This window comes from Phyllostomus discolor, chromosome 9, assembly GCF_004126475.2.
Source record: "Phyllostomus discolor isolate MPI-MPIP mPhyDis1 chromosome 9, mPhyDis1.pri.v3, whole genome shotgun sequence".
NCBI classification, from domain to species: Eukaryota; Metazoa; Chordata; class Mammalia; order Chiroptera; family Phyllostomidae; genus Phyllostomus; species Phyllostomus discolor.
This window is the reverse complement of record NC_040911.2, coordinates 97,873,796-98,156,851: the sequence shown is the minus strand read 5'-3', so window position 1 is coordinate 98,156,851 and position 283,056 is coordinate 97,873,796. Positions and strand designations below refer to the sequence as shown.

Below are 283,056 nucleotides of genomic sequence, written 5' to 3'. Positions count from 1 at the left end.
TTTAAAGATTTCATTTGTAGAACGGGGGAGGGAGAGGGACATGCATCGGTTGCCTCTTGTCTGCGCCCCAACCAGGGACCCAACCTGCAACCCAGGAATGCGCCCTGGCCAGGAATCGAACTGGCGACCTTTCCCTTTAACAGGATGACGCTCAACCGACTGAGCCATGCTGTTCAGGGTGGGGGTGGCTTTGAGCCAAACCAGTGAGGGCGTGGCTTTTAACTTTTCCGTACTGTTTTTCTAAAGTGTCTCCTGAAATCATACATTACCTCAGTGGACACATAGCTTCTTAAGCAGTCCACTTTTCATAAGCAACATTTATATACACCAATATTTTATCCTTCCCAAGGATGTCTCTGAAGCTCAGAGTAAACTCGAAGGCCCAGGTCATGTGTGTGTGTGTATATACATGTATATATATATATATATATATATATATATATATATATATATACATGCCTACAAATTTTACTTAAAAAATATTTTATTTATTTCTAGACAGAGGGGAAGGAAGAGAGAAAAAGGGAGAGAAACATCAATGTGTGGTTGCGTCTCACGCACCCCCCACCGGGGACTGGCCTTTAACCCAGGCATGTGCCCTGACTGGGAATCGAACCAGCGACCTTTTTGTTCACAGGCCAACACTCAACCCACTGAGCTACACCAGCCAGGGCTACAATTTTTACTTTTGTTGACTGTTGATGAAAACAACGAGGGAGGAGCGCTTCCACAGGGAAATGTAGAAACAATTAGCCTTAGGAAGAAGAGAGTAAAAATAAGCACAATGTCACTTTGCCAGGGAGACACGGCGGTTCGATGTTCTGAGAAGCTCTAATTGCTAGTGAACCCTTGGGCTGGAAGTGGGCATCAGTTTAGGAATAAATTATGTATGGCCACTGTTAAATATTTCATCCACCCTTAACCAGAGTTTGTCTTCATGCAGCTAAAAGAGGAAGGAAAGAACATGCCCACAGCATAGGCATCCTCGGTCTTGTCATCGCTCTGTCACCCTGCAAGGGCACAAGCACTCACACATAAATGCTTGCAAAGAGGAAAAACCAACCATCATTAAAATAAGGGATCGACTCAAGAAGCTGCACTTAAACTTCACACCTTGGCTGAGGGACGGCAGGGTGACCTCGCCTTCTGCATCAAATCGGTCATCCTTCGAAATCACGAACATGTCGCTCTATCTCGCACACTGTTTTAAAAACGAACATCTAAGGATTCTCGGTGCCCTCCTGGCCAAGGGCTCCTGTGCTCCCCTGGTATCCATCCGCGCAGCGAGGGGAAGGGGTGGCAAGGATACTGGAGGAGCTGCCAGGTGCCCACGCGGCCCAGTCGGCCTGGAGCCGTTTGGCCACCTTCCCAGCCACTCTGCCTCCTCTCCTGGCTCTCCTCCCTTCACCGTTTATTTCCTCACACTCCCCTGGCCCGGTCTGCTGGGCTGGTGGAGGCACCTGCCAGCCCCAGCGGGCACGGGACGGGCGAACCCCTGCCAAGACGCCCTGGGGGTGGGGGAAGGGCAGCTCAGTAGAAGAGCCCTCAAGTGTCACAGCTGATGGCCAGGGTTGCATTGCAAAGGCCTTACTGGTACCTTCCACGGGGGATGGAAAAATTATTACAAGGGCCGTTTTGGCTTGTTTGTTTTTGTTTTCGGTGAGATTTGCTTGGAATCATTTTTCAAATGTCTGGCATTAACTTCATGTTCAGGCAGACCAGATTTGTGTGTGTGTGTGTGTGTGTGTTTATGTGTGTGTGTGTGTGTGTGAATGCAAATACGCTACGTACAACCAATCAGTTAAAAAGTTGTGTTTAGGTGCCTTGACCGGCGTAGCTCAGTTGGTTGAGCATCATCCTGTGGGGTGAAGGGTCACCGGTTCGATTCCCAGTCAAGACACATGCCTGGGTTGCAGGCTGTCCCGGTTGGTGTGTAAGATGCAGCCACACATTGATGTTTCACTCCCTCTTTCTCCCTCCCTTCCCCTCTCTCTAAAAACAAATAAATAAAATATTTAAAAAGCATGTGTGTTTTTAAGCCAAAGAAGCCTTTCCCACATTCTTCTGCTTTGCCAGTTAGAGAGTCAATGAAATGAAACCTACGTTCTTTGTAAGTGAACCCACGTGGATTGTTGCTCCTGAGACTGACTCTTTGGAGAGTCCCTCCAATTCTGGGGTTAGTCACTGGTCCACCTGAGAAGCCACACGGCTCAGGACTGCAGTTCTCGTGCAGTCATGGTCACTGACATTATTGGAGGCCCACATTCCAACTAACGCCCTCTCCTTTGAGCTTCCTTTCACTCATGCTCCGCAGGAATTTACCAGGTTAATGATTTAGTTTCTGAGCCACTAAGCCTGCAGAGTTTTGCCTCTGAGTCACCTGGGCACATACCTGAGACAGCAGCTGAGGCGGTCGGGGAACGTTAGAAAAAACCTGCTATGCAACGTGCCGCCTACCATAGACTCAGGGCTGGCTCGCGCGGGCAGCGCAGAAAGCCTGGGAACAGCGCTGCTCCCGTCCTATCAGCACGGCGCCGGTTTCATCTGAGCGTGGCCCGCGCCAGGTCTTGGTCAGAAACAATGGCGCGAATGCGACTTCCTTGTCCTCTGATGCATTGCTAGGAGACGGAATGGAGCAGGAATGCTACCCTGATACCATCTGTGGGTCGTACTGTTAGTCCAACTCTAGCCTTTCTCCTCTTTTTTTTTTTTGCAGATAAGCTGGCACAAAAATCCAGCCTGGAGTTTTTAGAGCCTTGCTGTCTGCACACCTACAATGATTTGGCGGGGTGGGGGCGGGGGCCGGGGCAGGTTCTGGTATTGCAGCCGAAGTGCAACTGTGATGTCAGAGTCCACTGATTTAGGAAGTGGGACCCTCTGCGCAGGGGGCTGGAGAACCAAGCTCACTGTGGCCGAGAGAGCTAACAATACGCCGGGTGACGACGTGAAGGCCTCTATACGTCTTCACGAATTCTGGAAGAAAGGATAAGCCATGCTTATTGAAGCAGGTCTGCTGAGAGTGAAGGAGAGACACAGAACCGCGAGCTGGGTTTGAGCACCTCCCAAACTTCTGAGGGCGTGGGGAATCTTGTTGAAATGCACCGTGCAGGACCCCGCCAGCTGGGATTCGGTTCAGTGGGATGGAGGCGGGGCCTGAGCGTCTGCATCTCTGACACGCACCCAGGCGCTACGATCTGGGGACAACGCTTCGGAGTCCCGCGGGGTTAGGAGACTGCCTTGGACAGTCCCTTTGGGTCTCGGTCGTCTCCCGGGAAAATGGACAGAACAGCTCACATTCACTGAGCACTTACTAGCCCTTGGGCTCTGTCCCCACCCCTTTGCACACATTACCTGTGCGACCTTCACAGCCACCTTCGAGGGGCTGGTGTCACAGCGAGGGATTTCGAACCACTGACAGTCTGTGGTCCCCACGCTTCTGAGACCTCGGGTGGCAAACTGGCAGCCTGCAGGCCAGCTGTGCCCAGCGGGTCTGTTTGGTCTGTCTCATGAGTTGCTTTAAAAATCAGGATGGGCCCTGGCTGGTGTGGCTCAGTGGACTGAGCACCAGACTGTGAACCAAAGGGTCACCGGTTCAATTCCCAGTTAGGGTACATGCCTGGGTTGTGGGCCAGGTCTCCAGTAGGGGGCATGTGAGAGGCAACCACACATCGATGTTTCTCTCCCTTTTTTTTTCTCCCTCCCTTCTCCTTTCTCTAGAAATAAATGAATAAAATCTTTAAAAATAAATAAATAAATGAAACCTTTAAAAATCAGGATGGTTCACCCAGGCCTATATGGTTAATTAATCTAGGGTAAGACTATACAAGGAGGAAAAGACATTCAATAAATGGTGTTGGAAAAACTGGACAGACACATGCAAAAAATGAAACGGGGCCACTTTCTTACACCATGTACAAAAGGAAACTCAAAATGAATTAAAGACATAAATGGGAGACCTGAAATCATAAAACTCCTGAAAGAAAACATAGGCAGTACACTTTTTGACATTGGTCTTAGCAATTTGTTTTTTGGCTCTGGCTCCTGGGGCAAAGGTAACAAAAGCAAGAATGAACAAATGAGATTAAATCAAACTGAAAAGCTTTTGCAGAGCAGAGGAAACCGTCAAGACAAAAAGGCAACTGAATGGGAAAAAATATTTGTAAATGACACACGCAACAGGGTTTAATATATAACATATACAAAGAACTCATAAAACTCAACATCAAAAAAACAAAGAATCCAATTTAAAAATGGACAAAGAGCCCTGGCTGGCGTAGCTCAGTGAATTGAGCACGGGCTGCAAACCAAAGTGTCGCAGGTTCAATTCCCAGTCAGGGCACACGCCTGGGTTGCAGGCCACAGCCCCCAGCAACCACACATTGATGTTTCTCTCTCTCTCTCTTTCTCCCTCCCTTCCCTCTCTGAAAATGAATAAATAAAATCTTAAAAAAAATGGACAGAGGACCTCAACAGACATGCTCCCAAAGAAAACACACAGATGGCCAACAGACATATGAAAAGATGTTTAAGATCACTAATCATCAGGGAGATGCAAATCAAAAACCAGAGTGAGAAATCACTTCACCTATTAGAATGGCTATAAACGAAAAGTCACAAATGGGTTGTGGAGGATGTGGAGAAAGGGGGATCCCTGTGCACTGTTGGGATTGTACTTAGTGCAGCCAGTGTGGAAAGCAGTATGGCGATTCCTCCAAAAATTAAAAATAGAACTGCCATAGGACCTAGCAATTCCACTCCTGGGTATATATCCAAAGAAAATAAAAATAATATGAAAGATATAAGCACCCCTAGGCTCACTGCAGCATTATTTATGACAGCCAAGATCTGCAAGCAACCTAGGTGTCAATCGATAGATGATGGATAAAGATGTGGTACATATATACAACGGACTATAATTCAGCATAAAAAAAGAATGAAATCTTGCTATTTTCAACAACATGAATAGGCCCAGAGAACATTACAGTAAATGAAGTAAGAAAAAGACAAATACTGTATGATTTCCCTTATATGTGCAATCTAAAAAAAAAAACAAATAAGCAAAATTTTGAAACAGAAACAAACTCATTAATACAGAGAACAAACTGTATATTGTTCTCTGGAGGGGTGGGGGAAGGGCTCAGACAGAAAAGGGGAAGGGGGTGAAGAGACACACACTTCCAGAGATGAGCTAAGTCGTGGGGGTGTCAAGTGCAGCGGGGCGGGGTGGGGGAGTGGAGTCGATAGTCATTAGTGCAGGGACGGATGAGGGCTACTAGAGTTACTGCAGTGATCACTTCATAACGTATATGCATGTTGAATCACCATGGTGGACACCTGAAACTCACGTAGTATTGTATGCCAACTACCATTGAAAATAAAGTTTAAACATTTTTTAAAAGAATCAGGGTGTTCCACATGCAATTCTGGATACCGGACATTTTCGGAAAAGGCGGAAGAGCTCACAGCACTGGGCCTGCACATCCCCGATGGCAACAATGGGGGGCGGGACACAGGGAGAGGGAGGGGGAGAGGGAGAGGGGAGTCCCTGGGCTACTAGACCCCCCTACCCTGCCCACTCTGGCTCCTCTGGAAATTTGAATTTACTCATTGCTCTAAGACCCATGACCCTCATTTCTGTAATTCAAAAGTAGTAACATTTGAACTTTCTGCCATTTCAGATGGAAGTCTCTATTGGATTTATATTTTTTTATTTTAAAAGATTGTATTTATTTATTTTCAGAGAGAGAGGGGAAGAGAAGGAGATAGAGAGGGAGATAAATATCAATGTGTGCTTGCCTCTCATGCGCCCCCCACTGGGGACCTGGCTCACAACCTAGGCATGTGCCCTGACTGGGAATCGAACCAGCAACCCTTTGGTTCATAAGCCCATGCTCAATCCACTGAATTACACCAGCCAGGGCAGAGTTATATATTCTTTATATATTAGACTTGTATCAGATCTAGTTAAATAAAATCAAAATCAACAACAATACCCAGAAACACAGGTCCAAGTGTTGCTATAATGAAATTTAAACTTTTTCCTCAAATTCAGAACATCACCACCTTTGCCATTTTCCTTTGAGAGAGGACTGTTTTCTTCTTTTTTTTCCCATCGGACTTTGTGCTTTTAACTCCCTCCTTTCTGAAAAATGGATGCCCAAATACTTCGCAAACAAAGCTGCAAGCGCTAACCACTGCACCGACTTCTGGGTGGTGACAGCACTCTGGGTCCCTGATTGGCCTTTGGGGAGCTGGCCCTTGCCAACCCAGTCCCGACTGGGGCCCGTGACCCAGACAGGGCCAGAGGGAGCCAGCTCTGAGGCCTTGGTTGTGATCGGTGTGTGGGCGGGGGGGCTCCCTCCTGGGTGAGCTGTTAAGAGCGGCAGAGCCCTGGCGGGTGTGGTTCAGTGGGCTGCTGCCAACCGAAAGGTGGTTGGTTTGATTCCCAGGTTGTGTGATGCTTCTCTCACACACCGATGTTTCTTTCCCTCCCTCCGGTCTCTAAAAATAAATGAATAAGGTCTTTTAAAAAAAGGCAGAATGTATGCTGAGTTGCTGGAGGCCGTGTTTGCCACCACAAGGGGGTAACCGGCCTGAGAAAAGAGCAAATGGCGAAAAGCAAAGCAAAAAACGGGGAGATTCGAGTCGGCGCTGTAAAACAGACCAGCCGCTGGCCTCGTGGGGCCTTAGCCACGTCTTGAACACGCCGCAGCCTCGTGCAGCAGCCTCGTGACGATGACTCTACTGCTGGGCCTAGGAGATATAGGGAGCTGCCACCAGCGCAGGGAGTTACACCAGGCAGCCTGCTGCATGGGGTCTGTGGCACAGTCCCAGCCCGGCTCCTCAGCATCACAGTGAGCATGCGCAGTGAGCCTGCGCATCCTTTCCATTCGTGCCGCTGGAGCTGGGTTTGCCCATCCTCTCAGGAACCCCAAGGCAGAAGCTTCCCATCAGCACCTGGCACGTGCCCGTGTGCAGGAGGAGGCTGCTGCCTTTGGGTGTTTTCCTTCAGCGCCAGAGCAAATATCACTGGGCCAGAAAGGCGGTGCAGCAAGGGACGCTGAAAGAATACTTGTGCCATTTCACCATTTTTTCCTGTTCTTTCTGCAGTTAGAAAACAATTGATGCAGAACAAATTTTGGTGTTTGTTGGCATCAGAATAATTAGAAGGATGGACAACACACAAGAATACAAGACAGTTTTTCCCCTTCAGAAAGTGCTGAACATCAACCGTACAGAAATAAAGTCACGATAAGGATATAACATTGTATACGTACCGTTCAGGCCCAAAACATAATTCGGATCTAATGATGAGGAAACAAACCCAAATTCATGGGCAGCTTAGCTTACAAAACAATTTGTCTTTACTTTGAAAAAATGTCAATATTAGCCCTGGCTGGCATAGCTCAGTGGATTGAGCGCGGGCTGCAAACCAAAGTGTCGCAGGTTCGATTCCCAGTCAGGGTACGTGTCTGGGTTGCAGGCCACGGTCCCCAGAAACCGCACATTGATGTTTCTCTGTCTCTCTCTATCTCCCTCCTTTCCCCCTCTAAAAATAAATAAATAATTTTTTTTAAAAAAGGTCAATATTATGAAAGATGGAGAAAAACTGAGGCCCTGGCTGGTGTGGCTCAGTGGGTTGAGCATCGACCTATGAACCACAAAGTCGCTGGTTCAATCCCCAGCCAGGGTGCACGCCTGGGTTGCAGGCAGGTCCCCAGTTGGGGGTGTGCAAGAGGCAACCAGTCGACGTTTCTCTCACACACCTATGTTTCTGTCCCTCTCTTTCCCCCTCCACCGCTTAAAATCAATTTTAAAAATCTTTACAAAAATTTAAAAAAGGAAACAATTAAGAATTATTCCAGATTAAAGGAGACCCCAGAGATGTGACACCCAAATGTGACACATGACTCTGGACTGGATCCTGGATCAAGGGAAATATTTCTCTAGAGGACATCATGGGACAAGTGGTGAGAGTCTAGTATAGTTTATGTGTATTAATTTTTATAACCTGACAGCAGAACCGTGGCTCTATAAGATGTATGAAGAGGATGTCCTTGTCCTTAGGAAACGCAAGCATTTGCTGGCCTGTTGGGGTTCGGGGGCTGTGACCTTTGCAACGGGTTCTCAGGTGTCCCAGGAAAAACTGGATAAAGCAAACGGGGGTATGACCTGGGTGAACGGTGCAAACGGTACTTTCCATGAAGCTCTTTTCTAGGTTTGATTATTTCAAAATAAAAGTTAAAAAAAGCAAGCAAGCAACAGTGTTTTCCCCACCTCGGGAGAAAAAAAACACTAGTATTTTTCCATGGCGAATCTATCAAGTGGAAAGCAAAGTGCTCCAACTGTGCTCTTCAAATGGTGCATCTGAAAAGGGTTTGGATGTTTCCTTTTAAACATTTTTTTTTAAATGGACTAGGACATCAGAGCATTTTCCCTGTAATATCTGCCTCGTGAAACTTTCAATTCTACGTGTGTGTGTGTGTATATACACACGTGCCCACACATACACGTACCTGTGTGCGAGGTCGCAGGGGTCAGTGAGTTTCTCACTGAGGGTCAGTTTCAAAAACGTTTGAGAGCCGTTGTACTACAGCCTCTTCCGCAGGGCGGTCCCCATGGCCGCTTAGTGGGGCGGCTCATTCCTGCCGGTCGGCCCCGCCCACTCTCTCAAAAGTGCGCCCACTTCGATGCTAAATTATAGTCACTCATAGTTTAATTTAATTCCTTTTTATGACAAAGTACAGTATGCATTAGTGGTCAAAAAAGGACTTTAGCCTTTCTTTTAAAGAATGAATTTACATATTTGCATGATTAAAATTTTTTGAGTTTTCTTTACTAATACTAAATACTAAATGTATTAACTAATTCAGTTAGCCGCCCCTTGGGATTAGAATGAAGAAGATGATTATAACAGACGAGAAAACAGTGGTTTTGTATGACGTGGAGAGCAATGGTTTTGGGATAAATACCATTTCCAAAAAAGTGTTATTTAAAATGAGAAAACACCTAAACACAGCTTGTAAAGAAAACATGGGCACCAGCGAATTTTAGTATTAATTGATAAAATACACATTAAATGTTGCAAAGTAACTGGGATAAACATAGTAGCTTTAAAAATATTATCCAAGTCACCTGGCTGGTGCAGCTCAGTGGACTGAGCACGGGCTGCGAACCAAAGCATCGCAGGTTCGATTCCCAGTCAGGGCACATGCCTGGGTTGCAGGCCACGGCCCCCAGGAACCACACATTGATGTCTCTCTCTCTCTCTCTTTCTCCCTCCCTTCCCTCTCTAAAAGTAAATAAATAAAATCTTTAAAAAAAAATATTATCCAAGTCTTGTTTTGGGGGAAGGACTTGCTAGACTACTACGTAAGGAGGACTTTAAACAAGGAAACCCAACAGATGAATTTCCGTTCTATTTACCTCCCAGCAGCCAGACCTCCATGCCACACGGCACCGAAATAGTGTATCCGTGCCCTTGCTACAGCTGAGGCACAACTTGGGGCTTACCCAATACAGCCACCAAAGGGACACGCTATCGAAATTCAAGTCAAAACTTCCAGCGTCTCGTAAGGCCCTCCCAAACCTGTTTCGAAGAACTCACCTGCCAAGGTTCCCTACCCACAATTAAACCACCCCTCCCCACCCATCTAAAGACAGGAAAGGCAGAGCCGACAGTAGGCTGTTGCTAACCAGGCATTCTAGCACCTTAAGGTGGGTACACAACCAGAGGGGCTGGCCTTTCTTTCCTCGTAAATTTCTGTGACTTCAAAGTCAAATTTTATTTCTGCCCAGATTGGAAGCTTGGAACACAGCCGGGATTTAAGATGCAGCCTCAGGGTCACACTTGAGGGTGAAATGGATGTTTTAGCACACCACCAGGGACCCCCTGAAACCCAGAGGGACCCCCTGAAACCCAGAGGAACACCGAGTGTGAGATGCAGCACAACGGGTACCAGTCCGTGACATGGAGAGGTCTATAAACAGGAGGTTGAGTTTTTACTCAGAGGACTTCCAATCCGTTTTTAATTGGGGGAAGGGATCAGGATGGCTGTCCTTCACAGCAGTCAGCAGAGGGGTCCGGCAGAGATCGATTAAGCCAACGACAGGGGGACCAAATTGGGATTAGAAATGGTCTGTTTCATCTCCGGCCTTTTGCATTTTTCAGTATAAAATGAATTCAATCCATACAGGGTGGCAACAAAAAGTAAAACTAACTGAATTTGAGTTTTGGAAGACACACGGTCACATTACAAACACTTTTTTTCTTGTTTAGAAGAATCGTAACCTAAATCGTAACTCTGGATGGATGAGCACGCACAATTTTTCACTTTATCAGGATTAACTGCATTCTCGATGCTATCTTCCAGTCTACACATGCATACATACATAGTGGATGCACATACAATTTGGTGTTTATCATTTAAAAATTGAAAGTTAAGGGTGTCAGGACCTTGCTATAAGTTCTACGATGGGTGCTCGGTAAACAATCATTGGGTGACTCTTCATATATTTGCAAACGAGAAAGTAGCCTTTATACAAGTCTATCTTTATTTGTAAAAAATAATATACAACTAAAGCTAATTTGATTTTTAAAATCAAAGTTCAGTTAATGATAATGTACATTTTATAATAAAATTGTAGTAAAATACTGACATTTGATAGTTTAAACAAAGTATCATCCATGTAAAAATCATGTTGTCGTATGTAAAATTTAATTAGAAAATTCATAGTTCACAAAAAGTACATACATTTTGTTGAGAGCACATGAGAACATTATCATAAATTTACTTAAAAGTACAGAACAAAATTCACAGTTAAGCTTGACATTCGGTCCTAGAAAATTTTGTGCTGAGTCCACTGATATTTTTGTTAATGATGATACACTGGAAATAATTGGTTCAGACTACCCATGAAACGACATTTTATTGTATAACCAAGATCCATTGGTTTTACAATACGTCTAGTAATCAATTATTGTACCAATACGTGAGATCTAGTTGAAAACACCACTGACGATTAAAACAAAACATACTAGCAGCTTTCGACCCCCCACTGTCATGAACACCGCACACAGGACGAGTCTGTATTTTACAGTTAAAATGTGTACAAAAAGTCAAGCCCTGAAGTGTTTTCCCCCACAAGAGAAGTTCTGATGTTACAACTTTGTTGGAAAAAAAAAAAAGAGAGAGAGAGACAGAGAGAGGTAGTGTGTGAAAAGTGTTTTTACTTAAAACGCTGAACCCCTGGCACTGCTTATCAATGAATGTAACCTTACACATTATTATCATTGCTTTGCCATTCAAGAGTTGAACTTATAAAACTCACGGAATGCTAAAGCTAGAATGCCACTCAAAAACAGCAATGGTATGTAGTGGAAGAACGTGGGTGAATTCAAGAAAAACTACATCGCGGTACACATTGTTGAATTAGTAGTTAGTGGTTCAGTGACAATGTGTTCAGTGGTCATGTGAACAAAATACGTGTACGTATTCTGAGTCTCGTGATCTTCATTGAATCATGACTTTACTTCTTCATACATTTTGACCAGAGAGAGAAAAGAACCTTCAAAACGGAGTCCTTGGATTCTTCATTGTTTTAATAGCACGCAATTGTTATAAGGTATCCATACGAGCCCTACCATAAAATTAATCAATAAATAACTGAGAGTCCTATCTGCAAGCACGTAAGGAGGGGACTTACGCGCTCCACACTACTCTTAGTTTCTATGTACAAGCATACTGCAGTGTCTGCACACGCCACACGGCAGAACCAGGCAAGGAACCGAAGTTAGCAGCCTTACTCTTAACTTGTTCTAAGTGGATGCATTGGAAAGTAATAAATATCCTCATAAAATTAACAGTGATAAACTCTACCTGTCAAAGGGGAATACTATATAATTTTCATAAAGTGTAGGCAGTGTCCCTAGAAATCCCATGAAGGAAAACCCAAATTGTTCATATAAAAAGTGCATGAGTTTGTCCTGTGTGTAAAAAAATCTCTTCATTCCGGGTGCATTTTTTTTTTTAAATTCAAAACGATCCACACTACTCGTATACACTGAGGAGTACAGAAAGCACATGAACGACACACACACAAACCACCGAAGGGATGGTTTCCAGGGAGACGGGAAATGCGGCGGAGAAGAGGTCAAGAGGAGGCTGGGGTCAAGGGAGAGTCTCCCACACGCCCAGCGCCGATGGAACCGCCGTCCCGACTCAGAGTTACACCCATGTGGAGTGAGTTTGTGAGTGTGCGAGCACTACACTACAGGATGGACAAGCGTGGACCCGAGCAACGGTTACCAGTTTCTTCATTCAGGAACACCGTTTCGATGATTTATAACATAGGAAGCAACTCCTATAAATGATCAACTGTTTTGATTTCTTAGAAATTGGGGAAAAAAAGCACTTGAAAAAAAATTACTTGTTACAATTCGCAACAGAGGAACAACATTAAAAAATCAAAATAAAATATAGAGAACATAGGAGCTGAGGTCCCCAAGGTACCAAAAGATAGAATCAGACCTTTTTTCACATTAGAATTAATATATATATATATAAAGGAAAAATTAACCGGGCTCTGCACAGCAGGTTAAATACGCAACCACTCCACACAGAAATGACCGAGTCCTCTCACACGCGCTGAGAATGTGCCCACACATCCACCTCTCTGCAGGCAAAACAGCAAAAGCACGTCATTGCATCAGCAAAGGCCCCTTTGATTCAGACTTAAATTCACCTCTGACCCTCCCAAGTTTACATTAGCAATTATCAACCTACTAATTTTAATAACATTCGAAGCTTGCAATATTCTTGTTTCTCATGCCTACTCCGGGTCACTGGTTCAGAGGTATGTATGCGTTACGCGAGCCCAATCTACACGTCCCAACAGCGTCCTCACCCAGAAAACATTCGGTCGGTGGTTTCATAGCGTTATGATGGTCCCGTCCTCTTCTAAGAGTTTCCGATCTGGAACGCGCGCCTCAAACTCAGTGCTGGCGCCGCTGGCCACGGGCGCCAGGCTCCCTTCGCCCGAAGGAACAAAGCCGTTCTGCGCAGACTCCAAACTGAGCTCCACCTGCGCCAGCGACTCCAGGCTCTCCGCGTTGGGGACCGCTTTGGGGATCTGCTGCGGCGCCCCGTTGTCCTCGATAACGAGGTCGTCTTCGTCGCTGTCTTCGTCCTCCGGCTCGAAGCTCGGCTCGGCCTGCGGCGGGTAGCCGGGGAGGCTGTTATCCGTAGACTGGCCGGAGCTGCCGGAGGTCCGACTGTTCCTGACCACATTGTTCCTCTGGTTCGCCGGCCTCACCGTGATGATGAGGTTGCGGCTGTTGGCGATCATCATGTCTGTTACCTGGTCCAGGCTCTTCCCGGAAACCTCTATGCCGTTCACTTCCAGCACTTCGTCGTTGACAGCCAGCAGCCCCGTGCTCTGAGCCAGGCCCCCCGGCACCAGCCTGGAGATGAAGATCCCCGGGACCTTCTCTAAGCCGTGCGGCGTGACCCTGACGCTGGAGCCGTCCCGGATGTAGAAGCCGAGCGGCTTCTCCGTGCCGTACTTGTAAAGGCGGACCCTGCGATGCGTCTCTGGGAGGATATCCACGTCTATGATGGAGGACACGGGCCTGAAGTCCTGGGGCATGCTAATCACTATATGCGGCTTTTTCCTGTGGTTGTCGGGGCGCAGTACGTTGCTTAGAACGTTCTTCTTCTTTGTTAATGTGTCTGTACCAAAGGCACTGTAGTCTGCTTCTTCTGTTTAAAAATAAAATAAAATCATTATAGAGATGCCGTGAACACACCCATTTGCTTACAGTTGAACCCGTACAGAGAGAATGACTTAAATGTATTCCGTACATAAACACACTGGTTAAATATCAGCTTATTTGAAGCAGATCAAAATGTAGTGCCAATGACATGCTGTATCAGAAGAAAACCACTAGGTGGCCCTCTGGAGCACATGTCATAAAATTACTGGATGTGCAAGCTAAATGTGATCAAGCTCAATAACAATTAAACAACATTAAGAAAGGCAAATGAAATTCTGGGAAGCACTGGTAACATTCTTCAACAAGGTACTTAAAATAGATTTTGCCCCAGTTAATGACACAGCTGCTCGTCACTCCAGGCAGTTTTTCTTCCTGTACTGGAGGAATCTGCCAGACTCACGTTTTTTAGGTACAAATCTTCGCATTTTTAAAGGCTGACACCAGTTAAACAACAACAAAAAACCTATCTGAGCTAAGTAACCTCTGGGGGTTGAATTCACTCTTCAAGCCAACAGTTTATAATCTCTGACGTAAATGAAGGGAACACGGGGCACTGAACACCAGGCACCCCCAAACCGCACCGCTGAGGGGGGACCATCTGCCTCATCAGAGACGGAGAGGTAGAAAAGGGAAGGAAATTCACAGCAGGCACAAGAGGTGAAATCACACTTGAAAAACGACTAGAAAAAGGATACAATCAAAGAAAGACAAGCCCCCGCACCACGACCCCGAACTAGTTCAAAGTCCGGGTGTGGAGCCACTGCCACAGGGAGGGGAGCGTCACCACCGTCTGGGGCTCCGGTCCGCTTTCTCCCCGTGCCGCTCACCCCCCTCCCTGGTAACTGCCACCATCTTCATAAACACAGACACGGAGGGACAGGATCAGTGACAGAGAAAAGGCTGGACCCAGGCTTGCTTTCGAGGCCACGGCACCAAACACATTCGCAGAGTGAGTGCTTAGTGCCGACTGTGTCAGAGCACGGGGAACTGCGGTGTTCTTTTTCTCATGCTACTCGAAGCTTCTTCAAAAGTCAGTTTCAGCCCTGGCTGGTGTGGCTCCGTGGACCGAGTGCCAGCCTGTGAACCGAAGGGTCGCCGGTTTGATTCCCAGTCAGTCAGGGCACATGCCTGGGTTGTGGGCCAGGTCCCCAGTGCGGGGCACACGAGAGGCAACCACACATTGATGCTTCTCTCCCTCTCTTTCTCCCTCCCTTCCCCTCTGTCTAAAAAGAAAAAAAAATAAAATCTTTTTTAAAAAGTTAGTTTCAGAGAAATGTACAAGACTAGGGATACTTGATGGTTTGTTTAGGTTTTTTTTTGCATTTTTCCCTCCTGGGGGTAATTTTGTCTCATTTATAGATAGAGTATTTACATTGTGTTCTTACAGAGGCAGAAATTTATTTATAATTTGGCTTTGGAAATAAATCCATTGCCACAAGGATCTTTTTAGCAAAAGTTGGCCAAAAATCTAACAACAATTATCTTCTAAATGTTCTCTTTCAAAGTTATATATTTTCATTTTAAAACAATCAAGTTAAAGAGCCCACATAATAAATATAAGGAACACTCCAGACCATACAAACGGAAAACAAAATTAGGCTGCCTACATACCTACTCATGGGAAACCTGACCAAAAAAAGACCCAAATCTGCATAATTTGGCATCGCACCCAGTCTCTGTTTGAATGCTCCCTGCTAAAGTCTCAAAAGCTATGTGCCCCCCATACAAAGGCACCTTTGTTCTCCCACCTAGCTAACCAGTTTCCAGGCACTGGGAAAAAATATTTGGGCAGGAAGCCAGGGTGCAGGGTGTTAGTTTAAAGTGTAAAGGTGAATGTCCACATGGAACAGGAGTTCACTTTCTACCTGAGCATGTCTACCAGAGCCCCGAGCTCAGCACGTGACGGGAAGTTTGGAAACCCGGTGCATAGCAACCTTCCACTTGCGCGCACTAGGCTTACGCAACAGCACAGGCTGCGGGCTCCAGCAGCAACACCCCACTTATCTCGAGCCTGCTGCCCCGCTGACACTCTCCACCCAGGGATCTGACCAGGGCATGCCTGCGAGGCCTCTGGCCTGCCAAAGTGGGTGTCTCACTTCTTCTTGTGAGCTCCTGTGCTTGACTCACAGGCCCTCCTTGTGCGCCCCTTACCCTTTAAACATTACTTCTGGAAAGCCCGGTGCTCTCACTCCTCAGCCCACAGAACCGCCGAGGTTACACATTCAGAGTGAGGGGCAAGGCTCCACCCGTGAGTGGTGGGCACCGATGCAAGAAATAAAAGCCCACAGCAGATGAAAATAAGTCTGGGAAAGTAAAAAAAAGCTGTACGCAAACCCATCAGCATCCCCGCATAGTAACAAAACAGGAACAGTTCATGGCACGGCCATCAAGAAAGTTCAAGATGACGACCCGTCTGAAGTTTAGTAGGAAGACGGGGTAAAATAAAAGTTTCTGAAACTGTCCTGATCCAGGGGTTGAAGAGTTTATACAGTAAATATTTTAGGTATCGCAGGCCACACAGTTTCTGTTGCAAAAGCAGCCACAGGCAGTCCATTAAGGAAGGAACATGGCTGTGTTCCAAGAAAACTTTATTTACAAAACAGCCAGCAAGTCTTGGTTTGCCAACCCTTGTTCTAATCCAAAATGGTTAAATGAAATGGATCTGGGAATTTCACAAGGATTAAACACCACTTAAAGCAGTATTCAGCCCTGGCTGGTGCGGCTCAGCTGGTTGGAGCATCATCCCATTGACCAAAAGGTTGTGGGTTCGATTCCCCATTAGGGCACATATCCAGGCTGTGGTTCAATCCCTAGTTACGGCGCATATGAGAAGGCAACCAATTGATGTCTCTGTCACATTGATGTTTCTCCCTCTCTCCCACTAAAAGTAATGAAAACATGTCCTCGGGTGAGAATTAAAAATAAAGCAGTATTCAAGGTTTGCTTCCTAAGAAGAAATCCACTACCAAAGGTTGAAGAAGCACCGTGTATGTGGCCAAGCACTGTGCTCTGTGCTGCAGCTCCAGTGAAAGACACAGACAAGGTGCCTGGGTCCGCGGTGCTTACAGTCTAAATGGCAACCAACGACTCCAAATGACTCAAGGATCGCAGAGGCACCAAGAGCCGTGACCTCCACTGCGTGGTGCAAGTGTATAAATGGGCACCTAGCCTGGTTCTCGGAGCAAGGCAAGGCTTCTCTGGGTCAGCGAGCACCACGCTGAGACCGGACAGAAGGGCAGCGAATCAGGTAGAAGGGCGGGAAGGGTGCTGCAGGCACAGATGACAGAGAATAAAGAGGCGAACAGGAGGGGTAGACAAAGGTCCGATGAGCAGTCTCGCATGGCTTAACAGCAGGGATGCGCTCTACGAAACGCACCCATCCTTGGGTGGCTTCCTCGTGGTGGGAGCCTCGCAGAGTGACCTGAGCGAGCCTAGGTGGTGTGACCTGCTGCCCACCTGGGCTACGCCGCCTGGCCGGCTGCTCCCAGGCTGCCCGTACAGCAGGCCACTGCACGAAGCTTCACGAGATTAAATCAAGCGCCAGAGAAAATAACAATCAAGAGGCACAGGATGAGGATACTGCCGGCGTTAACAGGGCATAGTGCTCACAGCAAACTTTTTTCTTAATCAACAGGAAATAATCTATAAAACGAGGATGCAAAGTACAGCGCAGCACGACACACACGCAAACCCGGAGGGAACACAGTCCTCCACCCCCGTCATCAGGGCGTAAGCACTGCCCACAGCTGCACGTGCCGGGCTTTTCCAGGGCTGGCGGCCACGCCAGTGTGCTCACACCAGCACCAGCAGCACCAGCACGTGAGGAGGCAGCGCACTGCCACCTCATGCAGCTACCTCACTGGGCGACAGGAATTTTTCAGCTCCATTATGCTAATAGGGATCACCATATATGCAGGTGGGTTTGTTGACAGAAACCTCATTATGCGGCCTGTGACTGTGGAGAGGTTAAAGGGCAGGCGGGAGGGGGAGGGAGGAGTCCTGAGCCAAGTGGGAGGCAGCCAGGCCCTTCCCCCCCCCCCCCCCCCAAAGCAGGGCCTCCCAGGAAGTGCTAGGGATTATGGACTTCAGCCTGAGAGCAATGAGGAAAAATTCCAAGGGTTTCAGGTTTTTCTCTAAAGCTCCCTCTGGCCCAAGGCGGAGAAGGAAGGGACCCGAGGGAAGACAGGAAGCTGCGGTGGAGATTTAGGGTGGGACCTGGCCTGGAGCAGAGCCAGCAGAGATAGGGAAATACACCTGAAAATGATCAGAGCAGCCCTGGCGAGTGAACAACAGGGACGTGTCAGAGCGGCTCCCAGTTTCTGTCCTGAGAACCAGCGTCACCTTCTGAGGTGTGACTCCTCAACTCCTCTCCATTCAACTCTCAATCTCCGAGGCCGTGTCTTCCATTAAACTGTTCTTCACAGCTCACTGTTAAAACATATATCCCTGAGACCGTTTCCAAATCAAATCCTGATTCACTATAATATAACCCCTAGACACATCCACAAAATGAGGTCCACTCCCGGTGACGTTCTCAGAGGTTCTCAGAGGTCATTCGGAACCTGGCCAGGGACAGGTGTGCGGACCACAACACCCGTCCCGAGCGAGACCACGTGTGAGGCACGTCCCTGCTGGTGTCTCCGACGAACCCCTTTGACTGAACCCAAGATGTAAACGCATCTGCCGGACGCCGTTCAAGAGCGGGTCCCGCCGTGGCGGGCACATCCGACCAGCTCTGGTGAGGGATCCGCGCAGGTCAGCAGACCCCGGACTTGGCTGCTCACCATGACGGGCTTGGGAGCTTTTTAAAAATACACATTTCCCTGGCTGTGTTCCAAACGTACAGGAACAACCGGAGCGTTCCTTACAGCTACAACCTGGGGCTGTTTTCTAATGCTGTTGGCCACACAATACTAACCTAAACGAGAGAGGGAAAACTCTACTCTGTGCCTTCTCTTCCTCCCTCTCAGATAAACAAGGACACCCTAAACCCCCGTGCGGGTGGGCACTGGCAAAAGACCTGGGAATCCTCTCTGTGAAAATAACTTTTCAGATATCAGGTTTTTTGTTTTGTTTTTGCTTCCATGATAACAGCCCCAGGAACAGAGCATGGGGATTTTCTTCTAACAAACTACTATAAAACATAAACCTCTTCAGCGCTATCTTCAGGTCCAGGATATTAAGTGGCTCATGCATTCAGGCTCCCGCTCTTCAAAGAAACTGTGAATTCCAGGTCTTCAGAGGGTAGCTAATCTGCTGAAGGTGGGGGTGCGTCCTTGGAGCCAGGGCAGTCAGAAGGGACCCCCTCCAGGTTCTCTGAGCTAGGAGCTAAAGGTGGGAAGGGCGGGAGGGAAAGCTTTCTCAGGAGAAAAAGCAAGTGCAAAAGCAGAGACAGCAACCAAGCCTGAAGGACGGGACAAGGAGCCTTTGAAGGACACCTCCGGAAGGAGTTTATTCTGGATGCAAGGAAAAGCCAGCACAGGGTTTTAAGCAGGAATGAGTGGACCAACTTAATGTTAATTTTTTGCTTAATTCACATTTTGTATTAAATTTATATTTTATTTTTAAAATTATTTATCTTTAGAGAGAGGGGAAGGAAGGACAAAAGAGAAGGAGAGAAACATCAATGTGTGGTTGCCTCTCATGTGACCCCCCTACCCCCCAACTGGGAATTTGGCTCACAACCTGGGCATGTCCCTGACTGGGAATTGAACCAGACACCCTCTGTTTGCAGGCCTATGCTCAATCCACTGAGCCACACCAGCCAAGGCTTAAATTTATATTAAAAAAAAAAATTCTGTTGAATGGACTATCTATTTCTAAGCCAAACTCTAATTACTATTAATTGTATTGGATGTTTACCTCTACGACATAAAAGTTTTGTTGACATAGAAACATTTAAAAAGGAAACAGTAGAAGAAAACTGCCCTTAAAAGATGTCCCGATTAATCCCGTGATCACGTGTTACAATCCCAGCAACAAAAATAGGTGATGGTATAACCCAACTCTTATAATCGTTCTAACGAAGGGGATAACTGTCCAGTGGCAGTCGCTTAAAAAGAGCCATTCTACATTTGAATACACATTCCAAAAAGCAACTAAGTTTTTGATGAAAATGACAACTGCTAGCAAGAAAGGCCTACTCTTCAACAGTTACTTAAGTCACTCTGCTCAAAGTGACAAACTCTACACCGGGGCTCTGTCCTCCTCTCCCCACTGCCGCTCCGGCCCCTCCGACACACCGTGCGCTGAGGGTCTCCCCTCGGTCTCCACTAACAGTTCTGGTTTCCCACAGTACCGTGGCCCAAACTCACCAGCCACAGCCGCCTTTCTGCCCTAAAACCAAACGCATTTTCTTTCTAAGGCAACTCCTCTTCCAGAGTCTGCAGCGCACTGCAATTCATGCCAACAGCCAGATTAATCTCCTGACATAATCCTCTAATCATACCACACCCCTGAAAAAATTCATCTGGTGGGGGGGGGGGTGGCGATCTTAAGGAACATTGTGAGTTTGTTAGTATTTTGTAAATAATCAAGTGATACAGACACAGAGTACCCCTGGCAGTTTACTGAGCGGGTGGACTTTAGTTCCTCCAAACGCAGAAAAGCTAAGATACAGAATCAGTGGAATTCCAGAGCCCAGGGAGTGGTTCGGTGCTTATCAACGGACTGGAAAGAAAGTTTCATCTTCAAGGGTAATCCCTACCCATTCCCTGGCTTCCCGGGTTGGTTTACAAACACGGGGAGGCTTTAATCACCCCACCAACGCAGGGCCTGCTGCTCTCCCGCTGGCTTTCTGAACCAACCTCTTCCTTTACCAAAGGCAGGGAGTGAGCGGGCCCACGCCCCACCCATCCGCCTGCAGGAGGACAGACACACCCGTTAAAGTTAAAAAAAAAAAAAAAAAAAAAAGAGGACTCCAAAACCATTAAAATGCTTGCCACATGGAGTGGTTATTTCGAATGTTCATTTTGCAAGACTAATGGGAATGTTTCCATTCCTCCGAAATAATGCACTGCTACCCACTTCCCCAGGTAATTAAATAACGCTACGAAGAATGCCCTAAAACGGGAAGGAAACATTCCCTGGACACCTGCCCACCACATGCCAGGGCACTGCACGTAGCTCCTTTCCTCTTCCCGGCGAATCCGTGAGATACCGCGTTTGTTCTGCGGAAGAGGCGCTGAGATGCTGAGACCCGGGAAGGACAAGCCGCGCGTCCCGGCAGGTGCGCGTGAAGTGGCGAAGACGGCACCTGAGAGGTGGCTGCCGCCAGGCCCCAGGAAGTTTCTCTCGACTCCGAGGTCGTCCTCTTTCCCCCACGCCTTTTTGAATGCACACAATTTCACTCGATGGAGTGGAGATGCAATACATTCCTAACTTCTGTTTTTCTATTTTTAAAAAAATCTAAGAGGGCTATCAAGAAAGCAATTAAAACCACAAATTTTCCGGGTACGCTTAGTGAACTGGAAAGGTAATCATCGAACCAACAATATCAAAAATGTCTTAAACCCACTTGTTACTTACTGCGGTAAGATTCGCACAAAACGTCTGTCATCGAGTTGGTGGCAAAGTCTGTGTATCTCCCTGATGATGACAAACACGCGACTTCTCTTTCTAAAACAATCATCGTGAGCAGTGGGACTTACCCTTTTTTTGAATAAAAACCCTAAGCAGCGGGTTGGCCGTCGAAACGGCCTTGTGGTAATTATCGTCGTTGTTGATGGGCAGCAAGTCCCCGTGGACGTCGGTGTAGGCCACTAAGACGTCGACGTTGGGGATCTTGTGAACGTGCTGCAGCAACCCGTAGAACTCCTCGAACCTCCCCGGCTTTGATCTTTCCAGGGAAAAACGCCGGAACTCAGCTCCGAACTATTAAGTACAATAAACTCGTATTAATTTTAAAAAGGAACAGGGCTCGATTTTAAAATGCATGCCACAGAAACATGAGCAGGCATATTCACTCCCTGGATAATGAAGATCGTTCCAGCGGCACCGACTATGGTCGGAAACCTCGTTACGTGGAGACAAAACAGCACGAGGCACAGGAATGCGCCTTCCTGGATGCCGTGTCCCTGGAAGGCACTGCCTTCAAGAAAGAGATGCAAGTTTGACCCCGCCCCCGGGGGTACCCAGGCCTTACTGGGGACTGTCCTGAACACGGCCTCATCTCAAACCCCGCCTGCACCCCAGATCCTGACAGCGGGCCTCTGCTCACTCAGGCCATGGGGGGAAAGATGTGCCCGAGTCCTTCTTTCGACCGTTCGCAAGAAGCATCTCAGTTTCCTCCCCCCAGAAAGAAACTGCCATTTCACAGGAAGTGGCACGAACTCACAGCAAAACGTGTAACCTACACCAAGGGCTATGAGCCTCTCGGCATTTCAAGCAGGACACAGACGGAGGTGCACGGCATAAGAAACAGGTCCAGAGGTAAGCACCTTCCCTGTGTCAATGCCGTAAACGGCTTTATTAATCCACCAAACACATGTCCTACAACTATCCAATTAACGCAAGAAGTGTTTGTGTGCTTAGCACAGCATAGACCCTGGAGACCGAATGAGCGCGAGCTCACCAATTAGTGGACAGAGGGAAGAAGTTACATCAGAGAGGTGTTACCGGATCACACCGAGGGGGGGCGCACGAGGTCTCCACCAGGCCCGACGGTTCCCTTCACACTTCAGAGTGTCAGGTCCGCTTCCCTGCTCTAGAATCGCACCCGTGCTCCAGGTGCCGGGTCGTCAAGTGGTCCTCACTCAGCACTGAGGACTGACGGACTGCTAGCCCACGGAAACAGCATCTACAGGACTTACTGGGGGACTGGCATGGCACTTCCCCAAATGTGGGAACCCACGAAAGGCTGACCGGCCTTCCTCAAAAAGAGCACCAGCCACATAACTGTAATCGCCCTCTTGGGGATCACTGCGGAGACCAGATAGTAAAAGGTCAGTTAAGTCCTGAAGCCGATTTAAAAAAAAAAAATTTAAACAAATATTTGGCAGATGTGCTTGACATGTTTCTTCTTTAAGTAGATATTATGAGTAAGAAGTATTCATGTACCACTGATACAGCCATAAGCATCATGCAGAAAAAGTCCCGCACAGAATAATCTGAGGTTACAAATGTGTCGATTCCTTTTCCCGAGGACCCTATGGGTATCTGGAGTTACCGCCCTCACTCTACGAAGCAGGAGCTTATACCTACGCTACTTACTTCATTTTACATTAAAACTCACTAAAACCACCTCTTGCCTCTAATAAACAATTAAAAGTTTCCAAAACACATTCCTGAATCATAAACACGAACACTTGTCAAGAAAAGGAGGTGACTCATAGCCAGGCCTCTCGAAAAGTTTAGTCACACCTTCTCATTTCAAAGTAAATAAAAACTCGGAACACCCTGCGTATCAGAGTTAGTCTTATGATGCTATCAAAAGTCATGGTTTCTCCTTCATTTTTTTTTTTTTTAAATTCTGATATCACAACATAGGGCTCCTAGCGCTTTCCGAATGCAGCCCAGGGTTTATCGCTCCCCCACCCCGACACAGAAATGGGAGTGACATCTCAGAACTGAACATTCTAAGGCTGCAATGTTTTTCCTCAAGTGTCTGGGTGAAAATTCTGCGCCTCACATTTTTTCCCCTCTTGCTTAAACGTTATGATAAAAACAATGGAAAACTGTATGGCTTCACAGTAGATGTGCCCTTTTGCAAATGTTAGCAGGGAGAAAAGAGAAATTGTTATGCTTCTTGCATCAAAACAATAGGACTAAGGGAACTTGTTACTACATAAGGAAAGAACACTCAGAGAGAGATGAAACTGAGACCAAGCGACAACGCTTCTCCACACGAACCATTTCCAGCTTGTTGAGCCTGGGCTGGTCTGTCCTGATCACCCAGAATGTGAATCAACAGCCTTCTCCTACCACCTGTGGTACGTTCTAGAAATGCAAACTTAATTTTAACATACTGTTTGTCCCGGAATAATAACTAGCAAATGTACGGCTCAGAGGCTGTTCCAAGGTTATTAAAGGACACCACCTTGATCATTGATTAAGGACTTTCCCAACTCTGACGAAACACGAAGATAAATCGGTTACCAAAGAAGTCACATGGCAGCCGGTATCACAATTTAACTAGATTTATATTTGCATTATCCAGTACCCCTATTTGTACCATTTTTCCCTTCTGGGAGCAAAGATGATAAAGGTGACGCTGTTTTCTCTGCAGAAGAAAAAGGGATTTTTCTTCTGAAGTGTGGATTTGCGTATCACCTAGTTGTGGTTACAACCTAACCTCTTCCCGATGACTTCTGCAAAAAGCTGCCATGCCGCGAAAAAGGAAACATTGTTTCAGACATCCATCCCAATATTTTTAAATGGTAAAGATGACAAGTGTTTAATTTACTCCATTAAAAAAATGTGTCAACCATATCTACTTGAAACACAGACGCACGAGAAATAGTGCCTACACTGTGCCTATTTATCAGCAGCTAGAGTAACAGTGGGATGACGCTTCAGTCCCTGCAGGTTCTCAGAATGCCTTGATTCTATTTAAGAGCCAGGGTTCACTAAAAGTGCAGTATGGCGGGTCAAGTATATAATATAGGTTAGACAGAAGTATGGGACAGATTCGCCACTCAGTTGACAGAAGGGAGGAAAGCCTGAAATTCCAGTCCCCAAGTGCTTAAGGGTTCCTAGTCGGACAGATTAATTACTGTTTGGTTGTATTTATCAGTGTACCTAGGGTTCCTACTCATTTTCTCCCTATGATTAAAAAAATTAAAGACTTGTTACCAAGATTAGAACAACACACTGAACTTGAAGATCATGCCATACCGTGTTTTTCTTTTCTTTACCTCAGCTCCCACAAAAGCAAACTAGATTCGTAACAGAAGTGCCCCTAGAAGACTCAGCCTTTGGGCACCAACCACGAGCACCACTACACTGCTGGAAGGAAAGCTCTCTATCTTTTCAATCATCTTAACCTTTATTTTAAGCAGGTCCCTTCTTTGATTTGCTACAGCAGTTCCAGGGGGGACACAGGGAAGAGTGTACACCTTGCATTGCTTTGATGGCACTCCTAGTCTTCCTCAACAGAAGGCTTTCGGAAACTAGTGCCTGCCCTGATACAAGAGTTAGGTGGCAGATAACACTGTAAAATGATTTTTAAAAATGAATGTAGACATGCTTGATGTGATGATCTCATTACAGTAACTTACAGAGCGGTGTTTATCAACTCTAGATAATAAAAGCCATTCTCCCCACAGGCTCCAAGCTTTCCTTACCCCACTTCCCTTGCATCCTAAGCAGCCTTAGATTCAACTGTGTTTCATTCTTTCTAAAGTTGACATGCTTTTACTTTCTCCTCCTCTTCTGTGTGTGTTGGTCTCCCGGGCCCTATGTGACATGTCCTCGGGGCCCAGCCACTGTCCTCTCTTTTGTATCCTGTAAAGTCTAGAAGTTACTCCGTGAAAAGGCTCTCAGATTTGGTCATAAAAGCAGAGCCTGGAGAAGTCATAACCTTTCTAAGCCCCCGTCTTCCCCAAGAATTACACCAGACAACGTAAGCTCCTTTCAGCTCTTCAGTGCATGGAATACTTGCTCCAGATGTTCCCGTGGCTGTGGGTCACCCTCCCATTCCAGCTCAAACCCTCCTTTGGAACGCATTCCCTAACTAATCCCTATAGACTACCCTGCTCAGGGAGCCTGGCAGTTTAGGAATTCAGTGGATACCTAAGCAATTATCAGCAGATTTGGCATACCGCTGGTCAAGAATGAAAACACTTCGTGAGAAAAGGAGCATGCTGGAATGAAAAGAGCATCCAGGCTCGAACTGTAAAGTGCTACTCAAACGAAAGGTGATAGTGTTAATTTTACAGATTCAATGCATACCAAAGTTAGGGCCAGAAAAATTCCTAGCAAGAAGCAAGGGCTAACTTTCAAAGGGCCCTTGAGCTCTCTGGGCTCTCTCACCTCCCGTTGTAACTCTGAGCCACTGAAGGGGGTAACAGTTGGTGACCACGGGCGTTCCCAATACCTTTTACTCATAGGCCGGGAGGTGGAATTCCCCCAAACGTTTTGAAACCACTCTGCCTTCAAACGGCTTGGGTGTACCCCGGCCCTTACTCCCACCCTCGAACACGAATGAGATGTTAAGGAACGAGATAAAGTGCTCCAATGGTTTTCTACCTACCTGGGCCAGGAGCAGACACAGGCCTTACCCTCCTCCCCTTCTCAGCAAGTTTATTATCCACCATCTCTGGCCTCCAAACCCCACTACCGCGCCCCCCACCGCCCCGGACGCCGGGGCAGCTCCCCAGGCCGTCCCCGGCCAGCTCCTGGCCTTCCCCAGGCCCCCGCGTTCCCATCAGCTCGGCCGCTCCGCCCAGGCAGGGCCCCGCGCACCTTGCTCTTCACCTCCATGGTGCCCAGGCAGCCGCTGCCCGCCCCGTGTCGGTGGCTTCGGTTCATGCTGAGGCCGGGCCCCGCGGCGGCCTCTTCCAGCCGGGCCGCCCCCCGGGAGCGCGGGGAGAGAGTGCGCGGCCAGAGGGCTCTGGACGTGGCTGCGGCCCGGGAGCCTCCTCACAGGCACCTGCAGAGGGACGGCTGCGGCTCGGGTCTCCGCGCAGAGCTCTGCTCGGCTGGCTCCTTACGCGGCAAGACCGAGGGTCCGACTGGCCGCGCGGCGGGCGGGGACGCGACTCCCTCCCTCCGGGCCTCCGCGGCACCCGAGAAGGAGGAGGAGGAGGAGGGGGCGGAGCACCGGCGACAGGAGCTGCAGCCGCGCGCTCGGCAGCTCCTCCCGCGAGCTCGCGCGCGCGCGCACCCGACCCTGGCGGGAGCCGCGTCGCGTGCGCGCGTTCACCTGCAGCCTCCTTGCAAGCCTGGAAGACTCGCGCTCCGTCCACACCCAATAGGAAGCGCGCACCTGCGCCCGCGGCGCCAACCAATCGGTACGGGCCTTGCGCTGAGCGTGGGCGGGCCACCTTCTCGAAAGTCCCGCCCACCGCGGGGCGATTGGCCTCGCTCAGCGAGGGAGGGGCGGGATCACCTGAAGCCTCGGGCCTCTGTGACTTAGCAGGAGAGCTAGAAAGCGCATGCACGAGCTCTGGAGTTCCCGCCCCCAGATGGCAGGCCGGAAGCGCGAGCGCACCTGGCGACTTGCTGGGGTGGGTGGGCCTTTTGCGCACGCGCAGGCGCACGCCTGGTTGTCCCGGTCCCAGCTGGAGCTGGCACCCCGCTGGGAGATGGAACGCGCGGCTGGGCGCGTTGCCCAGGCGCTGTAGGGCGGATGGGATCCACCGTCCCCTCCCGCTGACACTGTGGGATGCTGCAGCCTGAAACAACGCCCCTCCACCACCCATTTGCATCCTTTAGGTGTCAGTCTGCAACTCTGGTTGTAAAATTCAAGTTTTCCCGCTTCTGCTACAGTTACAAGGGCTCTTCTGACTTGGTTTTGTCCGTAGCAACTCTTTCTGCAATCCATCAGGTCCCGAGGGATTGCGTGTGTGCTTAAAGGGAGGGAAAGTGGGCCAGGGCCCGAGATGGCTCCTTGCAAGTCTGGCTTCCCTCAGGAGTTCTCCTAGACAGGCCCTCCAGGGCTTTCCTTTTTTCCTTCGTTCTTCTTTATTTGTTTTTAATCTCTGAAGTCTTCTCTCCTATCCCCCATCCACTTCTTGGTCATTTGTTGCTTCCACCCATGACAGCCTCCGGATTGTGTTCATCACCCGTGATGGAGCTGTGTCCCTGATAACAAAAGATTGAAGCCTTCTCTCCAAATGCCCTCTCTCCCAGGGACGCTGTTTAGCATTGGTCATTGGTTGTGTTGGGGAGGTGAGAAGGAGACCCCTAAGTTCCCCCACCCACCTGCAAAAGGGCTCACCGCGGGACTGTGCTCAGCAAGGAGATATTGAGTCCTCTAGTGAGCTGGGCCTGGGCCTGCGGGCAGTTCTAACCTGAGACCACCGGCCAGGAAGGGCTGGTTAGGGTGCTTCCCTTCCACCTGCATCCCCAGGGCTTTCCTCCCCTCATCTCAAATTCCCTCCTAACACCTTGCACACCTCCTTCCCAGGCCCTGTGACTCACAGTTGCAGTTTTCCCGTGGTTTTGTGTGTGTGTGTTTTTGTGAGTAATCCACCTCTGCCCCAGAATGAAAGCCGTGGGAAGACAAGGACCACATCAGCTTTGTTCATTGTGAGCATGTAGCATGTGGTACCTGACTCCCCGCAGGTACTCAGGTATGTCTTTGCTGGGTGCTGGTACTGGAGGAGTGTGTTTTCTCCGTGCTAACTTCGCCCCATCTGGGCTCAAAGGTGAGAAACCCCCCCCTTTTTTGCCAGAGGGGTTCAGGTCACCAAACGCCTGTGGGGGAATTTAAAGATTTTCTAGCAGCCCTGGCTGGCATAGCTCAGTGGATTGAGCGCAGGCTGTGAACCAAAGTGTCGCAAGTTCGATTCCCAGCCAGGGCACATGCCTGGGTTGCAGGCCATAACCCCCAGCAACCGCACATTAATGTTTCTTTCTCTCTCTCTCTCCACCCCGCCTTCCCTCTCTAAAATTAAATAAATAAAATCTTAAAAAAAAAGAAAAAAGGTTTTCTAGCCAATTTGGGTGGCAGTACAGGGGGAAAGGGTACCCACAGCTGCCTTCACCACTCCTGTTTAAAAGTCCCCACCTTGGGACCCAAGCCAAGCTAGAAATGAGTGTGGTCCTGTGATGGGGCAGGGGCATGGTTTGGTCTCAAGACCCCTTCATAACTCTTAAAAATTATGGAGGCCCCAAGTATTTTGTTTGTATGTGTTATGCTTTCAATATTCATTGTATTAGAATTAAAACTGAGAAATGTTTTAAATTGTTTATTTATTGACTTGAGAGAGAGAGAGTTGTTGCCCCACTTATTTACGCATTCATTAGTTGATTCTCGTATGTGCCCTGACTGGGGACTGAACACGCAACCTTGGTGCTTAAGGATAACACTCTCACCAACTGAGCTACCCGGCTAGGGCAAAACTGAGAAATGTTTTAAACACAAGAATACATAAGCACAGTAGTCATCAGGGTGATGCTGTGACGTCATGTCCCTTCTAGAAAACTCCATTGCATACCTGTGAGACGAGGGTGAGAAGAGCAAGTGACATCACAGTACGGTGGAAAGTTTTGACTTTTGAGACTCTGGTAAGGTCCCAGGGACCCCACTTTGAGAACCGCTGACTAGAAAAAACATGTCACAGTCTTGAGGGATCTCCATTCCCAGGTGTCACCCTCCGTTCCCCAGCCGCCAGGGCCACGCCCTGGGAACAAGGGCCTCAGCTCTGTGTGGGCGATTGGTTGGGTGGTGGAGCTTTATTGCTGTTATCAGTTCTGATTTATCAGGCTCTTTTTAAAAGGAAGTTTGTGGGTGCCAACACACCTGCGTGGGCCCTGCATTCCTGGAGGTGTCGTCACATCCTCTCTCCCCTCCCCCAGGGTGTGGCATCCCTCTTTACTTGGACTTTCCTTTCTCGAAGGGAGGGCCGGGCCAGAGCTTCCTGGATCTCCTAAGCAGAACGCGCTGTGCTGTGGGGCCTGCTCCACAGTGGGCCTGGGCCCGGGCCGTGTGAGGGAGGAATGCAGAAAATGGCCTGGATTTGATAAAGGCGCTGTGGAGGCGGGAGCCCTTTCATCCCCAGAGCTGTTAGGGCCCCAGGTCTGTTCCCAGGGCCCGAATTTCAGCCTTTCTTGAGAAGCAGGAAGCCCAGAGAAAAACAAGCCCAGGGAAGGGTTTGCATGCCTGTTTCTTTGGTTTGAAGACTGAATCCTAATCTTACTTCTCTCCCTCACCCCTCCCCACCCCCAAATCCTCCAGCTAAAGCCGATCAAGACCTACGGGTACAATGAAAAGCTAGTCCCATGCCTGGGAGAATTAAGACTCAGTGAGGTAGGGCGATAAGCTAAGGCGAGTGTATGACGCAAACTCTATAAATTACAGGTTCACCAAATCATTCATTGGGAACTGGCTACCCCTGATTATCACACCCCCACGCTGTCGGACCTCTCCGGCCCATCCTCACCGCCTGAAAGGACCTAGTGAGGGTTACATTTCTGCTTAATCCTCTTCCAGACTTTCTGTCTTTTAAGTTCTTCTATGCCTTAACACACTGTGATGTTCCTCCAGTGAAAGAGTTTGTAATTTTCCACAATTACTTTTACTGATTCATGTCATGCACAATGACACCTTTTTCTTTCCTTCTTCCTCCAACTCTTGGCGGGGGGCGGAGGAGGGAAGAGGTAGCAAGAAGTCATACCTAATGGTGGTGAGGTCTTTTTCAAGAAGTTTCTCTCGCCAGCTCTTTTTCTCCTTGACTGCTCACGTTCTGGTTTTGATGGAGCTGGTTAATAATTCTCTGAGAAAGAGTTGAAGTGTGTATTTATGAATCTGAGACTACTCACCAAAGCATTTTAAGCTCTTTAGCAGAGGCGGAATGAAGTCACATGGCCTGTTTTCTGGTTAATAGCTCATAATACTCCAGGACTTGGCGTGGGGGCGGGGAGCGGGGCTCACAGCTCCAGAAACTGGCCTTTCGGAGGAGAGATGCCCTTCTAGGTAAACGCCCACCTTTGTGGGAGGCACTTTGCTCCAGGTGCCGTGCATGAACCCGGCCCTTGAGGAGCTGACCTTTCCCCTCTCTGGGACTCAATTTCTCCATCTGTACATGCAGGTGCCTGAGTGAGGTCATCTCCCCAGTCCCATCCAGCTCTGAGCATCCTGCAGCACCCGGGGGATGATGAAGATGGATCATTATTTCAGTATTACCAGAGGTAAAACTGGAAAGGAAGGGACGACGATCTTCCCTTCAGGGTCGACAGACAGGCCGAGGTTGCAGCCGTCAGCTAAAATAGTCCAGTTCCTAGGAAGTGTCGGTGATGATGATGAAAACTACCCCCCATGAGGGTCCTATCAGGTGCCAGGAACCGGGCACATCTTTCCCGAGGATTATCTTATTTACGTTTAAGCAGCAGCATGAAAGGGCTTTGTATTTGGAGGCTCTCCACTCGTAGGTTTGTTGTTTTTTTTTTAAGTGGTCGGTGTTCATTGGACCCCTTGCTCTGCCCCTTGCCGGCTGGGTGACCTGGACCCTGTTCCTTTAACCGCGCGGAACCTCAGATTCCTCCTCTCTCCAGGAAGATGAGGACACCCGCCTCACCACGCTGTCGCTGGGGTCGGACGAGAAGCCCTTGCAAACCTTCAGTGCAGTGTGAACATTAGTGGTTATTATTATTATTATTTTTAAAGATTTTATTTATTGAGTTTTAGAGAGGGAAGGGAGGGAGATAGAGAGAGAGATATCAATGTGCAGTTGCTAGAGGTCATAGCCTGCAACCCAGGCATGTGCCCTGACTGGGAATCGAACCTGCAACACTTTGGTTCGCAGCCCACACTCAATCCACTAAGCTATGCCAGCCAGGGCTAGTGGCTATTCTTTAACAAATAATATTGCCTATGGAAGCCTTTGGAAAAAGAAGCCCTCGAAATAAAACAGAAAGGTGAAATAAACCATTCCTCTTTGTTTTCACCCAGGGCAACTTTTTCACGGGCATCTTTTAGAAAGGCCGAAAGACGCTGAGAACGTGACGCGGGCCAGGTGCCTGCATTCAAATGCTGCCTCTGCCCTGTCCTGGCTGGGTGACCCGGGCAAGTTCTTAGCCACCCCGTGACCCTTGGTTTCCACATCTGTGAAGTGAGGATGCTCAGAGAACGACTGGTCTTAATTCAGGACACCAAGCACTCAGGATGGACTCAGCCCAGAGTCAGGGCTCCATAAATGTTACCTTTTATTGTCCTTATTGCTGTCTGGTTATTTTTATTACCTGCTGCTGTACTAGAGTTCGTTAATGTGACATGTATTACATAAACCCCAATGGTGGATATGACACTGTGTCTGACGTGGAGATAAAGGGTAATAAAAAGGGGGGAGAGAGAGAGAGAGAGAACGAAGACATTCCTGACATCAGCAAACATTCCTCGAGCTCTTGCCAGGATCAGGCAAAATAAAACCCCCACAACCATGAATATGATAGACTGCTTACCTCCAAGGAACTGTAGTTGAGAAGTCAGATCCACAGAGAGGTGTCTTCTGGAAGTGGGGGGCATAGCTGTTAGAGGGTCCAGGGGGGTAGGAGGATGCTGGAGTGACCACCCAGAGATCACACCTGGCTCTTCCACCTACCAGCTGTGGAACTCCAGGCACCTGCCTTAATCTCCCTAAGACCACTTTCCACAGCAGTGACCTGGAGATAGTAACAGTCTCTCCCTTCTGGGAGTTAAGAAACATTTGGTGCGTGTCTGTGACGTGCCAGGCACTGTTCTAGATGGTCACTGTAGTAGAGAAGACGGGACAGAGCCCCTGTCCTCCTGGAGCGGGCGATCCAGGTGAGAGAGCCAGAATCCACGAATTGTTTAGTTAAACTCTATAGTGTGTTCTTGCTAAGAGCCTTGGAGAAAAGTAAAGCAGGGAAGGGGGATGGGGGCGGGGGAGCAGGCAAGGTATAGAAGGAGAGAGAAAAATTTAAAAGGGGTGGCCGGGAAAGCTAGAGGTAAGAAGTGATCCTCTGGTTTTTCTGGTCGCCCCCGTCCCCCCTCTCCCAGGTGGTGGGGGAGCCTTCCCGGCAGGGTGCTGCCGGGGCGTGAGGATTAAAGGTGATAAAGCTCCCTCAGTGCCTGGCATGCAGCAAGGGCTTGGAAGACACCAGCTGTTATTTTGAGGCATTACTCAGTACGAGGGCCAGAGATGAAACGGGGCGGGGGGTGGGGGGGAGCCGAAAAGAGAGAATGACTGAGTCAGCCCAGGGAGGTCTGGAGTGTTTCACGGGTGAAGTGACCCGTTCGAGCAAGGGCCGAAGAATGAGGAGGAGTTGCTGGAGGCGTGGGGATGTGCCGTGAGACCCGGAGGAGGCATTCCAGGGAGAGGGAGCTTCCCAGCAGGCATGTGGGGGCAGGGAAAGAACAGGGTGCTTCCCCGGGTCAGTGAGCGGGGTGTGGGCGTGTGCTGGCGGGGGGCCTCTCTGGAGATGGGGAGCCGGTGAAGTGGGTGGGAGCCAGAGGACGAGGGCCCCAGAGGCCTTGGGGACGAGACTGTGTTTTCCCCAGTTGGTGCTGGGGGGAAAAATATCTTAAAACCTAGGCAACGAGAGGGTCAGGTTTGTGTTTTCCTAAGCTCCAGCGAGGAGGTAGGCACTGGGGACAGCACCTTAATGAGTCTTGCAGGGAAGGCAGTGATTAGATGGCAGAGTGAGCGGTATGGTCCGTGAGACTTGGGGAGGAGGCAGGACATCCGTCCGTTCCTGTATTCATTAGCTCCGTGCACCTTTCGTGAGGTCCTGGGGCTATGCACCAAGCACGGGCTGGGTGCTGGGGCTGCTAAGGGGGCAAGACCACCTCTTTGCCTAAGAGAGACCGAGGTTAAGCAAGTGTCACCTGCAAGACGGCTTTGTGGCCGGGGCAGGTGGCTGAAAGGAGCAGAGAGGCTGGGAGCGGGTGGCAGAGCAGAGAGCCTCAGGCCAAGCACAGGGCTCCCTCCAGCTGGTGGGGCTCTGCGGGCTTCCCCGTGGCAGGTTCTGATTCTGTAGGAGAGGCTGGATACTCGTGCGTGAAACTTCCTCATTTTTAAATGACGGCAACTGATCAGTCAGCACGGCGACCGAGAATAAGCGGAGTGAGTGTGGGTACGTGTGCGTGTTTTCTCCGGAGGACGGGGAAAGCTCTGAGGCGACGTGGAAGTCTCAAGAGGTGGAGGGGCCAGCCAGGGGCAAGACGGGAGCGTCTGAAGAATGAAAAGGAAGGCCGTGTCTGGAGTCTGGAGCGTCCAGATGGAGGAGCCCGAGGGCGAGGCGGGGGAGGCCGGTCCTGCAGGTCTGCAGACCTCGGGGAGGGGGTTGGGTTTCACTCCCAGCTCAAGGAGGAGCCACCTCCGAATAATTATAAATAACTTTAAGGTCTGCGATGGCCTCTGAGTCCAGACCTAGAGGAAGGAGGAAAGGAAAAGGGGGCGGAGGGAGGAGAATGGGGAGGATGAAGTAGTTCCCAAAGCACTCACTCGTCCCCACGCAGAGGACGGTGGGACTGATGGGACAGCGAGGCAGGGCGCATGCTGGGATGAACTCCCGGCCCCCTGGTCACCCTTGGGAGGTGACATTTAAATAGGGAGGTCGACACCATTTTATAGAGATCACTGAACCAGGGGCTTGGGCTCCTCTGGATTCTGTCTTGCAGGCCAGGGTGTCCTACATGTGCCCGAGGATAAGAATCGTCCTGGGTGCTTGTTAAAAATCCAGATTCCAGGGCCCCTTCTGTGGTCCCACGTCTGGGGGTCTGGAACGGGGCCCAGGGAAACTGTAACCTGAACTATTATTCTCCGGGGGAGTCCTACCCTCGGGTTAAGTCTGGGAAAGGCTGGTGTGGGCATGTCGTGGTCGGTCTCTGGCCTGGGAGTCGGAGACTGGCCGTCTGGGACAGATAGCCTCAGGGAAAGAAAGCTCGAGGGAACACCTGGGAAGAGGTCTCTGAATTTGTTGGGACACAAGGCGGGGCAGGTCCGGATTTGGGTTGTGCAGAAAACTGTATTCGAGGGGGAGGCTTACAACAACAGGGATTTGTTTTCTCACGGTCCTGGAGCCAGAGTCCAAAATCCAGGTGTGGGCAGGGTGGGTTCCTTCTGGAAGCCGAGGGAGAAGCGGATGCAAGGCCCCTCTCCTGGCTCCCGGGGGCTGTCGGCGTGGTCAGCGTTCCTGGGGCTTGCAGGGGGCACCCCTCCGGTCTCTGATTTGTCCTCACAAGGACTTTTCCCCGTTTTAACTTTTAGATTAGATGCCGCCTCGAAGACGAAGAAAGGGAGAAGGCCATGGGGTTCGTTTAAAAGCTGCTTGCCTGGCATGTGATAAATTCCTCCAATACTTGTCCCGTGAATGGACAGAGACGTTTGTTGGGGACTTTGGGGGTGTGTTGTCAGTGGCTTAGGAGGAATAAAAGGCACATTGAAGGCCCCTGCAGTATGAATAATGAGGGAATAAGAGGCCATGGCAACCAATCACGAGGGGAACGAGGGCAGCCGGAGGCGGTCACAAACAAGGACAGACAAGTGTCCCGGAGCCCTGACATGTGTGGGGTTGCTGCTAAGGAGGGTGCGTGCCTGCTCTCCTCTGGTCTGAGGTCCGCCGACTCACCCGGTTCGCCTGGGGCTGTCCCACTTTTCATGCTGAGAGCCCCGGAAAACCCCAGAAAAGTCTTAGCAAACACTATTTCATCGTCACGAAAACGGAGGGACAGTTATCCCCTTCGTTTCAAAGATGAGGAGGACACCAGCCACAGAGAAGTGACTCGCCCAGGGTCCCACAGGTAAAGTGGCAGAGCCGGTGCGCAAAGCCCAGCCACGGGGTTCCGGAGCCCTCACCGGTCCCTGCTGCCTTTCATAGGGGGTCAAGCGAATTTCAATTCTTGATGTAAAAGCGTTTCTTCCACCCTGGCTGGTGTAGCTGGGTGGATTGAGCACAGGCTGCGAATTAAGGGGTCACTGGTTCGGTTCCCAGTCAGGGCACATGCCTGGGTTGCGGGCCAGGTCCCCAGTGGGAGCCATGTGAGAGGAAATCACACATGGATGTTTCTCTCCCTCTCGTCTCCTTCCCTCCCCCTCTCTCTAAAAATAAATAAATAAAATTAAAAAAAAAAAAGAAAAGCATTTCTTCCTTTAAGAAATACATCGTTTTGTTTGGAAGAAGAAAGCAGCCTGTGTCCTTCCCCCTGTCCTGAGACAGCCAGGCCTACAGGTAAAAAGTCAGCTCAGCGTCAGGTTGCAAGACCTGTTGCCTTCTAGGAGCCTTCTAGAAACGTGATCCCCGGCACAGAGCCTGCCCCACAGCCCCGGCATCTGATTGACATTCCTCCTGGGATATTTTTCAGGAAGAGAGAGAGCACTGTTCGCGACGGAGAGGAGTCTCCAAAATGAAAATAAACCAGCAAACAGCCCCACTGGTGAGCGCAGACCCAGTAATTGAGCCTGATTAAGTTCACCATTAAGGAGAAGAAAATGAAATCATTTACAGAAACTTTGTTCTCCCTCGGGAGACACTTAAGAACCAAACATATTTTTTAAAAAAATTGAAAGGAATGCCAAGTTTATGTAAAGTTATCCCAATGATGAAAGAGGCTCGAGAACAACAGCGGAGCCGGCCAAAGTCAATGCCCTCGGCCGCACGCTCTGGGGAGAAGCAGGAGAAGGCGGCTCCTGGGAGCCGGCAGTGGGGCAGCCGTGTGACCAGAGTGCAACCAGGGAGCCTGCTTCAGTTTCCGGTTCCCGGTTCCCCTGCTGGCTGGCTGGCTGGCTCTGAGCTGGCCGAGCCGGGACAGGGGACCAATCCCCACCAGAGCCCCGTCTCCAGAAGGGGACCCTGGGTACCTCGCTCAGAGGGTCGTGTTCAGCCATGCAGCAGATCACAAGTATGTCACTGAGTGCAGTTTCTGGCCCACGGCGCGTGGTGAGTAGGTGGTACCTGCTCTTGCTCAGGACTCCTCGAGAGAGAGAGACCTGGGCTAGTGCCGGCTGAAGGCCCACCCTGTGCCAGGCCTGGGCTGGGTGTTCCATGTAATATCCCCTCAGGTACTGAGGTTAGCCCGTGTGCAGGTGTGGAGACTGCAGTGAAGAGGGGGATTAGTGGTTTGGCTGACAGGCTCACGCAGAGGGGAAGGGATTAGGACGCAGGTCTGTCTATTCTGACTCTGCTCATCACAGCACAGCTCTGCTGGGAAACTTCAACAGTAACAACAGTTTTCTAAATGATGCCATTTTTCTAGCCTCCATGCTCTCTCAATAGAAAGATCTATTTGTTTCTGGAGAGGGAAATTTCAAAATGGAGCCAGGTGTGCCTGGCGGCCCTCTGGATGGCGGACTCTTTGCCCATGCTCGGAGGCAAGGACCTTAGGCTGAAGCTGTTTTCCCCAAACGGGGAGGGCTTCCGGGCAGACCTGACCCTGTGCCCCAGGGCACCCTGGGGACCCTGCCCCCGCCTCAGTGTCATCACCCTGACGCAAGTGTGTCCAAAACCCTCCACGTAAACAGCGGTCCTTAAAATAGGGCCTCCTTGCACGGAGCCTGTGTTTACCATTATGGTTCAGGATGGAAAGGAGAATGTTTATCTTCGGGCCACGTCTGATTTCTGCAGCGATGAGCAGTGAACGTTGCTCTTCATCTGTGTGTGGCCTTCCCCGTGCTGCTCCTGTGTGGGTCAGGCCAGTCCTATGACCCCGGGGGGCGTCCGGGGGAAGGTCTCCCAGCTTCCCCTGTGATGCTCCTAGGGAGGCGGGCCATGAACTTGAAGCCCTAAGCTCTCCCCACTTTGCCAGGCCCTGCGTGAGAAGCCTGGATTCCGGTCCTTTCCCTTCCTCTGTCGTCGCACCCTTGCTTACTCACACAGCCATTCGCTCGGTGACACCCTGATTCCCATGCCAGACGCGGAGGGCTGCCCTAGTGTCCATCACTCCCTGCTCCCCAGCCGCCCAGCGCTTCTCAGAGATCGTGCTGAAGGATCAGTCTTTACATTTTTCAAATTGTTGCGGACACATACTCTTGTAACATGGACTAAAGATGCATTATCAAAGCCCTGGCTGGCATAGCTCAGTGGATTGAGCTTGGGCTGTAAACCAAAGTGTCGCAGGTTCAATTCCCAGCCAGGGCACATGCCTGGGTTGCAGGCCATAACCCCCAGCAACCGCACATTGATGTTTCTTTCTCTCTCTCTATCTCCCTCCCTTCCCTCTCTAAAAATAAATAAATAAAATCTTTTAAAAAAAGATGCATTATCAGAAAAAAAGAAATTGAAAAATCCCAAAGACACAAAATACAAGCCCCATTTTTCAGTGCAAGATTCAATAGGCCACAGTCTGAGTAGCACGGTGCTGGTCCACAGTGACGACACAGTGTTGATGTGTCCTCGTGGGTAGGAGATCTCAAAAGATGGGAACGTGAGTCTTCTGTAGGAACTCGAGGGGTTCAACCATATGTGGGGCCTCTGTTTCCCCACCCCCACCCAACAGTCCGCCCCATCGGGGTGTCGGCGCGGCTGACACATACACAGCACCAGGCACCTCCGACTTTGGGGAGGACTGGGCCAGCCTCCTCACCAAGTCCTTTCGCTTGTCCAGGAGCTCAGACTGCTCGGCTGGGATCCATGCAGACTTACCTCATGGAGCACCCCCCAGATTAAAATATTTCCAAATCCCCTTTCTTCTAACAGTGAAGCATTTTGTAGGGGAAAAGAAACCTCCCCTTGCCCCTTCTTCCCAGGTCTGTTATTAAACATATAAGAACATGGCAGTGGGCCCCTACCACCCCGAATTTTTTTTTTAACCAACCTTGCCTGTGTCACTCAACAACATAGGGTGATACTTCCCCTCTGCTCCTTACTCAGTGTTTTTCCCAGATAGCACTGCTTCCCAAGGTCAAACCTGCCATAGTTCACGCAGGCAGTCTCGTGACGGCGGATGTCTAGGTCACGATTACTCACAGTGTCACAGTGAACGCCCCACCCGTGCACTGGCATGTGCAATTCCCCGGGACAGGTTCCAAGAAGTCAGGGGTGTGCACACTCACAACCGTGGAGGTGTCACCAAAACCGTCCTCCTGAGACACAGTACCAGTCATCCGTGCGTTTTAAACCTGGACGGTGTGCTGTTGAGCCCCCTCTCCCTCTGCTGCCCGAGAGGCTGAAAGGGGGAAGAACTCGATCGGGTCCCATGTGAGTTCAAGACAGAACCTCAACCACAGACTCCTGACTGTTTCTGGGGATGCTGCAGTGTCTTCATTAACTTCTAACGGCCCCAAGGTCTTTGACCTTGACTGGTAGGGGCCCTGTGCAGAGTGCAGAGTGAAGGCTTTGAACAATGACCATATGTTGCCGTGTATAATGTACACTTTTTTGCCCAAATTTGTGAGGGAAAAATAAGGATGTGCATTATATACATGGGCGGTGCTAATTCCGTATCTATATAAATATTTTATTTATGCTCATGCATTAAAAGTGTGACTCTAGCCCTGGTTGGCATAGCTCAGTGGATTGAGCGTGGGCTATGAACCCAAGTGTCGCAGGTTCGATTCCCAGTCAGGGCACACGCCTGGGTTGCAGGCCATGGCCCCCAGCAACCGCACATTGATGTTTCTCTCTCTCTCTCTCTTTCCCCTTCCCTTCCCTCTCTAAAAATAAATAAATAAAACCTTAAAAAAAAGAAATACATTGATTTGTTTAAAAAAAAAGTGTGACTCTAGAAAGCAATAGCAATATCTGTCTGCAAAATAATACCCTGGAATGCAATAATCGGGTTTGTTTTTAAATGTAAATAAATAAAAAATTGCATCAAACCCTTAAAATGAAAAATTTTTTTTCGTGAAACTTTGGGCCAAAAATGTGGGTGCGTGTTATACACAGGGGCACAGCATACACAGCAGAATATGGTATATTTGTGTCCAGTTTGAACCTTGGTCTTTCCAATTGTGTCTTCAATCCCACAGGAAAGGGAGTGTGACCTGGGGTGTCCAGGCAGCTCCTTTGGGAGGAACATCTGATTCTCGTTTGACCCAGTTGCCCTTGTCACGCAGAGGGACGGCTGAGAACAAGAGTGAAGAGCAGGGCTTAAACAGAAGATGGTAACTGTATGGGAGAGGCTCCTGAGGCTCGGGAGGCATGGTGCCCTGCCCTCATCCCCCTCCTGTGGAGCTTACCAGGGTCAGGATTTTGCAGGCGAAGCGTCCGACAGAGGGCAGTCTGAGCTGGAAGTGGGATTTTCCAACCCACACAGAGAGAGAGGAGCACTGGTAAGAAGCGCCCAGGGTGCTCATTTAGTCCCAGAGTTTAGATTTAATTGAGGCCGGAGTCCTCTCTACTGTACTTACCCCTGGTGAGTCGCTCCGGAGGGGTTATTTCAGGACAAGAATTGGCCACCTCCCAAAATTCCACGGGCACTCCCTTCCCTCGAATCCCTGCCTGAACTCTCGTCTCCTAAACATCGTCTGTCTTCTCTGTCCCCAACGCAACCCGTCTCTGTTCTCGGCCTCCCTGTCTCTCTGGCCATCCAGGACCGCGATTCTGCTGGGGACCCGCTCCCTTTCTCACTCCCTGCGGCCACGTAGCTGCCTCGTTCAAACGTCTAAAACGCAGCGGCACCCCAGGGGGGACCCTCACGATCTCCTGCTGAAACGGAGCACCCCAGAGACAAGCCCGGGCAGCCTGCGTCTGAGGGCCAAAGCCACAGGGGTGTAACAGCCTCTCCAGAGCCCGCAGGCTGGGTGACCGCCCCCTCCCCCCGCCCCGCCCCCAAGCCTAATGCTCTGGGCTCTCCAGGGCCCGGCCCCAACCTTCTGCCTTCAGTCCCCCTATGGACTGACAGCTGTCATCGTGGAGAGTGGACTGTGGAAAGCGAAGGCCTTCACAGGCATGATGTCACTTCTTTCTCAGGAGGCAGGAAGTATTCCGATCCCGTGTGTGGACCAGGAAACCGGAGTCAGCAGAAAGTGCACCTTGCTCCAGGGCTCGCCGCCAGGAGGCGGTGACGCTGGCATGGGCAGCCCCACGTGTTTGCATGGTGGCCCTAATACCCCCTAAGGGTGTGTTCAGAGAGTCCCCTGAAATGTCAACAGTGGCAGTAGCTTCTGTCTCAAGTTGGACTTTAAAAAGATGAATAATTATTTTTACATTTTCCTTAAAGCACCGGGCAGGGCAGAAGTTTCCACCTGCCCGGTGAGTGCAGGAAAAAACCACGCGTGTAGCTCGGCCGCTCACGGGCGTCAGGGATGCTCAGGGACAGCCCCCCACACCTCGCGGCTATCGGCGTTAAATCGTTTCTTTCTGAGCCCTGCCTTGGCCTCGGTTCAGCCGCAGCAGGACACGGCTGCTGTAGCCCTGCCATTGTAATCTAAGGAACGGGGGGCCCGTGTTACTGAAAAACCAGCAGTAGGAAGGAAAACAGAGCCACTGTTCTATTCGTGCATCTGTCCTCAGTGGAGCAGCACTGCTTACAAATAAAAGCCTGAAAATCTCTCTTCTCACCTCCTGAAATCAAACAAAAATGGGAGGAAAAAAAACACCCCACAAAACCTTCAAACACAAAGTGCAAGGATTCCGAGAGAAGTAGAACTCCAATCACGGTGGCTGTTCGGGCGACGGTCCTTTCATGAGAAGCTGCCGGAAGCCAGGGTCTGTGTCTACTTTTGTGGCAGGGTCACCAGATGCTGGCACATCGGAGACCCTCGGGGGATGTTTGCTGAGTGAAGGGGTGTTGAGGACGTGGATGGGACAGGAATGAGGTGGGCGTGTCTGGACCGGCCCCTCCAGGAAGAACTCGGTGATGGCCAAGACCTTCTGTTCTGTCGAGTGGGTGGCACTGCCTCCCACCGTCACCTCCTTAGGTCCTCACCAGGGTCCCCTCATGGCTGGGGAGGTGGGAGTGGTGGAATGCTGTCCTCGAGACCCCGGAGTGAGTGACAGGGGCCGGGGCTGGCCCACTGGAGTCCAGTCCTCTCTGCACTACCCCCCACTCTCGGCAGGGCCAAGGGGGTCTGGAGATGGGGGTCTAAATTACCCGGGGCTCAGGCTTCACGTCTATAGCATGGGTGTTGTGACTGGCCCCCATTTCTACACCCTGAGCACCCCAGGCCACGGACCTCGGACCTCCTCTATGACTCCTTCCCAGGTGGCCTCATCCGACGACATGGCCTCAAATACCACCTGCGTGCTCATGACCTTCACACAGATATCTCCTTGACTTATCCTTGGCTCCTCTGCTTCTCTCGTAGCCACAGCCAATCCTATTGTCTTCACCTCAATGACATGTCCAGCATCCGGCGGCTGCTTACCACCGGCATATCTGGTACCCTGGACCACTCACCGTCATCGCTCGCTTGGACTGTTGCAGTAGCCACCTCTCTGGTTCCCTGCCTTCACCCCTGCCCCCTACAGCCTGTGTACGCTCCACACCAAGTCAGAAGGTGGAAACCCTGGAAACCCTGACCGATGTCAGGTCCCTCCTCTGGTGGAAGCTCTTTAAACGCTTCTTATCTCACACGGAGTCAGTCCAGGCTCCTTACAATAGCCTTTGATGGCCTCTATCTTTCCTGTGTTCCCCCAACCCTATCTCCCACCACCCGCCCCTCATCCAGTGCCCGCCCGCCGAGGGCCCCTCTGCCTCTCCCTCGCTTCCCGCAGCTCCCTGCTTCCAGTGAGAAAGGCTCAAACTCTGCGCACTTCTACTTGCTTTTTTCGCTTATCATCTGCCTCGTGATTTGGAGAATGTGAGCTCCCAGAAGGCACGGACTTCGTGTCCCCTGCGTTACTTCCAGGATCCAGAACGGCGGGTCCCAGGGTCAGTGCCCAGAAGTGAAGGAGGGCGATCTATCGACATCTGTGTCGCTCTAAGGGGCAGCGACCACCTTAGACTTAACCCATGGTGAGGCATCTCCCCTCGGCCCGGGGAAGGGCGAGCCTGTTCGCAGGCTGCGTCGCCAAAACACCACAGCGGTGAAATATCACTGGGTTTGATGGGGACGCAGCCTGACCCTGGGGACACCCTCCCAGGGGCCACCTCCGGAGACGGAGGCTGGAGAAGGCAGTTCTATGGATGTGTGCCTTGCGTGACACAGGAAATAGGAGGGAAGCAGGCGCCAGCCCACGGCTGAGGGATTCCCCGATTCAGGCCTCACACACCCCGGTGGCTGGGTACCGTTCCTGCCACTGTTCTTAGATGGGGCCGAGGCCCCTCTGAGCTGAGGAACTCGGCCCTAATCGCTCTGTTAACAGTGCCTCCCGGACATGCCATGTCACTGGGCTTAGGGTCAGGTCCTCAAACCTGCCTTTTACTCAGCACCTGCGGCCGTTTCTGTCCTGAGGCATGTTGGGAAATAAAGCACTTTGTGGAAAAGGCTAGATGCACAGCAAGACTGGCTTCAGAAGGCGATTATGCTGTTCTTAGGCCTGCGGGCTACCCAGGAGTCCTAGACGGCCCCCTCTGGGTGTCCCACATTGCGTAAACTCTGAGGTGAGAAGCAGGCCGGTGGCACCTGCTGGGCGTATGTCCCCATTCGGTTTTCCCTTTCAGCTGTCCCCCTGTCTCCAACCGGGTTTGCACAGGTTCTTAAGCTCCAGTCACTGTACCTTTTATCCCTGCCACCTCCCCCTTCCCGGGCCCAGTTCCCTTTTAAAATATTTCAAGGCTTTGTCCATAGCCATTGAAACTGTAAGGTAAAACTATTCAAGTGCATTTTCTAAAAAATGCATTACAGGAAAGAGAAAGGATTCTATCCCCACAAATGGAATCCAAATAGAATCACACAAAAATTCGACAAATATGTGTTTGCTTTCGGTACGTATGGCTCAGAGCAAAGCCAGGGGGGTTAAGTGGCAGAAAGGACACACGTCTGCCATTCAATATCAGGCAGCTGTCGTTGCCCCCGGAGACGGGGCAGGCAGGCCAGGGCCTCGCAGGCCCTTAAATCACATGTACCCCTCACCCCAGTCCTGTGCAGGGTGTTGGGCCGCTTCCATCCTCCCCCATGTGACGGGGGGTGGGGGGTTACATTTTCCAAACAACGAGGTCGATGTCTCCCTTAAGGAGACTCACCATCGGAAGATTCGAGGGATTGGAATGTGTAATACGAAACAGACACGCCGAGGAGCCTGAGCGTTACAGCCCGAGAAGAGAAAGAGTGACTTTCTTGACTATAAAATAAAGCCCCCGCGCTACGAGTTGGCCTGGGGTCACCCTGTGCATCCCTTCTCCCCCTCCCCCAAGGAGACCTCTGACGAAACCCCAGCCAGCCCCTCGGTAGCCCGTGGGACTTCAGGTGCGAGGCCTTCGCACGCCTTTCGACCTCGGCCTCCCGTGGGAAGGGGCTCCTCCCGTGGGAAGGGGTTCCTCTCGCACAGGGGCGGCGGGAGGAATGAGAGGGCAGGCCCTCCTGGCCGGGTGAGCGTGTTGTCCGCTGTCCCGGGGGATACTCGCCCCGAGTCGGGCAGAATTACGGCCCGGGTCTCCTCTCTCTTAGGAGACGCGGTGAAGTTCAAGGAGAAGCCTGTGGGTGCTGGGTGGCTGGCTGAGGAGTGGGCTTGTGAGAGGGAGCGACCTGGGTCACGAGCTCAGGGCTGCCTGGCGAGCTGGCAGACATTATTTCTGGGCGTCACCGGGAGGGCGTGTCAGGAAGGGGTTAATTAGCCTTTGAATCGCTAGTGTGAGGAAGGAAGGTCCCCCCATCAGAGCTGGGGGTCATCATCTGATCTGTCGGGGGAATGACTACAACGATAAGGGGAAAAAATGATGTATGTGACCCTGAGATTATAAAATAAGGGAGAATACGGGGAAAGGAATTGGTAACCAAAACACATGCATCGGAACGCGGACAGTCCACATGAAGGAGCCAGGGGCTCGAACCGAACAGGCGGAGGCACGGTGAGGTGGCAGCGACACACGCAGGTAGGTCCCGGCGCGGCGTGCCGGCCGCTCACGCACCATGGGCACCCGGAGTGAGTGGAAGGGCGGCTGTGTTCTGTCAGTTGACATCGCCATTGCCTTCCAGGAATGTTCCGTACATGTTAACACCACGCAAAACACACCGGGTGCTTGCATGTAAAATAGACTCGGGTTCGAGCTTCACCGAAGCGCTCCTGGTGACAACCACTGCCATCTGCTCTTCCCTCCTCCTGGAACATTCTTCCTCTTCTCTCGTGTAAGGCCATGTGCCAGCCTTTTCTGTTCTCAACTTGAAAGTCACTTCCTCCAGGAAGCCTTCCTGGCTTGCTCTCGCCAGACTAGTTTTCTTTCAGGGCACCCTGGGCTGCTGCTCCGCACCACTCGCAGTCCTGCGTCTGTGTGTTCTGTTTTTGCTAATGCCCGCGTTCCCCGCTACACAACAGACCCCAGGAGGTCCGGATTTGTGACTTCCCTGTCATTATATTCTCAGCCCTTCACATGGGGCCTGGGATTCAACAGTGAATCATGGTATAATATCGTGTGTGTCCGTCTCCTTCGCTGTCCCGAGACGAGGGCGACATTGTGCCGAATGTGTCTGTGTCCCCGGTGCTAAAGATCGCTCTGTCCCGTGGAGAGCAGTGGTCAAATATTTAATGAGAAAATAAAGGCAAAAGCATTATTGGGCTACCCGTGTCCTCATAAATGAGCCGAGGACATTTTAAGAGGCATCGCAGTAAATTCCTCGGAACTCGCTGTCCTAGAGGGAAGGGTCACAGCGGAATTCTCTTCACAGCTGTGGCCGCCGTACAGAACCTTCCTTCTAACCGTGCGTGTCCTCTGCGTAATGGGCACGCGATCGTCAGCTCCAGCCTGCGTCACAAACCGCCCCAAAACTTAGTGGCCCGACACGAAGTCCAGTTGGCTGTCGGTCACAGTTCTATGGGTTGGAACTTCTGCTGGTCCCAACGTGGGCTCACTCGTGGGGCTACAGTCAGCTGACACCTCGACGGGGGAGGGGCCAGGGTCCAGGTGGCCCGACTCTGCAGGTGGTCTCCCCCCAGCAGTGGCCTGGCTGTCCCACAGGCACTGTGGTTCCCTGGCACCTGGGCCTCATCTTCCAGGGGGCTGGCCCAGGCTGCTTCCCCACTGGTGGTCTGGCGGCTCCGAGGCCGTGAAAGCAGAGACAGCAAGTGTGACGTGAAGGGTCCAGAGCTGGCGGGCCACCACTCCCCACCCCTCGCTCTGCAGGTCACGGCGAGTCACAGGCCCACATGGGTGCACGTGCACACTCCACCGCTTGTGGAAAGGACGGCGTGGGCACGTTACAGAGGACAGTGGGCCCAGGGAGGCACACGCGCGGGGCCCTCATTAGAGGGACCCCCACAGCACTCTCTCTGGAGCGCACCCTTCTAGGCCCTTGTGCTGGAGCCCGAAGGGCAGCTCTGGGTCTTTCTCACTGACGGACACTCCCTGGGGACCAGATGCCGCCTCTCTGAACTTGGCCTCTCTTGTCTGGGCCCAGAGATGGGGGTGGAGAAGGTTGAGGAGGTCAGGCTGAGCGTGTCCTTTTCCTGGGCTCCTTTGGTTTAATTTGGGGGGCCAGACCTCCTTTTCGCTTTGGGCAAGGCATGATTTCATTTTATTTTCTTGCCCCATATCTTGTTTCTCTTCCAACTCAGCTGCAATGACAGGTCCAGTTCCTATGGCATGCTGGGTTGTTCTACAGATTTTCCTTGAAAAAGACCTAAGGATGGAGAACACTGATTCTAGAGCAAGAGTCCTTGAGTTCGAATCCCAGCTCTGCCAGTTGCTTGCCGTGGACTTCAGGAAAGTGACTTCACCTTCCTGTCCCTCCCGAGCTTGGGGACAGTGATGCCTGGGACGGTTGTCATGGGGATGGAGTGAGGCAGTGAGTGGGAACGTCTCAGAACGGTACACACAGCAGCCTCCACCCCGAGGCAGCTGGGGGAGTGCCAGACCGGGGGGCATTTGGACGGGGTCCGGCAGGCGGGCTAGAGCTCCCGCCACAGATGTTTCTCTGGGGAGGGGACAGCAAAGAAAGGGGCTTCACTAAAAAGCCATCTGTCATCTCTCCTCGTTCGTCCACGAAAGAGCAAAACCTCCACGGGGTGTGTGGCCCCCGCTCGTAACGGCATCTCATCCGAGCCCTGTGACGAGGTATTTGTGCTTTTGGTATAAATTATAAGTCTAAACATATGCAGAGTTTGTTTTCCACCCAAAGCAGATTCCAACCAGCACGACACCCGCCAAGCCAAATAAACCGTGCCCCGGAGCCCGGCGTCCCAGCACGGTGTAAACTGCGGGGCCGTGGCGCGTCCCTTTGAAGAGGGCGCCCATTAGTGCTCCTAGCATCAGGCTTCAATTTAGCCAGCGCATTTTTGAAGACTTTCCTAGAAATTTTCGGCGAAGAAAGACAGGCATGAGGTGGGGTGGCGGGGGGTGGGGGGAGCAAAGGGCTCTTATCAAATCGTACAGGATGCGTTTCGGGGGTGCTGTCATCAAAGAACATAACGGAGCAGCAGCCCTGAACTCAGCAGCGAGGGTCGCGGAATTCCTCAGCTGGGGAAGTCATTCTGGGAATGCAAAGATCGCTTTCCATGTTATGTTTGTAAGGAAATGACTGTCACCAAGTGGAAAATGTCAGGTCTTCCGAGAAACCCTGTGGGCACTCACATGCAGAGAGCTGTTTACTTAACTGGAGCTGGTCCTGAAAATATTTGACTCCGGAGGGTCCCTAAGGGAGTGTGGACGGTGTCTGGGATTCTGTTTCAGGTCAGGACGCGGCCTTTGCTAATCCTGCGACTGATAAGGCTCCCAGGTTTCAGGCCGGATTCCTTTCCTCTGGCTCCACTGACGAATGGGCAGCCCGTCCCTGCCCAGCCGGAGCTGGGGTGCCCGCGGAGAGGCTGTGGGTCTGCGCAGAGCGGAGGAGGAGCCCGGGATGGTGCACGGTGATGCTTATCTCCCGGAAGAATCCAGCCTTCAGCTGTTCTCTCGTTGCTGAAGGCTGAGAGGGTGGGCAAAGGAGGAGACTTCTGATGCCACCCAGGGCAGGAGAAGGATGGAGTAAGGTGGGGCCTCCCCCTTCCCAAGCAGGAGACCTGAGGGCAAATGGTGTGGGGCCAGACACTGAGGCTCCAGGCTGGGAAGGCCACCGTGGTGGGGGCCTTACCCTGAGGGCCTAAGAACAGAGGTATTCCAGGGAGATCACGCCACCTTCCTGTTGACTCTCGGGCACTTCCCTGGGGCAGCCCCTTCATTCCCCAGGCGGAGGCCCCTCCCCGTCTGCACTGGCCCCCCGGGCAGATCTCGGTGAGCGTGTGGGCCTCACACTAGAGGGATACATTCCCTCCGTATTCATCTCTGTCCCCCAAACACCCAGCCGGCCACGCTGGACAGCACGAGGGGACCCTGGGCAGAGGCAGGAAGCAATCTGAAAGCATTGGAAATGCCGTGCGGTTTGGAAGTGTGTGCCAGTAGGGGCGGCAGAGAAGACCCCAGGGCCCTGGGGCGTGAGTGTGGTCGCCCGGGGACTCGAGAGGTCATTGGAGCCCTCGCAGATGTCCCTCCGGGCAGCCCGCCTCATAGCCTAGTGTCCTCAGGCGCCCCCTGGACAGCACTGGCCAAATTCATTTGTCACCCAGGCTCTGATGTACTTGGGATTTCCCGTTAAATTGATTGACTTTCTGTCCCAGCTTTTTGTTTCGACTAATTTCTACCTGCAGGAAAGCGAGAGGAAAGCACTGAGAACACCCGTGTCCCTCTCACCCGGGTTCACCAGCTGTGAATGGTTTCGCCACGCTTGTGGCTTCTCTCTTTCTCTCTGAGGACACATCTATAAAATAACAACACAGAAGTATTCATTTTCTGGGTCCACTGAAGTGTTTCAATAAGCTTTCAATTTCAGAATAGTTTAAGCTTTAAAGAAAAGGTACAAAGTGTGCACAGAGAAATCTATGCTGTACCCAATTTCGAATCGTTTCTCTTACTGTTGACACCTGATGTTGCTATGGTGCACTGTTACAACCGATGCACTGGTGCATTATCGTGAACTCAACCCCGTGTTTTATTAGGGTGTTTTTTGTATCCTCACCTGAGGACATACTTATTGGTTTTACAGAGAGGGGAGGGGAGGGAGACAGAGAGGGAAACACCGATGCGAGAGAGAAACATCAGTCGGTTGCCCCTCATACACGCCCCAGCTGGGATGGAGCTAGCTACCTAGGTGTGTACTGTGACCGGGAATCGAACCCACGACCTTTCAGTTCATAGGACGATGCTCCAGCCAACCAAGCCACACGGGCCAGGGCTTTATTAGGGTTTTGTTAGTTTTTCTCTTGTCTGGTAGAGTCACTTTTAAGCTTTAAAAAGTTAAGAATTGGAACGTGTCCATGGGAAAACACAATTCAAGTTGGCCACTGTGGCTGCTGAACCAGGAGGCCCAAGCCGCCTTCCTCCCTGGTAAGAAGGGAGGCTGGCCAACGTCAGGTGCTCAGGACAGACCGGCACACAGCTGAGGCCTTCCCCCGGGCGGATGGAAGTGGAAGAGCCTCGTCCCGGGCGTAGAATGACTTGTCCCCTGTGAGGTTCAGCCTTGTCTGGCGCCCAGTCCCTGGGCCACCCCAAGTCACCCGGTGGGAGCCCCAGTCTGGGAAACTGCGTGGTCTGACTCTGCTCCACCCGCAGGCGGCTGGCAACTCCATGTTCCACACTACGGGTTCCAAACCTGGAGCTTCCTTCCTCCCTGGGGGAGGGGGCCGGAAGGTGAGGGGAGGGGGTGGCTGCCCCACCAGCTCCAGGCTCCCCGCAATGTCATTTGTCTTCACCACAGCAACTCCCCCTCCCCCAGGGCTAGACTCCCCCAAAGCTGCCCTTTGGCAAGTGCAGAACACAAGGGGACGTGCTGGAGAATTCCATCCACAGCTAATGCGTGAGAATGCGTGAGAATGCTCCCCGCATCCCATGCACGGTCCGCCTGCCTGTCGTGTCTGGGTCGGGGTCCTTGCGGGAGACAGTGGCCCGGCGATACTGTGTTGTCTCAGTAGCCCTTCGCCTGGGCTTGTGCACATCCCTGCCTTTATTAAAACGCTCCGAAATGGGCTTCGTGTTTGTCAGTTCGAGTAGGTGACATGGTCTCTGGAAAGCAAGCCTGCTCTTTCCATCACTTTGCTTTCAAGTGCGCGCCTGCTGTCCTCACGGCCAAGGCCGGAGCCCGCTGCCGAGTGCCTGGACAGCTCCCCTGCGCTTAAAGAATTCCTCTCTGTGACAACTCCCTGCTGGCCCGCACGGTCCCAGCCTCTCCTCGGAGGGGGTCCAGCTGGGGCGCTGGCAGGGTCTCTGGGTTTCCTCCCCAGCGTGCTGTGTATTTCTCCACCGACGAACTGTAGAATTCTTTGAGTCTGTCCTAGGCAGCCAATGGGGGGTTGACATTGTCTCCGTGTGCGGGGCGCAGGGTCCCCAGAGAGGGAAGCTGGCTGGGACTCGGGTGATAGGCAGAGCCATCCTCATTGTTTGAAATAAAGCAGTTACAGGTCAGGGTGTCGCCCCCTTAAACCTTTCGCCTCCCCCTTTCCCTGGGGCAATGACTCAGCTTCGTTTATATCCTTCCAGACTATTTTGCTGGCTTTCTGTGTGTTTCCATAGCATTTCACTTTACGAGTGTGTGTAAGGGCGGCCGGGGGTGGGGGGGTGGGGGGGTGGGGGGGTGGTGGTTACATGTAAGGATCACACCGAATGGGCCATTAGGACCCTCTTTTCACTCAGTAACAAGGCTTGGAGACCCATCTCTGCGGTTACACACAGACACTGCTCACCGTTTTTATTTTAAAAAAATTAAATATGTTTATTGATTTGAACGAGAGAGAGGAAGACAGGTGGGGAGGGAGAGAGAAAGAGAGAGAGAAACATCAATGTGATAGAGAAACATTGATCAGTCGCCTCCCATATGCGCCTGACTGGGGATTGAACTTACAACCTACGTATGTGTCCTGATTGGGAATCGAACCCATGACCTTTCAGTGTCTGGGCCGACATGGGCTCCAACCAACGGAGCCACAGTGGCCAGGGCACGCTCTCTCTTTTTAAATTGCTGCCCGGTAAACCATCCTACGGTTCTTCTGCGTTCTCTCTAACCAGCCATTACTTGATGGGTATTGCTTTCTAACTGTTTCCTACGATCAGAAAGGAAACAAGTTTTCCCTAGCACACCTGCCTGTGTGTGCCTCGCGATGCCCATACATCGGTGATGTTTGGGGTGTCAGCAGCCTATTGCCCACTTTTGGTTTCAAAGCTCTTGCTAAATCACCCTTTAGAGCCTGTGTGTGGGGGTGGCGGCTGTGGCGGGGAGGGCAGGTATCAGTTTCGGTTCTTTGGGGCCGTCTGGCCCTGCCTTCTCAGCGGCTGCAGGGAGGAGGGAGGAGCCGAGGCGAGGCAGGGAGAAATGTGTCTCTGGGTGTTGCAGGCCGGGTGGCACCACGGGTCGAGTCTCCCCGTCGATGTCAATGTCCACGGGGACTTTGTCCCTGGGTGCATCCCTGCGCAGAACCCCAAAACCCCAAAGCAGGACACGCCCAGGGGACAAGAGCAGCCTGGGTCCTCACCCCTTGACTCAGAGCCACTGAGCTTCCAGCAGTCTTACACACACAAGTGTAACAGGGGTGTATGTGTGTGTGTGGGGGGGGGGGCAGACCCTGAAACAATTAGGTTGTAAAAAAGGGGGGGGGAACAGGAAGAGAAGCTGAGTACAGACTATTAAGATGTAAAGGGAAAAGGCGGAGCCCATTCTCGTCCTAGGAGAAGGGGGTGGTGCAGAGGGGACCATGGGGTTTGGGGGGAGCCCAGGACCGGAGGAAGGTGTGTGTGGAGGCTCAGATGCAGTCAGAGGAGGGGACAGATGGCAAAGAGGGAAGGCAGGAGGGACAGGAGAAGGCGTGGGGGGGGGGCGGGGGACGAGAAAGTGGCAAGGTAAGAAGAGGAAGGAGGGGGAGGGGGGAGGGGAGGCCGCGTCGCTGTCTGTTTGTGATTAGCACGCAGCCCCGTGCAGGACGGAGTAAACAGAAACTTCTAGGCGTCCCCACATCCCCCTCCGAGGCGAAGCAGAAATCAGACGCTCCATGATTAATCGCGGAGAGTTCGGGACAGGACCACAAGCGCTGCGCGGACTTGAAACTCGCGGCCTTTCCCGGTCCCCTTGCCAAGATGGGAGTGGGGGGTGGGACGTGAAGGGGTGGGGGCCCCGCCTGCTGGGGGCCAGCATGGAATTCTCCCTGGCAGAGCTCGGAGTGACACTGACAGGCAATCGGCGGGGTCCAGAGCAGCAGGCGGCATCCGGGGGAGCGGGGCCCGCTGGGGGCGCCCCAGGCGGGCTTCCTGGAACCCAGGCTCCACGGCCGGCTGCGGCGCCCTGACACAGGCCAGATAAGAGCCCGGCCGCACTATCGGAGCCCCCAGCGCGCCGGTCCCCGAGGCACCGCGGAGACGGCAGGGACGGCGGCGCCGGGCTCCGGGGAGGCGATCGCTGGGGCGGCCCCTCTGGACCGGCTTTCCGCAGCCCTGGCTCATCTCCCCGTGCCCTGCGGTGGATGCACGCCCACGCTGGCTTCAGCGGACAGCCAGGCTGCTGCGAGGAGGATTGCGTGACGGGGTCTTGAAAGTCCAGACCTGCCGATGGTGAGTGCGGAGCGGCGGGTGCGGGGACCCGACGCTAGAGGGAGGTGCGGGGCGAGCAGGGCGCCGGCCCTCGCTTTCCAGCCCCGAGCTCCCACAGCCGGTGAAGGGCGGGCGTCTGTGGGAGCTGAGATGGCACGGCAGCACCTTGCTGTGTGGCTTTGAGCAAGTCCTTTTCCCTCTCTGGGCCTCCGTCCGCCTCTAAAAGGGAGTGGTCGGACGAGGCGATCTTTAAGGGGCTCTTGCTGTGACTGCTATTGCTGGTGTGTCTGCTGAGTGCCAGCCACCGCGCTGGGCAGTTTGAAACTTCAGCGTGGGGAATCCTCGCCGGCCCCCTCGGAGTAGGTCTCATGGTTCTTCTTCTTCTCAGTGTACACGGAGCAAACGGAGGCTCAGAGAGGTGCAGTGACTTTCCCGGGGTCACACAGCTGGTCAGGGGCAGTGATGAGAGTCGGACCTTGGTTTTTCTGACTTGACTTTCACTCGACTCCCCACCCCCAGTAGTCTCCACTCCGGGTTCTGTGAGTCTGGGATCGCCCCAGGGAGCAGGGGTGAAGGAGGAGGGAGCGTTATCTGGACAAGGGAGGCCGGGAGGTCCGACAGAGGAAGAGGCAGCAGGCTGAGCGGCCTTCGGCTGCTTGGGTTGTGTATCGTCATCAGCCCAGGGAGCGGGCGCGCTGTCCTGGGCAAGGGCTCCCAACGTGGGTGAGCAGTGCCCGTGTCCCCGGCTGCGTTTGCTGTCCCCCGGCTGTAGGGGACCCCTGGGTGCGGGAGATGAGGGCTCGTGTCAGGTGGGGGTGGGGAGAGCTGCGGGGGGGAGGAAGAGTGGCACATGCCTCCACCCGGTTGTGTTCCCATTTCATTTCGCCGTTTCCAAAATGTGTTTCGAATCACCCCGGGCCCCCACCGCTCCTCTGGACGCAACGGAATTGTGAAACACATACAGTGTTTTCCGCACGCGTCTCCCGGGGGATTCACACACAAATATCATCACGGGCTGTTTGCACACACGTCCTTGCAGCTGTGGCCGGCAGCAGCCAAGAGATAAGAAACGGGCCACAGGCTCACAGCGGGAGGGAAGTCCCTTGGGCGCCCGGCATCTGGGCAGAGCTGGAGGTCCTGGCACCCAGATGTGGCCTCCTGTTTCCTCTGCCCTGGAAAATTCCACTGCACAGCAGTTCGGCACTGACTCAGACCTCCTGTCCTCTTAGGGACCGGCTCTGCCTTGGGCTCAAGACGAGACCCGAGTGGTGGTCCCAGCTCTGGGGTGATTAGCTTGTCCCAGAAGCCCCCTCAGTCCCGGGGCAAACTGGGACGATCGGTCACCGTATCCATATTATCGATGCTCCGAAGGGTACCGGTATCTGCTGTAGCTGCCTGGCAGAAACACCAGGTCACGGTGCACTCCCGTGCGTCTCTTCCCAATTCCATGTTCGGTGATGCGCAGCTGGTAGCCCAATATCGGCCGCCTCAGAAACATTTACACTTTGGGAATTGGCACACAAGCACAATCCAGGGCTCATTGTTTCGTTCATTGTCTGAATTCGGGCCGTAAGGGAGAAAAGGTTAATCTTGCAGATTAAATGTAAACGTCTGTGCTCTGTTGAGCTGTTACATGGTGACCAGCACCCCGAGTTGAGGAAGTTGCTCATTTCGTTGACAAACAAGTGAAGTTGCAACATGCTCTTTGTTGGGTCGTGTTGTTCTTACTCCTTCAAGTAAAATGAAGTGTCAGCCAACATTCCTGAAGAACTGCAGCTGCGTAACCCGCAGAACCGTAGACTGACCGCAGGTGGAAGAGTCGAGGGGGTGGGGAAATCAATGAAAACATTCTGTGTGATTCAATCGGTGATACGAAGTTTACAAAAAAGCGTATCATATATTTTTTTATCTGTAAATTGTGTCCTTTATACCAGTGCAATCTGTAATACACCTAAGTGTATGTGTATGTGCATGCATGCATGTGCATATATTTGTAGACACACACACACACACACACACACACACACTTTCTGGTCCTTAACCCTTTCCCAGCGCACTGCTGGCTCCACAGCACCCACGGACACTTGTGCCCAGGGTCTCGGAAGTCCTGTCATGGATTGCCCTCGGCCCTCACCCAGCAGGACTCAAACTGCCGGCCTGGGACAGTTCCCTCAGCTGCCTCCTCTCGGCTGGAACAAGCCAGCAGCCCAACCGCCCTGCCCTGCTCGGATCACTGGACTCGATGCCAGGGCCGGGGGGCCGGGGGGCCGGGGAGGAGGTGTCGTCCGCACGTGCGGCGCCCTGGCGGCCCGTCCGTGGCAGCTGCCCGCTCACGCCACTCCGTCTCAGGCCTCGCCCCTGCCATCCTGTACTTTCATGCACAGCGAACAGTTTGCTAATGCAGACGGCATCTTGGCACAAGTAGAAGGGACCCCGAAGCCAAAACTATAGGAAAGTGAAGACAAATTTCTATTTTTAGGAACTTTAGGAGCCAGGTGGGCCCTTTCCAGCTCCCCCAAGCCAGCGAGCACGAGAGGAAAATACTTCTCCTTTCCAAGTTCCGCCTCCCCCGCTGTCCGGGCCAAGGAGGAGGCCCAGGTAGGGACACTGGCTCAGAGAAGCGTGCTGTGGCGGCAGGCAGGGGGGAGCTGTGCCACAGCAGTTTTAAAAAGGACTAAAAACGGGGTTTACTATCATTTTAGTTTGCATGGGAGCAAGGGCAGTCCTGAGTTCAAATCTTCCCTCCAGGTCATCAAGAGCCAGGTGTCCCGATTTTTCTAGATCATTCCTTCATTCCTATTCATAATTTTCTTTTTTTTAAAGATTTTATTTATTTTTAGAGAGGGAAGGGAAGGAGATAGAGAGATAGAGAAAAAAAATCAATGTGCAGTTGCTGGGGGTCATGGCCTGCAACCCAGGCATGTACCCTGACTGGGAATCGAACATGCGACACTTTGGTTGGCAGCCCACGCTCAATCCACTGAGCTACACCAGCCAGGGCCCTATTCATAATTTTCAAAAATGAGATCACTTTCCATTTTGTCCTGTCTCTTCCTTTTCTTCTCCTTTTTCTCCTTCTCCCTCTCCCTCTCCTTCTTCTTTAATCCTCACCCTAAGATATATTTAGCGAGAAACATCAACGTGAGAGACAAACCTCGATCAGTCGCCTCCCGTATGCGCCCGGACTGGGGATCAAACCCGTGACCTTTGTGGTGCAGGAGTTGATGCTCCAACTAACCGTACTGCCTGGCCAGGGCCGGCTGCTTCCTTTTTCCACTCCACCACGTGTCCTGGGTGTTTTCCCCGTGAGCCCACGGAGACCTGAACCACCCCTCCCGATGCTGGTGTGGCAGAAGTCCCGGGAGGTCGCAGGAAGAAACCCCTTTGGGTGACCACGTCTCCACTTTCCAGCCAGGTCTCACGCTCTCATGACCCCCAGACACAGGTGTGGGGCCCCACTGCTTCCGCCGCTCAGTGAAAAGAAATGGGATTGGCGGTCCCTCCAGCCCGTCACCGGAGGCTGACCGCTTGCTCTCACCTTCCTGGCGCCGGCCCGTTCCAAGGGCCCAGTGGCTTTCTCTGGACCACTGTCATTGCCTCTCCACCGAGGTCCCTGCCTCTCTGACTGTCTGCTGTCCCCTTGCAGCCAGCCATGTCCATTTAAAGGGAGATGGGCCCTGCCCCTCCTCTGCTCCCCGCCCTGGCCCCCCCTCACCCAGAGCCAAGGACAGAGTCCTCGCTGTGGCCACAGGGTCCCGCAGGGTCTGGCCCTCGCCTCCCTCGTTCTCCACCCACCCTGTGTTTGCTGTCCTCGGTCGCGCCAGGCGGCAGTCCTGCCCCGGGACCTTTGCACTTGCCCTCCCCTCCTCCTGGACCTCTCGTTGTCCAGATCTCCCCGTGGCTCACTCCCCACCACTTACCATTTACCATCCAGCAAACTATATCTTTTCCTTTTCTTCAGTGTCCCCCAGAATGTGAGTTTCCTGAGGGCAGGGACTTTCTTTTCCCCACCTGTTTTGTTCAGCGCTGAGATCCACAGTAGGCACTCAATAAATGCCCATTGCCCAGAGTGGGCACTCAGTATGTGCTTATGGAAATGACTGCTTTGCGATGCTGCCAAGGGTGACAAGACAGCCAGCCTTTTGGGGAGAACCCTGCGTGAGCCACCAGGCACCTCTGGCTGCACGCCATGGTCCCTCGGTGGGTGTGGTGGGTGCGGTGGGTGCCTGTTTTAGCCGCCTGTGCTGACTCACCAAGCAACCTCTCATTTGCATATCAGTGAGAGCCTGCGACACCGTGCATCTTCAGATGCGCCTGTCAGACCCACCTGGCCCAGCTTCCGGGGCGTTCATGTGGCCTCTGTCCCAGGTGGGCCTGGAGGGCCCTGGAAACGACACCCGCTTCCTGACTTGCACCCAGATAAACCCAGACGCAGGCAGATCGTGGGGCCTGGATTGTGTTGTGGTCAGCTGGCTGTCGCCGTGTTGTCCCGGTGCTGCCGGCAGCCCTCCGCAGAGGACCGTGCCCAGCATTGCCTTCCAGACTCACCCACGAAGGGGAGGGAGGACCCTGGGGGGGTGGCAGCCTGGGGAGGGGGCACCACAGTTCCCTCTGAACACACCACTGGACACCCCCACTCCCCAGGGGCTCCTTAGGCTTGTCCCCGGTTAACCACAGAGGGCACGGCCTAAGGTCTTTTGCTCACTTACCCAGGGAGAGGGGTCCCCACAGATCCCTGGTCCCCAATCAAGTTCTAGAGAGCTTTCCTCAAGATCTCCAAAAACGGACCGCAGGGAGGACTGGACTCATCATCGCCTTGTCATCAGGCCCTGAGAGAGGTGCCGGAACAGCGCTCTGCCCCTCCCGTCCAAGCCTCGCCTAACCGCTTACGAAACAAAAAGCACCCGTGTGCCCGCCGCCACTGAGAACAACGCTCCCACAGTCACGTGTGCCCACTTCTGTGCTCCCTGCCCCGGCGGCCGCCGCTGCCTTGAGTTCTGTGCACGCCCCCTCTCTGCACCTCTAGAATGCCAGCACTCTCTTTCCCACCCAGAAGCCTCGTTCAGTGTTTCTCTCTCGTACTCTTGTTGTTTCTGGGGGGTTGACCTGCTGGCTCCTGAAATAGCCCCGGAGGACACCCTCCTAAGCCCACCAAGGCCGTCACATCGGGAGCCGGGGGGCGGGAGGGGGCAGTCAGTTCCACCCCCACCCCCGATATCTGGGGGGCCCAGAGCCCACTGCTGCTCCTAGAGGAGGGCCGTGATGCTGGGAGGCAGCACAGCCATGCCCACGCCGGGCTGGGCTGGTCCGCCTCCTCCACCTCCGTGAGCATCTTCCTGCAAACGAGGCCGACCTGGTTGCACGGCGACCAGCGTGGGCCACCTTTGGCCCCGTCCGGGTGAGACTGTCAGCCGCACACGAGTAGGGTAGAGGCACACCACCCATCTGGAATACCTATTCCGAAGGGTAATTCCCAGGGATAAAGCATGCTCATGCCTTTTTTTTTTTTTTTTTTGGCAGGGTGGGGGGTGGGGAATTCCATTGCTGTTGCCAATTAGTTCTGCTTGAGAACAGCTTTCCCCGACACCAGCACGCTGGCCGCCCAGGCCTTGAGTTCTGTCGACGAGCGCAAAGTGGGGAGGAAACGGATTTCTCTTTCCTTCCTCCACCCCCGACCGCGAGCCCGGCTGTTAGTGATGAAAGGGGTCCCGTGGATCACTCCGTTTTCCTTGTCATGCCTCCAGGAAAAGCTATAAAAGTGATCGGTGGGCCCCGCGGGCTGTAACTGACGGGAGAGAGGAGTTGGCTACCACAGCATCTGAGTTACCACAGTCGGTTTCAGACGGGGCTCTTCCCGTGACACCTGCTCCCCCAGCTCCCGCCCCCCACAGCTCAGGCCGGGGAGTGCGGAAGGTTGGCTGCACGTTCCTCTTCTTTCCCAGATTCCGGGGTGCTCCTGATGGAGGGAGATCCACACGACAGAGAGGCCGGGAGGCCGTGTGGCCAAGTGGCCCCGGGCGTGGCCCTGAGGCTCATTATCTGCCCCAAATCCCAGCTGCGTGCACTGTTTTTAGCCATCGACCCGGTGGCACCAGGCACTGGACCTCGCCATGCCTCAGTTTCCTCATTTTAAAGTGGCGATCATAGTCCCGCCCCCCTGCCCCGCCCATGTGTAAAGTCTTTCCCACCTGTCAGCCTAGTGTCTGCTCTTGACCCTCCCACTGTTCCTCGGCCGACCCTGGAGTCCTCAGCGGCTGGGCCAGCGCGTCTTCATCCAGGCTCCTGCTGATGGACGTGAGATCGGCTCCCGGCCTTTTGTGGTCGAGCATAATGCCGCATTGAACAGCCTGTGGCTTTGGGTCCCCAGCCCTCCCCGCAGGTATGCGAGCCCCGAGATGGCCTTGGCACTGGACCTTCCTTCCTGCGGCCTGCAGAGTGGAGCGGGGTGCGCAGGGCGGAGGGCCAGCCCTGGCCTGCGTGCAGGTCTGGCACGCAGACAGACCTGTGCGGCGGGGCAGGGCGGGAGGCCGCACAGATTCCTCCCAGGTCCCCAGGGGAATGAGGCGCCAGGGGATACGTTTCAGAAGGTTGGGGCGGGGCCCTCCAGCCCTCAGGCTCCTGGCAAATGCCCTGGGGTGATCCGAAGAGAGGAAATCTGTGCCTCCCGGGTCCTGTCCATGCTTTGGGATCCTCTTCCTCCAGGAAGCCCCCTAGGATTCCCACCCCCCCCAACACCCTTGATTATCTCTGCATGGACTTAACACCCACGGCATCCAGTCCTGTTTTGAGAGGGTGGAGGCAAAACCTTAGATGTGGAGTCAGAAAGGCCAGGTTTCAGTCCTGGCTCGTTCGGGCCACCACCTCTGTCACCCCCTGGGCCTCCGCGTCCCCACCTGCATGAACAGGAAAATAATCATGGTAACAACCGCTCGGGAAGGCTTTATGAGGTCTCAGTGGCGTACCATGTATGACTTGTTTGACCCTGCGCCGGGCACTAGAAATCCAAGCTCGTGGGAGGAATGCCACATTTATGGGAGGGCCCGGGTCTCCCTGCAGCCTCCCACGGGGCTGTGGGTGCTCGTGGGCAGCGGCATCTGCTTTGGATGCAGAGTCTGAAGGGAGTGCAGCCCAACTGTGGGGCCCTGAGCCAGTTCCTCCCTCTGAGCTGCACTTTCTCTGGAAAACTCGGGTTCTAATGTTACGTATCAAGCCGGTTTGCTGTGAGAATTCAGTGAGGGAAGGTGCACAACACTTTGGATGTAGCAAAGCCTCAGTGGATGGCGGCTCCTGCCTGTACCACTCTGCCTCAGCATTGATGGCCGTAGATAACCTCCCAGAAGCCGGTGTGCCGCCGAGCTGCCGTCGGTGCCGTGTGGACACAAATGGATTCACCCACAGTCCCAGTGCGCGTGTCATAAAGCGGGGCCTGGGGGACTCAAAGACAGAGAAAGGCCCAAGCCTCGTGTTGCTAACCCTTAGGGAGGCCAGAGAAAAGTAGCCCAGGGTGACCTGCGGCTGTCACCTGCTCCAGCTGATGTCTGCAAAGCGACAGACTGGGCCTTGTTGCCCCCAGCGCACAGTGAAGAAAACCGGTGCCCAGAGCCGGCAGCCTCGCCTCGCATCCTGTGTCCAGGCCGCGGCCCAGCGGCAGGCGCTGACCCGCTGTCCCGACTCTCTGGGAAGTGGTCTTCGTTCGCCCTGACCCCTCGGCCCTGTGCAGGAAGTGGACTGCGGGGCCCAGATCCAGGATCCCTCAGTGACCGAGGCCCTTGCACATTTCTGGCATTTTTGCATCTTTGGACAAAAGGTGAAGGAACTCAGATGAACTGTTCTGGTTTCCTGCTGGAAAAACACTCCTGACCCGGCCTAGGGATCGTTGCTGCTGGGCCGCATCTCAAGCGTCGTGGTGCCTGTATTTTGCTGCTTCCCCCCCACCCCCACCCCCATCCCATTCTACTGCTTAGCAGCAGATTGAAGAAACAAAAACAAAAGCAAAGCCAGATAGGGTAAATCCCGGGATGAACTAGGCCTGTCGAAGGGCATCGACTGGGCCGAGAGCTCTCATCCGGCACGACCTCCTCTTAATAATTCCACGTGCAAAGGCTCCGTGTCCAAAGAGAGTCACGTTCTAAGACTCTGGGGAGACACGCCTGTTCGGGGCACACGGCTCAGTTCACGACACCACTTAATAAGTGTCAGCGGCTGCTGACCCTCCTCTGACCTCAGGACCCCCGCAGCACGTTCTCCTGTTCGGCCCTCTCCACCACCTGTGAAGTGGGGTCCGTGATGACTTGTTTGAGGCCCAGAGAGGTGGACCGACTTGCCCGAGGCCACACAGCTGGTGCCTAGCCAATCTGGGGTCCAGACCCTTTTCTTTCTGACTCCCACGCTGGTAAGGTTTCAAGACCCTCCGATCCCATTCCAAGAGCGTGGCGTTGCCATACTTTCTGTCCCAGAATCCCAGCCATCCAAGACGGGCTTCTCCGGGCCCACACCTCTCGGCAGACACGTGCCCCCTCCCAAGGGGCTGTCTAAAGGGGTGGGGGAGGAGTGTGGTCTGTCGAGTGGCAAACACGAAGCTGCGTTCTGCCTCAGGCCCCTGGTGCCGGCTCTCCTGTGGGTAGGAAGCCACGGGACCCCCCCCCCCCCATGTGTGTGGAAGAGGGCGCCAGAGGCACCCATTTCATCCCCGGCAGCTGGTGGTAACATGTTAGGAGTCTTGACTTGGGGCTACACATTGAGAAATGGCCCATTAAGGTGTGATTTATTCGACATTGAGGCAACACTATTAAAGGCTCAGAAAGCGCTCCACTGTGCTGGGTCCGCAGGCCTGGACTTCTCGGGCCAGACCCGGCCCAGACCGTCCCAGCAGGACAGGGAGAGGGGGGAGGGGCCCGGTGGGGCCTGACAGAGACAAATGAGCCTGCCGCCACGTGACATACGGCAGTTTACATTTTAACACGCCTGGGTCGCGGCCGAGGAAAGAACTCGCTTTGGCTAATGAGGGACGTGTGCATTCGGAGCCTCCTGGAGCCCTGAGCTCACAGCCGGGAAGGAAGGATTATGGTTTCCAACAACTGTGGCTTCGGGGCCAAGAAACAGTCGTTGTGTCAGCAGGGCGAGCCGGGAGCCTGCCCTCGGCCAGCGAGTGGGTCGGAGGCCCCCGGGGAGAACAGGAGTTCCCAGAGGACAAAGCCAGCCCGCAGAGCTTTGCTGGGGGGCGGGGCGTGCTGGCCCGCGTGGAGGAGCCAGCCACCGTGCAGAGAGCGCGGCCCCAAAGCTAGACCGCCTGGGTTCAAATCCTGCCTGCTCCACTGACCAGCGGGCCCTTGGCTGGCCCTGTGCCAAATAGGGGTTATAGCATAATCTACCTGCGGGGTGGGGGCTTTGTGTGTGGGGGGGGGACCTGAGCTAATGGCACAGAGTGAGTTTCATTGCAGCCGGCTGTCACTGTCATGGTGGTGAGGGGGCGCTGCTGATGGCGCCCAGAGAGGGCCGGAGCTGAGAAAAGAGAGAAGCTCCTGTCTGAGTCAGGGCCCAGGCTCCCAACTCGCCCGGTGCACCCCGGGCAGGAGCCTGCTTCTAGCACTTGTCCCTCAGGGCAATGGGAAGGCCAGCACTGATGTCGGTTGTCACCCAGCGTGGGTGGCCAACTGCCCAGCATCCGAGAGGCTATGGGATCAGCTGGGGTGGGGAGGACACACGAGGGGAGCCGAAGTTACCCCCAGACCTCGACCTGCTGCAGGCATGCTGCCCAAGGGCTGCCCAGCAGTCCCCACGCGCATGGGCATCGAGGGTCCGATTCGCATCCCCAACTCAGGGGTGACGCAAGGACACACCACGGCCCCGGGGCCCCGGGGGCCCTTCTGCCCAGGTAGCTCCAGCCCCAGAGGAAATGGGGACAGGTGTGCACCGCTACGGGCAGTCAGGCCAGGTTCAGCATGGTGGGTCCAGCCGGAGCCTGGGGCGCACACAGACCTGGGCAGGGAGGGCTGGATGTGAGCTTCCTGGGGCCGCCAGGTCCCGTGATGTACACCCAAGTCCAAGTCTAAGGTTATTCTCCCGACTCAGAGTCAGGCATCTGTTACCATGCGAGGCCTGGAGTCTGACCCCTCCCCCTTGTCGCCGTCACCCCCAGGACGGACGGCCCAGCGGCCGTGGCCAGGTCACGGCACTCATGCCAGCTGGCGGCAGCCTTCCCACGGGGTCAGTTTCTGGGGCCGTCAGATGCCGTGGCTCTCGGCTTGTTTGTCCTGGTGGCGCCAAGCCCGGCCAGCTTTCGGGCCACAGCAGCCCCCTGGGGAGCGTAACCCATGAAGAAGGGACAGCAGAACACAGCGTGGGGGTGGCGAAGATGCCGAGCATCCTGGCAGCTCTGAGCGCTGGTCCTTGGGAGCCCCAGGAGGAGCTGGCTGGTGTGGTGAGAAGGGGGCAGGGCTTTCCCGTGGTGAGGGACCCGGCCGGGGGGGCACACACGGGCTCTTGGCCTTTGTGGTGGCTGCTCGGTGAGAGCTCTTCACAGCTTCATCCCAACCTGCCGCGTGGGTTTTCTTTCCTGAACCTGTGATTGTCTCCCTTCTCCAGCCAGGGTCCCCATCCATTCATCCATCCATCCATCCATCCATTCACTCACTCATCTCGTCAGCCCTTGCAATGCACCTCTGCGGTGGAAGGGTGTGCTTATCACCCCCTTTTAGATGAGGGTCCACACCTAAGTGCTAAGTAGCTGGTCCGTGGGTGCAGAGCTGTCTGCGTGGTCTGCTGCTGCCTCGCACAGGACCCCGAGACCCAGCAGCTGAAAGCAGTGTCACGAGCAGAAGTTTCTGTAGGTCGGGGGGCCTGGGTGTTGTTTGGGTGGGTGCTCTGCTGCGGGGTCCTCCCGCAGGCCATGGCCAGGCTGTCAGCAGGGCTTCGGCCAGCCCAGGGTCCAGCGGGGGCAGGATCTGCTTCCAGGTTTGCTCCGTGACACGGGCGGGAGCCAGTCCCTGTGGGCCCGTGGCCCGGGGGCCTCCCCAGCACGGCAGCTTGCTTTTTGTCAGAGTGAGCAGGCCAGGGAGGGGTGTCCGTGCACGTGTGTGTGCAGGTAGAGCACTGAGTCACTGTCCTTTGTTAATCCTCACCAGAGGACATGCTTTTTAATGGATCTTAGGGAGAGGGAGAGGGAGAAACGTTGATGAGAGAAACATCGATTGGTTGCCTCCCATACCAGCTTTGACCAGGATTTGAACCCACAACCTTCTGCCACACAGGCTGACACTCCAGGCAACTGAGCCACCCGGCCTGGGCATGTCACTGTCTTTTACAACCTGGTTGGGGAGATGACATTCCATCCCTTTGTCCTATTCCACTGGTTAGAACTAAGTCACTAGGTCCACTCACGCGTAAGAGGGTGTGACCACCAGGAGGCTGCCCACACAGGGGCTCAGCCAGGGTTTGAAGCCAGCTGGGCCTGACCCCAAAGCCATGCCCCTGAGGACGTGGGGAAAAGAGTTCTCCCTCCCCAGGCCCAGAGCGGCCCCCGTCTGCTGCGGATCAGAGTCAGAACTGACACAGGCGTTCGCCTCTCCCGTGGATGTTCACAGGTCACCGACTTATGCTCCAGACACAGTGCTGGACACGCGGTGTGGGTCTCGCCCCCAGGAGCACCCCCCCCTCGTGACTGACATGGGGCCCATGGACAGGCACTGTCACCTGCGTAGGTGGACAGAAACGTCTTTCCTTTATTTCCTATAATTGATCTGAGCTTTCTCACAAACCCCAGTCCGAGGGCAACACGGAAAAACACCAGGTGAAGTGTAATCCCGTCGGTCTGATCGGACCCAGTGCTTGGGGCCTTTAGGGAATGCTCAGTCTAGGTCCACTCCCGTCCCGACTCCGCCTCTCTCCACGACAACGGCGTCATCGGGCCTGTGTGCCCGAGGTGTGCTGACGGTGATACGCCCCAGTGTGGGGACCAGCCGGGTCCGCAGCCGTGTCTGTTGCCTGGTCGTGCCCATCTCTCTGGCCACACCAGTGGCTGGAGGAGCTCAGGGCCTGGAGCCCTGCCTGGCGCACTTGTCTCCACCCTGGCTCAGGCCCTCTCCTCTCTGCTGCCTCTGGCCCCGCCCCCGGCTGCCACCACCAGCCCCTGCCACAGTCATGTTGCCCCTCCCCCTAGCTGTGTGTCCCCACTTAAGCAGGCACTTGTGGAGCCCCATCCTGGCCGATGGGGAACCCCGGGGAGCCCGGGAAGGCGGAGCATCAGAGTTCCCTTCCTTTCAACCCACTGCACCTCCAGGGTCCCCGCCCCAAACTGGTGGCCACGGATCCCAATGCACGCAGCTTCCTTCACGAGCCCCCAGAGGGGCAGCACAAAGCCCTGCCTCTGGAGCTGACTCAGCTTGCATAAAAAACATGGTACCAGCCCTGGCTGGCATAGCTCAGTGGATTGAGCGCGGGCTGCGAACCAGAGCATCACAGGTTCGATTCCCAGTCAGGGCACATGCCTGGGTTGCAGGCCATGACCCCCAGCGGCCACACATTGATGTCTCTCTCTCTCTCTTTCTCCCTCCCTTCCCTCTCTAAAAATAAATAAATAAAATCTTTAAAAAATAAAGTTAAAAAAGAAACTACTCTTTAAAAAAAAACAAAAACAAAAACACGGATACCTAGAAATAGCACACACACCGAATGCCTGTTATCCGTTACCCACCCAGGCCCATTCTGAGCACCTCACACATGAACTCGTCGGATCCTCACAGCGGCTCTGGGAGGGGCTCCTCTCGGTCCCGCTGTGCGGACGGGGAGGGGGAGGCACAGAGAGGCAAAGGGACTTGCTCACGGTGACACAGCCCGTAAGTGGCGGAGCTGGGGTTTGAACCAGGTAGCCCCGCGTCCATGCTTTTCTCCACTACCCTCCTCCACGCTCCTGTCCCTTCCGGGCTGAAGCCAAGAGGGGCGGAGCCGGCGCCCTCCCTTCTCCGTGTGCGCCCCTGCGTGTGCTGGGTCAGAAGGGAGGACCTTTCTACCTTCTCGGCAGTTTGGGGACACTCCGTGCCTCTCCCCTGTCAATCGGGAGCTGATGGACTTTTAAAAAATGCTTTCTCATTGTGGTGGCTTCTAGCCTACTGTCTCGTGGGAAAATCTGTTTTGATCGAGAGGAACTGAAAGTGGCCACAGCGCAGCTCCGGGGTCCCTGGACGTGTCTGGGTTTCCCCGGCAGGGGGGTGTCTGGGGACCACGAGGGGAGGGTGGTCACCCAGAAAGGCCAAGAGGAAGGCACTGGGATGGTTTCCAGACTTTTCCCTGCTGCAGACACGATCACATGCTCAATCGGTCGTGGCTGTGCCCATGGCACCCACGGGGGACAGCAAGAGCAACGAGGGTGTGTGATGATGGTTGCAGCTGGGTCCGGCCGCTGTGACCAAGTCCCACAGACCCGGTGGTCAGAGTTTCTGCCACAGCTCAGGGCCTGCCACCAGGCTCTGGGGTCTGGGGCAGAGGCCCAGCCTCTGCTTCCCCCCGTGGGGAAGAGAGAGATGGGATGAAGGGTGAAGCAGACAGCTCCCAGGGGCCGACCCGGCGTGCTGAAAAGGGTGAGTCCCCAACTAGGGTGGCCGGGGAGGTCATGACCGCCCGCCCTCACGGTGGAATGGCGCAGAAGTTCTGAGGTCGTCCCAAACACCCTTCTCTCTCTCTCCTCCACCCTTCTTCCTTCCCGCCATGGGGACCAAAACAAGAATGACATGCGTATTACTCCTATAACTCCCATTTACTAAGTCAGCCGTTGTACAGGCGAATCCTCAGCATCGGCCCTACAGCGGGTAGCCTTATCCCCATTTTACAGAAAGGAAAACTGAGGCTCAGCAGGTGAACAACTTGTCCATGATGACACAGCTCGAGTGAGTCAGGCTAGGGTTCGTTCCCAGGTCTATGTGACTCCAAAGCCTCCCCTGTTCTCCCGCGGGGGCTGTGCCTTTCAGGTTCCCAGACTGGGAGGAGAGGGAAGGAGCAGGGAAGAATTTGTTCCAGAAGAAATGTCAGAAGCCAGACACGCCCAGCGCTGTTAGTTCCATGTCACGACCCCTCCCTGTGAAGGAGCCAGGCCGGTGAGCTGAGCCGGGGAGAGGCTGTGCTCAGAACGCAGAGCAGGGCCCCAATTTTGAAATGCTGTAGGACAAGGCCGGGAAGGCTCCTCCGGGGGTGGGGTGGAGGTTCTGGTCCATTTAACTGCAGGAGATGGGGGTGCAGGGATATTAACTTGACTGCTCGGTGGTTAATGGTCCCTCTCCTGGGATTTATGATTTATGTCGATGTTTTTAAACAGACTTTAACCAAGCTAGAGTCAGTGGCCCCAGGAAGCTAAGGAAAGAGCATCATGAAAACTTTGGGGAGAAGAGAAGGAAGTTCCAGACAATGCACCTCCTTTTCGACTCCACCCATCCGAAGCAGAGGCCCTCGGAAGGGGTCTCCCAGGTTTCTACTGTTAGAGAAATTCATGTCTTTTGTCTGCATTCTAGGCCTCTTGACTTGGCTGGGTCAAAAAAAGAAAAAACAAACCAAAACAAAACAAAAACAAAGTCCCAGATGTTCTCACTGCCGTTATTAGCCAAACCCTCTTTGGTGCCCGTTCTGGGCCTGACTGGGGGAAAAAACCAATCTGTGCATATCCGGACTCTTTGAGTGACAAGTGACGAGACTCTGACTCATCCTGGCTCAACAAGAAAGACAATGCACTGGCTCCCAGAATTTAAAAGCGCAGAATTAGGTTGAGCTTCAGGTATGGCTGGATCCAGCAGGGTGGCTGGGGGTGGGAGGGTCTTAGGGCTGATTTGCAGTGACCAGGCCTGGAGGAGGTTTCCTGGGCTGAGCCCGTCACTGCAGCTGTCCCATCTGGTGGCCTGAGTGGGCCCCCGTGCTGTGTGCTGAAGAGTGGGAACGGATCCCTGACCCTGAGGAACCTGGGGTGCTGTCAGAGAAAAGCTCAAATCTACAGAGAGCTCTTCTTAAACTCTGTGTGATCCAATGAGCTCTTAAGGATCCGAGCCATTTCAAACCTTGAGGGACCTTACAGAGCGTCCGGGTTGGGGTGGCCGGTACGTGGCACCAAACACACCGTTCCTGCCCAGCCTTCAGTGCGTGGCGGGGAGTGCCCGTCAGTCAAAGAGCCCCCTTTCCTGGTGAGCAAAACGCAGCCTGAGAATCCATCTCAGCTCTGCATGGAGCAGCCCGTGCCCACCAGCCGCTGTCAGAACATGAGCCAACCCCAATTTGTAACATCTGCTCTGAGCCGACGGAGACAGGGACACCAAAGCTCTGGGTGTTGGTGTGATCTGCCCAGCATCACGCAGGGACCGGCCCCTCCCGGCGTTCCCGTGGGGGTCTGCCTGATCCACCAGAGGCTGTCCCTCGGGGGAGGTGTCCACTCCAGGCAGCTGCTGCACATGGCTCAGAAATAGACTTGAGGTCAGAGGGAAGCCGGAAGGCTTGGCCGCTGACCTGGCTCTCATTCAGAGTAGTGCCCGGGGCTGAGCATGGCCCGGCAAGCACACAGGCCGGACGACGCACAGGGAACCCACCTGCAAACCATGTGTCCATCCACAGAGATCTCCGGGGGCTTTGGCTGCCCTGCCTTAAATACAGTAAGACCCGGTAACATGCTCTACCAAAACCCCATTCTCCAATGGGGGTGACACTGAGGCAGGTCCCCTCTGGGGCTGGGGGCCAGGGCTGTCTTGGAGCAGAGAAGAGATGGCTGGCAGTCAGTCAAGAGAAGCCAGAAAGCAGAGAGTAAGGCCTTTGGTGGCTCTTACTCTCCCAGCTCAGCCACAGCCAGTCCGTCAGAAAGCAGGAGCCCAGGAGCCCGCTGACCACTGGGCGGAAGGAAGGGACGGAGGGCTGTCCTGACCTCCAGGAGCCAGTTGCTCCACAGGGCTCGCCACGTGCTTCTCCCAAGGCCAGGAGCTTTGCTGCATCCTCTCAGTTCAAATGCACCAGACGGCCCTAGAGAGGAGGTGGGTTACTTCCCACAATGGACGCTGAACCAGAGGCTGGGAGAGGGGGTCACAGTGGAGGCAGGACAGACCGACCTCCAAGTGAGGACAGCCTGACCCTCGTTCTGACGGAGCCACACTCACGGCTGGCAGCCACTGTGCAGAGGAACAAAGCAGAGAGCGTGGGCCACTTAACTAGCAAGCACGCTGCGCCAGCAGCAGCTCCGAGCAAGCGGGGCTGGGTGGGATCCGAAAGCACAGGGTGTACACCGCACCGTGGAGGCGGAATAACGTTGCTACATGCCCGTTGTGACACCATCCGTGGAGCTCATGGCCCAAAGACAAATGCAATCAGCAGTGTGAGAACTTCCGGCCGAGCACAAGCCCCCCATTGTACAGGTGAGAAAACTGAGGCCCAGAGAGGAGCATCGACTTACCCAAATGTAAGTCGCACAGCCAGAGAACATGGGACCAGGACGCAAATCCGTATCGTGGCTCCGGTTCAGACGACTCGCCTGGGGCCCCCGAGGAACGGCAGGCAGCCAGCGGCAGACAGACGTACCGCTGGGCGTCTGAGAGGCGGGTCCTGGGTGCGCCGGAGACGAAGAGCCGCCTACAGGTGCTGGGCCCTGACGCCTCCAGCAGCTCCCCCGGGGGCGGCCCTGCAGTCCTGATGGCTGTGCCTATATGGCCACCACCTGGGCTCGAACCCGGGCCCAGCGCCTGGCTCTGAAGCAATGCTCAGTTTCACAGATGTGGCAAATCCTTATTGCTTATTTATTTCCTTTTGGAAATCTACTTTTAATTCTTTTTGGCTTTCCCCTTCTCGGGAGATCTGGTCCCCCCCAAGGCCGCCCTGACTGACGACTATAGCAGAGGCCCCTAAGTGGGCTGGACACACCCACGCGTCCGGTGGGTCTGGCAGAGGCCGGAGGGAGAGAGTCCGGTTTGCAGCTCAGCTTCTTTTCCTCATCAGCAGTCAGCTCCTTGCGGCCACTGAGGGACGTCTGGAAGGGCTGCCGATTGCAAAGCCAGCTGAGCGGGAAACTCGAGGGCCCATATGGGAAAAGGGGCCACGCTTGGAGTCCATTGGACACCGGTTCAAATCCCAGAGCCACCAGTCACAGACAAGTTGCCTCGTCTCGATGAGACTCGGTTTACCCCGGGAAGTGCCCTGCCCGGGGTTATGGCCTGTCAAGGGTGTGCTGTTCGTCCCCACGGTCAACTAAACCCGCTGTGCACAGCAGCTGGGCCGCGGGGGCCCCAGGGAAAGAGCAGGCGCTCCTGCCCACTCGCAGCTCCTTCGCTCCCAGGCCCCTGACCTGCCCTTCAGCCTCAGGAGTTCCTGGCTTCACCCTGTATCCGGCCTCGGGAGAGACTCTGATAACAGCAGCGCTGGGGCGCAGAAGGGTCGTCGTGAGGACAGCGTGTTCCTGCAGCGAAGGCCTAACCTCCTGTCCCTCCTCCAAGGGCTTCAGACCAGGAAAGGGGAGCTCGTCACTGGGACGTGCGGGGACACTGCTTTGAATCCTAGACCCTCCCAAAGGGCTTCTGCCTGCGTTGGTGTGGTCTGGGGTACGGTTCTGTGGGTCAGAAATCTACTCTAATAATTCCAAGTAGAAAAAAGGAATGCTTTGGAAGGGTTTCGAGATTTCCTCTTGGTTATTTAAAAAAACACATCAAACCCCAGAAAAATCTAATAAAATGAATTTCAGAAGTCCAGCGGTAGTGTAGGCTTCAGGTGAAGTTTGATCCAGCCACTCAACACTGTCACTGCTCCCCCAGAGTGCCGGCACCGGCCGTCCCCCACATACATCTGTGTGCTTGTGTCACCCAGCATGGCCAGTCCACCTCCAAATACCCGTGTCCCTCCACTCAGGTGTCTGGACCAATTAGAATGTCCGGTGTCTCTTGATTTGCATTCCCAAGGGAGGAAATAGGGTGTCTAGGTCCGCCCTTTGGGGCCAAGCACCAGAAGTTGTATGTTTCTGGCCAGTGAGTGGGTGGTCTGTCCTGGGTCTGGTGTCCAAGGCTTGTTCAGTCCTCAGTGGCCAGACCACGAGGGTCATGTGCCCGCCCGCTCCCCCTCAGTGGAGGCAGCCTGTCTGAGAAGGGCTGTGGACCAGTTGGCCACCCCGATGCCTTCTGAGAGGAGTGGGGCCTCCGCCAGTGAGTCCCCCAGGACCCTGCCATCCCTCCCTGGCCTGGAGACGCTCTAACGAGAATATTTCGTCCTGGATGAGTAACTCCGGGAAAATGTTCCATTTGGCTCGGGTTAGAGTTTTCTGCCTATTTCCCGAGGCTCCGCTTCAGGTTCGCGAGGGAGGAGGAGGAACTCGGGCTGGGGTTTGGGGAACGGCTGCACCCACCCCCCGTCCCCCGGGAAAGCAGTTCCCGGCCACACGTGTCCGCCATCAGCGAGCCCAGGCTCCGTCCAGATGGGTGCTGACACACTGCTGCTCCAAACAAACGTCGCATTATGTTATGGCTCTCGTACCAGGAAAAGGGTTTGATCTTCAAAACGAGGCACCCACGTCATCGATTAGGCTGGAGGAACTTGTTTGGCCGTATTTAGAACCCACAAGGAGTTGAGAGAATAAATTTAGCACTGAACTCGAAGCCTCCAGGGCCAGCAGCTCCAGAGTCCGGCCCCGGGTCTCTCGAGCCGCACGTGCTGCCTTCCATCTGGTTGGGGTTTCCCCTCTGACCCCTGCGCCCACAGAGTCTCATAGGGTGGTGTCGCCTTCAGGGGTTCGGCCCAGCATCTGAACCTGTCTCTACTCCTTGGAAGCTGTGTGGCTCTGGGAATGGGCTTCTCCTCTCCGAGCCGCAGTTTTTGTCATCTTTAAAAGCGGGGAGGGTCACAATAACATGTATTTTGTAGCATGGCTAAAAGGTCGATTCAGATTTTTCTTATTGTGGTAAAGCATGCGTACCATTCAGCTAGCCATTTTTTAAAAAAGATTTTATTTACTTATTTTTAGAGAGGGAAGGGAGGGAGAAAGAGAGAGAGAGAAACATCAATGTGCGGTTGCTGGGGGCCGTGGCCTGCAACCCAGGCATGTGCCCTGACTGGGAATCAAACCTGCGATGCTTTGGTTTGCAGCCCACGCTCAATCCACTGAGCTATGCCAGCCAGGGCTCAGCTGGCCACTTTAACCATGTTGAAGTGGACGGTTCTGTGGCATCACGCACTTGTGAGCTGTTGTGCCGCCATCATCACCTCCTTCCGAATCTTTTCGTCTCCCCAAGTGGACTCTGTCCCCGTAAACAGCAACCCTCACCCCCCTTCCCTCGGACCACGCTAACTCCCCTTCCGATTTCTGTCTCTGAGAGTCGGACTGTTGCAGGAAGTTCATGGAGCTGGAGCCGCACAACGCTGGTCCTTTTGGGACCAGCTCCCTTCACCGAGCACGTCTCCCAGGCTCATCCGCGCTGTCGCGTGTGTCAGAATTCGTTTCCTTTTCCACACCGAGCGTTGCTCCGTCGTAGGCCTGTACGGCATTTCGTTTGTCCACGCACTTGTTGGCGGGCACTTGGGTCGTTCTGCGTTTTGCTGAATGTGAATGGTGCTGCTGTGAACACCAGTGTGCAAAGGTCTGTTTAAGACCCTGCCTTCACTTCTGACCCCGAGTGTGATTAAGGTGGTTTAGCAGGAGCCCTAAGCCCGTGCTTGGCGATATATAGTAAACATGCAACAGATTGTGGCTGATAAAATCAGTCTTAGAAAAATACTGAGTGACATTTTTAAAAATGCAAATTGAGGACCCGAGATGACACTTTGCCTGTGAAATCAGCAAGGACGGCGAGGGCACAACCCTCAGAGCAGCTGAGACGCCTGTGGGCAATCTGTCTGGACAGAACTCCTAGGGCGAAGTGTGATGTGATATACCGAGGTTCTTGGGGGCATTCCTACCATTGACCCAATAATTCCACTTCTGGGAATTCATGCCGCTCACCCTACAGACAGGCCCTCAAATGCAGACCTCGACTGGAGTCCAGAGAAGTTTGTCACAGCAGCTTTCTTGAACTTGTGGCAGCAACCTGTATCCCCATCCACGGGGAACAGTTAAAAAAATAACGTCAGTGCAGCCCTGCAATAGGTTTTGTCATTGAAAAATGCTTATGAGAGTAGTGGAATGGGAACAAGAAGGCATAACAATTGCATCTATTTAACCTGTAAAGATAGGCAGCATCTATGGCAGCATTTATTCTGTGCCAGAGATGGCTAAGTTCTGTGTGTCCTTTCTCATGGTGACCCCTTCCAACAACCCCCAGGGGTGAGCGCTGCCCTCGCTCCATTTCACAGATGAGGAAACAGAGGTTCCAAGCGGTGATGTGCCGGTTGAGGGCACAGTGCCAGCACATGGCACGGCTGGAATTCAAACCCCTGGGCCCCGAAGAGTGGAAAAGGGATGAAGAGAACCACCCTCAAAAGGCTAATCGTGGCTCCTTGGAAGAGGCGTGGGATTTACTCTCTTCCTTATACTTGTCTGTACTTCTTTTTCCCCCAAGCCAGGAAAAAAAAAAAAAGGAGCATACTAGATAAAAAGGGAAGGAAAGAAGTAATTGCCTCTTGCGAGCGGGCATCTTTGCAGATAAAACAGCGAGGCCTTGGGTCCCACGTCATGAACTCGGTCGGCGCCCGTTTTTTTCTGGTGAAAGTAGAGCAGAGTGTCCTGGCTGTGTCTTCTGGCCGATTGCTTAAGAGTCGTGACACACACACGCATGCACACACATGCACGCACGCACACAGCCCACGCCACCGGAGGCGGGAGAGGAGACAAAACCCAGCAGTAGCCAAAACTCTGCTAGATCGATGCAGACTGTGAGAGGCGCGGCTTTCCAAAAAGCAGAGCTCGGTGAAATAAATATTTTTCCTCTGAGAAGAGGCTTAAGTCGGCGATCTTAACAACCCCCAATTCATTCCAGATCCGCTCCGAGTGGCTGGCGTCGATGCGCCCATCTTGATGTACTTAGGACCACTTAGTAAGCGCGGCATGCCTGTGTCTCTGGCGGGCTTCTCCCCCTGGGCAGCGCGCCAGGGGCGCTGGGCAGCAGGGCCAGGAGGAGTTGGCCCCCGGGGGAACGCTCTCTCCCCGCTCCTCCGGCTCCCCACCACTCCTCGAGGTCCCCAGCTTTCTTTTCCTGCTAGACCATCACTCTTCGATCTAAACTGGAGGCCTGGGAACTCAACCTCTTTTCTTGGCAAAGGCCCCGCGTGCTTCTAGCCCTGGAGACCATCTGCAGGAAGAATTTAGAGTTGGGGACTTTGAAAACACACACACACACACACACACACACACACACACGAGACCTGGGTTATCTCAAACGTTGGGAGCTTCACGGTCCAGGCAGAAAGTTGTCGATGGATTCATTCATTCGCTTTCTCACTCAGCCGTGGTTTACTGAGCCACCACCTCCTGCACGTAAGATTTGGTGCAAAGCTAGGATGCAGTGGCACAAAGTCACGGGAGAGACGAAATTCACTCATTCGTTCCTCCATCCATTCATCCACCCGGGAGACAGGTACAGAGTGCCTTCCAGGTGCCAGGCGCTTTCTGGGCATGCTGGGCCCTAAGCCGCTCCCTACGGCCCGCGCTGTAGCTGGGGTGACAGACGACAGGGAGATACTGCGTGTGGGGTGACAGATGGTACTGGGCGCTCAAGGACGTATGAAGCAGGAGGTGGGCAGGGGCAGGCCCGCAGAGACGAGGGGCCAGGAAACGCCTCATGAGGGGGTGATATTGAAGTCACCGCCCGAGGGGGACGAGGAGAGACGAATGAGGAGGCTCGGGCACTAAATCACAGTGACCCCAGCTCACGCCCGCTGCTCCCCGATGACCTTCCAGCCCTGGTCGTGCCAGCGAGAACGTCTGTTCATGGCTTTAGGGCCTCGCCGAGACTTTTTGCCCTCCGGAAAGCCCAGCGGCCTCGAAGGCCACGGTGCCCGCCCGCACTTGAACGTGGTCTCGTGCTCCGTGTGACCATTCTGCAGTCCCTATCCATGTCATGAGGGATGGCAGATGGCCCCGGCTCTCCGTGTACAGTCACGAGGAAGCTGTCCTCCTAAAACACGCTTATTTTCTGAAAAGCGAGTTGATTTAAGGGGAAGTGTTAAGGAGCTCAGGGTGCAGCTGGTACTCGAAGCGTGGGGAGAAGTGTGGTGGTGATAGACTGGTGACATCTGGGACACACCGACCTACAACCTACGACAGGACCCTTCTCCTCAGGTTGCCCGGAGACAGCCTGGCCCGGACAGGAGGGCGTTCGGCGACAGCCTGGCCTGACTCATCAGCACCTCCCTGTGGGGGCCTCTGGCAAGGATGGCGGGCCCCAGCTCTGCTGGGGCCAGGGCAGCGGCTCAGACGAGGGGTGCCCCTGAAGGCGAGGGTGAGCCTGGACCCGCCGGAGAAGGCCATGCAGGGCATTCCAGGCAGAGGGAACAGGGTCAAGCCAGGGCAGAGGGGGTGGCAGAGGGGGACGACCCACCCAGCAGCATGAGGATGAGGGAGGAGGCGGACCATGGAGAGAGCACCCCAGCATTCTACGCCCCCAGCGACTAACCCTAACACGGACCCTAAAACTCCCGTTTGTTGAGCACTGGGCTCTCCCGCTTTCTCGTGGGACCTCAGCAGCCCCACGTGGCCACACTGTGGTCACGGCCCCGTTCCACGGAGGGGGCATCGGGGCCTCCAGCGAGGGCGTCTCTGCTAGGTCCTGCCGCTAGGAACGGTCAGGACTTTTTAAAAGACTGGTTTTTAAAAATCGAGCTATAATTCCCATGCCATAACATTCACTACTCTAAAGGGTCCAGTTCAGTGGTTTTTAGCATGTTCACAAAGCTGAGCAACCATCAGCACCGTCTAATTCCAGCACGTTTTCATCCTCCCCGGAAGAAACGCCGGACCCACTGCTAGTTGCTCCCTCCCTCTCTGCTCCCGGCCCCTGGCGACCGTGAACCCGCGTCCTGTCTCCATGGATTTGCCTGCTCTGGGCTTTCATGTAAATGGAATTACATTATATGTAACCTTTTGTGTGTGGTTCCTTCCACTTAGTATAGGGTTTTCAAGATTCATCCACGTTGTACCCTGGCTGGTGTGGCTCAGTGGATTGAGCACAGGACTTCAAAGGGTCGCCAGTTCAATTCCCAGTCAGGGCACACCCCTGGGTTGTGGGCCAGGTCCCCAGGCAGGGCCCCCAGGAGGCAACCACACATTGATGTTTCTCTCCCTCTCTTTCTCCCTCCCTTCCTCTCTCTAAAAATAAATAGATAGAATCTTTAAAAAAAAAGTAAGTGCCAAGTTTTTAAAAAAGGATTCATCCATGTCGTAACATAGAGTCACATTTCATTCCTTTACACAGCCGAATAATACCCCATTGTATGGATGTACCACACTTTGCTTATCCATCCACCAGCTGATGACATTTGGGTATTTTTTTACTTCTTGCCTGTTGGGAACAGCGCTGCCAAGAACATTTGTGTGCCGGTTTTACTGGACACCAACATGTTCGTGTCTCCTGGGTGTGTGCCAAGGAGCAGAGTTGCTGGGGCGTGTTGTAATTGCACACTAAGCCACTTAAGGAGCTGCCAGACCATCTTCCAGAGCAGCTGTGCCGTTTTACGTTCCTGCCAGCAGCGTCTGAGGCGTCCAGTTTCTCCGCAGGCTCTCGGGGCCAGGCCTGGACCTCAGGCCCGAGACAGAGGCTCAGCAGCAGAATCCTTAAAACAAAAATGTCCCCCTCAGGTGAGTCCGTGCGGAGGGACCTGGAGGAAGGACGCACAGGAACCACCGCCAGGCCGGAGCCGGACTCCGGGGGGCAGCTGTGGGCTCCGAGGCCCGGGCTGCACCCACTAAGCATGTTATGCACCTGCCCCTACTTCCTCCAGAGTCGGGGCTTTCTGTGGAGGCCCCTGACTCTCCGAATGGCCGGTGACTCCCCGGTCTGGGCTCCTTCCCATGTTCTTGGTGTGTGGGGCAGGTGCACGGTCGTTGGCGGTCCGCTGACCCCGATCACGGACGTGTACAGTGCTCAGGCCTCTCGAGGGTTCGCCACACGCCCTAACGATGTCCTCCGCTCCAATGTTCTACACACGTTTCATCTCTTCCTTTTATTCCCTCATTCATTCATTATTGTGTTTCTCCATTGCCACGCGGTTCATTTCCATCCCCATTTTACAGATGAGGAAAGTGAGGCTCTGAAAGGTGAGGGAGGCAGGGCAGCCACCACCACATGGCCAGTGGGCCGCACGGTCAGGAGTTGGACCTCATCTCTAGCCACTGGGCAGCCTTGGGAGGGCAGGTTGTGTGGGAGACTCCCGTTTAAGGCTTCCTCTACAGGGCAGGCATCGGTGGTCTGTTGTGGTGAAACAAAGGGCTGCAAGCCCCACAGCTCCCAGTTCTGCAGGGCCGAGTGCTGGTCTCAGGAGCCTGTGGGCTCTGCAGGGTGTCGCAGGGCTGACCTGCAAGGTGTCGGTCAGGCCTAGTTTTTGTCCATGGGGTCCAGGACAAACCCACGCCCGAGATCATTCTCCTTGGCATCATGCTGCTCTGTGCGGCTGCAGGACGCGCTGGCAATCAGCCGGGACCACTTTCAGCTTCCAGGGGCCTCCGGTTCCCCCGGCCACGCGGCCTCCCGTCTGCAGAGCCAGAAAGAGGGAACCTCCCTCCCTCACCCTGACTCCCTCTCAGGCTTTAGGGCTCTTTTGCCCGGAGGGGCATAATCAGAGGAGTCATAGCTCATTATAGCCACAGCTTCCACCCACACTCAAACAGCAGAGGGTGAATCAAGGTCAGAGTCTCCGGGGGCTTCACATTCTGCTGCTGGAGGAGGTCTTAGGTTCTGGCGACAGTGACAAGGCTAGCCACAGTGACAAGGCTAGCCACAGTTCGGTCGGCACTTTCTTGCATTTGCTTAGAGCGCCAGGGTCTGCAGGCGGGTTCCCCCTCTCCCAGAGCCCAGCAGCGAAGCCGGGCAGTGTGCGTTTCATCCCCCTTTTCCCCACCAGGGAGAGGGGAGCGCCTGGCCGTCTGGGGCCGGAGCCCAGATCTTCCAACCCCCAGCCCAGGGCTCCTGGCGCCCACAGCACCTGGCCGCCCCCCACCGGCCCCACCCCAGGAGAACTCTCAGACTCAGCACTGTGTTTGGAGAAGGCGAAGCAGCTCTTCCCAGCCAGTGCAGCCCTCGGGGTGGGGGGGGGGGGGCTGGCTTCCTCGTAAACTCGCCGCATGGGGTCATCGGAACTCTGCGCTTTTCCGGGAATCGCCACCGGGCTGGGCGAAGCTCACCTCGTTAAGCGGGAAAACCAGTAAACACGAGGGGCACAGAACGCAAACAGGATACCTGCAGGGAGGCTCCCCTTGGCCCAGCCCCAGCGGGCGCGGGGGCGGGGGGGGGGGGGGGGGGGGGGGGGGGGGGTCTGGCCCCGGCTGTGCCGCCTGGTCCAAAGCGAGGGGCAGCGTGTCAGGTAGCGGCCCCCCTGCTGTGTCGTGTCTCTGAGAGCCGGGCATTCTATCTGGAAGTTGAATGGATGTCCCAGCATCCGCCCCTGGGCGCCCCGATCTTCTGGCCGTGTTGTGGGGTACCCCTTCCTGTAACATTTCAGCCAGGCCGAGACCCCAGTGAGAAACCCAGTCCCCAGCCCCTTCCTCCTCTCTCCACCATCCCCAGGGATGCTGAGGGGCTCCCCGTTTTTCGCCACCTTTGTGCCCATAGGTTAGTCTTTATATTTTCCCCCTTTCATCCCATGCTGTGCATGGCTCCGGTTCCTCCGTTCTCCCTTGCGCACTGCGGGCCCGGGGACAGCAGACTCCGGACGTGGCTGCCGTGACCTGGGGTGAAGGAACCTGGCCCACGGAAGCTGGGGATGAGGCTCACAGCGGATCCAGGGACCCAGGCCGGGAACAGGCCGGAACCAAGGGCCCAGGAGCCCAGGGTGGATTCACAGCAGGCCCTCCAGCCGGGGTCCCCGGCGGCCAGGGCGAATGCAATGCCGCATGGCCCGCGTCCTGTCATCCTGTCCCGGTCCTTGCCCAGGGAGCCTGTGCCTCTCCTTGGCGAGGGGACCGTGGGGCCCCGGGCCACTCCTGTCGGACCCACAGCAGCAGGCAAGAACTAAATCTCCCCAAGGAAAACGGGGTGCCATCAGAAGTCCACAGAACTTGGGGTCATGGGAACCCAGGGGGAGCGCGCTTGGAAATAAACTCTAGCGACGCCTTCTTCAAGTTTCATCGCCCGGAGAGCTGCACAGGTAGCTGCCTCGCCTTCCCCAAAGCCCTCCCCTTCTCCAGCTGTCAATCATCACACACACCTGTCTGGGTTTTCTTATCCAGAACAGTCTGGCGTCTCTCCCCCCACCCGCCGATGCTTGGGGCCCACCTTTGCACATCCAAAACCTCATTAAAACGCTGGGCTAAACAAAGCATTTCCGGCCCGTTATGGGTTGAATTATATCCCTCCAAAACTTATATTGAAGTCCGACCCTCTTGCATCTGTGAATGGGACCTTATCTGGAAATAAGGTCTTTGCAGGGCTCATGGGGCGAAGGTGAGGTCATTAGGGTGAGGCTTCGTCCAGTAGGACTGGTGTCCCCATGACATGGGGGGACTGGCTTGTGAAGACAGAGACGCGCAGGGAGAAGACCGCACAACCGCAGAGGTAGCGGCTGGGGCGATGCAGCCGCCAGCCAAGGAGCGGTGGCCACCTCCAGCAGCTGGAGGAGGCGAGGAGGGGCCCCTTCCTGCAGCCTTTACGGGGAGCATGGCCTCCCCCACAGCTGCGAGACTCCACACTTCTGTTGTCTGGAGCCCCCCGGCGCGTGGTCACAGCAGCCACAGAAAATTAATGCACCGCCTCGTGCCTGGAACCTCAGCAGCACAAAGCTAGTAGGCAAAGCTGTTGGTTACAGTTTGGGTTTTCCTTTGAACGAGGAGGAAAAACGCCTGTCTTCACAGCTCTAAAGGGAGGTGGTGTCCATGGCTGCCATTTTATCCATCAGGAAACTGAGGCTCAGAGAACAAGTGAGCTCTCCAAGTCAAGCAGTTAGGAAGGGGTCAAGGCTGGACGTGAACTTGGGTGTTTGGACCCCCGAGCCTTATACTCATGGCCTTTCCGTGACGCCGTGGGCGTGTATCGCAGAGGTTACCGCAGAGTCCCCAGATCCTGGTCCCCAGGTGTCCCTCCCGCTTTCTCTAATGACAAGAGCTCCCACCTCAGCAGCACCCTCGTCCTCCCCTCCTCGGGCACTACCTGGTCCGGCCACGTCTTCTGTGATCTGCACGAGCCCGTTCTCATTACGAAATTTCCATTGCAACACTGGAGGTTTTCATTGCAACATTGGAGATGCGTTCCCACCGAAATCATCTCCCCATGGACCCCAGCAGGAATGTCTGGCAGAGGGGGATTCCATTGATAAACAGCTTGGAGTACACAAACCCCGGAGTCGGCCTGGGGTGTCTCGCAATGCTGCTGGAAACTCCAGCAGGACGATTCCAGCACCAGCTGCTTATTCCGGGCCCTTGAGCCACACAGATACCCAGCGTGCTTGGGAACCCAGGGGCTCCGGGAGCCTGTCTCTGGCTTTCCCTGGGCATTCACGGAGGCTGGCAGAGCAGGGCCGTGATACCTGGGGAGACCAGCAGGGGGCCTTCTTCTAGCAGGGAATGGATTTCAGGCTGGAAGATTCTAGAAATGCAAGGTTTTGGATTCTAGAAAATCCGTCTGTCCCTTTGGGAGGAAGCCCACTGTCCTCACACTGTGGGTTGACCATCTGGCATAAAGAGGTGGGGAAAAAAAGCTGTCGTTTCCTGCCTCCCTGCCCCAGGGGGGCGCTGGCTGGGGTGCCCGGGGCAGCCGCCCTCTCCCCGCCCAGCACCCCGAGGAAAGGAAAAACATTCAGCCCTCTGTCGAAAGCAAAACCAGAACTGCAGGCTGGCTTGATTTATCTCTTGTAAATTGTTTACCTCCGGACGACCAGATGGCTCGTCTCTTGTTGAACCCTTGACCACTTCCCCCTCTCCTCTGGAGCACGTGCCTGTGCGGGCGTCCTGGGGCCTGCTTTTGGGGGAGCCCTGGGCATTCCAGGAGGCTGACTCAGTGGGCCCTGGATCCCCGCTGAGACCCAGGGTGCTGGCTAGGCAGGCAGCCAGCCCTCTGGGTGTGGTTGTCGGGAGGGAGGGCGGCTCCTAACACCCATTGGGCTCCCCAGTGAGGGTCCTCACCCCTCAACCACTTGCAGGCTCCTCCAGCGTGGTGCCTGTACCCCTCACCTGTCACCTCTCGAAAGGACCCAGAATGTGTCTGAAAACCAACATTTCCCACCTGCTCCCACCCCGCCCCCAGCTGGCTGTGTGAGGGTGGGGGACCGCTTCCCCTCTCTGAGCCCCAGGGCTGCAGCTAGAAAAGGGGTGGGGGTGGGGTGGGGTGGGGCGGGGCGCTCACATCTCTTCCTGCCGGCCTCACAGGCTGGGTGGGGGTGGAGGTAAGTGGGGTGATCACATCAAGTCCCACCCATCTCCACCACACAGCTGCTCGTACTACGGCAAGACCTGGCTGTGACTGCTTTTCGAGGGGCCGGGGGAAGGGGGCACGATGGGGCGCTCTTGCCTGCCTGGGCAGGGGGTCGGGAGCTCTCAGCCGCCCCTGGGTTCCTGGGCTCCAGCCCTAGCCTCTGCTGAAGGAGGCCTCTCCTTCGGGGCCATCTGGGTGTGCCGTGCAGGGTGAGACTTTCATGCTAAGGCGAGCTCAGAAGCCCCGAGCCTGGGGTGAGGTGTAAGGAAGCTGACGGACGTTTTTAGAAGCTCACTCCCTTTTCCGGTGGGGACGGAGGGCGAGGTGGAGGCAGGGGACCGGTGACGGGGCCTGGGCCTGGGGGAGGGGCAGATTCAGGGCGTTTCTGAGGAGCAGGGAGGAGAGGACCCTACGGCCTGGCCAGGAAGACAAAATTCTCACCTGGGAAGGGAGGCTTCGGTGGCCAGCAGGTGAGAAGCGTCCGGGTGGAGGCAGAGAGCACGGCCCCACGCTCCAAGGCGTGGCTGGGAAGGGTCGACAGACCAGGGCACAGACACACGAGGAACATCTATGACACACACACACACACACACACACACCCTCACTGAGGATGAGTTAAAAGGTGAGCGAGCGGCTGGCGGAACGCCGGGCAAGAATCGCCACCTAGGCTCTGTGGGTGGCTCCTTAGAATGAAGAGGGCAAGTCTAGGTGGACTGGACAAAGGAATGGGTAAACTGGTGAACCCCTGCAGAGGCGATTCTACAGGCAGCGGATGGACGCATCTCACTGGGAATCAGGAAATGCAAGTGGACCGACAAGGCCCCCCCCCCCGCCCCCCCATTCGGTCGGGGGTCCAGGTGGAAAGCCGACTAGGAACTCGGGCAGTTGTGAGGGTGGAAACCAGAGTCTTCAAGGCACCAGATTGGGGGTGGGGGGGCGCACTGTCATAACAGTACAGACGGGATTCCCGTCTGCGGGCCCTGGCCGGCTTCCCTGACCTGTCCGTCAGCCGAGGCTCGCGGGCCTGCGGCTGGGAGCCTGGGCCAAGGGCCTGGCGGCCTGGACTCGGCCTCCTCCACCCCCAGGGCCTGAGTGGGACAAGGTGGAGGCCACAGTGCCGCGTCTCGGTGGGGGCTAAATGAGCCAAGTGGGGTCCCCTCCCACCCCCGGCCTCTCGGCGGGTGGTCTCTGCCTGGCCTGGGGGAGCTGGGAGTAGGCGAGGGGGAGGTGAGCTGAAAGGAGGGAGAGGGTGTCCAGGAGGGCTTCTGGGATCTGCATACGGAGACCTGGGTGGGTGGGAGCTGGAGAGGGTGTGGGGTGGGGGTGGGGGGAAGACCTGGGTGGGTGGGAGCTGGAGAGGGTGTGGGGTGGGGGTGGGGGGAAGACCTGGGTGGGCGGGAGCTGGAGAGGGTGCTGGGGCGGGGGTGGGGGGATGGGTGGGGAAGGGCTGTCTGCAGGCAGACAGGGGAACAGGGCTGGGAGAGGGCCCAGGGCACCTTGGCTTTGGTGGGACTCTTCGTAACAAGTATTAAATAGCGCCTGTTATGACTGAATTGGTGTCAAGATGGGCATGTGCAAAGAAATACGTTCATTAATACCTAAATATCAATATATCCGACATAATGTGATAAAATATCCCCTTGGACCTAAGGCTCATGGTTTCGTCTCCTGAGAGTAAACCCAACCCAAGCGTTTTCACGGGCCGTGTGCCCCGGGGCCCGGGCCTGGCAGAGAGCGGGGGGAGCCAGTGGGCAGGAGGGGGATTCCTTCTCAGTCCTTTCCAGCGGGCGTGTAGAGAGATTCCACTCTGAGGCCCAGCTGTGTGTGTTTGGGGGTGGGGGGTGGGACCTGTGTCCCTGACATTCTGGAGAATCTGGGGGGCTCCTGCAACGCAGAGTGGTTGGCTGGGGTGGCCTTCAGGGCTCAGCCCACCTGGGTTTTAACCCTAAACCCGCCCGTGCTGAGCTCCCCACCCCAGGGCGTGCGCTCCTGCGAGGTCAGGCTCTTTGGGAGGAAAAGGGCAGCTAGTCTTTGGGTCGCTCCTTGCTCGCTGCCCAGTGGGGGCGACCCTGGAGGGCGTCTCACAGAGAACTCACGTTACAGCCAACAGACCCCCAGGAGGAGCCCAGGCCTCTTTGCCAAGTTCAAGTGCCTGGTCTCAGGCCTCCAGACCCTTGTCTGTGTCCTGTGCGTGTGTATTCACACATGTACATGTGTGTGTGTGCAGGGCAGGTGGCAGAGGCCCAGTGGCAGCTGCAGGCCCAGCGCCCCTTCTGCCACGCCAGCCTGCAGCTCCCCCGCCTCCCACGCCCTGCTCCCATGAGCAGGGGAACCTGGGCAGAACCTGGGGGCAGCCGAATGAGTGGCTTCCACAGGGCTCCTCTCACCCGTGGGAAATGCTCTGTGACACACGTCAGGACATTCCGGGCACCCTCCGTGCAGACTGGCAGGGCTGCCCTGGCCCGTGGCTCCCACGGGAGCTGGTTCCGCCTCCCAGGAGGTGGATGGCAGGTCCGCAGACCTTCCTGGTTGTCACAGCCGGAGCTGGGAGAGCCCCCGGCCTCCCGCGGGGACACTGCGAAACACACAGGATGACCCGGCAGCAAAGAACTCCCGGCCCAAAGGGTCTGCCGGGAGACGCTGCCGCACAGCCTCCAGCGCCGTCTGAGTGCGGGGTGCCACCGGCACTCTGACTGGCTCTGGTGCTGGGCATCCAACCGAGGCGCTGGACCGGGCACAGCGACCAGGCTGGCCTCGCCCTGCCCTCCCTGGGGGTCTCTCTGCACCGCCCCTCCCAGTCACCCTCAATTCCTCCTCCACCCCTCCTGCCCTGCCCCAGTGTTACCCCTGGTCCTACAGACCAGGATCGGGGGGATGTTTGGGAGGAGATTCTGCTGCCCCCTGTGTGTCCCAGGGCCCCCGCTGTGGTCCCCACCCCCGTTATTTTCCACCCAGCACCAGCATCTTCCACATCCCGCCCCCACTCCAGCCCCTGCACCTGCACACATGCCCCCCCGCGCCTCCCCCCCCCCATGGCAGCTCAGGATGCTCGTTCCCTGCAGAGCAGCTGTCACTTCCAAGTGACACCCCCCCCCCCCCCCCCCCCCCCCCGCTCCGCCAACCTGGTGGTGGGAGCCCGTGGCTGGTGATCCGGGCCGGGAGGGGGCCATTTAAATCCAAACGCCCTGTGGGTATTCCCCAGAAACCATGAGGCGTCTCTACCTTGTAAAAACCCCGGTAGAGTTAGCTGGGACTGGAGACGATATTTGGGAACCTTTAAAAAAATCTTTTTTAAGAGGACAGTTTCTCCCCCGATCCCAGGCTCACCATGAAAAGCAGCGTTCTCTGGATTAAAGGACCCGGAGAGCCAGCCTCACGGCGTCAACACCGTGCAGCCGGGCGCGGCTCGACCCCGCTCTCTTGTCCCCAAACCAACATTGTCTTCCCAACTGTGAGCGGTGCGTGTCCGCCGCAGGACTCGGGGGGCGTTGTTTCAAGGTTCAAGCTGAGACTCTGGCGGCCATCATTCGCGTCTCGGTCACTTTCACCCGGCGTCCGTTTGCAACATTTTCGCACGTCCTCACTCTTCAACGTCACACTCACGATGGCCTCACCAGTGTCCCCCGTGTGGCCGAGCCCTGGGCTGTTCAACCTCTGCCTTGCCTTTGGCCAGCACCCCGTGCTCTCACCTGTGAAACGGGCACAGCTGTGCTCTGAATCCAGCGCGACAGCCCACCTGTGCCTGCTCAGGTGACAGGTCCTAGTGCACCTGCAGGTCTGAGTTGGAGCAGGACACGAACCCCTCCCCGGGGAGAGCCCAGCGGGCTGCAGACTGTGGACTCCACAGGGCGGGGGGCAGCCTCGTCTCCAGAGCGGCCTCCCGGGGCCGCCCAGGCCTCCTGTCTAAACGCACACTCCTCGTCCTGGGCTATTTTGCCATTTCCTCTCATGCTAAACCAAAGGGGTTATTTTGGAAGCTCCTATAAGCAAACGGAGCCCTGGCTGGCATTTGAGCGGATGTGTGAGGGCCCTAAGTGAGGGGCTTGGGCAGAACAGCTGCCCGGCCCCGGGAGCCCAGCAGTTAAATTTAGAAGCCTTACCTCCAAATGAGGTGAAATTGCAGGTTCCCTCGGCGGGTGGGTGGCTTTGGCCAGCAGTGAGCGGGACAGATTTAGTGGAGCCAGCTCCGGCTCCCTCCAGCCACACCTCGGGGGAGGAGGCCTGGGCAGCGCCCGGTGTCTGGGGAGCAGCTGGCCGTGTGCGAAGCCCCTCCGGCTGCCAGTCTTGCCTGCGCCCACCAGCTGCACCCTAGTGGCATCGCCAGTGAGCGCTGCCCGGGTTGCCAGGCCGGAGAGGGACAGCGAGGGACACTTGGAGAGAGGCGGTCTGGCCTGCCACCAAAGGTTTGGGACCTGCACGACTTCTGGGCCTCTCGCTTCTCTCTCCCAGGGCCCAAAGAGGTCTCTGGCCTATCTCTTCTCAGGCCTTCCCACAGCCTAGCAGCTAAAGGGTTAATGCCAGCCGCTGTGTGGGAGGTGGGAGGAGGGAGGAGGGGGCTGCAGGTGAGTGAGTGAGTCCCCCAGGTGCCCAGCCTCTGTTCTCTGTGGTCACGGGGGCTGGGCAGGGGCTGCCCACTGAGGGCACCTGAAATTCCAGGGGTCCCAGCCCGGCCATCCCATCTCCAGCCCTCCGGCTGGACGAGACAGCAGCGGAGGCTGACTCCAGTCCACCGGGGTCCACAGGGCCCGGGGCTCCCACCCCCTGCAGCCCGCGGGGCGGGAGCCTTGATTTTTTCCAGGCCACCGTCAGTGCTGTGTTTCCGGCCTGGCGGGTCCCCTTCGCACGCTGGGGCCCTCGCCTCCCCCTCAGCCCGGGTCTGGCTCACGGGAGCCGGGGTGTGCGTCCTCTGCTGGCCCCTGGGAAGCCAGTGCAGCCTGGGACGAAGTGGCCAGGCTGTGGAGTCCATTGCACCCAAGGTCAAATCCCAGCTCGGGGGTTTCTTCCCTGCGTGACCTTGGATGAGTCATTTCCCCTCCTCTCTGAGCCTTGGTTTCTTGATTTGCAAAATGAGGATAATAATGGTGCTTGGTTCCTAGAGTATGGGGAGAGAGTGAAATGATGAAAAATGCCTGGGAAGTAAATGATGTTTATTTTTTTTAAATGGTTTTATTTACTTATTTTTAGAGAGAGGGGAAGGGAGGGAGAAAGAGAGGGAGAGAGAAACAGCAATGTGTGGTTGCCCCTCAGGTGCCCCACCCCTCCCTCCGGGACCTGACCCGCAACCCAGGCATGTGCCCTGACTGGGAATCGAACCGGCAACCCTCTGGTTCACAGGCCAACACTGAGTCCACTGAGTCACAGCAGCCAGGGCTAAATGAGGCATTGAGCCCTTGGAACAGGCAGCAGGCAGAGTGCTGGCTACCCAGGCTCACCCGTCAGAGGCTGCTGCTTTGGTAGATAGCTCATGAGCTCCTGTTTGCACCCGCTGCGGTGCTTCTGGTCTCAAAAGGCAGCGGCCGAGTCGTGGCAACGGGCTGCGCGCCTGCAGAGCCCAGAAGACGTGCTCTCCGCTTGTCTGCGGGGAACGTTGGTCTGCCCTTGGAGTCGGGCACGTTGCGGAAATTTGTTTTTGTTTTTTAAAAAATTTTTAGTGTTGCAGGTTCGATTCCCAGTCAGGGTACATGCCTGGGTTGCAGGCCATGACCCCCAGCAACCGCACATTGATGTTTCTCTCTCTCTCTCTCTCTCTCTCTACCTCCTCCCTTCCCTCTCTAAAAATAAATAAATAAAATCTTTAAAAATTTTTTAAAAAAATTTTTAATTGATTTTTCTATTCAGAGAGAGAAAGGAAGGTGGGAGAGGGAGAGAGAGAGAAATGGTGATTTGTTACTCTACTTATTGATGCATTCACTGGTTGCTGCTTGTATGGGCCCTGCCTGGGGATCGAACCGGCAACCCTGGGGTATCAGCATGACAACGCCCCCACACACCAAGCTGCCAGCCCGGGTGCCTAGTGGAAAGGCTTTTGAAATCCCCGCCGTTATGCACCCCCTGCCTGCACCTGGAGCTGCACAGCCAGGTGAAGTGGGGGAGGCGGCCCCTGCCTCCCGTCACTGTCCTCTGTTCCCATAAAGGTGTATTTCGAATCTTCCCTTGCCCCGGGCTGGGTCCAGAGCCCAGGTCCCCACTGCTGACCTTGGGGGGTGGAGGGGAGGGAGGGCCAGGCTGTCTGAGCAGGTTCGCCCAGAGCAGGAGGCGACCGTGGCGCGGTGGCGAGGACAGGCGGTCCTGATGTGGGTTTACTAATCAGCAGGGAAGAAGCCTAACTGGTAGCGCTTGCTGATGTCGTGCTGTCGGTACTGCTGCTATGGTAACAGTAGACTCTACAGCGCAGGTGGGGGCTGTGGGGACCTTCCTGCAGGGCTGGGGCACATCCCAGGGTCCTGGACACCTGACCCGGACACAGAGAAGGGCCAGCGTTTCGCACTCGGGCTCTAGACCCAGCGCTGCCCCTTTCGAGCCGGGTCCCTGGGCCAACCCCATCCCCTCGCTGAGCCTCAGTTTCCTCATCTGTGGCTGAATTAGGTTTGCAGCAGCGCCTTGGCCTGAGGGGGAGGGGTGGATTTAATAAGATAATTGACATAAGGCATTTAGCCAGGGCTGGCGAAATAATGAGCCCTCAGTAAACGATGCCTCCATCGCCAGGCTGCCTCGGCTCCCCCATCCGTACCCAGTGCTACTCTGTTGTCCGTGGACTTACAGGGGGTGTCAGTCCCCGGAGCCGGGGCTTGCCACGCCATGGGTGCATGCCGCGCCGTGGGTGCTCAGCGCGTGCCCCCCAGCTTCCCCCGTCAGGGCTAGAAGTCACCCACTGGCTGCTCCGTCTCGGCCCCTCACCTCCAGGACAGGGGTCTGGGTCAGAGCAACAGCCCGGAGACAACCAGCTCTGCCTGAGGGTCGCCCGCACTGTGGGCTCTCAGCTGACTGGCCCCTTGGCCCTTTTACCACTGTGACCGCTGCGGCCCAGAGCGTGTGGGGGGCACAGCCACGGCCGGGGCTGGCTTTTCCGCTTTGTGATCCCTGTGGGGCGGCGGAGTGGGGAGTGCACAGGGGGAGGGCGTCGGACTTGTGGGGGCTGCACTGATCTGTGGGATTCAGAGTGAGGGCTCTGGAGCCTCTGGCAAGGACTGACACACGAAAGGCAGGACTGGCTGGGGTGGCTCAGTGGACTGAGCACCGGCCTGCAAAGAAAAGGGTCATGGGTTCGATTCCCAGTCAGGGCACATGCCTGAGTTGTGGGCCAGGTCCCCAGTAGGGGGCGCACAAGAGGCATCCACACATTGATGTTTCTCTCCCTCTTTCTCCCTCCTTTCCTCTCTCTACCAAAAAAAAAAAAAAAAAAAAAAAAGGCAGGACTGGGCACTGGAGAGATGTGGCTTGAAAGACAAAATTATTAAAATTATTCCAGGCCGAGGCCCCACCTGGCAGAGGTGTGGAGACTGGACTCGGCTGGAGGGGGCAGGGGGAAGGGGAGCGGAAGCAGGGGCCTCCCCAGCAGGAATGTGAGGGAGCCGGCAGGGCAGGGCTGTCCGGTAGGTTTGGCCTGGCCCCGCCCTGGCTGAGGAGTGAGGTCTGAAACTGTAGCAGCAGAGATTTAGGTTAGATAGGGAGCAGAGCTTTCCGATGGTCCCTGCTGGAAGGCAGTGGGCGGGCGACGGTCCCGAGGGATGTCCTGGCGTCCTTCCAGTTCAGGGATGGTTTGGAAAAAAGAGAAGGCAGCTGGCGCTCTGGGCCGGCCTTGCTGCAGCCTGGGTCAGAGATGAGGTGGTGGGGGGGCAGGGGCCCCGGGAAGCCCCGGAGGCTGGCCTCGTGTGAACGGGGCCTTGTCACCCCCCGCTCGAAACCCTCCCGTGGCTCCCAGACACCCTGGCCCAGCTGCAAGGCCGAAGTCCTCCCTGGGGCTCCCAGGGCCATCACGACCTGCTGTGCTGTGTGGGCCTCTCCCACCTCGCCTGGAGCCGCCTCCCAAGCCCCTGAAATCAGACCATGTCATTTGTACCTCCGGGCCTTGACCATGCTGTTCCCTCTGCTCAGGCACCCTCCCTCCCCTCCCCTGCCCCTTCTCTCCTCCTCAGCCTTTCCTTCTTGGCCCCTGGTTGCCTCCTCCGTGGCTGGGTAAAGGACCCCTGGGTTCCCCCTCCACTTCCCTGTCGGCTCCCTACTGCGCTTGTCCGCTGGCTCATTGGCCCCCTTGCAGGACTGGGAGCCCTGGAGGGCAAGACCTCTGACTGTCTTGCTCAGTACGTTGTCTCCAGCACCGTGTCTGGCACACAGTAGGTGCTCAGCGAAGATTGGTGGAAGAGGTGAGGGTTACTGGTGGAGAGGAGCAGCAGAGGGGAGGGGAGAAGAGCTGGGTTCAGGAGGCACTATCCACCCCCCACATGAGGACGCAGCAGTGCTCGGGCATCGGGAGCCTGAGCACAGAGCACGGAGACCTGGGTTCGAATCTCGCTCCTGCAGCTCCTCCCAAGCAGGTTCCCTAACCTCACCGAGGCTCAGTTTTTTCCTCTGTGAGCTGGGGACAGCACCAGCTGTCCCCCGTTTGTTGTGAGGACCCTGGAGGCCATGGCGGAGGGGTCCATCACCACCTCATGCTCTTACCAGGTGGCTGGGCAAGGCTGACTCTCCCGTCCTCTCCCCACAGGTGACAGCCATGTCGGTGAGGGTGCGGTTCCTGTCCTCTGGGGACACGGGGGCCGTGGGCGTGGTGGGCCGGAGCGCCTCCTTCGCCGGCTTCAGCAGCGCCCAGAGCCGCAGGATTGCGTAAGTTCTGCTGCCTCGGTGGGCGGGGGGCTCGTTCCAGGGCTGGGGTGGGGGGGCGCGGCAGGGCCGTCGTCTTCCCACTGCCCGTGAGGCTGAGGCTCACGCTCACGCCGGGCCCACCGCCCAGGACAGAGTGTGCGGCACGTGGTGCGTGGTGAGCGCGTGCGTGTGCATGAGAGAGCAAGAGAGAGAGCGTCTTGGCGTCCGGAGAAACCTCTCGGGCCCACTTGGCAGAGCGGGAAACTGAGGCCCGGGGAGGCGGAGCCGGCCCCCAGCCACACGGCCCGGCCTGACCGATTCGGAGTCGGAACTTGGCTCCGGGGGCGGGGCTGGGCTGGAATGTTCTTCCTGTTCGGGAAGACGGAAAATGGGGCCACCTGTCCCGGCCCTCTGGCCTGGGGCGAGTGACCTCACCTCTGAGTCTCAGTTTCCTCATGTGCGAGAGGAGGATCCCAAGTGTCCCTCCCTCTCACGGGGTTGTCGTGAGGGCAGCAGGAGGTGGCCCCTGGCGGGCGGCCAGCACAGGCTGGCTCACCGCAGGTGCGCGTGAGCGGTTGCGAAGGAGGAGGAGCAGCTTCGGGGCAGACAGAGACGGGCCTGGGGTCAGTGCCGACCCTCGGGCGTGAGTTCACGGCCGCTCCGCCAGGCATCTCCTCCAGCTGCAGGCGGTCCCCGGGGGACGGTGTACGGTGTACGGTGTGTGGGTCTGCTTCGGGGGCCACTGCCCTGCAGTCCAAGCCCGCCCGGGCCCGGGCTCCAGGGCTCCGTGCCGCACCACGTGGACCTCTCCCCACTCCCGGCCTTGGCACGGGTGTGCCCTTCCCCGGCACGCTCCTCCACTCTTCCCCCGGCCAGTTCCCGCCTAGTCTGCTTCACCGCCCCGTCCTGAGGGGCCCCTGGGCCCCGGACCAGGCCCTCACCCTCCCACTGCACGTTCCCTCGGTTTAACAGGAGCTCATTAGGGCCCCCCCCCCCCATCCGACTTGACGCTGAGGCCCTCCCCGCTCACTCACCTTGTCCCTGGGCGGCCCAGCTCCGAGGTGTGCCTGGAAGTGCGTCTCGGGGCTGAAATCCCGGGGAATCCCCAGTTCATTCCACAGACATGTGTGGAGCGCCCACTCTGGCCAGCCCTGGGCCCAGCCCCCCGGGAGAGGCCCAGGCCCCGCCCTCCTCCAGGGCAGCGAACAGCAAGCCGACCACCCCCCAGAGGGACGCAGCTGCGGCCAGTGCAGGGAGGAACTGCAGCAGGCAGGGCAGGAGGGCTGCACGGAAGAGGCCCCTGACCCCAGCCTCCGAGGGGGGGACGTGTGGGTGCCACCATGAGGAGGCGCACAGTAGGCCTCCCTAAACGCGGCTGAGAGGCTAATGGAAACTGACCAGGGAAGGATGCTGTTTCCCGACTGAATGAACCCTGTCTGAGCTGCCTCTTTCTGGGCCTCTTCCGGGCCCCCATCCCATGGTCTGTAATCAGGGCTGCTAAGCTGTGACCCTCCCAACTATACACCCTGGCATGGCGAGGGTCCCCTCCGGAGGCACCGTGGGCACTCTGTCCTGTGACCTGGCGGCAGGGAGGGCCCGCAGACTGGCACAGGGCCCCTGGAGGAGATTTAACCCTCTGCCATCACCATCTAGGGCTCCTTTAAGTGTGGAGCAGAGGACTCGGGGCTTTCTTTCGCTCTGGGCCCCCCGAACTCTGCAGCCGGTCCTGCCTGCTCCTCCCCTCCTGTCAGGCCTTTCGGGGCCCCTGGGCTTCCCGCATCTGTGGGAAATGTCCCCTCAGGCCCCACGGGGAACTCGGGCCAGAGACTGCCCCCAGGTGGGCCCCCAGCCTCTTGCTGACCCCTCCCAGACTCCTGGGGTCGGCCCTCTGGGAGGGAGAGACTAGACGGGATCCAACCCCAGACACCAGGGCTCATCGGTCAGCGGCAAGGGAGCAACACCTGCCCCCTAGTCCAAGAGAGCGGCCCCCAGAGGCTGTAACTGTCCTGGCGGCTCCCCCTCCTGGGGGTCCGTCCCCCCTGTGGGGGTTTCCGGAGGATGCTGGCCCCGACCGGTTCTGTGGTTCCTGCGTGGCTATGACCCGGCCTCAGCCTCTGCAGCCCCCTCGCCCCCGGTGAGGAAGGAGCTGCCCACAGCGACCGGGAAGAAGCACGTCTGTTTATAATGTCCTGTGTCCGCCCAGCTCCCCGGGGTCTGGACCCTCGGCTCCAGGGCCGGGCGGCCTGGATCGGGTTGCAGGCCTCACCTCTGGCCCTATTTCCCAGGTAATTCAACCGGGCCGAAACTCAGCCCCATTGCCAAGCACCCAGCGGCCGGTGCGGGTCAGGCAAAATAACCTTCAACGCAGGGCGGCAGGGCTGGGCTCTGCTTAGATGGGCAGGTAGGTGGCCCCTTGGTCCCCTGCCCTACCCCTGCTCTGGCACCTTTGGGTCACCCTGGTGACCCCTTTGACGCTGGACACGGCTTTTTATTCCCTAATCAAGGAATTCACTTGGGGAAGTCGCCTGGTGGGGGAACTTCACACTAAGGTGTGAATGGCTGCTCTAAGTAAGCCATATATAATAAGGAAGGGACATGAGGAGGCCAGGCCCTGACATTGTCCCATTCTGCCCTGACTGGCAGACCTGGCTGCTCTTACCCCCTCCCTGCCACTCCTCAGCCAGGTGTTCCGCCCCCCCCCCCCCCCCCCCCCCGCAGCTATCAGTCAGGCGGGCACCCCCCTGAGCCAGGAGCCCTGCTGCAGTGTCCGGCTGGGGAGGGGGGTGGAGCACTCAGTGGCAGCCCCTGGTTATCCAGCAGAGGAGGTTGGACAGAGAGCTCACAGTGGAGGTGCCCACACTGTCCTGTGCCTGAGGGGACACAGACTCTGGGGGCCGCAGAGAGCACGTCGGGAGAAATGGGCTCGTGCCCGCAGGGCAGAGTTCGGCCTCTGCGAGGGCCGAGGGCCTGCCTGCCACCAGCCCGCCCACCCAGTGCCGCTGGACATGGAGGAAAGGTTAGCGGACGCTGCTGTCATACCGAGGACAGGCTGGAGCCCTGCGGCGGCCGGACCAGGGCCTCGGAGAGAGTCTCTCCCCACGGCACCAGGCGGGAGGACGGCCCCCGCGGCCTCCTCCCGTGAGTGCCCGGTCAGCGGGGTGTCTGCGCCCGTCTGGAATCTTGTCGGGCCTGCCAGGGGCTGTTGAATATTTACTGAGTCCTCCCGGAGCTGGTGGAACACCCTCCCCCAAGGGCGCTCCCGGCACCGGCGGTTGTGACACGGCCGGGCCAGCCTGCAGCCTGATTTCAACATCCGGAGGAGGCTGCAGGCGCGTCGCCCTGCCTGTCTGGGCCAGCCCCCAGAGCGGCCGCCACACCTGCCCTGTCCACGCTCAGACGCTCAGACGGGAGCGCTGGGCTCAGAGCTTCCCCGGGAGCGGCAGCTTCCACAGCAGCGAGGTCTCCAGGTGGAGGGAAGGGGGGCCTGGCTGAGGGCACACACCTGTCGGCGACAGTGGGCCCCCGGGAGCAGGCAGGTGAGCGTGGCCCCCGCCTCACAGCTGCTCACCTACCCCACCAGCCGGCTGGCCTGCCTGCCCACCTGCCAGGACCCTCAACTTTCCTGCCCCTCTCTGCCGGCCCGAGATGGCAACTTTGTGGAGGGTCTGTTCCAAGAGGTGGGTGAGGCGGTCTCAGGGAGGGCGAGGGAGGAGGGTGAACAGCCTCTTCCTGGCTTTCGGAAACTGTCACTTGTGTAATGAATGAGTGAGGGCAGCACAGAGGTGAGCACTGGTGATGCGAGAGGCTTTGCGCCGGCTGACCGCGGGAGCCCCCCAGCTCGCCCTGCTTATACCCACCATCCTTCCTTTGCCTCTTTCCTCACTGCCACGCGCTCTCCGGTGCATGATTTTTAAAGACATGTCTCAACTTCGACACACACAGCGTTTGCCCTTTCCCCACCCGCCGAAGCCCTTGACATTTACGACCTCATGGGCGTGAATCTCACGGCAAAGCTGCCCGTGGCTCCCATTGCGTAGATGAGAGAACGGGGGCACAGAGAGGTTCGACGACTCGCCCAGGGTCACACAGCTGGTCAGCGGGGGAGCTGGAGAGACACCCTGCCACCTGGCCCTGGAGCCGACGCTGCGGCCACTTCCCACGGTCTCCCCCAGCTGGCCAGCCCCTCCCAGGGAGGGGTCTTGCCTGTCTCAGTCACAGCTGTACCCCCCTCATCCCCTGACATGGTGTCCGGGGCATAGTAGGTGCTTTTTCAAATATTTGTTGAATGAATGACGACCTCAAAACTCTGCGGGCAAGCACTCTTGTCATCCCCCTTTGACAGATGGGGAAACTGAGGCTCCAGTTACCTACCTGAGACCTCTGGGGCTGGGATTTGAACATGGGCAGCTGACCAGGAGCTTGTGCCCTACCTACCCAGTTGCCAGGCCGCCGAGGGGCCAGGATGTGATTCCAGACTCTTCCTTGCTGCAGCGGCCTCTGAGACCAGGGCAGCCCCTGAGACCAGGGCCTTGCTGCAGCAGCCTCTAATGTGGTGGCGCAGCCGTGGAGGGAAGCTGTGGGTTGTGGGGCCTGCCGGCAGGGGGGGCCGGGACGACTCCTCTCTGTCGCATCAGCGGCAGGTGCCTGAGTCTCTGCATGGAACATGCAGCATCTGGCTGGGCTGGAGGTGCAGCCAGGCCGCTTGCTGGGTCTCTGGGGACCCGGGCATGGCGGTGGCCCAGAGGCCCTTCTCTGAGGCCTGCCGAAGGAGCAGGAGCTGTGTCCCCTTGCCCCCTCCGCCCTCACCTGGCTCTCCAGACCACAGCCTCCCCCGCCTCCCCTGGGGGACTGTGAGCCCTCGAGGGTGGGGTTCTTCGCAGAGCCTGACCCTGGGAGAGCCATGCTCTGTGAGCGTTTGAATGAATGAACTAGTCCTCGTCCCTGATTTTAGATCTTAAAAACACAGCCGGCAGACTGCAGAGGCTCCCAGGGAGGCACGGGGCTGGGTTTCTAGCCATAGGACGCCCCTGGGTGAAGCAGAAATGGTGACTCCCCTGAGACCGTGCTGCTCAGAGTGCAGTCCCCAAACCAGCAGCACAGCCAGTGCCTGGCAACACATTCAAAGCAAACTCTCAGGCCCCACCTTAGACGGACGAATGGGAGACTCTGGTGGGGTGGGGTGGGGGTGGTCAGCAGCGTGGCTCTAAGTCCTCCAGGTGACTCGGAGGACCCTGGGGATCCTGCACCTGCTCCCGGCCGCCTGGTTAAGGCCCCAGCTGAGGCCCTGCACACGCGTGGTCTGGGTCCCGGCTCTGCCACAGGGTCACTGGCCAGACTGGGTCCCCATGCCTCTCCCTGGGCCAGGGGAGCGGAGTATATCGACTAACCCAGGTCTGGAGCATGGGTTTGCCTCAGAATGCCTGTGTGTGCAGGTGTGTGAGTGGTGAGCTGTTAGGCCACCTCCCTCTAAACCACAGGTACAAAGGTCGGGGCTGGAGAGGTTCCCAGAGGAAAACCGAGGCACTGTTTTCCTCAGGAGGTGGATGGATGCCAGGCAGGCAAAGCCAATTGGTGCCCACCCCCATGGGTACACCACAGGGCTATGACTTGGCCTCCCACGTGGCTTTGCCTGCATCGCCCCAGCACGCCAAACAGAGAGCACTGGCATTTGGGCTGCTCGACTGTGTTTCTCAGCGTGAGCCCATTTCTCACGTCGGGTTGTTGGTAGTAGCAGTGGTGGCATCCGTTCAGTCCTAAAACCCAAGTCTTCGTTCTACAGATGAGGAACCTTGGGCCCAGGGAGTCTTAGCAGCTTCCCCGAGACCGTGCAGCGCGGTGGTGACAGGGCGGGACTCAGCTCCAGCCGCTGTCCCCAGAATGCCTGCCCCCCGGAAACACTCTGTCTGCACCCCTGCTCTGACCACCCCCGCCTCTCCTCACAGAAAGTCCATCCAGAGGAACTCCGTGAGGCCCCGCACACCCGCGAAGCCCTCCAAGATGTACGGCACGCTGCGCAAGGGGTCCGTCTGCCCGGACTCCAAGGCGGAGCAAGTGAAGAAGGTCTTCGAAGCTCTGAAGCGAGGCCTCAAGTAAGGACGGGCCGCGCGGGGCCTTTCGAGAGTGGACTCCTTGGCTCCTCGCCTGCTTGCTCCTCCCAGCCGTCCCTGAGGGGCGTGGCCGGGTCTGGCCTGGAAGGGCCACAGAGGGAGCTCCTGGCCGTTCATTGAGAGGGGAAGCCACTGGCCCGGGATCCCGCCCAGGAGGCATCCCTCGCTCTCCTCCCACAATGCACCTGGTGCTGGTGCAGAGAGGGGGCTGGGGGTTGAGCCCAGAGTGGGGACAGCTATCTCCAAGGAGCTCACCTCCCGGGACAGCCCCTGGGGATTCCCGTAGGACCGCCTATGTGAGGCTTGTGTGGAGTCAACAGCGTCCCCTTTTCCCCAGGGTGGTGGGGGGGGGCAAACCTCTGAGTGAGCTGTGCTTTACAGACAGTGGTGCAAACGGGCACAGAGAGGGTAAGTCGCCTTCCTGGGGTGACCCAGCAAATCTATGACGGAACCTCCCCCCCGGCTCCCGAGTCCAAACCTCAGGTTTCTTGTCCGAGTCTCTTTGGCCGGAAACCACACGTGAGATGTCCCGGGTCACGGCATTCTCTGCGCTTCCCAGGATGCGTTTTCCAGGCGGCTGGCCGGGGCTCGGCCCCAGGCAGCCAGGCAGCAGGACAGCCGGCCCTTGACCATGAGGCAGGGCTGCTCCTGCGGGCCTCCCTGGGGCTGGGGGGAGGCACCGGTCTCCGGAGGCCGCTGCCTGGTTCAGGCCTGGGTCCAGCCTTTTCCCTGCCGGGTGACCCTGCGCTGGGTTACGTGCGGTCTTCGGGGGCCAGTGTGCCCACCTCTAAGACGGGGTCGAGGAGGGTGCAGCCTGTTTGTGGGTTGCGTGGGGATGACGGAGACTTTCCCCATGTTTCACGGCGCTGGGCACACGGCCCACAGGGCGTGGGATCTGGAGGCCCAGCGGAGGGGGCCAGGCTTCCGGGTGGGTGGGAGGGTCTGCCCTCTGCTCTCTGCCTTCTGCCCGCTGAGAACCACGGCTGCTGTCCACGCGGAGGCTGTGGCTGCCGGCACTCCAGGACGCTGGTCATCGGCCCGTCTCCTTTCCTCTTCTTGCTCCTTTTCCCACTCCTCCTCCTCGCTGTCCTCACAGGGAGTACCTGTACCTCCAGCAGGCCGAGCTGGATTACCTGTCAGGGCGCCACAAGGACACCCACAGGAATTCCAGGCTGGTGAGACCCCTCCCTACCCCTTCCCCCTGGGGCAGCCTTGGCCAGGGTTCAAAGACGGACCCTCCCCCACCCCCTTGCCTGCATCATGGGGGCGAATCTCTGGGACTCAGAGACCTAAGGAATGGACTGGCTTTCTATTGGGGTGAATTTAACCTCGGGGGCTGGTGGGAAGCTCCCCAGCGCCCCCAACGTGGTGCAGAGTTCACCCACCTGACCACCCACCTCCACTCTCTCTTTGGTCCTAGGGACCACTGTGAGGCGGGTGGGTGGGCGGAGGTGCCTGTTTTGGGGGGCCCCCAGTTTACAGGCCACGGCTAAAGACTTGGGGATTTTCCTCGTTCCTTACTTCTTACATGGTGTTTAATCCCATAATCCCACGTGTACAGCTTTGCATAAATCCGCACGTGAGCAAACACAGAATTTGGGGGCGGAGTCCAATCCATTGTTCCTTTCTGTTCCACACCCTCCTGCATCGTGTCTTCGCCGCTCTGTTTAACGCTAACACTTACCTTTCCACGTTTCTCTCTCGGCCACGTGATCACACAAACACTCGCACCAGGTGTGGAGAGGGCTCTGGGCTGTGGCCGTGCTGTGGAATCGAACCCAGAGCCTGCACGCTCTTCCACATCTTGCCTCCCCCCCCCCCCCCCAGCGGGTCTCCAGCCTTGGGGAACCCCTCCGCGCTCAGGGACGGTGACGCCAGCCCGCGGGGGCGAACCAGGGCCTCTTTGGGAAATACTGCCCTTTGTCCACACAGGCCGCACCCGTCACATACTGTCTGTGGCCGATTTCATGCCTCCGTGGCGGAGGCCACCTGGCCTGCAAAACCTGAAATACCTACTGTCTTGCGCTTTATACAAAGACTTGCTTACCCTGAAAATACATGTTTTTCTCTGGCGACACCCCCCTCCACCCCAGCCAGATCAGCCTGGCTTTGCCTGACCCCTTGGGTGGTGCGGCGGCCTCTCCCCACCCACCTCACTTCCGGTCACAGCTGAAGTCACCCCTCGCACAGTCAGATCGCAGTGGTCCCCGTTTTGTTGGGTGCTCGCTTACTTCGTCTTTTTACTCTTCATGGCACCCTCGGGGGAAGGTGCTGTGGCGCTCCCATTTCACGGGAGGAAACAGAGGCTCAGAGAGGTTGAGTAACTTCCTGGGGACACACAGCGGGGAAGGGGAGGCCGGCCTCGAGCTGCCTCACCCAAAGCGCCTGTGTCTGACCTCTCTTCTTCCTCTGCCTGGACCCCAGGCCTCAGAGGATGGAGTGGCTGCTGGTGTTTTGTCCTCTGGGCTCAGGTGCCCCTGGGAGGTAGCCTCATAGATCTTGGGGGAGCACCCAGAGCCCTGACACCTCCCCCCTCCCCTCTTCCCTCCCGCACAGGCCTTCTATTACGACCTGGACAAGGTGAGTGAAACGCCCTTTCTCTGTACCTGGTGAGCAAGGTGGGCCGTGGCCGGGCCTGGCTGGATGAGAATAATGTCTCTGTTCCCCCCACGCCATCCTCTGGCCGTCCTGTGGGAGAAGTACCTGGGGTCCCCCCCTCCCCCAGTTTACACATGGGGAAACTGAGGGCCAGCGATGAGCCTTCCTCAAGGGTGGTGCAGGGCCGGCCTGGTCCTGAGTCCAGCTCTCTGTGTCGGGCCCGAAGGAGGGTGGCAAGAGGCGGCGGGTGGTCCGACTGCGTTTAAAACAGCTTCTCTTTTTCTGGGAGAAGCAAACGCGCTCCGTGGAAAGGCACATCCGGAAGATGGAGTTTCACATCAGCAAGGTCAGCCTGGTTCCTGCGTGTCTCCTGGTGGGGTCGGGGCAGCCTCTGTCCTTGCTGGGCCTTGGCTGGGCAGCAGGAGCCAGCAGGCCCCCCCTGAGCGGGAGGAGGGCTCCCCGGGTGCTGAGTGGCTGGAGGAAGTCAAGGGAGCAGGAACTGCAGGGGCTGAGCCCAGAGAGACCTCACGCTCCGTCTTAGAGGGTTGAGACCAAGCATCCCATCCTAGAGATGTGAGAGTGGGAGCCCAGAGAGGGACAAGGATTGCCTGAGGTCACACAGCACGACCTTTAAGGTCCGAAGTCTGCGAATCCTTCTGTGATCCTGCTTTACTCAGCCAGCGGCCCAGTGGGCGGGCGGGACATCCTGAACCCACCCGCCCCGTTTACTGTTGACGAATCGGGCAGGGAGAGGGGACGGGGCTGCCCAGGGGTGGCGTGTCCAGTTCACTAGCTTTCACTGTGCACTGACTGCGTGCCAGCTGCTGGGGACACAAGTGGGTGAGGCAGACGAGGTTCCTACCCCCACGGGCTCACATCCTATGCGCCGCCAGCGGGGTGGGGGGGGGAGTGCAGGGTGCGACCACCAATAGGGGCTGGGTGGGGACGTGAGCACAGGTCGGCCTCTCCCAGAGAGTGAGTGATGGTGGGCGGGTCTGGGCCCGGGCCCTGCTTTCGGCGTGGGCAGCTCCCACCGTCCCGTGCCCCCGGCAGGTGGACGAACTCTACGAGAGCTACTGCATCCAGTGCCGCCTGCGAGACGGCGCCTCCAACATGCAGCGCGCCTTCTCCAGGTGCCCCCCCAGCCGCGCCTCCCGCGAGAGCCTGCAGGAGCTGGGCCGCAGCCTGCAGGAGTGCTCAGAGGTGGGCTGCCCGCCGTGGGGGCTCCGGGAGCGGGGCAGACCCGGCCTCGGGGGCTCCGAGGAAGCTCTGCCCATGCGCCTCCGTGTGGCGGGGCCAGAGGCTCAGCCTGGCGCGGCGCTGAGCCCTTCTGTGTGGGGCTTTGCAGGACATGTGGCTCCTGGAGGGGGCGCTGGAGGCCCACTTGGGCGAGTTCCACGTCAGGATGAAAGGTAACAGGGCTGAAGGGGGTGGACGGTGGCCGATGGGCGGACTGTCGGGCCTTCTGGAGGGCCCTGGAACTTCCGCGGAGGGCGGGGCATGGGCCAGAACTCGGGGGTCCTGGCCCCGCCCTGGGTTTCCACCCTGGGACACGTGACCTTGGGCAGGCCCCACCTTCCCTCCCGAGCTGGACAGGAGGGTCCAGGCCTGTCCACTGTGCATCGCCATGGCTTATCTCTAAGTGTGGTTCCCAGACTCGGGTGGGGGTGGGGGTTCCCCAGTGAGGCCCCGACCACGTGGGGCTGGGGCAGAGGAAGACGGAGAAGGACCGGCCCACCTCTGTGTTCCAGGCTTGGTGGGCTATGCGCGCCTCTGTCCAGGAGACCAGTACGAGGTACGGCCAGCCTCCGGGATCAGGGGACCCGCCAGGCCTCCGGGGATCCCCAGGTCCCAGCTGGCAGGAAGGGCCCCCATGAGGGTGGCGAGGGGGGGCATCCACCTGGGGCAGCTGATGCATCCCTTCCTGGGCCTTGCCCTCAGGTGGTCCTGCGCCTGGGCCGCCAGCGCTGGAGGCTGAAGGGGCGGATTGAGTCGGACGACAGCCAGACCTGGGATGAGGAGGAGAAGGCCTTCATCCCCGCGCTGCACGAGAACTTTGAGATCAAGGTGGGCGGGGCTTAGTGGTGGGGCCGGGGCCTCGGGAGGCTCGGCTAGAAAACACCTGCAACTCCCCGCCCCCCAGGTGACCGAGCTGCGCGGCCTGAGCTCACTGGCTGTGGGCACGGTGACCTGCGACATCACCGACTTCTTCACGACCCGGCCGCAGGTCATCGTGGTGGACATCACAGAGCTGGGCACCATCAAGCTGCAGCTGGAGGTGCTGTGGAAGTGAGTCGGGGTCGGCCCCAAATTCCCACCCGGAGGGGTGCCCGCCCAGAGTGACAACGTGATGAGTCTCGCTGGCTCCCCCTGGTGTCTACACCACACCCTAGCACCCACTCGGCAGCGTCTCCGCCCTCACCTCCCAGGAGGCAGGGCCTGCAGTCGCTGGGCCGCAGGCCCCGGGGGTGGGGCTGGGCTCCAGACGCCTCTAGCCAGGCCAGTGTGCACCTGAGGGCCAGCACGTTTCTGTGAGGCGGCGTGGGGGAGGCCCCCAGACCTACCCGCTCCGAGGGCAGGGTCGGCGAGGCCCTGGTCCCCCAGCCTTACCTGTGGCTGGGACTGACATAGGGGTCCTTCTAGGATGGTGCCCTTTACAGACGAGCCATCTGAGCCGCGTGGTGATGCGGTTTACCCCGGGCAGGCAGCAAGCACTGTGTGTCTGTCTCCCGCCCATCTGCTGAGCTTCTCGAGGGACCTCTGCAGGGGGCATCTCTCACGCGTGGGGGGCCCATCACTGCCCCTCGCCCTCTGGCTAAGGGCCCTCAGTGTGGTGGGTGTCTGAGAGACGGTCCCAAGAAGGCTGAGAATGTGGACCTAGAGTCTCGGAGCTTTGCCTGCGACCCCGGGCGAGGCCCCACCCCTCCCAGGCCTCCACCGCCTCTCCAGTACACCCCCCCCCCCCCCCCCCCGTCCTAGGCACGTCTGAAGGCCTCCCCAGGCCTCAGTGACACCCCGGCCCTCTGTTCTCGCCTCCAGTCCGCTTGATACTGAGAGCTTCTTGGTGTCCCCCAGCCCCACGGTCAAGTTCTCTGTGGGCAGCAGGAAGGGCTCCTTGTACAACTGGACGCCCCCGAGCACCCCCAGCTTCCGGGAGCGGTACTACCTGGTGAGCGGGCCTTGCTGGGGCACAGGTGCTGTGGACTCACGCTGGCGCTGGTGGGGGGCGGCTCCCCGGGGCCGGCATGTGGGGCACGGCTGGGCAGCCTGGCGCCTCTCCATGAAGCAAGCTTTGGGTTCCGCCTCCTTTGTTTGGGGTTATCCTGGGTGTTTTTCTGTACTTTTTCTTCCTCGATGCTGGCTCTATTCTGGGGGTGCTGCTAGGCTTGGCTGGTTCTCCTGGATGCCTAGAGTAAGGTCTGCTGGGTGGTTCTGTCCCCGCCAGCCAGGGACTTGGCCTCTAGTATTTTTGTTTTCAACTTGAATGGAATATGTTTCCAGGAGGTAATACCTTGACATAGTACACAGCAGGACGCCTTTTTCCTGTGGCCTCCGGGGATCTGGTCCCTTCCCTAGCCTGTTGTCAACCTCTTCCCTGTCCTTCCAGACACACTCGGTGCCACCTGGGAGCAAATGCATTGCTTTCTCCATCTTTTCATCTAAAGCAGCCCTTTTACCCTAGTGATAGGTGAAAGGCGTGGGAGGCCTAGAGGGGTGACGGGTAAATGGGGAAGCACAGAGGCCCCCAAAAGAGGGTGTGTGAACACCAGATGCTCAATGCAATGATGAGCTGCTGTTGTTTGTGTTCAGTGGGCATGTGTTGTGTTCCGAAGGGCAGGTCCTTCCTCCATTCATGTCACTCACTCAAAACTATGCGCCAGGCTCTCCTCCGGCCGGGTGGGGACCTCACCCTCGGGGAGGAAATAAAAGGGAACATTTCAGGGGAGAGAGCACAGCCCTCGCCAAGGCCCTGAGGCGGGAAGGTGGGAGTGAACCTGGAGGGTCTGAGAAGTGGCAAGGAGGCCACTGGGGCTAATGAGTCAGAGCAGAGAGGGTACAGGGCACTGTCGGCCCCTCCAGGTCAGCCGGGTGGGCCTCGGGCATCCAGAGGATGGGAGTATGCAGAGGGGGTGTCTGTGGTGGGCGGAGCCTCGCTGTGGTCCCTGGGGCGGCCAGTGAGGCTGGTCTTGTGTCCCCCCCTCCCCCAGTCTGTCCTGCAGCAGCCAGCGCAGCAGGCCTTGCTGCTGGGCAGTCCAAGGGCCACCTCCATCCTCAGCTACCTGTCCGACAGTGACCTTCGGGGCCCTAGCCTGTGCAGCCGGAGCCAGGAGCTGCCTGAGATGGACTCCTTCAGCTCCGAGGACCCCCGAGACACTGAGACCAGCACATCAGCGTCCACCTCGGATGTGGGGTTCCTGCCCCTGGCCATTGGCCCCAGTGCCTCCATTGAAGAGGCCCAGGAGGACCCCCCACCCCTGGGCCTCCTGCCAGACATGGCCCACCTGGCAGGAGGCTCGTTCGTGGAGCGGCCCGGCTGGCGGAATCTGGGAGTCGAGAGCCCTAACCTGCCACGGGGCTCCCCGCTCCACAGCCACGCGATGCCGCGCAGCCAGAGAGACCATGATGAAGGAGAAACGGGGGACGGAGCGGAAGGGCCGAGGTTGAGCCTCGAGAGGCCCCTGCAGGAGGTGCTGGACTTACTGAGGTGCACGGGCCCCTCCCAGCCCCGGCTCCGGGAGCTGGAGTACCAGGTCCTCAGCTTCAGGGACCGGCTGAAGGTATGCGCATGCTCTGTCTGCCGAGGGTGTGCTGACCGGGAGTGGGCCCCAGGGGCAGCCAGCCCAGGCTCACCGCCTGGGTGGGCAGTGTCTCCTCTCCCGGTAGTGAGGATAGGGGGAGCCCTCCTTGGGGCTCGGAGTGGATAACTGGCTCCCCGTCGGGCCAGAGCTCAGCCCCACCCCCCATCCCGCCTGAGCCGGTGAGGCTGCTGCCAGGCATTAAAATCCCACCCTCGGAGCATTCTCACGGTCACAGCTGGCGCCACGGAAGGCGCCCCTCACGGAAACTTCCGGACAGGGATGCCAGGGGCCCTTCTCAGGTGGCTCTCAGAGGTGCTGGCCCAGGGCAGGTTACTTTTGGGGTTTGCATAAATTTAAATGCACATAAAATAAAATGTATCGCACCAGCACCACTTATACACCAATTAATGTACAAAGCCATGTGTTTTGTGTAGGATACACGCTGGCCCTGCAGTAACAGCTCCCCGCAAAAACTCATTTCGTTTTATCCCTTCCCCCCCGCCCCCAGGTTACAATCAGCACAGGTGAAAAAAGGTGGGTTTTCATTCTCTGTCCAGGAACTTTAAAAAAGGTTCACTATTTACCACCGCTGTGGTCTTTGAAAAGGATCTGCCTGAAGATTTCTAGAAAAAAAACAATATAAGGAGTTACTTTTCTTTTCTATTTCTTAACAGCGTTTTTATGTAGAACAATTTGTCAGGGTGCACACGGCCCATCACCTGTAATTTGAAAAATTATGCCCACTTTACACACAGGTCTTAAAATAATACCGCAATCAGGCAATAATTTTAACCATCTTCGAGGAGGAACTTCTCTTTTCTTGGCAAACCGAGTTAGAAGAATAAAAATGATTACAGGCTATGGTTTTTAGCTTGACTTTTTAAAGAGAATTTATGCCCACAGGTATGTGTGCACAAATGTGTGTATTTAAATATATACTCATTATTCATAGGTTCTTTTTTTTTTCCTGGTGAATCCACTGACTCACTAAAATTTACCTCTGACCCCCAAATCCACACTCGTGTGACACCGTCAGGTGCGGAGTGACCAACAACGTGGGTCACCTGGCATGCCCCTGGGACACGGTGACACTCGGCATCTGGTTTCACCTCTCATACTGCATCACTGTATTTTGTTGTCTACTTACTGCTGGGTTTTCACATCTGTGTTTGTGTGTGTGCGTGTGTGTGCTCGCGTGTGTGTGTTTAAAACGATCGTGCTGTTGTAAATGGCCCCAGCATGGGCTGAAGCGCTGGCTAGTGTCGGAAGAGCGCCTCGTGGAGAGAATACGGGGCTTGGGCGTGGGGTGCGGGCTGCTGGCTGGCCTTCATTGGGAGGCAATAGACCACACGTAGGAAGGAAGGCGTCTGGAAACAGACACACACATGAAACCCGGGCGCCCGCTGGCCGTTGGTGGGAATGTTGGGACCGGAGGCCCGCGGCTTCTGCATTTCCCAGAGGAGCCGTCCGTGGTGGTTCCAGACTCCGAAACCCGGTGATGAACTCACGGCGGCTTTGCAGCCAGGTGCGGGTGACGAGCGTCGCCTGGGTGTGCACACACAGAGGTAGAGATGTGCAGTCCCCTCCCCCCCACCCCCGCGTTAGGAAAGGACATCCCTGGGGCCAGCCATGTTATTCTCTTGCTGCCCACAGTTTTGTGTTCGGACTCCACTTCCCGGAGCCCAGCTGTGCTCACAGGGCGGCAGCCGCTGAGGCTCTGCCTCGTGCGGGACGAGGCCGGGCTGGCGGGCCGGGAGCCCGGAACCAGCTCTGGAGCCCGCCACGAGGGGGCGAGACTGACATCTCCAGCGGTGGCTTTCTGGATGTCGGAGGACCTGAGCGGAGGTGGCGCAGTGGCTCCAGCGCTCTGTCCCCTCCCAGTCCGGGGCGGCCTCCCGTCTCCGCTCCTTCCGCGTCTCCCCCCCGGAGAGCACACACCCGGGGTCCGCGGGCTAACGCGGCACCTCTGAACCCCCTGAAGAGGTGTCTGGCTTGACTCGCACCACGTTTTTAAAATAACTTGAAATTAGTAGTATTTAAAAACAGGGCGGCTTCCCACAAAAGCCCAGGTTTCCAGTTGTTCTTGGAAACACAACACTCTGGCGACACCGGCCCCCTGCTCCCGAGTGGCGGGGGGGGCTGCAGCAGCGGCGTCGGACCTCCTGGGGGAGGGCCCCGCAACCCCTCACTCGCTCCTGCCACGTGCCCTGCCCCCCGGGGTGTCTGCGATGAGCCATGTCTCTCGGGATCTGTCTCCCTGGAGCATGCGCACCACGCCCTGTCGCTCGCCTCTCAGGGAAGGGGGGCGGTCCTTGAGGAGTGCCTCACCCCGTGCCCATCACCCACGTGCGGGACGCCGTTCGGGTTGGGGTGCCAGACAGGGTGGGCGGGTCCGGCTGCCTTCAGATCTCGCCCCGCCCACAGCCCCGCGGAGGCCGCCGGGAGCACAGCTCGGCCGAGAGCCTGATGGAGTGCATCCTGGAGAGCTTCGCCTTCCTCAACGCCGACTTCGCCCCCCGTGAGCTGTCCCTCTTTGGGGGCCCCCAGGGTCCCCGGTGAGTGCACCCGCCAGCACTGACCAGGTGACCAGCCTGAGCTCCGTGCTCCCCGGCAGCCTCCTGGCCCGTGTCCCCCACTGCCCGATTGGTGTTTCCTTTCGTTGTTTATTGTGCCTCCCCTCCCCCCACCACCCCAACTCTGCGTGGCACGGAGCAGGTCCCCGGGGCCCAGAGTGAGCGAGGACAGCTCAGCCTGGCCCTGGGCTTTCTACTCCGAGAGACAGGCTTTTTAAAAAAATCTTAAAAAATAAGGATGGAAGACACAGCAGGGCCTCTGACCTTGACGCAGCAGTGACTGAGCTCCCGACCCCTCTGCGTAGCTGTCCACCTCGACTACCACATCACCTTGGCCTCCCTGATCAGAGAGAGCGCTCCAGGGAGGAGGGGACCCTCTGCTCTAACCAGAATGGTCACCTAGTTCTTCTCCCTTCAACTCAGAAAGGACAGGACCCTGCCCCCACCGCCGTCACTCAAAGAGTCGTCCAGGGAGCTCACAGCCGGCACCCCCGAGCTGGACACGCTGCTCACGGTCCACCTCCAAGTCTGCAAGGCCCTGCTGCAGGTGGCTGAGGGACCTGGGGGAGACGGGGTGAGGGGGGAGAGGGGGCGGCTGGCCGTGGGGCCCGGGCAGGGTGGAAATTCTCCCTGCAGAGGGTTGGCCTTGAAGGTGGCAGGGAGCCTGGTGCAGAGGCAAGAGACCCGCACCTTGGGAGCCGGTGGGATTGAGGAGGTTCGCCCATGGGAGGTCCAGGCCAAGTACAGAGTCGTGGGGCTCTTATGCGGCCCCAGTCCCGAATCAAAGGCAGTGGCTGTGACTCCTTCAGCTGTCGAAGCCAGAGCTCCAGTCCAAACTGGCTCAGCCTAAAGGGAGAGCGTGCTGGCGCTCAGCACCGACGAGCCCAGAGGTGGGCTTCAGGCCCAGCTGGATCCGTGGTTTCAAATGTCGCCACGGCCGGGCCTCTCCCCGTCTCCGCTCTGCTTGCTGGTGCGTGTTGGCTTCACTCTCAGGCAGGCCAGTCCCTTCTGGCGGCAGAGGCAGCCCCTGGCGGCTCCAGCCTGTAGCCTATGGTCCCAGCCCCTTTGGCGAAGACCCCCAGATGGCAGGCTGGGAGCAAGCCCTGGGGCAGAGAGGGTGGGCTTGGGGCAGGTGGGGGCCCCGCCAAGACGATGGGCCTCATCAGCGGGCCTGTCCGCGCTGACCTGGAGCACCGTGGGCCCTCCCCCAGAAACTGGCCTCTCCCGGGCTGCCGGGGATGGTCCAGGAGTGCCTCCTGGAGGAAGCCGCGCAGCAGAAGCAGGTTCTGGAGACCCTCTCCGCGCTCGACTTCGAGAAGGCCAGCAAGGCGACATCCGTCGAGGAGGGTGAGTCACCGCCCGCCCCCAGGGGCTGCTCACGTGAGTGGCACGAAGTGACAGGCCGCGTCTCCCTGATGTCCAAAGTTCTTCAGCCGGACGGACAGGGCTCAGGGACGTGCTGTGGGGGCGGGGAGGGAGGCCGCACAGCCTTGGGGTGAGCCGCACACGCTCTGCGGTCAGCTGTGGGGCCCCGGGCCAGTGAGTCACCCCCTGAGCCTCCGCTTCGGGGGCCTCGAGACACACTCTGGGCCCCCAGCACGCGCTCAGACAAACCGTAGCTGGGACCCCAGTTCTGCCTCTGCCCCCCTGGGGCCTCCCCTTGCCCGTAAGGAGAAGCTGGTGACAGCAGCCGCCCCAGGTTATGGACTGTGGGTGGTGACCGGGGAAGGTGCTTAGAGCTGAAGCCAGTCCTCTGTGTCACACTGGCGAGTGGGAAGAGGACGCTGCGTGTGGCCTCTCCATGCCCCGGCCTCAGGCCCCAGTGGGGGGGATCTGCGGGCCCCTGGTGCCCGCTCCGCCCGCCGCAGCGAGGTGTCCGGGCCTCGGTTCTCAGTCGTCCCGCAGGCCACACGCAGGAAGGGGTGCCTGAAGCTGTGGAGGGCGTGCACCGCGCCCGGCGGCGTCCTGGCCTGCCCCGCCGCCTCGCTCCTGAGCCAGCTCAAGAAGACGTTCCTGCACCGCGTCAGGGGGAAGTACCCGGGTCAGCTGGAAATAGGTAGCTCCCCCCACCTGCACAGGGGACCCTGCCCTGCGTCCCCGCGCCCTCCTCTTGGCCCAGCGGCCCCTCTGAGAGTCTGCAGGCCACCTCCTTTTACTGGGGGGATGGCGGAGGAGTGTGTGAAACCCCAAACATTAGTGGGGGTGCTTGTTTCTGGGGACAGATTCCGTGGCTCCCACCAGAACCCGAAAGGGGTTAAGAAGGAACCTCACATCTGCATCATAAAGGTGTCCGACAGCCCCTCAGAGTGCAGGGCATTTCCTGCTAACGGCCGAAGGGCAACAGTCTTGCTCCGGGCAGTGGCTCTGGAGCATAAGCAGCTCCACGCACCTCCGGGGCTGCTCAGCCACCCGCATATCCCCTGACCCCGACTCTGGCCCTGCAGATGCTCGCTCCCCCAAGGCTGCCGGAGCCAGGAGCACGCCCCTTCTCTCGGGGACGGGAGGTGTGGAGAGACACCCACCCATGTGCCCTTAGAGAGCCTTTAGACTGGCCACACCGGCTAAGGGGCTAAGGAGTGCCCCGGGCGAGTCTCCGTTCCGCCTCACGGTCCAACCCTGCGCCTTCTCACCAGTGTGCCGCAGGCTCCTGGAGCAGGTGCTCAGCTGCGGCGGGCTGCTCCCGGGAGCCGGCCTCCCCGAGGAACAGACCGTCACCTGGTTCCAGTTCCACGGCTACCTGCAGAGGCAGAGCGTCTCGGACCTGGAGAAGCACTTCGCCCAGCTCACCAAGGAAGGTACGGCCGGTGGCCTCAGAGCCACGTCCACGGAGCGCGCCGTCCCGGCTCTCGGAAGCCAGTCAGTCACTCAGGACCGCAGCATCCTTCCCCTCCAGCTGCTCTTCTGAGAACCCCGACTTAATCAGACTGCCCCTCCGGCCGTGTGTGTGATGGGGTTAGCCCTGGGGGAGGAAGGCTGCCGCACAGAGCGAGGTCGGAGTTGCAGACGATGGGGGCACTCTGCCGGCCAGCGTCCTTGGAGTCTGGGCTGGGGTTGTATTAACTCCGCGGCGAACTTGATCCCTCGCTGGAAAGCCTTCCTAGGGAGTCCAGAAGGCCCCTCTGAAGCCAGTCCAGACTGGCCTTGGCAACCACGTGCACTTGCTCTGGGATCTGCTTCTCCATGGCTAATGGCAGGGGCCAAACTAACCACCACGGGGACCCTGGGCCCACTTCCTGCGTCTCTTCCAGTGATGCTGGCGGAGGAGCTGCAGTGCACGGGGCAGGCCAAGACGGTCAGGAAGCTGCAGGGGAAGCGGCTGGGCCAGCTGCAGCCCCTGCCCCAGACACTGAGGGCCTGGGCGCTGCTCCAGCTGGACGGGACTCCGCGGGCGTGCAGGGCAGCCAGCGCCGCCCTGGCCAGCGCGGCCAAGAACAAGAGCTTTCGGGAGAAGGTACGGCATGAGGCAGGGGTGGCCACCTCCTGGCCGCAGGTGTGGGGGAGCGGAGGGAGGGAGGGAGGCTTTCTCTCTGGGAAAGATACGAAGGTGGGAGTAACTGGGGTTGTACTCGCTGTGAGGTGTTTGGATTTAGGGGTGCTCCGAACACGAACACAGCTCTCCTTATGCCGTCACTGTTGGCGGACCTGGCCTCGGGGAGGGACCTGGGTGCGGCTCCGGGCCACCAGCTGAGGAGCCCACAGAACCGCACGCCACCACACTCGCCGCGCTCACCTCGGGGATCCCATTGCGATGTTATCTATCGGGCCTCTGAGATGTCACTTGTGTGCACACGTTTCTTTCTTAGAATTCCATCCTCATCTACTTGCAGCGAATGTCTGTGGCCGGTTGGCTCACTGTGGTCAGTCCATTTGAAAACCAAGAAATTGGACTCCTCCGCCTTTTAGGTTCCTGGACCTGTGACTATTCTAGATTCAAGGTCCCAGCCCCTGAGGTGGGAGGAGAAGCAATGCTAGGGCCTTACTAATAGTCTCTTGGGCTCCCCGAGGGCGAGGGCCAGGCACATCCCCACGTGCTCACGGCTTCGTGAAGCAAGCGCTGGCTTTGTTTTCCAGGGAAGGGACTTGGCCCTGGTGATGGGAGAGAGGGGGGCGGGGCGGAGCTGTGATTGGAAGAGGGTGACGACGGGAGGAAAGATGCTTTTCCTTCTGGCCCGAGGGGCAGCAGAGGAGGACGGCTCCGTCTGTGTTCGGCTTCTGTTGTCCTGGCTGGACATCGGGCTGGGCATGAGATTTAGCATTTTCTCTAGAGAGCAGTTTCAGAATGCAGCTCGTAAACAGTGCTACACAAAGAGAGCTTTCCATTCGAGTACGAGCAGCCCCAAAACCAGCGCTTCCAGAGACAAGTTCAATACCGTAGGACAGATCTCGGGACTGCGCCCCTGGCCCAGAGGTGACCGGGGCGTGGCCTGACCTTGTTTAGGAAAAGGTGAGGAGGGCCCGGCTTACTGCCAGCAGCTGCAGGGTCAGCCGTGAGCCCCGGGGACGTTGCTCTCGGCACCCCCTCCCCTTCGTTCACGGCAGGCCCCCCGTTTCCCAGGCTCTGCTCTTCTACACCAACGCCCTGACCGAGGACGACGCAAGGCTCCAGCAGGCTGCGTGCGTGGCGCTGAAGCATCTCAGGGTGAGTCCGGCCTGTCCCCGCCGGCGACGGAGGAGCCTGCTGTGGTTAACGCTCAAGGCAGTTCATGTCCAAACCGCTTCCACCAAGACCGAAGCAGGAGCTGGAAGAGCTGGTCGTGGAGAGCAGCCGCCAGCCCCGCCCACCAGGTGGCGGCCTCTCCACAGCGCGCTTCCGCCCTGGCGCTGCCTGACCGAGCGGGGGAGGGGGGGCTCCAGGGACTCAGTTCGGAAACCTCGGATTCTGTACTTTAACATCCGCAATTAAAAAAAAAAGCTAAAAGCTCATTGTAGGGGGAAAAAAGAGTGGTAAAAACACAGAAATGTGAATCATGCATCATCCTGGCACTCAGAGGAAACGACTGGCATCCTGGTGTATTTCTTGTCCGTGGGTGAGAGCGAGCACTGAAAATCGACAGTTTAGTATCAACAAAACTTAATGCAGTCTCACACCAGTGAACAAGTAAGAACTTCCTGTGCTAGACGGGCAGTACTTTGGAACCCTTTATGAAGGGTCCACCACAGGTGTGCCCTAACTTAACCTGCTCCCCTACTCTCTTCCTGTAGAAAACGGAGGTTCATCCTTTTCATTATACACAATGTCATTCTGGCCATTTTTTGTGCATAAAGCTTTAACCTCATTGCACTTAGAACTCTCATTTTAAAAAAAGAATTGCCAATTTACTAGATGACGAGTGGTCCCGCACGGATTAAACTCACCCCATTCATTCTGGAATGATCCAACAGGAAATTCTAGGTCCGTGGGTTACCATCAAATAACCAGTAAAAGGACCAGGGTGTCCAGCAGAGGGCGCTGAAGGGCACCCTGGTCCTGGGTCCTGCAGAGGCGCCTGGGGGTCAAGGGTGCCTGAACTGGGGCCCAGCTGCTCCTCCCCTAGTCTGACCTGGAGTGGGGTTGGGTTGGGAAAGCCGGGAGGAGAAAGCAGGTCTTTTTTCAGTTCAAGGTGGGCCTTTCGCCGGTCCGTTCATCATTGCTAGGGCCTGCTTGCTGGCGGGCGTCCAGACTGCAAACACGAGACATTTGCAGTGGGGCTTCTGATGAACCTGAGGCAACAAAAACAACCCAGCAGCCTTCAGCAAAGGGGCTTGGGCCCTAGCGATGACGCTGGGCTGGTCCTGCAGGGCTTACCCATGTGGATTCCACCTGCTACTCAAAGTGCCCCTAATGGATCCTCTCTCCACAAACAGGGCATCGAGAGCATCGACCAGATCGCCGGCCTGTGCCAGTCCGACCTGGAGGCTGTGCGAGCAGCAGCCCGGGAAGCCACGCTGTCATTTGGTAAGGTCACACGCCGGACGTCTTGTGCAGTGCGGTGGGGGGCCCGGGTCCTTAGCGAGGTTGTGTCAGAGCCGCCACGGCCAGCTCTCAAAAGACACGAATTAGCACACGGGATGGGCAGTGAGCAATCCGTTTAACTGCATTCGGCCGAGGTAGGTTTTCTCCATGGTTCAGGTGGCAAAAACACTTCATTTCCTTCATGTTTCTCGAGCATGGAAGCAGATGCAAGAGACGTGACTCCGTCTTAGATGCAGGGGCGAGGCACTAGTCGGCTGGCTAGGAGTCCCCCAGACGCCCCCACCCCCACCCTATTCAGCAGCACCCAACACCCAGGTGTCAGTAACTGCTGAGGCCACCTTGGCCTAGCAGAGCGGGACACACCGAGGCAGGGGACAATCCTGTGACAAACCCCCTTCCCATTGCAGGTGAGAAAGGACGCTTCGCCTTTGAGAAGATGGACAGACTTTACTCAGAACAGAGAGAAGCAGCCTTTGGCCAGGAGGCAGATGTGGAAATCACGGTATTTTAAAGAGCCTCAGCCGGTGAGCTCAAACCTGGCGTCTTCATTTCTGCTGCTGCTGTCCCCACATGGGGACTGGGCTGTGGACGGGGCGGGGGCACCCGGTGTGCGCCCCTGCAGGGTAAGCTGTCCAGAGCTGTTACAAGGCCCCAGGGCGCAAGTGGGGCTTTGGTGTCCGAGCGCAACAAAGGGGTGCCGCGTGTCGAAGGCTGACCTGCTTCCACTAAACTGTCGTCAGTTTTGGCTTTGAGAACCCGTCTCCCCCAGAATGCAGCACCAGCCACACTACGAAGGAGCCGGGGCCCGGCAGGTGGGGGCCCGGAACGAAAGGCTCCAAGGTGAACGTGAACTTGTCTCCTTGCACGTCAGCTGGCTCAGCTCTTGTGGCTCAAGGAAGATGGGGGCTGGGGCAGCCGGCAGGCCTGTGAGCTTGCTAAGGGAAGACTGATGTAAGGAGTCATTTCCATGGCAGCAGCTGTCACCCAGGGGACCTGGGGACGGTGGGAGGGCACACACAGCCAGGCCTTCCATGATTCAACTCTCAACCCGAGTGGTGGCAGCCTGCCGCCCACGGACCTCGTTGTCCCCACGTTTGACAGCCCTTGTGTCCTGTCAGGAAGGACACTCATTCCGTTCGACCTCAAGAAACCCGAAACTCAACTTCTGAAGCAAGTCAGCTTAGGGCCTGTTATGTAAACTGCTCCAGAACCTGGTGTGAAGATTCCACTGAGCACCTTGCTTTAAGGAACGAAAATGAGTGTCCTATTTAACACTCATTTTAGAGGACCCGAGCGTGTCCCGAGCAGTTTGTGTGTTCACAAGGCCGCCGCAGGCTGGGGCTTGACCGTGCCTGTCGGCGACGGCCTCGGAGGGCTCTGTAACTTAAACATTCCCATTTACACATCTTGTACATATCTTGTGCTTTTCCACTCGACTTAGTATTTATTTGCCTTGTTTATATGTTCAAGTCTCTGAGATTCCAATTAAAAAAGAAAAACCACCAACAATTTTTATCAGTGTTTCACTCCCCCTGAAACAAGTCAATAGTGGCTGTTTCCCCAAATACCCTGCTGGGGGGGCGAGCTGCCCCCACTACCCCTGAGCGCGCCCCCGTGGGGCGGTTGTCCCCCAGAATCAGGCGCGAGGGGGGCGCCGCACCCCCTCGCGCGAGGGCAGCTCCACACGCCCTCTGCTGTCAGACACCGTGGAGGCCTCGGCCCCACCCGACGTCTGTTCCAGTCACACACGCAGTCACTGTCCCCCACCCAGGCAGGCGCCGCTTCATAAAAGCTCAGACGCTGTTTTTTTTTTGTACGTGGAACCAAGACAGACACACCAGTGGGCGTGACGACTGCCCCCGGCCCCCAGCCCGTGCTGTGTGGTCACGGGAGCGCGGCCGTGTTTGCCCCCAGCCCGTGGAGCCTGCCGGGGGCCAGAGCGAGGCTTGCTCAGCGGCAGCTGGAAACCCTTGAAGGACACAAGGGAATTCTTTGTACCCTGTCTGCAACGTTTCACAAGCCTGAAACTATTTCAGAACCAGGAGCCAAAAAATCACCTTAGGGGAGACTCACCCATAGTTTTGTGCGAGAAAGGCAGACTACATGCATTTCGTACTTTTATCATTTCCACGTGACTTCCACAGCGAGTGGGACGGCCCCGGGGCACCGAGATGCGGGGACGAGCGCCGTGTCTCACGGGCGGGGGGCCAAGGCGCGCGCCCTCGAGGCCTGAACAGTTCTTCGAGCGCCTGTGAGTCTGTGAAGTGACCCCCAGGGCCCGTTCGTCCCGAAGGCGGGTCCTGTGGTTGAGGCAGTGGGCTGCAGCCGATGTGTTCAGGGAGCCCCCGGTCAGGGGGGGCACCCCCAGCCCGCAGGCGCCACGGCTCCAGGAGGCCCTGGTGGCTCTCAGACGTGGCAGCGCACCGCCTCGCTGGGCAACACCCGCCGCTCGTCAGGGGTGGACGGAAGCGTGCGGTGTGCGTCCTGGTTTAGGCCCGCCAAGCAAAGAAATGAGAAGCACCCCGATCCGTGTTCTTTAGAAAAAAAATTTTTATTGTTGCAACTAAAATGCAGACCCATCATTTATATGGCAAGTTGGAAAACTGTGCAGTCTGACAGTTCTGCGAGGTCACAGAAGACCCTGAGATGCGCCCCCCCGCCCCACCCCGTCATGCAGCCGCGGATACACACACCGGAAAAGGCATCATTCCGAAACACCTCGCTTTTTTGTTTTTATTTTTGTAAAAATGTTTTATTCCACGGCCATCGTAAAAAATAATGACCCGCTGAGTAAATATTGGCTTAAGGCATATAGCAGAGCAGCTTGCTACTTCTCTAACATACGTGTAACAAGATGGAGGGCCATCTGCTTCCCAGGGGAGGAGGGCGAACCAGTATATCCACTTTGAAACGCTACTATATGTACACACCCGAACTACTACATACATGTACAGGACCTCAAAAACAGACAGACAAGCCCAACTCCAAACGCTCACAGCCTGGCGCCTTGGCCGCACCCACACCTCACCGGGGCTCCGCCTCGGGTGTTCCCTCCCCGCAATCGCGCTGCGCGGGTTCCTCACACGTGAAAGGCAAAATGTGAAAATGCTGGCAGAAGGGCAGCTCGTGAGCGACAGCTGCCTTTTTTCTCGTTAAAAAGCCACCTAACGTGGAGGTCTAAGTCCCCCATGCAGGAAGAGTCGTGAGCACCATGGGTCCCCAGGGCTCCAGGGCAGGGCAGACCCGCCTCGGTCGGCACGGCCCTCCCAGCTGCGACGGCGGCTGGCTGGCTCCGGGGGACTGTCACTTCCAGGATGCTTCAAGAAGTGTGGTTTCCAACAGTTGCCTCAGTTCCAAATTGTGGTTGTCTCGAGGAGAGTGTGAACTTGGGATGGCGGAGGCTGACCCCGAAGGCGCGTGAGCAGGGGACCCTGCTTGTCTAGATGTCCAGAGCGTGAGGTGTGACTCTGGTTTCCCGTCCCCTTGGAATGTCTGAGTTACAGGGGGACCCAGCTGGACCAGCACAGGCCGGGCCTCACCAGGAGGTCGCCAGAGTGTCGTGCCAGGAATCAGGCGAATATCTGTTACTGGAAAACATCCCTCTGGTGCTGAACAGCAAGCAGTTCGGCGCTGGCCCTAGGAGCCACAGCCACGCAGCGGTCTGGCCACGCAAGGGTGGACTGGGCTTACACACGAGGGCACCTCGGCAGGCAGGGGAGGGGTCTGAGCACATGGAGCACACGGCACCCGACCAGGACACAAGAAGACCGGACATGCATTCTAGTACACTCGGGGAAAGTGGGGCGGAGGGCAAGGGTCTAGCAGGTAAAACTGGCGGGGTTGGGGGGGGAATAACCGGACGGAGTCCTCCCCCGTCCTGTATGGTGAATGTCCAAGTGTTCGTTATACATCATCCCACTGCTCTACAAACACAGGCCAAGCCTCCTCTCACGTTACCCGCAGTGTCACCGAACAGCCACTGCTCACGGCCGCCCGCTGTCCTAGCACTGGCCCCACGCGGCAGGCGCACGGCAAGGTCCCACGCTCCCAGCACTACCTGAGGGTTTATTGTTGTATTTTTTGAGAAAGCCTTTGATGCAAGGCTGACATCAAAAAACTCTAATACATTACTGGTTTAAGAAAATGCACTAAGGACACCTCTGGGGGGAAAATAAAAAATAAATAAATATGGGGTGGAGAGGCTCCTGACATACCACCCCCCGCGGGGTCCACCGGGAGGTGCCGCGTGCCGCCCGCCTGGGGCGCGCACAGGCCACCCTTCCTCTGTGCCACCAGCATGGCCCTCTCTTTTGCTCTCCTCAGAAACTGGGTTGTAGATTTGGTGCTCAGAGGAGGGGGGGAGATATAAAAGAAAAAGGAGGAAGACCGACAGCGGGGAGCGCAGCTTTAGTGCGGGAAAGAGGCCTGCCTGGGTCATGGCCGGCGGCGCCATGCGCCGGCCCTCCCCGACCCCGGCCCGCCTGCTCGCCGGGGGCGGGCTCCGGGAGCAGAGGCTGGCAGTGGGGCGGAGGGGGCCGGGTTAGGAGCTGTTGCTGGACAGACAGTGGAATGAAAGCAGACACTTCCCGTCGAGCCCGGACCCCCTCCCCGGACACTCCCGTGGAAGGGGCTTCGATTTCTTTTTCATGACAGCCCCGCCCCTTCCAAAAATCATCCCTAAGGGAAAAACTGTGTGTTGTTCAACCATCCGGTGCACTCAGAGGTGGCTGCTCGAAAAGAGGTAAACTTTTGAAATGAGGAAGTCTCGGGAGGTGACTCCCACGAACACAGTTCTGAAGCTGTCTGGGTCCCTGCCCCTTACTTGAACAGCGACCCACCTCTCGGGTGCGCATTCCCACTCCAAATCACACAGGAACTGCTCCCTCTGTCCCGGAGGCGGGGGCCTCGAGGAACCCCGCTCTGGAGGATGGCTGCTGAGGGCGGGACACGGCAGTAAGAAGGGGGCAGCAAGAAGGGACCGATGGAGAGAAGTGCGTGAGGGGAAACCAGTGGGACACCCTGAGCGAAAGCACAGCAGGTGCTGTTCTCCAGAGATGGCCTCTTGCTGTTTCTCCTCCCGACGACGGGGAAGCCGGCAGGGACCTCCCAAGCTCGGCACACGCACAGCAGAGGAAGTGGCCGGGCAAGACGGCGCCCCAAACCCTCACACCGCCCTCTCCAGAGGACTCCGCGTCCCTCAGCTCGGGTGGGGGGGGGGGAGGCCTGCCCTGGGAAATCAGATAGGAACTGTGTATCGGATCACACCACCTAAGGGTGCAGGGAAGTTTCCCAAATGCCTAGTCTTTTTTTTGTTTCCCAGAAATAACAAAAAGCTGCTTTTTATAAAGGTTAAAAACAACAATGTGTTGTAATTGTACTTTCTTTAAAAACAAACAAACAAACAAATAAAAAAAACAAAAACAAAAGAGAGAGAGAGAGAAAGAGAGAGAGATGTATTTGGCATATTCTCTACTTAATCCTGAATAGGTTAAGGCCCTGAGATTGGATGCTTGTGTTCTTGGGACCACAGGGCTCCTTAAAACCCCAGTGCATCAATCCTCAGTTGTCTCTTGTTAGCCCTTCACAGTTCCAGACTCTGCGCCTTGATCCGTGTCTCCCGAGACTGGCTCAGACCCCCCGCAGCCCCAGGCGCCGAGGCCGGGCTGCCGGCCCGTGCTCCCCGTGCTCGCGGCCCGGCCGGCACGGCCGTCAGTGGAAACACACCCGGTAGCAGAGGTACGCGCCGGCCGTGAGGACCGTGGCCATGCACATGTTCACCAGGAAGGGCTTCCAGTGAGTCAGCGCCTGGTCCTGCTCCTCCGTAGGTGGCGACGGCTCCCCCTGGGTGGGACCTGCCCCGGTGGCCCGCCTTCTGACTTCAGTGTCTTGACTCGTGCTGAGGAGTAGGGGGAGGGCAGAGATGGGTTACTCGCTCTGAGGACGACAGTGGCAAAGACACTACAATGAGGGGACTCCCGGGAAGAAATGAGCCACATGTAAATAGTTTAGCAATGCGGATGCTGGTCAACACCCACTTGTCACCGCCTCCCCTGGGGGTCCAGGCCACCCTCACAGCCAGGGCAGGGGTCTGGACACCTGCGGACTCCTCAGTGACGGTGGGTGGGCATGGGGCTGAGGGGAACTACAGCCACCGCTGCAGCGACAGGTGCTGACTCTGCCCCGGGGTCTGCTGTGCGCCGTTCCCTTTCAGATCAGGAAGGGAGACGGGGGCCCACCTGCTCCCATGCCCTCCCGGGGCACCCCACAGATGCCGACCCACAGGGCCTGTGTCATGCTGACGGGAAGACACCACACGTGCCCGCCCCGCCCCCGGCCCGGATCCCCAGCACTGCTCCAATCCTGCCCAAGGACATTCCCCAGGCGCTCCGGACGCAGTCAGCCCACCGCCTTCCTGGTGGTGAGCAGCAGTGACGGTGGGGGGGACCATGCGCAGTGCCTCGCCCCAGGGCTGCCTCAGGAGAGCCAGCAGAGGTGCACAAGCCCACGTGCGGCCAGCCTGGCACAGCCACCCGAGGCAGCACCGGCCCCGAGACAGGAGGAGGCCTCTGGGAGCACTTGGGTATCGGCGCCCGCCCTGCCAGGCACTGGCTGCTGCGCTGGGGACCATGGGCACATGGGCTCCAACTGGCGCCCAGCAGCGCTCATGCTCTGGTACAACTCCATTTGTCCCTGGAGCTCTGTGCTTCTAGCTCCCCACATATACACTTCCTTACACACCGCCTTCACACACCACGGTGTGAAAGGCACTGTTCTTGCCACAGGTCTCCCCGAATAAAGACAACAGAACACACAATGTGGATGAGACATAAGCCATTTGCAGCCGGTGTCTCTCAGCCTTGGCCCCCCGTGAGCCCTCGATGGAGTGCACTGGCCACCCTGAGAATGTCACCAGAGGCCCTGGGAGGCTGGGCAGTGTCAGTGAGGGGCAGCAAGGACCAGTTGCACGAAGGACCCTGTGGACTCAGGTTCATGAATCAGAAGCAGAGCCTGGCAATCAGCATTTGGCAAGGTGCTTGGGTGAGAGGCTGATGACCAATTTAACCGGAGGACCTTGTGCGGGAAACAGTGGAACCCACGTTCTCACATATTGCCACTCCAATGGCCGGCCACACCCGTGCAGCCAGGCCCCACTGTTTTAACAGCCACAGAGCAGCCCAACACGAGGGGAGAGCAGGGTTTATGTGACCCCTGGGCATGTGGCTGACTCCTCTCTAATTCTCCACCATTACCAAAGATGCTACAACAAGCACCTCTTCCATATGTCTCTCCGCACACCTGTCTGAGAAGTGCCGCAGGCGCGTTTTCTAGACGCACGCACACACTCGGCCCAAATGTGCACTCGTTTTCAACTGTCCTCCAAAAAGCAGGTACCACGGGCATGCCCCCACAGTCTCAGGCTGGAGCTAACTCCCAGTCACTCTTCAAGCTTCCACACAGTGCCACCTCCTGCAGGCAGCCTTCCCTGACCACCTAGGGAAGACTGAGTGTCTCTTCTGTAAGGCTGACCACCTCAGCGTGTACCTCCACCACGTTCCTGGCCGCAGGCTCCCACTGCAACTGCTCCCTCCTTCCCAACAACAGGGGCTGGAGCGGAGACCAGGAACTATATTCCAGTTATCTCAGAATTTCACGTGCATCAGTACGTTCTTGGTGACCTTTGTTACACTCCAGGGAAGCAAACTAGCCATCTACTTGGTCAAGACTACACCAAAGGTTAGGTTCCCAAAGGACCATTTTGGGGGCTGAAGGCACACGGTCCAGCCTGGACATCCCATTTGAGGGCAGGCCGGAAGCCTGCGGGAGGGCACTGTCATCACCGGGCAGGAAGACTCCCAGCAGGCCGAACTCCTGATTCCAGAGAGCACCACAAGGTGGTGCTAGACACCCACTGAAGTCAGGCACTTCCCAGGACCAACCTGCGGCTCAGTACCTGGGCTTGGCCAGCCAGCGGGGGAGCCGGACGGTCGGTCCAGGGGCCCCATTCCCCTCGACACAAGGGCGCTGTGTGCTAACTAACAGAAGGCTGCGCCCACGGAGCTTCAACACCAACACTTGCTTCTGAACGGAAGCCCATTTCTCCTCAGCCCCAGCAAGCCGGGACCCTCTCGCATTACCTGTCCAGGCTGCAGGGGACACTTAAGGGGGTTCTGGTTTCTTCCTTGATGGGGCCATCCTCTTTATCCTCCTCGGACTCATCCTTTACCCACTGGTGGTTTGGGAAGAACTCCTTGCACTTCCCGTTGTGTGGCTCCAGGATGCGTTTGGGCGGCCGGGGCGGTGGGGGGACATGCTCGGGTGGGGGCTCCAGGTCCTCGTGCGAGAGCTCCTTCCACTGCTCCTGGAGAAGGCAGCGAGAGGAGGCCCATCAGCGTCCGCACCGAGCGCCCCGTCAGGAAACCCGGTCCCCTTCAGGGAGCAGGCGCCCTCTCTCTGCTCCTCGGGCCCCAGGCACACCCTCGAAGATGGAGTCCTAAAAATAAACTCTGTTCTCCCCATCAGTGCGCTCCACGTGAGCTCTTCAAAGGCAGAAACTAGCACCCGGTGAAAACTGCCGCAGCTTTCTAACTGTTTACACACAAGGACAGCTACTCGCTCTGGCACGGGACAGCGTCTGAATTTTACACCTGGCAGCCGGGTCCCCTCCTCAGAGACGAAGGTCGGGACTCGGCACGCCCGGCCGGGAGCGCGCGCAGTGCTGACCTGGACCGAGGAGTCGCCCATGATGTACTTGGCACCTTCGATCACAGCCAGGTAGGAGAAACGGAGCTGGTCCGCTGTCTGGATCAGCCCCATCCGAAACTTCCGCATTTCCAGCAGGACCTTCTTGATGTCCACCGAGGAGGGGTCCTTCCTTTTGTCCATCTGCAAGCAGAGAGGAGACACAGCTGAGCTGGCCGCGACCGGGGCGGGGAGGGCGGAACCCTGGGAAACGTGAGACCCTGCGGCAAAGCCGGGACCACGCGAGCACACGGGAAAGAAGGAAAGACGGATTTTGGGGATCTCTCTGGATTTCACTTTAAAATTAAGAACATTCCTCCTAACAGAGTTATTTAGGGTAAAGCTATTTTTACGGAAGGGAAGTTGCAGAAAGGGAAGACCGAAGGTCACTGACTGCGGAGACGAGCCCAGAGGCGCGGTGGCCAGGCCAGAGCAGACGCTCACACGCGGTCCCTGCTCTTCCCCAGGTCTGCGGGCCCCCTTACCAGCAAGAGACAGGTGTCGGCAAGACAGAAGGTCCCGGACCTGCCGATGCCGGCGCTGCAGTGCACCACGACGGGGCCGTGCTCTGTGCTGAGCGACCCCGACTCGCGGACTTTGAACAGAAAGTTCAGGAACGAGGCTGGCGATTCGGGGACCCCGAAGTCAGGCCACGTGGTATAGTGGAAATGCAGGATCTCCCGAGTTTCTTTAGTCTGAAAGAGAAAAACACACGTGACGACTCCAAGAGAACACTCTGTACAGGAACCACAGATTCCAAGTAAGCACGAAGTGGCTTTCCACCCATTCACTGGAAGAGCAGCTTTACTTCTCAGATTCTCTCCCGCGGGCCATGCGCCCCGCCCCCCAAGCCCACAATTAACGAGCACCGCAGTGTGTGCTGGGCCCCGTGCTCCCGCTCCGCCTTCGTTTCCTTCAGGATGCGACAGTCTCGCCGCCTCTTTTCTCTAGGCCCCCCCCACCTTTGTTGTCTTCATGCTTTCAGCTGATTCCTCTCCGCCCCCCATGCTGCTGCACTGCCGCCCACGACAACCGTGCCACAAAGCAGCACGAGGTCTCACACGCAAGAGTGAAATCGCACACTGCGTGGACGTGGCAGCAGCTCTGGGTGACTCGGAGCCGTACGAGACTATGTGGACGTCTCAGGCGGTTGTCATTTTAGAGAGAAAAGCGACCAAGCGCATCAGCTCACTGAGCTCTCACACCAGCCCTTCTAGGCATGTACCCCCATCACCCCCCTTTTCCGGATTAGGAGACTGAGGCTCGGGCCAGCCCTCCATGAAGTAGGGGAGCAGGAGTTTCAGTCTAGGTCTGAACTGCTCGACTCCAGAGCCCGTGTTCAGAGCCTGTTGCAGGAACTCTTGAAAGGGGCACCTTGGCCCGTGTCCCAGTGTTTGCCCCCCGCCCCGTCTGCTCCCGGGAGGAGAATGGCCTCTGGTGCCGCCCCCAGTCGGCTCCTTCCTCTGGGCCCGAGAGAGTCACTCCCAGAGTGGACACCTGGGCCCCAGCAACAACGATCAAAATGCAGTTCTCAGTGGGGAGAGAGCGCTCAAGAGCTCTACTAGGCTACGGGCACAGAGTAAATGGGAACCAGGCGCTGGGTAGGCAAGGCCTTGCTACAGCGGGCACAGGAAGGTTTACAGGAACCTCGCCAGCCGTGAGGGTCCTACTAAGTGGCACCAAGGGCCACGGCAGGACCTAGGTCACCTGGAGAGCAGCTGATGGAGAACGGCTTCGGGCCAGAGACCCGCTTACCAACACCGTCTTCCTCCGTTTGGCAAATGTCCACAATGTGTCCACCTTGTGCCGGCCACCATGCCGGGCACATGAGGTAAAGACACCACTCTCGCCCTCCCAGCGCTTACGGCTTAGTTCTAACAACTTCCCCCGACCCTGTGTGACGAGAACGTGCGAAAAGACCACAACAAACACCAGTGACCCAGAATCGGAGCGCACCACCCGCATGCACCGGCACCTTCTGCAGACCCGGGAGACATCTGCCTCTGACTTAGGGTCGTCTGCAGGATCGTACTCAGCATTCCACTCTTCCCTCCCTGGAAAATGATCTCCTAATACCTTAATGCCTTAGCAGAGAAATGCCTCTTCTGTTTTTTAGGGAAAGAACACTTAAAGATATATTTTAAAAACTGAGTGAGAAGAAAACACGTCAACAGTGAGTTCTTTCCTTTAATCCTGAAGACAGCGGGGATTACCTCTTATTCACACCCGGCCTCACGCCGGCCCGCCTCGCCTCTTCCCGAGAAATCCGTCTCGGGCCTGTGCAAACGGGTCCCCCACGTGAGCGGCAGGGCCTCCGAGCTCGCCGCTTCTGCACCACAGCACACACCTCTTCTGCTCCACCCAAACTCCATTTCCCTCACAAGCAGGAGAAGTATTCTCAAGAGTTTACCAGAAGTCACTCTTAGAATGTCAGGCTTGCAAATGCTAAAAAGCATTAAAAAGTCTCCTGCATAATCCTCCAGGCACATTCCAACCCGCTGCCAACACTATTCCTGAAAATCCTCCCTCAACCCTCTCCATAAATCTACGGCAGGCCACGGCAGGGCTCACGGCTGGCGTTATTGGAAGGGGAGGAGAGACAGCACCCAGAGAAGCCACACTGCCGCATTCCTCAAAAGCCACAAGATTTAACCTGTTCTCTGCGTCGCCGTGACCTGTGCCGAGCTCTAGATCCGACCGCCGCGATCCGTTCGACAGCAGGGGTCTCGGAGGCCGTGAGGCACCCCAGCTGCGAACGTGACTCCAGAGCAGACCCTTCCTCTTCCCCCGCCCCCACCCCGCACACCCGATCGGTGCGGTTGCCGCCCCCACTCTACTTCAGACTGGCCCCCTGTACTGCTCCTCCAATGATCCCATGTGACTCCCCACCCCGCACCGCGGACCCTTCCTGAGCACACGTGCTGGGCCGACGCTGCTCTGGCGCTTCACATGTGCCGCCTCCTCCAAACTGCCAGCAGAGGAAACAGACACGGCGGGCCATGCGCCCCTGCCCGGAGTCTGACAGCTGGCTGACCACCATGACTGAGGGGTCCCCAGGAGCTGCCTTGAGCTACGGGCTCCTCGGGGTGGTGGCCCAGGTGAGTAATCCTGAACCCTCGGGGGCAGGGTCCATGGTGGCGCTGCTTCTGAGCACGTGCCTTGCCATGTCCCAGCACCATCTTTCAGTAACAGCCAGCAGTTGGTGTTAGCAATTCTTCCCACAACAAACACCCCCAAGACCTTACCTAGAAAACTTACACCAGCTATGAAACCGGGCTCAGCCCCGGAAGGGCTCCGTCCCCCTCGCTTTGGAAGAGACTGTGGACCAGGAAAGAAGGCAGCGTGCTCTGCTGGGATTTAACCTGCAGGCCGCCCCTTCAATCCCTCTGCGATTGCAAAGACAGGAATAGATAAGCTTCAGGTAAGAAACTCCCTTTTCCCTCGAGCCAGCGCCCCCTAGTGTTAAAGTTGAGAGAGTGCATGTGCCCCGTGGGAAAGGAGGAGCCTATGACCACCTCCCCCCTGTGCCTGAGGCACCCCTGCTCACCAGGTGAGGAAGCAGGGAAGCTCTGCTCACCATGACGCCAAAGCCACGTTTTGCTCAGGGTACACAAAATCCACACAAACTGGCCTAGGTAACACCACCCGAAGGCAAAGACACCTCAACCGGTAGCCGCCGGAAGCGCTGCGGTGCAGGCCGCACTCACCGTAAGGTTCTCCAACTCCAGCTGTCGTACTGTATAATAAGACTTAATATCTTCAGAGATCAGCGTTAACTTCAAATTTGTGTCTTCGAAAACCATCTCTTTTTCTTCTTTTTGTGGCCAATACTGTGCACATTTTAACTAGGGGAGAAAAATAACACCAAATTATCGTGAGCACCAGACTATTTTCCTAGGACAGACGGTTCCAAGTCCCTTCGATGAGCTTCATGACAACCCACAGGCCTGAGGGTTCTGACCTGGGAAGTCACCATCCGCATAACCTGCCTTCCCTTTGGAGAGATGGGTGTCCGTGAAGATCCGGCTAGCCAGGGCTGGTCATGCAGGCGGGGGGCAGACTTCCAACCCCAGCAGCTCCCTGGGAACCCGTACAACGAAGCGTTTCGGGGGTCAGACCCTTTCCTTCCCTATCACCCACCGGGGGAAGCCACAGTGCACAAAAGCTTTAGTCCCTCACAAAGTACTTTATGGAGCCATTTCAAAGGCTGCCAAGAATCTGATCGGTGCTGCTGGCACAGTGAAGACGCTCTACCCTGGGGGAAATAACAGGCTAATTAAAAACAGGGCCGGGAGAGACTCCACGTGAAACACTTGGAGAGGCTGAGGGGCTGGGATCGAGTGGGAAGCACCGAGCAAAGGCCGGGAGAGGGGCTCCTCCAGGGCCTGGGACCGCACGCTGCCTGGTCCGCCCCTTCATTCTGTTTGGTTCTGTTCAGAGAAGTACTTGTGATGTTCTAGCTTCATAACTTCAGAAACTACTTGATGGCCTTGGTTTAAATGTAACATTAACTTTAAAGCCAGCAAACTCCCAAAGATTTGGTTTCATTTAGAATTTAAAAATAAAAATGACTCAAATTTTATGGCATACTTTGCCGGAGCTAAATTTCTGCACCAGCCATCTACCATTTCTGCTTGGTAATAACTGTTCCGGGCGAAACAGCCGGTGCATGGGGGCTAAGGTGCAAGATCTCTGAGCCAGCAGGACTGACAATCTGCCTAAGCAGAGGGAACCTGAAAGACACTGTGTCTTCCATCAAGTGAAACACCAGTGTGTGTAAATAGCTCTTTGGGAAATGGTACATATTCAAGACACTTGTGATTCAACATGCATTCTCCCACTCGCCACCTCCGAGGCAAAGGATGACTGTGTCTGAAATGCCACAGTAAGTGGTGGGAGTCCCTCCGGGGCCAACGGTCTGCCAGGACAGATTGTCCATGCCCGCAGTGACGAGGTGGCCCGAGGGAAGTGCAGCGGGGGAGCCGCTGAGCGTGTGCCATGGGCATTCAGAAGAGGTGAGCGTTCCGGGCTGGCTGAGGCTACCGGAAAGGGATCAGACAAGGCTCGACGGAAGAGGCAGGGTCTGAAGAGGCATGTTTGGAAGGATGGCTGCGACTTCCTAGGCACTGACTACAAAGAAGCCTGTCTCAGAGCAGCAGGGGGAGACGGGGCCAGCGGGGGCCCAGACCTCGACTCTGGCAGCGGCCTGGGAACCTATGGCATCGCCTGGGCTCGGAGGAGCTGGGAGGCTCTGGAGGGTGAACACAGAACAACGAACGCCCACCCATCCTGCTCTGCTGCATCTGCACTCTACCCCAGAACCAAACAGAAACAGAAACCAATCAAGAAACACCAGCACGTGATGCCAACATAACACCCAACTCCGCGGTCCCCAAACAGAAGGCTAACGGGGCTTTCTGTAGAGCGCGGACACAGGCCTGTTTGAAAGTCTTGGCCAGTTTTACCCATGTCTCCCCGCTCCACACGTGGGTGATGAGCTGCCAGAGACGAGTGAGGCCCTGGAATGGCGCCGATCGGCCAGCACCGAGGCAGCTCTGCCACTCAGGACACCGGAGCATTAACGACATGGCAAGCCTCCTTGTTTAGCCAAAGTAGGCGGGGCAGCTGAAAATGAGGCTTTAGAAAACCTTTAAAGGATACATCTATTCCCAATCTTTAAAGAATTAGACCTGCATAATTCCTTAAGACCCCAGAAACAAAGAGAGTGCCCGGTAGGGCACCCAGCGCGGCCAGGGGAACGAGAGCAGGGCAAAGCGGCCGAGACACAGAGCAGCCGGTGGCCACCAAGGAAGAGGCCGACGTTTTCATGTCCCACGGGCAGGGCAGATGGATTTCTAAATCTCGTCTCCACAGAGCAAGCACTCACTTTCAAAATCAAACGTAAAGCCTAACAAATCTCTGTCGACAGTCTGGGTGAAGACCAAGACCGTGGCCCTCTATAACCGAGGAATTCTGGCAGCGCTGAGCCAATTGAACGAAGTTTATTTGTGAAAACTCTGAGGCATCTATAGTAACATGCCACACTCTGCTCTGTCATTTCCTGTAGAAATTTTTGTCTTAAACACACAAAATAAAACCAAGATTAAAAAAAAAAAGCACAAGCTCGCTGCTTCCTGTTATCCTATTAAAGTGGTACGTGCTGGCTGGAGGGGGTTAGCTGGAAAGCAGTCCTCCGCCAGGACTTGAACCGAGGCCTGGGGCGGCACCGAGGAGCCGTGCGGCAGCGCTGTCCTGTGGCCACGGGGGCGACGGGAGTGGGGGAGAGCCCCCGGGACCGTCCACACCAAACAGCCAGGCAGTCTGAAGGAACACCCGCGGGAGGCATCCGGGCGGCCCCGTCACGGGCGCCGGGGCTTTCCCGAGGAACGGCGAACACGGAGAATCGGGCGGAGTGCGAGAGGCGCAGGGGGCACAGAGGCCCCTGAAACCAAACAGCATCGCTAACGGGACTTCAGGAGAGAGACAGGGGTCCTACTTCTGGAACAGCGAGGTAACCTCGCCCTGTCCATGTCCCCTGCCTCAAGGACAATCTCCACAGCGCACACGTGCACAGCGCGTTCCAAAATGACGCCCCTCGAGCCAGGCTGAAACCAGCCCACCGAGGACAGCGGCCACCGGGTGCCCGCGGTCTGACACGCACAATCATTGTCTGCACGCTGTTTTCCAGGATGCACGGGGCCCCCGCAGGGTAACAGGCAGGGTTGCCAAAAACAAGAAGAGAACATCCCACACTATTTGGTGGAGGAAGGAAACCAGAAAACAAATATACATTAGATGGAAACACTCTGCAAGCTGGTCTTACCACGGGCCGTGAGGACAGTTTATAATTAGATTAGCTGAGCAAATAAGACATTGTTTCTTCTTATAATTTCTCCCAGTCAGCCCCATGGGGGTGATAATGTTGAGGCTGAACTGAAAACGTCAGCTCACATGCTGCTTTTCATGCCAATTTGCATGCCCCGACGACCCCGAGTGAACAGAACCGTCATAAAGGAAAACAGGGACTACCGCCGCATTATCTCAGTAACTACAACACAACCAGCCAGTCCTGTTTCCGTAACGGCCAACACGGCAAGCCGAGGGCAACGCTGTTGCAGCGGACCTACAGTCCGTCTGGGGTCAGCCTCAGGTGGGCCACAACCAAGAGCAAGGCCTGGTGATGAACACGTCACCACAGTGCTGGGACGCGGCTCCTGTTGCACCGTGACAACAGCGGCTGAAGCAAACCGTGTGCAAACAACAGAGGTTTTTACCAGAACTTTTAGCAACAAATAAATGAAAAACAAACACTACACATCTGATGATTTTGAATAAATAAGTCTTCATTTAAAACTCCCAACCCTTAACATCATCTAGAACAGTCAACCAGGGACAATTCTGCCTCCCTGGGGACAGATGACAGTGTCTAGAGGCATTTTTGGGGGCCACACCTGGGAGCAGACACATCTAGTGGGCGGGGACCGGGGAGACACCGCCCAGATGCAGGGGCGCCGGGCTGGAAGACCCCGGGCGCCGGTGCACGCTGAGCGCCCACAGAGGCCGCCGTGTTTCACTTTCCCTTGCGGAGAGGGTGTGCTACGGAAACCTAATGTTTTGTTTCTTTATTCAAAATTGCTGACAGGAGTGGTGACAGGTGGGGGTTTGCTGCACATTTGCAACTTCACATTTTACTAATCGAGCCACTGAAGCAGGAAAAAAAATAAAAATCACTTTCACTGAAAAAAAAATTTTCTAAGAGGTATTATTTAATCAATTTCAACACTCAGGTAAGCACTTCATTATTATTGAGCAAATACTTTCTTTTAAGAATTGGGGGCCAAGGCAAAATACATGATTTTAAACACATGCTTCGGTAAGAGGACTATTGGCTGTGAGTAACTGAGACCCTTTCTCCTGTGGGGGGGGTGGTGTGCAAAGAGGCTTTGTGGTAAGTGCCTCCTGCTTGCACTGCTGAAGTCGCCTTTGATGTGTTACCTCTGTGCACTGTGCTGCTACGCTGGGGGCCCATGACTGTGCTTTCTTTGGAGGGTGGCTTCTCTGGAGCCCCCCCCACCCCATCCCTCTGGCAGGCCACGCCTGCATCCCAAGGTGGCCGGAGAGTGTGAGAGCAGGGCCCGCTGAGCCCCAGGGAGCACGGCGCCGGCACCTGGCTGGGCCAGGCACACCAGATGCCTGCTCCTGAGCGCCCACCCGTGTAGGTCTCTAGAATCCTCAGCTCACCTTCTCCTGGGGCCTCACCTCTGAGGCTGGAGAGCCCCAGCTGAGCTGGCGGTGTCGGGGGAGGAGGCAAAGGCCCGGGGGGCGGGGATGTGGCATCTATTTTCTGTGTTGAATGCCACCCTTGTGCCCGGCAGGCGGGCATTCGCACGCAGAGGCAGGCCTTTACCAGGTGACACCGCAGAGTGAGCCGTGTGGGAAGGGGCAGACAAGCCACGGCTGACCGAGAGGGGAAGGGATCTGAGGACGCCTGGAAGTGGTGTGAGGGTGGGCACTGATTCAGGTCCTTCTTCCAGAGAACACGGCAAGATGGCAGAACACTTTAAAAAAGCAAAGGTTTGTTCAGACTGGAGTTTGGAGTTGGAGGTGGGACAGTAGGGTCCCCATCAATGAGGGCCCGACCACAGCTGGTGCCATGTTCGACCCTACAACCGCCTTACATATTCCTGGGAGGCAGGGGGAGCCCCGGCAGGGTTTTCAGCTGGGAAGAGGTGTGGCGAGACTGGACGTAGAAAGGTCATCCCGATGCAAGGTCAGAACAGAAAGAGGGGTGGGCGTGTGGCCTAAGAGACAGACGCCCGGGGGTGATGGCCTGGTAAACAGACACCTCTAGTCCCCGGGCCACCCCAAGGATGTTTTCAGAGTTGCAAAGGACTTGGAAGTAAGGGTGACGCAGATCCTGCAGCAAACGCAGAAGCAGACCACGCCCACATTGAAGAGTGTCCCCGGAAGCCAAGTGGCTGGGATTTCATGGAGGCAAGTCCTGAGTCCAGCTGCGCACGCAGCCAGAAGGGCTGACGTGAAGACACAGTGGACACCGGCCTTTCAAGATGAACCGATGCTTCCGCAGCGCCATGAGGCTTGGGCAGCAGTGCAGGGACCGTGGGGAGGGGGGAGGGTGAGGCAGGCAAACACGTCAAACTCTGGAGAAAGACTCACTGATGGAGGGGGAGGGGGGGACAGGGCAATTTCACTTTTGGCCATCTTTTTAACTCACTTATTTATCTGACTTGTTTACAATAAACATGTATTTATATGATGCCTCTTTAATTTTTTTAAAAAATAAAACAGTTCGAAGACATCTAAAAGCAACTCAGAGAGACGAACAGACAAACTGTTGCCGCTAGGACAGACACACAGGCAGAATGATACAAAAGTAGGTGAATGTGCGACTTACCGATCCCTTCTCCATCACTCTGTTGAGCATGACCACGCCCCTGCTCTTCTGCTCCCAGACCATCTCCCAAAAGTGACCACACGTGTTAGGCAAAGGGCCCTGCGAACACACAACCCAGAGTGCATGCCATTTACACAGAAACACCTGCAGTGCGAGCTCCTCACTGCCGACCAGAGGGCAGCAGCGCCCCGAGGCAGACGCGGGAGCAGGGGCCCGCCCCCGCTTCCTAACGGCCAGTAACCACAGTGCTGTTTTCTAAAACGTGGTGAAAGGTCGTTTCCGCATCTCAGGGCTGGTGCAGGGCTGACCAACAGAGGAGAGGAAGGCGCTGACTCTGCTCTCTGGTTCGGGCTGGCCGGCCAAGGGGCTGGCTCTCCTGGGACCCACCCCTGAGGGTGGGTGGAACAGAGAGACTGGGCGAAAACACCACTGCAGGCAACGGCAGCATCCGGAAGTGATCAGCGGTGATGCTCCGGTGGTTCCAGTTCCAGTCATTCGTCTGTGTGACCGCGGACAAGTCACTTCGCCGCTCATGCCTCAGTCCCCCAACGGTCTCACTTGGCTGCCCACAGCATCTGCGCAGAGGGTTCTGAAAACTGCCTCTGTTCACACACATAAAGCCCTTCCCACCGTGTCTGGAACACGGTAAACCACCACTAAAACGTTAGCTGTCATTATTACTGCTAATAATGGTGCACCTGACCACAGACAGCCTTCGTCCTTGGACCAAGGATGCAGACACATTAACGGTCAGTCAGATGGCCCAAGGGACATGGTGTCACCGGGGCGTGGTGGGGTGACTGCCAAGCGGCTGGCCTGCCTCCCTCTAGCCCGCCGGCAATGGCAGAGATGTTTACTGGCTACAAGGCTGCAGGTGCTTCGAGTCTGTCCCAGGGTTTAGTAAGGCCTGGGAGGGGCATCGCCTGTGACCTCCCCGTCAGAACGTGTCATCTCCTCCAGCCAGCACCGGGATGGTTTCCCTTCTCACCTGTTTTCATCCAAACTCCCCGTGTTCTTTACGTGTTTGCCCTGGCGTCTCACACACTCCTTCCCTACGCAAACCCTCAGTGTTCTCGCTCTCCCCTGAACTCGCCCCAGCCTCGCTGTCTGAGCCGGAAGCCCGCACATCCACGCGCGTGCTGCGGGGCTCAGACAGCAGGGTTACATGTGCAATCTTCCTCCCAATAACAGGAAAGGGGCTCCCGGAAGACAGGACTCACGCGGCCTCCTGGCTGGCCACCTGAGCCTTTCATCCTCTGACCTGGGCACGAGGACCCCACCCCCGTTTAGAATGGGTCTGAGGGGTTAAATGCCACATAAGATCTGACAGGGTACACGCCAGACTTAGCCAACACTTCCTGTGGGAGCAGGAGGTAGCATTGCTCTTTACATTTCTGTACCTCTGGTTTTTAAGAAGACTTGTATTAGTTGAATAATGAAAATGAAAATAAAAAGTGGGCAGGGTTTTGTGGCTTGGAAAATGTTTTAGTCCTAACACCTAGAGGTGCAACTTTTGGGTTCAGGCTGCTTCTGTCCCTTTTGTGAACTCCAGGGCAGAGGGGGACCATGTCCGCAGCTGGGTATGTCCACGGTGCCCCCCAACAAAAGAGCCCCAGGCGTGCCAAGTAACTGCCAGGGCGTGGGGGTGAGAGGGAAGGGCGCAGATCTTCCCATGGTGATCTCCTTGCTCCATCTGACTTGATACACCCTACCAGTCTTTGCCTTGGGCTTTGTAACCCCACACCAGAGTTGAACGGCTGAACTCAGGGTGTAAGACTTGACTTCTTCTACAAAGACAAGTTCCCAAGAAACCCCTTTTGCCTCAACCTCTGCTCACCAGCTTGCCACCACCAGGGGCTTCCCTCCGTATCACCCCAGCCCAGCCCTCCCCAACCGCCCCAGAGGTGCTGGGTAAAGGCCTGTCCCCTACTCACACACCGAGAACTTACTCCACAGCCTCGCAGAGGTGGACACTGCGTGGCTGACCCTCTGCACCGACCGGGAAGCGTCCAGGCCGACTTGGTTATGGACAAGGGGCACAGGGACGGGACAAAAAGGGGCAGAGAAGAAGGGCCACAGCGCATACGCCCTCCTCCAGCTCCACGGCCCAAAGCAGCCCTTTGTTCACACAGCTTTCTGGCTCAGCATCATTCTACTTTCCAAATATTAGGCGGAATTCTGATGTTCAAACTCACCCTATAGCCCAAAGCCATGGGTTATATGGAATTAGAAAACAAAAAGAAAGAAACTTAGACTTAAGTTTAGACCACATCATAGGTAACAGATTAAGACTTGAGAAAATTAATCAAAAAGAAATTCCTTTATCCCCATTCCCAGATACCCATTGTTTTGGGGTCATATACCAGTAAATGTTTCACAGGAAGATCAATTATTAAACTACTTTTCTGATTCTTTGCATAAAGATGCCACAAGCTGATGGGAACATTAAAAAAGAAAAATTCAGACGATCCTGGGTTTACCTGAGTAAGAATGTAACTTCTTTGCGCTTCTTCCATTTTTATCAAACTAGCATTGATGTAGTCATTATCTTCCTGATGTAGTTTAATCCGACTGTGGTCAACTGCAAAGCAAACCGGCACGCAGATTTAGTCCTGGGCGACCCAAGTGTCCGCACAGGCGATGCACCCCCGGGGACAGCAAAGGCGGCGGGTGGGGGCGCCAAGGGCATTCACAGGGGCCGAGGCTGTGCTTTATAACCCGGGGTCCGGCATCGGTACGGGGACAGCTCGTACTTTCAGCAAGGTGTCTGGAGTGTCCGAAACCTAATGCTGAACAGCAGTGAGACAACCCGCACTAAAACGTGGACCGTGTCCCATCCGGGAGAGCTGTTCTCAGGCCGGACCTTCCCGTTCACTTCCTGCTGTCCTCACAACTAGGCAGGCTGGGGAGGGGACCTCAGGAGATCTGTTTTCTGATGCCCACTACAGGGTGGGGCAAAGGTAGGTTTACAGTTGTTCATATGGAAAACAACGTAATAATTAATAAATAATACAGGAATAAACTCTGTTTCGTGTACTCAAACTGTACGTCTACTGTTGCCCCCCCCCCCCCCGGTGTATATGTACTTTTATAGGGAGGATTTCCAAGCACACCTCAACTTAACCTGCATCTAAAGGTTTAAAGATTAAACGACCTAAGTATACAACAGTGTGAAAAGTCACAGCCTGAATTTGTTTACACAAGGTTATTTTTTAAAGTTCAAGCATAACATTCTTAAATGATTCTAAATCTTTCAAAGTCAGACTCTGTCACGATCAAAAACATTTAAAAGACAGTTTACCTGAAAAAGGTAACTTTGAATCCAAAACACTGAAACTGTATTCAATGGAACTGGCAGAAGAGTTTTTAAAAATAAAGTCTCATTTGGAAGCTCTGCCCAGGCTGGTGAAAACACAGAGCCACTCTTTCCCCTTTGGCCATGACTGTGCCACAGAAACCGCGGCTCCCCAGGGCCGCTTTCCCGACCCTGCCAGTGCAGCTCACGAGGGCAGACGCGCACCACTACTCCTGGTACAAGGCAAAGGGTGAAGAACTGAGGCGACCACCCGTGAGCGGTACCTTCTCCCCACGCCTATAGGACAGGGAAAGTTAGCAGGGATCCGTGGTTTGGGGCTTTTTGCTCTAAGAATTCCCAAGAGATGTCTTTGAAAATTAGCCAGTATTTGGAACAGGGTTTCTCACCGTGGAGGGTTAATACAAACTGAAACGCTTTGGTGACATGTACGTGGATCATGCAGATAAAAGATCTCGACAATATTACGTGAGTGGCACTGCTACCAGTGCGTGTGGGCGGGTTCACACGGCGCTGGGCGGCCTCGGGCAGAGCTCCTCTTCGGGGCGCCGGGGCTTCCACTGGCCAAGTGGAAGATAACAAGATCCCTTCCACCTTGACCCTTTCCCCAGTTCCCCTATAACCTTAAATGCACATCACTTCTTCTACTGGGGAGTGGAGGTAGGGAAACAGGAAAAAATGTGAGAAGTGAGACTGCAGGTAGAAATGTTTCGGAATGTTTCCCTGGAAGAATGTTTTAGACACTTTTTTCCTCCGTAAAACTGGCTCATGAATCATTCGGATGAGCACGGATCACAGATGCAGACGAGACCCACTGAGCACACTGTCGACTAACCCCGAGCAAGTCCAGCACAGCTGGAGAGCACGGCGTCTCCCGGCACCGCTGAGAGATGCACGCAGTTGCTCCGCGCTCAGGGCGCCGGCCAGCACCCCGCAGCGGAACCCCGGGCAGTCCTTCTGGAAGCGCAGACCCTCTGCCGTGCCACGGCCTCGACGTGCTGCCTCGAGAGCCGCAGGGGTTGGTGCGCGGCCATCTGTCACCCGGTGGGCTAGCACGGCACTCCAGAAGTTGCTGGCACGTGCCTCCATTCAGTTACCGACGAGCTCCACGGCTGACGTCACTCTGTTTCACCTTCACACAATCCAGCAGGATCGGCGTGACTACTGCTTTACCGGCGGTCAGAGGACACCCACGTGCCCAAAGGCGCCGAGCTTAAGTGGCGGCCGGGGCGCAGACCTGGGCAGGCGGCGTGGCAGCGGTCAGAGGCAGACCGCTCTGTACCAGTCTGGGTCCGCCTCCACTCCCCGCCCAAGAACCCGGGCTGTGCAGTTCAGGGCGGGAGGCACTGCCGGCTCTCCCGCAGAGGGCACCGAGAGCCACCGCCCACGGGCAGGCGGGCAGTGCGCTCCAGGGCGCGTGCAGGAAGTGCGCGTCTGGGGGACGGCCCACAGGGTCCGCCCCCCGGCAGAGGAGACCGCCGCAGGGGGTGTGGGCAGCCACGGCCAGCACTGACCAGCAGGGTCTAAAAACCCCGGCGGTGAGCCCCGGAGGCTTCGGTGGCCGACAGGAGATGGCGAGGTTCACGCTCTTTACTCAGTTCCAGCACGTCTTGCTTCACACACACTTTGACGTGTTTACTTATTTACTTTCAAGGTTATCCGCAGACCAAGAGCCAAGTGCGCAGGAGGCAGAGGAAGCTGCGAGGGGCCAGCGGGCAGACCGAGGACTCACGGCAGGAAAGAGCTGGAAACATGCTGGCGGCAGGGCGGAGGGCACCGGACACGCAGAGCTGCCTCGAGTCTTTCACGGAGGGGCGAGCAGCTCCCACCCCTGAATGCCTGCACAGGGCACAGGGCACCCTTACACTTCAATGCAAGGTTCGGGGTCTAAGAATACCGCTGCTGAGTCACCCAGAAAAGGTTATATTATGCCGGCTCTGCTCTGCTTCAGCTGGTAGGAAAATGATTCATCAGAAAAATAGTCAAAGCTAAAAAAAGTGCTCTGAACTTAGCTGCATTTTCCAGAAACTGAAACCTGACCCTTCTACAATGGTGGAAAAATGAACTGTTACTATAAGTCTCTAATGTCTTTGTTATAGGAAACAATCAAGTCATAAACCCTCACTGCTGTTGCTTTATTACCAAACCCCAGGGCAAAAGGAGTCTCGCCCGGGAGGCCCTGCAGTTGAGAAGAACCCACAAGAGAAACAGGGAGGCTGGTAACGGTGATGTGAATACTTACAGGGGCTGACATCTCTGTACCTGTTTCGGTTTTTGTTCTTGGGAAGCTTGGCCACTCTGCACGGGAAGTCACTGGCTTTGTGTCGGATATCCTACGAGAGAAGGATAAAGAGTTCTCTTTTGAAATTGCTGGCATCAGGAATTCATCCAGACATTGAACCGAGTGTGGGCGACGTGCCAGGTGCCGAGGGAGACCCAGTGCAGAAGCAGACATCAAAGGGAGCCAGGCCGTGTGGGAAACTCAAGGTGACGACTCAGAGGCATGTGCAAGGTCACGAGAGGAAAAGAGAAGAGGAACAGCCCCGTGCCTGGCGTACGAGGAAGTGGCGCGGGGCCGGGAGCTGGACGCACGGGGAAGAGGGCAAGGAGACAGAAGGTGTGTGTGCGGGTTGCGGGGGGACCCCACACGGGAACACCCAGCTAGCAAAGGCACAAGGCTGAAGTTCACATCTAGTGCAAGGAACAGGGAGTGAGTGGGCCGGTGCGGCTGAATGGCAGACGGCTAGAGCACACAGGTGGGTAGGCCAGGCCTCGGAGAGCCTTGAACGTCAGGCCTGCAAGTTCCACCTGTAACTTTTACAAAGGTGCTGTTTGTTATTAAGAGAAGATAAAAGGAACTGTATGCCGGTAACCTATCCGACTGCTGTCCTAGGAGACGGTAAACAAATCCCATGACATCCGAATGGCAGAAAGAAGTACCTGCCTCACGCCTCCCACCGGGCTGACGACACACGTCCAATCATTCCCCACTAAGACACTGCCATAATCGCATTCAAAAACCTTTCCTTTTTAATTTGTATTTTATTATTAAAAGACAAACCCACACAACAATGTGAACGCACTTAATGCCACTAAACTGTACACCTAAAAATGGTTATAATGGTAAATTTCATTATGTATATTTTACAATTAAAAAAAAAAAACCCCACAAAGGGAGAACAGGGGAGAGGCAAACAGCGCAGAATTCTGAAAGCTGGAAATCAGACCGATTAGGAGCAGGCAGGCCTCACAGGGCAGCAGCGGGGAAAGCAGAGAACCACCCTGGTTTCCACCGCAGAACCCTCCGAAGGCTCAGCTGGGGCTGCCTCTGGAAAGGGGGTGGGACTCACTGCAGGGGAGTCTGTCAAGGGTGGAGCTGTCCTAAAGGAGCAGCATCTCCAACCCCTGCTTCCCCTCCCGCCGCCCAGAGACCGCTACCTCAGGAGTCTGCAGAGATCTGGAGATTTTCTGGAAAACGTGTATCAGGAGGCAGAGTGCTCTCTAGGTTACAGAAGAGTAAAGACCAAAGGATACCATCCCCACGGTGTGCAACAGACACCCCCCTGAAGGCCTGGGGGCCGGAACAGCGCCAACAAGCCTCCCCCACCTGCTCAGAGCCCCCGAGTGGCCTTGCAAGCTCCAGCTCGTCGTCGTGCGAGCACAGCTGCCGTGACAGGTGCACGAGGACAGCCTCTAGTGTGAAGGAGACTTAGAAGGAAAAAATAATAGGAAAAAGCCCTGCTTTAATAAACCGCAGAGAAAAGAAAGCTTTAAATATATATACTAATGTACTAAGAAAGATAAGAAAAGATAATATACTCAGAAAGATAAGATATTGTATCCATGAATTAGGAACAGGATGTTACATGAAATAAACAAAAATGTCACCTGGAACTTAAAAACGAGATAGCAAAAATGATAAGCTTCATTAAAGAGTCAGAAGATAAAGACAGAAGAAGTTTTACTTTCGATATACTCAGAAAGTAAAGTCAAACAAATAAAAAAGCAACCACAATAGAAAAGTAGGCAAAACAAAACACACAAAAAAGAAAACATCAAAAAACAGTTCGAGAGAATCTCCCAGACCCACTGACGCGCACCATGCTGATAAGAGCAGGCCCGCACCGGGGCGCACTGACTCGTCATCCCAGCATCCTGCGAAGAGAGCCCTGTCAGTTTCCAGGAAGAAACAGACAGATGACCTTCAAAGGGCAAGGTGATCACAATGGCTTCTGACTTTGCCAGGAGAACACTGAAAGCTAGACCACAATGGAGCAATGCCTTCAAAATTCTGAAGAAAAATGATTTCTAGCCTAGAATTCGATATATGCCCCAATAATCAAGGGAGAAAGGACAGGGAGAACATCTCACCGCCCAGCAGTCCACTGGAGCGTGCTTCCTACCTGAGGGGAGATAAATCCAACAGAAAGACGTAAGATTTACAGGGGAAACAAATCTGACATAAGAGCAAAGGCGAAGGAAATCTACTCAGGAACCGTGGAAGGAGGAGAACCCAGGGCAGCGCCCACGTGCAGACCTCGGAGGCGCGCAGGCCAGATTAAAACTCAGAGACAGATGTATCAACACCATGTCCATGTACAACTGTGACCTAAAGGACCAGAGAGAAGTGAGGGAAAGACCTGAAGTCTACGGAGAGGGAATCCCATCGAGAAGAAAAGCAAAGGGAGCCTCACGATGATTCAGCTGCCTGTGGCAGGCCCCGGGCCCAGTGGCGCCGGAGAGGAGGAGAATGGGGTCTGCAGGGGATGCTGAACCAGCCGGTCGCCCGGATGCGCCCTGCGCAGTACAGCAGCCACTAGTCCCACAACGGCCGCCGACAGTGCTGGGGGCATGGCCAGGCTGAACAGAGAGGCTGCAAAAAGTAGGAAACGCACACCGGGTGCTGACGACTTAGTGCTAAAAAAAGGAAGTAAAATGTCTCAGGCATTTTAAATATTATTTGTTGAAATGACATGTCGAGCCCTGGTTGGTGAGGCTCAGTGGATTGAGCACCAGCCTGCAAACCAAAGGGCCACAGGTTCGATTCTCAGTTAGGGCACATGCCTGGGTTGCAGGCCAGGTCCCCAGTGCAGGGGTGTGAGAGGCAGCCACACATTGATGTTTCTCTCCCTCTCTTCCCCTTTCCTAAAAAAAAAAAAAAATGTTTAAAAAACAAAAAACAAAAAACCTGGCTGGCGTAGCTCAGTGGATTGAGTGCGGGCTGCGAACCAAAGTGTCGCAAGGTTCGATTCCCAGTCAGGGTACATGCCTGGGTTGCAGGCCATGGCCCCCAGCAACCACACATTGATGTCTCTCTCTCTCTCCCTCCCTTCCCTCTCTAAAAATAAATAAACAAAATCTTTAAAAAAAAAAAAAAAGAAATGACATGTTGAACATATTGGGTTAAGTCAAATACATTAACTTCATTTGCTTCTTTTAAACTTTTTCATGGTGACTACTAGAAAAGGTAAGATTATGTACAAGGTCTGTCTGGAAAAAAATTCAGCCATTGTTAATATAACGAAAATGGTTTGAGCAATATTGATGTAACCTGGCAGCCAAGGAGAGCGGACTGGAATGCACAGGTATGAACAATGACGCCTTCACTGTACTAGTCAGTGGGGGCCGTAGACACTGTTGAGTGAGCATGTGTACTGTGTGGCCATCACATTCAAGATGACTGAGTAAGCAGAGCAACAAATCTGCATCCGATTTTGCATTAAGCTTGAACCTTCCTCTGCGGAAACCACTCAGATGATTCAGAAGGCTGCAGCTCTGGGCAACTGGTGACTGGCTGCTTCATCAGGACAACACGCCTGTTCATGCATCACATCTCGTGCAGTTTTTTGGCATCAAATATCATCAAATCACGCAGGTGACTCAGCCTCTTTACAGCCCAGATTTGGCGCCCCATGACTCCTGGCTTTTCCCAAAACTAAAATGGGAAGAGATTTCAGACCTTCAACGAGGTTCAGGAAAATACAACGGGGAAGTTGATGGTGAATGAGGGAACTGTGAGAGGTCCCAAGGTGCCTGCCTTGAAGGGGGCTGAGGCATCATTGTCCTGTGCACGTTTCTTGTATTTTGTACCGTGTTCACTAAGTGTCTCTATTTTTCATACTGCACGGCTGGATACCTTCTGGACAGACCTCGTATAAGGGTTGCGTTGTGTTTCTAATACGCAGCTCTAAGTGACCTTGTGGAAAACTGTTCTGAGGCTACCAGAAGGTCTGGGAAGAATTAGCAATGGGTAGAAAAAAAGAAAACTAATGCAAACGAAAAGCACAAGGCAGTTATTAACTGCAGCAAAATTTCCCAGAAGGAAGCACCACGGCGCAACACTCCGAGGGACCGCCACAGGCGAAGAACAGAGCAGCGCTGGTTTCACTGGACGGTGCACCGTGTCGGAGCCTGGTGAGGGGAAGCAAAGGGGAGGAAAAGCGGGAGGTGGCTGTTTACGAAAATTTACTCTGACAAAGGCCTAAATCAGTGATTCAAACACGTTCCTCGGAGATGTGGATGCACATGAGCTAGCACCGGGAGCTCAAGAGTCAAAGATGGTCCCGCGGGGAGAAGAGACTGGGGAAGGGCCTGGGGGTGGGGGGGCCAGCCGGTACCTGGATCTTATCATGGACCTGTCCTGGTGCTGTCGTACCTCTTCGGCCATGTGCGTATTTAACTTGGATCAAAAGGTTTTAAAAATGTCCACATCCCACTATTCTACTTACTTAAAAACCTACAAAATGGCTGGGAGGAGTTTTTTACTCATGCTACAGATAAGCCAATAATTTAAAAGCGTGATGATAGATTATAAACCTACTGAGATTAAATACATTAATCTATAATAACATATACATCACATCTTTTATAGATGAGATTAAGCTTTCAGGGAAATGCCACAGGACACAGGACACAACTTTAAGGAATGAAAATCAGTCTTAAGCATGTTGTTCTACATGTTACTTGGAAGCATTCAGCGATAGACACAAATTCTGCCTTGTGAATCTGTCAGTCCAGCTGGTGTGGCTGGGTAACGACGGAAGAAATAATTACTAATATGGATACACTACCACATACTAAGTAAACAAGCACGCAAATACCCAAAGTAGTGTGCAAGTGATTCAATTCGGCCAAAGGATTATTAACATGCACTTTTTTGGTGCTGGAGAGAGAGAGAAAGTAAAACTTTGTAAGTCATTTAAATAAAGGGAAAAATTAAGAGGTGTTTACACAATAGTTTTTTAAATACAGATTTTAAAATTGAGGTATACTCAGAGTAAAATGCACACATATTAAGTATGTAGTTCAGTAAATTTTTCTAATCAACTCTAAGGTATAATTTACAAATAATAAAACATACCCATTTCAGTGTGTCTCTATTTTAGAATGGCCTATGGGATATACATGCTGGCTCTGAATGCAAGTACTTACTTTCATTTAGTTAAAAAAAAAAAAGCTAGAATGATAGTCTTAAGATTGAGGAATGATAAACTATCTTTAAAATTAAAGGTAATTACCGCAGTCCTTACTGTGGCTCACCAGTCAGGACTGAGCACCGGCCTCTAACCTGGGAGGCTGGCGCTGATTCCCGGTCAGGGCACGCGCCTGGGTTGCGGGCCGGGTCCCCATCTGGGGGTGAGCAAGAGGCAACCAGTTGATGTTTCTCTCCCTCTCTTTCTCCCTCCCTTCTTCTCTCTCTGAAAATAAATTTTAAAAATCTTAAAAATATATATAAAGGTAATTACCAATAGTGGTTTAGAATAAAGTAAGTAAACTACAATGCCGTAATATTTTATACAGAATAACAGCAAAACAAGATTTCTATATTCTAAAACTATCAAAGGTAGGCTTAGCTGTCCAATAGCTCCAGGAAAAGGAGATTGCTCACTTCCTCCACAAGCATAAAATGTCCCTATTAGATCTTTCATCGCACTGATCTAAGAATAACTAGCCCACCAAGTATGTAAAATTTCCACAAACTAAAATTAAAAAAAAAAAAAAAAAGCCTTAAAGCTGCTGAAGAGAAGTTGAGTGCTGCGTAAGTTTAGGAGCCAAGCCAAAAAGGGAAATAATAAACTCGCCACGGAACAGGTTCCCAGAACCATCCCCTAAGTAAAAACGAAGAGCGATTGGAGAGCCATTCCAGTGCGCGTCGGCATGTCGGGGGTGGGAGGGCAGCGATCTAACACAAGGGGATAACGTGCTCACGACAGAGTTCTGGTAACAGAATGAACTCATGCCCAGAGTGAATTAATTTCTGTATTTGTTCCGGAAAGCTCATTATCCATTATTCAAATACCTCCCAAACCCAATTAGGCAAAAAGTCAAACAGGTGAAAAGCTGTCCATTTCTGACCCGAGATTTCTGTTTCTCTAGAAAACACAGAGGCATAAAAGCCAGTGCAGCCCTGCGGAAATATTTCCATGTTTCCAGTAAGTGCGTCAGTGGGGTCAGCAGAGCAGTTTTGGTTTCAAGACCTTCTCTTCAGTCTCACGGCTGGCCGAACGTCCTGCATTCGTTCTGCGGTGAAATGCATAATTCACTTTAAAATTCTGACACAGGATGAGGTAGAGAGAGCACACCGCACCCCTTCAGCGTGGGAATCCAATAAGAAGGGTCTGGACTCTCACCTCCCAACCCCTCCTAGCTCACACCCACGCCCCGAGTAAGTGCTCGACGTAATTTTGCTGACTGAATTAATGAATGGTTCTCAAGGCTCTCAAAGCTCTGGGTCCTTAATTCTATTACCAACCTGCTTCATTTTAGGAAACAGAAATGTTCCTGAAAGGGAACACATTTAAGCAAATGTCTGGTCCAATCCTATTTTCTTGTTACAATTACTCGCTACAAAATGGAAGTTACTGGAACAATAATAACAAATATTATTATTCTGCTTTATAAATGGGCCACACAGCCCCCTGATAAGACAGCACCAAGATACTACAACATGGCCTCAAAGAAGAAAGAGTTATTTTTAAATAGTTCGGACAGTGATATGTTTTAAGTCTCAAGGAAGAAAAAATTCCGGCGACACCTTTTATTCATTAGGCCTGTGGCGAACGCCCAAGTCCCTTAACACCCTGAGCATCTCCTCTGCGCCCCTCACCCCATTTCGCAAATGGTTCCCTAATTTGATTGTCTGAGCTGTTACCTAGTACTTTCTGGAAGCTGCTGGCTCTCAGAAATGGACAGAGGTAGCTCGGCCGAAGGGAAATGCAGAAGCACAGTAAAGGCAGTAATTTAAAATGCAGTCATGAACACACACGGGGTGCATTTCCTGGAACTCGAGCAGAAGTCGCCACTGAATGGGGAGATATATATAGAGATGGGGGAGGCGGCGCTGGTGTAAACTTTTAGAAACCGGATCTTCCAAATAACGTGTTGAAGAAAACTTGTTAATCATAAGTCTCATTATAAACGAGAACATAAAATTTCTGTATTAACAAATGAGAACTGTACAAATAACCAAAGTTAGAGGTGAAATGTCTTTCAAAGTTGAAAGCAATGCTGTATCCTTTATATATGAAAATTAATGGAATGGTATAATTTACTACTAAAACCATAGAAAAAATATTTTTATTATATTGCAATATGCAAGATGCATACTCAATATTGTTAAATTTTAAGATAAATTGCAAAGCTTAGATAATAAAGAAAAATACTTAAAATTTAGTTAACCAATACCAACCTGGTTTTGGCTTAAAATTTTAAATGATTATGTAGTGAATTTTTTAAAATGCTGGAAAGTAAGCCAAGCACCTAAGAACCTTCCGTGGTAGCGACGAGACACAGAGAGAGGGGGGAGGGAGGAACAAAAGCCGCCAGCGTTCACAGGCAGCGGGATGTGCAGTAATTGTCCCTGCCAGAGCCTGGGGGAGTGTTGGGTCTTCGTGTACACTGCTCTGGGCCCAGGTTAAGAGATAATGGAGTTACAAATCACTAAGCAGGACAATTATGCACATTTGGAAAACGACATGGAAAAAGCATAATCGAATTGCTTTATGAATTCCCCACAAATGAGAGGATGAGCGCAGAAACGGGAGGTATGAAACCCCCCGCACGGAGCTGGCACGGGGCGCATCTGGTGCAGATGGTGGGGCTGGCCTCATGCTCTGATGTCCACCCCCTGCTCCGAACACAGAGCAATGGTCCGTTAAACATGGAGAAAAGCACAACGGCACAGAGCTAGGCTCAAAAATAGAACAAGAACAAATGAAAAGGAAACAAAAGGCCTCCTACTCAAAATGATCTGCAAGAACCAGACCATTTTGAGCCAAAAAGCCAGAAGATAACTAGTTCTCAAAAAGATATCCAACACAACAGCTAGAACAATAAACCTACTCCCACGTGAAATTTATTGTATGGCCCGTCAGGCACTTTAAAAATACGTAAGTATATTTAAAATCAGGGATAAAGGAACCATGTGTAAAAAAATGTTATGAACAAAAACAGGGAGAAATACAACCAGAATAAGTGGATAGGAAAAAACGAATAAGATTTTGGAAATGAAATTGATAGTCACTGAAATTTAAAAAGTAATCCTCACCAGAGAAGGCACACACGACACTGAACAGTTAAAGAACGAGTAACTGAGAGACGGCACAGAGGGGTCCGCATGGAGAGGGAGGAAATGAGGAGGGGCAGCGCCCAGCGAGGCCCTGGCGCGCACCCCAAAGCCCACAGTCAGCCCAGACGTGCTAGGGTGCGGGCAGAGCCGCACAATCGTAAGGACAAAGAATCTTCAAAATAAATTACAGTATCTTTTGGCGGCTTAACAGAGCTTTAACATCGTCCTTTACTTAATTTTTAACAACTCTGGTTTGCAACCGAACTGTTAACAAAGAGGTATAAAATTGCTTTTTCAAGTATGTCACTGACTTTAAACCTTATTTTTACAGTCCTTAATAGTATCTGTTTTTTTTAAATCACTTATGTTCTCTGTTTAATGTCATGAATTTCACCTTGGGCAAAAATCAATAGGTAGAAAATGAATCAGACTTACAGTAATTGATGTCAATAAAACGTATTGGAACCAGTATCTGTTTAAATGCTGAGAACCACGGAACTCACAAAACTATTCCTGTAAGAGAAGTGTCTAAAAAACTGAATGTACTTTCACTTCTGTTCCGTTCACCTTCTGCTTTCCATAAGGACGGCCGAGTGTCTCAGGCCCTGGGGGGCGCAGCTGACTAAGGACACGAGCGGCTGGCAGGCATCTGGAAGTGAGCGGTCACACCTTCCTTTCCAGGGAGTCGGACCGCCGACCGCCAGCTTCCTCTCTCCACGGCTGGTTTCCCTAAGCTCGGTGGTCACAGGGAGGCACCCTACGCACCCGTGTGCCATCCCTGCTCCGAAATGACCGAGAATCCTAGCTCTCAAACTGGTGTGATGCCTCTGTGCGTAAGCCAGAGTGAAATGGCAGGAAAACACAATGTCAAAGTGAAACCAGATCTGGTTAAGAATTTCTTTAAAATTCTAAAAGCAGAACAAGATTGTGTTACCATAACCAAAGAATGGACTTTTGCATTATTAGTACTAATCAATGAGTTTCCTAAATACTTTCTAAATGTAAGGGACTTTTCTGTCACACCGTTTGGGGGATTAGGGGTGAAGAAGGAAAACATGACCGATGCCCCAAAGCACGAAGTGACAGTTCCTCAGTGAGACCACGAAAATAAAATGACAGTTTGGGGAAGGGAAGAAGCAGGTGACCGAGCCCTTCCACATGGCTTTCCAAAGAGCCCCGCATGTGGGGGTTAAGGGAGCAAGGTTTAGATTCAATGTAGGAGTCCCTTCAGTTCATCCAAACCCCAGGTGTGGCAAAAGCAGGTTTACAGGTGTATGTGAAACAGTTTATTCTTGTAGGATTACTTATTAATTGTCGTATTATTTTCCAGACGGACAACTAAACCCCCTCTCACCCCACGCTGGATATGCTGTGCGTGAACTATGGGGCAGGCACTGAGAATATGAAGACGAATGAGAGGCACAAGTCCCGCCACTTTGCGTTCCGGTGTGAAAGGCCAGCTGGGATGCCAGGTTCTGGGCTCGGCGCGGTCACAGGTAACTCACAAACACACCCCTGACGAGACGCCGAGGTTACAGAGGAGTAACTGTAGAACAGACGAAGTGAAGCCCTGAGCACGTGGGTACTCTTCCTACGCCCCCTCCCCACACCAGGACCCGGTCGCTCTAGAAAAGGCAGAATGCATAGTTCAAAAGCCCCCATGCGGACCTGTGCCCGCACCTTTCTTCTTGCTTCTTCCTGCGGGTTAAATCAAGGATCCTCGCACTGAAATGTGCCCTAAGAATGGGGTCAGGCGGCACGCATAAAATGACATACACCATCCATTATGGGCAAATTAAGAATAATCTGGTCTACACAGATTTCTCACCTTTTTTTAGATCTCGACCCATGAGTGAGATGCAGCACTACTGACATAAAGCTAGTTTAGGGTATTGCTAAAGAAACAGCAAGGACTTAAAAACTGTGGGGCTTCAGGAGAAAAATCTCTTTGGGCCAGTTTGGTGAGAGAAGACTTCCTGACAAAAACTAACATCATCAGTTTAGCGAATGCTTACTATTTACCACGCCAAGCCATGAGGTTACAAGAGACAAAACCCCATTTGAGTCCACAGCCTGCGGCTGTTTTTTTCCACCAAGAGCTCATGCAATTCTCAGTGTCACTTGAACTTCCTACTCAAGAAAGCATATCTGAATGAGGCAGGAGAAAGTGGCATCGTGGGAATGACTTTGCTGCCACTCTAATGTAGTTTTTTCAAGGTAGCTTAGAACACCAGCACTGAAACGCCACTGAGTGGCACGTGTCACAACTGCTCACAAGACATCGGAACAAGGGGCAGCACTGGAGCGAGACGCCACTACGGCTGCGGGAGCCCTTACAGCGCTTCAGAGGCAGGTCCGTCCTCGGCGCTGCAGAAACTGTGCGTTCTGACGCTCGTGTAACGACACGTGTTCACCACTCCAATATCACACAGAATACTTCACCATCCCAAATCCTCCTGTAGTTCATCTCTCCTCCTCTCCCCCAAGCCCCGATCTTGTTCATCTCCACAGCTTTGCCCTTTCCAGAAATGTTATCTGCAGTTGAAATCATATCATGTGTAGGCTTTGTCCAATTTTTTTTTCCCTATTAGGTTGTGTCTCTTTTTCTAAATGCTATGCAGTGTTCCTTATTTATTCCAAACGCCAGTCCTTTGGTGGTCATATGCAGTGCAAATATCTTTCTCGGTATCAGCTGCCTTTTGCTGTGTATCAAACCGCCACAAAACACAGAGGCTTCTCACAACTTGCTAACGAGTTCGTGGTTCCAGAGGTTGGCTACGTGGGCTGGGCTTCGCTGGGCTGGCTAATCTGTTTCACGTGACACTGGCTGGGCTCTGACATGCACTTGTGGTCAGCTGGGTAGCCCCAGGGGCTCACTCACATGCCTGATGCCTGGCTGGCTACTGACAAGGGTGATGGCAGCGATCAGGCCACACGGTGCTCATCATCCAATAGGCAAGGCCAAGCTCGTTCACATGGCAGCAACTGCAGAATTCTCAGGAGCAGCAAGTGGGGGTAGGGGCCCACGGTGCACATCCTTTCTGATGCCTCTGCTCTGTCATGATGGCCAACACTCTGCTGGCCACAGCAAGTCCTGCGGCCAGGCACAAATTCCAAAGGGATTCTCTGCCTCCTGATGAATCACACTCAGAGCAGCAGGGAGACAGGGGTGGGAGGAATTTGGGACTACTTCTGTGGACTAATGGTGTCTTCTTATGCTTTTAATTTTAATGTAGTTCAACTTACCTGTCTTGTCCTTTACTGCTGGCTATTTTTGGAGTAGCTTGTTTAAGAAACATTTGTCCATCCCAAGTTCAAAAATACATTTTCCTACATTATTCTTGAAAGTTTAACTCAAGAAGAAAAATATTTTCTGCACATTTTAATTTGTATCTTAATTATGCCTTAAAATGTTGAAATAAAATGTACAGGCGACACACGACATACCTGCCCCGCTAACAGCGGCCATGTGCACCGTGAGCACAGCTTTAACAAGCACGTCTACCGTCGTCGGTTCGCGCCCGGTGTCTGCGGGACGGTGCACATGTGTGGTTTGTCTCTCTCCGCGCTGGGCCTGCCCACCTTCCAGAGTGTGTCTTCCCTACTCATGTAAGCGCTTTGCATATTTTAAAGCCATCGATTCTCTGTCCATGCTGGAAACCGCTTGTCCAATCTACCTGTTTGTTCATCAGAAAAACCCGGCGTGTGGGAAATTCAAGTGTGGGGGGACGGCCATAAAACTGTCAATACAGCGACAACGGAGCTGCTGCTGCTAACCGGCAGGATTGTGAGTGACTTTTATTTTCCACTGTTTTCCATTTTTTTCTACAGCACATATGAGCTATCTGGGCAATAAAAAGTTTTAAAGGAGTTTTAAATATTTATGTATTCAAACCTATTGACCTTTTTCCTTTGCAATTTCCTTTATTGCTTCTAACAGAAAGTGTTTCTCCTTGGTATTCGTCCTCGCTTTTTAAAAACATTTCATCTTAATCCATCTGGACTTAATTTTTTTCTGCAATTTTCAACTATGCCCATTTATTGCCTTTCAGTCTCACGTTGTGCTGGTTCAGTCGGCTGACAGTGCCCTCTGCCCAGCGTGGTCTCTGTGTCTGCACGTCACAGCAGCTCAGCTGGTACATCACAGAGAGCTCCTCCTCCTCCTCCTCCTCCCCCATGTGCACATAGTGACGAAACGCAGCTGCATCTGATCACTCGAATTTCAGAATGAATAAGTTACTATTTTTCAGAAATAACTGAACCACTGCAGTTAGGTAGAGGTTTTTTTTGTTTTTTTTTTCCCCCAGAAGATAATGTAGGCTAGATGCATTCTTTGCAGCTATCTAGCAAGTTAAGGATCAAAGAGAACACAAGAGATGAAAATACAGAGAATTTAAAAAACCCACAATAGTATTTCTGAAATTAAAACGAACACTGTTACTTCGTTCTTCTGCAAGGAGAAGGACAGGGTGGCCCTGGGATAACCCCCCATGTTTGTTTAGCTGGTGCGTGTTACTGTGGGTACTGAGCACCACGACATGTCGGACACAAGGACAAATCGAAACATCATTATTTCTGTCCACTGTGTTCATAAGCAGATCTGCTAAAACAGACACACAAACAAAAAATGCAGTTTTCTCCTCGTCAGTCACCTGATTTCTAACTTTCTAACTTCACTGGAAGCAAATTCTTTTCACCAAGTATATTTAATTAAAAAACAACTTTCAGAGTAGCGACTTCAAATTACACCCAGCATAAAGCAGCAGTAGCTCAACACATTAAATCAGCACATGTCCCACCTCCTCAACATACTTAGTGAGGCGGGATCTTTTTTCAAAGGTCCCATCTCTTCCTCCTCTCCAGTCTTGGCAACAGCTGCACGATCTTTTGGTCACCTGCCTTCTTAGAGCTGAATGCATAAAAATACGTTTATTTCCTATAGGGTAGAAGGAGGCAGTAACCCTTTGCTAATAATATATAATCAATTTTTAGAAGCTTTTGAAGGCTGACATGCCAAATCCTTCCTCAAGAGGGTTTGCTCAGTATCTCAACGCCACATCAAACCTAGGAACCCAAATCCATACAACACATATTGCCAGATACAGACTTGACTGGGCGGGGGGCAGGGTCACTATTATCACATAATAACTGAAGTTGGTGCAGAGATGACAATCTTTAAAGATACTACAATTAGCTAGACATTCTTCCTCCCAAAGCCCATAAAATGATGACATCTAAGTTGGGCTGGAGGAAAATAAATCCCAAGGACTAAATGGAGCAATAATTACGATTTGCCCCACAAAGCCTAAACACAAAGAATTTTAGAAATGCTAAATCTAATGACATTTTCATGTATCGGCACTACATAAACTAAAATTAAATCACTATGAGAAGTTTGTTTTCTTACTGTGCTAAAAAGCAATTTTCACAAGATTACTCACAGTAAACAGTGTAGCATTTCGCTGAGATACATTCATTACAGGACAGAAGAGTTAAAGAGCCAAATCTGTAAAGTTCTTTTAAAGGTAATTGGGTGGTTTTACCACCCAAGTATATTCTTTAAAGCAAATTCTTCCATTCTGAGATGCTCAAGTCAAGTTTTGAAAATCACCTTCAGAATCAACAGTGCAATATATCATTGTACAGGCTGCTAGTTTTTGTCCTTGCATTTCAAGTAGGGCCAGGTGTTGACGGGGCAGGTCCTCGTGCTCCCTGTCCTCAGCGAGTTTCCACTTGCCGGGGGAGGGCCACCAGCAGCCACAACAAACACTGTCGAGTAGAAAGTACTGATCGCAGGGGACAGCTGTTCTACAGGAAGAGGGGAAGGCGTGGAGGTCAGCTAGTGAAAACGAGAGCAGCGAACTCAGGAGTAACTGTGGAGCAGCCACATCTGGTACAGAAAAAAGAGAAATCTTCATGGCATTGCTGACCAGTCGCCTCCCTTTGCAGACCTTGGTCGGCATCCACGGGAGGCAGTGAACTATGCAGCTATGCCCACGCTGTTCTGCCCGACCTGTCCCGGCACTGTTGCTTGAAAGGAAGCTCAGCAACAAGGACGGGGGTGAAGAAGGGATGGCCATTCTCCACTGCAGCGACCTCAGAAGCCTGCTGCCTGTGTTAGTCTCCAAGCCCTTGCCTTCACACGAAGGACCGGGAAGGAGAGACTGGACCCACCCCTCGCTGCAGCGGCCTGCGACCCATGTCTGTGTGCTAGACTCCTATGGGTATGCAGGATACACATGACACTTTCTAGACTTCTCGTCTCTACTTAACAGGGCTGCACAGGCCTTTCCGGAAGAGGTGCTATGTGAGCTTCCCCAGCTCAAAGGAGCAGACACTCGCCAGGTCTAGCCTGTTCACCAGCGCAGCGTAATTCCTGCAGACAGAGGGCCCTCAGTGCAGATTTACTGAATGAGTGTGTTAGCAGGTCAGAAAGGACTGATGTGAGAGCTATGAATCTAGGATAAGAAAACAGAAACAGCATGAGAATGACAGTGGAAAACAAAGTAGCCCTGGCTGGTGTGGCTCAGTGGATTGAGCACCGGCCTGCAAACAAAAAGGTCGCTGGTTTAATTCCCAGTCAGGGCACGTGCCTGGGTTGCGGGCCCAGTCCCCAGCTGGGGGCTCTCGCAAGAGACAAGTGACTGATGTCTCTCATACATCAATGTTTCTTTCCTTCTCTTTCTCCCTCCCTTCCCTCTCTTGAAAAATAAATAAATCTTTAAAAAAAAGCTAAAAAGAAAACAAAATAATGACTGACTACATAAGAAAATACCAATGACCCAACTAACTTTGAGAACTCTGTCTTCTCTCTCTGACCTCCTCAGTAGAAAGCTCATGGATGATTTTTCCAGAAACGAGTCATTTCCGGAAATGATACCCAGGAAATGGCTGAGTATGACAGAAACGTTTGTTGGCAGAAAGTGCCTCTTCCTCCCTACTCCTGCAGGCTGCACCGTTTTCTGATGTGGCACATTCCCGGAGAAGACTGCGTGCCATCTGTGATGGAGTCCCGGCTCCCCGTGTCCTCCCTGCACTCTGGGGCAGGCGCGGGCCAACGGCTGGGATACCTGGAAGGTCTGTACTGGGAGCCCCCGCGCCAGGCGGAGGACAGCCTCGGCGCGGTACAAAGCACCCTCAAACCCAAGCACCCTGGGGCTCTCTCTCTGCTGCAAATACTCAGGCAGGATCGGCAAGGGCTGTCTTCCTAGCTCCTTGCGCCACAGAGACTGGCATGATGATCGGCTCCCAACAGGCTGTACTCGGGATGCCCTTCCAGGCTGACGGGCTCCTCAGTGCAGACCCTTGATGGGATCATGTCTTCTCCTTCCCGAGTCCAAAGTCGAGGTGGTTCTGGTTCCTCTGATCCCAGTGTTCAAAAAGTATTTCTTTTTTTAATAAAGTATGTGTTATGATGCCAGGGTTTACTTCAGAACAAATCAGAGCTAGGAGAGGTTCACGGGGAGGGGCACAAGTGAAAGAAAAGGGGCCATGGGTTTAATAATTATTGCAGCCGGGTGGTGGATATACAGGGACTCGATGTGTTAATTTCTATACTTCCATATGTTTGAAAGTTTTCATAAGGAGTCTTAAGACTCGATTTTTTAAAAGCAGGGTAATAATATAGCCGGGTATGTTTCTGAGAGGTTGCTCTGGCGTTATGGCTCTGGAGACACGGTGGCAGCCGTGGCATAGTTTTTAACCCACCCCGAACTGCTCCATAAAAATAAGCAGAGTGACAGGGGCAGCAAAATGGGCACAGACAGCCGCTCCCTCGGACGACAGCTAAGACAAACCCGGGGGCCGACCGTCATGGACCACAATGCCGTTGTGCGGTGCCCACGGTAGCAGCTGACTTCATTACTGCTCACGGGAGGGGTCACAGTAATACCCCAACGCTGTGGGCGCTGAGGGTAGACAATAAACACGCTAGTAAAGAAGGAACCGCTGGAAGATACAAACACTCCTAAATACCAAGAGGCTTAATCACTTATAAACTTCCTGCTCAAAAATTATAAAATCACACGTCTAGTGTACATAATACACTGATATAACGAAGGAGACTCAAGCAATGTTAATGGTCTAGTAGTGCCTACTCTTCCACACTTTTCTCCAAACACATGCAGACATAAATAATGACTTCTTACTGCTTGTTTCTACATAGCTAGCTCACGCCATACCCATTACTCCGCAATGTCTTGCTATATCGCCATCTAACCTACCTTCATTTACTCCTGCTGTTTTCTGTATTATTCACATCGCAAATAGAATAAATCTGTCACTCCCAATATTTTAGCAATAATTTAATTTTCCTACCTTGTTACTTTATCTAGACCCTCCAAAACAGTGTTCAGTGAAAGCTGGCATCAGTTAAAAATAACCTCAGCATTTTCATAGGTTTGTTAAGCACATTCTCTTGTTTAAGTAGCTTCCTTTTGTTCTTATGTTACTACTAAGTTTTAGTTACTGAGAGCTGCTGTGCCCGTTCAGCTGAACGCAACGGTTACTGTTCTCTAGGGAGACGAGGGAACCGCCCTGGACAGAAAGCGCTGCTCCCTCTTTTCAAGGCCCGAACTCGGACCTGGCGATCACACCGAACTGGATTTTCTTCTCAGGCCCTTCCAGTTTGCTTTGACAGAGTCCCCTGGCAGTTATCTCCTGCTCCTGCCGTTTCTGCCAGCTGACTCTCGGGCGCTTTTAGCTACGCTGCGTAACTGGACAACCGGCGCCCATCACCTCGGCTTCTCTCCCGTTTCTTCGTGCTTTCTGGACTCAGTTACCCCAAGAATTCTTTCTATTTTTCATTTATCAAGTGTTTCTCTCCTTTTAACATGCCACATTGTGACTGGGGGTATTTTCTGGGTAACATTTCTCATTTAGAAAATAAAAGCAACACTGAAAACCAGACCACATGTGAAAATCATATGACCACTGGAAATCAACTGACCACATACGCACCGGCCAGGGTGGTGAATACATTTCTGGTTATCTGTCCCATGGAGGGGGGTTCACTGAACAAGCCAGACAATCTATTGCCATCTGGAAAGAACATCCACTCAAGAGTGACAGCCAAGGTCTCCAAGCCTCCTCTGTCACGGGCCCTTTCCCTGCACGTATATTATTCTTCTACTCCGCTCTGCTGGGCTGACAGGCGACTTGACATTTCTACCACTGCCGGGCCCCTTTCGGAGAGAGCCGGCACTTCAGTCCACTCCGAATGGCACTACATGGCTCTCTCCCTTGGTCAGAAACCACCCAGAGTATCTTTCGGCAGCCAACTCAGAGACCATAAACTCGCTAAACTGTCTCCACTGGTCGGCAGGCTGGGAAAGTCCGTCTAGACTCACAATTCTGTTTTCAATCCAGTTATTTCTCTTACAAGTAGGTGCTTTCTTAAACAGGCTTAGCGAGAACACACATAAGCCCACAGGTGAGGGACACAGGAATTCTTATTAAATCACATCAAAAACGGCATTACTAATACAACGGTCTATAAAAACAAATAACGCACACACAAATGAGTACCCATAAAACAGGGGAGATCTGAGTAACACGGGCAAGTTCCATCAGTGTCAATATCCTGGTATGATGGAGCACTGTATACAGTTTTGCCCGGAGGGGGCAAACTGTACAAGGGATCTCTTGGCATTACTTCTCACAACTGCACATGAACCTACAAGTATCTCCATGAAAAATTCAATGAAAATATGATTGGCAGAATACAGACAAAATGTTTACAGTATATTGTGCAGTGATAGGATAAAGAAAAATTTTGTTTCCCACAGTAAACATTCCACTTTATAATAAGATACATTGTATGATTAGAAAAATAAGAATTCTCAACAAAAGGGGTAAGGATATAATCAAGACTTGAAACATGTAAAAAATATTTTATAAAACCTCAAAGAATTTGAGTAAAGTGATTATAGGAGTGTTTAAGAAATCATGGGATTCTGATATAAGATAAATTCTTAAGTTTATTTTTTAAAGACTTTATCCACTTATTTTCAGAGAGAGGGGAAGGGAGGGAGAAAGAGAGGGAGGGAAACATCAGTGTGTGGTTGCCTCTCACGTGGTCCCCACCCAGGCACGTGCCCTGACTGGCCATCGAACCGGTGACCCTTTGGTTCGCAGGCCGGCACTCAATCCACTGAACCATACCAGCCAAGGCAAATCCTTCATTTTTAAATACTGAATGAACTAGGAGGAAGTACTACTTTGTCCCAGTGAATAATTAACTCCCGGCAGCCGTTACCGGAGAAGGTGATGTACCCCAGCGACCCACGCCCCAGCCCCACACGCCTCCCCGGTGTTCCTGAAAACGGCTAAGTCACTCCTAACCACAAGTCTCGCCCACCCGACCTTCAGGCCTCAGTCAAGCGCCCGGGGACCGCTGCAAACCAGCTCAGAGCTCCTGCTCCGACGCTCGCATCGCGCCTTCTGTTTGGCTGGCACAGCACTTCCTCCACAGTTAAATGAATCACGTGTGTGGCGCTGTCCTGCTGTCTTCCACCCACGACTGTGAAAGAGGCCGCGAGCATGTGCTCCCGACCATTCCCGAGTGTGTCAGCGCCCAGCACACTGCTTGGCCACTGAAGTGGCACAATCGAGTTGTAATGAATCAAGTGCCAACGTAATTTCTATGAATTTACAGAGGACCATCATAATGGATTACGGAGAAAATTAGGAGTCTACTGTTCAAGGGTAATTGTTAGGTAGAGTATTCTCAAGTGCCAAGTCCTTCATGTGGTTTACCTAATTTCACAGACAGTTCTGAAGGAGGTGTACCCCACCTTACTCGGCAGTTCTGCAGTTAGTGAGAAGACAAAACTGCATACAATTAAATTTAACCCTGGAAAGAATACTTTACAGTGCCAGGACTGAAGCCTTAGATATTTTAAAGCCAAGATCTTAATCTCTTTGGTTTCTCTTTCAGCTTTAGCATCCTTTTCCCTACAGAGGCTATCAAGGTGTGGTCTCATAGGTCAACGTAGTATTTCAAGAAATTTCTCTCTCTTTCTTCTCCGTTGGGGGAAGGGCGGCACATACAGTTTAACTAAGGAAGGTTAAAGTGTGTGTGATGTGATTCTACAAGGCAGCACACAGCACTGTGCCTTAAGTGCTGAGGATACGGAGGTGTGAAAGAAGAGACCCCAAATTCGTGACGAGTTCACAAGAAGAAAGTAGTATATAAGCGATAGATTACAAATATTAACTCATATAAACTGTTGTCAAGTGTAAACAAGGAATAGCAGGCTGCAAAAAAGTGCTGTTTGGCCTGGCAGAAGATGAATATGCTCCTTCTAGTGGCTTTCTGCAACCAAACCCTAATTTTCTAGCCCCAGATGGATTCCTCAGGTGCATTAGGGAAAAGTTAATAGAGGCAACAGTGAAAGTGTATTAACATCTGGCATAATACAAAGAATCTAATAGAAAAGTTGGCTTAGTGGGAGAGGCACGCCCCACTGAGGCAGGGCCCGCGTGCTGCAAGGAGATGCTGGTGGGGCTCAGGGAAGGGGCAGCACCAATAAGGATGGTAAGGATGCAGCCTGGAGTGCGGGGGGAGGCTGAGGCGTGGGGGAGAGGGCCAGCTGGGACAGCTGGGCCTGGAGAGTTGGGGGGCACTTTTATCCTGACCTGCTTTAAAGCACTTGCGTTAGGTGAGGAGTCTGGATGCTATACTCTCAGCAATGCCGAGCCACTGAAATTCTCAAGTAGGACAGTGACTTTGCTTCTTCGACTCAGGAGAGACAGGATGGAAACGAAGACGCCGGGCTGAAAGGCCAGAGGTGAGGAGGACCCGAACCAACATAAGAGAAGAGGGGAAGGAGAGAATGGGGTTCGGATGCATGCTTCAGGAGTACAGCCGGGGTGCTCGGCAACCAGTCACATGTAAGGGTAAATTAAGGAGCTGAAGATTACTTTAGGTTTTGAGTTAGTGCAGCTAAGAATAGTAACATACTCGAACTTGTAAACTTACGTGTCCACTGATTCTATAATCACTTAGTGTATTTCTAAATACAAAAAAAATCCTTGGTGGTTAAAAAGGTCAAGGTCACAAGACAAGATGAAGCGGGGCTCCACATCTCAAAATACACCCTCCAAACAAAAGCACGAGAGACTACCGAAACCTACTTTACATAAAAAGAAGGCATTGGGAAATATATCAAATTTTATGAGCAACCCATTTCTGATGTATTTTTAAGAATGTAACATATTTGCAGAGGTTAAAAAATGGCTTAAGTGTTTGAGTGATTTTTCTGGCAGAAACAATTATTTTTCAGAAGAACTTCCAGTAAATGAGAGAAAAATCTAAACTGTCATTTGAGTCAAATCTGCTAAAAGCAGAAAGTGCTGTTTCATGTGACAGCTCCCAGGGTGAGACACTCCCCCCACCCCTGCCCTCTGTGCTCATAACTAGGAAGGGGGAGGAAACGCCAGAAACCCCCATCGCGCTGGCCGGGGTGCACCTGTGGAACAGTCTCCAGTTCTGGGACACAGCCGCGCTTCACCACCGCCCCACCTGACGCATCTTTTTGGTTACAGTGACGCCGGAGTGAGCTTTTCAGAAGTGGTACATCAAACCTCCCTTTCTGGATGGCTGTGGGTGTGCACGGGTGTGCACGGGTGCCCCGTTCTGCCGAGCAGTGAGAGAGAGCAGCTGTCAAATCAGGGTCAAGAGCTGCACGTGACAAGCTGGACCCTCCAGCTCTGCGGCTCTCCGCAGGCTGACGGAACAGCACAAGCTGCAAAAGAGAGCGCCAAGGCCTGCTCCCTCCATCAGATAGCAGCCCGGTGCCCAGCACCACGTCTGCATGTGGCTAGGGACAAAAACGGGGTCCAGGTTGAGGGCCCGGATGTTCAAGGAGGGTGATGGAATATTTACGGGAGAGTAGAGTCCTAGAGACAAGTTGATTTTGTCACCACACTGCCAGGGGCAGACCCCGGGCTGCAGGGCCGTTCTGAGCCTGTCCTAGGTCCCATGTTTCAAAGGTCTTGTGTGGCCAAGCCTTTGTACCATGTGAAACGTGGACAGAGCCCTCAGAACCCACACAGATGGTCGGCCCACGGGTCTGTCCAGTCTTCTGGCAGGAGAGACACCGCGGGGGGCATTTCAGAGGGTTTTAGGAAGGCAGCACACTGGACGGTTTCTTGTACTGTCATGAAAAGGTCTCACCTGAAAACTAATCTTAATAAGAAACATGGTCAAAGGAGGCGATGTTAATTACAAAAGCTGTTGTTTTCTACAAAGTGACGCCTGATAGAGGAAAACGAGATTCACACACACACACAGGTTATAAAGGTGGTCTTCTGGGATTCTGTAGCTTCTCACGGAGAAATTAACACGTGGTAACTCTGCCCCAACACTTAACTTAGGAGGCCTTGAAAAGATGATATAATTAGTTCAAACCCAGGAGATTCTGACAGGACATGCAGCTGCACACAGAGGCAAAAGACCTGGTCAAAAGCACAGCATCAGCAACCAAGGAAAAAACAGGCCAGTGCCCAGCAGCCCCAGCAGAAAACAGAAGGCGGTGATGAAGAGACAGCAGAGCCCAGCCGACGACCCTGGGAGCTCACTGTCGCTGCTCTGCAGCCCAGTCCCACCCCTTGTGGCTCCGGTCTGCCCTTACCAGCCAACGACCCTGGGAGCCCACTGTCGCTGCTCTCCGGCCCAGTCCTACCCCTTGTGGCTCTGGTCTGCCCTGAGCACCCGGGATCCACCCTCCCTCCACAATCCGTGGGAGTCAACGCCCCCCGCCCCCAACGGAACCCAGAATGGTGTCTAGCTATAAAATCGGTACTTTATGTAATGTTAAATGCTGTATGTAGTAATCATTATCCTATGTAGTAATAATACGGGGACATTTCATATTATCTTAATAGGACTATTTCAGGTGTTCTGCATATTAAATATGTCCATGGGGAGCTTGGAACCTGACCACCACTCATAACACGGACTCTACAGCAAAATGTGCCCAGTGTCAGACAAACGGACTTTCCAGCTTCTGAAGGAGACACATTTGTGCACTGGGGACTATGTGTACTTTCATGCTTGGTTACTATTTTGATGGCACGCCAGACAGGAAAGTCCATCTCAACATTGTGCCTGTGAAGTGACCCAAATAAGATGAAGGGGGACGCTCTGGAGCGCGACGATCTTTGAGCCTCACAAGCCAGATACTCTGTGACACGTAAGACTAGCCATGGCTCTTACCCAAAGCCTACGGATTTAACGAGGTCTATCTGGAGGTACTAAGAAACAAAACTCAGGAACACAAAATCTTGCCACAACCGATCCCTGTCAATTTCACGGGCCATTGTGAGTTAGTTGTCCAGCTGTTATTAACATCTCCCCCAACTCGCTTGAGCACATGCCTCCAACACCCATCCTCTGCGGCTGGCACCGGGAGAGTACAGACGTACCACTATGGACGGAGGTCAGAAGGGACTGCAGACAGACCAGACAGCAGAAGCAGCAGTTTACTGCTAGTCTGCAGTCTGCCGAATGCCATGAGACATATAGGGAGGGAACCCACAGAGTCTGGTTACCGTGTCTACAGCCAGCCCCACATGCCCCATATCCTTATAGGGAAGTGGCCCCAAGATCCAGCATGTGGGTAATTGCTAGTGGTGGCTGTGGTAGCCATGGGGGGAGAGGGTGGTGAGGAGGGGAAGCAAGGAAGGGGGAAAACGAGACGAAGAGTGTAATTGTGGGTGGCGACTCAGTGACACACACAGACTACATACACCATGGAGGCCGAATAAGCATGTCTGAGCCCAGCACACTGGACTACAAACGCTCCTTGCTTCCCGCAAATCTTCAACGTCTTTCCCAGGGCTCTGGCTGGCAACCCTGTCTTTAAAGCTTGATTTCTACTTTGTTCCCAGCTGCTCTGCCTCCGGCCTTCCATCTTGTTAAAAGGCATTCTCATGTTGAAATGATCCCAGTCAGTGACACTGAAGACTCAGAGCCACCGCTCTAACACACACGAGATGTCCATTCCGCACAAACGCAGCCCCCGGTGGCAGGCGGCCCTGGGCCCTCAGGAAAGCAGCGCACCTGGGGGGACGTCTGCTGGGCCAGGGAGGAAGACAGGGTTCCCGCCCAGGCACAGGTCAGCCGGGGACCACCTCGTCGTGGTGGGTCTCCATTCTTTTGGAAAACAACCCTTGCCCCCAGTCTTTGACCATGATGACTTGTCTTTAAAATCAGTAACAGAAAAGTAATCTGCAAATTGTGAAGCTAAGTGCTTTTATTCTAAATTCAATTACATTCGCATAAAAATTCCAGTTTAAAAAACAAACCTAAAAAAATAAATTGAATAGACTAAGAAGCCAAACGAACCCTAAATATCCCTTCTTCGCCAGACTAGACTTGCCATTCTGCTCCAAGCTGCAAAGCCAACTTGCCGAGGCAAGAACAAGGCCTCTGCGTTTACTTTTGTTCTTCTCCTCCTCGTCTCCGTTCCAAACCCACTCATTTTGTAAGATCCAGAAGATGAGGGAAAAGCTGAAATCCACAAATAATAATCTTCAGGGCTGAACCAAAGACAATATTAAGGAGACAAGTTAAAAACAGAAACAATGATTTTGTTTCAGATGCAAATGCTTCACCTGCCCAGATTTTGTTGGTATGAACTCTTTGGCAAGATCAAAATCTCCGGAAATTCCAAACAAATGAAACTCTAAAGGCAAATTAAGAAAAAGGACCTAACTTTAGAGGCTGAACCTGCTCCTCCCATTCTCGTCTGGTCCCTCACTTTACAGAGGACCACCAAACAAACCACAAAATCATACGCTAACAAGAGCTTTGCTTCCTGCAAGTTGATGGCTCTCTGGCTTTGAATAAATGCCTCTATTTCCTGTCAGCGTTGGTCAGTCCTAGCCACCAAACCTATGAAGTTAGAACAAAAAAGACTCTCATACCGCTGGCCAGCACGCTGGAACACAAGAGCTAAGAAACCACAGGGAAACTGCCCCTCCAGAGAGAGGGCCATGGCCCGTGCATGGCACAGAGACAGAGCAGGTGGGGCAGACAAGGACGGATTATGGATGAGCCTCAGCTCCATCACACATACCCGGGATCAGGCCCACTGGAAGGAAGGCCGACTACACACACGCCACCCCGAGGGAGACTCGGAGAACCGCACATAGTTCTTGCTCAGATGCGGCTTCTCATCTCACTAATACCACACAGAGACAATTAACATAAAGGGCAATGAAGAAAACAAAGTGTGTGCTAAATTGATGGTGAGTCAGCGTCAATGGTTCACACAACACCATAAACTCGATGACCTCAGTTTCCAATTCATGCACCTTCTAAATAGCACAACCATGTCTTCATTCAGCAACTACTTATTAGGTCCTTTCCGTACGCCAGGCACTACACTGAGTAATAGGAAGTACGAATGACTGAAACGAAAGCAGCCCTGCCCTTCTCACGCTTGACGGTCACTTGGCAATAGGTAAGTAAACAGGTTATTAGGGAACAATGGATATAATCTCAGTAGAAGCACACGAAGTGCTAGGAAAGGGGGGGCGAGTACAGGAGCCGAGGGAGGATCTAGGAGAGGCACCTAGCTTAGACCCGGGGAAAGGGGAACTCAGAGAAATCATCCTCAAAAGGATGGCTGAGATGTGACTGGAAGGAAGAGCGAGAATTGGCAAAGTAGAAGGTTCCGGGCAGAGAAAACAGCACGTGCAAAGGCTCTGCCGGAGACAGGGAGCACTGGCAGTTCAGGAACTGAAGGTGCCGCTGAGAGCTGCGCCCTGTGCAGCACAGGGCACGTGCACACTTCGGCGTGACGGGCCGTTACTGCCTCCTGGGTGAATTAATGAGACCGCCGAGGAAGAGCAGAGTCAGGGGAATGGAGCAGCGTGGGGAGACCCCCGACGAACCCTGCCAGTAAAGTGCGAGCTGGGACTAGTTAGAGAAAAAGGAGACAGCAAAGGAAGAAAGGAAAAAAGAGTTATGGAAACTGGGGTAAGAGGACATTCAAGAAGCAAACACAAGGCAGCCATGTTGAAGGGCGTTACGATAAGGATTCAAACTACCCACTGGACAAGCAACGAGGAGGCCAACAGGGACCTGTCAAGAATTATTTCAGTGGCTCGGTAGGGTGGAGCCTAACTCCCCTGGTGGGGAGTGACTGGGAGGTAAACAATGGACACAGTGACCTATTTATTTCAAACATGTCAGCTGGACAAGGAAACAGCAGTGGCTTCGGGGAGAACTGCAGCCGGAGGGTGCCTGAGGATGCTTACATAAATGGTCCAAATGGGCAACAGAGAGTGGGGGCTGAGGACACACAGCTAAAAGGGTCTCTGAACTGGGACCTGACACCTGGAGCAGGTGAGCTGGGAAGGGGCCCAGAGCACAGCTACACGCGCTGCCTCAGACAGGAACAGAGGCTCCTTCTCCTCGGGAGAGAGGAGGCAGAGGGAATGGCGGGTGCGCTCTGGATACGACGGCCAGAACCGAGGGCGAGAGATCTGAGGTTCAAGCCTGGATTTCCAGGGTCCAGTCTATCAAAGTGGGAGATTTCCTCCAGCAGCACTTGGGAGCCTGGGCCCAGGCGGAGAAAGGCAGCTGGCTGGCCTGGTGCAGAGCTGGAGCGGGCCAAGTACACCCACGGCCAGAAGGTGGGCAAAAGGGCTAGGGGTGCTGGAGGGGCAGCACTTCAAGGGACTGACCAAGGTCTCAGACATACAAGGTGAGAAGTGCGCTCAGGGACAGGAAAGGGGCCGCTGGAGGAAACCCAGAGATGGGGAAGTAACTGAGTGAGCACGCGGGGACGCACACGAGGCTGTGACTGGAGAGCCTGCCTGGGGGAGGGAGCCTGCAGAACAGGGGGGCCAAGGGGAGCAGGGGGGGCCAGTCAGTTGCCCGACATGGCCCAGGGGTGACAGCAGCCTTGAAACAGAGGAACACTCGTGAGCCAAGTAAATTACGGGGAGTAGGGAGGGATGCAAAGGGGCCCCTTTAAGATACAACTAGCGCGGTACCGGCAGGTGATGAAACAACTCCCCAGTGCGGCCGTTTCCCCACCAGGGAAGCCTGGCGGACGCTCTCTGCAGCACAGACATGCTCACACCTCCATCTATCTCCCTGCCCCCCCACGGCAGGTGCGCTCGCCTCCCTCAGCGAACCCGAAGACCGCGTGTGACGGATGAACTGGGGGTCCCATCCAGAGCGTGGCCTTCCATTCTGTGAAAAACGCCTTTTTATTATCTTTCCTATTCACCCCGCCTTAAAAACAATCGCTTTCCCCTGCAGTATCTTGGCCATTTAATGGCTGTTTTAGTGAATCTGTCGAGCGGCTTGTGAACTACCGTTTTCCTACTCCACGCAGGTGCTTCTGCTGCATAAATGACTCCAAAACACAACTAGGAGGAAACCCACACTTCAGTCATCCCATCATTAAAAGAAAAATAGTCAAAGCTTCTTTTATTCTATTTTGTCACCCACTGTTAAGGGAAACGCTCCCCTCCTCAAGCCTTTAATGACTAGCAGCTGACAATTATTTTTTAATTGTCAAGCACGGTACTACTTCCACACATGGTCTTCGCGGCTGGAGTCAGGAGGAGGAGAAAAGAGACGTTTTCGGGACTTTAACGGTTTGCAGACACCAAATCCTGACTGCTTCTCTACGGCAAGAAAAGGGTTTAGTAAACATGTGAGTGGAAAGCAATACTCATTAAGTCATTTAGAATGCTCAAGAATTCATCTAGAATTCCCAAGATAATTTTGGTTTCAGTCAATCATAAAAAGTCACAGAATTTATAATCACATCCAGAATATAAAAATGTTTAAAACTTAAAGCCTATCGCTAAGCCATTAAAACTCGGATAATTATAAATAGCTGAGTTATTTTACAAGGTACTTGACTTGAAAGAATCGCTCAAATAAAGCCATCTGTGTATGAAGAACTGCTAATAAACAGACCACACAATGGGATAAGCCAGCCAGGGTCACTATACATATCTTTTAAAATTCACAATGAAGCCCTGGCTGGCATAGCTCAGTGGATTGAGCGCGGGCTGGGAATCAAAGTATCCCAGGTTTGATTCCCAGCCAGGGTACATTCCTGGGTTGCAGGCCATAAACCCCAGCAACCGCACATTAATGTTTCTCTCTCTCTCTATCTCCCTCCCTTCTCTCTCTAAAAAATAAATAAATAAAATATTTAAAAAAAAAATTCACAATGAATAAATGAGACCTTTATTTTCAAAGTGTCAGCTGCAAATCAGGGGGCTAGCCATGTATTTGCAACTTATTCTTCGTGAGTCAGGCTTACACTTCAAGATTCTTTTAAAAAGTACTCTGCACAGTGAATAGAATTCTGTCTTCTGCAGACTGAAGAGAGTATCTGCAAACACACTTGGGTAAGAAAAATAAAACTCTTTACACAAAGTTATCAGCTCACTGAAATAAATACCATGCGACCTGCCTACAGAGTGCGACACTCCTTGGCTGGTGCTTCAGGGCTATGAAACTTATCAGCAAACAAACATCCTGGAGGAGACGCCTACACAGATGACCTCACTACATGCTGGTGTGAGGTCAATGCCACAGTGTAACTGCCACTATGTCACCCTATTGGAAGGGTTCAGGGGCCATTATCACAATCAAGGTGAGAAGTAATGGCAGAGGAAATAGAAAAGAAGGGACAGAGGGAAATACATATACATATATTTATATACATATACATATATATATATACATATATATATATATATATATAAAAGGGTGGGCAAAAGTAGGTTCACAGTTGTTCATATGAAAAATAATACAATAATTAGTAAATAATACAAGAATAAACTCATGTACTCACAACTGTGAACCTACTTTTGCTCATCTATCTACTTATCTATTTATTGAGAGAATATGAAATTTGGGGGGTGGGATGGGAGAAGGATGGTTAAAACCTAAGGGGAAGAAAATTAAATACGCTCCTATGCTTTCCAGTTACAGTAACATAACACTTAATCTGAACAGAGAAGAGTCAGGAGAAGCAAGCCCCAGATTAGGGGTCTGCAGGACACACGGGGCGTGTACCTACTTGCCCTTGGAGGCTTCACTTAGATACTGCTTGTACAGACATGCCCTCCCTAGCAGGTCCTCCACCTGCTTCTCCTGCCCCCAGCCCCCATGAGCTACCTCTTCCTGAGTGTCCCCGCAGTACCTGGAACCTAGGGCTGTGAGAGCTCCTAACACTCTGAACTGGGACTCGCTCTGTTCAGCCCTTCCGCTGACTGGACTATTAAGTATTAAGCTTCTTCAGGACAAGGGCCAAATCTTGCGCACCACTGATCCTCACCAGCTAGCACAGAAGCTGGCCCCAGTACCTGCTCGTGTCCTTGCCGAGTAACTCAATGAATGCAGGCTGCCTACAAGCAGCTTCCAATCTAGAATAGAGGAGGAAATGGAGGGGAGATGAAAAGCTTCGTGGAGAAGCAGGTCTTCAGTTGCAGGTTTTGATTTCATATGTACAAGACAGTACAAAGGGGCAACGCCATTGTGCCACATGATTCGGGAATGCCAGGATGCCAAGCTGGTTTCATCCTTTTGAGATGCAGCTTTGGGGGGGGGGAGGTACAAAACTTAGAACAAAGACCTGGATTGTTTTATAATGGCGAAAAATCTTCCTTAACTATTGCTTGTTCTGATTTGTCACATACAACCTACTTCTACGAAATAATAGATGTTCAAGAAGGACCAAAGAAAAAGCATGTCGTGCAATATAATATGTACTTCTGTTGCTAATGGAAATAGACTTTTAACAACACACAACCTTTGTAACCTATATATCTATTTTATTTTTATCGAGGCTATCATTTATTTCACCCCCTGATAGAAAAGGCAGGGTAGAGAAACCATCTAAACATGAACTCAGACAGATGACGAACAGTATGATTTCTAATCATAAAGCAAGTATATTTGGGTAAGTCATTCCTTTTTACCAACTCCCACAGGGACCACTCAATTCAATTTCCAAGTGGGTCATCAAAAATAGTTCATGGAAATAACGGAACATGGCACAAAAATACAGTCACACTCAGCTGCCCAAGGTGGAAAAAAAATGGTGGCAACTTCCAACTTCCTCAAAACAGCAGAAGGGGGCTAAGGATGGAAGGAGGAGGGGAAGCATCTCAGCTACGATTCCATCCCGGAGTTTAATGTCAAGGGCACTCTCTCAGGCGTTCTCACACTAGCCACCAATCCTTTAACTCTGGCTTACCGTCCCTTGCTTACGAGGCTAAAGCAGCTTTTTAAAATGACCTTAAATCTAACATCAATATCAAACTCCAAGAAAAAAACCCAGCCTGGAGTGCAGAGGTGGCAAACTCAAGCGCGCCCAAAGGCTGGGTGGCACACTCGAGTGAGGACAGCTGTAAACTGAAGAGCACACCCGTGCCTGCCCAGCGGGAGCAGCGTCCCCCCGCTCAGCAGATGACCGCCAAGGGGGGCCCAGGCAGTGTGCTTTTCAGGTTTCTCAAGAGAAGCCAGAAGTCTGGATTTGGAGGCAATTCCTCCGGATTTATAAACAATGGCCCAAAGCTCAACTCCTCTTTTTGTTCTGACACGGGGAGAGCCAAGTGAAACATGACTGGGCGGCCGATTCGTGATATCGAGGTAAGGGCAGATCTAATCTAGATCTGGGCAACGGTCACATCTACAAACTGTCCCTTCCTTTGTCCCAACAGACCACGGGGGCCTAGCGCGGCCCCTCGTCCCTCTCCGGGGAGCATGCAAAGCTGGCTCCAGGACCGGGGGCCTCGGGCAAAGAACATCCAGGCTGACACCTAGCTGTCCTCCCAAAACATTTCCAATCAAAGACCAATTTACGGCGTATAATAAATGGTGCTGCATGAAAGCACTCTGCACTGTGCCTGGGGCACAGAACAGAATTCAATAAGCCTCAGCTATTATTATTGGGTTTTATTATGAATGAGGGTAGAACAGAGACCAGACTGCGCATTTCTCCATGGAATGGGAGTTTTTGAACCAATTACAAAACCCTTTAAACATGAGAAAAATGTCAAAGGGGACTGCATTCATCAATGTGGCACTGGGTAATTTTAATATGAAATTTTAAAGCTCTGCCCCACTTTTAGACGAGGGGGAAGACAGAATGTCCAGATCCAGCCCGAGATGGACACGAAACCCCATTTTTCCCCAAAAAGGTCGCCCCACTTTCCTGGCTCCTCTACGGCTATGTAGCTGTGGGATGTCAGATCCGAATCTCGCTGCTAGGCGGTCCGGTCCAATCAGCACATTTTACAGACCCTGCATGTAACCCGTCCCGGTCTCACAGGCGTCAAAGGCAGACTCAGAAGCCCAGCCCCGTTTCCATTACCTCACGACCCTGGAGGCATGTACGTGTTTGAGGGGGTCAGCTATGGGCAGCCGGGTAGCTCACGACCACAGCCTTGAAACAAAACTGCTCCATGGGAAACCCGTCATCAGCTTCGCAGACGGACACAACCCCAGCCCTTGGAGCAAAAGGCTCTCTCGCCGAAAGGGACAGGCCAGGGAAGGGCCCCTGTGCCCAGCCAAAGCCTTGCTCTGATACAGCTGGGGTGGTCGGCATCTTTTAAAAATCCTCTAATATCAACTGTGGCAAGGGCTAAAACCACTGGCTTGGAACAAGAGTTCCAAACCTCTTTGAAAGAATCTGCTTTATTTGCTGGGAAAGCACAGTCCCTAAGCAGAGGCATCCACGATTTGCAAATAACATCACTATGCTTCCAGCTGTCCAACTTCCAAAGTACTGACAGGTATTTTTTGAAATGCAGCCCAGGTAGAGAACATAGATTGTGTCCTACATTCAAAATTCATCTTTCTAGAAAGCGTGTTTCAATGTCAAAGGATAGAAAGCAGGCCGTGAATAGGAGACTAAAATTAGCTCAAACCACAAATAACCTAACACACTTATCACTTCCTTGTGATCAACCTACAAAAATCAAACACTAAAGGCACTTACAAAACTGAAGGTGTGGTGCCCAATTCATCCTTCGCTTTCAGCTCTGTCCCTCCCTCCTTCTAAAACGGACCCGGTGTGTAAATGTTACCAAAAAGTGACATCTCATGAACGTGGAGGCAAGCGCAAGGGGAACCATGAGAGCGAAGTTTTGCCCTGTGAATCAAACAGCCCACACCGTGCAGTGCTCGAGTGGTTAGAACGGTAACCACCTCCTCGCAGCAGCGAGGATAGGAAATTTTCGATGGCGGACCACACCCATCTCCAGCTGTGTCTCACACCCAGCGCTGGGGACTACCAGCTCCCACTTCAAACCAAAGTTGCAGCCGTTCAGTTCCTCAGTCCCGTCTTTGAACAGCCACAGCTCCCAACCAGCGGCGTGTGCTGGGAGACACAAAAGCTTGTTGTCAACAGGCAGTGGAGCAGGCTGCCGAAGGACGTTTACCTGACAAATGTGTTCAGGAAGAAAAGGCAGAGGGTCTGCTCCACTGCACCCACGGCCACGGGCGCTGTCGCTGCAGCGTGACCGTGTTCCCACAAGCTGTCTGGGCAAGACTCAAGCTCAAGATTCAAGCGAAGGGTGGGAGGGAGTGCCGAAGCCCAGGTGAGCCCAGAAGCTACCACCTGCCACCGGAGACTCAAGTGTTACTCAAACTCTCAAAAGCATTCTTATCGGCAGTTAGAAAAAGAAGGGAAAGTAGCAGACCCGGGTAGTTATTTGTGGTGAGAACAGATGAAAAGGAAACACTGCCAATGCCACTAACATTCCTAGGATATATCAAGAAAAGTGTCAGTAGCACATGAAGACTATGTAAACATACTTGGAAACAGTAGCACGGCGGGTACATAAAGGACCCACTCCTTCCCTGGAATCCCAGCATCACGGGATATTCAAGGGATATGTGCACCAGCTGGTTCTTCTGTGTGGCCAGGTCACCTGGTGTCCCGGGGGTTGCTCCAGTAACGTGGCCTGGTGCCTGCAAACCCCATGTAGCTTAACGCAACTTCCTGATCTTGCTCCATTCTGTGTCACTCCACCTCCAAGGGCGATCCTAAAGACCCTGGCCGCGAGGAGGTGCTGTCCAGGTAGTAGAGAGGTAGAATGCCCTTATCTCTAAGACGCTCTTAGGATACGGCCTACATCAGGGTAAAAACAACAAAACAATGTGAACAAAAAGCACAAAACAAAATACCCTCCCCCCAAAAAAGGCCACTGGATATCTTCTCGGAGGTCCCTTCTTTCTGCACAAAAAGGAGCCACACAAGCACCTGTGGCCCCGTGAGAGCATATTTTGCCTTCGCCCTCGCAAAAGCAAACCGAACCCCGACTATTCACACGGCGAGGCAACACAAAATCTGAAAGGGATAAATACAAGAGTGACCAGTGTGTAACCATCAGGGAGTGTGGAGCTGATCCACCGCACTACGCTAAATGCGGCTTGCCTATTCATTCTCCTGAGTGAAGTTGTATTCAGAATCGATTTCACCCACACCCGTTCTTAAGTAAGCCCATGTGCTTAAGAGAGCCCCCACTATCTGGAATAATTACTTGATGTCCACTTTCCTGTAAGTGATTCACAGTAGTGTTCAGTCCTCCGGGTTAATCAGTGCCCTTCAGAATAAAAACTAGCTCAGCTGTCTGCTAGAGTTCAGCGTGGCAACGAGATTCTTCAAAAGGAAGAGAGGCGCCAAGAAGAGATCCATGAAGAAAGAAAAAGGAGGAGAGGTGCTTTGTAACAGAGCAGTGGAGAGAGGGAATCATCTTCTCTCTCTAGCCACTCACTAATACGTTTGTAAAGTACACGTTTGGAAACCTCGCTCTGCTACGCTCATCTGATCTTTGCAAGCGGTGCTGCGCACCCACAAAGCCACAGACACAGCCAAGGCTTCTCCTTCTTCGTCTGTAAAAGGAAACACGCCTCCCCCGGCTTTGGGGAGGCGCCTCGGCAGCGACAGAGAAGCCCACCCAGGGCACAGGCCCCTCGGGCCCAGAGGTTTCCATCGGCCGTGGTTCAGCCTCCATAAGGATTTAGAATTTCCTGGCACAGTGCTCTATTAATAGCAGTGGGGAATATACATATATTCTCCAAAGAAAATACGGGCCTGAAGTGTCACTTTGCTAATAAGCCACGTTTACTTTTTTTGAGTCCATACTGAAGAACTGGGTTCTGGAAGCACCATGGTGTGCCATAAAACGTCACTGCCTTGGCAGAAACATAAGCATTCAGAACTGCTAATTGAATCATGTCACCTTAAAAAAAAAAAAGACTGAAAATCATTGACCTCTAAGATGCTCTTAACAATACAGTTATTAATTACTGTGTCTGCAGTGTCACTTGTACCACATCCCAGGATCAACTCACTGGTGTGTGTCGGGGCGGTGGTGGTGGTAGGGGGGTGTTAAGCTTTTCTTTGGTTATTTATTTTGGGGGGGAAAATCTTCCACGTGAAACAGTCTTGTTTCCAGACATTCCAAACTTACAAACTGTCAGTCAGAGGCTCACGGTTATGCCCAGCTGCCCTGAAGAGGGAGAAGGCAGCAGCTAGCAAACGACACACAGTAAAGCATTATTTCCAAAATGCTGGAGACTTAGGTACTTTCTTCTCAAGTATTGCAGATATGTAAACTATCACACTATTATTCAAATGAAGTTCAGACCAGATGTTGGTTTCTTTAAAAAATTACAACATAAAGGGCAGCTACTCTTTATGTACCTAGCTAGGGCTGAATCTTTCGTAAATTCTCAAGAATCAGTTCCTCTATCTTTTACAGGAAAAACCACCCAATTGCTACTTAAGAGAAAAAATAACTCATGTGTCAGGGCTACTCATTTTCCCACATTACTAAATCAAATGAAGCCTACTTATTAAGAATGCTTAATTTAGTACCTCTTAGAAAAAAAAGTCAATTCTTTTGCATCCTTAATTGTCCTCACAGAACTCCTATGCATTTCTTAGCCTAACCGCACCCACCGATGCCCACACTTCCTGCAAAACTGAGAACCCCTGCAGTGTTTTACAAGGGTTGCTTCAGGAACACTGAATCTTCTTTGCGAGCGCATTAAAGACTTTTACTACTTAAAGTGAACCTGGTGATCAGTTAGTCCAGGATGACTTTTACAAAGGGAGGGACTGAAGCCCGAAGAAGGGAAGAGACCCACTCAGCATTGTTGGGTTTGGAGCCAAGATGAGAGCAAAAGCAAGAGGCTGAACCACTCTGCAGGCCCGAGGGGGTCTGATCGGAGGCCCAGCGTGTCAGCCTGCACCTGCACGCCCTGACACAAACCACAGCCCGCGGACGGCTGTCACCATGGTGAGCCGTATTTTATACCTCGCAAGCAGAAAACACTTTACAAACCAACTCCATGCGAAGCCCTTCTAGAAGGCATGTGAGAACAAGTCAGGAGTGATGAGGACAGAGTAATTCAACAATTCTTAGAGAGACAGACACATCACCTGCAAACTCCCCATCAAACTGGCCTCGGACCAATTATCAATTTGTGGTTCAAGTTCCTGTGAAACGACCCAGTGGCACCAACTCCTACTGGGTAAGAACGCCCTGAGCCCTTCTCCCCAGTCACCAGTGGGCAGTAAGCAAGTGCCCATCCGGCCACGGCTCACGACGCGGTGGCTTTCTCGGAGAGTGACCCCTGCTACGAGTACTATCGTCCCTCGTCCCCCTCGTCCCCTGCCTGCACCCCACAGAATGGGAGTTGAGAACCATGTCTCCTTCGGCTTCACACTGCCAGGGCCTGGTGAAGTGCTGACAACAAATTCAACGCCAGCATTTGTTAGGCATGTGCTCTGTGCCAGGTGCAGAGGCCACCGCGATGAATGAGCAAGAGACCTGCTGGCTTCAGGAAGCTCGGACTCGAGGGGAGGTAGGCCCGGATAAAGAATCGGCTCCCGTGCGTGAGAGCAGGGCTTCCCAAGGGGTAAGTATGAAGCTGTACGGAGACGCAGGGGCCAAAGAGCAAAGGTTTAGTGTGAGGAGGCACACGTCTGAGTGGACAGGCGGGCCAGACACAGTGTTGAGCCAAGGAACACAGGGACAAAAGAAGAGGATGGGTCTGAGAAACGCTGTGTCTTCCAGTGTGGCTAGAACGGCAGGCACACGGGAGGGGATGGCTGCCATACTAAGCTGGCTGCCATACTAAGGAGCTGGGACCTTGCAGGCATTACGACAGCACTGGAAGGAGTCAGAGTGACGGGCTCAGGTCTGTTTGTGACACAGTTACCAGCTATCACGTGAAGATACACATGGCGGGGTAGGGGGAGGTATGGAGAGACTTCGAGGGACCATGTTAACACGAGACTGATCTCGCTCATTTCTAGCGTGAAACTAGAGACGACTGTAGTATCACAGGCACAGTTTGAGAGCCTGGACCACTGGGGTGGTAGCAAGGATGCTGCGGTGACCCATCAACGAAATGTGGTGGGGGGAATCAAGGGCTGGTCTCAAGTCCCCAGCACCCATGGATACTCAAAACACACACAGAGGGCCTGACACCAGACGGCGCTGGCTCGGGAACCCAGAACCCAGATAGACGCCCCTGTCCCGGACCACGGGCAGCAGCTAGAACCATGCCCGGCCTGTCCGTCAGTGTTAGCTGGCTACCGTGAGTGAATGAGGACAAACACTGAGGGGAGGAAGGCCAGGGTGTGCAAAGCCCATGTGGGCTCGGGCAGGCTCAAGAGAAGCACCTGCAGTTAAAAGCACATCACAGGACAACATTTCTACACTTGAAAACCTCAGAAAACAGACAATACAAAAACAGAAACAGGAAAAGAAAATTATTCCAACAGTTTATACTTCGAAAAAACCCTACAGGACATTTTGTATGCATTCCTTTCTTGAAATTCAGTATATATTCAACCACATTATTCAATACCAGGTATTTTTACAGGTTTGGGGGAGATATTCATGCTAAAATGCAAAGTGCAGTAGGAAGGCCATGGAGCCCAACAGCAGACAACTGGCAACCAAAAATCGTGTGCATTACCATTACCCGCCCCCCACCGCCGACCTGTGTTTATGTACTTCCAAAAGTACAAAGTATTCCCATAAATATGCCAGCGATGTCCAACAAATAATGATAGCAGAGTTCCCTCCACTGTTTCTCCTTGTGCTCCCAGTTAATTTAGCAGGAGCCCAGACAATTACAAAGGTCTTAACACGGTTTCCAAAGTGGTGATCAGACACCTAAATTTAGTTCACTCAAACCGGGGCTAAACCAGAACATTTAGATCTAATGGGTCACTTGAGATGACTAGCACTTCCCAGTCTCTCCATGTCATTTCCGTTTGTCTTTTTTTTTTTCTTCTAAGTGAAGTGAGTCACAGTGTATATAGATCTATCTCCTCTTCACAAAATACAGTTTTTCTCTGAAGAGAATGGTATTTAAACAAGCATTACTGGAAATTTTTAATATTCATCTCCTTGGACTAAAACAACGTGAGGTGTGCATGGAAGTGAAAAATGTTAGTGAACCACTGTTAAAACATGGCCTGAACCTAGGCAGGCATTAGACCGTGCTGCATAATGAAAGCAGCTGTAAGGGCAAACGTCAGTTGGAAGAGCAGCCCATTTCGCAAAGCCTGCCTCCAACATGGAATAAATCTTGCCTTCAAGCCTCAAGCTACAGTTGCAACCTGCTTTATGTGAAACAGTCAAATCATTTACATTGAAAAGCAGTGAACAGTGTGAGAGAATCAAAGAATTTAGAGATGAAAGAGCAACACCTGACCCAAACCTTAAACTCTAGGTGGCAGGCAGCTTATCAGCTATTTGCATTCTTCCAAGCCGTCTTCTCATTCCAGCTCCAAAAATCACTCCCTTTTCTCTTTCTGTGTTCTGTCTCCCCTTGGAAGGTCAGCCCACCTCAAACTCTAGGCTGAGTATTACTTCCACTTTTCAAATCAGGTGTACGTTGTTTCAGTGATGGAAAACAATGTTGGAAGCCATCTACATGTGCTATCAAAGCAGACTTTTTATAGACCTACACGCACATTACTGTCTATGCTCTTCATTAGTGCTGACAGGTAAAAACATGGTTATGCTCACAGGTTAAGTTTGCACAGAATCTTCGCCGGATACTTTTGCTTTCTAAACAACCACATTCCTCTGTGTTCAAGTCTACTTCACCCTTTGTTCATTTCCCAATTGTTGCCAAGGTTTTGGATCTTTTTGTTCTAGTTACAAACGTTACTGTGTGAAAGGAATTGCACTGCCTTGTTTACAAAATTTTAAGTAGAAGTATTTTTCTAATCACAGGAGACTAAGCAAGCTCAAGATGACTTTGTACAAGACCGTCCTCATCGTAACGCCCTATAAACTGTTAATTTTGTTTAAATTTCCACTTTCTCCCAACCTGAAACGCATTTCTCTGAATTCCTGAAAAATAATGATTTCGGTGAATTGACGCATACTTTGGAAAGTTTGCTACTTTCAACTCAAGGTCATTGGAACTCTGTTTTTAAAAATGCCACATTGCCCAATAAAGAGCCACTTTTCAACTCAAAAAGAAGAGCTTCTGATTTCAATTTTCGAAAACAAAACTACCTGTATGGTAGAGGTGAGAAAGCCCACAATGGACAACTCTCTAAGGTCAAAAGACGTCACCTCCAGGACCCTGGTGGTCCATTAGTTCAGGACATCTGAACACACAGCAATCCTGACTAAGTCTTGGGGTGCAAATGCAGTAGGGACACCTAAGAACAACGAGGGAAATGAAAGACCAACGTGCTCCAAGCTCTGGCCTACAACAGTAAGCAATCAAATTCAACCGAGAACTTTTTAGAATATGAATTTGCTGTTGCTAACTCAGTTTCGGGGTACGAGATCTCCCCCAGTGCCTTCTGGGGGCCCCCTCTACCTGTGTATCATATAGCACAATATCCAGCATTTCAGGGCAATGGTCTTTTTCATTGAGAGCCACCCCAGACTCCACTGCATTCAGTCTGATGTGGACACTCTCCCTACACACTCCCAACGTCGCTAGTAGAATTCACTCAATGACTTCAGGTAGGCTAGACACAGGATACAAACTGGATATATTTACCAATCATTCTTATACAGACTACAGTGGCTATTAGTCTATCAATAACAAACATACATTATAGTTGAAGTAAAAAGAATCCTGTCAAATAAGCTGGATGCAAATGCACATGAAACCAAGCTACCAAAAAAAAAAAAAAGGCTTTCCTTAGTCAAGCATACCAAAGAATCACTCAAAGCGTTTTTCTTTTTTAAGTGGAGCTCAAAATAGATTTTAATGCTACCAGCTGATGGATCTCCCAATTTGCCTTTGAGCCTATAAGCTGGTAACAGAGTCGACTACCTTCTCCCTTTACACTAGTAACAAAATCTATTCTGTGCATCGTTTATTGAAAATACCGAGTGTGGTTTCGGTTAATCCTCACAGCCCCCGCACTGACATTTAATCAGGAGCACATATTTTCTTGCGAGGATCTAGCTGCCTGCAAGGCAGACCGCTGCGGGTTTTGAACCTGAGGTTTGAGAGGTATGTCAGAAACCTTCCTAGCTTTTCTCTGTGAACCACCGATGATGATAATAATAACCCTCACCGCCGATGAGGGCTGGGAAGGGCCCCATCATCTCAGCCCCAAGCAGAAGATGCTCATCGGGGAAGGGTGCTATTCCAGAGAGGGCAAAAACGTCAACTTCCCCCGGCCCCTGCCAGAAAGGGTAGCACCTCGGCCCCAGGGCAGTGGGCGCTCGGGCCTCGGGGCTGGGAAGACAGATCTCGGGCCTGATGCTGCCAGGGCTTGCGGCAGCCACTCGTTCCGCTCGAGGAGCGACCGTCTCCCTCTGACAGTCCTTCCCGGATCCGCCTCCCCGAGGCAGCCCACCTCCCGCCCGAGGGTTTTGTTTTCTTCACAAGCACCTGCCACTATCTGACACTATCTGCTCGCGTGTTGGACCGCCCTCCTCGACTCGAAGCTCCTCCACGCGGGATGAAGGCTCGTCTGCCTCGTCCGGGAGACGCTACCTCCGGCGCCCGAGCAGCGCCTCGCTCGGGACCGGCGCGCCGATTCCCGTCCAGTCAATGAATGAACAGGAAGGGCGAAGGGGGCTGTCACGCCGGGGACTCCCGGCGCGCACCGAGACTGGGGGAGAGGAAACGCGAGGGAGGGAGGGGGAGCAGCCCTCTCCCCCTGGGAGACAAAGGAAGAGAGTCCGAGGTGGTCCAGGCTAGGAAAGGAAGTGGTGGGGGCGTTCTGCCAGCCCCGGGGGACAAAGAGTGGCTCGGGAGGGGGGCGGGGCCGGGGTGCGAGGGATTCGCGCCGAGAGCACCGTCCGGCGGCCTCCGGGCGTGAGAGGTCACCGGGCTGGAGGATGTGAGGTAAGTGCGGGATCAAAGGGGACTGCGAGGTCCGGGGGAGGCGAAGGCCCACCCGAGGGACAAAGAGACGCGGAGCTGGGGGGGGGGGGGGGCGGCCTCGGCGGCCGTCGGATCGAATCCTCCAGCAGCCGGGGGCGAGGCGGAGCTCGAGACCCAGAGAGTGAGCGGGGCCCCGGGTTTTGAGGGGTAGGTTCACGAGGCCTAAGCCAAGGGCCTGCCGCGCTCCGGGGCGCTCCCGCACCTGGTAAATGGCCGCCCAACTCCCGGCCTTGTCGATTTGCTCGAACTCCTTTTCCATCTCCATGACGGGCCAGGGCGGCTGCCGCGCCTCCTCCTCTGCCCACTGCGCCGTCTGCCGCTCTAGGCCGCGTCGCGCACTCAGCCGGGAGCCCCGCTGCTAGACTCGACTCCCGCCGCTACCGCCGCCCTAGCCGCTGCTTCTTCATGTCAACCCGGCAGCCGGAAGTACGCACAGCGCTACCTCGGGCTCCGCCCCCCAAGCGTGAGGGCCAATCAGTGGTCGCGCACGTCGGCCAGCACTTCCTCGGGGCGGAGCCAGGGGGAGGTACCGAGGGAAGCGGCCTCAGCCCCGCGAGACGTCTTGCAGCGCTCGCTCCCTCCTCCGGTACCGTCTCCGAGCTTGGGCGTGGCGAGAGCCCGTTGCCTAGGCGACCCTGGGAGCCCCGCCCATGGCGCGTGGGTTTGCAAGGCCTCCGCGGATCGTGAGATCAAGCCTCCAGTGGGCCCGTTGAGTCACAGGGTGGCCTTGAAGTAGTCATGCGTGTTTCCTGCAGCTCCAGGGCCCTGGCCTCAGTGCTCCAAGCTGGAGAATGGGCCTGAGAAGCATGCTCCATTTCCTCCCGCCTCCCGCCTCTGGCCAGATGTCTGCTCATTTTTAAAAAAGATTTTATTTATTTATCTTTAGAGAGAGGGGGAGGGAGAAAGAGAGGGAGAAAAACATCAATGTGTGGTTGCCTCTTACACGCCCCCTACCAGGGACCTGGCCTGCAACCCAGGCATGTGCCCTGACTGGGAATCTGACTGGAGATCCTTCAGGTCGCAGGCCGGCACTCAATCCACTGAGCCACACCAGCCAGGGCTGCTCATTTTTTTCATGAAAGTTACAGCTTCACGATTCACCAGGCTACTGAGAAAGGTACCCTACTGTCTGTACTGTCCTTATACTGAAATGCAAGACTTCTGTCTGGAGTCTCCCAATTAAGGGTGCCTCAAATGAATGGATTGGGGTCCTGGCTTTAGAAGTCCCTTCAAAGGATCAAGGACAGGTTGCTCAGACTGGTCTCAGTGGAGCACAGATTCCATGGTGCATTAGTGTGTCGAATGATGCAGATTTCTTGGTCCAACCCCAAAGGAGTCAGATACCAAGAATCTGTGCTTTTTACCGACAACCCCAGCTAATTGTACACTTACAATTCTGGAAGCACATATGAGAAGGGCTAGTCAGGTTGCCTTCCTGCAGGTTCTACTTAAAGCCACCCAGCTCTGGCCTGGCACATTGTATGGACCATGAACTGCATGGCGTCAGAGAACCTAGAGCAAGGTGTGTCGAACTCATCTTCACCAGGGGCCACATCAGCCTTGCTGTGGCCTTCAAAGGGCTGAATGTAATTTCAGCTCCTTAACAGTTAAGGAGTCATCACATGTATACAGCCCTAAAATTACATTCAGCCCTTTGAAGGCAACCTCCAGGCTGATGTGGCCCCGGTGAAGATGAGTTTGACACCCCTGACCTAGAGAACCAAATCTTCTCTGTTCCCTGTTTGCAGCCCTAGCCTGTCCAGAGCAGCAGCTGGCCTTGCTGGTTGAACTAATCCCTTGAGTGTTTGTGGCAGGCACTGTGCCTGGCATTTCGAGTACGCACTCCCAATCGCCACAGCAATCCCACGACATAGGCACTACTATTACAAACAGTTTATGGACAAGGAAACTGAAGTGCAGAGAAACAAAAGCACTTGTCCAGAGTAGCATTGCACATCGGCGTGAAAGCCAGGATTCTAACCCAGTCTCCAAAGGAATGCTTGCTTTGGAGCCAGGCTGCCTGGGTCCAAATTCCAGTTCTACTAAATTCCAGGTAGCTATGCAACCTTTAGCAAAATACCTAACTTTCTCTGCCTCTGTTCCCTCCTTTGTGAAATTAGGATAATAGAAGTACCCACTTCATAGGGGTAGTGTGAAGATTGAATGAGTATAGTGCTATAGTGAGTGGCTCCGTAAATATTAGCCCTAATTATTATATATCTCCACATAATAGCGAGCGGGGAGGTGAATGGATTCTTATTGAATAAATGCAGCTGGTTTCATAGGCAATGTCTTTAGAAACTGAGTGTTCCATGGGAGAAATTAACAAAAGATGCTCATTGTGGTGAAAAGTTTGGGAATCCCACAATCAGAGGCTGCCTAATTTAAGAGTTAGTCAATTGAAGTGACTCTCCAGGCACTGGTATACTCTTCCTGCCCTCATTGATTCGAGTGCCAGTAGGTCTGGTACTCCCAGAACTCAGGGGAAGAGAGAGTGGGGCTGGTGCATTCCTATCCCTGTGGGCTGAGTTAAATAAGTAAATAAATCAAATGCCTATGTGGAGCCCAAGTGGCCCTCGTGCCTGTAGGGAGTGTCACCCAACGACTGGAGTGGCCCTTGCGTGGGGGCCAAAGCTATGCACAAGATCTTGATAGAAGAGACGGGCGGTGGCTGTCTGAAGCAGGGTCCACGTTTGGGCTGTTTAGTGACTGTTAGTTTCTTAAAGGTGTTGTAACAAGTGAGCACAAATGTGGTGGCCTAAAACGACGAATTTACTTCGGAACAGTCCTGGAGGCCAGAAGTCCGAAATCAATGGGGTTACAGGGCCACATCCCTCCGAAGGCTCTCGGGGAGAACCCTCCTCACCTCTTCTTGTTCCTGGTGGCTCACTGTTGCTCAGCTCGTGGCAGCCTCATTCCCGCCTCTGTCTCCGTCTTTATACGGTTCTCTTGCCTGTGTCTCCCCCTCTGCCCGCTGTTTAATCTCTCTGAACTTCTTGCCTGACGTTTGGTGGGGAGGAGGGACCCATGGTGCCGGAGTCCTCCACACCCTTCTAAGGCTTCCTCTCATCTGCAAGGCTCACCGATTCCCTGCCAAGGCCGGGCCTTGGACCTGCCCGGCCCTGGTATGCCCCAGAGATATGACGGCAGTGATGGGAATCTCGTCGTGATGACTGGTTAGAAGATAAACAAGTGGCCGTGTGTCATGAGAGCTGAAACCTTTTCCTGGCAGGCATGAAGTCACCCGGTTGCTCTGGCCTCTCCTTCACAGATTTAGCTAATGGAGGGAATCAATGACCCATTAAACTTTTTTAAATGTCCTGCCGAGTTGTCAGTGGAGAAGGATGGCTGTTTCCCAAGGATCATCGACTCCTAACTGAGCAGTGTCAGCAAGTTGCCTGGTAAAATCGGTCCTGGTCTTTTTTTTTTTCCTGGCAGATGGCTCAGTGTTAAGAGCTCGGGATCCAGAGTGAGACCAAATTGGTCTCTGATGAAATGCCGTGTCCTCGGAGAGGCCCCTTCTGACGCCTCCTAATAAACGGTGCCCGTCACTCTATCCCTTTCCCTTCTTTGCACTTACCAGGCCTTTGGTGTCCTGTTTTCTCCCTAGTGTTACCACAAGGCATCATGTTACATATGTGTTTCAGGTGTTTATCGTCTGTGTCCACCACTAAATGGAGACGGCGTGGAGGGGGGGGAACTAAGTCAGTTTGGTCCAGTGCCATCTTCCTTAAGCTGCACGGGTCCTTGGAGAGTTTGAGGACCTGAGTAGACAGGGCTTCCCTCCACCTAAGAGACCCAGAGCTGCAGGGTCCTCAGGGTCTCCCAGCTCCCTCTGTCCACCAACGAGGACACACAGCCGGGGAGGGAAGGGGCCCTTCCTTCGGAGATTCACACGAGCTCTCCTAACATAGTTTGGGCAGCTCGCCTAGTTGGCTGCTCTGGGGGTCAGCCGAAGACACCCCTGAGACAGAGTAACTGACTGGGGCCCAGCCGAAGCCCACAGCACTGGGAACTGGAGGCACGAAGCTTCCCCCCTACAGCCAAGACAGCACTGGAGAACAATGTCGCCGAGCATCTTCCCCGTCCTGCAGGTCAGGTGCTGTCCCGTTTGTCGGATGAGAAAACGGCTGCTCAGAGAGGGTAAACCCCCAAATGCAGAAGGCTGGCCCCGGCGGCAGCGCTGGAGCAGCAGGCTCAGTGGGTTAGGAGCCTCTGCATCCTGGGCTGGCTCCTCACGAGCTTTCGGGCCGTGGGCAAGTGGCTTAACCCCCTGGTGGCAGCCCGGATACTTTCCACTGAGAAAAATCCAGCTGAAAGTGGCTTTCACAAACCGGGGAATTTACTGGCTCATGAAACTGGGAAGTCCAAAGATGACTTGCTTTAGGCAAAGTGGCATCCAGGGGCTCAGACCAAGTCATCATGACTGTGTCTCAGCAGCTCCTTTGTCTGTGTCCCCTGGCTTAGCGTTACTCTCAGGGGGGCTGTCCCCGCGAGGTACCACGCATGGCTGCAGCAGCTCCAGGCTCTCCCATCCTGCCTGCTCCGCAGCTCCGATAGAAAGGGCACTTCTCTCCTCCCCCTCCCCCCACCCCGGGGTGGCAGCACCAGTCCCGGCCTTGAATGCCCTTGGTCCAGTTGAGCCTCACACGCCATCTCTCAGCTGGGGGAAATATTGGCAAGTGAAGAGATGGAGGCCCCGAGAAGTCAATTTCTTAACCAAGGTCACACAGCTGGAACTGGTGAGCTGGGGTTTACACGCAGGCAGTCTGGTCTCAGCCTCTGTGCTCTCAGCCATGACGTTCAGGCTCTGCAGGGACTCCCGTGAGCTCTAAAAAGACTATAATGATGAAGAATTAATAGTAGTAATAACATCACGACAACGACATGGTGCAGCCTGTACTATTGTAATTCCCCATTTGAACCAAGGCACAGAGAGGTTAAGCAACTTGCCCATGGTCACACAGCTAAGAAGAAATGGTGAACCCAGGATGTGAACCCAGTTTAGCTCTAGATTCTGCTTCCGGTTCTGAAATGCTATGAATGTAGGCGAGTTCTGCCCTGTTTCAGAACTCACAGGAAGGCTAACAGCCCAGAAAGCTCCCTGTTCTCATCTTCACTGGGCTCTTTTCCCCATCCTCATAAAGGCTCCCCCTCCCATCCACCCCCACAAAGCATTTTAGACTTTGCTCCAAGCCATTAAAAAGAAAACAAAGATAAACACATAAATTGAATCCTGAGCTGCCTGTCCTGTAAGGGTGACTGTCCTGGTCCGGGGAGGGGAAGGCACTCAGGGGGAACTAGGGCATCACATGGGTTCTGAGAAAGGAGGGCCGGAGGCCAGGGGGGGAGGTTGGAGAAGGAAGTTGGGCGTTGGCCTCAAGCTCTCAGAGAAGGAGGAGCCTGGGAGGGTTTCCAGAGGTCACTGGAACTGCCCCTCCACCCTCCGTTGAGAGGTTCGGATGGGAGGACGCTTCGGTTGCACACACAGTGCTTCGGGGCGCAGGTTCTAGAATCGGGCTCCCTTGGGCTCCGTGCCCTTTGACAAGTTCCTCGCCCTTCCTGGTCCTCGTTCTTCCATCTGTTGCTTAAAACCAGGATGCAGTGGCTGGGTGAGATGGTGTCTCAGCCTGGGCTCCAGGTCACAGCAAGGACTCGGGGAATGTAGCCGAGGTTACTATGATCCTACAGGTTGCCGAGCGGAAAGAGCAGGCTGCCGTCTGTCTCCGGATGTCTCCACAGTATATGTTGCAACCTGCTGTTTACATCTGTGATTTGCGTCCTGCGCGCGGAGGCGAGCAGGGCCGGCGGGCTTTGTGGCGTGCGTGCGTGCGTGCGCCTGTGTGTCGGCGCAGAGCCGGCTCTCGCCCTCGGTTCAGTGCTCTGCCGTTGCTGTCTTGAGGTTCTTAACCATTTTTGACCCAGGGGCCCTGCACGGACGTTTCGCACCGGGCCCCGCCAATCACATAGACAGCCCCGGTGGTGAGATGCTAGAGCCCGATTTCTTGAAGAGGGCTGGAAGCAGTTTCTGTCTTTGAAGGTGGTAATGGTCTTCCCCCTTTATTCTGAGAGGAACCACTGCTCCTGGGGGAAGTCCTAACGCAGTGACATTATCCAGATGCAGATTCCCCACATTGGGTTGCTTGTTGGTGTTCAGTAATAGGAATTATAATAGCTACATGTGCCGGGCATCAACTTCGCGCCAGGTCCTGTGCTGTCCTAGCATTTTACCTCTCCCATCCTCCTAGATCTCCCCGGCAACCCCATGAGAGGGCCTGCCGTTAGCCTCATTTCACAGGAAGGAAACAGAGTGGTTATGCAACTTGTCCACCACTGCACAGCAGTGGATAATGTCTGGATGCATCTGTAAGTTGAGTGGGTCTGTAGCAGGGCTTTTAGAGAAAAAGAATTACCTTCTAAGTTCACATGGAGACAGAGGTGTTCCTGGAGTCCTTGGGAGAGAGATGTATCTTTTCTTTTTTTTTAAAGATTTTATTTATTTATTTTTAGAGAGAGAGAGAGAGAGAAACATCAATGTGCGGTTGCTGGGGGTTATGGCCTGCAACCCAGGAATGTACCCTGGCTGGGAATCGAACCTGGGACACTTTGGTTCCCAGCCCGCGCTCAATCCACTGAGCTACGCCAGCCAGGGCTTAGAGATGTATCTTTTTGATCAAGTATTTGCACCAGTCCATTCGTATTTGAAGACGGAAATGGCCTCCTGTTTGAGACCCGACTGTGCCAAGAGGGAGGGGCTGGCCTGGACCTCTCTTCCCCGTGTGCAGGAGGGAGACCCAGGGAGAGGACCACACTTTGTGTGACTAAACGCAGAGGGACCCCGATGTGGGGGAATATGCTCACAACTCTCATGCTGGCCTCACCTGGGCCGTAGGGAACGGCGTGCCGGAAAGGGCTTTCCTCTGAAGGACCTGGATACTTCCGTCGCCCACACCTGGGATAGGCAAGGAGTGGGGGAGGGGAGGGAGGGGGCGGCTCTAAATTCCGGTGAGCAAGGGTCAGGGAGGCAGACTGGCTTCCACACCGTGGCGGGCAGCCGGCGAGAAGAGGGAGGGAGAAGATGGGTACGAGGGAAAGTGCGATGCGGGTGCGTGGGCTCCAGGAGCTCTTTGCTTGCAGTTTCATTTGGGGTTTTCCTGTTCTGCACTGTGTCATCCCCATGTGTCATCCCCAAGGCTTCAGTGGAATGTTGTCCCCTGCTATGGGCTCATCTTTGGTGTTGGGTCAGATACTAATTGTCCCCAATCTCAAGTCTCCTCTTCTTTCATAGAAACGAATTGTAGAGACCAGGATTTCACAGCATAAAGACCGGTTTTCCCAGCATCCCTTGCAGCTAGATATGCCGTGTGACTACATGGTGGCCAATAGCATATGGGTGGAAGTGATGTGGTTCTCTTCTGAAGCAGCCCTTGGGGCCCTGGGGGCAGTGGGGGCCTGGAGCGGGGAAATTCTTTCTTTCCCTTTTCCTGCATCTTGCCGCCTGGCATGTGGACACTGTGGGCTTCACCATAGAATGTGTGGACAAGGGCCTGGTGTGGAGAATGGAAGAGAACGAGATGGAAGGAGCCTGGCACCCTGGCCCTGTGGCCACCATCTGCAGACTGATCACACCCAGAAGACACACGAGAGACGTAGAAAGGGCAGCCATGCAGCTGATGCACACGCGTCCAGTCTTCCTGGTTGCTTTGTTAGTGGGGGTCTTGGTCACTGTAGCCAAACCTATATGCTAATTAACCTAGCCATGTGTCGTGGGGTTGTTAAGGAGGAGGATTGGTTCTACCTCCAGGTCAAGATGGTGTTGGGGGTGGGGAAGCATCCTGGTGCAGGCAGTGAAGGGACGGTAGACACGAACAGAAGTCCTGGGAGGGATGGCTCACTGTGGTTGCCGAGCAACCACAAGGATGGTCCATGGGACATGTGAATACCCCCAGAGATGCTGAGTAATACCCTGCAGAAAGAACCTGATAAAAGTTTGGTCTTCTTAAAGTCATGGGGTCCTGTTGTTATTTAGACATCAAAGGGGAAGTTGGAAATTTTGGGGACAGCTGGGGTTATAAATAGTGCCCAGCAAAGGTTAACTCCCTCCTGAAGCAGATACTGTTGGTTGCCTGTGTACACATCGCTCCCCTCCCTCTTCTTGGCTGCCAGGGCCCAGCCCTCAACAGAGGCTGAAAAACTGAGATGCGCCTTCACCGAGCCACTTCTGCAGTTAACGTGTGGGCCTGTGACTCAGTCCTGGCCAGAAGGATGTGAGGTGAAGTCTGCCCAGGAGCTTTCAGGAAAAGGGTTGTCCCTTTCGTAAGAGAGTCACGAGGGAGGAGATATGCCTCTTCTTTATCAGACGAGGGTGGGAAGGGCCCAGACAGAGAAAGCACCTGGGTTCTCGACAATAACATCACGTCGCTGACCTGTCCCTGCCACCACCTTGCGCTGGGTTTCTTTGTAGAGATCGTGTCTGCTTTTACTGTTGAATCTCCTTTGGTTCGGCTTTTTGTTACTTGCAGCCAAGTGCATGCTAAATGATACTGTCTTTTCTCTCTGCCCTCCTCCAGCCCTGGGGGTGGGGGGGGTGTCTCACGTTTAGCCACGCCCCTTTCCCAGAATGCCAGTCGTTTTGGAAGTCAAGATCCTTTGGAAACCACCTGCGTCAGTTTGTCATCACTGTCCTTCTCAATAAGAATCTCCCTTATCACTCTTGACTTCTTCATTTCGGGAGCAAGATCTGTACTTGGCTGGGTGGAGGCAGAGCGTCAGCCTTTGAGCTGACACCTAACTTGGCGTGGATCGAGCCTCTCATGCTAGCGTGATCAGTCCGCATGCGCGTCTCTCTTGGCCAGCGAGGAGCCGCTCTTGGGCACGCACTGTGCAGCATTCTTCTTGGTATATCCCCAGGGCAGCTCAGGACCCGTGGGACAGGAGCTGCTCCCTGAATGCTTGTTAAATGAATCTATGAAGGAATGAATCATCTATACCGAATTTTATTGCCCCTGTAAACAGAGCCAATTTCCCTCCCACCGCCCTCCTACACGACTCTAGAACAAGACAGTTCTTGCAGAGATAGAGCCAGGAAAACAGAAGTTAATCCAATTCCCAGTTCCAAAGGAGTTTGTAGCCCCCTTCTCCTTAAATTACCTTCAGTCCGCCGCCCACTGTTGGCTCAGCTCCAGCTCGGCAAGGAGCCGCCTTGGCCCGACCCAGTCTTCTCAAAAAAAAGGAAGAAGAGAGGGGGTGGAGAAGGAAGGGAAGTGCGTTCCTAGTTAAGTCATTTCAAGAAACATGGGAGAACGAAAATCAGAAGCAATTCAAAGTGGGCAGACTCTCATCGAGAGCTGTAAGTTGGAGCATTGGAGGTGGGCATTTTTACATTCCTTAATTCTTTTCCTCCTCACAAAAGGACACACACTTAGTGAAGAAGTCTTGAAAACTGCATGTGAAAGAGAGAAACCCTACTTTTTCCACGAACCACCGGTCACGGTCGCTGTTAACACTTTGGCACGTGGATTTTCACGATCCTTCAGTTCTCACTGTCTCTTCATCTCCACCCCCAGCTCCGCCGTTACCCTATCTGTCTGTCTCCAGGGCTCTTCGTCAAACTGAAACATTTCCAAGCTCCTCACCTTCACCCCTCCCTTCAGCATCCGGTCGGCGGGACCTAATTCCCACCTTACCAAGCAGCTGGAAATCAGGTCCGCCTCCTCTGTGGTACTTCCTGTGAAATCCAAGTACATTTTTTTTTTTTAACTCTGGCGATCAATCTCTCTTCTCTCCCTCCTCCTCCTCCTCTTCCTTCTTCTTCTTTTTCGATTTTAATTTTCTTTTTTTAGCAGCTTTTCTATCTCTTCTCTGTCAGGCACCATATGTCTCTGTTTTATTTTCTTACCCTCACCCAAGGACACGCTCATCAACCCCAAAGAGAGGGTAGAAGAGAGGGAGAGAGGGGGAGAGAAACATCAATGTGAGAGAGAAACACTGACTGGCCGCCTACCGCACATGCCCCGACAGGGGGCCAAAATTGAACCCGCAACCCAGGCACATGCCGTGCCCAGGAATCAAACCCACAACCTTCCAGTCCACGGGCTGACTCTCCAACCAACCGAGGCACACTGGCCAGAACTCTTCTTGTTCTAAACTGTTGCTTCAGTGTACACACCAGCGCCTTCTTGCTCTCCGTGCATCACGCAGGGATGCTTTGGCTACAGGTAACACCCGATCTGACTAACAGTAGCTGAAGTAGGTCAAAGTGTATTTTCTGCACAGAACCGGAAGCCTGGGGATAGGCGTTCACCCCTCCTGCTGGACACCTGCCCGTGTCCCTTCAACCCGAGGTGTTCACACCTGCAGCTCTCTGGCTGAAAGCTTCCTCCGGCCACAGGAGCAGGCCCGGCTCGCCTCAGGGTCAGGTTGGGGGTTCCCCGGGCTGCATGCCTTCAGAAGCAGCCCTCACCCGAATGACAGATGGAAGCTGGTAGATAACAACCTGAGCTCTGAGCTCCTCAAGTAGGCCACCTGGAGGTGGGGCCTTCGCAGCGTCCCGGAGGCCCCCAACCTGCCCACAGTGGCAACCTGCTCAGGAATGCCTCCTCCCTCCCCCACTCCTCAGCAGGTGCTTCCCAGATGTGCTCCCAAACGAGAAACATTCTTGCATTCCAGCCCTTGCCTCAGAGCTGGCTTCGGGACAGACTCAGCCTAAGGCAGCCGACTTGGGCTTTTCCTTGTGTCTGCCTAGCCTACAAACTTCAGATAGAAGCGTTTTCCTTGAGCAGCTGTGATTCTACAAACCTCTGGCATCTTTAAAAGAGGTGGGCATCCCAATGTCTAGTCTTCAGGATATCAAAAATGCCGTGTCTTCGCATAGGGACCCCTATTATACCTGCTTTGCGCCAGGCACTTTACATATATGTCCGATACAGCGATGTCACGAGCCCTCTGGCCCCGTGAGTCACTCAGTCTAAGTTCAGAGGTCACCCGGTGGCGGGGGCCAGCCACCTCTCTTCGGGGCTCGCTGAGAAGCCGACTCAGCGGGATGGTTGCCCACCCTAGCTCCGAGCCCCCAGGGCCGTGAGGCTAGCCTGAACTGGGCGACGGAGGGTGTGTAGGAGAACTTTGAATCGAGTCTGAGATTGAAGTTTCCTACAAGTAAATTTTTTAAAACATATAACAAGATAGAGAAAAATATATATATAATTACATATCTTCAATGATTTCCACAGATGGAACACACACAAGCAGCACCCAGATCGAGATACAGAACGATCCCAGCCACCCAGAAAGCTGCCTGTACCCCATGTCCACTTCCCCTGCTCAAGAACCCCCATCCTGCCGTCTAACGCCCTGGCTTAGTTTAGCCTGTTTTTGACCTTGAGGTCAGCGGAACCACGCAGTGCGCACTCTTTCGTGTCTGCCTTCTTTCTTTCGGTCCACAGTGTGCCCCTGGGTTCCATCCCTGCTGGGTGTAGTTGGGGTTCACTCGTTGAAAGGGACACTCTCATGGGAGGAGTTTTGAGCTGTGAGAGCTGAAAACGAGACAGCCTTGCTCACCAGGGGTCTCACACGCTAGGGAATCGGAGAGAGGTAGGTTGAGGAATGACTCTCGCCCCTTGGGAGCTGCAGGACTTTGCACAGATGACTTAACTTCTCGTTTCTCTGATTCTAGGAAACAGGGATGCTATTGGTTCCTGTCTCCTTAGGGCTTTGGGAGGGTCCGGGCAGTCAGTGCACGCTGCCAGGTGCTGGGGGCAGAGCCTGGCGCATAGGGAGCGCTCGGCAAGAGCCTGCTGCTCGCTTTGCCTCTGCTGTTAGTACTGCCGCTGCCCCATTGTTCCTATTATCACCCAGAGGCAAAGAGGAACTTTCAAAGGAGAATATTTGGTAGTAGTTATTATAGAGATAAAATGTCACAGTCACACCTCAGCAGGTTGAGACAGATCGCCAAGCCGGTTAGATGTGTCATCTCGGTTGTTAAACTGCAGGTCAACCCCGAGGAGTTAACGTGATAACGCTCCCTTGATAGATTGGGCAACTGAGACTCAGGAGAGGAGCTACTCCCTTCGGGTGACAGAGCCACACCATGGAGTCTTGCCCTTCTCTTTGCCCTTTTACCTAGTGCTGCTGGGCCTCGGGACGCATGGGGCCAGCCCAGTGGGCTCGAAGGATGCCGTGGGCTCCCCCGGCACGCCCCACCCCGCACCATGCTCCCTGTAGAGCAGGGGTGTCAAACTCATTTTCACTGGGGACCACATCAGCCTCACAGTTGCCTTCAAAGGGCTGAATATAATTTCAACTCCTTAACAGTTAAGGAGTAGTTATATTTATACAGTCCTAAACTTATTTCGGCCCTTTGAAGGCAACCACAAGGCTGATGTGGCCCCCGATGAAAATAAGTTTGACACCCCTGCTTTAGAATTTACCAGAATGTCTTTGGGGTGGATTTTCCCATCAGCCCCTTCACGCGTGGCTCAGTCTCTCCTGCACGTCCCACAAGCAGCACTTTGTGAAACATCAGGTGAGTCGATCGTACCCAACCAACAGGTTCTCAGGTAGCTCCACATGGTTCGGTGGTTGAGAATGTTGGGGCTTGGGGCTGAAATTAGTCAATTGAGATCACAGAAGTCTCCCACTGCAGGCCACAGACTGGGTTCTGGCCAACAGGAGCAGAAGGGGAATTCGTGAGAAGGATGCAAGGTCCTTTGTAGGAATGGAGAATGCTCCAGAAGCAAGTTTGGAAAGGGCTGGAAACAGGACGCCCTGGGGGATCTCGGTTGCACAAGCTGCCTAGTGTTCTCTCTAGCTTGACTGATGTGTCACTTGGGACGCTCTGGCTGCAAGTATCGGAAAACTCAACTCAAACCGGCCTAAGCAGTAAGGGAGTTGGTAGGGAGGGCAGCTCCAAGGCTGCTTGACTCAGAGATTCGAGAATGTAATCGAGAATCTAGGTCCTCTCTCTTTCCTCCCTCTGCCATCCCCTGCTGGCTTTGTCTGAAAGCTGGCTCCCCGTGTGGCTGCAGGGTGGCCAGCTCATGAAATTGTTAACATCCAGTAGGGAAGAGAGAGAGAGAGAACGTGGCTTCCCCTGGCTCTCCATGAAGTGGAAGGAAGCTTTGATTCCAGGAGCCTCTCCCCTACCCCCAAAATCTATCCTATGTCTCACTGGCCACATTGGCTTGGGTCTTTTCACCCTGAACCGATCATCAGCAAAAGGCACAAGGGCTGAACTGGTCCCCCCAGAGGACACTGGGCAAGGTCAGGAGGCATTTTTGGATATCCCAATTAGGGGGATGTTTGTGGCATCTCTGTACTAGAAGGGAGGGATGCAGCTAAACGTTCCACGGTGCCCAGAACGGCCTCTCCCGCCTTCGTGCACCACAGAAATCGGTCTGTTCCACAAGGTCAACAGCATCAAGGTTGGCAAGCTCTGCCTTAGCCTCACCGGGTCTTTCTTGCACCTGGGATGTAATAGCTGGCGAAGAGTAGCCTACAGTGCCCACTAAAACTTTTTTTTTCCAGAATTTTTTTTGGCCACTCCGTCCAAGATTGCAATTTCAGAAAGGGTTTGTTTGGCTTGGCTTGGGTCACTTGCCCACATATAGGCTGACAGAGTGCAAGGCACCGTGGTTGACCAGTAGTTCCCCCACAGGAGGCTTGGGGTCCTGGCACAGGAAGTGGGAAAGGATGTTGAAATGGCGAAACAACACAAGAATGCCCACCTCAACTTCTCTAAGGAACTTAAACTCTTGATGCTGCCAGAGGGGACACATTTCATGTCATCACTAAAACCCCCGCACAACTGGGATGCGCTTTCTCAACGACACTGCCTCAGAGAAAAAGAGGAAGACATTCAGAACGACACGGGGGGAGGGGGAGCATGGGACACCCCGGGAGGACATGGGGGAGGGGTGGGTAGAAGAAGAGGAAGATGTACACTCGCTTGCCTTAAAAGATGCCTGTCACCAATACTTTCCCCCTGTGCATGGGTGTGCCCCTCCTCCATGAGATATGGGGTCTACTCCTATACCCCCTCGAATGTGGACTGGCCTTGACCTTGTGCCTGTTTTGATGGTGTGCCAACAGAAGATGGTGGACGTGATACCGGGGCAGCTCTGGGCTTCCTGCCTCGTGGAGCCCCGAGCCACTGTGGGAGGAGTCCGGCCACTCCAGGGGGAGAGCGATGAGAGCGTCTTGGACGTTTGGCCCAAGTCAAGATAATGTCCACTGCAGTGCCCCTCTGCCCACACCTTCACGGGAGACCCCACTCCCCACCCCCCCGTGAGGACCGCTCGGCCGAGCCCGGTCAGCCTGCAGAACTGCGGGGAGGAGGGGAAATGGTTGTTTGGAAGCCACTCAGATGCGGAGTGGTGCATCAGTGGACAGCGGAACAGTGTGTACATACAGTGTGCATAGGTCATTCAGGTATCCCTGTTTTCACTACAGTTTACTAGTATTTTAATTGAAATAGTTTTATGGTAAGGGTTATAGAAATGGAGAAAAGAACCACCCCTCAATTATGTGGACTTAACCCCATCACAATCACTGTTAGCATTTCCCATGACGCTTTTCACACAGCGGCTTGAGTGCACCTTTTCCCCTTACCATCGTCCCTGCTCCACATCGCCGTCGAGTCCTGCAACCAGCGAACTACACTGACAACAATACCGTTACTAGCCCCTGACAGCAGACAGAATAACGGTTCCCCCAGAGATGCCGATGTCCTCCTCCCTCCAGTCTGTATAGGCGTCCCGTGTATGAGGGACGAGGCACAAGGGACCCTGCGGTGTGATGAGGTTAAGGATCTTGCGATGGGAGATTATCCTGGATTACGTGGGTCAGCCCAGTGTGAAACCACACGTGTCTTTCTAAAAGGCAGGAGGGTCCGAGTCAGAGAGGGTGACGTGAGGAAGGAAGCAGGGCCAGAGAGAGATCAGAAGACGCCACACTGTTGACCTGGGAGAGGGAGGACGTGCCGTGAGCCGGGGAACTCAGCCGGCCTCTGGAAGCTGTGCAGGCAAGGAAACGAATTCTTCCCTCGAACCTCTAGAAGGAGTCGAGTTCTGCCGACACCTGGATTTCAGCCCCACCAGACCCACGTCTGCACGTCTGACCTCCAGAACGATAAGACAATAACTTCGTGTTGCTTTAAGCTGCTAAGTTTGTGACAATTTGTTATAGTAGCCATAGGACACAATATTCACCTAATACATCACCTTACTTACTGCACATTTTACACACAGTATCTCCTGAATTCTCACAACGACCCGATGAGGCAGGTCCTATCACCATTTCGCCGTTTCTATTTTAGACATGAGGAAGCTGGTGCTCCGAGGGCTGAAGGGACTGCCCCAGGCCCCACGGCTACCACATGGCAGGGCCAGGGTCCCGTGTCAGCCCTGCCTTGAATGGTTATGGTCATGACACATGCCCCTCGTGCAGGGTTTATTTGGGCTCACGCAAACATGTGGGCATTGCGCTATGCCTCTGTCATGCTGCCATCTTCTAAAACTTGTTTGTTCCGGTGTTCACATTGTGACTTCTGTGGAAGGCCCCACCAGCCATAAAATAAAAACCCCAGTTTTGAAATTGCAAGGGTCACTGACTCTTAGACTTGACTGTTACTGGCACCAAAGTGCCTCATTTGAAAAAGATGAAATCCCAATTTACTCTGGGGTTTGGACGCACCAGGTGTGATTCTGAAGATCCGCCTGAATCTTAGCTGTTATGTCCATCTCCTGCTTTTGAGAGTAGGTTTTCCCGACCGATTTAGGGAAGGTCTACAAAGCTTCTGAGATGGAGTCAAGAATAAATGTGTCTACAACATGAAGACAGCCAAGAGGGTGAGCAAACAGGTTTCTTTCTATTCGGCTCCGTTTCCCCACCTTTCTGCCACATTGGGCTTTCCGTAGCTGAGCCCACAGACAGTTGTGAAACGCGCTTGCATCCCCCGAGACTGCTTTTGCATTGACCTGCTGAGAACACCGTATTTTGCCGTGTGTAACGTGCCCACGGTGTGGTGTGCATCATACCCGGGATTATCATACCCATGTGTGATGCATATCCTTATTTTTCCCTAAAAAAAATTGGGCACTAAATGCACATTATCCAGGCAAAATATGGCTATCTTTTCAGGTGCTGGAAAACAGCCATTCCTCACATCCAACACCGGGCAGCTGCATTTCGGTCAAGTTCTTCCCGTTGCTTACAGGTGAGCGCGGTCAGAATGGTTCTGGACGCTCACGGCTCCCCCACTGAAGTCAAGATTTGCTCCGGAGTTCTCACCAAGCCTAACAAACACCCCCCAAATGTGCCATTGTACTATAGAGTCTTCTGAAATAATTTTTTTTTACTATTTTTATTAAGACATAATTGATCAGCCCCAGCCAGGTAGTTTAGTTGGTTAGAGCGTTGTTGGAAATGCCAAGGTTGCAGGTTTGATCCCCGGTCAGGGCACATACAAGAATCCACCAATGAATACATAAATAAGTGGAACGACAAATCAGTGTTTCTCTCTAAAAAAATCAATATTTTTTAAAAAGACATCATCCACCTGTAGTAAGACTAAACATCCTACAACATACAAGGCAGTCCCCACCACAGGAAGGTCCAGCCCCGAATGTCAGCGGGGCTGAGGCCGAGAACCCTGCGCCGCAGCTGCGATCCAGGGACAACCTTCACTGGGGGCTCCCTTCCCCGCCGCCCTCGCCCGCTCTGAGGTCTGCGCCGCCCTCGCTGTTTCACGTCTCTTCCCCAAGTGGTGACACAAAGCCAAGGGGCAAGGATCCTGCCGTCTGGTGCTCTTTGTATGGCCTATAGTAGATGCTCAGTAAATGTGTTGGCCGAATGAGAATGCAAACGAAAACTGTCTTGTGACATATCTTTTAAGTTTGAGGACACCAGAAGGCTCCTTTGGGCTTCTGTCTTAATAATGTTCTAAACATCATTTGGGAAAAAAAATAAGTGGTGTTTGTGTGTGTGTGTGTGTGTGTGTGTGTGTGTAGAGAGAGAGAGACAGAGACAGAGACAGAGGCATTGTCTTTGCAGACTAAACCTGAGCTGGAATCCCAGCACTGCCCCTGAACTGCCACCTCACCAAGACCAAGCCATGGTTCCCCTCTGAACCCCAGCTCCCTCGTTTGTAAACAGGAATTGCAGCAAGATTAGCTGTCCTAATGGATGTCAGATGTCCTGTTGGTTCTGTAACCTCTTCCCCTTTTCCTCCTTCTCCTGAGTTTCCTGGCCCGCATCCGTGCCCACTGCTGTCCCCCTCCACCCATCCCAGAGGACAGCCTGCAGCTCGGTGGACAGTTCCACACATGCATATGGCTTCCATGCCCCAGCATCTGCACCTCTGCAGAGGGCCCGTGTGCTTGGGGTGCACACAGCAGGCCACAGGGAAAGGCCGCAGGGGAGGAGGGTGACGGCACAGCTTCACCACCGTGAGATGGGCATTGTGGGTAAATGTCCCAGCTACCCCACCCCTTCACACAACAGTTCTGAAGTGCACTCCACACCATCTCCCAGAGGCTCCCACTGGGACTGAGCCCCAGCTGCCCGTAAACTGGGTGACCAGTGCGAGGACACCCCTTTAATGGGCGGTCCTTTTCCTTTCCTTTCCTCCTTGTTCCTGCTGTTTCCTCCCAAACAACTTACACCGAGGGAGCAGCGGTCGCTCTCCGTGGCCCTGAGGTTTTACCGCCTCTCTGCATGTTTTTGTGGGAGTTTGGTTTTCATCCCTGGCTGTTGGAATCGAGCTCACTAGGAGAATTAATGCTCCCGCCCTTCCCCCACAGCAGCCCCGGATGCAGGGAAGGAGTGGAGTATAAATATCCCAGCCTCTGGTCCCTCGGTGGGATTAAGCTCCAGTTGTCCACAGTAAATATCTGGGTAACTTGCTTCATTTTGGTTGTCTTCCCTTCCCTGCTTCCCTGGCTCACTCTCCTCTTCCCCCTTTCTCCTTCCAAACAAACTATTTGTCCTTGAATCTTTGTCTCAGAGTCTGCTTCTGGGGAAACCCAAACTAAGATACAAGCTTTGCAGACGGGGGTTTCCAAACTGAGATATCACTTAGATCTCATTGCAAACAGCCTTGCTTTAAATCTCCTGCAGAGAACAGTGTGGGACCTCCGCTCTCTGATTGAACAGCACCCCTGCAACGATGCCGTTTGGGGCGGGAAGCAGGTGTCTCCTATTCCCTGGGCGGAAGGACCTCATCTTTCCTGTGAAATTGACCAGCCTCACAGCCCACCCTTTGGTACATAGTCGCCCCCTTTATTTCACATGAACTCCTTTGTTGGATTCCACAGAAAGTTGCTAAAACGCAGAGGATGCACTGCTGGTAGCTTTGGAAACGACCCTTGGGTCTCCAGCCAGGGGTGTCTCTTGCTCCTGTTTACTTAGTTACTTTCTGCGGAGAATCACACATGTCGAATGTTGCCTGGGAAGAGTCAGTCTGGCTCAGTACTTTTCATTTGCCAAAAAGAAATTCTGCAGAGTGGCTGATGGGAAGTCCTGCAGCAACTTCCCTGGGGATCGTGATACTTTATGTTATTTCTCATTTTCTTTCTTTTCATACTGGTGAGTGTGAAGGATGTTTGCTGCGTTGGGGCCCTCCTGCAACAATTGCATTCTCTTCTGTGCCCAGCGCCAGGCGCTTCCACTGGAAGCCACCCCTTTCTGAAATGCCGTCCAGGAGGTTCCAGTGAAACCCCGCCCTGACAGAGAGCATGTGACTTAGCCCCAGCCAATCAGAGCTGCTGAAGTACAAAGGCCACAGTGATTGGCTCAGGGATGGGTAGTGGTACAAATTGGTCCAATCAGCATTCATCTCAGGATTTGTTTGGTAGCCACTAGGAAGCAGCTCCTCTTTCCTCCCTTGTGAATACAGAGTGGTTGGGCTGTTGACGAATGAACTTGGCTTAGTGAACATCTCAATTCCAGAGGGGTCTTAGGTTAAAAAAATTTTCCCCCCAGCAAACACTGCTCCCTACTGTATTATGTTGAATCTCCCTGGAAAGCAGATTCCTTAACAGAATTTTTGAGCAGTAACTTGTCAGTCACTTTTGCTTGTTTTAAAAAGCTCAGCCTAAAATAGTTCTAAAATCTGAGCAGATAACCCATTTAAATCTTGTGTTGGTCAGGATATCAATTCAGTTGCTGTAATAAAAAACAAAATAACTGGCTTGAATAAAAAATATTTTGATCCTCTCTCACGGAACAGCCCATAAGTTAGTGTTCGGTTGGCCAAGGTAGTCCCCCATTGTTTGGGACTCTGGCTATCTGGTTGCTTGGCACCCTCCACACGCGACTTCCACTTTGTGGCCTAACAGGGCTGCTCTAGCTCCTGCCATCATGACCTTATTCCTTCCTGTGAGTGGAAAGAGGAAAAGGAGGGGGAGACAGTACTGTTGTGCCTTCCGATGGCGCAACCCAGAAAGTCTCAGTTGTAGAGCTGGGGATGCAAGGCCTGGCCCCCAGCCTTCTCCACTCCGCTCTGCGACTTACGTGGCCAGCATCAAAGGACTCTCTTGCCCTCTGCCTTCTGACTGGGTTTGACCATTGAGAGAGACTGGCAGGAAATGCGAGGAAGGGAGCAGAGGAGGTCTGGGTATTTAGTCCCCCTGCTCTCCTATGGGGTCACCATGGACCACTGTGTTCCTCCACCGAAGGACAGGGCTCCTTAGGCAGCCTCTCCACAGGTCGCCCTCTCTCCAGATCTGGCACAGCTTTCTGCTTTGCCCCTTCAGGCTTATGGTGACAACGCCTTCACCACAACTATCTAGGCATTGGGCTGTCCTCTGTTACTCTCTAGTGGCATAACAGCCCCTCTGTTACTAGCCCTGGGGTGCTGCAGCCTCTACAGGGTCCCAACACCCTGCCCACACCTTTATAAATAATCTGTCATGAAACTCTCCTTCTGCTGAGACCCTGACTGATGTCAGTCCTCCCAACAGTCCGAGGCACTAGGTGCTTTTATCATCATCCCTAGTGTATACGTGAGATCGAGAGACAGAGAGGTTACGTGAGCTGCCGGAAGTCACCAAGCTAGTCCATGGTGGCTCTGGTGTTTCAACCAAGGCAGTATGGACTCAGAAACCATGTTCTTCTCCACCACGTGACTTTAGCTTTTTGGAAATGTGAAGAGAGAAGGACCGGCTTGTGGACCAGCCCCTGGGACATCATTAACCTGTTGAGGGCCTCAGTTCCTCGTCTTTTTGGTGAAGGGTTCGGACTAGGCCAGGAGTTACCTGCAGGGGCCAAGAAGTGACATAAAGGAGGTACGTGGGCTGGGTCATCGCCACATAGAAGTAGCTTTCTCTGTTTTTACTTTAAACATGCAGCCCTCTTTGTCTGTCTATTCTTTCCCCACTGGCGCGGAAAACTAGACACGCCATTATCTAGACAAAACTGGATAAAGCATTCATAAATTGCACTTGGCTGATAGGAACAGAGGCTGGACTCCAGTGGCTGAGACAAATTAGAGATGTCTTCCTTTCACGTGAAACCAGCCTGGAGGTCAACATTCCAAGGGGAAGGTATGGCAGCTCCGTGACGCTGTTAGGTATCCCGTTTTCTTTCCTCTTTAGCAAGGAACTTCCCTCCTAAAGGTCACAAAGTGGCTCACTGAGCTCCAGCCATCAGTCTGCGCTGCAGGGAAAACGGAAGGAGAAGGGCAAGTCACCAAAGGACTTTCTTGGAAGGCCCTCCGTCAACTTCCACTTACTGCGCATTGGCCAATCAGCCTCGGCACTGTTGACGTTAGGGGCTGAGTACGTCTTTGTTGTGGGAGGGTGTCCTGTGGACTGTAGGATGTTTGGCAACATCCCCGTCTCTGCCCACTGGATGCCAGTAGTATTTCCCCAGTGGTGAGAACCAAAAAAGTCTCCAGACATTGACTAATATCATCTGGGGGGACAAAATTGCCCCTGATTGAGAAACACTGAGTCACTCTTAGCTACAGGAGAAGCTGAGAAATGTAATTTTTGAATATATTTCCATCCTCCATAGTGTAGGAATTTCGGTTGTTAAGAAAGACGTGGAAGCTTCCGGTCAAGATGGAGACATAAGTAAACACACTTCACCTCCTTGTGCAACCCCAGAGAGAACTGCGGCTGTATCTCAAAGCAAATAGCAACTGGAACTGTCAGAAAATCATGTTGTATGGAAGCCCGACAAGCAAGGATCTGAAGAAGCCACATTCATCCACACGGGCAGGAGGCGTGGAGTCGCGGAGATGCGGTGTGGCATGGAGAGGCGGCAGCAGCAGCAGAACCGGCGGCCCCACACTCACGTGCGGTGGATAAAAATCAGGAACGATGCCTTGGGAACGAGTGATCCCAGCCCCAGGCCAGACTGCACGGCCCAAGGTTCCAGCACCAGGAAGATGAATCCCCATAACTTCTGTCTATAAAAACCAATGCGTGTTGGGGCAGTGGAAGAAACTGCCAGATTTTCGGGAGAGTCTGTTTAAAGGGCCCACACGGTCGTAGAACGTATGCAAAGCCACCCACTCTGAGATTCACCACCAGGGAGACAGCTGGACGGGTGCCAGTCACATACGGGAAGTGGGCGAAGTGACTGGAAAGGGAGTGAGTGCCGGGCAATCCTCCAGAAGCCAGGCAGCGGCACTGTCCCCTCTCCGAGCCCTTTCCCAACACAGAGCCACAAAGCGGTGAAGCAGGTTGTCCCGCGCAGGTGGTTACCTAAGGCTCGCCCCACTCAACTTACAGGTGCCTTTTCTAAGACAGGGAGTCAAAGCGGCTCTACCTAGTACACAGAAACAGACACAGGGAGACTGTGAATTCAGGAGACAAAGAAATATGGCTCAGCCCTGGCTAGCGTGGCTCAGTGGATTGAGTGCCAGCCTGTGAACCAAAGGGTCGTAGGTTTGATTCCCAGTCAGGGCACATGTCTGGGTTGCAGGCCAGGTCCCCAGTGAGGGGGTGCACGACAGACAACCACACATTGATGTTTTTCTCCTCCTTTTCTCCCTTCCCCTCTCTCTAAAAATAAATTAATTAACTTTTAAAAAAGGAAATATGGCCCAAATGAAAGAAGAGAACAAAATCCCAGAAAAAAAAACACCTAAATGAAACGGAGATAACCAACCTATCAGATGCAGAGTTCAAAACACTGGTGATCAGGATGCTCAAAGAACTCACTGAGCACAGCAACAACATAAGGGAAGAAATGAAGGTTACACTAAGTGAAATAAAGAAAAATCTACAGGGAACCAACAGTGATGAAAAGGAAGCTGAGAATCAAACCAATGATTTGGAACACAAAGAAGGACAAATCATTCACTCCAAACAGCAGGAAGAAAAAAAAAAACAAATAAAAAAACCCCCCTACCCTGGCTGGTGTAGCTCAGTGGATTGAGCGCGGGCTGCGAACCAAAGCATCGCAGGTTCAATTCCCAGTCAGGGGACATGCCTGGGTTGCAGGCCATGACCCCCAGCAACCTCACATTGATGTTTCTCTCTCTCTCTTTCTCTCTCCCTTCCCTCTCTAAAAATAGATAGATAAATAAATAAAAATCTAAAAAAAAAAAACCCAAAACAAAAAAAGAAGATAGGCTTAGGAACTTCTGGGACAACTTGAAACGTACCAACATCCGAATCATAGGGGTGCCAGAAGGAGAAGGAGGGAGCAAGAAATTGAAAACTTATTTGAAAAAATAATGAAAGAAAACCTCCCTCATTTGGTGAAGGAAATAGACACTCAAGTCCAGGAAGCACAGAGAGTCCCAAACAAATTAGACTCAAAGAGGACCACACCAAGACACACCGTAATTAAAATGCCAAAGGCTAAAGAGGAGAGAGTCGTAAAAGCAGCGTGAGAAAAGCCAAGCGGTACCTACGAAGGGATTCCCATAAGTCTGTCAGCTGATTTCTCAAAAGAATCTTCCCAGGCAAGAAGGGACTGGCAAGAAGTATTCAAAGTGATGAAAAGCAAGGACCTATAACTTAGATGACTCTATCCAGCAGAGCTATCATTTAGAATGGAAGGGCAGATGAAGTGATTCCCAGGTAAGGTAAAGCTAAAGGAGTTCACCATCACCGAGCCATTATTCCATGAACTGTTAAAGGGACTTATTTAAGAAAAGGAAGATCAAAACTATGAACATTAAAAGGGCAGCAAATTCACAACTATCAACCACTGAATCTAAAAAACCAACTAAGCCAACAAACCAGAACAGGAATGGAATCACAGATATGGAGATCATTTGGAGGGTTCTCAGAGGGAGAATGGGGGAGAAGGTACAGAGAATAAGTAGCGTGGATGGCAGGTAGCAAACAGACAGGGGGAGGGTAAGAATAGTACAGGAAATGGAGAAGCCAGAGAACTCACATGCACAGCCCATGGACACGAACCAAGGTGGCGGCGGGGGGCGGGGGGATGCTGGAAGGAAGGGGAGTGCTGGGCAGCGGAGAGCAAAGGGGGCAGAATGGGGACAACTGTAGTAGCATAATCAACAAAACGTATTTTTTTAAAAGGAAAGACGTGGATATCGGACATCTGGGTGGCAAGTAACAGCCTCTGCCCCGAGAGAACCCATGCGCTCTCCTCTCATCCCCACGGACAGAGAGACAGCGGCGGCCCGAGCGGCACGATGAACCGCCTTGTGCTGGGAGAAGTAGGAAGTGGTGGGGCCCGTGGCGGAGGCAGAGCACAGGCCCCGCCGGAGGGGGTGCTTTCCAGCTCTGCTACCAGGAGGGAGTGTGGAGCCGGAGTTCCCAGAACCTCTGATTTCTCAAGATAATCTAGAAATCGAGATTTTTCTATGCAGCCTTCTGCTTAAAAAGTACTGGCCACCGGTTCAATATGAGATTGCAGCGCTGCCGTCGCCTATAAAGATTTTCACGAGTGATATTTGACCTACAGGATGCTAGTTCGCAGCAGACTGCTCTATGTGATTTCCTAAAAAAAAATTAGCATGAAACATTTCGAGCATGTACACAAATAGAACCAGGCCATTAACACCGGAGTAGCCATCTTCAGCAATTATCCACGTTTTGGCAATCGCATTTTCATTCTCTCCCCTCCGCTTGCTCTTCCTTTGCTAGAGTATTTTAAAGCAAATTACAGGCCTCTTGTCATTTTACTGCTAAACACTCGATAATTGCTTTTAAAACAATGAAATCACCATGCTATTCTCACACCTACCAAAGTTAACAATGGGATCTTGATATGGACGAGATGATTTTTTTATGATGATTAGCACTTATGTGATTTTATTTTTCATTAAGGTAACATTGATTTATAACAGTATAGACGTCTCAGGTGTGCGGCATTATAATTTGACATCTGTGTACACTCCATCACGTCCCCGTGAAAGGTCCAGCGTCCATCTGTCATCGCACGATTGGTCCCCTTTACCCACTTCACGCCCCCACCCCCTTCCCTTCTGTAAGCAGGGGGCTTCCACTTCTGCCGTCCTAAACTTGATTAACTGATTCTTCTCCTTGTTTCCCGATCATCTTCCCTCTCTCACCTCTGTCCCTCCACTACGCAGACAGACAGACCCACAGACAGCCATATAGATACACATGCAGAAGCACACAGACAGACAGCCACAGAAGCACATACATATGAACACAGGCCAGCTTGCAAAACAGCACACACAGGCATTCCAGCACACAGACACACGCACACACACACCACACACACACACACACACATACACACACAGGCACGCGTGCATGCCTCCACCACTTCTTCAAGGAGAAGCCTGCATCTTTTTTTTTAAGATTTTATTTATTTTATTTTTAGAGAGAGGGGAAAGGAGGGAGGGAGAGGGGGTGAGAAACATTCATGTGTGGTTGCCTCTCACATGCCCCCTACTGGGGACCTGGCCTGCAACCCAGGCACGGGCCCTGACTGGGCATCAAACCGGCGACCCTTTGGTTTGCAGGCCGCACCACTGAGCCGCTCCACAGGGCAAGAAAGCCTGCGTCTTGAATTTCGACCTGCAGGCGTTTAGAGCTGGGCTGGGACCAGTGCCTCCCCGATTCCCACCCACATCCTGTCATCTCCCTCAAGCTGACTAATGTTTGACCCTGAATTTGTTCACTGACCCAGGCCTTCATTTTCTTTTGTGCAAAACAGGGAGAACAATTCCAACTTGCCTCTGACAGTGACGCAGGGAGGACAGTCATTAAAGGATTGCATTCTTCTTATGCAAGTTATTAAAGTGCTTCATGATCATTGTAACAAGGGCAGCGATGATAAGCCGGCTATAAGCCCCAGTGGAAGCCGAGTGGCCCAGGAGGAGCTCTCCGGTGACTCCAGACAGTGTGACCAACAGTCCCTGCCCCTGAAGCCTCACACTCGCCTTCTATTAATACATGAGGACATTTGGGTGGCCCAGCAAGGGGAGAGGTTCAAACTCCAAATTCCCGACACAAGCCATTATGGGAGGAAGATATTTGGCAACTCGGTTCCTAAATTAGAAGATGATTTCTGGGCGTTTAAATATCTCCCTTTATCTCTGTCCCATTTCTAGGGCTGCTGACACAGCCCCGGGACCCCCCGGTAGGGTCAAGAGGAGGCCGGGTGAGGCATTCGGTAGGTGGGCCCTTGGAGAAGATGTCGAAACAAGCCCCGGGCTGCTGCCATGCCCTGCGGAGGACACTCCCCGAATATCTAGGGGGCAGATGCTATTTCTGAGGTTCAGCTTCAAGGCTGCCTGTGGCCCCCCCACGATTGGGTTTCACTCTGAGTTTGCTGTTACACAGATCCTGCCTTGCCTTTTGTTCTTTCCGGAAACTGGGTTTCTCTCGGGGTTGTAAAATGTGACTGAGCCTCAGTTCTTGCCTTTTTAGAGGAATCCAAGTCTCTTGATGTTAAAGGGCTTTGTTGTTGTTGTTGTTGTTGTTGTTGCTGTTGTTTTGAAACGCTAGGTCTTTCTTTCCTCTTACTGAGTAGAGAGGCTGGCAGCTAAGTGCTTGAGATAAAAACCTTAAGATGCCAGCTTTTAAAATCCAGCCCTTCCTGAGAGGGTGTGAACTTATCATTCCCAAGTTCAGTTGCTGGCCTGGATTCAACGGAAAATGAGGAATTTTTGTTTCCTGTTGTTCTGCTTTTGAAATCCACACTGGACGCCGGCACCCTTTGAAGATCGTTTCATTTGCACAATACTTTAAAGCTGAGAAGTGCCCATTTTTACTTCTTGCACAGCGAGCAAGATGCTAATAAACCAATGATGGCGATGGGGATGGTGGTGGCGATGATAATGATAGTCCTGCAAGAGTCCCCACTAATTTGAGCTCTCACCGAGAGCCAGGCACGGTGCTGCGCTTGTCACGAGCATGTCTCATTTAACCTTCTCCACACCCCTGCCGAGTAGGTATGGTTATTATCCTGATGTTGGCCTCTCCCAGGACGGCCTCCCTGACCCCAGCTCCACGCTCTCACCGGGGGCTGAGTCCTGCCTGCCCTCTGAGCTCCTTGGGCGTGTCCCCTCAGTGCTCTTGCCTGCCATGCTGCTCGGGAGGACTTGATTTTGTGTCCTTGAGAGCGGAGCCCAGGTCTCATTCAGGTTTTGTTCCCTGGGGGACCAGCACATAGTAAGTGTACAGTTAACGTGAATTGAATGAACGGAATAAAACTTTGGGCAAATTCCCTCATTTCTCTGCGCTTCTTTTCTCCTCTTTAAAATGGAGAAGACACTAGTAACAGCTCGTATGTATTGCGCCCCCATGTGGCAGAGATGGCAGGCTGCCCTCCTAATACCGATTCCTTATTATTAACACACAGACCCTGAGTTGGCCTGGGCAGCTGTGTGCCTCCCGTGCAGCTAGGTGTGGCCAATGAGAAGCAAGCAGAAGTTGTTGGGTGGGGCCGATAGCCGGCAGGCACTGGTAGACACCTTTTTCTCCTCTTCACTTCCTCCTTCTTCTGGCCTGGAATGTGGACAAGGTGGCTGGCGTGCTGGCAGCTATTTTCGTTTACGAGGTAATCTTAGAGGATGATGGAACAAAAAGAAGCCTAGGACCCTGATGTCTCTGTATTCATTATTCCATCCCTAGGTGCCACACCTTTGGATTTCTTAAGCCTATGAGACAGCTATGAGGAGGCAAGAATGTCTTTCTTCTTTAAGTCACTTAATTGGGTTTTCTGTTTTATAAGCCAAATCTAATCCCACTGACAGGACTTGGCCAGGCCCATGTCCAGTGCTTTTATGCACCTCAGTTAATGCCCATGACAACCCTTGTAGGCGGGCATCACCATGGCCACTTCTGTTTTATGGACGAGGGACAGAGGATCCAGAGCCTCTGAAGCGGACAGTCTGCCCCCAGAGCCTGGACTCATGGCCACTCCGTGGTGCTGCCTCCTTTGCTGCGGCATCGTGAGGGCCGTGGAAATGCTCTGGACTCTGTAAAATGCTGGACACATGTTCACGCCCTCTGTCATTTGCTCCTTCACTTATTCATTCACTTAACAAACGTTTACTGAGAGCCAACTTACCAGACGTACGCTAGACTTGGGGGCTGTGAAAACTACCAAGAGGGTTGTCTGCCTTCTAGGAGCCCACGGTGTGAAGTCCCGGGATCATTACTTTCCAGGGAAAGGCAGTGGACTTGAGTCCTATGTACACAGATGCACTGCGCCACCCTAGGGGCGCCCTTTACCCAGACCTCAATGTGAAGGGCGCCCCCTAGTGTCAGATGGTCCACAACTTGCACCACAATACGTGAGGCTGCCCTGCTAGGAACAGAGCTGGGATGCGAATCCGGGTCTCCAGTCTCGTGGTACTCAGATGCCTTCCCACCTGCTCCCTGAGTGTCTTGGTTTGTTCTCAGACCCCTTTTACTGTGTGCTGGTTTTGGTCTCTGTCTTTCATGTTGAACATTTCCACCCCTCCCCCCAATTCTCCTATTTCCTTCCCACTCTATCCCCTCCCTCTCCGCCACCTGAGGTAACCCCTACGGTGACTTTTATCACCAGAAGTACGTTCTGCCGACTCCAGAACCCTATCTAAATGGAATAACATGTACGTGTTCCTTGGTTTCTGGCTTTTTATAGTGTTTGTGAGATTTGTTCATGTTGCGTGTTCATTGGCTCATTCCTTTCCATTATTTTAGCATACACCATCTATCTCTCTGTCAAAAATTTTCCATTCGCTGTTGAAGAACACCTGGACGATTCAGCATTTCGGTCTATCATGACTGCAGATGCTATGAGCATTCATGAACACGTATCCGCACTTTTATGGGGTAGGCACGGGCCCCGATTTGGGGTCCACGCCAGACCTTCGTTACTCTCTGTAAGCGTCTCAGTTCTCACTCACCCCCCCCCCCCCCCCCCCCCCCCCCGCTGCGGGCTGCAGCACCCCACTGCCCACTTGTCACGGCCCCTCAGGTGTTTCACTGGCCTCCCAAAGTCAACGCGCCCCACCCTGAAGTGCGCCCTCACCCGAGCCCCGCCCGGGCCCCTTTGCCTGGTCTTCCCCGCCCAGCCGCCACCGCCACCGCCGCTGCCCACGTGGCGCATCAGCCGGAAGTCAGCCTCCCGCCGCCTTCCCTCCGCTTCACTGCCGCATCCGCCCCCGCATCCCAGCTTCGGACTCTGCTTTAAATCCACCGGCTCCTCGCCGTCTCCGCCGCCACCTCCTGGTCCAGCCCTTGGAGAGCTGTCCGGACTCCTAATTGGTCTCCCTGTTTCCATCTGGCTTTCCTCCAATAGTTTCTCCAAGTGGCAGCAAGATGCTCTTAAAATGTGAATCGAATCGTGTTCTTCTTTTGAATGTCTTCCCACTGCGCTTGGGCTCAAGACCAGGCTCCTAAATGGTGGGCCACAAGGCTCTGCCCATCTGGCTACCACCTGTCCCGTGCCGTCTTTCCCAGCCACACTCGTAGTCTTTGGAATTTACCACTTACTTTTTTTTTTTTAACCTTGAGGCCTTTTGCATATGCTGCTTCCTCTGGCATCTGCTTATTAGTCCCGCGCATATCCTTCTATTTTTGCATATGTAAGCAAATAGAAATATGCATCCTTTTCCTCTCCCCCTCCCCCCTCACAAGGTTACAAATGAGAGTGCGTGCTCTACACGTGACTCTGTGCATCGTTTCTGCTTTGCTTGGAAGGTTCTGGCACGGGCTTTACCTACCAGTTCACACACAGCTGCCTCCTTTTATACCACCAAGTAGTATTTCATTGTACGGACAGACCGTCACCCATCCAGCCCTTCGTCAGTAGGTGTTGTTTCTTGTCATTAAAAACAATGTCATAGTGGATAACTGTACATATGTCCTTTAGCAGATGCATGAAGACGCCCACAGGAAAAGCTCCTGAAAGCATTTAATGTTAATTTTTCATTAAATTTAATAAATATGACTGGAGTCTTTCTGTGGAGGTTTACAGTCATACTCACGATCATGAGAGTGCTCGTTTTCTGACACCCTCACCGATGCTTGGGCTGCCACACTGGGATTTTCGCTAATCTGATGGGGGTGGTGGGGGGAGTGATATATCATTTCTCTTACCATGTGTGGAATTGAGCCTCTTTTCATGTGCCTAAAAGCCATCTGTTTGTTCCTCTCTGTGAATATGTATTTTTCCCCTGTTTTCACGCTGAGTTGATCTTTTTCTCATCGACCCGTCAGAACACTTGGTGTATCAGGTAAATTAGCCCTTTCTGATGGGCCCACACTGGCCCAATCTGTCTTTTGGCACTTTAATTTAGTAGGGTTATTTTGAGCCATAAGGATTATTTTTAACATTTCTACATTTTCAGATTTACCTCTCTTTCATCTTAGGACATTTGGGCGTGACTTCGTTATTAAAAAGGTCTCTTATAGCCAGAAGTTGAGAAAGGCTTACACACCAGTGCCGTTGCACTATCTACACTTGAGGTTGCCTCTGAGATGTTTCAGTCTGTGATCTGTCTGGACCTTGTCTGGTCTGGGTGAGAAGCAGGAACCCAGCTTGATTTTCCCCTGTGGCTACTGGTTAATTCTTCTCGTCTTTTGAGTCTCAGTGTAAACGTCACCATCTCTCTGGCCACCTTATTCAGACCGTTTTCTCAGTCTTTTGTCTGTGTCTTTCATAGAACTTATTACAATTTGTGATTTTTTAAACACTTGTTAGTTTACTTTTTTTTTCTCTCTCCACAAAGATGTTAGCTCCTTGAGGGCTGGAAAAACATGTGTCTTAGTCTCCATCATTCCCCTCAGCCTACACAATGCCCTGTGCGCAGTAGGTCTTTGTGGGGGACCAGGGAGGTAGCTGGTTGCAGCCTTCCAGCCTCTGTGGTTCCTTCTGATATCAGCTCCCCACTTTCCCTTTGGGCAAAACTGCACTTCCATTGTTCAGGGTCCCAGTGGTTTGAGGGGTGTAGATGCCACCTCTGGCTTGAGGAATAGGGTGTGACCAATGAGCGGCCCACCCCCCAGGCAACACTGATTGGTTTAAATGGGCACATGACCCAAACTCGACCAATGAGGTACAATATCATGACTAACCGGGACTGAGAGGCATTGTCACAAGAGAATGCTCTTCAGAGTTTTCTGCACTGGACTTTATGGGACAAAGGGACTGGCCTCCTCATCTTAAAAAAAAAAAATCTTAAGAGAGCAACTAATTTTAATCTCTCTCTTGTTCATCTTGGGAACCAAAGAATATTATTTCTCATCTGGGGGTCTTTGATGATTCAGTTAAAGAGAAGCTTCTATTTCTTTTCATCCAACAAATCTTCCTTGAGTGCTTATTAAGTTTAAGACTTGAACTGAATTCTGGGTCTGGCTTCAGTTCCTGCTGGTGATGTGTTTGCAGGCACAGTATGCTTCAAAAGTTTTTTGAATTAAAATGATATATATAAAATACTTTTTAAAATGTTTTTTAAAGATTTTATTTATTTATTCTTAGAGAGGGAAGGGAGGGAGAAAAAGAGAGAGAGGGAGAAACATCAATGTGCAGTTGCTGGGGGCCGTGGCCTGCAACCCAGGCATGTGCTCTGACTGGGAATCGAACCTGCAACACTTTGATTCTCAGCCTGCGCTCAATCCACTGAGCTATGCCAGCCAGGGCTATATATAATACTTTTTAAAATATAAAAAAATATAAAGGCAAGAGAAAGAAGGCCAGATGACCCTTACTGACATTTAAAAAAATAACACAAGTAACACTTGTATATGGTTAAAATTCAGAAAGGATCAAAAAATAGCACTCAGGTATAACGAAACATCCACAAATTCAGGGGATTAAAATAATGACTATTTTTTTTTTAGCTCATAGACCAAAATTTAAAAAAAAATGGCACCAAGTCTACGCCTCTCCTAGGAGCGTCCCGTGGTTGCTTCTAGAAAACATGTATGCACACGCAGGACTATTTTCCCATATGTGCCAAAATACTGTTTTGCTTTTAAGTTTCAGAAAATGGTGATACAATACATTCTGTTCTGCCTCTTTGCTTTTTCACTTAATGTCGGTAGGAAAATGGTCAAGGGGTATGAGCGCGCAGTTCAAAGAAAAGGAAATACAAATAGCTCATAAACATGTAAAAGGATGTTCAACCTCGTTTAAAATAAGAAAGATGCAAATTAGAAGTACACAGAGAGATCATTTCTCACCTATCAGATTGGCAAAAGCCCAGAAGTCTGATCTGGTGCAGCCCGTGTGGGCAAGGCTGCGGGGCCGGAAGCACTCCGGTGCCCTGCGGTGGGAGTGGAAGTTGGCGCACTCCTACGGAGGGCAATTCGACCGTCTTGCTCAGAGTGCCGATGGCATACGCCCTTTGAAGCAATCGCCCTGATTTCTGAAAGTGCGTCCTTCAGATATCTGTGATCACGTGTAAGAAAGACGACATTCATGCGGGGTCTTGATTAGAATTAGAAGTTCACTCCGAGGGGAGCTCGGCGAGGGCCGGGGTCTTGTTTGTCTTGCTCACCTCTGGGCAACCAGTTCCTAGAACAGGCCTTTGGTGTAGCAGATACCACAGAGACAATGCTCGCTCAACATCCATTCATTCCTCAGCCTTTCCCCGCCTCCCTTGCAGTTAGGTCACACTATGCGGCTCCTTCTTGCCCAATGGGATGTTGGCCACTCCCAGCCTAGCCCTTAAGAAAAGCCCACATGCCCTTCCAGTTGTGTCCTTGCCTGCTGTGTCCAGCTCCAAAACCACGAGCTCGACAGCGTAGTTACAAGACGGAGAGCAATTCTCAGTCTGCACCGAGATGTGAAAGCAAGAAATCAACCTTTGCTGCACAAAGTCACTGTTCTATCCTGACTCAAGCAAAGATGCTCGATAAACGCTTGTTGAATAAGTATACGATGCAAGGAGCATTCTCGGGCATGTAGCAGGGCGAGTGAGAGCAACCAGAGCTGTTCGCAGTCATCACATTGCTGGGTCAGAGAGCACGTACTTAAGGACCTAGGAGTACATCTCAGGAGACAGTGCACCTGGGCCTCCAGACAGGTGATGGTAATCAAAGCTCCCACCCACAGGTGTAAGGATAACTAACACATCTCGGTCTCACTCAGCTGCAGGCACTACGCGAGGTGCCATGCTCACAACAGGCGCTGTCACCGTCCCCATTTCATGGCTGAGGCAATGGCAGAGCTGGCAAGCTTCATAACTTGTTCAAGGTCAGCTGTTAAGAAAGCAAGTGTTTTTTTTAAAAAAATGACAAATTCCTAATATTCCACTTCTTCAAATGAACTGGCCAAGGCCCAGGAATCTGTATTTTTAAAAGACTCTCCATAGGCTACAAATAGCCAGCTTTAGCAGGCTGGGGGGCTTAAGTGAAAGGTGCCAGAGTGGTTTGGTTAAAGCAGCCAAGATACAGGGTCCTCAGGCCAGGTGTCTTTCTTAGATAGTCTTAACTGTTTGACGAGGAGGAATTAACGGATAGAAGGGAATCAAAACTATGTATTTCCTTCTGTTTGAAGCCTTATCCCATGTATATATTTGATGGAATTTTCCAAGCCAGACTAAATTTATTTAGAGGTGTATCATTTAGAATATAATTTTATCTGTGGAGTCCAGGCACATGAGAGACTGCAACATATTAAAAGTTTCTCTTTCACACAGAAGCCTGATGGGAGCAGCGGCTCGACACCGTGACATCATCAGGGACTTGGGCCCCAACTGGTTCCTCTGTCACCGGCAGCATCCAGTCCCCATCCCCAAGTCCAAAAGACTGGCCACCATGTTTCAGGTCTCTTGTTCTGCTCACATCCCATTGGCCATACCTGAGTCACGTGGTGAGCCCTGCTGCAAAGGAGGCTGGGAAATGTAGTCTTTCTTCGGAGCAGCCTTGCGCTTCTATGGAGCTCCTGTCCTCGTAGAAGGTGAAAACTGACATTGAGGGACGACTCTCAAACTCCACCACTGGAGGCATAATTAAAGAGTGTAGAATTTCACTTCTGGAACAAAACAGATTACTCATTCCCAGGAACAGTCTTGTGCCATATGGTTTCAGAATTGCAGCCGACCGTGACTGCCAATTCCAGGAGGCCTCTCCTGGCCGGTCGCAGGGTCTGTGGCGTGCCTGCTGGTTCTCGCATGCAATGAGCACATGCGGGTCCTCACGCCAATCCACGGTAACAGAGCACAGCCAACAACGGTTATTTTAAAATTCCTTTGCAAGAGTGCCGTCCCCCGTGCCAGGAGAGAGATTGATGAACATTCCGCTGATTATGTAAGAAGTCGCCCGCAGAAAACCGAGGTTCCTTTTGGCTCCAGACTTCTAACCTCTTTCAACAATGTTTTAATCCGCTGGATATACAGTTAGCTGTTCGGGGACGCCCTGGATCACCTGCTCCGTGTTCTAGCTCCGTCTCTGGTCTTAGGGGAATCCCCCTGCCACCCCCAGCCTGAATACAACTGGACCCCCAGTGAGGCCCCTGGCTCACAGAACCCACCGAGGTCCTGGGCACTCAGCTGGGTGAATACTTGACCTCTCTGTGCTGGATGACTGGTTTTACCTGCCTCGCACCCATTTCCTCACGGCATCATGGTTCTCCTACAGAAGTAGCGTCCCCAACCTCCTGGCTGTAGACCAGGCCTCGGACCGGTACCCATCAGGGCCTGTCCTGTTAGGAACTGGGCCGCACAGCAGGAGGTGAGCGTGAATATAACACGGTTGAATCATCCCAAAACCGTCTGCCCCCACCCCCAACCCCGGTCTGTAGAAAAGCTGTCTTCCACGAAAACGGTCCCCGGTACCAGAAACAGTGGTAGACCTGCCGCCACAGAACACTCCCGCCTCACGTCAGTCTGCACATGGGTCAGGTGAGTGAGGCTCAGCTTAGCCTGAGTGACTGGTTCAAGGGGAGACGTGTGATCTGAGGTAGCCAACGAGACTCAGCTTTGAACCAGTGGCAAGGAGTTCCTTATCAGCCGGATGTGATGCTGGCATAACTCGGGTCTAGAGCTGCTGCTGTCCGCCTTTGCCACCACTTGCTCATTCCCTCATTCGGCAAATACTTCCTGCATACCTACCGTGTCCCAGGCAGGGTTCTAGGCACCGAGGCTAGAGCAGTGAAAAATCACAGACAAACCCTTGCCTTCAAGGAGCTAACATTCTCATGGAGAATGCAGACAGTGAACACATATGTAATATGGTCACGGGGCAATAGGTAATATGGATAAAAAGCCAGGATGGGGGGCAGGGGGATGGGGGGTTGTTATTTTATATAGCACGGTATGGGAAGAACTCTCCGAGGAAGGAATATCTGAGCAGAGACCCAAGGCAGCGAGGGAATTGCCACGTTCCTACCCGAGGCAAGAGCATGCTTGCCATGTTTGAAGCAGAACAAAGAAGGCAGTGTGGCTAGAGCAGAGAGAGGGAGAGGAAGAGAAGATGGAGATGAGGGGATGGAGTAGGACAGGCCCGTTGGGTCAGGAAGAAGGCGGATCATCCTGGGAAGCATCAAAGGGGTTAGAGCAGGGGAGGAACCTGATCAGATCTGCACTTTAGCAAGCTCACTCTGGCTACGTGTGGGGAGGCAGACGGGAGAGTTTGAAATGCGAGTTGAGTGGTGTTTTGGGGACTGTAAGATAAGCCACCTGCAAACTGCCGCAATAATTTCACATTTAAAACCCTGCTCCAGACCTTGGCCGGGTAGCTCAGTTGGTTAGAGCATCATCCCAATATACCAAGGTTGCGGGTTTGATCCCTGGTCAGGGCACATACAAGAATCAACCAATGAATGCATCAATAAGTGGAACAACAAATCTATGTTTCTCTCTCTCTCTCTGATCATTGAATAAAAATTAAAAAAACAAACACGGCACCAGTGTTTCCCCAACCTCAGTCCTCCAATCACTGTCTTCATTACACATGTCCTCTACTTTCTGCACCATTATCTACTCAATATTTTTCTTTCAACAAACACATTTATTTTCCTTAAGTGTTATTTATTTTTACAGGAAATGTTTTATCTCTACTGTATCCGTCAACTCAGGCTAGGTTTCACTGCAATAACAAACAACCCTGGAATCTCAGTGGGTTGTTAAAAAATGAACGTTTATTTCTGGTCCACGTGGCCTTTTAACCCTGGGATTCAGGTATTAGAAACAGCCCGCCTCTGGGGCAGGCCGTTCTCCCAGTAGAAGGAAAAGGGCAAATGGCAGAACAACACGCCGGCTCTTAAAGCGTCTGCTTGGAAGCTTGGCTCACACTCTATTGGTCCGAGAAAGCTACGCCGCCAAGCCGGCCATCAGCAGAGAGAGCCCCCGGGGGAATGCCAGAAGGAAGGCCTGATAAATATGGACCGTCTACCAAATCTGTTGTAAGTGGAAAATCAACACCACTTGTCCTCAACAGGAGGTGGCGACAAAAAATAAATATTATAAAACCATTTAACCCTCTTAAAGCGTGGCCAAATAACTTCGCCTTCCGAAGGCTCCAAGTCCGAGGCTCCCTCTCTTTTCTTGTTGAAGGGGGAGATGGGGGAGAGTTAGAAAGGCATTAAGTACACACTGGTATCAAACTGAGACTGCTGCGGAAAATGGGATGTTATTTGTTAGTTATTTAGTGGGCCCTGTACCCACTAAAATCTTCCCATGAAACACCCTTGGCCTATGCTTTATTGGAAGACTTTGCTTTAGAATCACCCAGGCAGAGGGTTGGGGGAGGTTGGGGGGTTTGCCCTGGGGGTGGGAGTTTGAGATGGTGGTGATCAGGAGAGCCACGGGTTTTGAGGTGCTTGCTGGGTTACACAATTCATAAAGGGCGCCCCCTGAAGTTGTGCGACCTAAATACGATTTCCGTGAGTTACCTCATTTAGTCCTCACCTCTGCTCCGCCAGGTAGACAGAGTTACCTCCCTTTTACAGCTGAAAAACGGATCCAGAGGAATTCAGTGCCTTGCCCAAGACCGCAGCTGGAGGGGATGCTGGGACATGCCCAGGCTCACGCTAAACCTGAGGCTGTGAGGTGTAGTTTCAGGCTTGGCCACTTGGTGTCACCCTCTCCAAACTGTCGGAAGACTTGCCCAGCAGAGTTGGGCGGGTACTGGGTACTCCGGGGCAATGTGACCCTAGGGAAGCAACGCCCCCTCTCAGCCTCTTCCCGTCCCCTGGACCTCTGCCTTTGGGTGTGCAGAATTCCTGCCAGTCCCCTGCTGGCCCATCGTGCGTGGGATTAGAACTGGGGTCCCGCTCAGCGCACACCCCAAGCTAAGTGCAAATAGGCGTTACCTTGAGCAAGCCTCCTAGAGTCTCAATGGTTTGTCGACACTACAGATGAGGAAACTGAGGCCCAGAGACTCGGAATGACCTGTCCAGCTAGTAAGCGGCCCATTCGAACCTAGTTCCAATGCAGATCTGAGTTAGAAGCCTAGCCTTTTGACGCACAGCAAGTCCACAGGGGGCTGACTGTATCTGTTCTCACTTTTTTTTATCGTGTTTTTCCAACCGTCCAACCCTAGATTCTAACATTCTTGGACACAAAGATAATCCGCCTGTTTGGGGAACTGCATTTTTTCTTGTCGTTGTTGTGTATGGGTTTTTGTTGTTGTTGTTGATTGTTTGTTTTTTAATGTAGAAGTTAGTTTTCCTCTGACCACCAAGAAAACACTGAGGGTCTACTTTTTAATAATTTTTTAACCACCAATTATTCCTAGATAATTATTTTTAAAATGCAGAAAGGCCATCTAACTAAAAAGAAGCAAATAAAGGTTACCCCGAATTCACACCAGCCCCCCAGAGATAGGCACCACTGACACTCTGAGCATGCCCCTCCGGGATTTCTGTCTCTCGTTTATCAATGCATTAAATTTTAAAAAATAAGAAAACATAGTCACGTGAAAAATAACCGAAAGTACACCCAAATATTTACGGCGGCTATTCTTCTTCTTATCCTTAACCCCCTCCCCGCCCCCCCCCCCCCAGCTCCAGAATGCCTACTCCCTTCCCAGAAACCTCCCCGGTTTATCATTCTCGGGGATCATCACAGAGATATTCAGAGTGGAGATAAGCAGACGTGTGCATGGATTCCTGGAGCTGCTTCTCTAAATAGAAGCATACCACACACCCTGTTCTGCACTGCTCTGGATCGTTCCTAAACTTAAGAATGGACGGTGGGGATCCTTCCGGACCAGCACGAGGGAAGCCCTCTCCCACCATCCGAACACCATCGTTCGGTTCACCGGTCCTCTGCCGACAGCCAGGAGACGGTCCCAGTCTCGTGCTGGACACGCGACCCTGCAATGAGTGTCCTCTGTAGAGATGTCTCCCCGTCTAGGTGGATCCTTCTACGGGATAAATTCCTCGAGGCTGAACTGCCCCGTCACAGGGCAGACATGTTTTTTTAAATCTTGACACTAATTGCCTAAGTGCTGTCTGAGGTCATACCTGCCCACTGACATTCAGAAAGGCAACCTGCCGTGAGCCCCGGTTTTCCCACCCTCCAGCAAAGGCCAGCTGCTATCGGAGCTCCTGATCTTTGCCTTGATGGACAGCAGGAGAGGCGCTCGCCGGTCACCGCTCGCCGAAGCACCAGCCTGCCTGTTCTGCCCCTTCGTGTCAGGTGGGGAACTTAAACAGTGTATCTACAGGCCATTTGTATTTCTCTCCTGGCAGCAAAGCCTTCCTTCCGGTCCTTTGCCCATTTTTTTCTGTTGGGCAGTTGTCTTTTTTATTCATTGATAAGAGCTCTTTTACATACGAAGAAAATTAGGTCTTTGTTTCTTACGTATGTTACAAAGAAACGTATTTAAAAATACAGATATATTGGACAAAGATGGGATTCCCCCTGGGCACAACGTTTTTGAGGCTTATGGTCATTTGGTCATATACTGTGGACCCCTTTTCCTGTTGCAAAATATGTCTTTGCAACAAAATTATTTATTGGGTACTTATTGAAAAATCACTCTGGGTACATTGGAAAGTCTTCAAAAGCAAATGGCTATGGTTTTACGTGGACACACGCGTCAGGGAGGAGGGTTATGGAGCATCCGATATTTTTATTTGCCACCTATTTCTGTATGTTACTTAATCTAATCCTCTCAACAATATTATGGGGCAAGTAACATCATTCCCATTTTATAGATGAGGAAACCGAGGCCCAGAGAGGGGTCATGGGATTTGTCCAAGGTGTCGTGTGGGTCCGTGGTGAGTGGGATTCAAACTTTGTCCATCTGTCTCCCAAGCCTTTGCTGCCACATTCTAGTACCTTAAACCCCCACTTTCTCAGCTAGTCTGGATGAAGAATGACTCTGGGCCACATCCCCACCCCGAGGCTAAGGAGTGTCTATAACTTAGGGATGAGGCCACCAGGAGGCACCAGGGACACATCCCTTATCTGGTTTGTGGGGCTGGCGACAGGCTAGGTCCAGGCACCCTGAAATGGGACAGTCCTCAGGGCCTGATGATCCTGGGGGCTGGGTGGCTCTGGGCCGGAGGCAATGCCTCCTGCAACACCCAGGGCATGCTCCTCAACCTTGGCCTCCCCTGAGAGAACATTAGGGCCTCCCAGATGTCTGGCCCTTAGTCATCCCCTCCGGTGGCCAGAGTTCTTGTAGACCAGGGCTCCCCGGTGTCAGTACTACTGACCCTTGTGGCTGCGTAATCCTTTGCCCTCGGGTCTGTCCTAAGCTCTGGAGGATGTTTAACAGCCTCCCCTGCTTCTACCCATTAAATGCTGGCAGCCCCTCCCCTCAAGCTGTAACTGCTCTAAATGTCTAGGCACTGCCACATGCCCCTTGGTTGACAACCCCCACTGTGGACCTTTAGGGACCAAGAGGGTCACATGAGGGATCAAAGCAGGCCCTGCGTGAGGTTATTACGTGACACCCTGGGAAGTGAGACTGACACCAACCTTTGCTTTGCCGGTGAGGAAACAGACCCAGAGAGATTCAGTGACTTGCCCAAGGCCACACATCTTGTATGTAGCAGAGCGGGAGCTTGAACTTGGGTCGTCAGGCTCCAGCATCTGTGCCCTCACCCACTGAACTCTACGGCTGCTCAGGAAAATAGGCATCTCCACTCCTCAGACCCGCAGGAATATTCTCTTCCACACACACACAAATGCACCTTCTCTCCCGGGTTTCTCTTTACCTCTTTTCATTGCCCCACTTCTGATGGGGAGCTGGGTGCAAGGGGTTTTGCGTTTTCCTGATAATTGTACCATGAGAAAAACCCAGTGGAAAGTGCCATGATAGATGGCAGCTGACACCAGCCCCAACGTCAGGGAGCCCCTGGGGACCCATGGGGACTGCACCAGTGTGTCCCAGAGGCCTCAGCCCTGCCTGTCTTGGCACATCATTTCCTGGTATGTGCGCTGCCTCGATTTTGCATAAGAAGTCAAAAATTTAGAGTTCTAATGTGAAATTTCCTAATTTCTAAATGATGACAATCAATTAAAAAATTAAAAACCCTGTGACAACTGAACAAAACAAGTCTGAAGCCCAGTGCGGCCCCAGAGCTGCCGGTCTGCGGCCTCTCTGAAGGGCATGGTCGGCGTCCGGGGACAAACCCAACCCTTTCATCGTCTTAGCGCCCCCTGCCTTCAGCATTTGTTCAATTAATCACCGACACATTCATTCCATGTGTGCATTCCACACACCCGCTCCTCTATCCGTCCGTCTACCCACCATCTACCCATGTGTCCTTCTACCCATCCACCCAGCTCCTCATCCATCCACCCACCCATCTATCCACTATCCACCCATCTATCCACCATCCATCCACCCACCCATCCATCCATCCACCCACCCACCCATCTGTCCATCTATCCACCCATCCATCCACCATCCATCCACCCACCCACCCATCCATCCACCCAGCTCCTCATCCATCCACCTACCCATCTATCCACTATCCACCCATCTATCCACCCACCCATCCATCCACCCACCCATCCATCCACCCATCCATCTACCACCCATCCATCCATCCATCCATCCACCCACCCACCCATCTGTCCATCTATCCACCCACCCATCCATCCATCCATCCATCCACCGATCTGTCCATCATCTACCCACCCATCCACCCATCCATCTACCCACCCACCCATCTGTCCATCTGTCCACCCATCCATCCACCCATCTGTCATCATCCATCCACCCACCCATCTATCCATCCATCCACCCATCTGTCCACCACCCATCCATCTACCCACCATCTGTCCATCTGTCCACCCATCCATCCACCCACCCACCCATCCATGAGAAAGATGGTGACCTAATCCCTTCCCTCTAGAAATTCACCATCTCCTTTAGGAGAAACGAGAGGAGTGATGCCAACCACAGACAAGGATGGAACCCAACCGTGTGAGATTCGGACTCTGCCATTTACCAGCTGGGCAACCTTGGGCAAAGGAATCCACCTTTTGAGCCCGTTCCCTGCCTTTGAAATGGGGCTACCGATAGTGACCTAGGGCTTGACTGCAGGCAGGCTGTCGGGGCCAGGCTGGGTCAGGTAATGCACTGGAAGGGGGCACACGGTAGACCCCCTACAGTCACAGTGGTGTGATCCACACCAGGCTGCCGGGAGGTGGGGGCTGTGCTGTCAGACAGGCTGCTGGCCCAGACTGGGGGTCTGGGGAGGCTCTGCGGAAGTGGCAGCACCCAGGACGCCCCACCGTGCCCCGTGCTGGGAGGGGGTTGCTTTGTCATTATTCGTACAACTTCCCCCAGGTCAGCTGACACCGCCACTGGCCACTGCCCGGATGGCTCTGGTTTTCCCACTCTTGCTTCACTTCTAAAGGGCGGCTTTTTCTCCGAGCACCCGCCCCGCCCCACCCCACCCTGCCCTGCCCCGCCCCGGTTTGTGGGAAAACTGCGTGGCACAGAAAGGGCTCGCGGCTCCTTCTCTAGCCCCGTTGTTATTTTCTTCCCATTTAAATGGAAACAATGCTTATTAAAGAAGAGGAGGAAAAAAACACATCAAACAACAGAGAAGAAAAATTATTCTTTGTCCCATCCTTCTAATGCAACCACATTGAACATTCTGTTTTTGTTCTTTCTCCTCAGCCAGGCACCGGTGTGCGCGCCCACATGTGCACACGTGTGCGTGCATGCACACACACACGTGCACACACGTGCCCAACTGTAAATCAGGCTGTCCTACTATTTAGTGTTGTGTTTTTTAAAACTTTTCCTTCATGTCACGAGCACCCCCCTCCCCCACGGCTCATCTTCACAAACTTGTTTGAAGGGCTGCCGTCATTCATCCAGCAAGCGTTAAGTGAGCAACTACTACAGTCTGTGAGCAAGATGGGAGACGGGGCGGATTGCAACCATCCGCCAACCTTTACTGAGCGTGAACTCTGGGCCAGATGCTGTTCTCATCACTTGCGTTAAATCTCCTCTTCCTCCCATTCGTCCTATGAGGTGTGTGTCACCAAAATGCCCATTTTCCAGATGAGAAAACTGTGGCCCACGGTATTACAGCTAAGAGGGGAGCCAGCATTTGAATCCAGGTGGGCCAGTCACAGGGCCTGGATCCTGGACCACTTTGTCATCCACGAACAGGTGCCTCAGTCCCGAGTGACCCGAGCTGGGCCAGGGATGTACAGGAGCGTGTTGCAGTCCTGAGGAGGCGCCAGGCCCATCCCGGGGCATCAGGAAGGGCTTCCTGGAGGAGGAGGTGACTTCTCCGCTGAGGAGGTGGGAGGTGAGGATGCTGCAGGCGGAGGGAGCAGTGAAATGAGGCCCCAAGGCAGGAGTGGGCACGGAGTGCAGACCAGCTGGCAACGATGCTGACCTTGACTGCAAGGTGGGGAGGGCCAGGTAGCATAGAGGCTGTGGGCCCAGGGAGCCCCAGGGAGCCCCAGGGAGCCAGCTGGGGAGGCCTCCTCCCACCCTAGGCTGGGTAGCACTCCCACTGGCCCCCACAGCCTGTCTGTGCCCCATTGTAGCACCCAGCACCCTGGGCACTTCTTGCCTGTTTGTCATTTCTCTGCCATTCTAGACCAGAGAAAGTTCTGGAAGGCGGGAATCTGAACAGACTGGTTCATTTCTGTGGTAGGGACCTCAGTCAGTGCTGGGCAGGTGAACACCCCAGGATGAGGTAACAGCCACTGGTGCGTGCAGACGCTGCCGGGGCCTGGCGGCGTCGCCTGTCACAGCCACGGAGACAGGGCCGGTCTGTGGCCCCCGCGGGCCCCGCAGGGCGCGAGGCCTCTTCGGGATGTGCCTGAGCCTTCGGCTCTGCCAGGACTTTGCTCCGACTTGCCCATAGTGTCTTGTTTGCTTTAGAAGAGGCTCCGGTAAAGACGCCGGCCCTCGCCGGGCGCTCTCAGCACGGCGCTTGAAGGTCGCAAGGAACCGCGGAGGAGCGGCCTGCCTGCCCGCGGCTGCCTCCCAGCCTCCGCCGCTTCCCAGGCCTGTCTGGGACCCAGCAGGGACTCACCCGCCTGGGTCGGCACCGCCTGCTGCTGGCGGTGGGGCGAGCCCGGAGGGGCCGCGGCCCCCTCCTGCGCTGGGGCGAGGGCCTCCGAGGTAACTGTTGACTCCCCTCCCCCTGGGCCAAGCCCGCTGTCTTATCAGCTCAAACACTTCAGAGTTCAGGCCAAGAAGCCAAAGTCAATTCTGGAAAAGCCTTTCAAAGGCCAAAACACAAACACCAGGGAGGCTATTTGGTGGGGGGGGGGGGGGGTGGAGATGACACTAGGGAAGGGTGAGCTTTGGTCCCTTCGACAGGCTCAGAGGGGCCCAGCGCCTGTCCTGGGCCCAGAGACCCACGTGCCAGGGCCTTCCCTGCGGCACCGTCTGCCCCGCAGAAGTCCGGAGCCACCCTCTGTGTCCATCGGGAGGGGAAGGGACTAACTCCTACCCAAGTGCCACAGGGTCTCTCAAAAGGCCAAAACCCGTCCGTGTGCAGTGATGGGGAAAGGGATGGTACAGCGGCAATGAGAAAGAGAGCGGGAGGACCCAGAGCCGTGTGCGTAAGCGGGTCCTTTACGTGCGACAGACAAGGCGGCCTGCCCCTCCACGTGCCCGTTCAGGTACAGACATTTCCGGAAGGGTTCACGGGGCGCCTGGAAACGCCTCCTCCGGGGCGGGGGTCGGAAGGCCGCAGACACATTTTTCACGGCTTGTGCCTTCTGAACGACTCTCCACCACGGTGCTGCGATATTATAGAAACAGATAAGTACAGAGATGTTGCAGAAATGAGTGTGAACATCAGCGACTGTGTTCCAGGCAAATGGCCAGCAGCATGAAAGAGGAGCTGCAGGAGGAAGTGACGTAACTCTGGGCACAGGTCAGATCACTAAAGGTATAGCTCCAGGGGAATCCTCAGCCTGGCGCGGTCCCTCCCAATGGAGTCCACCACAGGCGAGCAAGGCTTTCGAAGTCCTCCCCTGCTTTATAAACCCGGCTGCTTAAAATGCACTTCCGAAACACCACCTCCTGGAACTCCTCCAGGATTCTATAAAGTAGAATTAGATCACTGTGTAGACCGATTAATTCAACCCACAGATATTCATTCTGGTGGGCGACGAGGATGTGGCGACGAACCAGACAATCGAGATCCCCGATCTCATGGAGTGGGTGGGGCGAGAGGGAGGAGAGGGAGCGTGAAACAGGCAACAAGCAAACAACAGCAGCCACGCGAACGTGGCGATTCTGGGTCATCAGAGGAGGAGGGAAGAAGAGGAGGCCAGGAAATGCCACCAATGGTGGCTGGTGTGGGGAGCCGTCAGCGAGGGGCTCACAGAGGAGGTGGCCCTTGAACGGAGACGGGAATGGGGAAGAAAGAACCAAGCTCGAGAAAAGCAGGCAGAGGACAGCACCGGGCGGCAGGAGCAGGCGGCACAGGGGCCCGAGGCTGCAGGAAGCACGGCTGTAGGAGGGACAGAATGGTGGCCCGTGTGGCCGGAGCTCACACAAACAGCAGGGAGGGTTGGGAGACCCCGTGGGAGCGGCTGGCAGAGGTGCGTCCCGTGGGCCTCGTGGGCTTGGAGAGGAGTCCCGAGGAAGACAGGGAGGCTCAGAGAGGTTCAGGCATCTGTCCGGAGCTGCACGTCTAGCGGTGGCCGAGCCAACACTCAGACCGGGGTTTCCCAACTTCCTATCTAGCCCTCTAAACAGTTGCGTGTGTCTACGTGTGGCAAGAGCACAGAATGCACGTTTCCATTCAGCAGAGCCTGGGTTCTGAGAACACTGTGGGGTTTTTTTTTAATTGCACAGAAAAGTGCGTGCATCACGGAGTGAATTGTCACCGAGCGGACACGGCCCTGTGAGGAGCCCTCAGGTACACAGACGGCATTCCAGAAGCCCCTTTCACGTCCCCTCCCAGCGAGTCCCCTCCCCCCCCCCCCGAGTTCAACCAAAGTCCTGAACCCGAAGCCCAGAGATCAGTTTTACTGCTTTTGAACTTCACACAAATGGAATCACACAATCTGGGTGCCTTCCCGTCTGGCTTCTTTCACTCAGCATTACGAAGATTCATGGCATTTCGGGAGACTTTGCCTGTGTCGCGGGCCAGACCGAGATGCCGTGTGAGCCACGCGAAAGCGTCCCCTCACAGAGAGGGCCAGGAAAAAGCAGCTTCCCTGGGGAGCAGTTCTAAGGGTGTCACTCTGTGAAAAAGTAAGGCACAAAACGGCACATGGAACGGATCCCATTTCTGTTGGGGCGGGAGGTGGCGGCGGGGGTGGGGGGAAGGTTTCCTTTCACGTGGAATCAGAATCACCCTAGAAAACACATTGAGAGAATAACTCTCTCAACCATAGTGCACTATGGACTCTTAGGGCATCAAAGCCACTGAATGGAGGGGCCGTCTTGTGCTCGGGGACAAAGACAGGATCTGTTGGCTGGACTCACCTGTGCTGTGTAGATTCTCTCTCTCTCTCTCTCTCTCCCCTCCACCCCATTTCTGGCCCATAAGTTGCCAGAGCTGAGGAATTTTTGCCTGTTCACAGCTCTAATCCCAGTGCCCGGCACGTAGTAAGTGCTCAGTAAATGCTGGTTGAGCGTGAATGGAGTATAAAAGAAAGACATGAGTGAAGCAGCCCTGATGGAGGGTGACAGGGAGTGGTGGGGACCATGGCTACCTGGTAGCCCTCGTCCCAGCAGAAAGGTGCAACTCCCACCTGAGTACAGCCCACAGTTTCCGCGTGGGGATGGGGGCCCAAGGTGGCTGAGCTCCCAGTACAACGTTTCAGGGGAAGCCAGACACGTCGGCCTTTATGTGAAATGTCTTGGCACCATCGCCGATCAGAAATACCTGTCCACTGCTAACCCGGGGTGGGGTGCTGCCCTCCGCGGTCTCTAGCCTAGGGCGAAATTGCTTCCTGATGCGTCTCATAGAACCCCAAATTTCCGGGAAAGCCGAGTGGAGTCCCAGGAGAGGGTGTTGAACAAGCCGACTTGGCCCTTGAGTGCTTCTGAGAAACAAGTGGCATTTTCGTATTTGAGTTCTCGAAGCGATTTTATTTCAGGGCGAGTTCCTTTCTCTTCTCATAACTCTCAGTTCCACCCTCATATTTACGCTGAGCCCCGGCATCTTCCCTCCACTCTGGAGCAAAGATCAAAAGTAAATATTGGCAGAACATGGGTTTACTGGGACCCAGAGAAGGAACAGCCTAGAACGAAAATAGCGAGACTTGAGTGCCCCTCCCACAGTGTCCGCCCCAACCAGGCTTCCTCAATATTTGCTCATTAATTTTACTTCAGACAAATGCCGGGGACGCGTTTTGTCGCCCACTGGGTGAGCCTGGCCCTGGTCCAGGGGGCTCTGTTCTGTACGTGACCCTGGGGACAGCGCCCCCTGGAGTTGTACCATGGTTGCGTACTGCGCTTATTGAGATCATCGTTTTTGGGGGCCTGGGTTGAGGGGACGTAGGAATCCTTTTCGCTTCGGCAAAAGTGTCTGTCTTGTCGAAGCGACACACACACGTGGAGCAAAATTCAAACAGTGTGAAAGGCCGGCAGTGAAAAATATCTCCTTCCTGCTGTCACCTGCTCTCTCCCAGCAGCCCTCTGCAGAAGCGCTTCCTCTTGTCTGTTTCTCACCTGGCCTTGTAGATGGGCACACAGACCTTTTTCACTCTCCGGATATCACGCTCACTCACACACACACACACACACACACACACCCCGTAACATCTCTTTCTGTCTCCTACGTTTCTCTATCATTTCTTTGGCACCAGTGGTTTACATGAGGGATCAGCAAACGCCAGCTCGTAGACCAAATCCACCCTCCCGCATGGATTGGCACCGCCTGCAAGCTGAGGGTGGTTTTTGCATTTTCTTACCTTTTTAGGTGGTTGGGGGAAAAAAATCACAAGAAGGATGATACGTTATGATACACGGGAATTGTGATATGAACATCTCAGCATCCGTCAATAAAGTTTTATTGGAACACGGTCCTGCCCGCGTGTTCGAGGGCCGTCGGTGGCTGCTTTGTGCTGCCGTGGCACACCGCAGTATTTGTGCTGGGGATCCTGTCGATCTTTCTGGAAAAGGTGTGTCTGTCCCTGGTTGCTCCTGCACACACCGCCATAGACCCTGGAGGCCTTTTGATATCAGCATGTGTTACTTTACCTTATTCCTTTGAAGAAAAGCTCCAGCGTAGCTCATCATGTCGCCGGGCTGTAATTTATCCATCCGGTTCTTGCCACGGACCCTTGGGCTCCTGTGTGAATGAAAAGAACTCAAGTCTGAGGGGAGTTTGAAAATTCCCAGCCAGGATGAGAACCCCACGCGGCCACTCAGTTTAATATCTGTATCTCGTTCTTTCAGAAATAGTATCCGTGGCCGCCGCTGGCTGGCGGGGAGGCCCCGTCCAGCTGTGAAGCCGCCGAGACAGAGGTGGCTTACCAGGAGAGGACAGGGGTCACGCTGCCTGTCCTTCCCAGCCGAGGAAGCCTGGGTTAAATTTGAGCTGGAGGCTGCATTTGAATCACATTTGCAGATGATGCAAAAATCTCTGTGGGTGTTTACATCCCTCACGAGGGGGGCGGAAGGCAGAACGCCTTTGAGAAGCTGGGGAAAAGGCCAAGCGGGATAACGCAGAACAGTGTTTCCTACTCTTACGGTTGCCAGATCCTGGAGTAAATGAAATAGGACTTACCATTTTTCTTGAACTGATGTAGTTTAAAAAAAAAAAACCCTAGAATCTAATAGTTTCATCTGGAGAAATAATATCCATGGTTCTGATGAGTTAGTGGTACATGTATTTTTCAAATGCACGTAAATATTTAATAAATACTAAACTTTAAAGCACACGCACACACACACAACCTCATCTGCGTACCACCTACAATAATCTTGCAAACCAGCAGTGGCGTCTCTACTAAGCGTTTTTTAAATGCTGGGTGTCAGACCCTGGGGGTTGCCTTGCCAACGGCCGCACCTCCCCTCCCCCCTGCTGACACCCTGACTTTTTTCAGCGGCCCCGTGCCAGCCCTGGGAAACAAGCCACACTCGGTTTAAGGGAGTCCTGTCCATTGTGTTCTCCGGGACCTGTGATGGGCCCAGGGGCGGCCACGTGACCCAGGTCTGGCCAAAGGGAAGCTCTGCTGGGGGATTCTGGGAAAGCGTTTCCTCTCTGATAAGAAAGAGGCCCGTGAGGTGAGAGACGTATTTGCCTCTTTCCTTTCCTTCCTGCCTTGGACATTGTTGTGCAGAGTGGTGATGAGTGAGCTGTGACAGGCACCTTGTGACGTTAGGTGACCAGCCTGCGGACAAGCTGGTGACTTGCTGATGACGATGGTGGCAAGGGAGAGTGCAAAGGGCCTTGGTCCTTTATGAAGTCTCGGGACGCCAAATACACCCCCGAGTGTCAACTTGCAGGTGCCCTCCAAGTCAGCAGTGAGTGTCGCTGCAGCCTGAACCTCGGCAGTGCGGCCTGAGACGACCCTGCCAGGGCCGATCGGTCTGGGCCTCTGGCACCCTGGGCGCGTGACCTGGCTTTCCTCAGCCTTAGTTTTCTTGCCCGTGAAGTCCTAATAGTAATACTCCTTAGATGGTGATTTCTGAGGGCAGAGAAATTAAAGTTCACTTCAAGCACTTAGAGTAAGTGCTGCCATTACTGCGATCGCTATTATTATTCATCATTGTCTCTGTAATAGTTAGAGAGTCCTCTAAAAAACAGGGGGAAAGGCAACATGGACAGAGACAGGAAGTTGATGGCACCTAATTAGAGGCCACCAGCTGGGCACAGAAAGAGCAGAAAACGATGTGAGTGTCAGAGCTGACCGAAAGCTGCTGTGGGTGAGTCAGAGCTTCAGTAAACAGGCTCCATGGAAGCCTGCGTGCAGGGGGGAGGGGGCACAGGACCGGGAGCGTGATGGGCAGAGCCCTGGCTGCGAACCTTCTGTTCCTCGATGCGTGACTCACACCTTTCCAGGAGCACGGACTCTGCATTTGGTTAACTCATCTTTTTAAAGGATGTGGGAACTTGTCCCGGGTCCGGAGGCATGGAGACCGTGGCCTGGGGGCTATTTACGTCAGAGAGCAGAAGGACTCGGGACCGAGGTCACACCGCCACATGTGTAATGTACGAAGCAGCTGTTGGTCAAGTGCACAATAGACCGGGAGGGACGGCGTGAGCTGAAGGAGCCCTGCACGATGAGTCACTGCACTCGTGACTCCGCCGGGGACCCAGACCCAGGGAAGTTCCTCTCTGTGTCAGACCTCAGTCTGTCCGTGTGTACAGTGGGGACCCGGGGCAACCTACGGCCGGTCTGTCCTGTGGCTGTGACGGAGAGAAATGCGTCCGGCTGCAAGGAGCCGGAAATCCAGCGCACCTTGGCTCAGATGAGCCGGAGTTCATTTCCCCCGCGTAACACAAAGTTCTCAGGGAGGCGGCTGCCGGTCTTGCCTTCGTGGCTCGAGGGGATCAGGGCTCTCGCTGGCATCTCCGCACTCCTCTCGGCTTCCCCCTTGGGGTTTCAGGGTGCGTGCTTCTGTTCTTCTTGAGGGAGGCACGAGGAAGAAGGGCAGCACCAGCCACACTGTCCCTGTGAGCCCAAAGTAAAAGCGTTCCCCTGGGACCTGCAGAAGAGCTCCCCTCACATCTCACTGCGCAGAGCTGATCACGTGACTGATCCCAAGCCTGCCTTAGCTGCAAGGGATGCTGGGTGTGTGAGGACGTGGGCACCACTGTGAAAGGTGAAAGTGAGGAGGGGACAGGTGTTAGGTCTTCTGACCTCAGGGTCTCAGGGCAGCAAACCCCTAATCCTGGCCGCCCACGGCCTCTGGCATCCGTCTGCCTGTGGCCCTCCCAGCTAGTGTTTCAGTTGTGAGAACGAGACCCGAATTCGAATCCTGACTCCAACACTGGGCGTCTGTGGGACTGGGAAAGAGTCGCTTCCTGTCCCCAAGGGTTCGTGTCTCACCTGTACAGAAAGTAGAATCCAGTTCCTACCTGTGGCTTCAGGGCTGACCTCACGGGTGACCGCACAGCACCCCGTACCCTGAAGGGTCCTTCCCTCGGTTTGCTGCTCTGCTGTCACCATCTTGAAATGCTCAACAATTTCAGAGCAAGGGGCCCTGCAGTTTCACCCTGCACCGGGGCCGGCTAATCCACATGCCCCCTGCAGCCGCCCTGGGGTGACCCGCCTCCCTGCTCCCCTCAGCCTCGTTTCCTGCCCCCCTCCCCTCCTCACTCTGTTCCCACTGGACCCCCTCTGCTCCCGAATGCTCAGACGGGCATGGCCGGGGGTGAGGGGGCTTTCTGCAGCCGAGGCGGCCCCCGAAGTTGCTGGAAGCTGCCTGCTGACCACGCCCTCCATGGCTGAGCAGCAAGGCTTTCCTGGAAGGCGCTCTGGGTGACACATGTTCATGTCCGCCACTTTATTTTCGTCTCTGCATATCTGTTTACCATCTCCTGGTAACACATGTTTTGGGCAAAACTTCAGGAATGAGGCAGTGCAGCTGAGGGGTGAAAAGGCTGGGGTTTGGAGTCAGCGTCTCAGCGTCTCATCACTGTGTGGCCTTGGGCAAGTCACCTCGCCTCTCTGAGCCTCCGATTCGTGTGCCACGAAGTGAGGGCAATGGCGTTTCCTTCGAGGTGCCGTTGTGAGGGTGAACGGGCTGGGAAAAGGCTCGGTACAGAGCCCGAGACCTGGTCATCACTAGGAAAACCGTCCTTGTCATTAGAATATCGAAACTCTGAATGAATAATGAACTTCTGTGGGAAGAACACAAAAGGCTGCCTCTTCCCTGAAGTCAGCACTGGTTTTCTCTCCTTGTCACTCTCTACATGGACTTCTCTACGTGGATTTCTCATGGTCTGTTTTTGCTGTAGCTGCTTGTTTTTCAGCCTGGAAATGGCTATTTACCTACTTGCATCGTCTGGGTCTTCGGTTGAAAGTGACAAACTCAACTCAAAGCAGCTTAAGAAAAAAAGTGTGAGCCCTGGCTGGTATGGCTCAGTTGGGTGGAGCATCATCTGGTAGCTGGGGGGTTGCGGGTTCGGTTCCCTGTTGGGGCATGTGGCTGAGTTGCGGGTTTGACCCCTGGTTGGGGTGTGTCTTGGAGACAGCCAGCTGATGTTTCTTTCTCAAATGGATGTTTCTCTCTCTTTCCTTCCCTCTCTCTAAAAGCAACAAAAGAGTGTCCTCAGGTGAAGATGTAAAGAAAAGTGTGTATGAATGCATTGGTTTATATGAATGGAGAATCCTGAGATGGGCTGAGCTTCAGGAAAGGCTGGATCCAGACGAACACCCGTTGCCTAGGAATCATGCTCTCTCCAGCAGTCAGCTCTGTCCCATGGGGTCACCCTGTGCGGTGGCAAAGAGAGTCCTCAGCTTTTCCTGGGCTTTCATTCTGGCTGGTCAGCCAGCCAAGGGGAGAGAAGCTGCCTCTCCTATGGACCCAGCACAAGTCTGGGGGTGACTCTGGTTGGCCAGACGTGGGTCACATGCTTACCCCAGAACCAATCCCCGGGGCTGGGGAAAGGCGCATGCTCACTGCCCAGGCCGGGCCCCTCTACCGCTCTCGTTGGGAAGACACCCAGGCCCTTCTGAGCCACGTGCAGTGAGAGCCAGGGAGGAGCGATCCCCCAAAGGAAAACCGTGGTGCTGGGACTAGCAGCTGGGGCGACGGACAGGCACAAACAACAACTGGCCGCTGAGCAGCCCCGGCAACGGTCCTGCTACGTCTACTCAGGGTCTCCTGTGGACATGCTTGGTGCTCGATAAGTGTTTGTTAACGAACCAGTGATTGTAACAAGTAAACCACCAACAGTGAAGTCGATCTGATTTATCAGGAGGGGCGTGATCGTAGGGTTGCCTTCTCAGGGCAGGAAGACAGATGCTGAGAGTCCGTGTCCTGCCCACTTTTATCCTAAGCTCACAGGTCGGCAACATTTCCGTCTCAAAGCCGTGACTGCGCAGGCCGTGGTGCAGAGCGAGACTGCCCTGCAGGCCCCGCCCACCGCAGCCCCCGCCCATCGCAGGCCCCGCCCACCGCAGGCCTGGGCAGAGGACAGGTGATTCAAGGCCGGCTCGCTCCGTCCCGCCCGGTGGAAAACGCACAGGAGGCCCAGCCCCGGGAGATGCTGAGCGGGGTCTGAGAAAGGTGGCTGTCATCGCGGCCCTGTCCTCTCCGTTGGCCAGCGCCAGCGGGCCGCACTTTCGCCTGGTCCCTTTCCCATCAAGAGATTCCCAAGGAGCCTCTGCGCCCGAGCCGCCCGAGCCACGCCCAGGGTCCATCCGTGCAGGCAATGCCGGGAACTCGGTGGGCTCAGGGGCCTGGCAGACCCGGGCACACACGGCGACAGCGCACTGCGGCCCCGAGACAATGTGACAGCAGCGCAGACACACCGTCTGTTCTCCCACAGACTTTTCAGAGAGCTGTAAGTTCACAGCTGGAGAGAGCTGAAAGCACAGGGAATGCCCACATCTCCCCTGCCCTTTCCACACTCAGGTTCCCTGCTATCGACACCCCCTACGCCGCAAGTGGGACATTTGTTACCATCAGGGAGCCCGCATGGACACACCATTGTCACCCAGAGTCTGCAGGTGACTTCAGGGGTCACTCTGCGGGGCGTGCATTCATTCTGTGGGTTTGGACAAATACGAAATGACATCTGTCCGCCATTCTCGTGTCACGCAGAGTCGTGTCCGTGCTCTGAAAGCCCTCTGGGCTCTGCCCGGCCCTCCCTCCCCCCTCCCCCGTCACCGCTACTGATCCTTTCCGTGTGTCCACGGTTCTGCCTTTTCTAGACTGTTCCATTTTTATGGCGTTTTCTTACAATATCCATGGCTTCAGCTGCACTGACAGCGTCCACTCTGAAAGTAGATGCCCCGGCCAGTCCGGTTAAATATTTCGACTATCATTCCTGGAGATACCCTTTTCTTTAAATGCTGATGATAAATTTTACCTGTAGGAAAACACCGTGCAGGCCAAATCAAACAGGCTGCAGGCCGCGTTTGGCTCGAGGGCTGCCAGTCCGAGGTGTCAGACGTGGGGACGGGGAAGAGCGAGGTTGGCCCCTGGAAGGCCTGTTCCCGCTCTGCCGCGTCCCAGCCGGGTGACCCTGGGCTGGCTCCCTTCCTCTTCGAGTCCGTCTGTCGAGCGAAGGCCTCGAGCGTGTGATTTCAGAGGTAGGGACATACCCAGGGCCAGCCTCTGAGGTTTGATGGCCTGGTGTTTTTCACAGGTTCCCTCAAACTGCGGCATGCCCAGCCACATGGATGTATCGCTCTTGCAAAAGTCGAAGACAAGGACAATATTTCCAGTCCCTGGAAATACACAGGCTTTGGGGCAGGAGAAGCGAGAGGCTGGTGGAGTGAGGCTGGTGCCTGTCTGGCTGTGCAAAGGGAAAACCAACTTCGCTGCACCCCAGAAACCCCCGTGGCAACAGCCATCCGAATGAGGGTTAGGCGCCTGGGGTCCAATCCCAGTTCTGCTGTGTACCGGGGGTGACCTTGAGCAAGCAGCTTAACCTCTGTGCACCAGAGCTTCCAGGGCGCCGCTCTGTGTGACTGACGGCTGCCCCCACGGCTGGGCAGTGCCTGTCTCTCCCTGGTGGCCCTGAGGGCCTTGTCTGGAAGGTGAGGTTAGCATTTGTGGGGGTTAAATGAGTTAACACACACAATTGGCTTAAAGCGGTGCCCGGCACAAGGTAATGGCTTCCTAGGCGGCCAGCAAGAGAAGTGCTGCTCCCTCTGTTCTGTGCCACGTGCCTTACCGGCATCTAGCACAACTGGAATCATCCCGTTTTAAAGAAGAGAAAACTGAGGCTCAGAGAGGGTCAGTCGCTCACCCTGGGAGACCCAGCTCGTGAGTGGCAGGCAACAGCAAGAACGATCAAAGCAATAGTGTAACAGGATTGGAAACATTGAATACTGATTTAGCTCCTGGAGGTGTCCTGTGCTGGGCCTGCCGCTTTAAGCACTGCCCCTCCCCTCACCCCTGCCCCCACGGTGTGGTTCCCACTGCCCCTAAACTCCACTAGGGACCTGAGAGAGGCTCAGCTCCAGGCGGGCCCACAAGACCATGAGTCTAGTAGTTCTCGGGGTTCATGCATGAGCTCCAGTGGGGCACCCTGGCCCTGTGACCAGAGCCTCACCCCTTTCCCCCTTTTATCCTCAGATTTCAAAGCCCTTGACACTCACACTCTAATTAGAGAAGACATCTCCCTGCACTCCAGGGAGGCAGGTGTCTTATAATTACCTGCCTCGGTGAGGCCAGGCCGCAGGGCATGCAGGGCGCTGGGGCCGTGCTCATTACTACAGTAATTCCAGGATAGACTCACAGGATGTGGCCAGGCCAGCCTTGACCGCTACCTTCTCAGAGGCCCTCCCCGACTCCCGGATCCAAAGGAGTCCCCTCCTCTCTCTCTCTCATGCACCTGCTCAGCTCCCAGGTACTGTTAAACACTCCACGTTTGTTTCACAGCGGACAGACTTGAAAGAACAGCAGGGGCTGCCTTCACAGAGCAGCCCCCACGGGCTGGTTCTGCCCGTTGCATTAACCTCCTGGGGCACAGAGAGGTTAGGTAACTTCCTCCAGGTTGCACCGCTAGTGCAGAAGCCGTATTTGATTGCGTATTTGTTTGCTCGTGTGTCTGAGTATTTAATGTTCGTCTCCCCCACTCATCCATCCATCCATACAGTCATCCATCCATCCATTTAGTCGACACACTAAACAAAACCTACCCGCCTGGCGGGGCTTTAGGACCCAGCAGCAGCGATCTTGTCCGTCGCTGCGTCCCCAGTGCCTGCCTGGTGCACGGTCCAGCACGGGTAGGCGCTAGGCAAACCCCTGCAGCCGCACGACTTCGGGATCCTGTGCTCGGCCTGTGTGACCGCGCCAGTCTTTGTGTAAACAGAGGTGTCTCCCCGTGCCCCAGGGAGAAGGAAAACCACAGGGCTGGCTGTTTCCCAATTCCCCAGCTCCCCGCACCCCACACCTCTGCTCACGCTGTTTCCTCCCTGGCGTTCCCTTTCTCACTGTTCAGACTGGGGTGGGTAAACCAAGGCCTGGGGGCCAAATCGGGCCTAGCGCCTGTTTTTATGTATAAAGTTTTATTGGGACACAGCCGCACCTATTTAAGTACTATCTATGACTGCGTGTGGTCTACAGCAGCAGAATTGGGTAGTTGTGACAGCAGAGACCTGTGGAGTCTAAATAGTTGTGATGAGGCCCTTTACAGAGTCGGCTTGCTGACTTTTCATATGGTTTTAGAATGAATGGAAATGCCTCCTCCTCCAGGAAGTCTTCTGGGATCACCCAGGTGGGGTTAAGGGTCCCTACTGCGTGCTCCCACAGCCACATGCTTCCCTCTACAACTGTTTCTCAACCTATCCACACCCAGGAGCCTTTGTAGATAGATACCTTCTTGCTACTCGCCAACGCCCCTCCCCCAGTGAAATTTAAGCACACAAACTATGGTATATATCTACTTACGTCCTGTGGCCCTTTGTAAAACCTACAGTGTTTTTTGCTCTTGCTGAGAATGCATGCTAGCATAACTAGTATTACCTTGTATTTATTCAGTTGACCAGAACATATATTGGGCACCTACTATGTGCCTGGCCCTGTGCAACAGATGGTGCACTTAGCAGACGCAGCCCCTGCATTGAATCCCCTTCATGGGCATGGTCCTTCATGAGACTCTGAGCGACGGGGAGGAGGGGCCTGGCTAATTCGACTTTACATAAGAATTGTTTCCCAGAGTCTGGCACACAGGGGACATTTAATGAATCCAAATCCTTGTTAATGTGAGTGATTATGGAAATGTAAAGGCACCAGAGGGATATCGTGATTGGAGAAAATAACTTTGCGTTGGAATATAGACGGGGACGGTCGGACTGATGGTCTTGTTTTGGAGATTTTCAGTGAGCCTCCTGCCATCACTGTCAGTCAACAAACATTTAGTCATTGCGCAATCTGGACCAGTAGGCCACAGCTGGGCACCATCTTTCCCACGGCTCCGTGACATAGATGTCACAGACCACCAGTCCCAACTATGGATGTGTGTTTTGCTTGTCCTTTACAGTTGGCGCCACACCTACAGAAATCAGACTGATCGCCAACCTTTAGAGATTGGGAGATTTGGTCTAAAAATCCGAACCTCTGTCTTCTCAGGAGCACCCTGGCAGACTTGGGCCTGCATTCCTCATTGGCAGGAACCGCATGGAGCGGAGTGGGGGCTGCTTCTTTAGACGGGACGCACACTCGCCAGTTTGCCCCAGTCCTCACCTCTCCCTGCTGTCTGCTTGATCTGGAGACAGGTCAGTTGCTATGCAGCACCACGTGGGTTGTTTTTTTTTTTTACCCCTTTCATTTCTGCTGGGCTCCTAAAGGCTTTTGAGATGTTGATCCCCAGGGTGTGGTGGCAGGAGGGCCAGAGACCTGAGGGGCGGGTCTGTGACAGTGACGGCACGTTGGCTCTCGGCCCTGGGCCCTGCTCTTCTCCTGCTCTGCTCTGCAGAGCTGTCTGTCCCCACTCCCCAGCCCTCTGGCTTCCTCCCGCGCCTGGCCTGGGAGCTGCACTGGCGGGTGGGAGGGCGGGAGGGAAAGAGAGAAGCCCCTCTCTGAGCCTCGGCTGTGAGAGGCGCTCCCAGGTGTCTGCGGTCTCTCCCTGGTTCCAGCCTCATCCAGCTGGTTCCCTGGCGTCACTGACCCACCCCGCCTCCTGTCCTCCCAGCCCCAGGGATTGTGGCAGCTCCCTGCTCTGGATGGTCTCGCCCTTCTGCGACTTCTCCACCACGTGGAACCAGTCCCCAGGTCAAACCCCTTCTGTCGAAGGACATGAGTGTATGCCTGGAGGCAAGTGACTGGTGCCTGGGAGTTACAAGAACATCAGGTTCCATCGTCCCCGAGTCCTCTGGGCGCTGCGGGCTGCCGAGCTCCCCAGGGAAGGCGCAGCATCTCCAGTCTCCAGGGCCCCGGTGGGCGGGCCCTACGGCAGGCCCCGGCCAGGCAGGGGGAGAAGGGCTGTCTGGAGCCACTGGTGACAGACACTGGGATGAGATGGGGCCATGGAGAGGGAGCACCGGCACTGTGGCGGCACTGGGGACGGGAGGCCTGTGCGGCCAGCTGGAGTCCTTCCCTGACTGCTGGGAGGGGCAGGCCGTGAGCCCCGCGCCGGAGGCCGGAAGATAGAGCCTGGCGCCTCCCCAGCACTCGATGCAGAACCTGCGAGGGACAGGGCCGGCCTCGGCTCCCGCCGTCGGCTCTTGCCAAACTTAATGGGGGCGGAGGCGGCAGCAGGGAGAATCTATGTGGGTGTATCCAGTGTAATGTCAATGGCGTAGCCCAGTTTCATTCATTCTTGAAATCAAGGATTTGCAGCCCCGGGCTCATGGCGATCACACGGGTGCGGGATGACTGACGAAATCATTTAAAAACCAAAAGGAATGATACTGAGTGCTCCCCTCACTTCCTTCCGACGGGCGGGCAGTTCAGGGAATTCTCCATCCGCTGTGAGTGTGCGCGCTGGTGCACGTGTGGCACGCGCATTTCGTGTGTGCATGTGTGCCCCATGTGTGTGCATGCATGTGCCCTCTGTGTGCTTCTACAGAGCATCTGGCTGGGGTGTTCCAGGAAACAAGCGTCTCCCGTGCGAGGTGACATGAGACGCTGCAGGGCCACTCCGCCTTTGGGGACACACATGTTCCCGGCTCCTCGGTCCTCATCTGTCCTCCCCACCCATGGGAACCACCAGGGGACAGCGACGTGCCTGCTCTGCCCCGCTTGTGCTTAGGAGCCTGGCACACAGTAGGTGGGAAAGTATTGAGAAACGTCTTGGTCCACCAGACGCAGAAAAGGAACTCAAAATGGAGTAAAGACCTGAAACCATGAAATCCCCAGACGGAAACAGGCAGCAGGCTCCTTGACACTGGTCGTGGCAACGATTTTTTTGAATTTGTCACTAAAACTAAAGGGCGACAGAAATAAAAATAAACAAGTGGGGCCACAACAAACTAAAAAGCTTCTGCACAGCCAAGGAAACCACCAACAAAGTGAAAAGGCAGCCCACTGAGCGGGAGGAGATATTTGTAAATCGTATATCTGATAGGGAGCTAAGGTCCAAAATATAGAAAGAACTCATACAACTCAACAGCAAAAACAAACAAACAAACAAACAATCCTATTAAAAAATGGACAGAGGATCTGAATAAACCTTTTCCCCAAGGAGACTGACCCCAGTCTGGGGAAAGGAGAATAAACCTTTTCCCCAGTGCATTGAGCATGGGCTGCAAACCAAAGGGTCGCTGGTTCGATTCCTGGTCAGGGCACATGCCTGGGTTGCAGGCCAGGTCCCTAGTGGGGGGCCATGTGAGAGGCAACCAACCACACATGATGTTTCTCCTCCTCTCTTTCTCCTTCCTTTCCCCTCTCTATAAAAATAAATTTAAAAATTAAAAAAAAAAAAGACGGCCAACAGGCCCGTGAGAAGATGCTCAGCATCCTTGATCAGCAGGGAAATGCGGACCCGAACCACACACAGTGAAGTCAGCAAACGAAGGACAGGTGCTGGCGAGGATGTGGAGACAGGGGAGCCCCCCACGCACTGTGGGTGAGATCGTGAACCGGTGCGGCCACCGTGAAAAACAGTGCGAAGGCTCCTCAGAACAGTGAACACAGAACTATCCCACAGCCCAGCAATTCCACGTCTGGGTGTTCGTCCAAAGAAACCCGAAACACTGATTCAAAAAGATGTGTTCACACCCACGTTCACTGCCGCGTGGTTTGCACGAGCCGGGACTCAGAAACAGCATCGTGCTAAGAAAATAAGTCAGACAGAAAAAGACGAATAACACGTAATCCAAAGAAACAAAAAAGGGAGCTCAGGGATGCAAAGAACAGATTGATGGTGGCCAGAGAGAGGCCTGGGGATGAGCGAAATGGGCGCAGGGGGTCAAAAAGTACACATTTTGGTTATGAAATACGTACGTGATGGGGATGTAGCCTGCAGCACGACGCTCTTGGTCAATAACACCGTATTACGTGTTGGGGCGTTGTTGCTAAGGGAGGAGATCTTAACAGTTCTTATCATAAGGAAAAGTTTTTGTAACTATGTATGGTGAGGGGCGTTAGTAAGATTTATTGTGGTGACCATTTCATAACAGGTACAGATCATTGGGTTGTACACTTGAAGCTATAATGTTTTATGTCAACTATACCTCCATAAAAATTAAATAATTCAATTAAACTGACCACCTTTTACAGAGGGTCAGTTTACAGAGGTTCTCTGCAGAGTTCTGGCGTGACCTCTGGGATCTCCCTCTGAGCATTCGCACATGACGTTTCCTCTGCCTGCAGAGCCCCACCGGCCCCTTTGGCCCAGTGAATGCTCCATCCCTGTTCACATAGCAACATCAACGTCACTGCTTCCAGGAAGCCTTCCCTGATTTTCCAGATAAGATTTGGCGCCCTGTCAAACATCCTTATATCATTCATTTACTTGTTGTTCCTTTGCATCACTTACACGTCCAGCCACTTATCCAACACACATCCACAGAGCAGCTACTCGGCTTTAGGATTTGTTCCAGGCACTGAGAGACAGCCCCTGCCCTCACGGAGCTCACATTTGGGGATCATCCCATAAACAAGTCGACAGACAAAATATCTTCAGATTGATATGAAATAAACAAACGGGGTGAAGTGGCCAGAGAGTGACTTGGGGGAGGCAGTGGGGGCCTCCCTGAGGAGGTGAGGTTTTGGTAAGTCAAGGAGGAGCCGGCCGAGGGAAGATCTGGGGGAAGCACACCAAAGAGAGGGAATGGGAAGTGCAAAGGCCCTGAGGCAGGAACATGCCCAGCACAGTTCAGAAAGAGCTGGGAGGCCACAGTGGCAGGAGCACAGCAGGGAGAGGGGAGCTCAAGAAGGGCCACGGGGTGGCAGGTCGTGCAGGGCCCTTTGGGCCCCAACAAGGACTCTGGATTTTGACCTGGAAGCAGAGGACAGCCGTCGGAGGGTTTTAACGAGGTCTCGTGTGTGTCCACGGTGCGAGCCTTCATCCCCATTTGTAGTTCTGCTTTTGCACGCCTGTTAGAGCTGAGCCTGGCTTCCTGCCTGATTGTGAGCTCCTGGGGTATGGGGGGCGGGTAGCCATGTCCCTTCTGATCCCCACATATCTGTGTATCTGACTCATAGCATGTGTAGGCCTCAGGTTGGGTGTCCCCCAAAGCAAAACAAGGGCATAAATCGTGTTTTGGGGAGGGGGCCCCAGAAAGTAAGGGAGTGGGGACCTGAGACAGGGACGGGGAAGGCAGCAGCCACCCAGGATACCTTTATGAGCCCGTTACCGTGGTGGGCCCCTGAGGCTCAGTCCCAGCGGGGCGCTCTGGGACCAGGGTAGAACAGGCCCCGGTTTTTAGCCACCACCTCCCACCAGTCCCTGGGGGAGGGCTGCTGCCAGGGCCCGAGCCCTGGGGCACCTCTGGCTTGTCTTGCGTGGGCTCAGTGGGCTTCGGGGGCCAGAGAGAGCCCTCGGCAGAGAGAAGCCGGCACTGCCCCCTGGAAGCCGTGGGGCTGGCGACCAGTGGGGTGCGGCCCACGTCTGGCGAACGAGTGACGGCTTACCGGGGCAGATGCCTCTGAGCGCGTTAGCGTGGGCACCGCTTCCTCTCGAGTTTTCAGCAAGTCTCCGGAATTCCTCCGGAGGGGGCGGGGTGGCTTTTGCTCCAGTCTGTTGGTTTTTGTGTGGCTGGGATGGAAAGTTCTGGAAGCCTGCCCTGCCATCCCGGGAGGCTGGGGCGCACCACATCCTAGGAATTTGGGGAAGAGAGATTTGGATTTTTTTTTCTCTAGGAAGCAGTTTCCTCAACAGTCCGCAAGTCCTGATCAGCGTTCGGCCGTCCCTCATCCGGGCAGGCAGCCCCAATGGTGCGGGCCCCGCATTCCAGGAGCAAAGCCGGGCTCTCCTTCCCCCCTGCCTGGGAAAGCTGGACCGAGTTCGGATGGCACGGTGCCCTCCGCCCACCACCCGGAAACTGGTCTGGCTGGCCTCGGGGCGGGTGGGGAGGAACGCAGAGCTGTCTGAGCATGCCCCTCGCCACCTCGGGAGGCGTGGGAGACGGCAGGGACGTAGCTGCAGGACCGTGCTGGGGTTCTGGTTTCCCCGATGCAAATCCCCTGGCCCTCTGAGGGGGCCTGGGCAGGCAGAGAGGGGGCGTGACATAAACACACCCTGGGGCAGGGGGACGCCTTCCTGCAGAGGAAATCAAAGCCTCCCGCCCGTTGCCTGGAACTCGTGAGGCCTCCCCGCTCCCCCTCCCCCGCGCTGGGCGCCAGGTCAGTGGTGGGCCTCACCCCTTTAGACCAGCTTCCTCAACCACGGCCCTGCTGACCTGCGGGGCCAGGTAGTTCATTCTCTGTGGTGGGGGTGCTGTCCTGTGCATTGTGGGACATTTAGCAGCACGCCCGGCCTCTCCCCTCTGCGCGCCAGGGCCAGGGCCAGGGCCAGGGCCAGGGCCACTTTCCCAGCCGTGACCATCAGAAATGTCTCCAGACATTACTAAATGCAGGGTACCGCGCTGCCTCTGGCCGACAGCCACTGCCCTGGACCCAGCAGCAAGCCCTTACACAAGTGCGGACTCTGTTCCGAGGCCCGTGTTCAGTGATTTACGTGTGTCGATGCGTTGAGTCTTCACAACCCACTTACCACGTTGGGGCTCATACGGCAGCTCCATATTTTCGAGCCCAGGCTGCTGCTGTTGTTCTCCCCGCCTTAGGGTGTTGCCTGGTCTCGGGGGGCAAGGTGTGTTGACCTCACACCTCACATTCCAGACAGCAGGAAAAGGAAAGGGGGAAAGGCTTATCCTTTCCCCTCAAGCACCACTTGGAAGTTGTCCAGATTGCTTGATCACATCCAATTGGTCAAAACTGGTCACATGGTCACATCTAACAACAAGGGAGGCTGGGAAATGTAGTCTTTCTAGAGACAGCCCCAGATTCAGCTATGAGTCCACCACTGTGGAACAGGGCAGGATACTGAGGGATAACTCGCAGTCTCAACCGCATCCTGTTTCCTAGATGGGGAAACTAAGGCACAAGGTGGTAGTTAAGCGCTTCTCTGAGGCCACACAGAAAACAGGGAAATAAAGCACGGAAATGTATGTCAAGTGCCAGGAACCCGCAGGAGCTCACGGCTGTTCCTCTCCCCATACTTCCTTTGAGGATCATCCGTTGCCATTTATCAAGGGTCTCCTTCCGTGGAAGATGCTGGAAGTTTTCCTGCACTCCCAGAGCCGAATTTCCTTGGAGCCCTGGAACCCACAGCCTTTAGGTCATCCCAAGTAACCCAAAGGGTTTCTGGATCGATTTCTCAAACAGAGCAAAGGACCCATAAGGGACCCTGCTTCCACCCGTGCCCACATTCCCACAAACTGCCAGGAAACCGAGGCCCCGAGAGGAGAGGGGACTTTCCCAGGGCCCCATGGCTGGCTCCGGGCCGAGCCGGGACGGGGACCCCAGATGAGGAGCCCCGGTGAGATGCCGTCTCCCAGCTCCTGAAACTCCTCTACCCACCCATCGCCTGTCTGCACCAGGTCCATTGGTGCCTGTTTCTGCCTTTTCACTCCTTCACTGCCGTGTTGCTGAGACTTCCGCAAGAAGCTGAAGTTTACACCATGAAGACGCCCATTTTTGTCTGCCTGAAAGCCAGACTCCCTCCTTCTTCAAAGAAGAACCCTGTTTTGTTCAGGGGTGGGGGGCAGCAGGGAGGGGTGGGGAGTGTGGGGAATGGGCGAGACCCCGTGGTTGCTGTCAGGCGGAATATGGGCTCCCCACTGTCAAATCTTCCAGTGTTTTAAGGGAGATAGAAGTCTGGGGGTTTTTTTGTTTTTTTTTAGTAAAATCTCTTGATTTGTGAACATTGGCTCAAATTTTATTAAAATGCCATGAGGGCCAAAGGAAACACATCTGCAGGCTTGTGGGCAGCCAGGAAAAAAACCTCAGTTGTTTACCTTTGAAAGTGGAGGCTGCAACAGCTACAAGGAGGGAAACAGAGAAGGCACCGGGCTGGACGCAGCCGTGGCAACTGTGGAGTGCTTGGGGTTAGGGACCGCAGCCTGACCCAGGTTCAGATCTTCCCACTTCCAGGTAGCTGCTGTGTGACACAGGCTGGGTTGGACTGCCTCTCTGTTTTCCAGACCGTTTAGAGGATGTCACTGTATCCATTTCACTGTGTGTCTGTGAGGATTCCACCGAAAAAGCTCACGTGGGTGAGGCACCTGGCATGCAGGGAGTGTATGCTAATTCCTTCTCCTCTCCTGGGAAGGGTTCACACGTAGAAGTTCAATTTGAGTTAGACTTTCTCAGGCCCTCCCATCTTCCCTCCCCACTGCCTCCTTCTTCTTTTGAAATTAAACAGTGTGAAAATTTAGGGCCAGGTATCAGGAGCCTTAGTACCAGGCCTTGGCTCTGCCCCAACCCTGGAGTGAGACTTCAGGGGAAGGGTCCCTTCTTCACGGGACCTCAGTTTCTCCCTCCGTGAAATGGGTAGGTCTGGTCGGAGAGTCAGATGCTTTTTGGGGGTGCTAGGATCGTACAATTGTATTGAGCCTTGGAGAGAGGGATGGGGGTGGGGACAGTGGCCTTGGTGGTGACGGGAAGGCACGTCTGGGGCAGGAGGCTGAGTCAGAGGCCACTCTTGGCTGCGGGGCAAGAGAGGAACGTACCTGCACACGGAGCCCGGTGACTAGCAAGCCACAGGAAGGCGGCAGCCAAGTCACCAGCAAGCCTGTAAACACCCTCCGAGCAGAGCTAGGTCCCTGCTTGTCTTGGATCCAGCCACGGGCCTAGCCCAGGGATTTGGGGTCAAAGCTCTTACTAAATCATCCTGCCCAGAGCATGGAAACCCTGAGTCCTTCCTTCCAGCTTCCTGCGACCTGCCCTCCGCTCACCTCCCCTCGCCCCCCCCTCCCCCTTGCCAGCACGGAGGCTGGTGAGTTTCTCAGACACGCGGCTCTCTGCCGCCTTCAGGCCTCCACCCAAGCTGTCCCCTCTCCCCGAACGTCCTCTCCTTCTTCCCTCGGCCTCCCCGGGGTCATGCTTCCCGACGGTTCGCATTTCAGCCCAAATATCACCTTCCAAGGGGAGGTCTAGCCCCCCCATGAGCTCAGGCCCTTTCGCAGCCCTTGTCTTCTCAGAGAACTCACAACTTGTGGGCTGTGTCGGTAGGCATGTGTGTGTTTGCTCAGCCTGTACCCTTCTCCTGAGGGCTGTTTCTGTGGCTCCAGCCCATTCGCTGAGCTAACGAACGGACGAGGAGAGCTCTCTGCAGGGTTCCGGGTACGTCGTGAAGATCCAGGGAGCTCGGAGTCCTCCCGAAGGACCTCACAGCAGGCCAAGTCACCCCTCAGTTCAGTCCTCCAGTATCTCCCCGCTGTGCTTAGGAAAAAAACCCCGAACTCCACTCTGGGCCTCCCAGTGTCCCCCAGGATATAGCCTGGCTGACTTCTAGGGCCTCGTGTCCTCCAGGCTGTGCATCCCAGCTCCAGCCACGTGGGTCTCCTTTCTGTCTCTTCACCACACCGGGCTTGTTCCTGCCTCACGGGGTGCACTTCCTGTTCCCCTTGCCTAGAAATGCTAGCCCCCAGGCCTGCTCACCATTTATGTCTCGGCCATTCACAGCATCTATTGCTATCTGAATTTACCTAGTCTATTGACAAATGTGTGATCGACTTTTAGCTGAGTTCACAGCTGTGTGGAATAAAGACAGCTTTTTTCAGCTTCCCTTGCAGCTAGGGGTGGCCATGTGACTAAGTTCTGGCCAATGGGTTACAGTCAGGAGTGTGGGCGGCCTTTGCTGAAGATTTGCCTGATGCCTGCCCTTTGCTCAACACCTTCTGTTGTTTTTCCTGCTACCTGGTGGGCAGATGGGAAGGCTGTGCTGGGACCTCCGTCTCGGACCCTGAGACCGAGGGCCACGGCTTAGGAACGGCAAGGGGTGAACAGGAAGGAGTCTAGGACACTGGGACACTGGGCGTGTTCTGAAGTCTCCAGATTAGCCCTGAACTGCCTGCATCTGGACTTCATTTACACCAGAGGAAAAGAAACCTCTCTTTTGTTTTTTGTTGATTTTTAAAAATTAAGTTTATTAAATTTTATTATGACCACATTTCTATGCCCTGAGCAGTAGAAGCTAATGTAAAATGTCAGCTAGCATACACGCTGGGCCTTTTTATTTTAAAATGTGCTCGATCGGCCTTTATCTATTCTGTCCAGAATTTTAGCTGGAGTGACCAAAAGAGCCCTGGACCGGAGAGGGGAGGCCACTTGCCTGGGGTCACACAGCAGGGGAAGGGCACAGCTGGAGTCTGACCCCATAGCCCCAGGCCCTAACCCCCAGCCCTCAATTCCAAGCAGCTCCCAGCTCGGGGTGTTTGCTGGCCTCCTCCAGGCTCAGTCCAGACCAGGGGCAGCGTGATCTACTCCTCCTCTGCCTTTTAGACCAAGAAGTTCTTTCTTATTTCTTTTTAAAATTTTTTTTAAAGATTTTATTTATTTATTTTTAGAGAGGGAAGGGAGGGAGAAAGAGAGAGAGAGAGAAACATCAATGTGCGGTTGCTGGGGGTCATGGCCTGCAACCCAGGCATGTGCCCTGACTGGGAATCGAACCTGGGACACTTTGGTTCCCAGCCCGCGCTCAATCCACTGAGCTACGCCAGCCAGGGCTTTCTTTCTTATTTCTTAGGGCCTGGAACATGCTGCCAGTGTGAGAGAAAACTCCCACTGTGGGTGCAGAGGGGACTGAATCGCAGCCCCGCCCCTGGCAAGCTGTGCACCCTGGAGAATACCTCAGCCTCTCTGAGCCGCGGTTTCCCTGCCTAGCGAGACGCCCAGCAGGCCCGGCGCTCTGCAGGCTCCGAGGTGCCGTGTTTAGAATGTCTGACATCTCTGGAAGGACAGAGCGCCGCACCCCACGGGGTCATTTCTGGAGCGCAGGCGGTGAGGTTGGTGTTGAGAGGAAGGGGGCTACTTAGCGCGAACTTTGGGATCAGTTCTGGGTTCCGATCCTGACCCTGCACTTGGCAACCGTGGGACCCTAAGTGAACCCATTCGCTTACTGCAGCTTTCCTTAGTACCCTTGTTGGAAAATGGGGATGCATTCATTCCTCTTGCAACTATGCACCGAGCACTTCTCACGCCAGAGCGCTCCTCGGTGCTGGAGGTTGGACAGTGAAGAAATCGAACAAAGCCCTTCTCACGGGGCTGATGATCGAGTCGGGGGGCCAGACAGCAAAGAAACAGACAAATGCAGGACGCAGGGTAAGGCTGAGACCCACAAAGCAAACTGAGGCCCGGGGGGAGGGGCGGTGGGAGCAGCTCTCTGAGACAGGGTGGCCGGGGAGGCCTGCCGGAGGAGGTGGCAGTGGGACAGGCTGGGCCGGCGGGAGAGGGGAGGTCCTGGGCAGCTCAGCCCCGTCGCTCTCCCATCTCCCTACAACTATTTCTGGACCTCCTCCCCTGAGTTCTTTCTCAAGAGCAGGGGCACGTGGTGGCCAGCCTTCTGTCCCAGGCATCAGCCTAGGGATAATGGAGGGAGCCAGAGACCCTGGCTGTCTCCTCCATGCCCCCCCTAGCCCCCACGCCAATGCAGCCATCAGCAAGGCTGCCCGCTCTGGCCCCTAAGGCGCTCTTGCATCCATCGTTCCTCTGCAGCCCCCACCTCCTGCCTCAGTCTCCGACAGTCTGTCTTTCCCGCAGCATCTGCATTAGTCTCCTCTGGCTGCTGCAACAAATTACGACGAGCTTGGTAGCTTAAAATAACATATATTTATTTTCTTACGGTTCTGGAAGCCAGAAGCCTGACTTCTCAGAGGTCCGTCTTACCGGGTTTGAGTCAAAGGGCTGGCAGGGCTGGGCCCTGCTGACGGCTCCTGGGGCGAAGGCACTTCCTCTCCTTTGTCAGCTTCTAGGGGTCACCTGCACCCCTGGGCTTGGGGCCCCGCCCTCCGGCCCTCCAGGCTCAGTGGGTCTCTTTCTTCTCCCTGCCTTCCCGTTTGTTTGTAATCCAACCACCCTCTGCCTCTGCCTGCAAGGGCCACGGGATTAGGTTAAACCCACTCGGACTGTCCAGGGTGACCTTCCCGCCTCAGGACCCTGGACTCAGGCCACAGCTGCCAAGTTCCTTCCGCCCCATAAAGTACCACTCGTAGGTTTTGGGGGTGAAGGTGTGGACGTCTTCGGGGGGCATTGTGCAGCTAACCACAGCATCCAAAGGGATCCCGTTAGAACCCAAGTCAGACCCTGTGCCTCTTTGCTCAAAGTCCTCCCACGAGTGCGCCCCCACCAAGCCCTTGCGGTGGGCACCGGACCCCACACATCGGCATGCTCATCACTCCTCCAACGCACCGCCTTCTCTCCACCGCCTCTCGTGACTCCAGCCACTGCCGTCCCTGTTGTGCCTCGACCCTCCGTGGCAGCCCCCACCTCGGGGCCTTTGCACATGCTGTCCCCTCTGCCCAGGACCTCTCAGCCCGCCTCTCCCCCGGGGCCGGGTCCTCATGCCCCTCTGTCGTCCCCCTCCTCAGAAGGGCCCTCTTGGACGCCACCCGCTCTGTGACGGCCCTTCCCTCTCCCCGCAGTCACATTTGGCACACTCTGAAATGACCGTGCTTGTCCATTCGTTTTCTTATCCAGCGTCCACTTTCCCCACAATGCTGTCCCTCCCAAGGGCCCAGCAGGTCCTTGCTGTATCTCCTGCACCAAGGACAGGGCCTGGCACATAGTAGGGGCTCAGGGAGTACTTGCTCGATGACTCCATGTGTGGCCCTTTTCAAACGCCCCCCCAGCGCCGCTCTGAATAAAATACAAATTCACAGAAAGGCATCCTCGCCGTCCTAGTGACTTTTCGGCCTCATCTGTTTTCTCGGTTGATATTTAAAACACTGTTTCAGATGTAACGAGGCAGTAAGGCGTCACTTACGCCAGGCGCACAAGGACTGGGGAGGGCGCCTGAGACCAAGGCGGGGGTCTCCTGAGCACAGGAGCCACCGGGAGTGGCAGTGGGTCTTGAAGAACAGGGGCATGGAACAGGCCACTTGGGGGAGCGGTGCTCCGTCTCTCCGGGCCTCGGTGTTCGCATCTGCAAAGTGGGGCTCACCACAGCTTCCCTCACTGCAGGGCCCCCCAGCTCGGGGCTGCGGGCCTTTGGGGCTGGGCCGCTCTCTGCTGTGTGGCTGTCCCGTGCGCTGTAGGGTGCTGGGTGGGGCCTCCCACCTCCCACCTCGCTGGCCCCCTCCCACTAGAAGGCAGCAGCATCTCCTCAGTGTGACAACCCAAACTGTCCCTGGACACAGCCTACTATCTCCTGGGGGACAAAATCGCCCTTAACTTCCTCGTAGGACCACCCTGGGGGTGGAGGGAGGCGATGGGGGCCGAGCTCCTGCCCCCAGCTTGGACCCCTGGCTCTGCTGCGTGTTAGCAGGGACCTCGGGCTGGTGACTATCTCTCCGAGCCTCAGTTTCTTCATCTGTAAAATGGAATAATAACAGCGCTCACTGTCTTAGGGCTGTCTCGGGAGGACTGAGGATCCTCCCTGCACACAGTGAGTGCTCCATAAATGGGGGCCCTGAGGATGAGGATGATGAAGACCCTGGGAAATAGTGGGAGCAAAAGAAAGGATGCTTTGTAGGCGCTACCCGGAGTCCCCAGAATGCGTGCCCCTGCGTGAGTGGGGGGCACACCGGCACAACAGCAGCCACCCGGGAGGGCAGCTGGTTCAGCCCCTGGGCCCTGCTGGGACATTTAATAATTAAGCTGGATAAGGGACGACGAGGCTGGAGGCCAGCAGTGACCAGGGCCTGGCCTTGTTTGGCTTTGGTGACGCGATGGCCCTGGGATCATGGCCTTCTCGAGCCCATAAACAGGGGGTTGGGCCCCGAGACAGGCAAGGCCAGGCCAAGGTCTGAGCCGTGGCCTCATGCTGCCTGCTGCAGGGGGCGGGGAGGGGGCCCTTGGTGTGGAGGGGAGTGCTGGGGGACAGGGCCGTTCTGCACGGAGTGGGTGCCCACCCCCACCCGTTTTCTCTTTCTGTTCCCACCTATGCTCACTCCCAGGTTCCTGAGCACCCACTATGAGAGGGAGGGCCCTGCCAGAGCTCAGCAGAGACTGGCCCCCACCAGCCCCAGCAGCATGAAGGGGGCGCTCTGTCCTCACCCCAAGTGAGTGATGAGGACTGCTCTTGGCCAGGTAAGGGATCAGGGGACCTGCGGCTGAGTCACCAGGCCTGGGAGGGCACACCCCCATCCTGGCCTGGGTCTGGGGTCTCCCAAGCTTGCACGTAACCCCCCCGGCCCGCCCACAGTCCCTCCACCTCTTCCCCCGTCATGTCCTCCAATCTCTCTTCTCTGACATTTTCTCCCTTCCTGGTTTTCTCTGAACAACTTTTTATTTGTTTTTTCTATCTCCGTGTCTCTCAATTTCTGCCTCAATTCTATCTTTCACTGTCTCCCTCTTTTTGTTTGTCTGTTTCCTGCTCGGTTTCCTGATTTCTCTTCTTCCCCCCGCCCCTTCTCTCTCTGTTTTTCTCTCTCCTTTTCTCCCCCTTCGCCTGTCTCCCTCTGACCGCCCCGCCGGCCGCCCTGTCTCCCTGCAGCCAGCCCTTGTCCTGACGCCAGCACATTATGTCCCTGGTCAGACCCTGACGTCAGGCAGGGCCTGGCAGAGGGCCACGGGCAGCTGCCGGGCAGGCGGAGGGAGGGCACGCCTTCCCAGTCTCCGCTGTGGTGGCTGCCTGCCCAGCCTCGCAGCTCACGGCTCAGGGCTTCAGTTCTCCCAGCCCGGCCTCAGCTGGCTCGAGAGTGGCCGGCACTCGGTGCCCCCCCCCCCCCCCCCAGCCTGTGAGCCTAGCGCCACAGGTCACTCACCTCTGCCTCCTCGCCACCCCAATCCTACAAGCCCCAGCCCCGGCCTGGGCCCAGAGGGGAGACAGTACAGACAGGGGACGAGACCTGGAGCCCAGTTCTGACTGTGTGACCTCGGGCCTCATCTCTCCGTCAGAGGAGGCCATCGAGGTACCTGCCTTTCAGGTCTGCAGGGGTCAGAGGGGGCACGGGAGTCCAGGCAACACGGGACCGGGGGTGGGGGTGGGGACACCGTTGCTGTTTAGGGGGCAGGGCCGTGCTGTGGGCAGGGGGCAGGAGCAGGGAAGGAGCACCTCACCCAAAACACAAACAGTGTCCCCGCCCGCCGGAGGAACCCTCCCCAGGCCCAGCTGGTCTCGGGCCCCATCTGAGCTTGAATAAGTGGTTAAAAAAATGTAACATTTCTTGTTTGGTCTGTTTGTTTTTCTCCCCCCAGCAGACTCCCGCCATTTTCAACACCATGCAGTTTTTTTTTGTTTTTTTTTTTGAAAGACGTTTCGAAGGGCACCTGAGCATCCTGGTTTACAGATAGACGTGGGGGTTAGACAAACGTGGGTCGCGTCCGGCTGTGTGGCCGCAGGCCGGGGGCCTCACCCGCCGAGCCTCTGCTTTCTCCTCTGTCACACGGGGACCATAACCACACAGGCCTCGGGGACGGTGGTGGAGATTAAGGCACACAGTGTGTGCAGAGCACAGTAGGCCCTTCTCTGTTCTGTTTCATTCTGCTCATTTCAGACGTAGGAGCTACGGAAGAGTCGGAAGAAGACGAGGTCGCTCGGAGAGAACCACCCGAAAACTTCCGTGGGAATTCAGCTCAGTTAACAGATATTTACGTTGTGATCCGGCCGTGGCTTGCTGTTTCGATTTTCTTACAAGGAAATCCAACTTGAAGTTTCATTGAACAAAAACACCCTTGCTGATTTCGTTACCATCGGTGTTTGAATTACATGCACACCGGAAACGGGCGCCCAGGGCGGAGCGAGGCCCCTCTCGCCCCTGCCTCTGGCCCCCCGCCCGGAAGCCCACGCGGGGAGCCGTGTCCTGCGGGCCCTTCCTGTCTTTCCGGGCGCTCAATCATCTTTGGGCACAAGATTCCCAGCCCCTCCATTCATGTTGGTTTTGTTTGTGTTTTCAATTTACTCAATTAGAGAGCGTGGCATTCTAAAACAAAATTTAGGACAGACCATCCAAACAAAGGGGAACGGGAGGAGGGCAGAGGCACCTGGAACCTCATGACCCCTTTGACGGAGTGGAGGAGAGCCCCGCGCAGCCTGTCTCCACCCCTTCACGTGGGTGCACGTTCTCGGAGCACCGGGGGGTGTCCTTTCTTCCTAGCGCGGGCCGAAGTTCATGGTGATGTTTGCGCGTTGACCTGATCGCCGTCTATCGTCCCCCGCGGCGCGGTGCGTGCCAGGGGCAGGAGCGACCATGCTCCCGTCCCCACTCCCAGCCCAGGGCCGCACACAGTAGGCCTGCGAAGAGCACTTTCCACATGAATGAACGCACGCGTGCATTTCCAGCAGGGATTGCACAATGTGTCACACTATCCTGTGACCTATTTTTTTTTTTTTCTTTTCACTGCGCGTATCGGTGGCCTCTCTCCACATGTCTAGCTAGGCAGCAAATCTTCATTTTTCATGTCTGCGCGGAGCCACCACAATAAACGTCTTTTTGATGCTGGCCAGAAGCGTCTGCCCCTGCCTGGGAAATTCTTCTTCAAACCAGATCTGCTAACAGATTCCACATGAGCTGCCCGTGCCCCAGCCCTTCGGCCGTCGACTTCCAGCCCGACACTTCCCTGGGTCCGCGGGCCCATTGTTTTCTGGGACAAGTCAAGATTTACTGTCTGTCCCTGACATCATGTTTTTTCCAGAGAAGCTGGAGAGCGAAGAACTCATCCCGCCCCCACCCCCACCCCGCCCCACGGTTTCCGCCAGTTAAGGGTTCTGTGCAGCGGCTGAAGTCGGGAATCCTGGTGTAACCCTTGCTGCCCTGGCTGCCTTGTCGCAGATACTACACACCGGGCCCGCTACTACCCCAGGGCCTTTGCACTGGTTGTTCCCTCTGCCTGGAATATGCTTCTCTTGAATGCTCACTTGGCTCATCTACCCTCTGGTCTCTACTTAAATGTCACCTTCTAAGACAGCAATTGCTCAAACATTTTTTTACATTAGGATTTCCATATGGTTTGTCTAGTTTTACATTATTTTTAATCCTCACCCGAAGATATATTTTTAAAATTGATTTTAGAGAGAGAGGGGAGGAGAGAAAGAGGGAGAGAGATCAATGGGTTGCTTCGTATATGCGCCCTGCCTGGGGATCGAACCGGCAACCTTTTAGGTCTGTGGGACAACACTCCAACCAACTGACTTACATTTCTTCATAAGACATTTGCCGTACCTGGTATCATACTTGTCACATTACGTTATGTTACATGAATACTTGGGGGTTCTCTCATTTACTGTCCACCTCCCCCATGATGCGGGCAGGAGCTTGGCTTGCTTTCTTCCCCGGCATCCTCAGCACCTAGAACGGGGCCTGGCGTGCCACAGGCGCTCAGGAGAGATCGGATGAACTGATCAATGTTAGTTCTGGGATTCTAAGGCTCCTTCTGAGGCTGAGGACAGACTGTCATCATTCGTGTGTTCCTTCGAGATTCACCTATGGAGCACCTGCGGTGTGCTAGGGCCCACCCCCCACCCGGGCGCTGGGAGCACTGCAGTGCACCGGGCAGCCTGGCCCCTGCTGACGGGTGTGGTCAGCGGTCCGAGAGACACGCCCACCTCAGACGACGGCTCCCGGGTTGACTTGCCCGCTGCAGAGGGTGCGGCGAGACCAGGGCTCAGGGCCTGAGGGACGGGGGTTCCCAGCTCTAACTCGGCGTTTGCAGAGCTGGGTGAACTCAAAGGCGGCACACACGGGCATGAGGTCCTTGTCGTTTTTATCTCTACTTGCTGTCCTTACACCGTAAGTGAAGGAAAAATTAAAAAAGCGAGACCTTTTTGTCTTTCTCCCCCAAGCCCAGCAGGTCTCTGCTTGTGGAGCTAAGCTTTGCCTTACTTTCTGGCTGCTCCATATTCCTTCGGGGAACTTCCTACCTTAGTAGCTATACTGTCCCCAGGAAGATGCCAGAAAACTTGCTTTCCCAGCCTCCCTTGCGGCTTGGTGCAAGCGTGGGGCTTGGGCTTCACCAGTCAGACGTGCCTGCTAGAGACATGCAATCAGACAAGAAACACAGGACAAGAGGCGTGCAGGGGAATGGCTCTGGCCCTAGGCAGCGCAGGGGGGGGACCCTCGGGGACAAAGCAGGCTCAGTGGGGCAGCTCATCCGCAAATCCTCTGGGTCTCATTCTAGGACTCACCCAATAACCCTGAATAAACCCCTTCTCTGGGGAAAGTAGCCAGAGGGCCAGAGTCTACTGCGGGCAGCTCAGGCCTCCTGACTGACAATAGATCATTCTAGGCTCCTCGGAGTCATGGGCAATGATGTCTCATCTTTTATTCAAGAACAATTGGGAAATGACTATCTGCGACTTATTTTTGGCCACTGGAGGCAAAGATTTTGAACGCTAGAATTGTTACCTCGGCCCCACAACGGAGCCCAACTGTCCCTGTGTGGGGGAGGGGGAATGCATGTCAACTGAACCATTTTGGAAAGCAGTTAGGCCACAGGTATTAACAGGTATTAAGAACGTTCATGTTCTTTGACCCCCAAATCCCCCTTCTGGAATTCTGTACTGAGGAAATAGTCTAAAATACTAAGGATGCACAAAGATGTTCACAACAGAATTATTCAGAGTAGTGAGGAGTCAGAAGCTACCTAAATGTCCAGTGACCAGGGAGTGGTTAAATTAATTAAGTGACAATTCTTAAGAGAACCTTAGAGTCGATTCCTCTAGCAAAATATTAGTGCAATGCTCAGGATTAGGTTCACCTTTGAGTGACTGAAAAAACACTAACAGAGGCTTAAGTGACACAGAAGTTGGTCTCTCTCTTACACAAAAGAAGTGCGGAGGTGGCAGTCCACGGCTAGTGGGTGCCTTCACAAACTCATCAGGGATTCAGGTGCCTTTTCTCTGGTTGCTCCACCGCAGCCCAAGGTAGCCACTCGGATTCTGGCTGCTATATCTGCATTCCAGTCAGCAAGGAGGAAGGAAAGAAGAGGAGGCGTCCTCTCGCTAAGGACACTACTTAGAAGTTACTTCTATTCCATTGGCCAGAATTTTGTCACATGACACACCTAGCTGCAAGAGAGTCTAGGAAATGTAGGGTTAGGCAGGAAATGTAGATTTTTTTCCCCTGGGTGAACACATGCCCAACCAGATGGGCACAGGATTTCTGCTACTAAAGGAGAGGGAGAGATGATAGAATGGGGGAGATACTGGGGTCTCTGCCACAATGGGCAACAATTAAAAATCATGTCAAAGAGGATTTCCTAAGAACAAGAAAAATGATCTTGCATAGTTTGGGAAAAGTAGGATTTGAAATTAAGTATGCAGTGTGACTACAACTGTGTAACACAATTTCAAAGCAGAGGAAGCTCCTTAGAGGACAAGGCCACTAGAAAGCTGGCCTGGGTGGGCAGTCCAATACAAAATCTCATTTTTTTCTTTTTGTTCCATTGTTTTCCAAATTGTCAATAATTGAGCAAACTTAACTTCCCAAAAGGAAGAATCTCTGTGCAGATTATAGAATCTGCTTGGGTGTAATTCGTGCCATGCAAGTTCTGTCCTCAACTGTGCCAAAGCAGCCAGATGGGGAAAGAAAAAAATGAAATTAACTCCAGTCTCAGACAACATGACTGAACGAAATTCCAAGCAACCCGCAGAAAGTGACTAGACACAGAGGGACCAGGGACTTATCACAGGTTCGAGCCTCTGCTTTGCTGAAACGCCAGCTCCGTGATGTCAGACCAACCACTGAGCTCCCCGTTCCTGCATCTGTCCAGCGGGAGGACGAGCAGGACAGCATCCACCTCCAGGTGCGAGGAGGGCTGGGAGGAGGTGGCTCGGGTAAAACGCGTGTGCAGGGCAAGGACCTCTAAACCAGAGGTCCTCAGAGGGGCCGATTTTTGTCCCCCAGGGGACATTTGGCAACAATGTCTGGGGACACTTTTTGTTGTCAGCTGGGGAAGGGGTGTGCTACTGGCATCCGGTGGACGGAGGCCAGGGATGCCGCTAAACCTTCTGTAACGCAGGGCAGAGCACCTGACTCACCCCCAGACGCACATGCTTGCCAAAAATTTACCTGGTCCCGAAAGTCAACAGCTCTGCGTGGAGAAAACCTGCTCTGCAGACACTCAGCTGTTACCACAATCAGGCTCGTTTCCTAGCTTGTGCCGTCAGGAACTGTGCAGCGGTGGTCAGCTGGTCACACGACTGCGGACACGTGTGCTTGTGCAGAAGGTATTTCTGGAGTCACTCCGGCACCCCTGCTCTGCACTCGCAGGCTGTGGCCTCCCGAAGGCCCCCACGGGGTCTCCCTCAGCGGGTCTCAAGCTCTTACGCAGGAGGTTGGAAGCACGTCTGTACCCCGGAGAGCTGCGAGCAGGAGCAGGACGGCCACCGCCCCCCAGCCCAGTGACAGCGACGCTGCTGCCACTGCTGCTGCTGCCAGCCTGCTTTGCATGACACTTCCCAGTGCTGACAGCCCAGGGGGGCACTCTGCGTAGGTCATTCCATTCTCCTGCACCTCCCTGGGGCAGGCACTGCTGAGGCCCCGCTGTCACAGGCGGGGAAACAGGCTGCGAGGCAGCCCCGGAGCCTGATCAGCTGCGCCCCAAGCCAGAGCACTCTCCACCCCTCACCACCCTGGCCCAGGGGCCCGCAGCCGTGCTGCACTTCCGGCTCCCCTGGGGGGAGTGCTGGCCCAGGCCAGCCGACCTCGGTTCTGGAATCAAACAGGCCTTGCCTGGATCTTGGCTCTTCTTCCTGGTTGTGTGACCCGGGGTCAGTGACTTTACCTCTCCGAGCCTCCAGTATGTCCTCTGCAAAACACAGTGGTCTTAGCTACTACCTCAGGGGGTGGCCATGAGGCTTTAGTGAATGCCCTGAATCACAGGCTGAGCGTGGGGCCCAGTATACAGTAAGCACTCATTCAATGTTGGCTTTTACTTTTATTTTTGAAACAGGGCTTGGGTGCACGTGGTATGTGTGTGTGCGTAAGTTCTAAAATTGATTCTGATGTTCCCAGACAGTTATACACCCATCCACACATCCATCTATCCACCAGCCCATGCATCCGTCCATCCATCTGTCCATCCATCCATGCATCCATCTGTCTGCCCACTTAACAAACACCCACCAAGCATTTCTTTGCTCCAAGCTCTACGCCGGACTCAGAGGCACTAAAATAAGACTTGGCCCTTGGCTGCCCAGAGCTCCCAGAGCAGTGGGAGAGACGCCCATAGTGGACGGCCAGAAAGACTCGTTCACCCATTTACTCCACACGCACTCAGCGCTGCCTCCGACGTTTCAGGCCGTGTCAGGCCTGGGGAACAACGACAAAGGTGACAAGGTCCTCGGGCTCCCGTCCTGGCAGGACGCAGAAGTAAGTACGAACCCAGGCAGGAAGTGCGTGTGCAATCACCGTTCCGTTCATCGGCTCACGCGCTGACGCTCCCCACAGGCCGGGGCCCTGGGGACGCCGAGATACAAGGGACTTGGCCTTAACCCCTGGGAGCGCAGTCCCGAGGAGGAAGAAGGCCAGTGCGGAGGCGCAGCAGAACGTGGCATGGGCTGTGACTACGGAGAGGGCAGGGGTCTGCAGAAGCGAGGAAGGGGCCGCGGGAGTGTCCTGGGGGAGATGGGGCCGGGTCTGAGCCTGCAGCGTCAGGTGGGGTCTGCCAGGCCCCACCCAGGATCCCTACAACCTTTTTGCCTTCCTTCCTTTCCAGAGTGTGAAGGTCAGACTCAGGGCCCCCCAAGACATCCCCTCCCGCCCTGCCAGCCAGCCCGCCCTTTTGAAGCTCGAACTCACACACTGTCTCAAGGCAAGGCCCTGGGCAGCTGGCTGGCCGAACCTTGGAGACGGTCCCGCAGTGACCAAGGTCCGCTGGTGACATTGAGGTTGTTTGTACGAATGTGCCTCACTTTTCCAGGCAGTCCTATTCGCAGAAGAAGAAAAAAAATCAACACCGCTGATAGACTGCTGGTGGGGAGCAGGGGGGTAGCTGAGGGTGTCTACCACGCGGAGCATCCTGGGGAACGGAGACACCAGGGCCAGTGGGAGGGGGCAGCGAGACAGGCAGGGGCTTGGCTAGAGATGCCCCCCAGAGGCTTTGGGAAGAACCCTGGTTTGATTCGAATGGGGAGCCTTTGAGCTGGGTTCAAGTACATGAAAACATAAGAGTCAAAACCTCCACGTGCCCCCCCGGCTGGCATAGCTCAGTGGACTGAGTGCGGGCTGCGAACCAAAGTGTCACAGGTTCAATTCCCAGTCAGGATACATGCCTGGGTTGCAGGCCATGAACCCCAACAACTGCACATTGATGTTTCTCTCTCTCTCTCTCTTTCTCACTCCCTTCCCTCTCTAAAAATAAGTTAATAAAATCTTAAAGAAAAACAAACCTCCAGATGGCTAGCGATGAACTCATTTGCTTATTCATTCATTCAACCAATATCTGAGCACCTACTCTGTTCCAGGCACTGTTCCAGGCACTGGGAAAGCAAGGGTGAACATAACAGACACAGACTCTGCCTTCCTCGGAGCAGAGGGGATACAGACCCTAAATCACATAATCGCACAACGAAGCCGACTGCGGTAAGCACTGCCAAGGAAGGCTTCTCTCAGGGGCGCATAAACAGCTGGTCTAACGCTTCACTCAGCCAAGGAGTACTGAGCGCAGTGTCAGGCACTGGGCTGGGTACAGGGATGCGGGGTGAGCAAGACAGACCCAACCCCTGCCCTCACGGAGCTGACATTCCAGGGGAGGTGACGAATCTGCAAACAATCAACAGTGCAGTGAGATAAATGCAGCTGGGGTGTGGAGAGGGGCTGTGGAAGCAGGGAGGGCTTCCTGGAGGAAGGGGATGAGCAGGAGTCAGGTGAGGAACTGTGCATAGAAAGAGAGAGCGGGGACAGGTGGGATATGTCTGATTATCTACTGGGCTGGGGAAAGAGTGGTGGGAGAAGGTGCTGTAGCCTTGGGAGAAGGTCAAGGCCCACAGGAAGGAGGCCCAAGGGTGTGGACGCTGCCCTTGGAGGAGCCCCGGAGGGCAGGGAGTATCGTAGGGCTCCCTCCGCCTCTCGGAGCCTCTCTGTCTGGCTGTCTCCTCTTTCGGTCTCCTCGTTACCTGCCTCTCTCGGTCTTTGTCGGAGTCTGACAGCCTCTCGGAGTCTCTCCCTGTCCCTCTCTCTCTCTCTCTGCCTCTCAGTTGCTCTGTCTCTGCCTCCCTTCCGCGGCTCTGGGCACCTTCGCCAGATGTCAGTAAGAGACAAGGATACCGGGAAAATCCCGGGGCGGGTGGGCAGGAAGCGAGGTCAGGGGCACAGGGACAGCTGAGTGCAGGGACAGGCGGTGACTAAACATTCTGTTTTGGAAAGACGGCTCTGGTCCGGGGCGAAGGTGGTTGACCACGAAACCCGATAACCTGGCCAAACGCTGCTCTAGCCAGCCCTGCAGGCAGCAGCCCCATGGCCCGTGGATGCGGCAGAGGATTTTTCCATGGGGGGGGAGGGGACGGGGGTAAAAAGTTCTGTGGCAGCTTCTCCTCTGGCGAGTGGGACCCACAGGGAGGGAAGGACACAGAGGACCAGAGGATTCTCGGGTGTGAGCCCTCAGTGTGGTGCAGAAAAGGAAAGACATCCTTATTGCTACACGCTTCTCAAAGGTCTAACAACTTACGAAGTCCCGTTTGTGTGCCGGGCTCTGTGCCTTGTACCCATTGCTGAGCCTCTCCAGCGGAGCAGTGTGGTTCAAGACCACGGGCTCCGGGGTCGGACCACCTGGGTCCGAATCCTCGTTTTGTACGTGACTGGCTCTGTGACCTTGCATAGCTTGCTTAACCCCTCGCTCTTCACGCATAAGATGGGCAGGCATAGCGCCTGCCTTGTGCAGACCAGGCCAAGACTGATATGAGCTCGTACCCGTCAAGGGCCTGGCCTGATGCGCGGCACCGAGTAAGTGCCCGACACCATCCAAACTATCATCGTTTTGGTCTCGCAATTGAGGAACTAATGCTGAGGGAGGCAGGCGGTGTCAAGTTCAAACCCTGTTTCACCACTTCCTAGCTCGGTGACCTTGGTGACGTTTCCTAACCTCTCTGAGTGTCAGTTTCTTGCTGTCCATGATGAAGACGGTCTTAGCGCTCACCTCACCACGTGGCGGAGAGGTTCTGTGTACGTGTAGATGGGAGGCAGTGGCCTCGAGGGGAAGAAAATGGTCCCAAAGAAGTTCATTCGGTTTGTTTTTTTCATGTGTCCCGCAGGCTCTGGGTCCCCAGAACACCTGTGACACGCTGGGTCCCGGGCTCTTCCTGCTCTGGAAGATGGCAGGGGCCCCTTTGGCCCTCAGCTCTGGCTGTGACAACGGCCTTCTGATTCAGGCAGCATCGACCCATTTCACAGAGGTGGAAACTGGGGTTTGGGGAGGCTGCCCAAGGCCGAGGGTCAGGAGCACCTCAATCTCTGAGCTGCTCTTGGCCTGGAGTCCGATGACAATGCCACCCGTGTTCCTGTGCCATCAGACGCATCCGGAACCCTCACCTCTCTCACACGCTCAGCTGCCTCAGTATCCCAGCGTCTGCCCCAGAGCCGGCCTCAGCAGTGTGGGTTGTGCTGGGCAGAGTCCACAAGCCCAAAGAGCTGCCTGTTCCTAAGTTACCTCTTCCACCCGCAGCCCGCTTCCTTACCCTGTGCCAGCCGGTTAGCTGGGAGACCCCTCGTCTTGGCCACCAAACTCACTGCCGAGGCAAGAAGCACAGGCAGTGAGGAGGAAGGGACGGAATGACATCCGGAGCCCCACGACCCTGGGTTCTCATGCCTGGCTGTGTGACTTGAGACACGGGCACTTCTCTCTGAGCCTCAGTTTTCTCGTCTGTAGAATGGGTGCCATCATGGTTATATCCACCCCTTCCATTGATGGGCAGAAGGGAGAGAGCGTGGTACAGCCCTGAGCAAGGGGAAGGTGTTCAGAAAATGCCAACTGTCCCTACTGCGTGAGCCCTCTCCCTCCACCCGAATCCCTCAAGCCCAGTTTGGCCCCTCACGGCCACTGGTGAGCTGCTCAGGAGACAGTGCATTGGTTACGAGCATGAGCCCTGGGCTTGACTGCCTGGGATCAAATCCTGCCTTTGCCACTTGCTGGCTGTGTGACCCCAGACAAGTGACTTAACCTCTCTGGGCCTTAGTGTTCCCATCGTTCCTGAGACAGATGTAATAATAGCTCCCTTATTTGGAGGCGTGGTGGTCAGACCAGCCCACACAGGCCAAGGCGAGGCCCCCGCCAGGCACACAGTGAGGGCTGCAGAAGTGTCTGCCCATCGTCAGGCCCAGGGGAGAGAGGAGCTGGTGGCTTCTGTACAATTTACCAGGGACTCGGGGCCAAGGATGAAGCGGGGGGGCCTGGGGAGAAACCCCGATCTGCACCAGGGGAGGGGGATTTCAGAAAGCCACGCCCACCGTACTGGGGAAGGGCCTCGCGCAGGTCCCCCATGGATCCGGGGAAGGACTGCTCCACAGCCGCCCTCCGGTGGAAGCCGGCACCGTGCCTGGGCAGCTCCCAGAGGTGGGAGCTCCCTCCTTCCGGTTGGCCCTCCTGGGGCTCAGAGCCACCCACATGTGGCCCCACAGTGCGTCCTGCCAGCTCCCCCTTCGAAACAGGTGCAGAGCATGAGCTCACGGACTTCTCCCCACCTCCCACCTGCATGGCCACCGCCTGGGCCCCGTCACCATGGCCCTTTGCCTGGCCCACTGCAGGCACCTCCTCTCTGCTTGTCCCCCTTTTCTCTTTGCTCCCGACAGCCCACTTTCCACACACAGCCAGATGGACTCTTTCAGAGCCTAGACCAGACCGCGCCGTCCCCTGTTCAGGACCTCCCGTGGCTCCCACCTCCACTAGACAACAGCCCGGCTCCTCCCAATGGTGCGCGAGGCTCTGCGGGTTGACCCCCCTCCTCTCCACCCTCACCCCCTCCCAGGCTGCCCCTCGCTCCTGCTGCCCAGCCCTGCCCTGCCGGCCTCCACGCCACCCTCGCGCAGGCCAGGCGGAATCCAGCCTCAGGGCCCTCGCACTTGGAGTTCCCTCCGCCGGGAACGCTCTCCCTCCAGCGATCCTCATTGCTCAATCCCTCCGGCCTTTCAGTCTGTCCTCAAATATTTGCTCGACAAGGTCTCCCCTGGCTCCGCGCTCAGGCCGGTGCCTCTCTGAGACGCTCCATCTGCCTTCCGGTGTATTTGCCTCCGCGGGACTCCCTGCCGTCTGAAACACAATATATTTAATTTACCTCTTGGTGTTTGTCTGCCTCCCCGCCCCCAGCTCCCAAATGTCAGTCAGCTCCACGAGACTTCCCGCTGGGAAGCCAGGGGGAGGAGCAGGGTTTGGACGGGCTTGGCCGGCGCCCTTGCTGAGACCCGGCTGAGACCCGGCTGAGACCTGGACACGGCTGCAGGGCCTTGGGGCCCAGCGGGGTGAAGCGTGCTGAGCCCCTGACTTCCCGGGCCTTGGGCCTGGTGGACTTGAATGCCAGTGCGGCCATGAGCTTCCCAAGAAACTTGGACCCAGGGAGCAGCAGCCCTCCCTGGCCTCAGTCTCCCCACCCTGTAAATGGGGTGACGGTCCCTCCCTCCCCAGGCTCACTGAGCTAATGCCTCTGAAGCGCCTGGCACTCCGTTGTCGGCGCCCGGGCGGAGCTCCTTCCTCCCCTGGCCGGCCCCCGGCTGGCTGTCCCCCAGGGGACAGTGCCGTGCGCCTTATTTTTAACCGTGGCTCCAGCGCACTGGACAGCGGCTCTGAAGGCCGTGTAGGAAGACCACCAGCGCAGCAACATCCCGGATCGAGATGCCCGCTGACCGCGGCGTGAAAACACCAGGGGAGGCCGCCCTGTGTCCACACTCTGCCTGGTAACCCTTTATGCGAAAATACGTTGTGTCACCCAATGCTGTTTATAAACTCAGTGCTGACCTTTCCCAGGGAGGGCGGTGCGGGAGGGGCTGCGACCCGGCCTCCTCGCCCCCACCGGGAACTGTCGGTGGCCCATATTCACACAGGGAAAAGTCGGGGGGCTGGCCCCCGGCCAGACTTCGCCCGCGGGTTTCAACACCTCCGAGTGTGCGCAGCTGACCAGCCCCGGGGTATTTTTAAACCCTGGCCTTGGTCAACCTCTTTGTCACATTCCGGCCGGTCGGGGTTTGGACCGAGTGCATGCCCCAGTTAGGGGGGTTGACGTCCGTTCAACGCCAAACATTTCAGCGAATTCCAGGGCCTGTGGACCTACTGTGTGCAGGGCCCTAGAGAAGGAATGGAGGCCCCAGGTGGCCTAACTCGCAGAGCCCGTGCTCCAGGCGGTCTGACTCTTGGGGGAGGAGGGGGTGCACCATGGCAAGCGTTAAAATGGAGGCCAAGATGGCAATGACCATGCAAATACCTACAGGGCCCAGGGAGTTATGTAAATGAATGAAGAGGCCCCGCGTGTGGCTGCAGGGAGGGGTGTGGACTGCGGTGAACTGGGGGCAAGCGCACGCCCTGTGGGAAGGGGGTGACTGCCCCTCAGCCCTGACCTCTGTCATCACGAGGGACTCAGGCCCAGTGTGCCCAGAGCGTCTGGCTTTGCAAGAGAGGCCGAGAATCTAGGTTTATGTGGAATTTCATGCAAAAATCTCTTGACTTTTCAATTTTGGCAGCAAATTTTTTCTAAAATGTTAAAAACATTCTGAGAGCCAAACGAAACCCATTTGTGGGTTGGATTCAGCCCACAAAGTCAAGGTGATGGAGGCGAACAGTTTGTGCTTTCTGAGGCAAACAGATGCATTATAACATGCTCGACAAATACAGGCTGAGCACCTACTGTGGTCCCCTCCCACTACCCTGGGGAAACAGCAGGAAACAGCATGGACACTGTCCCTGTCTCCCTGCGGCCTGGACCCCGGGGCGTGCCGGAGCCGGCTCCCTCTAGCTCACAGGTCCTCACCGCCCTCCCCAGAAAGTCCACACCATGAACTTACAATGGAATAACTACAATAAAAATAAAGGGAACAACTACTCAAAACATCACTTTCTATTTTACTGTTTTCTATGTTCTTGAGGTCATTGACGTCTGCTGTACCATATTGTGGCACAAACCATATTCCAAGGTGAAAATAGTACAGGCCCGCCCATCGCTTCCCCGCTCCACGTTCAGGGAGTCACGCTGACGGCTCGCCATCGGCCTTGGAGGGAATATTTACACCGCAGAAATCGGCGGGTGCAAACATCGCGGCTCCCCCCTTGCCGAGGGCCGGCGGTTAAACACTCCGCAGCGAGCACGTGTACTGATAAGATGTAACAGTCTGATAGACACAACTTGACGAAGGGAAATCAAGTACGTAGAGAGACAGGTGGTGCTGGAGGAGAGCGTTTCGGACCGACAGGCCGTGGGCGTCTGCTCTGAGGAGCTGATATTTGAGCAGAGACCTGAATGAAGCGAGAGAGTGAGCCGGACAGCCATCCGGCGGAAGAAGGCTCGGGGGAAGGGAAGAGCAAGTGTCTGCCCAGGGACCGGAACGAGCTTGCTGGTTCAGGCCCAGGGAGGAGGCGAGAGTGAGGGGAGCAGAGGAGGGAAGCAGGCAGGGATGAGGTTAAGGAGGTGGGCGAAGGTCAGATCACACAAGGTCTTAGAGGCCACATTGGAGGAGGAGGAATTTTGTTGTAAGGCGAATGGGGAGTCCTAGAGGGTTCCGAGCATGGCTGTGACATGGTTTGATTTTCTAGTCTCTGAGAAGGTTTCCTCTGACTGTGGCGGGTGGAGGGGAGCAAAGCCGGAAGCCGAGAGACCAGGGAGGAGGCGAGTGCCAGGGCCCAGGCAGGTGGGGTGGTGGCCTCCTGCACCGTGACGGCAGGTGAAAGGCGGCAACAAGAACACGGGTTTGAGATGTATTTTGCCATCAAGCCGACAGGACTTCTGATGGACAGGCCGTACAGGGCGAGGGAACAGGACCCCAGTGCACCTCCTAGGTTCAGGCCTGAGCCCCCGGGTGGGGGGCGGCACCATTCCTGAGGCGAGAAGACGAGAGGGCTGTGTGATCTCAGGAGGGGCAGTGGGAGGTTCCGTTTTGTGACACTCAGATGGAGGTGCCACCTCAACAGTTGGGCACCTGGGTCTAGAGCACTGTGTCTTCCTGTTGCTATGGCAACCCCAAGCCAGGGGGCAAATGCCGCTGGGGAGCTCAGATGGGTGCTCTGGGAAGTCCTCCCTGTGAAGGAGGATCACAAGTGTGAGGAGAAGCATCTGGCAGGTGGAGAACGGAGGAATAGCATCCCGGGGGAGGGGACAGCAGGGGCAAAGGTCTCCACGTGAGAAGAGCACAGCCTTTCTGGAGGCTGCTGCGAGGTGAGGGGGCAGGGGGACTGGGAGGTACGGCTGCAGGCTGCAAAGGCAAAAGGGAAGATCTTCCCAAGGCCAGCGGAGGAAGCAATGGGGGTGAATTGGAAGCAGGTGCAGCCACAACGAGCACCTTGGGAAGGTGCTGGGCTTAGGTGACACAGGCGTGGGAGCCCCTTGCCCTCCCCTCCCCAGCAGGCCCTCGGCACCCTGCCCCCAGCCCCCAGCGTACACAGCAACACGCCCCTCCCGGCCAGCCTGGAGCCTTTGCCAACCCAGCCACTTTCTTGGAGACTTTTTGCCCATGAACCAGGAAAAACAAAATAACCCCGAGGAAGGGAGGATGGTCAGAGGAAGGTTCTGGGATCTTTGTTTCTGGATGCCCGCCACATGGAAGGGCCAGGAAGTCACTTCCCAGAACGCAGGGATGACCAAGTTGAACAGCATGGCAGGCACTTGGGTGGGACCTGAGTGACCATCCTCTAAGAATAGTTTAGGGGGGTATGGGCTCTGGCCCTTGGACGTGGGCTGGCCCTGTTCCCTCTTGTGGCCTGAGTTCGAAGGAAGTTGTGTTTTTCTGCCATGTACTTGCAGTGCGAGCTTGGGAAAGTCAGGTATCTCTCTGAATCCCAATTTCCTTCTCTGCACAAAGGGACAGTAACAGCATCTGCAATGGTGTCATGCGCTGCCTCCTGGGGTTGTTGGGACAGAAGGAGAGAAAACAGACCAGTACCTTAGCCCACTGCCTACCTCATGCTATACTCCTAGTAAATGTCAGCTGTTGACGATTATCTACAAAGGTATGAATTATTGAGCACGTACTATACGCCAGACTTGAATGCACCGTCTTGTTTAAGCCTCACACTTGCCCTGGGAGTGAGGGTTATCATTGGCAGCTCCAGCTTACAGGCAGGACACTGGGTCCCCGAGAGCCCTCCTGGCTTGCCCACGGTAAAATCCCTCCTAGGGAACCCAGCTGCGTCTGGCCTCCGGAATACAAACCCTGGTCTTATATTCCTGATTCTGCCTTCTGTGAACCGAACCAGCTCCAGCATTTCGGGAAACAGTAGCCCACGTGACCCCCAGCATCTGTCCACACCAGTGGGGCCCCCTTCCTCTCCCGGAGCCAGTCAGTTCAGGCTGCACCCTTGGCCTGGGGTGGGGACAGGATGCGGATGGCGGCTGCCCCGGGCAGCGAAGGGCCTGGGGCGGCCATCCCAGGCCAGCCTCGGGCCTCCCTCTGCAATCAGGAGTCTAGCAGACACTCATGTCCCATCAATAAACGTGCCCCAAAATAGCTCATTGGGCCGGTCCAGGGCAGCAGGACCAGGACGTCCTGTTCCCACTGGCTCTGGCCAGAGAGTAACCGTGTACTTGGCCTTGTCCATTGAAGGCTGCCGGGAGGGTGGGCAGAGCTCCTCCTGTCTGAGGACTCGTGGGCATGAGCTGGGCCCCCCACACAACAATGCCCACACCTGGGACCGTGCTGAGCTCCCCGAGTATGCTGCTGGTGCAGAAGATGCCCGTAGGTGCAACGGGGCCTTTCGTCTTAGCAGACAGCCTCCTCGGGAGGGTTGGGGCTTGGGCGCTGGAGTATGACAGGTGTGGGTTCAAATCCCACCTTGGCAATTTCCTAGCTGCGTGACTTTGGGCAAGTCACTTCCCCTCTCCCCACATCTTGGTTTTCCTCACCTGGAAAATGGGGACGCTTCTTTTCTGGGGCTGTTGAGGCAGGGGGTTTGTGCGCACCTTGTTTGTGGACTCTACAGGTGTGTGCGCCTGCCCCTCCCCCACCCTTGCCCCTGTGCTGTGAGCCCCACCAGGGCAGGGGCCTTTTGCTGTGGTTTACCGACGAGCTCCAAGGCACAGGGAAGGTGCTCAGTCACTGTTTGTTGAATGAGTGAATGAATGGATGAATGGAAATTCCAGGTACGTCATGAGTGCTCAAAAACGCTTAAAAATTCTCATTGTCTTCACGGGCGTTTGAAAGAGAGAAACTTGAGGCTCCAGCGTGACTCACCAACGGGAGAGAAAGTTCAAGTGAGTCAAGGGAAAGGAAAACGAATGTTATACACACATGCGTTGCGTGTATGATGACATCCCTATAATGTGTGTGTAAGGAGGGGCCTGCAGGGGGCACAGCCAGGCTTCGAAAAGCCAAGCTGGGAAACCCGGGGACAGGGGTGCTGGAAGCACCTGCCTCTTAGTGCAACATCCTGGCACGCAGCAGCTCTTCACTGCACCCCCCCCGGGGGTCCCCCAGGACCACAGAGGTGGGGGCTCCAGGGCTTCTCCATCTAAGGAGCTGATTGGAGGGGAAGAGGTGAGTGGGTTGGGCGGCTCAACGCTGTGTGTTTGTAATAGCCATGGCAACAATGCCAACTCACTCTCCTAAGCCCTCCCCCACGCCCAGCACTGGCCTCTGCATGCCCTAATCCCCAAGACAACCCTAGGAGACGGGGACTGTCACTATTCCCATTTTACAGATGATACCACCAATACGATAACCCAGAAAGGTGGTGCAGGCTGCCCAAGGTCACACGGACAGTGAGGGTCAAGCTCTTCCCCCAGAATTCCAGCACAGGTGGCCACGTCCAATTATCAAGGGCCCTCCCTGGGCTGTCCCCCACTTGGAGCATCTGCCCAGTCTGGTTATTATGCCAACACTTCTTCGGGCCCCTCCTTGCACGTGCCTCCTCAGGGAGCCTCCCCGGACCTCCCCCAAGCCCCAGGTCCTGCCCCCTCTGCTGGGCTGTGAGAGTTGTACACCTGTCTGTCCTCAGGATCTCAGGGCAGGGGAGGGGTCTGCATTTTCTCTGGAACCCCGTGCCCAGCACAGAGTTGGCTCTGCCGGAAATGGCGTGTGGTACAAACACACCTATGGGTACAGCTATGTACCAGGAGCCCGGACCCCTAGAATCACACCTGGGACAGGGGGTGGGGTGGGGGTGGAGGAAGCCGTGATCACCAAGTCTCAGGCCACACTCTGGGGCCCGCGGTGCTAACCCCTGCTGTGGCCGCAGAGCCACACAGCTGGGAAGGGCAGAGCTGGAAAAGACCCTGTGGCTCCAGAGAACAAGGTCTCAGCCCCTCGGCCTCAGCCCTCGGCTACGTGTCACTCCCCAGGGAAGCTGTCCCCAGAAGTATCACGGAGGAGATGTCCCCCGTTTGTGCTAGACTCTGTCCAGAGCTCGCCCCTTCCCACTCAAGCAGGCCCGGCTCCTGACCTCTGGACCATGTGGTCCTTGGCAGGCGCCTTTAGAGATTGCAAATGACTGTCCTTTGTCAGCTCTCTGGACCTGAGGTCCAGGCATTTTTCGGTCTCTCTCCCTGCGGCTGTCCTGAGATTCCCTAAGCCATTTTACAACAATAGCATCCAGTGATTGCACCTACTATGTGCCAGGCACTGGATGGGCGCTAGCACGCTGAACCCTAAACAATCCCTCAAGGCAGACTCGGAACCCGAGGTTGAGTGGGCGAAGTCACTTGCCTGAGGTCACGGCACTGTAAACAGGGTGGATGCAGAGGCAGCCTGTGAACCCCTGGGTCATGTGCCTTCTCTCTGCCAGCTGCTGGGCGGGGAGGCACTTCTGCTCTTCTCCAGCAGCTTCGCCTCCTTCCGCCCAGTTCACTGCCAGGGCAAATGCCTGAGGGTTACACTTCCCCTTCAGTGCCCGTTAGGGGGCTCCTTCCCAGGGCAGGGGGCCGAGCTGTTCATGTGCCAGAGGTCCCCTTCCAAGACCCATTTCTCATGGCTCACGCGGGGTCCCACAGTGGCAGGGGTGGGGGTGTCCTCCCATCTTCCCCTCCGCCAAGCCTCCTAGGAAAAGGCAAGAAGGGGAAGAAGGGTGGACGTTCCGGGCAGGGTGCAGGCTCTGGGGTCCCAGATTCCGCACGCCCAGGGAACGGAGTTGCCCAACTCGGATTTGGCTGGTTCTTATCAGCTCCAGAGGCTGGCAGTGAAATCAAAGGCGGCCGAGGCTGTTTGTTTACTCTTTTCCTCCTTTTTGGCAAAAGGAGATCAAAACAAAGTCTCTGCTCGGCCCACCTCCTCCCTCCCTGCTTCTCTTCCTCCTTTCCTTTTCGCCCCCAGAAGCCTGACAACTGAAAACATTAAATTCTGAAGGGAGCGGTTTTTGTCATCCTCATGCCATCGCCACCATTTCCTGGTGTGACTCTGCTCAGAGCCCTGGGGCGTGCATTTCATGGGAATGGTGGCGAGTGAGGAGTGACAGCTCTTATTAGTCCCACTGGCAGAGGAAGAGGCTGCAGCACTGGGAGGGGATCTCACTGTTCAGAAAGCACTCAGGGCCCTTGGACTCCCAGGTCCAGGCTGGTAACCATTCCTCAAGCCACATCCTTCCCCCAGAATTGTATCTCCACCAAGAAAAATAAAATTAGAGCCAAGGCGGCTGACAGCAGAAATCTGACTTCAAATGTTCCCTGAGTTCAGGGGCTCTCAACTCCAGTGACTTCAGTGCCAAGGCAGGACACACGAATGACAGAAGGCAGTTGAGTGGGAGGCAGTAGGGAGTGGTGAGGACTGTGGCAAATTGGAACATCCCTGAGTTTCGACTCAGCACCAGCGGTTGGTTGACTTGGAAAATGAGAGCCCACTGTTGCCAGAGTTTTTAGGCAAGCTAGAAATTTAGATGTTTTATGTGAATTCTCTGGGGTTTTTTTAACACATGGTGGAAGATAAGAGTCTATTTTTATTTTATTATTTTTTTAATTTTAGTGATAAATGAAATAAATCGAGAGTGTGCTATGCTGGTCTCCTGGACTAAATATTCCATTCTCCCAGTGAGTCGAAATACCCTCTCTGCCATCCTTCCCGGTGCTCTTCTGTGGCATACTTGTCTTGTCCACCCAGGATTACTTTATCCAATTAAAAAGTCCGGCAGGTCGCTACTTGAGATTACACAAAGTTTATATGTTGGCGGCACTGTCCCATTAAGGATGCGAAGGCTTCCCCTTCATTTATTCTCATCTGATGTCGTGCCCATCAGGAAACCATTGTCTATTTCTCCCAAAGTCGCTTGATTTTTAAGTGATGATGAAATTCCGAACTGTTGGAACTGCGTGGGCCAAGGAACAACCTCCCGTGGGCTGCGTTTGGCCCTGGGGCTCCCCGGTGGCCCCTGAGATTCAGGGCGGCCTCGCCCAGAGGGGGAGACCGGACACTGTGTCATTCAAAGATAACTCTGTCCCAGGCGGGGAGATCTCCAGACCCGGGAAGGCGGGCAGGCCGGGCTGAGGAGCCCCGGGCTGTTGGCCGCTTGGCCCGCTCTGGGGCAGGCAGGGTTACCCTCCTCGGAGGCGCCGGCTTCCTAGGGAGGCTCCCGGCAGCTCATTTCTCATCCCCACTTTAAAGCAACAATTGAAAAGAACCCATATTTTTTTAAAAGCAAAATTAAAACAAATAAGAAGAAAACACAGTCCGTCATCAAGTTATATCTATCGAGGCCCACTTGTGCCAGGCGCCGCTCAGGGCGGGGTACAGGGGACAGGCTCTCACGCTCGTGGGGAGCACGGGCGAGAAACCCAGAAACTGACGAGAAACCGAGGTGCATCCTGGGAATGGTCAGCGAACCAGGAGATGAGCTAAGCAATGGGAGGGAGAGGGGCTGGAGGAGCCCTGCAGGTGGGGGCTGGGAGACAGCCTTTTGGTACAGGCGGCGTCCGGCTAAGAGACCTGAATGATGACGATGGGTGAGGGGTGGCCGTGGGATCACTGCCTTTGGTGGCAGCCGTGACACCCAGGACAATCTCGGTGACATGGGGGCATACATCCTGCCAGACCTTGTTGCCCACTTCTTATATTCCTATGCTTGTTTAGTTAATTTCCGTGTTACATGTTTGTGTTTTCTAAACAACAAAGGTGGCCACGTGGTGTTTCGCAACCACCTCCTCTTCCTACTCGAAGCCTCGGTGTTCCCGCCCGTAAATCCGGGAAGGTCCTCACTGCTCCTCCAGAGGGTGAAGGTCACCCCAAGCAGATGGCCTGGGGGGCCACGCGTGGTCCAGAGATTAGCCATTATTGGTGTTTTTATCGAGTCGATTTGCAGGGGCAGCCCAGGGAGGCGGCAATCACTGTTTCCGTGCGGCAGGGAGGGTTTTACGCTCCCTGAGAGTGAGCTGGCTCAGGACAGGGTGAGGGCAGCACGGGATTCCCCAGCCCCCAGCCTCCGTGCCCTGAAACCTCAAGCACCCAGCGCCTCTTCCTCCAGGGAAGGAAATTGAGGCTGAAACCCGGGGCTTCTTTTCGGTTGTTGGGTTTTTTTTTTTTCCCCTCTCGGTGATGTTTTTCATTTTTGTGAATATCGCACTTATCTGATGTCACAGGTTTTAGGAACCAAAACCACAGACACAAATACGCCGTGTTACTCTGTGCAGGATTGCGCGGTGAGATAAGGGAGCCGGGTGCCGGGGACACGGGGTGCGAGGACGCAGCGCCTGTTTTTGCAGCGGAGGAACTGTCGCGGTGTTTGTGCTCGGGTTCACAGTCGTCAGCAGCATCTTGGGTGGAAGCTCGGTCGCCGTCACCTGGGCCACACCGTGGTTGCCGAGCCCTCGCACCTTCCCCGGTGCTGTCCAGAACAGCCGGGCAGCACGCAGAGGGGCGACTGGCCCCGACACCAGAACCGCAGCCCCAGTGTGGCCCGAGGATGCCGCAGAAAAGGCGGGGGCGGGGGGGGCCCGGGAGGCCTGGGAATGGAGCATGCTGGCACTGTCCGCCTTCTGGCAGATCTGAAGCAACCTGAAAATCCTGTTTGGCCTTCCCGGGCTTTCTGAGAATGTCACTGCGACACCTGAATCCTCTCTTTGACCTCAGTGTATGAGGCCTGCAGAACCCTGCTTCCTGCTTCCTCCCTGGCCGGTGCAGACTGTTCTCCATGTGCGTTCGGAGGGACCCTGTGGCAGCCTCAGTGAGGTCACCTCCCTCCACTGCTCAAACCCTCTCGTGGCTCCCACTGCACTCAGGGTCAAAGCCAAGTCCTTCCTGTGGCCTAACAGGCCGCTCCCTCCCCAGTGCTTCCCTTTTCTCCTCTGCCTTCCTTCCTTCGCCTCTCCCGCTCCTTGCACCGGCCTCCACCAGGCCCCTTTTGTCTCAGGCCTTTGCACTTGCTGCTCCCTTACTTCCTTCACTGCAGTAGCTTCTTGTCAGAGAAGCCATCCCCACCGGAATGGCGTCTCTTTCCCAGAACAACTCTGCCCTTACCCTGCTTCGTTTTTCTCCATAGCCCTTTGTCACTGCCCGACATGTGTCCAGGAACCTGAGAAACACAAAAGTCCTCAGGAACTCAGGTCCAATGACAACAGCAAATGAGTGAAAGGTTTGGGGTATTTTGTTATGCAGCATACTGCACCCAGAGCTGACTGCTGCATGTGATGAGATTTCAAATGAGATGATAGTGAGCTCAGGAGGGAAGAGGATGAAGTAAAAACATTGTGGTTCACAGGGGTGTGGTACACACTGTCGGTGGCCCAAACCACAGCCACTGTCAACCCTTCTCCCTGGCTGAGGGAACCCTCTTTTATCTGAGGGGCATCCATCTATGTGCTCCGGGGGAGGGACCCCTTCCCCTGCCTGAGGAGGCAGGTCAGGTCTCAGGACAGAAGCCTACATACTGGTCATGGTAGAGAAGGAGGAAAAACATGTCCTTGCTGGTGTCTCTGAGTCACTGTCTTAACAGCCCTTGAACTCCTTGTGGAAGACACTGCTCAGTGCCAACTCAATACCTACAGTCTCTTTTGTGTGTGTTTACAGAACCCCGGTTTTATTTGGGATGGCAATGGGCCAGCTCAAAGCACGCACTCTCTTTGACCCCCTCACAGCTAGGAGGGGTCATGTGACCCAGGCCTAACCAATGAAAACGGAGCCAAGTTTGCCAAGTGGGACTCTCGGAAAAGCTTTTTGAAAACAGACAGGCGTGGTGGGCATGCTGCTCACCCCTTGCCCCTTCTTCCAGCTCGTAACCTGGATAGCAGCTGGCAGCGAAGTGACCGTCTTGCAACCGTGACCGACCCTGAGGACAAAAGCCATGTGTTCATGATGGCTGAGCAAAAAGTGGGTAAGAACCTGGGCCCCGGGGGGCATCACGGAGCCACTGTCCTATCGGCTCCAGATGCCTAGATTTCTAGCAGCAGGAGACAGTGTGAACCTGCCAATGGTCAGGCTTTTGTGTTACTTGCAGCTGAATGCATGCCCGATGGTCCCAGAGGGTCTCTGCACTTTTGAACATGTAAGAAGATGCAGTACCTTGATGATGAAGCCTTTTGCCTTGGGTGTTCCTGTGCTTGCCCTTGAACGCAGCCTAACGAATACCTGAGTTGACTTCAGGTGAAGGGAGATATGCCTGATCTTGGACTTGAGTGAAAGAGGGGGCAGGAGGTCATTCTTGCCTGTCTTAGAAAATCAGATGGCGAAACAGAAGCAGTCTGATGGCCCGAGCAGGTTTCTGCCAAGACCAAAAAGACCGAGAACCCAGAGTCCACTTCCACATCAGATATCTCCGAGGAGTCTGGCTCACCTGGTTGTTTGTCTTTCTGTTTTGGAAGGAGGAAGCTACAGTTCGAGGAGGGAAACTTACCACATGAGGCACTCAGCCAGAGGCAGGTCTGCCTGAGTCTGGGACCTCCTCCCCGCCGCCCGCCCCTCATTTCTGGGCCCTGTCTTCTCATCAGTAGAATGAGATTATTCGAGATCAAAGCTTTTTCAAACATCTCATTTCAAAGTAGGCAAAACCCTTTTACAGCTGAACCTTTACTTGTTATCCAACCTATAAAAGAAGATAAAAGAGGAACTGCTCAGAGTGGCGGGTCGGGAGGGCCCGCAGTTTCTTCCTCCCCGGCCCCACGGCCCCACGGTCCCACGGTCCCACGGCCCCACGGCCCCATGGCCCACAGGCCCGCAGGCCCCTCGCTGCAATCCCGGGCGTGCGGGCGGGCTTTTCGGAAACGCCAGCCTAGACTATCCCCAGCCTTTTGGAAAGAACTCTGAGACCGAGAGGGGAGTCTCTGATCTCTCAAACATCATTACAATGTTTCTCAGAAGACAGAACCAAAACAAAACCAAAACAAATGCTTTCCAACTACGCAGAAGGACCAGAACAGAAGAGTTACCTCCCTCCCATGTCTGGCTCGCCATCGGTCCCAGAGGGTCTCTGCATTTTTGGACCCGTGACCCCTCTGCCCAGCAGCCCCACTGCCACCAGGGCCTCGTGTCTGCCCCAGAGATGGTCTGTGTGCCTCTTGGCAAATACGCACACGGATCCCCCTTTCCTCCTCCTCTCTCTCTCACACACACACACACACACACACACACGGTAGCATTCTAGAATCGCTGTTTGGCATCTTGTTTTTCTCAACAGGCCTTGTTGATAACATAACATGACATCCCGGCGGTTTTTCCACGTCCAGCACTCGGAGGTCTGCTTTGTTCGCCTCAGTGCTGCACGGTATCGGGACATTGCTTCCTCTACTCGGCGAGAAAGGCCCCCGTTCTCGGGTGCTCGGGTTGCTTCCCATCTCTTGCCGAAAGAACCGTGCGATGAAGGTCCCTACGCCTGTACCGCGGAGCCCATGTGCTCATTTAGACGCTGGGCTTGTCCCCCACCCCCACCCCGTCTCTCTCTGCTTGTAGGCCCTATTTATTTGTTTGTTTGTTTGTTTGTTTGTTTTTGCCTATTTCCATTCTCAAATTTTTATCCCGTGAGCATGTCCCGTTTGTGTAATAATCAGAAGGCTGTGTTTACAGGCCTAGGACTCAAACTTCAGCCAAGTTAGATAAACGGCCCCACGCCTAAGCCCGGCTCGGGAAGAAGAGGAGTCGGCCCCTGCCGCCGGGGCCCGTTGGCCGGGAGGCCGCATTTCTGCGGAGTCACGTGCCGGCCCAGGCCTGCCCGCTGCGGCGCATCCGGGAGCGCAGGGCCTGGGTTCCAGGTCAGGCCGGGCCATTCACTCGCCGGAGGACCGCAGGTCAACCCTTCGGTGCGGATGGACCGTCCGAAGAGCGTTCGCTACGCGCCAGGCTCTTAGCTGAGGATGATACGTGTTTGGGCAGACCGGGCTGAGGTGAGGAAAGGTGACCCGGGGAGACAGAGCACGTGCCGGTCAGCCTCCTGTAGGTCAGTCAAGGAACCGCCACCGTCCCTCCGGCCCAGGAGTCGGTTCTGGTTCCTTCCACCTCCCCTGCAATCACCAGTTCACCCTCCAGGACTGTGGGCTGGACCTTCAAGATACAGTTGCCCTTGAACGATGCAGGAGCGAGGGGTGCCGGCCCTCTGCACAGTCAAAAGTCCAAGTGGAGCTTTCGACTCTCTGAAAACTTCATCACCATATGCCTTGCTGACAACGTCAACAGTCTATTAGCATGTCTCTTGTATGTTACCTGCATCACAGACTTCTCCTTACAGTACAGTGAGCTAGAGAAAAGAAATGGTATTAAGAAAATCATAAGGAAGGGAAGACACCCTTGCAGTGCTGTATTTATTGAAAGAAACTGTGCATCAGTGCACCCACGCAGTTCAGACCCACGCTGGTCAAGGCGCAGCTGTCTCTCTCCGTCTTCCACCGAGCTCTCGCCACGCATGGCCCGCAAGGCCCTCGTGATTTGCACTCGGCATCTCTGTGCCGTCATCCCCGCTACCCGCTCCTCCGGGTCTCCCTGCCCCAGCACACCGGCTCGCCCCCACCCCCAGGGCCTCTGCACTGGCCTTGCTCCTCTGTAGACTCGCTTCCCTCCCTGCAGCCCCAGGGCGAGGCTGAGGCAAGCGGGAGGCCCAGGATGCAAACGCCGAGGAGGTACCCACTCTCCAGGGCCAGGCTGCAACTGAGCGGGGCTGAGACCAGGTGGCCCCCACACACTCTGAACCCCGGGTCCCTCGCTCGCCTCACCCGTACGCCCACCCCGCTCCCTGGAACTGATTCTCATCCTCTGGGTCCTGATGAATCGACTCCATCCTCAGGGAGAACCCCCTGACCGTCTTAGCTGGTGGTGTCTCTGTCACTGTGCAGCCCGCCACATTGTCTCACTTTCACTTACTTTCGTTATTCTTATCCCCAAACTATTTGTTTTGTGCCCGTCTCTGCCCACTAGGGTATACGTTCTATGAAGGTGGGGACTATATCTGCCTTGTTCTCAGATATGTCCCCAGGGGGTAATAAATACCCCTGGATGAATGAATGAATGAGCTGGTCAGAGGCAAAGCCAGGATTTGAACCCAGGTTTGCCTGACTCTGAAGTCAGTCCTTCTATCCGTGACTGAGAAATGAGAGGCTGAGACCCGGTCAGCCGGGAGCCCTGGTGTCGCAGCCTGTCCTGATGGGAACCCTGCGTCCGTCCCGGGGACAGGCCGCTGAGGAAACTTCTGGGAGGGGGAGGAGCTTGGCCACAATCACGGGGCCGCTCTCAGCCTTAGGCCTTCCTGGGGCCAGCTGTGCCCGCCCCCCTCGTTCCAGTTTTTATTTTTAGCGGCGCGTTTTCGGGCACAGCGGACTCTCCTTAGGAAAAGTCCAGCGAGAGGATGAGGGAGGCGGTTTTGAAATCCGGTGGGAAAGTAGGTCAGGCCGGGTTGCTGGCTGGCGTCCAGGCGATAAGGCCTCTGTGGAAGCTTAATAACGTGAGCGGCCGTATCCATGACACAATTCATAACTGAGAGGAAACAGCAATTAAGGGGCAGTTGTGCAACGTGGGACAAGCCTCCTTCTCAGCTCATAAAAGCAGGAGGAGGAAGAGGTGACGCTGTCATGCGGGGCCACCGGGGGGCCGGGCGGGCGGCCCTCGGGGACTGGGGGCTAAGTCTCCACACTGAGGGGGCTCGCGCCCACCTTTGCTCTCCCGCTCAGGCCTCGGGGGGCTGGGAGGATGTGTGAGGCAGAGGTTCCCGTCAGCAAGCACCTACTAAGCACCCAGCTGGGCTCAGGCATCAGCGGAGAGCCGTAAAGCCGGCCTCGCGCGGCGGTTGGGAGCTCTGGTCGCAGCTGCACTGTATTGATGCTGCCCTGTCAAGACGGAGACGCGCTTTGATTATGGGGTGAGCCGTACAACAGACACCCCTGGTCCTCCTTAGTCCGCCTCCCCGCCCCCTCCCCGTTACTCTGGGGTTTCCGTTTCTCCTTTACTCCTTCTCCATTATTTGATCTTCCCATGAGCACCCTCTGCTTTTCTATCAGTTGAAACACACACACACACACACACACACACACACACACATACAACATTGCATCCACAGGAGCACATTTCCTTTTCCCTGAAACAAGCCAGGCGGGCACTCGCCCCAGGGCCTTTGCACTCGCCAGGCCCTCTGTCTAGACCACTCTTCCCCTAGATAGCCACAGGGCTCCCGCCTCGCTCCTCCAGGTCCTCACCCAAATGTCACCTTCCCACCGACGTCTCAGCTGACCGACGCCTTTAAAGCAGCAATCCCACCTGGTGCTCTCTGCCTGCCGCTCCGGCTTTTAAAAAAATCTACAGCCCAGGGACCAGTTAACCCTCCATATCTGCTGTTCACTTACTTCATTGTCTGTTGGTCCCACCGGCTTGCCAGCGCCACCAGCAAAGGGACCTTTGTCCGACTCATTCTCTACTGCATCTCTCGTGCCGCATGCCGTGTCTTGCCACGTTGTAGGAGCTCAGGACATGGGCATTTCAAAAACGGGCGGATGAGTGAATGAATGAATGCAGGAATGGATGTTTGCTATTATTATCAACTGGTAAAAAAGGCTATTTGCTGGTTGGGTTTGGGGCTGCCTCAGAATGTCCCCAGGTCAAGACCTTCTCGGATGCTGGTGGGATCATGGGAAGTTGGGGTAACAGGAGCCGGACTGGCTGGCCCCTGTTCTGATTGGTCAGTGCTCAGTTTAAAGATCATCTACCTTGTCCCTCCTCCCCAGGAGCTCCTGCACACCTGAGTTAAAGTTCTAAATGCACCGACCCCCACTGTCCATGAGCGTCCCCATGCAAGGCAGCAGAGCTCTGTATGCAAAAGGGGTCCCTTGTGGGACTTGTCACGATAGTGCATGCACACACAAACACACAACCAGACACACCTGGCCTCAAGCCTCAGACCCAGGGGCACACACTCATACACTCATATAGTTAAACACACATACTCATTTTGTCATTCGCACACCCAGACACACACTCACAGGCTCAAACCGGTTTGTGCATTCCGTATGACGCTGCCCCCACCCAGGCACCCTGGCACACACTGATGCCTACTCATGCACACCCACACACAACCACGCACATGCACACATGTTCGCTTGCCTTCTTAAAGCCCTGCTTTCACTCGCTCCCACAGTCACCCCCAAACACACGCATACAAAGGATTCCCTCCATGCCCCAGCCAAGCCTCCTGGGGCACATGCCACCCACCCTTTCTACAGCCTGGGTCCCAGGGTGCCAGCCTTCAGCGGTGTTTTGAGGAGTAGGGACAGACCACGTGCCCTGCCCCCCATCCACCCTGAATCTCTGCTCTGACCTGAGGCAGCCTCAAGGCCTCTTGACGTGGGCAAGCCGGGGAGGGCCTGCTCCGTAAGCAGCGGGCGAGTGCGTGAGGATGCCCACATCAGCCCTGACTGTGCCACCTCGGGGCACGTCTGCCTGGCTCCTCTGTGCTCAGGGCACCCGCCCACTTCCTCCCCATCACAGGGCAGGCCGGCCCTGCCGGCACCCGGCGGTTTCTGGGCCTGCCTGGCACCCAGAACAGAGGAAGGAAGCAATTGGTCCCAGCTGCAGCAGCAGGACGAGGAGCCCGGGACTTGCCTGGTGGCCCCATGACCCACGTCCACTGTGGCTGGGCTGCCTGCCCCCAAACCCACAGGGACCCTTGTGACGCAGGCTGGGGCTGCAGTTCGGGGGAACCGGCACCCTGAATTGGCTCCCCAGGCTGCAAGCACCTTCCTGTCATACCTGGAAATGACAAAGGCAGGGACTGCTGTGTGCCAAGCACGGCCCCAACTCACCTTGGTGATCTTCAAAACACCCCTGTGGGCTGCAGCCACACCTCTGGTTTCACAAACAGAGAAGCGGACACACAGAGAGGTCAGGGCACTGGCCCAAGGAGCGGGATTAGGCCCCGGAAATCTGGCTCCAGACCCCCACTCTTAATTAAGCCCACCCCCCATAGGCGGAGCCAGGCTTGCACCCGGGGCCCAGGGTGCTTCCTGCGATGGCCGGTCATCTCCCTCATGTGACGGAGGCTTTGACAGGACCAGGGGTCGGGGAAAGGGAGTCAGTGGCGGCCACGGAACAGTCGGAGAAATAATCATGCATTTATGCCACCAGAAACGACCGACGTGTTTTCCTTTTTAAAACGAGCGGGAAATAGCGACCGTACGGCAAAACACAGAGGCCTCTACGGGCCCGGCCTGGTGAGTGTGACGGAGGCACTGAAGGATCAACCCCTTCCAACGGGATACAAACATTTCTGCTATGAAGGGACCTCACGCGGCTTCCCCACCTGTGACCATGCCCCCGCACCCGGGTAGCCACGGACCTGCACGCTGAAATCGTTGCACCTCGGGTTTCAGACGCAGGGAAGCCCACAGCGTGGGCTCTTTGCCCCCCGGCTCCTTGCACCCCGAGGAACACATGTGAGACCCGCCATCGGCCGTCAGTGCCTCTTGTTGCCGAGTCGTGGTCGGCTGTCGGGATGCACCAGGGCTCGCTGAGCCAGGTCTGCGGGCCTGACTGGTGCGGACCCCACACACACTGGGCGCCTACTTAGGACCAACTGCAGGGACCACCCCGTGTCTGCTGGTCGCTGTCCCCACCGCGGGGCAGGCAGAAACGCAGGCTCAGGGGGACAGACCCAAGGACCCAGCGCTCACAGAGGCCGAGGCGGGACGGGAGCCCCGAGCAAGCGGAGGACAGAGACACCGTGATGACGGGGGGCCTCTGGCCCTGGGGTGAAAACAAGCCGGAGCGACAGTGGAGGAGCAGCCTGCGGTTGGCGTCCACTGAGTTCCATCAGGCCCTGTTCTCAGCAGCTCATGCAGTCAGTCCTCCTAACAGCCTCTGCTGTCCCGTTTCACACCAGGGGAAACTGAGGCACGAGACCTCCAGAGTCACCGAGCCAGTGAGGGGCAGAGCCGAATTTGGGCTCGGCTGGCCCAAAGGCTGCACTGCCCCCATTAGCCCACATGTCCCTAGGGGGGCAGGCGCAGGTCCGTTTTGCCCTGGTGGCGTTTCCAGTCACCCACTTGTCTCCCGCCTCACGGGGAGCCCCCCCAGGCTGGTCAGTTCAGGATCCACGGGCCTGCCTCTGGGGGTGCAAGCAACAGGGTGGGACGTGGAGGGCGAGACTTTACACTCAGCCTTTGAATCCCGGCCGTGCCCTTTGCTGGCCGGTGACCACGGACGGACCAGCCACTCACCCTCCCCGCCCTCCCGCTTCTGTACCCGTAAAACCGAAGATGACGACGAGTGAGGTGCGTCACGACCACAGCTGACACCTGCCTGCATTGTGCTACCTGAGTGGCGCCTCAATGTTTCACCAGCCTCACGACAGCCTTGCCATGTGGATGCTGTTTAATTCCATCTTACGGACGAAAACACCAAGTCCCTAAACAGCACCTCCGCACTCAAAATTTGTAACACAGGTCTGCCAGGAGTGGCACCTGACCTCAGGGTAGAACATCCAGCCTCGGTGGCTCGACGTGCCTCGTCGGCACCTCAGATCCCCAGGTGAGAATCTGAACTTCTTACCCTCCCTGCACGAGCCTGCCCCCCCTCAACCCCCTGCCGCCCCGCAGCCTTCATTTGGAAAATGCCACCTCTCTGTTCCCAGGGCCTTAGGCCAAAAGCCTTCAGGTCCTCACTGACTCCTCTCTTGCTCACCCGTAAGACTTGAGAAGTCATCCGGGTCCTGTCACTTCACTCCCTCTGCTCCCCCCACCCAAAGCCCCACCCTGGCGTGAGTCACCGCGTGCTTGCTGGGATCACGGCAGTGTCTTCCAAACTGTCTCTCCCATGCCGCCGTCTCTCCCGACCCGGGGGGAAGTCAGGTCACGCTTCTCCCCTGCTCAGCACCTTCCGGTGACTGCTGCCCTGCTACCCGGAGGAGGAGATGAGCTCCTGGCCCTGCCCATAGGCCCTGCGTGGTCGCCCCCATCTTCACTCCCTGACCACTGCCCTGCAGCCATCCTGGCCCGCTCCCCAGTCCTGCAACACACCGGGCACACGGCAGCCCCAGGGCCTTTGCACGCGCTGCTCCCTCTGCCGGGGACTCTTCCCGCACGTAACGGCCTGGCTCCTCTCTCACCAACGTCAGGGCTTCGCTCAGACGTGAATGCACCCAGGGGCTCCCTCGACCACCCCGTTCAGACAGACGAACAAGCCCCCTGCATTAGCCCTTTTCACCAGGGGAGGCATGGAGTTCCCCATTTTACATTTTATTAACATTAGTATCATTATTTGTGCTGAATGTTTCCACCCACTGGGCCCACGGGGCAGGACTGTATCTGGGGTGCCTGTGGCAGCACCCACAGCATCTTCATGTCCTGTTCAGAGCGCTTGCTCAAAAAAAAAATGTTTGCTAAACGCAGGAACGGGATCGGGAAGGGGTCAGCTGACTTCCCCGGGCCGCCAGGTTAGGACACATTGGAGCCAGGATTTGAACCCAGGGCTCTGGGTCCCGAGCTGTGTCCTTAACCTCCTAAGAGCCTGCTTCCAGGTCAGCACCCCAGAAATGGTGGCTACCACTGTCATGATTCTGGGGGCGATACACTCATCCTTCCCCACCTGAAAGGGGAGGCTGGGGAGGGGGCAAAAGGGCAAGTCAGGCCTGCTGTGGCCTCCAGTCAGCAGGAGGTGACTCACCAGCCAGGTGACATTCCATCCCCTTCCCCCGGGGACTTTGGCCTGAGATAAAGGGAGCTCCCAGTTTCTGGGAAGCAGACAAACCAGCGGGAAAGGTGGCCAGGCCACTGCCTGGGGGCTTGCGTGTTTGGGCTGGAGGGCCTCAGGCTCCAGTCATGAAGAGGGGCCGGCCCAGCTCGGGCAGGCCAGGCAACCCCTGAGCCTCCCTTCTGGGGGCAGAGACCCGGCCTGAGCCCCCTTATGGGGAGAACGGAGCAGTCAGCCCCTGGCTGCACCACCCCCCAACCATTCCCCGGCATCTTTCTCTGGGTCGGGGGAGCTTGAGTCCATCAGCAAACACCACGGGCTCTAGCCAGATGAGCGATATTTGATTTCTACTTTAATTTTTAAAAGTCCTAACTATACAAATGACACGTGACTACAGTTCTGTCACAAAAGACCCAATCGACGACGCGCTCCCTGCTGTGAGTTCGCTGCACCTCCCAGGCTGCGTGCTGCGTGCTGCGTGCTGTGCACGCAGCCCCGGCAGGAGGGCAGGGCAGGGGCCAGGTGTGGGCCTCGCCCCCGAGGCGGATCAAGGACAGGTGGCTCTCCCAGAGCTCCACAGGGCACGTTTCTGTTTACGTCTCATTGACCGGAATCGGGTCACGTGGCCACTCCATTGGCCCTAGGTGCCTGGCTGGGGGGCAGGGGGAAGGGGCCCGGGAGGCAGCTATTTTATTGGGGGCCCACTGCCACCCCATTCAAAATCAGAGGCCTGTCTGTTAGTGAGGAAACACAGACGGTGGGCGATGGGCAGACACTCGTGGGTCTGCATGAATGAGACCCTCGTTTCTTGTTCCCTGAATGAACAGGGACTTGAACTGTGGTTTGGGCCTTGCTTTTTTAAAGTCGCCCGCTCACATGCATCTGGAGATTTCCCTTATAGTTTTGACTGGCTGCATAGCATTCCTTGCGGGGGGAGGGGGGTGGACCACAGATTCCTCACCCAACTCCTTGCTCGTGCACATTTAGCTCCCCCCCCCCCGCCCTGCAGGCTTGGCATGCTACACGCGGCCCCAGCGAGCGGCGCACCCGGCACCCAGGCCCATGTGCGCGCTCACGGAACTGGAACTTCCGGTAGGCATGTGCCTCTGTTTAAGTTGCTGGCAAGTGTTCCCAAATCAACACCAGGGCTTGCCAGTTCACACTCCCGCCCCCCACATATTGTCGCTTACCCCTAGGGTGTTGTCCCTTAAAACCGTTTCCCATGCGATGGGGGAAAAAAATCACTGTTTTTGTTATAATTTGCATTTTCCTGACCAGAATGGAAGGGAAGCCGTTTATCATTTATGTATTGGCTATTGGTATTTTGGGATGTGTTAATTTGCCTTTTTAAATTATCAGGCCATTATTTTTTTTATGGAGTGGCTTTTTCCTTTCTGATTGGCGTGAATCCTTTTCAGGTTAAAAGTCCTTTTATTAAAAAAAAAATTGATTTTGTCCTGGCTGGCGTAGCTCAGTGGATTGAGCTCGGGTTGCGAACCAAAGCATCGCAGGATCGATTCCTGGGTTGCAGGCCATGGCCCCCAGCAACCGCACATTGATGTTTCTCTCCTTCTCTTTCTCCCTCCCTTCCCTCTCTAAAAATAAATAAATAAAATATTTTTAAAAATCGATTTCATCGAGGTCTGATTGTGTGCAGTGAACGGCACGCATTTACAACAGGGTTTCTCAGTCCCGGCACCGCCAACACTTTGGTCGGGCCATTCCCTGTTTGGGGACCGTCCTTGCTTCGGAGGATGATAGCAGCATCCTGGCCTCCACCCCAGGCAGGACAGCCACCACTGTCTCAGGACATCGGTCAGTGTCTCCTGGGGACAGTCATTCCCTGTGTAGAAGCTCTTATTTATTTACTTGCTTACTCACTTACTTACTTATTTATTGTTATTTTTTCCATCACCATTTATCCCCCATACACTCTTCCCCCTCCACCCACACCCCCTCTCCCCCGCAATCACCATACTGTTGTCTGTGGCCCTGAGTTCTTCCTCCTTTTTTTCCTTTTTGGCTCAACCCCTCCACCTCCTAGAATCTCTAGTTTAAAGGACACAGCTTCTTGGGAGATGTGTGCACCCCGAACCTACAGCTGCCTCCGAGATCTCTGTCCTCAGGTTGCAAGTATTTCCCGCCGCCTGAGGCTGGGCTTCAAATCCAAGGCCTGCCCCTTCCTGTCGGAGCGGCCTCCGCAGAGTCACTGCGTTTCTCTGTGCCTCAGTCTCCCCGGCTGTGACATGGGGGTAATACTTCTGGCCAGGCAGCGATGCTGTGAGACCAGAAGGGAAGAATGAACGTGGCGTCCAGGTAGCAGGTGTTCAATAACGCCAGCTCCCCCATCCCTCCTCGTATGCGTGTATCCACACGGTGCGTCAAAACTTCCTGAGCACCCACCACGTACCAGGCCCTGAGCTCGGCTCTGGACACCACGGAGACCAAGATAGAAAGGGCCCGTGTGCTCACCGGGAGGACACAGAGAGTGAGTGAGCCAACAAGTGGACGAGAGCAATGTTTTCATAATAATGCTGATCGGTCCTGGGAAGTCAATCAGAGGGTACAGTGTGGGAGACACCTGGGGGTGGCCCTCTGGGGACAGTAAGGAGGTGACATCTAGGTGGAGAGCAGAAGGAGAACTGGAGGAGCAAGGAAGGGAGATGCCGGCAGAGGGAACAGCAAGCTGAAGGGCAGTGGATGCCTTTGCAGGACAGCGAGAAGCGAGGATGGCTGGGACCGAGCGGTGGGGTCAGAGGGGAGACTCGAGGCAGGGAGGTAAGGGGGTAGGAGCAGGTCACGCAGGGCCGGGGCCACATGGAAAGGAGTCCTGCTATTGCCAAGTGCAGTGAGAACCCGCTGGGCAGTTTTCAGCTGGAGAGAGACACAGCCCTTTGCTCACCAAGCTCGGAGGCCTCACTCCATGCCTAACTCGGGAGAAGACACCTCGGACTGCGGTTTTTGGAGCTCTCCCAGCCTCTGCTTGGCCGGGTTCTGTGAATCCCACGAATAACCAACTGATCTCTCTGGGACTCCAGGCCCCAAAGCCCCCTCACATTCATTTTCCTAGCTGAGTGTTGTACCAACCCCGAGAAGCCAACCTGGGTTGTGGGCGGGCACCCATTTCTCAAACAGGGAAGTTGAGGTGGAGGCACACAGCTGGAAGGCGTCAAGCTGGGACTTGGACTTGGGTTCATTCAGCTGAGCCTGCCTCTCCTCCATCCCAGACCACAGCCCTTAGGGTAGGGAGTGAGGGCATTGCTTCCTGTCCCTTCCGAGGACACCCTTAGGTCTGGGACTCAAGTCTGCAGTGCCCGCATCAGGCCCCAACCACAGCGAGGCTCCCGGGCTGCCCACAGGGGAGACGCCCCACCCCACCCCCTCAGGAGAGCAGCTAAGGGCCCAGGAGGCCTAGCCCTGGACGGGAGGCCAGATGAAGTTGGGGCGGGGCAGGAAGCGCGGTGCCCCCGGAGCCCAGGGGGATCGGGATTCGGGACCTGCCCCAGCTGTGGGTGCTCTGGGGCCTCCTCCTTCTGGCCGTGGACTCTGCCCTATCAGAACCAGTCTCCGGGACTCCTCAGCTCACCCATCGGATCTCACGGCCCAGACCCAGCGCCTGCCCGCATTCTGCTGCCAGGATGGCCTCACCGGCCTTGCCGCCTGAACCAGGCCGTGGGCCCCAGGATTTTATGTGTAACGGGGACCCAGAAAATGTGTGGGGATCTGAACTGGGGCCTGCCTCGGTTTCTCCAGCTTACACTCCTGGCCCCTGCCCTTCATTCTCACTTGCTATGTACCAGGCAGGCTGCTGGTTGCTGGGGATGTGACAGTGACCACCATACAGGGTCCCTGTCCCTAGGGAGCTCATGGTCTGGCTGGGCTGATGGATAGTGACCAGACCACGCTGTGCTCAGTGCTAAGGGGGAGTATTGCAGGGACAATCAGTGTCCACCAACCTCCGCAGTCTCCTTTCCTCATCGTGGGGGAATGTTGCGGGTATTGGTGGGACACATGCTGCCCAGATAGTGAGTACCTTTCCCAGCTTCCTTTGCAGTTAGGTTTGATCATGTGACTAAGTTCTAGCCAATGGGATAAGTGGAAGTGATATGAAACCACCCTTGCGTCCATGCCCTTAAAAGGAATAACCTTTTCTCTCTTCCTGCAGACTGGAATGTCGACGTGATGGAGGAGCTTGAGCAGCCATTTTGGACTTCACTGGAAGCTGTGGAATGATGATGGCAGAGCAACTAAACAGAAGGAACTGAGCTTTCTAGGACAATCCTGCAGAACGAAACCAGCCAGCCAACCTTGAACCTTCCACCCCCATGCTGGAAATAAAATTGCTTCATTGAATGACTGTGGGTCTCTGCTACAGCAGCTCAGAGGGTAGTCTGACATACAGAGGTGTAAACACAGGGTAGGAGAGCCGCAGAGGAGTTTCAACTGGCCTGGTAGGAGTAAGCATGGAGGGCTCCCCAGAGGAGGCAACATTTAAATGGAGGCTTGACCACGAGAAGGGGGGTTTTTCTAAACAAAGTTTTCAGGCAGAGGACTAGCATATGGAATCACATGGAAATCTAGAGGCAAGAGAGAACATGGGGGCTTTTGAGGTTCCTCAAGAAGCTGAGGATAGCTGGAGTATAGGGAGCAATGGGGTACAGGAGAAGATGGGGCTGGGTGGTGGCAGGATCCACCTCCAAAGACCTGGGAAAACCATGTTAAATCCTCTGGATTTTGCCCCGAGGGTACGAGGGAGTCATAGGAGGCTCGAGGCAGGAGGCTGAGGAAGTTAGTTCTGCTACTTAGAAAGGTCTTTCTGGCTGCAGGATGAGGAATGACATTTTTTCATGTGCTGGAAAAAAGCTGAGGCTCTGCTGTGTGCCAGGCACTGCGGATTATCAGTGAGCACAACTGACTTAGTTCCTTCCCTTACGGAGGCTGCGGCCTGGCGGGGCGAGGCAGGGGTCAGATGAGCACGCAAATACATACGAAGCAGGATAAGGGCGACGTGAGGCTGTGATACGGGAAGGCGTGCAGGCCGTGAGGGGGTGTTCAGTGGGGGTTGGCCTGGGGGCAATGAGAGGGGCTTCCCTGAGGAAGGGGAGGGGGGACAGTGGTGGGAAACGCGCCAGGTGCAAGGGCCGTCAGGGAGCACGAGGGGGCTTGGGTGGAAGATGGTGGTGGAGACGCCCCGGCTTGGACGGGGAGGGAAAGTGGGGGACGCTCTGGCTCCAGCCAGCTTCTGGCTTGAGCAAGGTGGGTGGCTGCAGAGGCGGCCAGGGACTGGCAGGGGTAGTGTGAGGAGAAGACCTGAGCACAAAGGCGGCGTGTTGGCCTAGGAGCCATCCCAAAGACGATGTGAGCCGGTGGTTGGGTAGAGGGGCCTGGCACGTAGAGGAACCCCTGGCCAGTTGTGGTTGTCCTCCGTGCTCAAACTCCCAGACCAGACCAGAGACCTCCCGTCCTGGTCTTTGGGGGACCTAACGTTGGCCAGGAGCTGTGTTTATGGTGGGTTCAGCAGTTGCCCATTTGAATTTTCTTTGCTAGCAAGGTCCAGTTTTGCTGGATGCATCTACCCCAGGTGCCCAGGGACAGTGGCCAATGCCCACTCTATTCTCCAAGTCAGTTGTAATGGGTCTAAGCCAACTGTGGTCATTCTCACTTCCCTCATCCGTGATTGTCTTGGAATTAGGCATGGGAAGTCTGCAAGGGGGGCTTTTGGGGACAATGTCCTCCCTCATAAAAGGAGACACATGAGATATCCTTTCTCTCTTTACTTGATACACTACCTGTGTATGATGGCTGGAGCTGTAGCAGCCACCTTGAAATCATGAGGACAGGCATCCATACATTGCTGAGAATGGCAGAGCAGGAAAATGGAAAGCATTTGAGTTGTTGTTTACATCTTCATGCCTTTGAATTAAACAGCCTTAACAGGTGAAATTGTGAATTCCCCTTCCCTTTTCTCTTTCTTTTTCTTTTCACTTGTCTGAAGGTGACTGCAATGGCTGAGTTAGTCATGCTGCTAATTTATCTCCAAAGGTTTGTTTAGCACATCAGAAATACCTTTTCTTTTGACATAAAGGAAAAAGATGATGAAACATGCACTCTCTTTCCTTTTTTTTTTTTTTACCACCTTTAGTCAACAATTCTATTCCTTGTGGGTGAACGCATTCTAAGAAAATGCTTTCTATGCATCGTCTCATTTAATACCCTCAATAACCCTCTGAGATTAAAATTATTACTATTATTATGATAGCCATTTTCGCAAAAGAAGAAATAGAGATCAGGTCAGTTCAGTGATTTTCCCAAGGTCCCAAAGATAGTAAGTTACAGGGCCGGGACTGGAGTCAAGGCCGGCGTGCTTGGGGAGTGCATCTGAGCTAAAGCCACAATCCCCTTTTAAAACTCCTTCCCTTAACACGTTTTTAGTAGGAAACCATAACCCTGTTCTTAGGTTTCCCTGGAAAACTGTTATTATGGCTGGTGGGAGATTTCGAGTGGGCTGTGTTTCTTTGCACACAGCTAATGGCTCTGATTATATGTTTCTGACTTCTTTCTGAGAAAGGCAGCCATTGGTTGTATAATATAATCAAATCATTTTTTTACGTAAACAGCCGTCTGGCCCAGAGTCAACAGTGGTTCCAACGGCAGGAAGGTGAAAATGAAACTGTGTTCCCAGCTCCGGAAAGCAATCTGCTCTTCAGCAACAAAAGATCAAGGGTTAATGACTCCGAGCTGGGCAAAGGCTGCCGCTGCGGCTCAGAAGGCTGTCAGGAGGCGGGAACAAAGGATGGTTGTTAAATGGGTTTGTTACAAAAGTTATTTCCTAATGTAATTCACGAAACCTTTGCCAGAACATGAGGCACATCCTTCGAAAGCACAAGGGAAGTGAAAAAAAGAAAGAGAGAGAGAGAGAGAGAGAGAGAAACAGAGGCTTCTAGAGGCAATTGTAGAACTCTTAGAAAGGGTTAATGCCCTTAATATACAAAGAGTTCTTGCAAAACAATGGGAAAAGGTAAACACCTTATCATAAGTCGACTATTCAGAAATGAAGAAGTACAAAAGGCGGGCAAACATATGAAGACAAGATCCATCTTGTAACCATATGATGACAAGATCCAGTAATCAAGGAAATGCAAATAAAAGCTACGATGATGCGGCATTTCCCACCTATCAGATCGGCAGAGGGTGGCAGTGCGCGCCAGGATGCTCTGTGAGCAGAGATTTTAAAGCGACTCAGAAATTCAACCCCGGGGCATTTCTCCGAAGGACGTAGCAGGCCGAGCGGTCTCTGTGCGTGCACAATGGTGTTCACCGCGGTACACCGGCTGAGAATAGTGAAC

The 283,056-nt window shown here is 54.3% G+C and overlaps 3 protein-coding genes and 3 long non-coding RNA genes across 8 annotated transcripts; 3 read left to right on the top strand and 3 right to left on the bottom strand.

Moving 5' to 3' along the window:
• Positions 1 to 10,701: 10,701 nt before the first annotated feature.
• PARD6B (par-6 family cell polarity regulator beta) lies at positions 10,702 to 26,493 on the bottom strand. Its single transcript, XM_028524535.2, has 3 exons — positions 26,177 to 26,493; positions 21,424 to 21,646; positions 10,702 to 13,760 (listed from the first exon to the last, which is right to left on the bottom strand). The coding sequence occupies exons 1-3, from the start codon at positions 26,240 to 26,242 to the stop codon at positions 12,931 to 12,933; spliced, it is 1,119 nt and encodes a 372-aa protein (XP_028380336.1). The 5' UTR covers positions 26,243 to 26,493; the 3' UTR covers positions 10,702 to 12,930.
• A 3,653-nt stretch (positions 26,494 to 30,146) lies between these two features.
• LOC118496857 lies at positions 30,147 to 31,681 on the top strand. Its single transcript, XR_004899414.1, has 2 exons — positions 30,147 to 30,568; positions 31,329 to 31,681. It is a non-coding gene; the product is annotated as an uncharacterized LOC118496857 (long non-coding RNA).
• A 19,657-nt stretch (positions 31,682 to 51,338) lies between these two features.
• RIPOR3 (RIPOR family member 3) lies at positions 51,339 to 112,310 on the top strand. Its single transcript, XM_028524567.2, has 22 exons — positions 51,339 to 51,938; positions 89,103 to 89,221; positions 95,143 to 95,289; positions 96,404 to 96,482; positions 97,864 to 97,887; positions 98,198 to 98,251; positions 98,959 to 99,108; positions 99,254 to 99,317; positions 99,657 to 99,700; positions 99,847 to 99,972; positions 100,049 to 100,194; positions 100,945 to 101,074; positions 102,114 to 102,683; positions 105,129 to 105,259; positions 105,701 to 105,824; positions 106,489 to 106,624; positions 107,172 to 107,333; positions 107,911 to 108,072; positions 108,526 to 108,728; positions 109,833 to 109,916; positions 111,122 to 111,212; positions 111,638 to 112,310. The coding sequence occupies exons 1-22, from the start codon at positions 51,936 to 51,938 to the stop codon at positions 111,739 to 111,741; spliced, it is 2,853 nt and encodes a 950-aa protein (XP_028380368.2). The 5' UTR covers positions 51,339 to 51,935; the 3' UTR covers positions 111,742 to 112,310.
• Positions 112,311 to 116,302: 3,992 nt separating this feature from the next.
• Positions 116,303 to 175,098, bottom strand: PTPN1 (protein tyrosine phosphatase non-receptor type 1). Of its 3 annotated transcripts, XM_036009965.1 has the most exons (10): positions 137,524 to 137,529; positions 136,586 to 136,591; positions 134,940 to 135,030; positions 131,865 to 131,965; positions 129,385 to 129,483; positions 123,677 to 123,814; positions 120,455 to 120,664; positions 119,952 to 120,113; positions 119,366 to 119,589; positions 116,303 to 117,126 (listed from the first exon to the last, which is right to left on the bottom strand). In XM_036009965.1, the coding sequence occupies exons 4-10, from the start codon at positions 131,898 to 131,900 to the stop codon at positions 116,940 to 116,942; spliced, it is 1,056 nt and encodes a 351-aa protein (XP_035865858.1). In that variant the 5' UTR covers positions 131,901 to 131,965; positions 134,940 to 135,030; positions 136,586 to 136,591; positions 137,524 to 137,529; the 3' UTR covers positions 116,303 to 116,939. The 3 variants fall into 3 exon arrangements, with proteins under 3 accessions (XP_035865858.1, XP_035865857.1, XP_028380749.1); XM_036009964.1 differs by lacking the exons at positions 136,586 to 136,591; positions 137,524 to 137,529 and adding an exon at positions 174,860 to 175,098 and having other exon boundaries at positions 116,303 to 117,164; XM_028524948.2 differs by lacking the exons at positions 136,586 to 136,591; positions 137,524 to 137,529 and adding an exon at positions 174,860 to 175,096.
• Positions 175,099 to 178,742: 3,644 nt separating this feature from the next.
• LOC118496856 lies at positions 178,743 to 184,623 on the bottom strand. The gene is made up of 2 exons (XR_004899413.1): positions 184,339 to 184,623; positions 178,743 to 179,488 (listed from the first exon to the last, which is right to left on the bottom strand). It is a non-coding gene; the product is annotated as an uncharacterized LOC118496856 (long non-coding RNA).
• A 54,650-nt stretch (positions 184,624 to 239,273) lies between these two features.
• LOC118496917 lies at positions 239,274 to 240,385 on the top strand. The gene is made up of 2 exons (XR_004899473.1): positions 239,274 to 239,929; positions 240,140 to 240,385. It is a non-coding gene; the product is annotated as an uncharacterized LOC118496917 (long non-coding RNA).
• Positions 240,386 to 283,056: the final 42,671 nt, after the last annotated feature.

Coding starts and splice junctions, on each gene's coding strand:
- PTPN1 (XM_028524948.2), bottom strand. CDS start 174,922: ATGGAGATGGAAAAGGAGTTCGAGCAAATCGACAAGGCCGGGAGTTGG. Junction 129,484..131,864: donor GAAGTTACATTCTTACTCAG/GTAAACCCAGGA, acceptor GTGTGTTCGCAG/GGCCCTTTGCCTAACACGTG. Junction 119,590..119,951: donor TGGGCGACTCCTCGGTCCAG/GTCAGCACTGCG, acceptor TGCCTTCTCCAG/GAGCAGTGGAAGGAGCTCTC.
- PARD6B (XM_028524535.2), bottom strand. CDS start 26,242: ATGAACCGAAGCCACCGACACGGGGCGGGCAGCGGCTGCCTGGGCACC. Junction 21,647..26,176: donor CCATGGAGGTGAAGAGCAAG/GTGCGCGGGGCC, acceptor TGTACTTAATAG/TTCGGAGCTGAGTTCCGGCG. Junction 13,761..21,423: donor GGTTTTTATTCAAAAAAAGG/GTAAGTCCCACT, acceptor ATTTTTAAACAG/AAGAAGCAGACTACAGTGCC.
- RIPOR3 (XM_028524567.2), top strand. Junction 98,252..98,958: donor TGGAGTTTCACATCAGCAAG/GTCAGCCTGGTT, acceptor TGCCCCCGGCAG/GTGGACGAACTCTACGAGAG. Junction 108,729..109,832: donor ACAAGAGCTTTCGGGAGAAG/GTACGGCATGAG, acceptor CCCGTTTCCCAG/GCTCTGCTCTTCTACACCAA.